At 34.0% G+C, this 256,391-nt stretch overlaps 11 protein-coding genes, 2 long non-coding RNA genes and 1 pseudogene across 23 annotated transcripts; 6 read left to right on the top strand and 8 right to left on the bottom strand.

Moving 5' to 3' along the window:
- Positions 1–2,598: 2,598 nt before the first annotated feature.
- On the top strand, positions 2,599–4,182 carry LOC134272416 (uncharacterized). Its single transcript, XR_009993189.1, has 3 exons — positions 2,599–2,716; positions 3,056–3,122; positions 3,705–4,182. It is a non-coding gene; the product is annotated as an uncharacterized LOC134272416 (long non-coding RNA).
- A 4,690-nt stretch (positions 4,183–8,872) lies between these two features.
- Positions 8,873–10,588, top strand: LOC134272415 (uncharacterized). The gene is made up of 3 exons (XR_009993188.1): positions 8,873–8,990; positions 9,330–9,396; positions 9,979–10,588. It is a non-coding gene; the product is annotated as an uncharacterized LOC134272415 (long non-coding RNA).
- A 7,336-nt stretch (positions 10,589–17,924) lies between these two features.
- On the top strand, positions 17,925–41,096 carry LOC134272428 (alpha-L-fucosidase-like). 2 transcript variants are annotated; one of them, XM_062754667.1, is made up of 8 exons: positions 17,925–18,345; positions 33,517–33,623; positions 33,797–33,924; positions 34,779–34,912; positions 35,988–36,085; positions 36,200–36,332; positions 38,724–38,894; positions 39,037–41,096. In XM_062754667.1, the coding sequence occupies exons 1-8, from the start codon at positions 17,999–18,001 to the stop codon at positions 39,278–39,280; spliced, it is 1,362 nt and encodes a 453-aa protein (XP_062610651.1). In that variant the 5' UTR covers positions 17,925–17,998; the 3' UTR covers positions 39,281–41,096. The 2 variants fall into 2 exon arrangements, with proteins under 2 accessions (XP_062610651.1, XP_062610650.1); XM_062754666.1 differs by lacking the exon at positions 17,925–18,345 and adding an exon at positions 32,224–32,645.
- A 9,067-nt stretch (positions 41,097–50,163) lies between these two features.
- On the bottom strand, positions 50,164–57,712 carry LOC134272427 (alpha-L-fucosidase-like; annotated as a pseudogene).
- Positions 57,713–58,236: 524 nt separating this feature from the next.
- LOC134272422 (rho guanine nucleotide exchange factor 3-like) lies at positions 58,237–79,849 on the top strand. Of its 4 annotated transcripts, none has more exons than XM_062754659.1 (15): positions 58,237–58,314; positions 61,083–61,158; positions 61,338–61,409; positions 63,391–63,480; positions 63,670–63,849; positions 66,385–66,447; positions 67,436–67,532; positions 67,687–67,763; positions 69,847–70,003; positions 73,373–73,431; positions 74,245–74,286; positions 75,860–75,961; positions 76,688–76,756; positions 77,742–77,925; positions 78,101–79,849. In XM_062754659.1, exons 1-15 carry the CDS (start codon positions 58,283–58,285, stop codon positions 78,661–78,663), a joined length of 1,863 nt encoding a protein of 620 aa, XP_062610643.1. In that variant the 5' UTR covers positions 58,237–58,282; the 3' UTR covers positions 78,664–79,849. The 4 variants fall into 4 exon arrangements, with proteins under 4 accessions (XP_062610643.1, XP_062610642.1, XP_062610645.1 ...); XM_062754658.1 differs by having other exon boundaries at positions 63,388–63,480; XM_062754661.1 differs by lacking the exons at positions 58,237–58,314; positions 61,083–61,158; positions 61,338–61,409 and adding an exon at positions 62,214–62,441.
- Positions 79,850–80,411: 562 nt separating this feature from the next.
- Positions 80,412–90,756, bottom strand: LOC134272419 (ATP-binding cassette sub-family D member 1-like). Of its 4 annotated transcripts, none has more exons than XM_062754653.1 (11): positions 89,744–90,756; positions 88,496–88,682; positions 88,255–88,379; positions 86,795–86,948; positions 86,179–86,273; positions 85,179–85,324; positions 83,905–84,013; positions 83,726–83,762; positions 82,185–82,269; positions 81,963–82,088; positions 80,412–81,448 (listed from the first exon to the last, which is right to left on the bottom strand). In XM_062754653.1, exons 1-11 carry the CDS (start codon positions 90,668–90,670, stop codon positions 81,205–81,207), a joined length of 2,235 nt encoding a protein of 744 aa, XP_062610637.1. In that variant the 5' UTR covers positions 90,671–90,756; the 3' UTR covers positions 80,412–81,204. The 4 variants fall into 4 exon arrangements, with proteins under 4 accessions (XP_062610637.1, XP_062610638.1, XP_062610636.1 ...); XM_062754654.1 differs by lacking the exon at positions 83,726–83,762 and adding an exon at positions 83,153–83,189; XM_062754652.1 differs by lacking the exon at positions 83,726–83,762 and adding an exon at positions 83,082–83,118.
- Positions 90,757–90,806: 50 nt separating this feature from the next.
- LOC134272418 (uncharacterized) lies at positions 90,807–120,032 on the top strand. 2 transcript variants are annotated; one of them, XM_062754649.1, is made up of 9 exons: positions 90,807–90,899; positions 105,132–105,276; positions 106,068–106,212; positions 109,383–109,449; positions 110,501–111,597; positions 111,819–111,879; positions 113,634–113,717; positions 114,864–114,938; positions 119,235–120,031. In XM_062754649.1, the coding sequence occupies exons 1-9, from the start codon at positions 90,837–90,839 to the stop codon at positions 119,952–119,954; spliced, it is 2,457 nt and encodes an 818-aa protein (XP_062610633.1). In that variant the 5' UTR covers positions 90,807–90,836; the 3' UTR covers positions 119,955–120,031. The 2 variants fall into 2 exon arrangements, with proteins under 2 accessions (XP_062610633.1, XP_062610634.1); XM_062754650.1 differs by lacking the exon at positions 114,864–114,938 and having other exon boundaries at positions 119,235–120,032.
- Positions 120,033–120,339: 307 nt separating this feature from the next.
- Positions 120,340–134,046, bottom strand: LOC134272423 (proton myo-inositol cotransporter-like). Its single transcript, XM_062754662.1, has 9 exons — positions 133,408–134,046; positions 124,326–124,488; positions 123,343–123,545; positions 123,108–123,219; positions 122,516–122,679; positions 122,181–122,295; positions 121,408–121,649; positions 121,031–121,183; positions 120,340–120,695 (listed from the first exon to the last, which is right to left on the bottom strand). Exons 1-9 carry the CDS (start codon positions 133,841–133,843, stop codon positions 120,469–120,471), a joined length of 1,815 nt encoding a protein of 604 aa, XP_062610646.1. The 5' UTR covers positions 133,844–134,046; the 3' UTR covers positions 120,340–120,468.
- A 12,665-nt stretch (positions 134,047–146,711) lies between these two features.
- Positions 146,712–166,284, bottom strand: LOC134272414 (neuronal acetylcholine receptor subunit alpha-3-like). Its single transcript, XM_062754646.1, has 11 exons — positions 166,263–166,284; positions 164,756–164,800; positions 164,396–164,514; positions 163,307–163,842; positions 161,297–161,581; positions 155,298–155,308; positions 151,395–151,408; positions 149,619–149,760; positions 148,139–148,263; positions 147,446–147,981; positions 146,712–147,329 (listed from the first exon to the last, which is right to left on the bottom strand). The coding sequence occupies exons 2-11, from the start codon at positions 164,756–164,758 to the stop codon at positions 146,923–146,925; spliced, it is 2,178 nt and encodes a 725-aa protein (XP_062610630.1). The 5' UTR covers positions 164,759–164,800; positions 166,263–166,284; the 3' UTR covers positions 146,712–146,922.
- Positions 166,285–171,716: 5,432 nt separating this feature from the next.
- Positions 171,717–182,999, bottom strand: LOC134272425 (uncharacterized). 2 transcript variants are annotated; one of them, XM_062754664.1, is made up of 15 exons: positions 182,796–182,996; positions 181,828–182,010; positions 181,509–181,595; positions 181,155–181,178; positions 180,936–180,995; positions 180,613–180,636; positions 180,431–180,454; positions 180,252–180,323; positions 180,051–180,149; positions 177,553–177,576; positions 177,089–177,148; positions 176,892–176,915; positions 176,762–176,797; positions 172,917–172,956; positions 171,717–172,727 (listed from the first exon to the last, which is right to left on the bottom strand). In XM_062754664.1, exons 1-15 carry the CDS (start codon positions 182,851–182,853, stop codon positions 172,694–172,696), a joined length of 849 nt encoding a protein of 282 aa, XP_062610648.1. In that variant the 5' UTR covers positions 182,854–182,996; the 3' UTR covers positions 171,717–172,693. The 2 variants fall into 2 exon arrangements, with proteins under 2 accessions (XP_062610648.1, XP_062610649.1); XM_062754665.1 differs by lacking the exon at positions 177,553–177,576 and having other exon boundaries at positions 177,089–177,168; positions 180,047–180,149; positions 182,796–182,999.
- Positions 181,017–197,394, top strand: LOC134272417 (centrosomal protein of 95 kDa-like). 2 transcript variants are annotated; one of them, XM_062754648.1, is made up of 22 exons: positions 181,017–181,038; positions 185,623–185,662; positions 186,014–186,142; positions 186,520–186,738; positions 186,893–187,115; positions 187,303–187,406; positions 187,722–187,813; positions 190,187–190,271; positions 190,513–190,693; positions 191,379–191,478; positions 191,757–191,851; positions 192,094–192,264; positions 192,910–193,096; positions 193,326–193,418; positions 193,778–193,841; positions 193,941–194,036; positions 194,362–194,534; positions 194,803–194,877; positions 195,181–195,333; positions 195,418–195,551; positions 195,994–196,078; positions 196,867–197,394. In XM_062754648.1, the coding sequence occupies exons 2-22, from the start codon at positions 185,626–185,628 to the stop codon at positions 197,029–197,031; spliced, it is 2,661 nt and encodes an 886-aa protein (XP_062610632.1). In that variant the 5' UTR covers positions 181,017–181,038; positions 185,623–185,625; the 3' UTR covers positions 197,032–197,394. The 2 variants fall into 2 exon arrangements, with proteins under 2 accessions (XP_062610632.1, XP_062610631.1); XM_062754647.1 differs by lacking the exon at positions 181,017–181,038 and adding an exon at positions 184,505–184,602.
- Positions 197,395–204,710: 7,316 nt separating this feature from the next.
- LOC134272424 (interleukin-17 receptor D-like) lies at positions 204,711–227,592 on the bottom strand. The gene is made up of 6 exons (XM_062754663.1): positions 227,529–227,592; positions 221,199–221,270; positions 211,621–211,686; positions 211,130–211,288; positions 209,603–209,641; positions 204,711–207,767 (listed from the first exon to the last, which is right to left on the bottom strand). The coding sequence occupies exons 2-6, from the start codon at positions 221,209–221,211 to the stop codon at positions 206,410–206,412; spliced, it is 1,635 nt and encodes a 544-aa protein (XP_062610647.1). The 5' UTR covers positions 221,212–221,270; positions 227,529–227,592; the 3' UTR covers positions 204,711–206,409.
- A 2,863-nt stretch (positions 227,593–230,455) lies between these two features.
- On the bottom strand, positions 230,456–245,479 carry LOC134272421 (inhibitor of nuclear factor kappa-B kinase subunit epsilon-like). Its single transcript, XM_062754655.1, has 18 exons — positions 245,307–245,479; positions 244,519–244,647; positions 244,053–244,182; positions 243,687–243,777; positions 238,789–238,879; positions 238,506–238,663; positions 238,273–238,383; positions 237,970–238,149; positions 237,483–237,709; positions 237,089–237,245; positions 236,504–236,669; positions 236,017–236,126; positions 235,732–235,848; positions 235,497–235,595; positions 234,912–235,005; positions 234,723–234,805; positions 232,721–232,792; positions 230,456–231,431 (listed from the first exon to the last, which is right to left on the bottom strand). The coding sequence occupies exons 1-18, from the start codon at positions 245,400–245,402 to the stop codon at positions 231,380–231,382; spliced, it is 2,163 nt and encodes a 720-aa protein (XP_062610639.1). The 5' UTR covers positions 245,403–245,479; the 3' UTR covers positions 230,456–231,379.
- LOC134272413 (uncharacterized) lies at positions 239,063–243,220 on the bottom strand. The gene is made up of 5 exons (XM_062754644.1): positions 242,151–243,220; positions 241,881–242,033; positions 241,417–241,585; positions 240,856–241,158; positions 239,063–240,016 (listed from the first exon to the last, which is right to left on the bottom strand). Exons 1-5 carry the CDS (start codon positions 242,881–242,883, stop codon positions 239,725–239,727), a joined length of 1,650 nt encoding a protein of 549 aa, XP_062610628.1. The 5' UTR covers positions 242,884–243,220; the 3' UTR covers positions 239,063–239,724.
- Positions 245,480–256,391: the final 10,912 nt, after the last annotated feature.

Genomic DNA, 256,391 nt, shown 5'->3' with positions numbered 1-256,391 from the left:
TTTAAAGAAACAGACTTGATGGAACTCTTTTAATCCACATTTTCTTAAATATTTGTTCTTCCTTGATAGGAATCAAAATTAACTATCAGTAATTGTGTCCAAAGACTTTTCGACAAACTTACGTATTGATGATTTTTCATCAACCGACAAGTGTTGGTATGCGCAAAACATCCAGGCGAAAAGAAGGCTTGTCTTTGACTGATATGTGATTTTTTTTTCACTTGTTTATCTTGATAAGAATTTAACTTAACTTTTAAATTTAACTTTAGAATTAAAGTCCAATTCAATTAAAATATGATTGAAAAAAAATCAACATTTTTTAATTTCTTGATCTGAAAAAAATCTCTTTTACTAAAAAAGACTGGACAGGGATTTCTTTTTGATTCACAATTCTTAACTTTATGTTTTCTTTAATCTAAATCAAAATTGACAATCAAAAATTATATCGAAGGACTTTTCGGTAAAGTTATGTATTTCTATTTTTTTCATCGAACAACTAGTTTGGGGATGCGAAAACCTCCAGAAGAAATGAAGTCGGTCAAATGACTAGTTTAGGTATTAAGATTGAATTCTCTTGTTTGACTGATGAGTAGAAATTTTGAGAGTGGTGTAGATATGCACCCGGTAGGATAAAAAAATTTAATCTGATAACAGTACTCAAAGCTGAGTTATCATCAACACAATAGTTACATTTGTTGATTTTTTAATATCGAAAAGTTATTGGGTATATGTGATCGATTCGCAAGCTAATTCAATCTGCTTTTAAATAAAAATATAGCTGCACTGCATTGCATTGTACTGCTTGACCTTCTGTCAACTACTGTCAATTCAAAACATACTTGGTCAATATTAGTTTGAGTATGATTTAATGAAGAATAAGTTGAAAATACTTTAAAATAAAGTCGTATTTTGTTGCTGTGATAGACAAAACGGTGGGGAGAAAACCCAATTAACTGTCTTGTTGGAGTAATGAATGAAGATTTTGAGACTCAGTCAAGCAAAGCGCCGATTTCCAATGCAGAACAATCAAACATGCTTTTGTGTACTGCTTCCAATGTAGCAGTGCTTGTTTGGTGAGATAAACTCACACTAAAACCAAACTCTGCAAGTGACATTGCCGTTAGTCACTATGGCTTTAACACTTGATCACGATGGAAATGACTCTCTGAAGTCTTATATAGTTTACAAACTTGCCGCCCGTTAGCATTGACTGAACATTTGCATAATATAAAGCAGAGAGCAAAGATCATTTTATCAACGTTGTTCAAAGGGCCATAATTTGAGTTATCGAACTTTGTCACAGACTTACATTATGCAAATTTTACTACTTATAATCAGTCGCAAGGGAAAAATGTATATATAGGCTGTCTTTGGAGGGTGGATGGTGGGGGAATATTCCCAACAAGTAAACTAATTGTACTTGTTTAAATAATAGTATCATTGAGCGATACTGCACTCTGCATGCTCTGCTGCATTACAATGTAACACATTGTAAGGCCTTGCAAATTGACCAATCAAAATAAACTTAGTCAATTTGTTTCGTCATTGAATTCCAAATATGATTGGAAATCCACACTATTTCCATATATTTCGTCCTTAGGAAAGAGCTTTTAAAGAAACAGACTTGATGGAACTCTTTTAATCCACATTTTCTTAAATATTTGTTCTTCTTGATAGGAATCAAAATTAACTATCAGTAATTGTGTCCAAAGACTTTTCGACAAACTTACGTATTGATGATTTTTCATCAACCGACAAGTGTTGGAATGCGCAAAACATCCAGACGAAAAGAAGGCTTGTCTTTGACTGATATCCCAGATAGCAAGCTGACGTTTGGCCGATGTTGGCATATGGTTGGTAGATCGGCTACATATCGCGGTTGGCAGAACGATATTGGGCCAACATCGGTCCGACATTGTCATTACAACAGTCGGTGTATTGACATTGTTCCAACATCGGTCCGACATTGTAATTACAACAGTTGGTGCATTGACATTGTACCAACATCAGTCCAACATTGTAATTACAACAGTTGGTGCACTGACATTGTTCCAACGTCGGGCCAACATCAGGCACGTAGCATCATTCTCAAAAGGGGGGGGGGGGGGGGCCATAGAATTTTTTTTACTTACCTGAAAAAGTTGACAAGCAAAAGGATGGGGGTGGTGGTGGCCAACTTTTTTCAAGGCCAACTTCCTTTCACTTCCAATTTTTTTGCTATTTTTCCTTGATTTCACTATAGGCCCAGCCCCCCCCCCCCCCCCCCTGTTGCTACGTGCCTGAACATTGTTATTTTTAATGTTGAAGTATGGACATCTTTGTAATGTTGGCCCGACATTGTTGAACCAATGTTGCTATGTAAACTTATGTTGAAGCGTTTAAAAAAATATTTATTTATTTTATTTTTCATTTCTTTGTTTATTTATTCATTTTTAATTATTTAACCCTTACGTAGATTTTCAAAACTATGGAATATAACTTAGATTTTTCTCTAAAACTGTCGACTAATAGTACAATTACGTCGGGATCGAAGTCGGGCTCGATAAGCAATTAATTTAAACAACACATCGCGCCAAAATTTAAATTTTGTGTCATGTTGATGTTGTACAGAAGGAAAGTTCGAAAGAGAGTGTCGCGAAAAGGAGAATCATGACTAGCTTTGGATGGAATTTCTGTTTTGACAGAAGATGAAGACATTTTACGACCCGGTACTGCGGTAGGTACAATTTACAAAATATTTTAACATTTGTCCTTGAATGAATAATTGCTTCTGCTACTGTTCCTTAGTCAGGACACTACACATAAAATGCCTGGCAGTGAAATCGTTTGAGCAAGGCTAAGCGCTATTTCAATTTTGTTATAATAATTTAACACTTCTAAACATCTCTCATAAAGATGGATTTCAACCCGTATTTCCTCGTTTGGGATCGATTCAGGAATTTTAGTGTTCCTCTCTTCAACATTTACAGAGTATGTTGTACAATGTAATAATATATATTTATTTTTAAATGCATGTTCAAGATCATTTTCAGCACTTATTTTGATTATTTAATAGTTGCATTCAGTGGACTGTGCCCGAGACGATTCCCACAGCGCCGGCGAATAATCAGCTTGTAAAAATGGTGAGAACCAGCTCAATTTTTTTTTATTTATGTAACACAAATAACCTAACATTGTTTTTATTAACTTGTATCTTTTAGCATAAAACTATAAAAAATATTGCATCTTCTAAAGTAAACAAGAGGTTTATATTCTTAATTTCCTTATACTAAAAATACATAACAATGGATTCTGACAGGTAATCTAAACAGTGGCGGATTTAAGGGAGGCGCAGTTGCACCCGGCGCCCCCCCTAAAATTGTCAAAGTTAGCGTAAATCACAGTTTCGTCTAGAAAATTTAAATATGTCTAATTGGTAGACCTCATTTTTACCCTACAAAATCTCTAGAACCCAGGAGCTTCCGGGGGCTTCGCCCCCTGGGCCCCACTAGGCGGCCCCCAGACCCCTTTTCTAATTTTGCCTAAATAAAAACACTGCAAGATAGTGAATTTCTATTGTACACTATACTGAACTGTCAGGTTGAAATAATCAATTGTCTTTACAGTCTTGTAGAGCCTTACTTTATTATTTGTCATATATTTTTGTTTATATATGCGATAGATATTGATTTATAATACATCCTAATGGTCATCTTTTCTGTCAGAAATTGTGCCAGCAAAGTTTGAAGTGTCTATGGAAATGATCAACATTGAACTTTCTGAACCTTCCTACTTAAAGTGAATCCGTTCGTGACATGATCATTTATTTGGCTACCCTCTAACATAACGCCATCTTTTATTTATTTATTATTGTGAATTTCATGGGATATCAGTGAGGAAGTGATTCAAGCAGACACTTGAGAAATTTCGGATCTAGCTAATTAGGATCTTTGGCATATTCGGTGAAAATAGCATGTGTTGATTTTATGGGATCTTTTTTATTAATATAGTTGTGTAGTGGATATTTTGTACTTAATACATGTGTTTGTCACTCTAGTCTTTTCATTAACTTTGTACGGTAAATGTACATGGGCAACTGGAAGTTCATTGTAACTGCAATGACCTCTCCCAATGTCATTAACTCAAATGCCATATTTTAAAAAAAGAAATAGTTTGTTTTATTACAAAGAAATGTCGATCAATGAGAATACTTTGAAAAAAGGTGCTTACATTGTACATCTATATAAGTGTATATGTAATATTTGTCTCAAAACACATTGTAAAAGAAACAATTTTTTAATTTTGAAATATAGATTTGATCTATGATAAATTGTGATGTTATCATTATTTCAGTTTTCATTGTATATTCCTGGGATTTCTTATATTTCCATGGAATTCCATAGATTTCTAAATATCCTTGTGCACAAAAATGTTGGGACAACATTGGGCCAACATAAGAATTATCATTGTTTGACATTGGGCCAACATAAGAATTATCATTGTTTGACATTGGGCCATTGTAACGCCTACATGTAGGTGCACAAATACGTTGGGCCTACATTGGGCCAACATCAGAATTGTAAATTTTGTATGACATTGGGCCAACGTAGCGCCAACATGTCGGTGCAACGTTGCACTGATGAGCAAAATTACATTGGCCCAATATAATTTTTCCGACATTGGGCCAACATAAGTGACAACAGTGGCCCAACGTTGGACCAACGTCAGAATTATCGTTCTCTGACATTGGGCCAACGCTGCGCCAACATGTCGGCGCAACGTTGCGCCGATGAGCAAAATTACATTGGCCCAACATCATTTTCCGACATTGGACCAACGTAACTTACAACGGTGGCCCAACATTGGACCAACGTAAGCTTGCTATCTGGGATGTGATTTTTTTTTTCACTTGTTTATCTTGATAAGAATTTAACTTAACTTTTAAATTTAACTTTAGAATTAAAGTCCAATTCAATTAAAATATGATTGAAAAAAATCAACATTTTTTAATTTCTTGATCTGAAAAAAAAATCTCTTTTACTAAAAAAGACTGGACAGGGATTTCTTTTTGATTCACAATTCTTAACTTTATGTTTTCTTTAATCTAAATCAAAATTGACAATCAAAAATTATATCGAAGGACTTTTCGGTAAAGTTCTGTATTTCTATTTTTTTTCATCGAACAACTAGTTTGGGGATGCGAAAACCTCAAGAAGAAATGAAGTCGGTCAAATGACTAGTTTAGGTATTAAGATTGAATTCTCTTGTTTGACTGATGAGTAGAAATTTTGAGAGTGGTGTAGATATGCACCCGGTAGGATAAAAGAATTTAATCTGATAACAGTACTCAAAGCTGAGTTATCATCAACACAATAGTTACATTTGTTGATTTTTTAATATCGAAAAGTTATTGGGTATATGTGATCGATTCGCAAGCTAATTCAATCTGCTTTTAAATAAAAATATAGCTGCACTGCATTGCATTGTACTGCTTGACCTTCTGTCAACTACTGTCAATTCAAAACATATTAGTTTGAGTATGATTTAATGAAGAATAAGTTGAAAATACTTTAAAATAAAGTCGTATTTTGTTGCTGTGATAGACAAAACGGTGAGAAAAAAACCCCCAATAAACTGTCTTGTTGGAGTAATGAATGAAGATTTTGAGACTCAGTCAAGCAAAGCGCCGATTTCCAATGCAGAACAATCAAACGTGCTTTTGTGTACTGCTTTCAATGTAGCAGTGCTTGTTTGGTGAGATAAACTCACACTAAAACCAAACTCTGCAAGTGACATTGCCGTTAGTCACTATGGCTTTAACACTTGATCACGATTGAAATGACTCTCTGAAGTCTTATATAGTTTACAAACTTGCCGCCCGTTAGCATTGACTGAACATTTGCATAATATAAAGCAGAGAGCAAAGATCATTTTATCAACGTTGTTCAAAGGACCATAATTTGAGTTATCGAACTTTGTCACAGACTTACATTATGCAAATTTTACTACTTATAATCAGTCGCAAGGGAAAAATGTATATATAGGCTGTCTTTGGAGGGTGGATGGTGGGGGAATATTCCCAACAAGTAAACTAATTGTACTTGTTTAAATAATAGTATCATTGAAGGATACTGCACTCTGCATGCTCTGGTGCAATACAATGTAACACATTGTAAGGCCTTGCAAATTGACCAATCAAAATAAACTTAGTCAATTTGTTTCGTCATTGAATTCCAAATATGATTGGAAATCCACACTATTTCCATATATTTCGTCCTTAGGAAAGAGCTTTTAAAGAAACAGACTTGATGGAACTCTTTTAATCCACATTTTCTTAAATATTTGTTCTTCTTGATAGGAATCAAAATTAACTATCAGTAATTGTGTCCAAAGACTTTTCGACAAACTTACGTATTGATGATTTTTCATCAACCGACAAGTGTTGGTATGCACAAAACATCCAGACGAAAAGAAGGCTTGTCTTTGACTGATATGTGATTTTTTTTTTCACTTGTTTATCTTGATAAGAATTTAACTTAACTTTTGAATTTAACTTTAGAATTAAAGTCCAATTCAATTAAAATATGATTGAAAAAAATCAACATTTTTAAATTTCCTGATATGAAAAAAAAGAACTCCTTTACTAAAAAGAACTGGACAGGGATTTCTTTTTGATTCACAATTCTTAACTTTATGTTTTCTTTAATCTAAATCAAAATTGACAATCAAAAATTATATCGAAGGACTTTTCGGTAAAGTTATGTATTTCTATTTTTTTCATGGAACAACTAGTTTGGGGATGCGAAAACCTCCAGAAGAAATGAAGTCGGTCAAATGACTAGTTTAGGTATTAAGATTGAATTCTCTTGTTTGACTGGTGAGTAGAAATTTTGAGAGTGGTGTAGATATGCACCCGGTAGGATAAAAGAATTTAATCTGATAACAGTACTCAAAGCTGAGTTATCATCAACACAATAGTTACATTTGTTGATTTTTTAATATCGAAAACTTATTGGGTATATGCGATCAATTCGCAAGCTAATTCAATCTGCTTTTAAATAAAAATATAGCTGCACTGCATTGCATTGTACTGCTTGACCTTCTGTCAACTACTGTCTTCAAAACATACTTGGTCAATATTAGTTTGAGTATGATTTAATGAAGAATAAGTTGAAAATACTTTAAAATAAAGTCGTATTTTGTTGCTGTGATAGACAAAACGGTGGGAAAAAAACCCCCAGTAAACTGTCTTGTTGGAGTAATGAATGAAGATTTTGAGACTCAGTCAAGCAAAGCGCCGATTTCCAATGCAGAACAATCAAACATGCTTTTGTGTACTGCTTCCAATGTAGCAGTGCTTGTTTGGTGAGATAAACTCACACTAAAACCAAACTCTGCAAGTGACATTGCCGTTAGTCACTATGGCTTTAACACTTGATCACGATGGAAATGACTCTCTGAAGTCTTATATAGTTTACAAACTTGCCGCCCGTTAGCATTGACTGAACATTTGCATAATATAAAGCAGAGAGCAAAGATCATTTTATCAACGTTGTTCAAAGGGCCATAATTTGAGTTATCGAACTTTGTCACAGACTTACATTATGCAAATTTTACTACTTATAATCAGTCGCAAGGGAAAAATGTATATATAGGCTGTCTTTGGAGGGTGGATGGTGGGGGAATATTCCCAACAAGTAAACTAATTGTACTTGTTTAAATAATAGTATCATTGAAGGATACTGCACTCTGCATGCTCTGGTGCAATACAATGTAACACATTGTAAGGCCTTGCAAATTGACCAATCAAAATAAACTTAGTCAATTTGTTTCGTCATTGAATTCCAAATATGATTGGAAATCCACACTATTTCCATATATTTCGTCCTTAGGAAAGAGCTTTTAAAGAAACAGACTTGATGGAACTCTTTTAATCCACATTTTCTTAAATATTTGTTCTTCTTGATAGGAATCAAAATTAACTATCAGTAATTGTGTCCAAAGACTTTTCGACAAACTTACGTATTGATGATTTTTCATCAACCGACAAGTGTTGGAATGCGCAAAACATCCAGACGAAAAGAAGGCTTGTCTTTGACTGATATCCCAGATAGCAAGCTGACGTTTGGCCGATGTTGGCATATGGTTGGTAGATCGGCTACATATCGCGGTTGGCAGAACGATATTGGGCCAACATCGGTCCGACATTGTCATTACAACAGTCGGTGTATTGACATTGTTCCAACATCGGTCCGACATTGTAATTACAACAGTTGGTGCATTGACATTGTACCAACATCAGTCCAACATTGTAATTACAACAGTTGGTGCACTGACATTGTTCCAACGTCGGGCCAACATCAGGCACGTAGCATCGTTCTCAAAAGCGGGGGGGGGGGGGGGAACCATAGAATTTTTTTTACTTACCTGAAAAAGTTGACAAGCAAAAGGATGGGGGTGGTGGTGGCCAACTTTTTTCAAGGCCAACTTCCTTTCACTTCCAATTTTTTTGCTATTTTTCCTTGATTTCACTATAGGCCCAGCCCCCCCCCCACCCCCCCCTGTTGCTACGTGCCTGAACATTGTTATTTTTAATGTTGAAGTATGGACATCTTTTTAATGTTGGCCCGACATTGTTGAACCAATGTTGCTATGTAAACTTATGTTGAAGCGTTTAAAAAAATATTTATTTATTTTATTTTTCATTTCTTTGTTTATTTATTCATTTTTAATTATTTAACCCTTACGTAGATTTTCAAAACTATGGAATATAACTTAGATTTTTCTCTAAAACTGTCGACTAATAGTACAATTACGTCGGGATCGAAGTCGGGCTCGATAAGCAATTAATTTAAACAACACATCGCGCCAAAATTTAAATTTTTGTCATGTTGATGTTGTACAGAAGGAAAGTTCGAAAGAGAGTGTCGCGAAAAGGAGAATCATGACTAGCTTTGGATGGAATTTCTGTTTTGACAGAAGATGAAGACATTTTACGACCCGGTACTGCGGTAGGTACAATTTACAAAATATTTTAACATTTGTCCTTGAATGAATAATTGCTTCTGCTACTGTTCCTTAGTCAGGACACTACACATAAAATGCCTGGCAGTGAAATCGTTTGAGCAAGGCTAAGCGCTATTTCAATTTTGTTATAATAATTTAACACTTCTAAACATCTCTCATAAAGATGGATTTCAACCCGTATTTCCTCGTTTGGGATCGATTCAGGAATTTTAGTGTTCCTCTCTTCAACATTTACAGAGTATGTTGTACAATGTAATAATATATATTTATTTTTAAATGCATGTTCAAGATCATTTTCAGCACTTATTTTGATTATTTAATAGTTGCATTCAGTGGACTGTGCCCGAGACGATTCCCACAGCGCCGGCGAATAATCAGCTTGTAAAAATGGTGAGAACCAGCTCAATTTTTTTTTATTTATGTAACACAAATAACCTAACATTGTTTTTATTAACTTGTATCTTTTAGCATAAAACTATAAAAAATATTGCATCTTCTAAAGTAAACAAGAGGTTTATATTCTTAATTTCCTTATACTAAAAATACATAACAATGGATTCTGACAGGTAATCTAAACAGTGGCGGATTTAAGGGAGGCGCAGTTGCACCCGGCGCCCCCCCTAAAATTGTCAAAGTTAGCGTAAATCACAGTTTCGTCTAGAAAATTTAAATATGTCTAATTGGTAGACCTCATTTTTACCCTACAAAATCTCTAGAACCCAGGAGCTTCCGGGGGCTTCGCCCCCTGGGCCCCACTAGGCGGCCCCCAGACCCCTTTTCTAATTTTGCCTAAATAAAAACACTGCAAGATAGTGAATTTCTATTGTACACTATACTGAACTGTCAGGTTGAAATAATCAATTGTCTTTACAGTCTTGTAGAGCCTTACTTTATTATTTGTCATATATTTTTGTTTATATATGCGATAGATATTGATTTATAATACATCCTAATGGTCATCTTTTCTGTCAGAAATTGTGCCAGCAAAGTTTGAAGTGTCTATGGAAATGATCAACATTGAACTTTCTGAACCTTCCTACTTAAAGTGAATCCGTTCGTGACATGATCATTTATTTGGCAACCCTCTAACATAACGCCATCTTTTATTTATTTATTATTGTGAATTTCATGGGATATCAGTGAGGAAGTGATTCAAGCAGACACTTGAGAAATTTCGGATCTAACTTGATTAGGATCTTTGGCATATTCGGGGAAAATAGCATGTGTTGATTTTATGGGATCTTTTTTATTAATATAGTTGTGTAGTGGATATTTTGTACTTAATACATGTGTTTGTCACTCTAGTCTTTTCATTAACTTTGTACGGTAAATGTACATGGGCAACTGGAAGTTCATTGTAACTGCAATGACCTCTCCCAATGTCATTAACTCAAATGCCATATTTTAAAAAAAGAAATAGTTTGTTTTATTACAAAGAAATGTCAATCAGTGAGAATACTTTGAAAAAAATTGCTTACATTGTACATCTATAAGTGTATATGTAATATTTGTTTCAAAACACATTGTAAAAGAAACGATTTTTTAATTTTGAAATATAGATTTGATCTATGATAAATTGTGATGTTATCATTATTTCAGTTTTCATTGTATATTCCTGGGATTTCTTATATTTCCATGGAATTCCATAGATTTCTAAATATCCTTGTGCACAAAAATGTTGGGACAACATTGGGCCAACATAAGAATTATCATTGTTTGACATTGGGCCAACATAAGAATTATCATTGTTTGACATTGGGCCATTGTAACGCCTACATGTAGGTGCACAAATACGTTGGGCCTACATTAGGCCAACATCAGAATTGTAAATTTTGTATGACATTGGGCCAACGTAGCGCCAACATGTCGGTGCAACGTTGCACTGATGAGCAAAATTACATTGGCCCAATATAATTTTTCCGACATTGGGCCAACATAAGTGACAACAGTGGCCCAACGTTGGACCAACGTCAGAATTATCGTTCTCTGACATTGGGCCAACGCTGCGCCAACATGTCGGCGCAACGTTGCGCCGATGAGCAAAATTACATTGGCCCAACATCATTTTCCGACATTGGACCAACGTAACTTACAACGGTGGCCCAACATTGGACCAACGTAAGCTTGCTATCTGGGATGTGATTTTTTTTTTCACTTGTTTATCTTGATAAGAATTTAACTTAACTTTTAAATTTAACTTTAGAATTAAAGTCCAATTCAATTAAAATATGATTGAAAAAAATCAACATTTTTTAATTTCTTGATCTGAAAAAAAAAATCTCTTTTACTAAAAATGACTGGACAGGGATTTCTTTTTGATTCACAATTCTTAACTTTATGTTTTCTTTAATCTAAATCAAAATTGACAATCAAAAATTATATCGAAGGACTTTTCGGTAAAGTTATGTATTTCTATTTTTTTCATCGAACAACTAGTTTGGGGATGCGAAAACCTCCAGAAGAAATGAAGTCGGTCAAATGACTAGTTTAGGTATTAAGATTGAATTCTCTTGTTTGACTGATGAGTAGAAATTTTGAGAGTGGTGTAGATATGCACCCGGTAGGATAAAAGAATTTAATCTGATAACAGTACTCAAAGCTGAGTTATCATCAACACAATAGTTACATTTGTTGATTTTTTAATATCGAAAAGTTATTGGGTATATGTGATCGATTCGCAAGCTAATTCAATCTGCTTTTAAATAAAAATATAGCTGCACTGCATTGCATTGTACTGCTTGACCTTCTGTCAACTACTGTCAATTCAAAACATATTAGTTTGAGTATGATTTAATGAAGAATAAGTTGAAAATACTTTAAAATAAAGTCGTATTTTGTTGCTGTGATAGACAAAACGGTGGGGAAAAAAACCCAATAAACTGTCTTGTTGGAGTAATGAATGAAGATTTTGAGACTCAGTCAAGCAAAGCGCCGATTTCCAATGCAGAACAATCAAACGTGCTTTTGTGTACTGCTTTCAATGTAGCAGTGCTTGTTTGGTGAGATAAACTCACACTAAAACCAAACTCTGCAAGTGACATTGCCGTTAGTCACTATGGCTTTAACACTTGATCACGATGGAAATGACTCTCTGAAGTCTTATATAGTTTACAAACTTGCCGCCCGTTAGCATTGACTGAACATTTGCATAATATAAAGCAGAGAGCAAAGATCATTTTATCAACGTTGTACAAAGGACCATAATTTGAGTTATCGAACTTTGTCACAGACTTACATTATGCCTTGAAATTTTACTACTTATAATCAGTCGCAAGGGAAAAATATATATATAGGCTGTCTTTGGAAGTTTGATGGTGGGGGAATATTCCTCAACAAGTAAACTAATTGTACTTGTTTAAATAATAGTATCATTGAAGGATACTGCACTCTGCATGCTCTGCTGCAATACAATGTAACACATTGTAAGGCCTTGCAAATTGACCAATCAAAATAAACTTAGTCAATTTGTTTCAGTCATTGAATTCCAAATATGATTGGAAATCCACACTATTTCCATATATTTCGTCCTTAGGAAAGAGCTTTTAAAGAAACAGACTTGATGGAACTTAACTTTTAATCCACATTTTCTTAAATATTTAATTGTTCTTCTTGATAGGAATCAAAATTAACTATCAGTAATTGTGTCCAAAGACTTTTCGACAAACTTACGTATTGATGATTTTTCATCAACCGACAAGTGTTGGTATGCACAAAACATCCAGACGAAAAGAAGGCTTGTCTTTGACTGATATGTGATTTTTTTTTTCACTTGTTTATCTTGATAAGAATTTAACTTAACTTTTGAATTTAACTTTAGAATTAAAGTCCAATTCAATTGAAATATGATTGAAAAAAATCAACATTTTTTAATTTCCTGATATGAAAAAAAAAAACTCCTTTACTAAAAAGAACTGGACAGGGATTTCTTTTTGATTCACAATTCTTAACTTTATGTTTTCTTTAATCTAAATCAAAATTGACAATCAAAAATTATATCGAAGGACTTTTCGGTAAAGTTATGTATTTCTATTTTTTTCATCGAACAACTAGTTTGGGGATGCGAAAACCTCCAGAAGAAATGAAGTCGGTCAAATGACTAGTTTAGGTATTAAGATTGAATTCTCTTGTTTGACTGATGAGTAGAAATTTTGAGAGTGGTGTAGATATGCACCCGGTAGGATAAAAGAATTTAATCTGATAACAGTACTCAAAGCTGAGTTATCATCAACACAATAGTTACATTTGTTGATTTTTTAATATCGAAAACTTATTGGGTATATGCGATCAATTCGCAAGCTAATTCAATCTGCTTTTAAATAAAAATATAGCTGCACTGCATTGCATTGTACTGCTTGACCTTCTGTCAACTACTGTCTTCAAAACATACTTGGTCAATATTAGTTTGAGTATGATTTAATGAAGAATAAGTTGAAAATACTTTAAAATAAAGTCGTATTTTGTTGCTGTGATAGACAAAACGGTGGGGAAAAAAAACCCAATAAACTGTCTTGTTGGAGTAATGAATGAAGATTTTGAGACTCAGTCAAGCAAAGCGCCGATTTCCAATGCAGAACAATCAAACGTGCTTTTGTGTACTGCTTTCAATGTAGCAGTGCTTGTTTGGTGAGATAAACTCACACTAAAACCAAACTCTGCAAGTGACATTGCCGTTAGTCACTATGGCTTTAACACTTGATCACGATGGAAATGACTCTCTGAAGTCTTATATAGTTTACAAACTTGCCGCCCGTTAGCATTGACTGAACATTTGCATAATATAAAGCAGAGAGCAAAGATCATTTTATCAACGTTGTTCAAAGGACCATAATTTGAGTTATCGAACTTTGTCACAGACTTACATTATGCAAATTTTACTACTTATAATCAGTCGCAAGGGAAAAATGTATATATAGGCTGTCTTTGGAGGGTGGATGGTGGGGGAATATTCCCAACAAGTAAACTAATTGTACTTGTTTAAATAATAGTATCATTGAAGGATACTGCACTCTGCATGCTCTGCTGCAATACAATGTAACACATTGTAAGGCCTTGCAAATTGACCAATCAAAATAAACTTAGTCAATTTGTTTCGTCATTGAATTCCAAATATGATTGGAAATCCACACTATTTCCATATATTTCGTCCTTAGGAAAGAGCTTTTAAAGAAACAGACTTGATGGAACTGTTTTAATCCACATTTTCTTAAATATTTAATTGTTCTTCTTGATAGGAATCAAAATTAACTATCAGTAATTGTGTCCAAAGACTTTTCGACAAACTTACGTATTGATGATTTTTCATCAACCGACAAGTGTTGGTATGCACAAAACATCCAGAAGAAAAGAAGGCTTGTCTTTGACTGATATGTGATTTTTTTTTTTCACTTGTTTATCTTGATAAGAATTTAACTTAACTTTTAAATTTAACTTTAGAATTAAAGTCCAATTCAATTAAAATATGATTGAAAAAAATCAACATTTTTTAATTTCCTGATATGAAAAAAAAAACTCCTTTACTAAAAAGAACTGGACAGGGATTTCTTTTTGATTCACAATTCTTAACTTTATGTTTTCTTTAATCTAAATCAAAATTGACAATCAAAAATTATATCGAAGGACTTTTCGGTAAAGTTATGTATTTCTATTTTTTTCATCGAACAACTAGTTTGGGGATGCGAAAACCTCCAGAAGAAATGAAGTCGGTCAAATGACTAGTTTAGGTATTAAGATTGAATTCTCTTGTTTGACTGATGAGTAGAAATTTTGAGAGTGGTGTAGATATGCACCCGGAAGGATAAAAGAATTTAATCTGATAACAGTACTCAAAGCTGAGTTATCATCAACACAATAGTTACATTTGTTGATTTTTTAATATCGAAAACTTATTGGGTATATGCGATCAATTCGCAAGCTAATTCAATCTGCTTTTAAATAAAAATATAGCTGCACTGCATTGCATTGTACTGCTTGACCTTCTGTCAACTGCTGTCAATTCAAAACATACTTGGTCAATATTAGTTTGAGTATGATTTAATGAAGAATAAGTTGAAAATACTTTAAAATAAAGTCGTATTTTGTTGCTGTGATAGACAAAACGGTGGGGAAAACCCCAATAAACTGTCTTGTTGGAGTAATGAATGAAGATTTTGAGACTCAGTCAAGCAAAGCGCCGATTTCCAATGCAGAACAATCAAACGTGCTTTTGTGTACTGCTTTCAATGTAGCAGTGCTTGTTTGGTGAGATAAACTCACACTAAAACCAAACTCTGCAAGTGACATTGCCGTTAGTCACTATGGCTTTAACACTTGATCACGATGGAAATGACTCTCTGAAGTCTTATATAGTTTACAAACTTGCCGCCCGTTAGCATTGACTGAACATTTGCATAATATAAAGCAGAGAGCAAAGATCATTTTATCAACGTTGTTCAAAGGGCCATAATTTGAGTTATCGAACTTTGTCACAGACTTACATTATGCAAATTTTACTACTTATAATCAGTTGCAAGGGAAAAATGTATATATAGGCTGTCTTTGGAGGGTGGATGGTGGGGGAATATTCCCAACAAGTAAACTAATTGTACTTGTTTAAATAATAGTATCATTGAAGGATATTGCACTCTGCATGCTCTGCTGCAATACAATGTAACACATTGTAAGGCCTTGCAAATTGACCAATCAAAATAAACTTAGTCAATTTGTTTCGTCATTGAATTCCAAATATGATTGGAAATCCACACTATTTCCATATATTTCGTCCTTAGGAAAGAGCTTTTAAAGAAACAGACTTGATGGAACTGTTTTAATCCACATTTTCTTAAATATTTGTTCTTCTTGATAGGAATCAAAATTAACTATCAGTAATTGTGTCCAAAGACTTTTCGACAAACTTACGTATTGATGATTTTTCATCAACCGACAAGTGTTGGTATGCGCAAAACATCCAGACGAAAAGAAGGCTTGTCTTTGACTGATATGTGATTTTTTTTTCACTTGTTTATCTTGATAAGAATTTAACTTAACTTTTAAATTTAACTTTAGAATTAAAGTCCAATTCAATTAAAATATGATTGAAAAAAATCAACATTTTTTAATTTCCTGATCTGAAAAAAAAATCCTTTACTTAAATGAACTGGACAGGGATTTCTTTTTGATTCACAATTCTTAACTTTATGTTTTCTTTAATCTAAATCAAAATTGACAATCAAAAATTATATCGAAGGACTTTTCGGTAAAGTTATGTATTTCTATTTTTTTCATCGAACAACTAGTTTGGGGATGCGAAAACCTCCAGAAGAAATGAAGTCGGTCAAATGACTAGTTTAGGTATTAAGATTGAATTCTCTTGTTTGACTGATGAGTAGAAATTTTGAGAGTGGTGTAGATATGCACCCGGTAGGATAAAAGAATTTAATCTGATAACAGTACTCAAAGCTGAGTTATCATCAACACAATATATAGTTACATTTGTTGATTTTTTAATATCGAAAACTTATTGGGTAATTGGGTATATGCAAAGTGTTCTTCCTAGGTTAATATATAATAATTCCTAGATTTATTTATAATTCTTAGATACATTTTAATATAGGGAAATCAGGGGAAAATTAAAGTTTAATTGACTTTACATTTGTTTCTCCTAATAAAAACAGCTGTTATTTTTTGTCATTACTTAAAGTTGTTAGAAATAAATATATTGATGTACTGTTTGATACAAAGACAGTGTTATTATTCATTTTTTATTATATAACCTAAGAATTGGTAGGAAATATGAAATGTTACTGAATTTTAAATACCTGTATCTTTTATTGTACGTTGACCAATCTGAATAATTTTTGCACCATTGAAATACTAGTATTACTAGTAAATCGACCTTTCTTTTGAATGATTGACTGTATTTTGTTTAACGCCGAGTCGCCAATTTTTCAGCCATGTTTTGGCGCAAATCCTTTCTTTTGATGTAAAACAATGGCTTCAAAATTATTTTAAAAATTGCCTGTTTAATCTTCAGTCAAATCGTTACTGACATCCTTGAAAACAAAATATATGACATACAAAAAATAACATTCAGATGCGATGTAACACGCATTTCTAACTGAGACGGATTTATTTCTTCAAGAACCACCAAGTAATTACCAGTTTACAGAGCATTTCATGTAATAAACAATCAAAAGTCCATTGTATGTCAAGAATTATATAACATAACATTGTGTTTACCTCACAGGCACCTGACGTTACTTATTTTTCTTTTAATTAAAAAAATATACCCATACCTTATAATAATTAATATATTTTTTTTTCCCATACCTGATTAAGGTCAAGATCTAGTAAATGGAGGGTGCCTACAGATTTATGAAATTCAAGAAATGAATTCCTTTAATGATGCTTTATAACTTTAGCGTGGTCAAAAAAGGTGTTTCGGGGCATAATTTGTAGGGTAAAAACCATATTTTAAACTTTTTCAATATTAGTCATGAATATGGGAGTTTTTTCCATATCACACAAACAAAATGTATCCAGATTGCCTACAGTCTTTCAGAAAACGGTAATTTGTATGTCCTTGGTCTCTTCTTTTAAATAATGTCAAATCTAATATAGGTATCCAGACTACTTTTCAGGTGATTTCAAATTGAATTCCATGAAAATACTTTATTTTCTACATAATTCTACTAGAGCCGTAAAGTACGGGAAAAAGAAAGTTGAAAGTGATTATGACGTCATAATGATCTAACCAAAATGTTAGTCACACTTATTTAAAAAAAAAAGAAAAACTTATAAAACTGACCTCTGATACTGATATTAAGTATAAATCAAAAGCTTCATTTTTTCACATTTTGTTAAAATGCAAAGATTATTTTTTGTTTGTTTAATAGTCAATATTGGTTCGTATGACGATTTAAAAAATAAAAATCGATTTTAATAAAAATCGGGTTCGAAGTTCTAACAGTCATATGACAGCTGATGTTATTGTTTTTAGTTGAACTTAACTTGAACAATGTATTTCCATGCTGTCCTATTGTGTATCTTAAATCTCTCTTTAATGTGTATTTGTGTAAAGTATGAGCCTAACTGGGACTCTATCGACTCGCGTCCCTTACCAGCCTGGTATGATGATGCCAAAGTGGGCATGTTTATTAACTGGGGGGTGTACTCCGTTCCTAGTTTTCACGACGAATGGTTCTGGTACTGGTGGAAGGGACCCAAACCTAGCCCGGACGTTGTCAACTTAATGGAAAGATTCTATCCACCATCTTTCACATATGCAGACTTTGCAGCTGAGTTTAAAGCAGAATTTTACGATCCCTTAAAATGGACTAGCATCATTGAGAATTCTGGGGTTAAGTAAGTTAATTAGCACCAAATATTGTCAATAATTCTCATAACTTTGTGTAATTAAATGATTGTACATGTATGCCTATTTATTACTATTACTACAATATTGAATTCTTGAATGGCTAACAAAGAAAAAAATTAGACATGCATTTTGTAAATTCAGTCACTGTGGACTTTGATAAAAGTGTTAGAATATGTAACATAAAAATTAATTGTAAACATTTGTGTAATGGTGTTCAATGGGCCATTGCTAATTATTGTAATTGTGTTTGTGTTAAAAAATATTTGTATATAATTTAATTTTAGTTGCAACGTCTTTTAATTGGCTAGAAGATTTAATCCCTTTTGAATAACACAACTTGCCTACGTCACAGCTAGTGATTTATGTCAAAACGTATAGTTCCGCTGATGTTACTTTTAAAATATACTTAATTTGAAGCCTTTTTCTGGAGGAAAAATTGTCTTATTGTCTACACTGAAATTTACTCTTTTTTATAAACCACTTTGTGGTTTATAAAGGGTAAAGTGTCCCAAGTAATGTTATATCGTATAACATATAAGTAATTGAAATAAGCTTCATTCTTTAATTATTACAATCAGCATGATCAGGGACAGGGAGCTATTTAATTTCTATTATTTATTTCCCCGTTATGTATATATATGCATCTGTTAGCATTAACATGATCAATAAGTGAATGTATCTGTTGCTGTGATCACAGATTGTATCATCTTTATCTTATATTATAGGTATGTTGTGCTGAGTACAAAACACCACGAGGGGTTCACCATGTATCCTTCTAAATACTCCTTCAACTGGAACTCTGTAGATGTAGGGCCTAACAAAGACCTCATTAGTATGTTTTGTTATTATATCACATATTTACATTCATCATGCTCATAGCTTGATCAAAAGATATCTATATATGAAATTAATTAATTTCAGCCTTAAAAGCTGAAATGTAAAATGCTTCTCACCTTATCAGTACCAAGCAAAATAACAACAACTTTAAATATATTTCTAAATTCCAGTATTCATTTTGGCTTTTTTATGTTTTACACATATCAAAACAATTTTTTAAAACCAATTTTTTTTTAATTAGATTTCAAAATTAATAGTTCTGTAATAAATGTAAATGTATCTTCATACCTAATCTTTTCAGAATACATATTTGCATATCTAGCTGGTAGTGATGTTCATTTTGGAATTTATCATTCATTGTTCGAGTGGTTTAACCCTCTGTATCTTCAAGATAAGGCCAACAACTACACAACACAGAAGTTTGTCAGGGTAAGACATAACTACAACACAAAAGTTTGTCAATGTAAGGCACAACTACAACACAGAAGTTTGTCAGGGTAAGACATAACTACAACACAGAAGTTTGTCACTGTAAGGCATAACTAAAACACAGAAGTTTTTTAAAGTAAGATATAACTACAACACAAATAAAGTTTGTCATTGTAAAGCATAACCACAACACAACACAGAAGTTTGTCAAGGTAAGGCATAACTACAACACAGAAGTTTGTTAAAGTAAGACATAACTACACAACTACAACACAGAAGTTTGCCAGTACATGTATAAGGCATAACTACAACACAGAAGTTTGTCAAGGTAAGACATAACAACAACACAGAAGTTTGTCAAAGTAAGGCATAACTACAACACAGAAGTTTGTCAAGGTAAGACATAACTACAACACAGACGTTTGTCAAGGAAAGACATAACAACAACACAGAAGTTTGTCAAGGTAAGGCATAACCACAACACAGAAGTTTGTCAAAGTAAGGCACAACCACAACACAGAAGTTTGTCAGGGTAAGACTTAACTACAACACAGACGATTGTCAAGGTAAGACATAACCACAACACAGAAGTTTGTCAGGGTAAGACTTAACCACAACACAGAAGTTTGTCAAGGTAAGGCACAACTACAACACAGAAGTTTGTCAAGGTAAGACATAACAACAACACAGAAGTTTGTCAAGGTAAGACATAACAACAACACAGAAGTTTGTCAAGGTAAGGCATAACTACAACACAGAAGTTTGTCAAGGTAAGACATAACCACAACACAGAAGTGTGTCAGGGTAAGACTTAACCACAACACAGAAGTTTGTCAAGGTAAGGCACAACTACAACACAGAAGTTTGTCAAGGTAAGACATAACAACAACACAGAAGTTTGTCAAGGTAAGACATAACAACAACACAGAAGTTTGTCAAGGTAAGGCATAACTACAACACAGAAGTTTGTCAAGGTAAGACATAACAACAACACAGAAGTTTGTCAATGTAAGACATGACTACAAAACAGAAGTTTGTCAATGTAAGGCATAACTACAAAACAGAAGTTTGTCAATGTAAGGTTCCATAGACTAAAGGCAAACAAAGATATATGCATTATACCGTAAATTTCAAAATCTGTGAGTGTCCAGTACATTTACATGTGATACTAGTATTGTAAGCTGTCAGTCTTAGATACTGGGTAGCAAAACTTTTTCACAGATTTAACTGCAAATATCTTTACAAGGAACTGTGGATAAAACTGCATCATAGTGAGAGATTTTATTGTTTACAGGAAAAAGGGATGGCAGAATTGTATGAAATTGTTGAGATGTATCGTCCTGATGTCGTGTGGTCTGATGGGGACTGGGAAGCCACAAGTACCTACTGGAATGCCACTCATTTCTTGGCATGGCTGTACAATGAAAGGTTTTATACAAAATTACATTTCAGTAAAATTCGCCTTGATAATTGACATTATCTTAAATAAATAACTGTTATACAAAGATTTGGTAATAAGTGGGCTCTTCTGATTATTTTGCAGCCCTGTTAAGGACACGGTGGTGGTAAATGACAGATGGGGCCACGACTCTACCTGTAAACATGGCGGCTTCCTCACCTGTGAAGACAGGTTCAGACCAGGTTAATTCTGATACATCGGTTTTGTATAATGCTTTTCCTTTGGCTAATGCACTGATGTTTGAGGCAGTTAAAGTAGCACATGTATGAATGAGAGTGAAAGCTTTTGGTTATGATGTCATAATGGAACCAGAAAAAAAACCCAAGTTGAACACAATTGTTTTACAAGATTTGCATATGCTTTACCAGCAAATCTCAGTTTGTGAACATCAAATTGATTAAGGATCACAAGTAATAATTGAGGAGACAGTTTCTCTTTAAATTATAGCTTATATTTTAGTGGATTTAAATAGTATACACCCCGGTACATGTAAGACCCCCAGTCAACAGAGAGAGAGAGAGAGAGAGTGTGTGTGTGTGTGTGTGTCAAGAACATGAGCAACATACTGAATTTTTAAAAAAATGACACATTAAACTAAATTAACTTGATTTGTCAATGTTTTGTAGTGCCAAGTAAGTTTCAATAAATGTTGATAAAAAAAATAATTATCTTTTGTAGGGAAATTACAGAAAAGGAAGTGGGAAAATGCAATGACCCTGGACCGCATCTCCTGGGGATTCAGAGCAACATACTGAATTTTTAAAAAAATGACTTTACATTAAACTGAAATTAACTTGATTTGTCAATGTTTTGTAGTGCCAAAATCTTCTTCTCTGCTCCTGGGTATCAAATAAACTAACTAAGCACATAGTTTCAATAAATGTTGATAAAAAAAATAATTATCTTTTGTAGGGAAATTACAGAAAAGGAAGTGGGAAAATGCAATGACCCTGGACCGCATCTCCTGGGGATTCAGACGTAACGCAGATCTTGCAGATTTTCTTTCTGGAGGAGTTACCCCAGGGTCAGGTTTTTTGGTGTTAGGGCGGGAATTACTGATCAGCAAATAGTTATGATGAGCAAGAGTGCCTCTTCAAGATTTGTGAATTTTATGGCCACAGGGTCAGGTTATTTGGAGCACAATAAGGTACATATATTAATGTATATTACTGTTTTTAATTAGTAACACAGGTTATCTCACATAATCATATTTACCTATGTAAACATTGGAAGCAGTTCTTGATCTTGATTCTTCATGTGCTATAATTGTAATTTGCAGTAAGAAAAGCTTTTTATACCTAGCTTGTTCTCCTTTTAGCTATGGAGGAAATATTTTAATCAATGTTGGACCAACTCCATATGGCACATTTTCACCCATTTATGAGGAGCGATTCAGCCAGCTAGGGTCATGGTTGAAGGTTAATGGCGAGGGTATCTACTCAACTCAACCGTGGATTCACCAGAATGACACTGTTACCCCTAAAGTCTGGTATGTATGGCTTTTCATTTATTTGTGTTTGGTTGAAGGTTTATAGGTCAAATATATCACTGTTATCATTTCACTATCTATAAACAATTATTTTAAAGATACATAAATCATAAAAGAACCATAGCGATTTTATTTTTTGTGTTTTTGGAATGAAAGATAAGGTAGAAATTTTTCTTCTTATGTATGACTAAATGATCAGAAAAAAAAAGGTAGAAGAAAGAAACTCTTTATTTGGAGCAAAATCATTCAAGGAGGTTACTTCTTTTGCTCAAGTGAATTACTCTCATATCTCATTTAAACCTTTATTACAGGTACACTGCACCAAAAGCAGACAAGAAGGCAGCTTATGGGTTTTTCCTGGATTGGCCAGTAGATGATGAGCTTGTTCTTGGCTCAGTTAGTGGGGCTACTCTCTCTAATGTAGCCTTGGTTGGAAGTAAGAAGACTTTGACATGGGAAAACAGTGGTAGTGGGATCAAAGTAATGATTCCTCCACACAACATCAGAGAAATGCCCTGCCTGTGGGCCTGGGCCCTGAAGTTCACATTCCATTAACTCATGTGATACAGTATGTTTTAGTTTGCATGGAGAGTTGATTTGGGCAGCGGCAGATAGAAACTGTACTACTAAGAAATCCATTTAAAGTATGATGTCATTTCTGGCATGGTTTTTAATTAGATTATAAAAATCATTTAAATCATGAAGGGAATTGCTTCATTCAAAGGTTTGTTTTCAATGAATTTTGTGAGCAAATGTCATAGTTTCTTCTTCCATGGTACATGGGAGAGAAGTATCTAAGTTTTTGGAACTTGTGCCCAATCCATTTGACATGTTGTCAATAAAGTATGCTCAAAACAAACAAACAAAACATTTTACAAGCATTATGTACATGTACCATGCTTGTTTTGATTTGACATGTAATTGCTAAATTCTAAAGCTATATAATCATGTATTTCATGCTTGAAACACTCTCCATTTTAACTTCATAAATTTCTTTTGGTTAAAACCCATGTGTAAATTTTGCAAACTGTGAAAAAGATAACTCAATTCTGTATAAAGAAGAATTCATACCATTGTTTCATTCTTTAGTCTGGTGCTATAATACAAGAAATATTCACCATTTAAACAAATTTGATAAAAAAGGGACTTTTAGCTGTGTTTTTTGATTCACTGTCATGAATGTCTGCAGTCTTCAGTGTGTAATGTGATATGACTTTCATTTTATTGTGGTCAGCAAGTTAAATTATTACATTCTGGTCACTGGGTCATATAATGACATGTTGTGGTGATGTGATCATTTGGTTTAATTGTGACATGGGGTGTGGTCATTGTGTTATGTAATGACATGTGGTCATTGAGTTATACTGTGACATGTGGTGGTCATGGTGTTATACATGTATCATGACATGTGATCATTGGGTCATATATTGACATGCTGTGGTCATTGGGTTATTTTATGGCATGTTGTGGTCATTTGGTTACAACCAATTTCATATATCATGACTTTTGACAATTGTTTAAAGGTCATGACTTTTGATATTGTATGATCTACAAGTCATTTGATGACTTTTTAAGGTGCGCCATGTTATATTCATTTCTTTAATACTTATAATTAATCCATGGATACTGTGATAAGAGAGTAATTTTTCTACGAATAATTATATCCAGTACTGTACAGTGTAATTATAGCTTATAGTTATACATGTAATTTACTATTTTTTTATTTTGAACATTATTACCTTGTAATATCTGTATCAAGTAATGTTTTATACTCAGCTTTGTATACCTGTATTTGCATTAACTTGACATGTATGTATTATCTCTTTGTTTATTGTAACATTAATTGATGCTTTATGAAATCCTTAATGTATTTCCTGGTTATATTGATTTTATTAGTCCCCTACCGATGAAACCCGAGGGGACTATAGGTTTCCTGTGAGTCTCTCAGTCTGTCTGTCTGTCCATCTGTCTAGCTGTCTGTCAGTCTGTCCGCTTGGTTTTCCGCACTTTTTTTGAAACGCTTGCAGATATTGAGCTGATTTTTGGTATGCGAGTGTATCTTGATGGGTTACAGATCAAGATAGAATTTCATTCCGCTTCATTGGTTTTTGACAGAATTATGGCATTTTTAATTTTTCATAATTGGGATTACGATCAAGTTTGTTATGCACTAAATTAAAGTTCCGAATGAGCTTGTATCATAATTAGAAAAGGGGAACCTGGTAGGGGCCATGTATTGCTTATGCAATACTCTCAGAATTCTTGTTTGAATTATTTATCAAAACTTACATTTGCAGTACATTGTATAATCAAGAAGTATTAGTCAATAGTAAATGAAACATTAGCACTGGATTGCTCATTTTATGATAAATTTGGGTAACTTGACATCAAGGTGACAATATTGCTACTGTTTTCCATCAAGTGTGTGTTGAAATGAAGCAATTTCAACTTATCTAAGTTTGAGAATTCTGTGTATATTGCTGATTTTGTAGTCCAAACCTTCTGGGACTTGAGGAATGGGGCCAGCACTATGAAAATAAATGCAATATTGGAAAAAAAAATCATTAATTCCAGCAAGCAAAGTCTTACATAATTATTAATTACAATACTAACCCTGTACCAAGATTGTAAAATTCATGAACCCCTGGTTCCAAAGTATAGGCTCAAGGGTGAAGCTATGTTTGTCTTAAATTAAAAATTCAGTATAACATTGACAATCTTCTTTACACCAGGATACCTAGCCCGAAAACTATATAATAATACTATTCATGACCTAAATTAGCCATGGCCTTGCCAAGATTATGAAATTTATATCCCCAAGATCCAGGGTTCAGGTCTCAGGATGCATGGGGTGGGGCATTAAAATTGAAATCTTTACTTAAGGACATCTAGGGAACAAACTGTTTGCACAATTACAATGAACAGCTAGGCCAAGCCCTCAATAAAAATATATTAAGTCCTGTTTCTTGGTACCAAAATGCATTCCCACGTCTGGGTAAAGTTTTCAATTTTTTGTATTTCGGACTCAAGCTTCCTAAATATAGCTGGTGCGACTGAGTTGAGCATGCCTGAGAAACTCGTGATACTCAGGTGACTCATGAAGCCTCTTAACAAGTTTACAATTTTATTTAACAATTATGTATTTGCTCTTGTTATTTTAAATCTAGTTAGGTACACGCTTGTATTTTTTTTCTTGTTTATAAGTATAGTATTATTTAATAAATTAAGCATGCAAAGTGTTTGTATCCTTTTTTATTCCAAATTAAATTATGTATGGTTTGGGTCGTTGATGTCAGCCTGGATAGCTCAGTCGATAGAGCAACTGACTGGTGATTCAGTGGTTCCTGGGATTGATTCCCGGTCCAGCCATACATTTTCTCCTTTCTTAATTACAATTGTATATTATGTAGGCTGTATAGTTGTAAATGGTGTTGGCATGCAACAGTGACATATTCATAAGTTGTGTCTGATAATAAATTTATAATACTTAATAAATAAACATGAGGCCCATGGGCCACATTGCTTACCTGAGTAACTTTGGCAATGCTGTTCTTTACCAGATCCCCCTCCCCTTGTAATACCTATTGTGACCCCACAATACCACCAGGGGTCATGATTTGAACAATTTAGAATCTACTCTACCCAAGGATGCTTTCACATAGGTTTCAGCTTTTCTGGCCCAGTGGTTCTTGAGAAGAAGATTTTTAAAGATTTTTCCTATATATTTCTATGTAAAACTTGGATTCCCTATTGTTGCCTCGCTCCCCCCCTCCCCCATGCACCCTGGGGGGGGGGGTGTCATGATTTTAAAAAAAATTGATATCTACACTATCCCTGGATGCTTCCACATAAATCTCAGCTTTTCTGGCCCAGTAGTTCTTGAGAAGATGATTTTTAAAGATTTTTCCTATACGTTTCAATGTAAAACTTGGATTCTATATTAAGGCTTTGCTCTATCCCTGGGGATCATGATTTGAACAATTTAGAATCTGTACTACCCCAGGATGCTTCCACATAAGTTTCAGCTTTTCTGGTCCAGTGGTTCTTGAGAAGAAGATTTTTTAATGACCCCATTCTGTCTTTGTCTTTTCTTGATTATCTCCCCATGAAAGGGAACTTGGCCCTTCCTTTAAACAATTTAAACTCCCCTTCACCCAATAATGTTTTGAACCAAGGTTGGTTAAAATTGGCCCAGTTGCTCTAAAGAAGAAGTTGAAAATGTGAACAGTTTACAGACGGATGGACGGACAACAGGTGAACAGAAAAGCTCTCTGGAGCTTTCAGCTCAGGTGAGCTAAAAAGCATATAAATATTTGTTGATTTATAAAATTCTTTCATTAAGTTTTTAGATGACTTGCTCTACATTTTGTGTAATATGTTCCGTCTTGCATTAGGACAATTCTCAGGTAATCTTGGACTTTCAGTGAGGCGTGACATTATGCTACATAATTAGCATCTGAAATTTACACAGCTTTCATTCACTGTTGAAATAAACATAAAATAGAAATTCAGGCAAATGCCAATTAGTGTATCGAATAACCAATGAAATTGTCTTGTCTGTCAAAGAGGTGGAGCGTCATTCGTCGTTGTCAATGTTGTCAACAAAAATTTAAAGTTCCTGATGTCAATAATTTCTTAACCAATGAGAATCTATTCGCCATTTCACAGTCGATAAACTAGGTTTATCGGTTGGAAACTATAGTTTACGGACTGTAAACAATAGTTAACAACGTTAATCTATGTTTTACATCCGTAAACCATAGTTAACGCGATAATCTATGTTTCACAACCGTAAACTATACTTAACACTGAAAACAATCATTTGCGATTGCAAAACATAGATTATCTGATGAATACAGTTTCACGATTTGTAAACTATAGTTTACAAACCGTTAACTATAGTTAACGATCTGATAAATATAGTTTCACGATTTGTGAAACTATGATTAACAACTCTTAATTATAGTTTACGATTGTAAACTATAGTTTACAAACGTGAATCTATGTTTATCAACAAAATCTATTGTTAACGCTTATTACAGACAGATAAACTTAGATTATCATTCGTAAACTATAGTTAACAACCGTTAAATATAGTTTAAATATAGTTTTACAGATGAAAACTATACTTAACGAATCGTTAACTATAGTTTACGGTTTGTAAACTATAGTTTACAGTCGATAAACCTAGTTTATCAAATATGAAACTAGGTTTATCTCATTTTTGTGAATTTGGCGTGCCATACACGTAGCATCGATTTTGAAAGTGGGGGCCAGCCACAGAAATTTTTTTTTCCTTACCTGAAAAAGTTGACAAGCAAAAAAAAAAAAAAAAAAGGAAAATTGCCCAAAGTCGAAAATCCTATTTCGTGGGAGGGGGGGAGGGGGGGGGGGGGGTAGAGGCAAAATTATTTCACTACCAATTCCTTTCAATATCCAGTTTTTAAACTTACAATACTATATTTCCTTCATAATACTTTACTTTAGTATAAAGTAGGGGGGGGGGAACCAGCCTTTCAATGAACATTTTCAATAGTAAAAGTATTGTTGGCAAAAAAAGTGGGGGGGGGGCAGCCCCCCCCCCCCCTGGCCCCCCTGTTGCTACGTCCCTGATAGGTGAAGGCTCCGTTATTTTACAGTTTCAAAGGAGTAGGAATATGGTGTATATATATATGTATATATACCCTAAGCCTCCTATCAGAATTATGCCGGAAGGTTCAGGGATTGGACTAACCTTTAAAGATCTTTTTTTCTAATTAATTGAACTCCAGCAGACAAGCTACTGTGGAATCGATCATCATTGTGTGCGGGGGGGGGGGGGGGGGGCAATGTTTGTGGATTTCGTGGGTCACCTTTACTTACGAATTTACATGCCCACAAACGTTTTTTTTCTATAAACATATTCATGAATCTACCGTGTTAACGAAAAACCCAAGAGATTACATCCCCATGAACAAGAAATATATGTTGCTTGTCCACGAACATGTATAACTCCCACGAATCAGATGATTCCATACACACGGAAGTACATACAATATTTATCAGTTACAAATCTCTCCAATACGGAAGCGTATTAGTGCCACGCAATATTTTTTTTAAAGTTGGAAATTCCAACTTTAATCTTGGCTTTTCCAACTTTAAAGTTGGTAATTCCAACTTTAAAGTTGGAAATTCCAACTTTAATCTTGGCTTTTCCAACTTTAAAGTTGGAAATTCCAACTTTAATCTTGGCTTTTCCAACTTTAAAGTTGGTAATTCCAACTTTAATCTTGGCTTTTCCAACTTTAAAGTTGGTAATTCCAACTTTAAAGTTGGAAATTCCAACTTTAATCTTGGCTTTTCCAACTTTAAAGTTGGTAATTCCAACTTTAAAGTTGGAAATTCCAACTTTAATCTTGGCTTTTCCAACTTTAAAGTTGGTAATTCCAACTTTAATTTTGGCTTTTCCAACTTAAAAGTTGGTAATTCCAACTTTAAAGTTGGAAAATCCAACTTTAATCTTGGCTTTTCCAACTTTAATCTTGGCTTTTCCAACTTTAAAGTTGGTAATTCCAACTTTAATCTTGGCTTTTCCAAACTTTTATTCGAGCTCTTCTACCCGCTTTTCTTAGTTGTTAATTAAACTTAATTAAAGTGAAAATAACACACTGAAATAGATTTGTTAGCAATTTATCATTGCAATCTAGGGGTAGGGGTCGAAATAGAAAGGGGGGTTAGAATAGCGGACGGGATTATGGGGTGTTATAATATGGTACTTTTATAATATAAAATAAATACTAGCATATTAAAATGAAATGTTGACTTCTTTTTATCTGTGTTTGTTTTATTTTTTTTATCTTGTCCTTGCTTATGACCTTACATACAACTTCAAACTTTTACTTAGAAATCCTTATATTCCTTTAAGCTTCTTGTGTAATTCTATTGAGAATAGCTTCATATAAATTATGTACACAGTATTCCGTACATGACAGGATTTCAACTTAACCAATTACAGATATAAGCCATTTATTATGTATGAAAAAATGAGACAGCAATTAAATACTCAATGTAATCAAATTTTATTTAATCAAATGAAACATTTCTGGTAAATATACAACATAACTAAATGTATCAATTCCGTACTGGCGCGGATCCATGATTTTTTTTTTTTTTTTTTTTTTTTTTTTTTTGTTGACAAACAAAATTGATAAGTAAATAAATAATAAAATCCTTTCTTAAACGTTAAAAGTCAAAGTTGGAAAAGCCAAGATTAAAGTTGGAATTACCAACTTTAAAGTTGGAAAAGCCAACTTTAAAGTTGGAATTTCCAACTTTAAAGTTGGAAAAGCCAAGATTAAAGTTGGAATTACCAACTTTAAAGTTGGAAAAGCCAAGATTAAAGTTAGAATTACCAACTTTAAAGTTAGAATTATCAACTTTAAAGTTGGAATTATCAACTTTAAAGTTGGAATTACCAACTTTAAAGTTGGAATTACCAACTTTAAAGTTGGAAAAGCCAAGATTAAAGTTGGAATTACCAACTTTAAAGTTGGAAAAGCCAAGATTAAAGTTGGAATTACCAACTTTAAAGTTGGAAAAGCCAAGATTAAAGTTGGAATTTCCAACTTTAAAGTTGGAATTACCAACTTTAAAGTTGGAATTACCAACTTTAAAGTTGGAAAAGCCAAGATTAAAGTTGGAATTTCCAACTTTAAAGTTGGAATTACCAACTTTAAAGTTGGAAAAGCCAAGATTAAAGTTGGAATTTCCAACTTTAAAAAAAATATTGCGTGGCACTAATACGCTTCCGTACTCCAAAGTAAACTCTTCAAAAAAAAAAAAAAGAAACGCATAGTAGGACCAATGCCCCGAAAAATATGACAGTTTTGCCATATCTTTTATTTTTAGATGGACATGATGTATGCGAGTGAAATGCGTGATTTGTTTTGCAAAATTTCCCCCAAAGTTGTTGAATTCTGATGCAATTCCTTCAGGTACAAAGGGGCTATCAAAAGCGGGGGTTCTCGATATTTTGAATCTGGTTATATCTGAAAATTGACGCTGTCTGAAAATGCTGCAAGAGGTTTTAATATTTCGCACAGCACCATATCTATTAAACCTAAAAACGCAAGCCATTAACATCGAACACCCAATGTTCGCAAAAATACGGTAGACTACGCACAGCATCACTTCAGAGGATTACGTAAATTGCATGAATGTAACGCAATGACGTCATCTAAAGCATTAGCCATCCCCGAACTGCACAGATTTTCTAACAAGACCGTTTTCAGTTGACTACGAATTATTGCAAGAGGATTATCCATGCCCTTGTACCGACCCCACAACACCCCAAATAGCGACTTCAAAGATCTCAGATCAATAGAGTATGACCACAGCATCACCACTGAACATTTTGGTTTAGCTATTAGTCCAGAATGTTTATCTGAAGCCTCTTATAAGTTTAAGAGTGCTAATGCTTTGTGATGAATGTTAGACAGATAACTGCCTCCAGGACGTTAAAGAAGTTGGTGGGTGGTAGTGTAATGATATGGAAATGGGTATTATAAAGTAAGATTGATTTGGCTCGAATTCAATAGACTTTGTTGGAAAAAGGTACTCTAACCATGTTCTACCTACACATGCCTATTCAATTTAGCAGTATCCTAGGGCCGTATTGCAATCTCACAATACACAACCACATACAGCTCGTTTGACACCCCCATTCTTACAAAGCAACAGCAACCTGTTTCTGCCACAGTCATCTAAATCGCTAAGATTTAAACCAATTAAATTAAGCAGCACTGGACAAAATGGATTGACATGATTTGCCAAAGGCAATCGCATCCCCAGGCTCTGCAACAGCTGACGAAAGCTCTACATTTGGAGTGGAGGAGTATTCCTTTTCAGTTTTTATTACACACATTTGCTTCCATTAGATGCTGTTTGTGGCTTTCATTTGTGTCTGCGGCCGGGGGGCATACCAGATTTTGATCTTTAATGACCTTAAACTGACTATGATTTTAAAATTCTTGAGTAATTATGACATTTAGATGGTATACCTGTTGCTTACCATATCTCTGTTTTATCAAAATGCATCATTTTACTAAATAATCTTTATGTTCAATGTGTCACGAAAATTCTACTATGCGTTTCATTTTTTGAAGAGTATAATTGAAATTTAAACTGAATACAATGAACAGGAATTATTTAACTTGTTGCAGAGAGTTTGTCTAGACATTTTAGGATACGAATGTATGCACAAAAAACTACTTAAAAATTTGTAAATGACTAACAAGTAAAACAAACTCTCTCTTTCTCTCTCTCTGCAAGTTTTTTCCTGAACAAATTAAAAAAACTTACAGTTATGTAAATTGGCTATTTCTACTAGTACGAGTCGTAATTAGAGTAAAAATAATGCCTAAAGAAAGCAAAGTCTCCGTAATATTATCAGCACAAGACTGTTGGTTAACATAGCTGAATGAGTTACAAAAGTCATTTGCAACCATTCATAAAAACTGGTCAAAGAATACCTATTTATGATCTGTTTTTTTTTCTTTATGTTTTGCCGTTTAAAGTTGCGTTTGTCCAAAACTCATTTGTAGAGTCAATATTAATCGTTTGGTGCATTTTTTTTTTTTACCAATGCTCGGAACGGAATATGACCTAATTAGATCGGGCTCGAAGATCAGAGGGTCATGTGAAAAACTACTGCCTATTTTCAGTTTTTGTGCAAAATTACAGACAATGCATTCCGTTGTATATATATTTTGTATTTTCGTTTTATCATTGTCTGTTTCATTTTGTATCAAATATGATCCTAACTGGGCCTCCATCGACTCGCGTCCCTTACCAGATTGGTATGATGATGCTAAAATAGGGATGTTTATTAACTGGGGGGTGTACTCTGTTCCTAGCTACAGGAATGAGTGGTTCTGGTACAACTGGAAGGGTCCCAAACCAGACCCTGATACTGTCAGCTTCATGGAGAAAAATTACCCACCAACCTTTACCTATGCTGATTTTGCAGAACAGTTTAAGGCTGAATTTTATGATCCTTTGAAATGGGTCAATATCATTGAAAATTCTGGAGTGAAGTAAGTTACATAATTATATGATATATTATTGATTAGAAGTATGTTCATGGTGCGACTGGTAGGGCGAGTGCAGATGCTTATATTGTTTTAATTTGATCATGTTCATCAAACTGTATGAGATATTTGGTGCGTCTAGACTCTAGCTTATGACATCATATGATGTTGTATATATAAGTTGCTAACCAAAAGGAAGCCTTAACAGTGCTGAAAGTAAATGAAGAACATTTTGTTTACTATTTATCTTCAACATATATCCATTAAATCAAGACAAGTTAACTTTTTGTTGAGTTTTTGCTGTTATTCACGTGAGGACGTAGCTTTAACAAGTGATGCATTGTGGGTCCAGAGGAACTGCGGAAAAAAAATTCTTTTGGATCAATGTGCAAAGTCCGAATTTTCTCTTTACCCAGGTGTTGCTTTAAGACTCGCAGTGACAAGGAGCACTTTTCGGCACTTGCTGCGCTTGCTAATATATAATGATTAGGAAATAATGTGTTTTAGTTTTAAAATTTTAACGTACTGTACATAACTTATTTTTCAACAATTTATTAAAAAATGCCTTATATTGTGTAAAAGGCCAATTCTTGTTACGTGTGTAATGGAAGAGGAGAAAAATGCAGCGGACCAGACTGGGATTTGAACCCTGGCCCCCTGAATCTCAGGTCAGGAGATCAACCAATTGCTATCTGGCCACTGGTGATCAAACCTAGCTTACCGTAAAAACTTGGAAGCTTTTATTTGATTCTGTAGATAATTTGCTGTATGCTTTTGCTGGGTTCTTCCGTCATGAATGACAATGTGGCTTTATTATCTAAGAATTTTTTTTTTGCCAATAGAGTAGGTTAGTTTTGAGTTTTATTTTTTAACCTAGGTATGTTGTACTGAGTACAAAACACCACGAGGGGTTCACCATGTATCCTTCTAAATACTCTTTCAACTGGAACTCTGTAGATGTAGGGCCTAACAAAGACCTCATCAGTATGTATATTCATAAATAAAATCTTTGAACTATACTTTAATCATTATACTAGCTATCATGTCTCTCAAACTGTATATTTTTCTTTATTTAAAAAGAGGTATATTGGGAGGAGATGGTGAAATGTAATGACTATGAAGTGCCATCTAACTGAACTTGATTTTCATTTTTTCAGAATACATATTTGCCTACCTAGCTGGCAGTGGTGTTCATTTTGGAATTTATCACTCATTGTTTGAGTGGTTTAACCCTCTGTATCTCCAGGATAAGGCCAACAACTACACAACACAGAAGTTTGTCAAGGTAAGGCATAACTACTACACAGAAGTTTGTCAAGGTAAGACATAACAACAACACAGAAGTTTGTCAGGGTAAGGCATAACAACAACACAGAAGTTTGTCAAGATAAGGCATAACTACAACACAGAAGTTTGTCAGTAACAACAACACAGAAGTTTGTCAGGGTAAGGCATAACTACAACACAGAAGTTTGTCAGTAACTACAACACAGAAGTTTGTCAAGGTAAGACATAACTACAACAAAGAAGTGTGTCAAGGTAAGACATAACAACAACACAGAAGTTTGTCAAGATAAGGCATAACTACAACACAGAAGTTTGTAAGGGTAAGACATAACTACAACAAAGGAGTGTGTCAAGGTAAGACATAACTACAACAAAGAAGTTTGTAAGGGTAAGACATAACAACAACAAAGGAGTTTGTCAAGGTAAGACATAACAATAACACAGAAGTTTGTCAAGATAAGGCATAACTACAACACAGAAGTTTGTCAGGGTAAGGCATAACTACAACACAGAAGTTTGTCAGGAAAAGGCATAACTACAACACAGAAGTTTGTAAGGGTAAGGCATAACTACAACAAAGGAGTGTGTCAAGGTAAGACATAACTACGACAAAGAAGTGTGTCAAGGTAAGACATAACTACAACACAGAAGTTTGTCAAGATAAGGCATAACTACAACACAGAAGTTTGTCATGGTAAGCCATCACATCAACAACACTGTGTAATGATTAATGAATGAATTTAATTTTAATATTCTTTGTTTAAAAGAGTGTACTAAACAAGAGATAACATTGTTGTGATCAAAATTTAGATAATTAACAAATAATAATGGCAATTTTCTTATCATATTCAGGAGAAAGGTATGGCTGAGTTGTACGAGATAGTAGAGATGTATCGCCCTGATGTTGTCTGGTCAGATGGAGACTGGGAGGCACTAAGCTCTTACTGGAATGCCACACAGTTTCTGGCCTGGCTGTACAATGAAAGGTAAACATATCCACACCATAGAATGCTACACAATTTCTGGCCTGGCTGTACAGTGAAAGGTAAAAATATCCACACCATAGAATGCCACACAGTTTCTGGCCTGGCTGTACAATGAAAGGTAAACACATCCACACCATAGAATGCCACACAGTTTCTGGCCTGGCTGTACAATGAAAGGTAAACATATCCACACCATAGAATGCTACACAATTTCTGGCCTGGCTGTACAGTGAAAGGTGAACATATCCACACCACAGAACGCCACACAGTTTCTGGCTGTACAGTGAAAGGTAAACATATCCACACCATAGAATGCCACACAGTTTCTGGCTGTACAATGAAAGGTAAACACATCCACACTATATAATGCTTCACAGTTTCTGGCTGTACAGTGTAAGGTAAACACATCCACACCATAGAATGCTTCACAGTTTCTGGCCTGGCTGTACAGTGTAAGGTAAACACATCCACACCATAGAATGCTCCACAGTTTCTGGCCTGGCTGTACAGTTTAAGGTAAACACATCAACACCATAGAATGCTTCCAGTTTCTGGCCTGGCTGTACAGTTTAAGGTAAACACATCCACACTGTAGAATGCTACACAGTTTCTGGCCTGGCTGTACAATGAAAGGTAAACACATCCACACTATAGAATGCTTCACAGTTTCTGGCTGTACAATGAAAGGTAAACACATCCACACCATAGAATGCTTCACAGTTTCTGGCCTGGCTGTAAGGTAAACACATCCACACTATAGAATGCTACACAGTTTCTGGCCTGGCTGTACAATGAAAGGTAAACACATCCACACCATAGAATGCTACACAGTTTCTGGCCTGGCTGTACAATGAGAGGTAAACACATCCACACCATAGAATGCTAAAGAGTGCCTGGCCTGGCCATGCAATGATAGCATATCCACACCTTACAAGGTTGTTTGGTACTCAGACCATCATTCAGGCCTTACCCTTGGTCCTCTTCTTTTTCTACTACGTTATATTTGAAACAGTTGATGATGCCTGATTTGACTAGCAGATTATAGAAATATTAAAGTGTAAAACTTTCTTTTCAGCCCTGTCAAGGATACAGTGGTTGTTAATGATCGCTGGGGCTCTGACTCCAGATGTAAACATGGAGGCTTTCTCTCCTGTGATGACCGCTTCAACCCAGGTAATTTAGCTGAAACTTGTGATTATTTTATTTAGTATTGTAATATTCTTATGTTAAAATTGTCAGTTAAAATTGTATTACCGTAGTATAATACAAGGGAAATAATTTATGTAGGAAAATTACAAAAAAGAAAATGGGAAAATTGCATGACCTTGGACCGTTACTCCTGGGGGTTCAGAAGAGACGCCAAATTAGCTGATTATCTCTCCATGGAGGAACTACTTGAACTTGTGCTTAATACCATTAGGTAAGAATATTTCAATATTAAACACTCAATATCAGAGGTAACAACAGAGCTATGTCACCCACAAAATATCATCAGAAAGGAAAAGTTATACATACTTAGTATATAATATTTTATTAACTTCCTTAAATATGTATAGAATATTCATTACTTTGAAAATAACCAAAGGGAAAATTTTGTATTGATTAAATGACAGTATTATTAGCTCACCTGAGCCGAAGTGAGCTTTTCTGATCAAAGAATGGGTGGACTTAACTGGTCAGAAAAAATGCTGTAAATTTAAGTTCCATAAAATGTTAATTTTTTTCCATCATATAAACCCCTGATATCATAACTGTGTATTTATGGTACGGATGTGAATTTAAAATGCTCTTTTCGAGGTAAACTAAATAAATATCGAAGGCATGGTACCTGAAGATTTCTTGAATATCAATAGATAATCAGGGTCACGCATTTTTCATCGTCTGAATACATAGTCAGTGCATGTTTATCGGCTGTTCTTACGAAAACTGTAGTTGTATATTGAGCAAAATAATGTCATATTAAAAGGAGAAGAGCCGACAAACGTGCGCTTACACTTAATTTAACAAAAAACATGTTCAAAACAAACTTCTCGCTTCCATTGTTAGGACTTCGATTGACCCGTTAAATATTACAATCCATCACGTGATGTCCACCTGCGAGTGTACTCGTGGAAACAGTTACATTGTATTCTTCAACCTGACCTCAATGTATCACTATGTTTGGTTGCCGTTTTCAGAATTAAGCACATTAAATGTTGTTTTAATTTTGTGTGTCCTCACATTTAAAAAAAAAATCATTATGACATAGCTGTAATATGCCAAACACGTATTCGAATTTCTAGAGAAATTGAAAGAGAGAAATGTCAACAATGACACCGATCGATAGCCCCGCCTCCTATTAATATTGATAGCGTGCCCTAAAAACCACTCCGGGTACACGTTTAATTCCGGAAGACAGCACTAATGTATCGTTGCTTCAATTTTGATTCATGGCAACAAGGCATTGCTTTTGTACACATGTTCTAGCTTAAATAATCATGTATACGTTGTTTTTTCTATTGCTTGTAATATATGTTGGATTCACTTTATTTTCACCTTGGTAGAGGAGTCGCAAAAAGATCCAAATTAGGGCGTTAAGTCCACCCATTCTTTGTCCGTTGTCTGTCATTGTTGTTGTCGTTATAAACTTTTCACATTTTCATCTTCTTCTTAAGAACCACTGAGCCAATTTCAACCAAGCTTGCCACAAAGTGTCCTTAGGTAAAGGGGATTCAAGTTTGTTCAATTGAAGGGCCACGCCCTCTTCCTAATGGTTATAATTATGAATAAGTGAAAAAAAATAAGTGAATAAGTGAATAAGTGAGAACCACTGGGACAGAAAAGATGAAACTCATGTGGAAGCATCCCCAGGTAGTGTAGGGTAGGGCTGGGTTAGAATAAACGATCAAAGTTTTTTTATAGGAATCTATAGGAAAAATCCTCTTCTATAGAATGGAAAGGCCTGAGTTTAGTTATATTGATATGGATGCATCATTAGGTGGTGTAGATTCACATTTGTTCAAATCATGATTCCAGGGGTAGGGAGGGGCCACAATGGAGATGAAATTTTTACAAAGGAATATATAGGAAAAAAATCTATTTAAGAACAGTAAAGCCATTGTTATTGATATGGAAATATTCTCAAATAGTTTAAAATTCAAGACCTACTTTTCAATACTTAACTGATTTGTGCCCTTTTCTAGCCAATATGCTCAGGTGAGCGATGTGGCCCATGGGCCTCTTGTTCACCCATACAATGACTTTTGCCTTACTGTTTAGCATTCCCTTATAAATATGCTTCCTTATATCTGTTCTTTCAAAAAGGAATGAAAGTCACTTTGCTCTACATGTAAATGTCAATTGTTCACTTAAACTAAAAGCATCTTTTACTGTATAGGGAAAATCTTCAGAATTTTCTTTTTCAAGAACTAATGTGACATGATTTTACATACTAGTATTTTATATGCAAGTATCTTGAAGTAGTGCAGACTTTCAGTTTGTTTAAATTATGGCTCAAGGAAGATGGGGCAGGGTCCTATTATGGAGTTAAAATTTTGATGAATTGGAGGGAAAATATCTTACATGAACAGCAGAAATTGAACCCAGTGGATCTCTCACTATGCTATTAATGTTTATGTTAACATCCCATAATAATATATGATCAGGAGAAACATCTTAAAAGGACAGACTTCATCTAGCCAAAAAAAACCTACCTGTACTTTATCATGTCATAATGTTTAAAAATATGACGTTTACTGATGATTGAAAAATACTGTCAATGGGAAAGGGTTATGTTTGCACATAGCTTAATAAGTGATTTATTTTGTTACAGCTATGGAGGAAATATTTTAATCAATGTTGGACCAACTCCATATGGCACATTTTCACCCATTTATGAGGAGCGATTCAGCCAGCTAGGGTCATGGTTGAAGGTTAATGGCGAGGGTATTTATGCTAGCCAGGCCTGGATACACCAGAATGACACCATTACCCCAAAAGTCTGGTAAAATACATGCTGCTTCTTGTTTTTCTTCTTCTTTACATTGACTATAATGAAAAATCAAACCAATTTGGTATTCAAGTCTAACATTACATCTTTTGCTCATGTGCATTACTCTCATTTCTCATTTAAACTTCTATTACAGGTACACTGCACCAAAAGCAGATAAGAAGGCAGCTTATGGTTTTTTCATGAATTGGCCAGTAGATAATGAGCTTATCCTAGGCTCAGTAAGTGGGGCTACTCTCTCCAATGTAGCTTTGGTTGGAAGTAACAAGACTTTGACTTGGGAAAACAGTGGCTCTGGTATCAAGATAACCATACCACCCCACAATGTTCTGGAAATGCCTTGTCTATGGGCCTGGTCTCTGAAGTTCTCATTTAAATAATTATTCATTATGTATAACTTCTTGATCACTACTACATTCCTGTATTTGTAATCAGTAATTTCATTAGGTGTCCATTTGCAACAGATTTCAACATTCAATTAAAATTTCGGGAAAGGTAATCACTGAAAGATCCAATAGGTTAAATTCGTCTTTAAAATATAAAATATAATTACAATCCATTGCCACTTATAAATACCTCTTTAAGGTAGGATTCTTCTCATATTTCTTGTATTTAAAAATTAATGAAATTTTCACAGAATCAAGAAGATAATATTACTAAGTGATGGTATCAGTGAAATTAATTTTGACCGTATCATATTAGAGACAAGGTCAGGTCAAGGTCAATAAACTTACATTTGAAAAGTTCTTCATGTCTTTGATTGGTAAAAATTATAACTAAATTTATTGTTCTATAACAAAAATTAAGATGCAGAAAAGAAGATATTTCCATACGCCACCATTTCGCCAAAAATATAGTCCCTGCTAGTTTTCAAACACGGTTTACCATTTCTATTCAAAGTTGTACAGTTGTGACGAGGAAAGAAAAATATGGTCTTTTAAATCTCTTGCACCTAAATCTATAAGACATATAAGCAAATGTACTTTGAATATTTCATCTATTCAGAAACCAGAGAAGAATCCTACTTATAAGCAGAATTTTTAGCGAGGATATAATTTTGGCATTATTAGAGAGGGTGCTGAGATTGCTAAAATTGCATATCCCTAAAAAATTAAATTAATTGCGATTTATTTGTAGTGTGTTCTTAAGGGAGCATTTTAGAATTGCTAAAAATACATCTCACTAAAAAATGAAATACCTGTTTTTTTTTTTAGGACAGATGCTTAATTTGCTTCTCTCTAAAATTTCCAATTATACGGTATATTGATATAGTACATGTATACTAGTATGTAAACACTGTAATCTTTTTTTGCCTGTTTTGTGACAAAAATCATGACAATACTGTACTTCTTATTAATCACAAAATCTGTGCCATAAATTGTAGTTTACCCTTCACAGAAACTGTACAAAATTCTGTACTACATGTACATGTATTTAGAAGAAAGGGTTCAACATGATACTCGTATACTTTAGCACATTAGTAGACATTGGATCCGTATTCTATTTATTGGTTTTGAATAAATTCAAGTCCAAGTGGTACTTTCCCCATGTTTCAAGTTCAAATCTGTGCAGGTTCATCACATCAGAGTCTTTTGATAATAATTCTTTATATTTGAACTTTTCTTATATTAATCTGAGAAAAAAACAACAACATTGAAATAATATCTAGAATGAATGAGTATTACCTTCCATAAATAAAAAATTTTCTTTACAACAGAATTCCGTTCAAACATGTTTTTGTGTAATGTTTTAAAAAAAATATAATAAGTGTGACAGAGAAGCTCTGAGAATCATGTCAGACTAGTGATAAAAATGTTTTGATGCTTGAGTCTTCATCCACTTTTTGGCTCATTTGAGACAAAGTTTAGATGAGTTTCCCTCATGATGCAACTGATACTCAATAATGATGCCCATTTTCACAATTGATATGTAGATTTTTCATAAAATTTGCTTTTCAGATCATCAAGTCTGTACTTAAAGAGGTTATTTGATGAATACATGACTTTGTATATTGTCTTTTTTCAAAAGAAATGTTTGATTGAAAATACTGTGATAAGTAATTTTTTTGTGTTATGTATATGTACATTGCTGTGTATTCCGTTTTTTATTTATTCTAAATAATGTTGTAACCTACATGTAAGATGCTATTTTTGAAGTTTCACAGATAATAATTAAAACACATATAGCAATGATTTATTGCACTATTCTTTGTCTTCATTCCTCTGTAAAAGTGGTACACTGTAATTGTAATTTAGGTGCAATAATGCTGTCAGTTTTGATTTAGACAGAAGCAATTAAAGTTCCCTTTGAACGATAAAAGGACCCATAAAGGCAATGATGATATTCTTGGATGTGCTCATTTACAAGACTGGCTTATTATACAGTGTGCCATCATTAAAATAGTCCCTCTCTCTTTTTAGGTCACCTGAGTAAACTCAGGTGACCTATTGCTATCTGTTTTCGTCCGTTGTCGTGCGGTGTGCGTCGTGCGTCGTCCGTTAACATTTGAACATTTTCAGCTTCTTCTCTGCAACCACTGAACCAATTTCAACCAAATTTGGCACAAAGCATCTATGGGTAAAGGGGAACAAAAGTTGTGAATTTCATGGTCCCTGCCCCCCTGGGGCCTGAGGGGTGGGGCAAAAACCACTAAAATTAATGCAATCTTTAAAAATCTTCTTCTTTACTCCTGGACATCAAGCAGTCAAACTGTTTGCATGATTGTAATCAGCATTGAGTCCTCTACCAAAATTGTGAAATTCATGGCCCTGGGGTCAGGGGTTCTAGTGCTAGGGCGGGGCTAAATAAGTATATAGTGAAAATGCATCATTTCTTTGAAAACCTTCTGCTCTGCTCCTGGGTATTAAATAAACTAACTAAGTGCATAGTTATGATGAGCAAGAGTGCCTCTACCAAAATTGTGAATTTTATGGCCCCAGGGTCAGGGGTTCTGGTGTTAGGGCAGGGCTCTATAGATTATATAGTGAACATTCATGAATTCTTTGAAAATCTTCTTCTCTGCTCCTGGGTATTAAATAAACTAAATAAGTGCATACTTATGATGAGCAAGAGTGCCTCTACCAAAATTGTGAATTTTATGGCCCCAGGGTCAGGGGTTCTGGTGTTAGTGCGGGGCTCTATAGATTATATAGTGAAAATTCATGAATTCTTTGAAAATCTTCTTCTCTGCTCCTGGATATCAAATAAACTAACTAAGTGTATAGTTATGATGAGCAAGAGTGCCTCTACCAAAATTTTGAATTTTATGGCCCTAGGGTCAGGGATTCTGGTGTAAGGGCGGGGCTCTATTGGTTATATAGTGAAAATACATGAATTTCATGAAAATCTTCTTCTCTGCTCCTGGGTATCAAATAAACTAACTAAGTGCATAGTTATGATGAGCAAAATAACCTCTACCAAAGTTGTGAATTGTATGGCCCCAGGGTCAGGGGTTCTGGTGTAAGGGCGGGGCTCTATAGATTATATAGTAAAATTACATGAATTCTTTGAAAATCTTCTTCTCTGCTCCTGGGTATTAAATAAACTTACTAAGTACATAGTTATGATGTGCAAGAGTGCCTCTACCAAAATTGTGAATTTTATGGCCCCAGGGTCAGGGTTCGGGTGTTAGGGCGGGGCTCTATTGATTATATAATGAAATTACATGAATTCTTTGAAAATCTTCTTCTCTGCTCCTAGGAATTAAATAAACTATAGTTATGATGAGCAAGATTACCTCTTCCAAAGTTTTGATTTTATGGCCCTAGGGTCAGGGGTTCTAGTGATTGGGTGGGGCTCTATTGATTATATAGTGAAAATACATTAAATCTTTGAAAAATTTCTTCTCTGCTCTTGGGTATTAAGCAGATGAACTACCTATGTAGTTATGATGAGCAAGGACCCTAATCTTCCAGAATTGTGAATTTCAAGGCCCCAGGGTCAGGGGTACCATAAGGGGAGGGTGGGGTTGTACTTATATACTGAAACTGGATGAATTGTTTAAGATCTGCTCCTTGGTATTAATCAAATATTTTTGAAAAGCAAGGGTGCCATTTCAAAAATTGTGCAATATGTGGATCTAGGCCTAAGGGTCAGGGGTTCATGTGTGATAGGGGCATTACTGATTATTGCTGAATATTACTGATTACTTGAAATGCATTTTTTGTTCCCCCACCCTTCCTATGGGTATTAAGTAAACAAACTAAGCAACTGCTAAGTGTATTGTTATGATGATCAATGGTGACTCTTTCAAAATTGTGAACACCATAGCATCTGGCTTAAAACATGAATCAAATTAAATCACTGGAAAGTTGTTGCATAATGCTCAGGTGACCTATAAGGCCCATGGGCCTCTTGTTTAGCTCACCTGAGCCGAAGGCTCAAGTGAGCTTTTCTGATCAAAATTTGTCTGTTGTCTGTCGTCGTTGTCGTAAACTTTTCACATTTTCATCTTCTTCTCAAGAACCACAGGGCCAATTTCAACCAAACTTGCTACAAAGTATCCTTTGGTGAAGGGGATTTAAGTTTGTTCAAATGAAGGGCCATGCCCTTTTCCAAGGGGAGATAATTATGAATTAATGAAAAATTAATGGCATTTTTAAAAAATCTTCTTCTCCAGAACCACTGGGCTAAGAAAAATGAAACTCATGTGGAATCATCCTCAGGTAGTGCAGATTCAAGTTTGTTCAAATCATGACCCCGGGGGAAGGGTGGGGCCAAAATGGCCGATTAAAGTTTTACATAGGAATATATAGGAAAAATCCTTAAAATTCTTCTTCTCCAGAACCACTGGGCCAGGAAAGATGAAACTCATGTGGAATCATCCCCAGGTAGTGTAGATTTAGGTTTGTTCAAATCATGACCCCTGGGGTAAGGTGGGGCCAAAATGGCTGATCAAAGTTTAACATAGGAGTATATAGGAAAAATCTTTAAAAATCTTCTTCTCCAGAACCACTGGGCTAGGAAAGATGAAACTCATGTGGAATCATCCTCAGGTAGTGTAGATACAAGTTTGTTCAAATCATGACCCCCAGGGGTAGGGTGGGGCCAAAATGGCCAATCAAAGTTTTACATAGGAATATACAGGAAAAAATCTTCAAAAATCTTCTTCTCAAGAACCACTGGGCCAGGAAAGATGAAACTCACGTGGAATCATCCTCAGGTAGTGTAGATTCAAATTTGTTCAAATCATGACCCCCCAGGCTAGGATGGGGTCAAAATGGCCGACCAAAGTTTTTCATAAGAATATATTGGGAAACCTTTTAAAATCTTCTTTTCAAGTACTTCAAAGCCATGATTAGTAATATTTATATGGAATCATCCTCAGGCAGTGTAGATTCAAGTTTGTTCAAATCATGATCCCCTGGAGGGTTAAAATTCAAGCCCCCCCCCCACGGAGTCCTATACCTAAATACCTATATACCCCCCCCCCCCACTTTTTAATTTGCTTTAGACACCAATGCTTCTTCAAAACAGTGACCACTTCCACCGAAATAGATGAATTATAGAAATTAAAATATCAAAAGCTGCATTTGTCATGGAACAAAAACGATATTGCCATGAATTGGCCCAACTGTTTTGGCTTTCCCAAACATAGCTTAGTCTACAAAATAAATTAAAATGTTTAACAAGAGGCCCATGGGCCTTATAGGTCACATGAGTATCATGCGACAACTTTCCAACAATTGAATTTGATTCAAGTTTTAAACTAGAGGCCCAAGAAATTCCCAATTTTGAAAGAGGCACCATTGCTGTTTTTATTACTTAATACCCAGATCAGAGTAACAAAGAGAAAATGCATTTCCACTTTTAGTGAATTTCAGGGCCCCTGGGTCAGGGCTTCTTGTGTTAGGGTGGGTCCACAGTTAAGCTCCCTATCCCACAGGAACCACTGACCCTGGGGCCACATCTTTCAAAATTTTGGAAATTTTTAAAAATGTTACTTCGATCATCATGCTGTTGATTAATATCAAAATGCAGATTTCAAAGCATTAAATTATTTCAGACTGTGTCCCCCCCCCCAAGTACCTCTGACCCAGGGGCCAGGAAATTAATCATTTTTGGAAGAAGCAGGTTTTTTGTCATAAATATATACTAAGATCATTGGCATTATACCCAACAAGAAAGGAAAAGATTTTCAAAGAATTATATCATGCATTTTCACTATATAAACATTAGAGCCCCGCCCTAACACAAGAAGCCCTAACCCAGGGACCCTGAAATTCAAAAATCTCAAAGAGGCATCCTTCCTCCTCATAACTATGTACATAGTTCATTGGTTAAATACTCAGGTGCAGAAAAGAAGAGTTTTAAAGAATTTATATATGCATTTTAAAATCATTATATAATCAATAAACCCCCGCCCTAACACCAGAACCCCCAACCCAGGGACCATTAAATTCACAATTTTGGAAGAGGTAGCCTTATTCAACATAACTATGTACTTGGTTAGTTTATTTAATACTCAGGAGCAAAGAAGATTTTCAAAGAAATAATTCATTTTTTACTATATAATCTATATAGCCCCGCCCTAGCACTAGAACCCCTGAGCCTGGGGCCATGAAATTCACAATTTTGAAAAAGGCGGTCATTTTCAACTTACCTATGCACTTGGTTAGTTTATTTAATGCCCAGAAGCAGAAAAGAAGAATTTCAAAGAAATACATGTAATGCATTTTCACTATATTAACCTGTTTAGCCCCGAACTAACACTAGAACCCCTGACCCTGGGGCCATGAATTTCACAATTTTGGTAGAAGACTCAATGCTGATTACAATCATACCAACAGTTTGACCGCTTGATGTCCCGGAGTAAAGAGGAAGATTTTTCAAGATTGCACTAATTTTAGTGGTTTTTGCCCCACCCCCCAGGCCCCAGGGGGGCAGGGACCATGAAATTCATAATTTTTGTTCCCCTTCATCCATAGATGCTATATGCCAAATTTGGTTGAAACTGGTTCAGTGGTTTCAGAGAAGATGCTCAAAATGTTCAAATGTTAACGCAAGAGACACGACGACGGATGAAAACAGAATGCAATAGGTCACCTGAGTTTACTCAGGTGACCTAAAAATACAATGGTTACCATAATTATATTTATCGCTAAGGCCTATCCATACATTATAATATTTTTATATGAATCTGAACCTTTGGAATTATTCACAGGTACTTGGGTCTAGGTTTATAAATAATTATGCACCTTACTGATATGTAAAAAGAGTTACATATCAATAAGGTACATACATATTTATAAACCAAGACCCAAGTACCTGTCGTGAGGAATTATTAAGTTTGCTCAATGTTTAATTAGTCATTTAATTTGTTGTGCATTTTAAATATCCGTCCATGTCTACAGCTGTATTGGAAGGAGTTGTCCTGACTTCTGCTTATCTTCCTTTAACTACAAAATGCAGGTCTTACTTCAATAAAATTGTAAGACTACAAATTTTAAAAGCCTTGAATTTCTATTGATGTTCAATAAAATGTATCCAATGGATGAGTGATTTTTGCACGATATCAGTGTTTTAAAGTTTACAGGGATAAAAAAATCTGGAGAGAAGAAGGTGAATGTTATGTTAAATGTCTAGTGCCTCCTTATGCTCTGTTGTGTACAGAACTGGTTTATAATAGGGAAAGCACTGTTCCATAATTGGAGTGTTGTTGCCATAGAACCCAACATGGAAAACTCAATGAAAACTACAAATTAAACTTCACTTCAAAGAGCACGTTCCATGCCTATGGCGTCACCTACACTTCATGTTTTTTTATTTCTCGGAATATTTCTAAATTAACATAAAAAGAAAAATAATTAAAATCAATTAATCTTATTTGTTGAGTTCATTGCTATACATAGCTGTCTGTTGTTATCAATAAAATCATTATTTTCTAATATTTTTTTTTGAAGTATATATGGATATAACACTTGATTTGGAGAAAAAAAACAGTCAAAAAAGACTTGTTTCAATGCCCTGTTCACATGAAGAGTTTAATTCGAATTAAAGTAAATTACTGTGACTTAAATTTGAATCGCGTTCACACAGAGAACTTTATGTGAATTATAGTTTAATTCCAATAAATTTACTGCACACTAATGCCCTGTTCACATGGAGAGTTTAATTCGAATTAAACGTAAGTTTACTGCGAATTAGCTTCACTTAACGTTCACACGGAGAATTTAATGCGAATTAGTTTAATTCGAATTAGTTTACTGCGCATTAAATTATTTCGCATTAGCTCCGTGTGAACGCTAAGCGAAGCTAATTCGAATTAAATTCTGACGCATGCGTAATGGCAAAATTTAGTCAAATGCCACTTGTCGGTGGTCAGCTATAGGTACTTGTGCTTTTTTGAGTGAAAAACTAATGAAAATTTTGTTAATCATCAAAATGTGCATACAGACACTTTGCCATTATGTCAAATGGATCTGCTTCTGCATAAGGTGACGTGATCTGCAAATGACGTCATAATAGCCGTGCTGACGCCAGGCTGCAGAAGTAAAATTTTAATTCGCATTAGTTTACTTCGAATTAGCTGTCGTGTGATCGCAATTTAATTCGCATTATTTTAATTCGCATTAGTTTACTTCGCATTAATTTTCTGCGAATTAAACTCTCCGTGTGAACAGGGCATAAATTACTTTGCATTACCTCCATGTGAATGCTTATTAAGTGAAGCTAATTCGAATTAAATTTTGATGCATGCGTAATGGCAAAATTAAGTGAAATGCCACATGACAGTGGTCAGCTATAGGTTAACCACTTATGCCATTTTTAAGTGAAAAATTAAGGAAAATTGTGTTTTATCATTACTAAAACTAAAATGTGTATGCAGACACTTTGACTCTATATCAAATGGATCTACTCTGCAAGAAGGTGACGTGAATTACAAATGATGTCGTAATAGCCTTACTGAATAGCATTATTGTAGCAATAAAATTTTAATTCACATTAATTTACTTTGCTTTAGCTCTTTACTCCACATTAATTTACTGCGAATTAAGCTCTCCATGTGAACAGGGTATTAAATTATATTTCCTAACATCATTTGTACCGACCATTTAGAGAATTTATGAAAAACTGGCTTTATATTTCATAAGCAAATGAGATTTTTTCTGATTGTAGAGATTTTCCATAGAGTATATTTTAATGTTTGGTGAAATATCAAAAAAATTTTGATATAAATATGAGATTTACATGTATTTGTTAACCTTCATGTTTGTCACACTATATGCTTTTCACTTGTCATGTTCACCCATCTTTGGGGGGGGGGGGGGGGGGGGGGGGGGGGGTTAGGTTTGTAAGCCTGACTATCAGTCAACTATATGGCCAGTCTAAATCAGTCAACCACTCTTACTATGTTAACATACCTATTTTGTCTCTTCAAAAGTCTTAAACTGTTTTTAGTGGGTTCGTAGTATAATGATATTGGACAGATCCTTTCTCGTTTTTGAGTGTGTTATTTTGTATAGAACAGGAACTTGAATATAGCTGCGTAACAAACTTATATAGTGCAGGAGAAATGCAATCAGAAGGGTCGAATATGCACTTCGATATCATAGAAAATTTACTAGCTTCTGGGGGCTTCATCCCCTGGGCCCCCACCTATGCCCTGGGGTCATTGCACTAAAGCAACCCCATACCCCCTGTTTACTCATATGTACATCAAGAAGTATCCTGGCTACGTCCCGATATCGAGGAGACATATTGATGGATATATCTTTTGTTCATTGTTTAGATGCCGTCAGTATATCTGAATGTCGATTTGAAGGCCAACCGCAGGATATTTTTCTTTTTCTCTTGGAGAATTCTTCTTTGCAGTACAAAAATATGTCAGTAAAAGAGCACAGTAAGTGCCCATTGGAACTCCAACAGTTTGTTGGAAGGCCTTGTCTTCAAAGACTGCAACAGTCGTGCTCTGATTAAAACACAGACAATTCAGAAGTCTACAAATGTATAGTCTACACATTTGTCCAATTTTGATAATAAGAAACTAAAGGTATGAAGAAATACCAGACCAACATTTTTTAAAACATGATTTTAATTTTTGTTTTAGTTTTTCCTAACTATACTGACATGCAAAAGAAACGCAACAAGCAGTAATCTACAAATGTTTGAATTTTTTATCTAATGATTTTCAAAAATGAATACAGTAAGGCTAAACTCACCTTTCAAAACATCAGAGATTCGATATAAAAGTTAAATGATTATCTTTTAACTTAAGAAAGTAACATATGATTGTTAAAACACCCCCTCCCAGTCATTCAATTAAAATGTGCAAGACTGCCCTACACAACAATTGCAGCTTAATTTCTACGATACAATAGGTTCATCAATATCGAGATCTGATTGATGGAATTATTCTTTGCCATTTTTAAATGCCTGTTTTTCAGATGATTAAGTCAAATTTTCTCTAAACTAGCGCAGTGTAGTAACCTTGGGCTTCCAGTCCAAGTACTGTCATTAATGCTCATGATATGTAAGAGCCTGTTGACGCGTAATGTAGTGAATTTTTGCATCAGTAACTCTCCATCACCTTTATTTTGATATTTTCCCACTACCGCAATGAAAATGTGTACTTAAATCATTTTCAGGAAGCCTTGGCATCTCTACGGGAAACAGAAGGAGAATTTATTTTTTGAAATATTGATGCATTACTTATGATGAACAGTTACCAACTCTTAAAACTCCATAATATTGCCAATTGTTTTGTTAAACATGCAATTTTTTATTTCTGTTAAGCAGACTCAAACTTGACTTCCGGTAATGGTATGAAAGTCGTTCAACCGTTAAATTACCGATATTTACAAAATTGAAGATATCCATAATTTTTAGATATGAAATTTTTTACTATATATAATTATTTCCCCCTAAAGTAGCGTGTTGAGTTTCTTTCGCGTGTCAGTATATATAAAGTCATTAAAAAAAATCTACACTCATTCAAATAGTTTTTTATGTTAAACTTTGGAAATTCAAAAAGATACATTCAAATTATCTGTCCCATTACCGATTTTAAGAATAGTAAATGCTGACTTCAAAATTTCAAAAAATCTTTTTGTTGTTATAATTATTTGTCATTGTTGTTAAATGTAACATTGTAACATAGCATAATAAGTAATCACTCAATCAGGGAGATAAAATACAAAAATGATAACCATACACACGCTCATTCTCTAACAATATATAGCATACAGCCATACAAAAGAACAAATGACAATCTTGACATTATGGTGAACCAAAGGGACTATATGTGAAGGGAAAACTCACATAAATCACATAAAAAATGAACAATTATAGGTATTAATCCAATCAAATAATGATAACAAAAACATAGATGTAAAGATGTCAGTTCTAAATGAGGGAAAAAGGAGGCTTCTTTGAAGCATAAAGTATTACAAATGGTCATTTACATGTACAGTGTACAATGAATTGAAAAAGTGCCAAGCAAGGTGCCTTTCACATAACATGCCCTGCTAAAGATTATAAATATGAAGTGTCTTTCTGACATCCATTATTCTTTCTTTGGATTCAGCAAATCTTTATCAAGCATCTTGAAACTTTAACAAATCTATCACCATTTTACTCGTATCAAGACAACATGTTTCAAACCAGATTTTTAAATTATTCTTCTTACGATAGAACAAGAAGTGTTTTTTTCATTATCAGCCATTCAAACTTAATTGTTTAAATATATAATCCTAAATGTCCACGCCCAGAGACAGGGCATTTGTGAGTATGGAATGTCTGGAATATGAAGCTGTATTCCACCATTAGGTCCAATCTTCCAGGGAATGTAGCCAGAATGACCCAGAAGGTTAACCACAGTTTTATTGGAAGGTTTTGGAGCTCCCAGTGTCACAATATTGTTTTCTGGCCATTCCAGTAGGAATGCATACACAAGTATGGAGGAAAATTTGGAAACGGTGTACCTGTAAATGTTTAAAAATTAAAAAAAAACATTTGTATTTAATCACAGACAACTTGAGAGAGAGAGCGAGAGAGAGAGAGAGAGAGAGGTATACCTACCAGACATGTGGATTTACAGTGTCATTTTGGTATACCCATGGTGTTGTCCTGTATATACCCTCGCCATTCACTCTTAGCCAGCTGCCCAGCTGTGAGAGTCTCTCTTCATAAATGGGTTGTATAGTCCCATAAGGTGTTGGTCCAACATCAATCAATGCGTTTCCACCACAGCTTTATTTGTGACATGTTAGAAAGTAATTATGAAAAAAATGAATCTTAAAATAAAAGATGCACTAGTAAGACGTGTTGCAAGTTTTTTTCCTGCTTTACTTGACTGACAAAATACAGTAACCTGACCTTTACCTTACAGTAGTAATGACACAGTACAGTAACCTGACCTTTACCTTACAGTAGTAATGACATTGTACAGTAACTCTTCCATCGTCATAAAGTCAGCTAGTACAGCCTTCTTTCTGAAGCCCCAGCTTGTCTTGTCAATAGTGAAGGCACTCTCCCATTTTCTGTGTTGTAGCTTTCCTAAAGAACACCAAAACACATTGTATCACTTTCAAATGATCATAGGTAGTATCTATCTCTATGAACATATATCATGTATGTTTAAAAGAACACATTTATAAAAGGATTGAGTTAAAGTTCAGCTAGGGTCACTTTAAAACTGGAATTAACTTTGAAAGGTCTACATTGAGAAAGGAAAACTTTTGTCTAAAATGTTGTTAGTATGACTAAGTTCTTATTTACAAATTAATTACAGTCTTTAATCTTTACCATAGTTCCTACCATCTAATAATATTAAGTTAATATTGAAAATTACTTCATCATCTAATTTATTCGTATTTCATTTGCAACATATGTACGTTATTTAAAAAGGTCTACATCTTTATCTTATTCACCTCTACCTCAGGAAGGCTTTATTGAACATTTTCTTCAAGCTGTGAGGAAGTTAAAATAAACACTGCTGCATTTACTAAATCAAAATTTGACTACATATATATAACCTGGATGATATCTGTCAGAACAAGTCAAAACGCCTCCATGTTTACAGGAAACGTCCATCCCCCATCTGTCATTGGTAACTACAGTGTATCTGACGGGGCTACAAAGCAAAAGGATAACCTGGTATTTAAACCCTTCAAATTATGATTAAGATTATTAAAATAGAACTAATAATATGATTTTAAGGACCTTTCATTGTAGAGCCAGGCTACGAACTCTGGTGCGTTCCAGTAGGAACTGTTTCCGCTGTCTGCTGGGGCTCCATCTGACCACACGTAATCTGGGTGATAAGTGTTCACCAACTCATACAGCTCCGGCATAGTCTTAGTCTGAAATGTCAAACACCTCCCCTTTGAACTAAATAATTAAAGTAAAGGAATAATATATACAAGGTATTATATTTTTTACATTTTGAATATTGTGTACATGTTTACACATATCAATTTTGGCACCTTCGACAGAAATTTTTGCGACAATAACAGACACTTTACTATGGCATCATTATAACGTCAATATAATACACATGGAATCTTTTCAACTGCTTTTTATAGGGATATTAACGAATGGTCACGTGATTTTATATATAAGAAAACTTCAAATGTAAATGTAAGAAATTTAAAACATGAAAAAATGTTATTTTATACAACCTTGGCAAAGTCTTTGGTGGTAAAGTTGTTGGCTTTATCTTTCATGTATAAAGGGTTAAACCATTCATACAACGAGTGATACAGGCCCAGCCTGAGTCCAGACTTCTTCTATGGCTGTTGAAAATTCACCTATTAAGCAAAGTAAATCTTTATACGAGAAACTGAAACTTAAAATGATGATTATGCCATGTTCTAAATTTTGAATTTACCAGTTGTGAATAAATGCAATGTCACTTTTTAAATTTTGTATTGTCAAGTAAATTCAAAATTTTAAATTTGGCAATTAACTCTTCCTTTTTGCTTATCCTCACTGATCAAAAAAAAAAGAGGAGAGAGAACAATCATTTCTCTTTAAATGCTCTCAAGTCTGATATGGTTTATGTCCAATTTTTAAAGTATTTGACTATGTTTGACTAGTAATTTTATATATTTTTCGTGCATGTCTGCAGACAGAAGCCACCTGAGGGGAAGAAGGATCTTTACCCACAAGGTCTCTTTTGGGACCCACACTCATGGAGTTCCAATTCCATGAATACTTGGATGGCCACAATGTGAAGCCCTCGTGGTGCTTGGACGTAAGAACAACATACCTAAAAAAAAAATAAACATCACCAGAAACATAAAGAACAACCTCTGTTTCTGGTTATTATTCAGTACAAAAGGATTTGACTTTAATTTATAGTGCTTTAGTGCTTTATAAGTATGTTTTTAGGCCAATTTCACATTTGTTTGCCTCTGACTAGATAATAGATTACTGGTATATAGATACACTTAATATTGTGTTCAACTTACACAAAAGAATAAACTAAGAAGATATTTTATGCAGTTTTGAAATTGTTTATTATAAAATTGATTTCAAAATATGTTTTATAATTGGACTCATTCTTACATCATGATAACAAGAGGCCAATGGGCCACATCGCTCACCTGAGTAACTTTGGCCATGCTATTCTTTACCAGATTCCCCTTTGTAATGATTTCTGTGACCCACCCTACCCCCTGAGGTCATAATTTGAAGAATGTAAAATCTACACTTCCCCAGAATGCTTTCACATCAGTTTCAGCTTTTCTGGCCCAGTGGTTCTTGAGAACAAGATTTTTCCTATATATTTCAATGTAAAACTTAGATTCCCTTTTGTTGCCCTGCCCTACCCCCGGGGGTCATGATTTTAAAAATTTAGATTCTACACTACCCCAGAATGCTTCCACATAAGTTTCAGCTTTTCTGGTCCATTGATTCTTAAGAAGAAGATTTTTTAATGACCCCACCATATTTTTGTCTTATCTTGATTATCTCCCCCTGTACGGGGACTAGGCCTTCAATTCAACAATTTAAACTGCCCTTCCCCCAAGGAAGCTTTGTACCAAATTTGGATAAAATTGGCCCAGTGGTTCTTGAGAAGAAGTTGAAAATGTGAAAAGTTTACAGAAGGAGGGACAAAGGGACGACAGACAACGGGTGATCAGAAAAGCTAACAAAAATGAGCTTTCAGCTGAGGTGAGCCAAAAAGGTATATGAAATTACACATTTATTCACAAAAGCAACACGTGATATGACAAAAAAATTGTGTTTATTTGACAAAGTTTTGCATTTTATCACGAAAGTTTTGTGTTGTAAAACAAAAGTTATGCTTTTTGTAACAACATTTGACAAAAGTTACGCATCATAAAATTCATAATCATGAAAGTTTCGCATTAAAACACAAAAAAATATTTCCTATGAAAATGAACTCAATGGGCTTTCGTAAATATCCATAAAATTCTTTCCATATGGCGATAGAGAAATCCCAATGTTTATCTTATTATAAAAATGTTTACATTATAATCGAAAGAAATTTTAAGGCAAAAATCAAAATAGATAGGGGTATGTCAAGTTTTGCTGATAATGTTTCAAATTGATTATTAAAGATTTTATGGCAGATGTGACACTATCTTCTGATACCCATGAGTGATCCTGTCTTTTACTCATCATCCGAAATAAGTAAAAGACAAGATCAACCATGGGTATCCAACGAAGATGTTACATTACTTTTCAGTTTTGGATCATAATCGTCTCTGATTATGTGTATTTAATGAGTTCTTAAGACTTTACGACATCTGTGTAATTTAAGTGGGGGTAAAAGTAGGAATCTCTGATTAACACTACACTGTGTGCAGTCAAGGTCTACCTGTACCATTTTACTTATTCTCTACTAAGAAGTTGATGGCTCCTTTTAAATTAATACCCTCCCCCCCCCTTATTCAGATGGAGCATTAAAAATTTTTACTGTGAAATGTTATTTATACAGAAGCCAGTTGGTACCAGGTACAAAAAATATTTTATCTGCCGTGGCCACCAAATATTTATCTGGCAGCCGCCACATAAATAACTGGCGGCCACCATATAATTTCTGGTGGCCACCAGTCAACCAGGCTGCCACATATAATTCTGGCAGCGGGTAGACTTTACTTTACTGGTCCCCAGATCCGCAAGATCCGCAAGATCCTCGCGCTCATTGGACTATGATGTAACATTTACGTCACTCAACTGATAAGGGTAAATAGTCTTGCACACTTTTCGACTGATTAGGTTTAGTCTTGCACCCACCTGAGAGATTAGGGTTACTCCTTGCACATGTACATGTACATGTATTCGACTGATCAGGGCTAGTCTCGCATCCATCCGAGAGATTAGGGTTAGTACTCGCACATTATTTGACTGATTAGGGTTATCATCTGATTAGCATGATAGCATCTTCCCGGGAGATTTTGTCTGAACGTCTTAGTCCTTTCATACCATCCAAGAGATTAGGCAGGGATTAATCTAGGTATTTAGGGAAGCTACCCTTTCTGGAGAAATTGGGAAAATCTGCCCGGGTCTGGGAACCACTTGAGCGAGTGCAGGGCAAGCCCTGCTTGGGGGCCAATTGAATTTCAGCATTTTTATGACCATTTACAGTGTAGCAAAGTAAAACCATATTTTTCATATACTGAAAAATTTTACTTTAAATTTTCAGTTTTTATGAAGGGAAAAAACATTTGAGGTTTTTATTATTGTAAGGGGAATATTTCACTCATCAAAAGGGGAAAATTAATTAGATCTTCAAGGGAAATTTTCTCTGAGGGAAAAACACTGAATATCAGTAGTAAAAAAGGCGTAGATTAATCCCTGTTAGGGTTAGTGACTCTTTCTTTTAGATACATTACGAAATTCAGTTGCTTCTGTAATTTTCTGTATTTTTTTCAAGATCATAATTCGATCATCAGCTTTAATGGCATTTACAAGGAAGAATAGCTATAAATCTGAAAGAAATGACACTAAGCATGTGCCACACGCGCTTCGTTGACAATTATTTTTTGTCGATTTTTTCAATTAATAAACAATATCCTTGCGTTACCGGTTTTCAATAGTGTAAAACTTGAGTCAAAAATTAATCTAGGCATCTGTGTTTTTCTCACCTCAATTATTTATTTATTACTTGTCAACAATACATAAATATATTCAGACATTTATTTGTTTTTGAAGTCAAGAATTTTAGTACTGTTCAACTTTCTTTGGATCTGCCATCATCCGAGTTGTTTTGAATGACGTCACCTATTTTCGATAGAAAGTATGACAAGTTTATCATCATCCGAGTTGTTTTGAATTTATTTTTCAAATAAAAAGTCATAGAAAGTATGTTTTTGTGCACAGTTTTTGTCATAAAAACATCAATTATGTTATTTTGTGTGGGTTTTTGTTTTCTGAAGATTTTGTGCATTTGTTTTTTTTTTGGTAAATCATAATCATAAAAACATCAAATTATGTTATTTTGTGTGGGTTTTTGTTTTCTTTTATTTGTTTTTTTTTTGGTCATTTTTTATGGTATTGGATTTTTTGTGTCCTGTTTTCAAATAAAATCTTAACAACAAATAAAATATAATATAATATAACATTAAAATTTTTATTTTTTGGTTGAAATTTTATAAAATTGAAATTTCAAGCTAGGAGCCATTGTCTGTGTGGAAAGCATTATCCACAGCCTTTGGCCTATAATAATTCTCGTAATTTCCCCTTTTTGATGGATAATAATTTTCAAAGAAACAACAATAAAGCAACAGAAACAAAACTTAAAACATTAAAAGATGTCAAAATTTGAAATAAAATACCCGTAACAGGCTTCCATACTTTATTTTTTTAAGCGGAAGTTTGTCCAAAGTGAGGCTTATCTATTTTTAAGCCACAACACAGAGCTTTTGAACAGACGATAACATTAAAACATCAAATGTTGTTTTCAGGCTTAAGAGATTAGGGTTTTAGAGTGAATATTTTTGGCATTATGAGAAAAGGGCGTTCACGATTTGAATATATAAATAGAAAAATAGAATCTTACCTCTCTAAATGGCAAAACTTTCGATCTTTTTAGCTTTATTACACTTTTTACATCTGATGATAATTTTGGGATAAGAGTTCCAAAAAATTACGAAAGGTTTTAAGATTTATTGTTAAAAACATTAGCCTATCGAAATTTAAGGATACTATCGAAAATAGGTAACGTCACAATATATATTTTTTTTCTCAAAGAACAAGTTTAAAAATTTTGTAAACTAAACTTTTAACCTTATAATTAATTTTGGGGGTCAAAAGGCCCCAACATGTCGTATTTTAATTTTTTTATCACTCACTTGATCATATATACTGAAGTCTCCTTTGGCTGCACTTCATTTTAGCGCGTTTTTCTGGGGACCAGTAAAGTCGTTCCCTGGCAGCCGCCAGTTAATTATGTGGCGGCTGCCAGATAACATATTTTTCTACTTGGCACCTACCGGCTTCCGTATATTTACATGAAGGTTTTCAAAATAGAATATACCTTGCACCTGAGTCTTTAAGAATTCTTGCCCATTGATCAGCATCAAAAAACTCTGCCCGGAAGTTTGGAGCGAAGTCTGCATATTGAAAATTGGGCGGGTAGTATTTCTTCATGAAGTTAACAAATTCGGGTTGTTTTTCTCGCTGCCAGTAATACCAAAACCACACCATGTTTCCAGGCACGCTGTACACGCCCCAGTGAAGAAATATCCCGATTTTGGCATCATCATACCATTCGGGATTTTTTCTCTTGTCAAGAGACTCCCAGTTTGGTTCGTAGCAGAAAACGTTCAAGAAGAGAAAACAAAATAAATACACATAAACAACAAGGAAACAGTTTTTCGCCATTACTGATTACACCCGACGGGTTAGGGTACTAGAGATGTCGGACTATAACAGAGTCGGACTATTACAAAGTCGGACTATTACGGACTCGGCCTATTGCAGACTCGGCCTATGCATTTATAACAGTAATTACTAATAACACTTTGCAAAGTAAATTAAAAGAATTATGTTCATTTTATCTTTCATGTATAAAGCGACGGGTTATCGTTCGCTAACTCGGTATGGAAACGTATTAGTGCCAGGTGAGACATTTTTTTAAGTAGCGGGCTAATTCTAACTTTAAAGTTAGTTTAGGAAAAAACACATTCAATAGTGACCGTTAATATTGTTTTAGCCATTGCTCTAAAAAATGAAAACATTTTTATTTATTTTTTTTTAATTTTGTTAGTTTCCGGAAATTAACCATACTTTGATTGACTATTACATCACAATGAACTTGAAAGCTCATATCTGATTGGTCAAGTATGTAAGTCAACTTAACGTTCATTAGTCCGAAAATCCCGTCTACATCGCCGCCATTTTCAAAACAAAGTTGAGTTACAGTATATTTTTATAATTTTATTCTAAAATTAAAGTTTGATTAAGTAGGTATGCCTTCAGCAGGAGACGAAAATGTATTCAGGTAGGTGTTACACAGAAAATGCGTTTTTTTCCGGGTTTCTGTAGTTCTAATTAAGGGATTGCCGCTTAAATTTATCATCAAATGATAAACATGATAAATACAAGCTCGGGTGCTAAAATGTAGTTGAAATTTAGTAACATTACTTAGGTTGGAGTTACAGAGGTCTGGTGCAATCACTAGATTTAGATACGTAGCTTGATTTACCTACTTAGCTTTATTTACCTACCTGAGGTAGCTTTATTTAGCTACCAAATCAATTAATTTCAATAAAAAATCATTTTTCTCAGGGTGTGCAGAAAATATCATTTTGATGCAGTGATCATTTTCAACTTTGAACTCATCTGAAAACAATTCATGAAAAAATCCCTCTTAAAGAAATGTCCTTTTCTGCGCAATTGCAATCAAAGTTCTGAAAGTTTTGGGGCTATGTATGACAGTAAGAACAGTTACTCCTTGAATGAAATGACAAAGAAGACCAGTTCCGGTTAACACAATAATAGGTTGGTAATTATTCAACACAATGTGAAGTAATCATACTCAGCCATGCCTCAGCACACGCATGAAAGAGGACAGTTAACCAAACAATGGAATTACATGTTTTGCTCCAAATTGTCCAAACACAGCAATGTAAAAACTATCTCTGCTTTGGATTTTTTTTTAAAACCTCCTTAGTATAAATATTAATAGTCATTAATTTTAATTGCGATTTTTTTTTGTCTCTTTTTAATAAAAAGAAAAATTTTGAAAAGTTACATTGAAATAGCTAAATAAAGCTACCTGAGGTAGGTAAATAAAGCTACGTAGCTAATTCTACCTACGTAGCTAAATCTAGTGATTGTACTGGACCTGTTACAGACATTGGCTTGCAGCAAAAAAAAAAAAAAAAAAAAATCATTGAAAATCTAAGAAATGTCTTTGAATTAGAAGAAGAAAATTCTGTATGAACCATGAACTAGCCAAGAAATCTATGGAGAGAACAATGTATTAAACAACAGCAGGGTTCTCCACCACAAGTTTTCTATAGCGGTCTACCATGGCATGTGTGACATGCTTACGCCATAGGCGCTTGGTGTCAGGATGGGGAATTTTGTGTATTACGTTTTTTCTCAGCTGTTTTTATGTTACTACACATTGGTGGGTAGTGTGAAGATCTATTTTCTGTTAAAAAATGATTGAACACCTTTCTCTTGTCACAGGGGCTGGTCACGCCTTATTTGTCTTCTTTAAATTTGACCACCCCTATATAGAAGAAGACAAAAAGTTATCACCAAACCCTATGATTTTTAAAAAAGAGTAACACTTAAAACGCATCACAAATTACAATGACCATGGCGCCCTGTTTTACAAAAAAACTTATGACTTACACCAAAGAAGATGGGGGAACAAGGCGGGCAGAATGCCTATAGCGTCCGATATTAAGAAATCATATTCAGTATGTGAATTGAGTATTTCAATTATTTTCTTATTATTGAAATTTTTGAAATTATGAGAAAAAAGCTTTTCTGAAAGAAAAAAATCACGTTAAAAAAAATTTCTTTCATAGAATTTATAGATGGTATTCGTGGGATTTGAATCCTAGCAATAAAAATCCAGTGTATCAATAGCATACTGCTTGGAGACTAATGCGTTAACCACTATGCTAGATCACTCATGGTGATTTGGGGCATTTAAATCATGTTTTTGATATGACCCGCGTTTTAATGGACTTGAAGTATTTCTCAGAAAGATGCGAATGTTGTGTCATAAAAGTGTACTTTTAAGGTTTAGTGTGTCTTCACTCTGTGTTTTTGTAAACCAAAAAATGTGTATTTTATTGCAAACTTTTAGGATCATTTTTCAAAAAAAATGGAGCGAAGACCCACTCCATATTGAAAATTTGTGTTATAATTAAAATTCCTAGATTTTACAATTGGAAAATTTTTTTTGGTTTTTATAGTTATATAGTCAATAGTTCTTTTGTAAAACTGGCCCATAGCCTTTGGGAAAAAGTTTCATGTAGCGGTAAGGGATAGTAATTTTTTTTTTTTTTTAATTAACTCTGTTTAGATAGAAAGGAATACTCTTTTTAATCTTTAAAAAGTAAACTAAATTGATATCTTAATGTGGAGAAAACTTCACACATTTACAACAAAAAATGCATACTGGGTATTTAAATTAATTTAAAAATTGGATTCCAACATAAAAATGCATTTCAAAGTAATGTAAAATTGGGTCATATTTGGTTTAAACTCCGGAAACTTGTGAATTTCTTCAAACTTGTGTTTTCTTCATACCACATCCATCACATGGTATAATTTATGTCAAACTCAAGGATTAGGTTATAGAAGTCTTGTTTAGGCAGCCATACTGGTTTTGAAATTTTCTGCAGTAAATTTAAAAATTCATTTTTCCTAATTTTTTTTTTTTTTTTTTTTTTTTTTTTTTTTACATTTAAACATGACTTGTCTGAATTACTCTTCTTACAATTTCAAAATTCTAGCTCAATAGCTTTCACAACTTATTCTAGGTACATGTACTTCATTCTGAGGTATACCTCATGAAAAAGAGTCTTGTCTTTTCAGAAAGCATAAAAACTTCAGACTGGCATCTACTTTGGTGCAATCTGATTAAATGTATGTTTTAATGATTGTTTGAGTTGGTACTTATTTTTTCCAGATTGAAAATGGTTGATATTAATCATGCTAATTTGGCATATAACTTTGTTGTTGATGAAATAATGTTATGTTTAATGTGAATTTAAATATTCTGAACCTTTGTTTTCTTTCTAGACTTCCAGAAGTTAAAGATGAGAAAAAATCAAGACGTCATTCAATCATAGGTTTAGGTTTTGACATTCCAAAACTGGTAAACTTTACATATACATGTGTTCATATTCACTGAGACTGAGTCTAGTTAGTTGTCTCAGTTATGAACTCGGTCTCAATTTGTCTCAGTTACTGGACTTTTGAGCTTGAATACTGATCTCCTCATATTTCATTATTTGTGTAACTTAATTGTGTCATTATTTATTTTATTGCTTGCAGGGAAAACGAAAAAGAAAACAAGCAGATGAAGACAGTATTAGCATTCAGAGTTATGACACAAGTAAAGCTAAGGTTGGTTCCAATCCTTAAGTTTAACGAAGCAGTTTTTGTCCCAGCTGTATGATCCTGCTAGGGTTTGCCCTACTCGCCTAGTCCCAGTGGCCATGATTAGTTGATTATTGAAAATACAACCTAGATTAAAATGCTAACAAGTATAAAAACTGCTGCACCAGTGCTTTTATGCTTTTGGTTGTTATTTTAATCTATCAACCTTCCAGTGATAGATTTTCAAATATTAGCATGATCAGCAGTTATCATTTTTTCACCAAAAAAAAAAAGTAACACTTCTTTTTTTCAAAACGTACATGTTAGAAAGAGGACAATTCTATGCACTAGGGGTATTATTATTATTGTTTTAAACACCCGCTGTCATTTTTATCAGGAGGCTAGTAGTATTGTAAATATGAAAATTAGGAAGCTTTTCTTAACATGCTTATTGTCTGATAAATTTTAACTGAAAATATTCAGTTGAAATTCTTATCTACCTGGAGTGGAACATTCACTTTTTACCTGGCCCTGTTTGTTTAAGGATTTTTCATTGATATCATGGGGGCCTTGGAGAGAACTGTTTATCAGTAAGAGGGACCCTTTCATCTTGGGACTGGTCTACACTGGGTGTTCAGACTTACCTGAGTCAGAAAAACCTGAACTAATCAGGAAATTTTATTTCCTATTTAACCTGGATATTTTTATGTGTTTTCCTTAAAAAAAAAGATAAAAAATTTGATAGATTGATGTTCAATACTTCATTCCTTCTTGTCAGACAGAAAATTGTATACTGAAATTAATTTAGAACTGAAAGTTTGGATTTAACTACAGTCAGCACTGAAATTCATTGTACACCAGTGTGAACACAGTTCAATGTTACAAAGTTTCTGTTCCAAGTATGTGAAAGGGATTTAAACATTGTGAGTCACAGAGCATTTACCAGAATAAACATGTAATGTGTTGGGTCAGATGGAGGTGTTGAACGAGGCGACATGTTCTTGTGTCATAGAACTAGAGACCTTGTTCATGCAGACCTTATACACACCACAACAGAAGGTAATGTCTGGCTTGTAGAAGTTCATTCCTACATCACAGGAAAAACCTCAATCCACACCTTTACTGATCTTGGTTGACACAGTGTGAATAATTAAACACGAAGTTTAGTCTGACTCTGGATACATTTCAGGAGGCCACATTAATAAGTAGTGTCCCAGGGTCTATTCGAATCAGTAAAGGCCTTCTCTGGGCTTCCTCGTGTTTTCCTCACAGTCCATTTCTAATTAATTATAAGTATTAGTTTGAACAAGTTTAGCCGAGGACAACCAAGCCTCAAATCTAATCTAAAGTCTAATAAACATTACACTCTGAAGTAATGTCAGGCCTTTCAAAATCTGCCTGTACCCAGTAGATCATCAAGTTATTTAGCATGCTGCTTGCAATTTTTAATTGGTTGGGAATTTATTGCAAAAAGTGAATGAAATATCCATTTGCAGCATACCACTAGCCTAACTCTGAAATAGATAAGGCCCAGGCATTAGGTGATCCTAATTGCACATACCCCTAACACTGTTAATGAACATGATGAATGAAAGTAGTCAAATTTTCATTCTTTGGAGAAGGAAGTCCTTTAATGTTATCATGCTGAATAACTGCAAACAATTGGGAAGGTCTGCTTGGATTAGAATTTGTCTCTATCATGTCCATCACCTGTAATTTACAGGTGTGATCAAACGTAGGAAGCTAAATAGTTTCCTCACTAGATCAGGTTGTAAAGTACCTGATAAAGATTTCTTGTTTCCATCTGTACAAATTTCTTACAAACAAGCACATATTAAGCTTGATAAAACTGGTATAATCATGGTATAGCGATGGAAGTTTCATTCTGAAGTTGAAGATTTAGGGTAATGATTGATTGTCATTACTGTCTATTTCATTTACCGTACATTAATAAAGAAATTTTGCGAATCATATTTTATGATATTTTTAAATGTTTTTTTTTTAGCAGAAAAAGAGCCGAAAATCAATGCTTAGAGTTTCCTCCATTGCCAATCTTCTGTCTCCTTCAAAGTCTATCAAGAGAGAAAATGAATTTCAAGTAAGCAACTAAGTTTTACATTCTGAGAAGATTTGAGTTCACCTGTCGGAATGTCAAGTGAACCTAAAAGTAATGCCTATCATAGCCCTCAATTATGATGGACTGTCTCTGTTCTGGTCAACATCAAAGATTGTGTTTTAGGGGTTAGACATAACATTGAATTTATAAATGTCTGTATCTATATTTCAGAGATCAATCAGCTTTAAAGTTCCCCCATCCCCTGTTACCAAACACAATGTGACCCCTTACAAGGCCCCCCAGCCTTCCCCCGCAAAGCGGCGACTCAGTCGCACATGGAGTGAGATGATGAGTACTACAGAGGGACATATCCCCTCACAGCTGTCACACAGAGACATCAAAAGACAAGAGGTACATGTGATTAAATGCTAAAAACAGATGTAAGAGTTGGTGAAGATACATGTTTCTGAATCAGTCTTAGTAGTAAAGGATGTTTACTTATTTAAATTACTTATTCTATCTGTATTGGGAGAACTTGTATTTAGGGTATGTTTATGAAAAATCATTTTTATGCCCCACCTTGTAAAAATGTGAGGAAATTAAAAAGAATATTTGAGAAAAACAATAGTAGATGACATGTATACAAGATACAAAGGTTGCTTGGGGCCATGTGGTGCTTAGTGTCTTTTTAGTCCTTTTCACAGAAAGATCCCTGAAATAATGGCCACTTGGTACTGGGGAGCCTCAGTATGTAATCTTAGTTTTGCCTTGCACAATAAAAAAAAAAATTTTTAAATCTTTTCAAGCCGCAACAAAGTTCATTTTTGTGTTATTCTTGACGACAATACTAGTTATATTGACTAGGGGTGAAACGCTACGCCTTCTTCACGGTTTGATACGTATCGTAAAATTTGGTATTGGTTTGGTTATTCTCGATACGATACATTTTGATAGAAGGAAACAAATTCAACTGTTGTTTTACATGTTTTATGCTTCCTTTTACTTAATCTAGTCAAATAATTTATGTGCAAAATGTATAGAAAAAATCATTGTAATTGATTTGACTGGTAAAAATTATTTTACAAACTGCAAGTCCACAAAAATTAACGTTTTTTAGCTCACCTGAGCTGAAGGCTCAAGTGAGCTTTTCTGATCACATTTTGTCCGGCGTCCGTCTGTCTGTAAACTTTTCACATTTTCGACTTCTTCTCAAGAACCGCTGGGCCAATTTCAACCAAACTTGCCACAAAGCATCCTTGGGTGAAGGGGATTCAAATTTGTTCAAATTCATTCAAGGGGAGATAATTGGGAATTAATGAAAATTTGGTGGTATACTTTAAAAATCTTCTTCTCAAGAACCACTGTGCCAGGAAAGATGAAACTTATTGGGAAACATCCTTACGTAGTGTAGATTCAAGTTTGTTCAAATCATGACCCCCGGGGGTAGGGCGGGGCCACAATGGCCTACCAAAATTTTGCATTGAAATATATAGGAAAATTCTTTAAAAATCTTCTTCTGAAGAATAACAAAGCCATTTTGATCATATTTATATGGAAGCATCCTCAGGTAGTGTAGATTTAAGTTTGTTCAAATCATGACCCCCCATAGGGTAGGGCAGGGCCACAATGGTCGACAAAAGTTGTACATAAAAATATATAGGAAAATTCTTTAAAAATCTTCTTCTGAAGAATGACAAAGCCATAATTGATCATATTTATATGGAAGCATCCTCAGGTAGTGTAGATTCAAGTTTGTTCAAATCATGACCCCCGAGGGTAGGGCGGGGCCACAATGGCCGACCAAAGTTTTGCATAGAAATATATAGGAAAATTCTTTAAAAATCTTCTTCTCAAGAATAGCAAAGCCATAATCATATTTTTATGGAAGCATCCTCAGGTAGTGTAGATTAAATTTTGTTCAAATCATGGCCCCCGGGGGTAGGGTGAGGCCAAAATGGCCAACCAAAGTTTTACAAAGAAATATATAGGAAAATTCTTTAAAAATCTTCTTCTCAAGAATGGCAAAGCTATAATTGATCATATTTATATGGAAGCATCCTCAGGTAGTGTAGATTTAAGTTTGTTCAAATCATGACCCCCGGGGGTAGGGCAGGGCCACAATGGCCGACCAAAGTTTTGCATAGAAATATGTAGGAAAATTCTTTAAAAATCTTCTTTTGAAGAATAACAAAGCCATAATTGATCATATTTATATGAAAGCATCCTCAGGTAGTGTAGATTCAAGTTTGTTCAAATCATGACTCCCCGGGGTATAGCGGGGCCACAATGGCTGACCAAAGTTTTACAAAGAAATATATAGGAAAATTCTTTAAAAATCTTCTTCTCAAGAAAAGCAAAGTTATAATTGATCATATTTATATGGAAGCATCCTCAGGAAGTGTAGATTTAAGTTTGTTCAAATCATGACCCCCGGGGGTAGGGCAGGGTCACAATGGCCGACCAAAGTTTTGCATAGAAATATAGAGGAAAATTCTTTAAAAATCTTCTTCTGAAGAATAGCAGAGCCATGATTAGTCTTGGGACTACTTTTGGATTAAACTTTTCAATAATAAACTAATTTCTACTTTTTCCTAGCCACAGTGCTCAGGTGAGCGGTGTGGCCCATGGGCCTCTTGTTTAACTAATTATACTGAGAAGCATGTTTATACCTTATCCCAAACCCGACTGAATGACGATCCCGACCCAATAACAAATCAAACCGAAAATAGAGATTTTTTACCGTGTATCGAACTGAGAAAAAATAACGAGGTGAAACCGTTTCACTCCTAATATTGACAACGTAAATTTCACAGACAGGAAAGAAGGGTTCATTGTCAATTTATTTATACAAGATATGAAGAAGAATTATGATCTACAAAAATGGGGATCTGGTTCTGTAGCCAAACTACTTTGTCATCTGAGTTCAGTGATTCCTTTGTGTTTCAGGCAATATATGAGCTGTATCAGGGTGAAAATGATCTGGTTGAAGACTTGACCATCGTAAAAAAGGTGAGGTGTTTCTTAATAGCTGAAATAAATCAACAGATACAGAATTGATTAACTCTCTTACTCCTTATTATCCCCCCCACTCTGAAGGAGAGGGGGGTATACTGTTTTACCCTTGTGTGTCTGTGTGTGTGTGTGTCTGTCCGTAACAAATTTTCAATCACAGTTTTCTAAGCAACTACTCATCGCAGATGCTTGAAATTTTAACACAATCTTTTCTAAGGCATTCCATATGTGGGATTCATTTTTGCTCAAATCTGATGTCAACTTCCTGTTGATCTGTGCGTCTGTTTGTTTTATACATAACAAATTTTGGTCACAGTTTTCTGAGCAACTACTTATCGCAGATGCTTGAAATTTTAACACAATCTTCTCTGAGGCATGCCATATGGTGGGATTCATTTTTGTTTAAATCTGACATCAATTTCCTGTTTATCCGTGCATCTGTCCGTTTCATACATAACAAATTTTGGTCACAGTTTTTTCAGCAACTACTTATCACAGATACTTGAAATTCTAGCGCATCCTTAGTTGAGGCATGCCATATGGTTAGATTAATTTTTATACGAATCTGATGTCAACTTCCTATTTATCTGTACATCTGCCCATAACCGAACTTGTGTATATTAACATGATAGTGTATATTCACATCAGAGCGGGGGTATTCCTAGTGAGCACTGGCTCACAGATTTCTTGTTTTAATTAATTTTTAAACAGATGCTATGAATTACATAAAAAATGTATGACTTGATAGTTATTTGAGTTCATAGTACATATAGTATGGATCATATTCTGTGATGCAAGTCTGGATCCTATATATAATGGAATTATATAAGTACTATAATGCTGCTTCACATGTACAGTGGAATACTACTGCAGATGTCCTTCAAATATTTAAAAAGAATGCCAGCAAGGGCTTGCAGGTCATAGCTACAAGTATTGATAGTATGACATGTATTTTGAAATATGGTAACAAATTTTTTTTTTATAGACATACCGGGATTCTATGGAGAAGTTACAACTAATGACAGCTTGGGAACTAAGCCAGATATTTGGTCCCATTGACATGCTTATTCCTATTCATGAAGGTAATAGACTGATTAAAAAAAAGTGATACCTTTCATTTTTACCCTAGGACTTAAGTTGTGCTGGTTACTACCGGTAAAAATTTTACTGACAAGAAGTTTATGTTGTTGGCCAGAAGTTGTTAAAGACAGATCTGTTGTTTTCTTTTGTCTTCAGAGCTTGCATGTGGTCTACAGAACCAGAGACTACCAGATGGGACGACCCGAGATGTGGGAGCTCTCTTGGTGGAGTGGGTAAGATCATTATCATGTGACTACTGTACCACAAAAAATATTGTAGTGTGTATTTAAACAAAAGATCCCTACAATAATCAATAGATGGAATTTTTAACCAATCAAAGAGAAACATTCTGTTTCTAAAAACAGAGGTAATCTTGCACAAAATTTGAAAAGCACAAGTCTATCAAGTATTCCATTCTTCCGTATTTACACTTTGTTAAATGTATTTTGATTTACTTTATTTCATGATTACAGTCAAAATTGTCATAGCGGTCACCTCTATCCAGCGGTCACTTGTCCTATGGCGTTATTTTATTTCCTCCCAATGAAATTTCCTATGTAAAGTAACTCTGTTAAGCGGTCACCTGCGTAACGCGGTCATCAGTCATCAATTTTCAAACAAAATCGCCACTTTTCCCTTCTTTAGTGGCCATTTGGTCCAATCACGTGACCTGATCTAGAGTCAGTTGACTCCCAAATTTTGTTACTAATGTATATAATTGGTCAAGCGTAGCGGGATAATGAACAAAAATTGATAAATGGATTTTATTTAATACCAATTATATTACTCGATAAGCATATGAATTACTTTACAAACTAACTGCTTCTATATTTTACAAAACTCGAACAACGATGCTGATGGCGAAAAAGTTTACAAGAAAAAAAGAATATCGATAACTGATTATGAGGGTCTTAACTTCTGGATTTTGAGTCAAGTTTAAAAAAAGAACAAAGTAACTATATTCATCTATTAATGGATATGATATTTTTGTTTACCATGCATTTACAGAGTATAAATTAGTTACGATATCGCATGCCCAACTCAGAGAGCTGTAACGTAATTTTTTTTATTATATACCCATCAATTTCCTTGTTTTTGTTACTGTTAATTTTACAGAGTTTGATCCGCTTTTCCGGATCACCACACTGTGGTTTTCTGAATCCATATCGCCACTCTCTGAAACTGATGACGTAGTACGCAAAAACATGACGTTATTTTTCTTGCGCGTTAAAAAGTCCCTTGTTATTATGCTTTGTTTTATGGATAAATGTTATACAATTGATCTCTAAAGTTTTATTCTGCTATATTTAGCTAGTTATAAGGGGGTATATAATAAATTTATCATTATAACAGTAACTTGATCCGAAGAGCCGTATCACGTCTCGTTGACAGGCGCGGATCATCAGATCAAACTCGACGCTTCACGTCCCGTTAGATCTGATGATCCGTGCCTGTCAACTCGACGTGATACGACCCTTTGGATCAAGTTACTGTTATAATAATATATATTTATACATGAAAGGCATTTTAATTATCACACCTAGGAAACTTGCATCGTTTGTAGAAGCCATAATTACGGTTTATATACACATTGTAGCTTGAGTATGTTGTGAATTTTACAAAGGAAAACGACAGTTAGGGATTAGTAATGCTTCATTGCTTAGGACACGTGTGCACCTCTTTGATCAACTGAGAGTACGTCTGACAGTGACTTGTCTGTTTAATATACAACAATTAATGTACATGTATTTAAAAAGATACATGAATAGAGGTTAATTTTTATGAATCAAGTTTAGATGAACATGATAAGTTTAGATAAAATATTCATTTCTTACACTAGAAAAAAAATCTGTGTTGTTTTGATGGGGGATTATGCAACACCCTGTATTTTTCAATATAGAGGTATTTTATTAATTTTCTTGAATTCATAAAATTTAGTTTGAATTCATTCAAAAAAAGTCATGCATCTGCGGAATAAAAAAAATAAGTGAGATCACTAAAGTCCAATACATAATTTTCTTGTGTATTTTGTAGTGAAATACATAATATAAACACAAAACTGACATATTTATATATAAATTCCTTTAAAAAAGACGAACCTCTATCCAAAGGTCACCTCTCTATAAAGGTCACTTTTGATGGATCCCATAGGTGACTGCTTAATACAGTTTGACTGTAATTTGTTTTTCTTAGACTTGTTATTTCTCTTGTGTTTAAAGAATCATGTAGAATTTTTTAAGTATAGGTAAAGATAAAAATTTGCTCAAAAGTGGAGGAGCAAACCTCTTTAAGTAGAACTTCTCTTTTTCTATACAGGTACAGAAACTAAAGGAGTATGTTCCATTCTGTGCCAATCAGGTGTTTGGAAAGGCTATGTTGGACGAGAAGAAGAACGATCCAGCGGTAGATGATTTCCTACAGAGGTGCCAGGATTCTCCTTTCAGTCGCAAACTTGACCTGTGGACTTTGTTAGGTAATATTTTATAAATGTTTCTGATCTGGATCCGAAAATAAAAAAAAAATGTTTCAAAAGTAGTTCACAGGAGCCAGAGTTTAGCTCTTCTCATTGAAGTTTATCTGTTGTCTTTTTATACGCCCGTCTTAAGACGGGACGTATTATGTTATAGGCTTCGTGTCTGTCCGTCCATCTGTCCGTCTGTTAGCTTTTCTCGTGTCCGACTCATAACTTTAATACTATAAGGCCTAGAGTTATCAAACTTTGTCAGCTGATGCATCTTGGGTAGAAGGTGTGTCGCACACAAAAAGTAGGTCACTCTGACCTATAATTAAAAAGTTATAGCCAAATATGGAAAAATCCTTTCCGGTCCATAACTAGAAAACTATTAGACTTAGAATCATCAAACTTGGCCAGTTTATGCATCTTAGTTAGAAGGTGTGTCACGACCTATTTCAAGGTCACTGTGACCTTTAATTTAAGTGAATTTCAGAGTTGTGGAAAACTTTTTCAGAAAGCCGGTCTTTTGGACCGGCAAGAAAACAAAATAAGCCGGTCCGAAGTGATTTTTGTCGGTCCGAAATAGTAAGTCGCAAAAGGAATTAGATTAACCTAGAAAATGTGTCTAAAAATTCTTTGCATCGATAATCTGATAATAAAGATATCAACACGATCGGTGAAAAAACGAAAACACTGGACAGTCGGAAGTACTAGATTTACTGCTTTTTCCACCTGTGCTTGAATTTTTTCTTTTGAAATTTTTCATATTTAGCTCATCTTTATCTCAAGTTTTTCTTGAATATGTTTTCTACCTAACTCTGCCCCAGTTGTAAATTTAATAGGTCACGAGAACCATGCTAGTTTCGCTTTCATTTACAGCCTCGATCTCGTTTAAAGAAAAGATATTACGCAATCGCATATAAGGTACGATAACTAAGATGGGAAATGCACAAAAACAAAAAAAAACTTTATCCAAAAAATGGGATCGGTCATTTGGACCGACATTGATAGCATTTTTACCGGTCATGCGAATTTTTTGTCGGTTTTGCCGGCATGACCGACAGTTTTCCACAACTCTGGAATTTTTTTTTAAATTTGTCTTTTTTTCTTTTCATTTACACACTCCAAAAAATGTAAGAGTATTGCACTATCCTTATTAAAAAAAAGGTTAAATCAAGAAAATACTTATTTTTTCAGCATATACTTGACAGCAATCTATAACAAATATAATGTATATTAGAGAAGTTTCACCACTCCCATGAGTGTAATTATCAAGCACTGGTCAAGAAGAATTTTGATAACAGAAAATTGCACGTCAAATTAGAGAGAGAAATTAATGAGTTTAGTGTGAGGAGTAGCTGGTAGAGCATTGGTGCTATCTATATCCCCTGGGAATTGGGCAAATGGGGTTAGCCTGTTGGATTAAAAATAGCTCTTGTTGGCTAGCCTACGTTTTAAAATGAATTTGATGAAAAGTAATTAAAACTAATTTGATATTGCATATTAACTATTTTGATATTACATAATATTATGAACTTAAAAACTAATTTTATGGGGGTGGGGGTGGAATCAGCATGTCCATATGAATTGCATATTAAAACCTGTCTGACATTAAATCTAAAAAAATCATTGATGTTTTATATGTTTTAAATATGTTTTATGGTAGATAGTGCAGATCCAATAATCTCTTGGGAGTAATGAGTAGACAAGCATCCAGTTAAAGATTAATTAATGTGTTCAATGTAGGAAGGCTAGCTGTCTCAATCATTTCTTCAGAGCATCAGTCGTATCTGTATCCTTTGGGAATTAGACAGAACTGTTGGTCAGTTTATATTTGATGGCCAGCCTTTTATTTTCAAAATTAATTAGGTATATAAGTTGTTAAGACTAATTTGATATTGTTTAATATGATGGGCATTTGGCAAGGTCTAACACAACCAGTATAGAAATCTATGAATGATGCAATATTTGTTATGATTAATGACTACACCACAGGAGATGGATAAAAAAATATTTTAAGGAGTGGAAAAATCATGGAAATCTTAAAATCAAGGTTGACATGATTTTTTTGCACTTTAAACTGTTTAAGATAATTGTAATTTTTTGACGGGCGTATCATGCTGTGGCGTGGCACTTTATTCATCATTGTTTCAGCAGTCTCCATAACCACTGAACCTATTTCAACCAAACTTGTCACAGAATGGGTGAAGGAGATCTAAGTTCCCGTAATTCTAATCAACATTTTATTTTTATAACAGTAACTTGATCCAAAGAGTCAGATCACATCGAGTTGACAAGTGAGAATCATCAGATCAAATGAGATGCGAAGCATTGAGATTAATCTCGTGATCTGTGACTTCTAAAGAGACGTAATGTGGGTTTTGAGATCAAATTACTCATATATATATTTATTTTATACCCTTTCAATTAGCAAAATATGATAAGGAGAAAAAAATTATATATTAATTATGTAACTTTATCCGTTAAAGAAGATATATTTATTTTATACCCCTTTCAATTGGCAAAATGTAATTAAAGGAAAAAAAAATTGATAATTATATAACTTTATCCATTAAAGAAAGTATTTTTTATGGAACTTTCTTATATGCAATAATGCAAGGAATGTTAAGTATGTTCAACATTGTCAGTTTTAGAGAGGGGAGATATGGCTTTAGAAAACCACAGTGGTGATCCAGAAAGATGAATCACACCATCAAAATCAACAATAAAATAGAGTGATTCACAGATCTTTGGGTATTAGTAAATTTATATTAAATATTATAACAGTAACTTGATTTAAACAGTCATATCACGTCAAGTTAACAGGCGCAGATCGCTGCTTGTTTGATCTGATTATCTATGCCTGTCAATGACGACAATGAGACATGATACAACTTTTCAGATCAAGTGATTGTTATAAAGATAAATTTATTATATACCCCTCTACAATTAGCAAATGAAATATTTGAAAATTTCTATGAGCAATTATACATGTATATCTTGAATCCATTAAACAAAGCATTTTTTCAAGGAACATTTTGCTACGCAAGAAAAAAAATGTCTCGTATACTTTTAAATACATCATCAGTTACAGAGAGTGGTGATATGCAGAAAACCACCGTGCCATGATCCAGAAAGTTGGATCACAATGTCACATGATTGTGTAATTCAACAGTAGAATTAAGTGATGCACAGTTAGGTATAGAATAAAAGGTCTCACAGTATTCCTTTCTTAGGGAAGATATGGTAAGGATAAAAAATAGAGTTGGCTCATTTAAAAAAATTTTGAAGAGGCAATGTGTCAGAAAATTTAAAATGAAACTTCTGTTAAAGCTCTCCTATCTTTATATGTTAACTTTTTGTACAGTACACTGCTTAACATTTCAGATGGTGCCAGAGGGAAGTTTATGAAATATCCTTTATTGCTGAAAGCCATTCACAAATATGTAAGTGTTTATATTTTAATATTTACATTCAGTGTAATTTTCCTTATGAAATCCATTAGAAATCCACGACATTCAAATCTCTATACACACGCGAAACCTTGTCACCGTGCGTTAGAATACACAGTAGGAACTAGATGCATTTTCAATACTCTGGGAACACAAAAATGTAAAATGTTTTATTTCAATTTAATGAAAAACTATAACCCTGAAAAATTAACGTAAAAATTAACGTAATGTGCGTTAAGAATTAATTTGTCAATTTTTTCCTCGCAATGTTTGTTTGCGTTATTTAACTTTGCAGCGTCATTTAACGTCATTTGACGTCACAAATGGCTCTTACATCTATTAACCACAGCAGTTTTGAAGGGTGCTAAATTCACATTTAGGATTAATGAAATAAGCAATTATGAAGAAGGAAAATTAGAGAATGTAAATATAAGCATTAAATTCATATTTTGGGATGTCTTCGGTGCTATAAAACACCTGGGCGTGCCGACAAATCATAATACCGCGCTAACGCGTGGTATTCAATTTGTCGGCACGGCCAGGTGTGTTATAGGACCGAATACATCCCAAAACATGAATTCAATGCTTAATTAATTCAGTAAAATCTTGAATATTAAACAAATGCTGCAGCAACTCATAGAGAACAGCAGAACCAAGATTGGTCATATTAATATATGGAAGCATCGTCATGGTAGTGTTGATTCAGATTTGTTCAAATCATCACTCCTGTATTGTAGATAATTTGTTCACTGAAAATATCCTCTGTATTAAATGATTAATGTCTTCATGTTTTAATCTAATTAACAGACATGTGACACAGATGAGGATAAAGAATATCTACAAGAATCGGTAAGATATAAAACTTCACAAAAAAAAATTACATTTAAGGACAGATTATACAAACAAAGGAATGGATGTCTGTATTGGTATATACTTTTATGCTTTGTAATCAAAGATTTGGGGGTACATATTTTTTGCTCTGTCTGTCTGCAAAAATTTTAACCTTGCCCAAAGCTTTTGAGTTGGTAGAGCTATGGCTTTCATATTTCACATGTATATTTCTTGTGACAAGACCTTTCTTTGGGTGCCACCAAATTTGACCTCTTGACCTTGGATTTTGACCCACTTTTACAAAAGATTACCCAACTTTAACCTTTGCCATAACCATTGAGTAGTTGGTGCTAGGGCTTTCATGCTTCATTTGTGTAATCATTGTGACAAGACCTTCAAATGATATACCCGGTGTAGCATAATATTTTGATACCGCGATATATTGAACCCGGGTTCAAAATATCGCATAATATTTTGAACCCGGGTTCACTTTTTCGCTGCGTTATATTGAACCCCCTTATAAAATATTGAACCCCTACATTTTTCATTTCAGAGATAGGGGGTTCGAAATATTATGGCCATAAAATATCGAGTCCCCCACCCTTTTAATTTATAAGGGAGGGGGGTTCAAAATATTATGGCCATAAAATATCGAGTCCCCCACCCTTTTAATTTATAAGGGAGGGGGTTCAAAATATTATGGCCATAAAATATTGAGTCCCCCTGCCCATTTAATTTTACAGGGAGGGGGGTTCAAAATATTATGGCCATAAAATATCGAGTCCCTCTGCCCATTTAATTTATAAGGGAGGGGGGTTCAAAATATTAGGGCCATAAAATATCGAGTCCCCCTGCCCATTTAATTTTACGGGGAGGGGGTTCAAAATATTTAATCGTCATTATTTTTTTAATTCACCCACATACAATAAATTGCTAAAATAAGATAATGAATATTTTATGGCCATAATATTTTGAACCCCCTACCTCTGAAATTAAAAGGACAGGGGGGGGTCAATATTTTATGGCCATCATATTTTGAACCCCGGGTTCAATATTTTATAGGGGGGTTCAATATTTCGCAGCGATATTTTGAACCCGGGTTCAAAATATCGCGGGGTTCAATATATTATATGACACCGGTAAATATTTTTAACCTTGACCTAAGAGTTAGACCCACTTTAAAAAAAACTTGGCTATAACTTTTGAATAGTTATTACTAGAGCTTTTATATTTCACAGGTTTATTTCTTATGACTAGACCTTCCTTTGGATACCAACGATATTGACCTTGACCTTGGAGTTTGACCCACTTTTACAAAGAATTACCACACCTTAACGTTGGTCATGATTAAGCCAAGACTTTCATACTTCTCAGGTGTTTTCGTTGTGACAAGACCTGCATTTGAGAAGCTTCAGCTTTTAGCCATAATCTGCAATATGGGGGCATCAGTGTTTCCAAACACATCTTGTTTCTCATCTTTTTTTCACTTGGCTTAATATTTGAATCTAAATATGTAAATGTGTTCATTCCATTTTCATATTAAATTTTTTTGAAAATTTAAATTTATGTCATGAATTATTGTCTTTTAAAGATAAAGATTTCAGAGAAAATAATATCTGATGCAGACCAGAAAACCGGAGAAGCCAAGTGTAGATATTATGCTGGCAGGGTCTCCTTCCTGTATGAGGAGGAGGTAGGTGTCTACAAAATAACACACAAGTGTAGATATTACGTGGGCAGGGTCTCCTTCCTGTATGAGGAGGAGGTAGGTGTCTACAAAATAACATACAAGTGTAGATATTACGTGGGCAGGGTCTCCTTCCTGTATGAGGAGGAGGTAGGTGTCTACAAAATAACACACAAGTGTAGATATTACGTGGGCAGGGTCTCCTTCCTGTATGAGGAGGAGGTAGGTGTCTACAAAATAACATACAAGTGTAGGTATTATGCTGGCAGGATCTCCTTCCTGTATGAGGAAGAGGTAGGTGTCTACAAAATAACATACAAGTGTAGGTATTATGCTGGCAGGATCTCCTTCCTGTATGAGGAGGAGGTAGGTGTCTACAAAATAACATACAAGTGTAGGTATTATGCTGGCAGGGTCTCCTTCCTGTATGAGGAGGAGGTAGGTGTCTACAAAATAACACACAAGTGTAGATATTACGTGGGCAGGGTCTCCTTCCTGTATGAGGAGGAGGTAGGTGTCTACAAAATAACATACAAGTGAAGCAGGATCTCCTTCCTGTATGAGGAGGAGGTAGGTGTCTACAAAATAACATGAAACTACAGACTCTACAAAGCTTTACTCATGGTGACTCAAGTTGTAAATCAAATTTTCTATAATGCATTTTGAATTAATAGTTCTTATTTTCTTTTGAAGTGTCTTCACTGCAATTATTTGTATACAAAAATGTTGTAGAAGTGTGAGGCCCTGGACAAATCCACCATGCTTATTTGTAATGGCAGTTTGAAGAACAACAAAGGCAGTGTGAGTTTATAACATTATCTAAACAATAAATCTCTGCAGCTGATCTTGTGGTTATAGTGTACAGTTATGGAATGGGTACGAGGGAAATAGCAAATTTAGCAAATTTATGGTTCCCCGAAGGAGGAAACTATTTCCCGAGACGGCAAAGCCGCTGAGGGAAATAGTTTCCTGCCAAGGGGAACCATAAATTTGCTATTTCCTGAGTTCCCATTCAAAAACTGTTTTTTTTTTTATACCAAAACATTTTCTTATATACTAGATGTTCTGACATTTTTTTTTTAAACACTATAGAGGCATAATTACAAATGCATGCGGTTTAAAAAATTGTATGATACTTTATGCATCGTGTCCAGGAACATTATAATTATTTTTAAAATGTATTTCACTGACATTTCCAAGAATTACCGTTGTTATTTTTTACTAGAATTTAATATGATGTTGACATCGCATGTCAAAAATGTTTTGACGTCATGCATATAGTTACATTGCTAATAACATTACATCACAGAATTGAGATCCATTGAACACTCTGCCCACTGAACACTTTGATTGGTTAAAATTACTAATAAATATTCATGAGGGAGTAGTCCAAGGGAGTATCTCTGATTTTTCAGGGATTAGTCCTCAGATGAGGGAAATAGTCTCTTCTCAAGGAAATAGACAGTTTTATGGTATTAATTTTATAAAGAGTTATAACAGTAGATGTATAATAAATTCAATTATTATACCTCTGTGAATCTTTTCTGCATGAAATTATGACAAATATACATGCTAATTTTTCTGCACCTTATATTTACTCTCTTGGGGGACGATAAACTTCCTATTGCCCGCAGGCTCATAGCCAGTAAATAGGTATTTTTAAATATTTAACCATCCATTTTTCAGATCAAGGGCATTGAAAAATTGAATATTTTCTACATGATAATTGCTGTATGTAATGTATCTTGATTGTCAAGGTGATGATTGGTTTCATGTTTTATTTCAGAAACTTCACATATTCTTGTTTAACCAAGTTCTTGTTGTAACCCGTTTGGTTACTACTAATGGTCACCAGGGATACCAGGTGTACAGGCAGCCTATTCCTGTAGAGGATTTAGTGTTAGAAGACCTTAAAGATGGAGAGGTTAAAGTGGGGTCATTTAGGAGTGCTTTCGGATCTGGACAAACAGGTAGATATCTTTTTATTTTTGAATTTTTAAAAAAAAATACTTTTCTTGAAAATAACCTATGAACTCTGATAGAAACTGAAATTTTACATATTTTAAAAATATTTACATATTAAATTTTGAATTTGAAAGGTCAAAAGTGCTATGATTAAACTCTCCTAAATTATCTTGATTGCAGTAAAGAATATCTTCCGAGTGGGTTTTGTGGATGGCAACAAAGGTCAGTCTCACACACTGATTGCTGCAGATGAACATGATAAAAGGCAGTGGCTACAGTGTCTGAACAGCATATTAAAAACTGTGAAGAACCCAGCCAAGGAGCTGGAGGAGTACCTAGGACAGCGTCCTGATCCGGTGGGCCAGTCCTCGGAGTCAGACGGACTGTCGGAGACAGAGTTACAGCCCTTCCCTGAGGCAGATCTTCACTCCTTGTCTGAGGAAGAGAGCGATGACCTCATTTCTGACGGGTCACCAGGAGAAACCTCCAGAAAAACCAAAAGAAAGTCCTCAGGGAAGGAGAATGTGAAGATGACCAAAAGGGATTCCTTGTCCTCTTTGTCAAGTATCGCTTCCTCTTTGAGAAGTTCTACCTCCTCCATGAGGAATTCCAGATCTTCCCTCAGAAGTTCATCTTCCTCACTGAAGAGTTCCACCTCCTCTTTGAAATCAAAAAAGAGTTCCTCATTAAGGAAAGCTTTCAGGAAATCTAAATCAGACTTGAAATCAGTGAATGAGAAATAATTTTTTTCTACTTTGGATTGCCATTCTGATATTCTCAGCAATTAGCAAACATTTCTTTCATTTTAAAAAAGAATCTTGTGCCATCTTGGAAGCATTAATGTTCTTGACTTAGATTCCATGAAGGAATAATGAAGAGAGTAAATATACAAGTATGATGTACAAAGTACAAATACTGAATCTAAAGGCAGCATCTTTATATGTACCACAAAGGGTTGTTTTAATCATGTTGAAAAAAATCTTACTCAGTGATAGATCATTGTGTTCTCATTGGAGTGATATCAACATCACATCTTACAAATGTGTAGTGCTATGGATAATTGTAGATTTGGTTATACATGTCCACAGTCTCGGTCTAATTTGTACTGATTTCTGTATATATTGATTGTATTATAGTAACAGTCAGATCTAAAAATGTAGTATGCAAATTGTTATAAGTATACATAAAATCAATGCACTCCATCTTACTTAAAATTCTTGCATAAAAATTGAGAATTTTGACATTTTGTTGCAAATAATTTTGAATTTGTCAGGTCATGTTTTGCCATCTCAGAACTGTTTTAATCCCAACATAAATTACATAATGTCCCAGTATGTAAAGGGAAGTTTTACATATTCTTATATTTTTATATGAGGCTGTATCTCTATCACATCCATATTTTAAGCAGACAAAACCATTTTATGGCAACATATCAAAATGTGATACCAGGTACTTAATAAATCCATTATTTCAGTGAATACTTACTAGATTCCCCTTGCTTTATCTAATTCTTTTTTAATTTCTTTATATATTGGACTTTTTATGCATGTGGTGTAAATATATGTTCATCATCAATGTAGATTTTCCTTTCACTTCTTTTTTTATAATTTCTATTTTTTACTTCATGGCTGAGGAGTACCCCCACCCCAACACCACACAAAATTGTGTGATTCAATGAAAGTGTCAGGTACATGTACACAGACAGTAAGTTATTATGCCTATTGCTTTTCCAGTCCACCTGTGCAAAGGTTATACATGTAACAGTGTTTTTGTTATGCACCTAAATACATTTTTACTATTTTGATTATTATTTAAAGAGAAATTATTCATAACATTATTTTTTTCAAAACAGTTTTTGTTAAAGTTCTCTAAAAGTTAATAAAACATTGTAATGTAATTTGAATTCCTATGCATCAAAAATAAATAATAAAAAAAATTCAAGGTGTTGTTTTTGGGCTTAAAATTGTAACAGGATAGGAGAAAATGTATGGCTGGACCAGGAATTGAATCCAGGACCCCTGCATCACTAGTCAGGTGCTCTACCAACTGAGCTATCCAGGCCGATATCCACAGCCCAAACCATTACAAAATGTATACTTTAACTAGGTACATGTATATGTATTTCCTCACTATATTTTTAGAAAATGAGAAAAAATATAACACTAAAAAACCTGCTTATAATGAAGTGCCAGGAACAGACCATTTGGGTTCGTGATAAATGTAATTTGTATTATCAGTTTTCAAATACTACATTGTATGAATGTACGATGTGGGAAAAGCTTACACACAATCACCACTTGACAGACATTAGGGATTCTGGGCTATTCAGTAATAACTTGAGTTTTTGCTCAGGTGAGCTAACAGGCTGATAATTCTCAACATTGAAAGCACAGATTTGTTTTTCAAACCTAAATTAAATGAAAACACTCCAAATTAAGCTACATACTTATGCTATCTATATGTTCCAGCATTAAGATTTTGAATTCGTGAATAGCATTGAACTTCTCTTTTATTTCATATCACAAAGTCTTCTTGTACATTCAAAGAAGTGTTACAAAACATGAGACAACTGTACCCCTAAGATAATAATTGTTCAATTTCAAATGATGGACAAAGTCTGATAGTAGCTGGCCATGTTTTATTATAAAGGTACTTTGTATCACAAAAAACAAATTAATACTTGTATAATGGTGTGGTCCATGGCTAAATTCTCTATTAAAACATTTTTATAAAAGATGAAATTTTAAAATTTGTTTAATCTTATTTATTTAGCATAAAAGAGTATATCACATAAGAAGTAAAAATCAGAATCTGGTAATTAACATCATTCACATGAAGTTAACTCAACTTAAAAAGCACTGTAAACAAATGAAAACTGGAATGCAATAGGGTTCTATATCTTCAGTTCTTTAAATGGCAAGGGAAACTTTATTTGCAGATAGTAAATTGTTTCATCCTAGTATGTTTCAGGTAACTAACTTTAATAACTTGGATGTAAGATATGCCAGTGCAAAATTTGTACTTTGTAGGCTTGTGATATGTCAATTATTGAATGAAATAGAAATTTACAGTAATTGTATACCATAGATAAATTGTTCAAGGAGTTTTCTGGATAAAGATAAAATCTTAAAAGGAAATAGTGAATAGTAAGTAACTAGCATTTTAAACAAGGGTAAGCAACAACATTGGAAAATTTTAGTTCCTAACTACCTGTAATACTACTGAGTGTGTGTGCAACCTTTTTGTTTGATTTCATAAGTTAAATAGACTATCATAAATTTTAATCAAGAGTCCTCATTCTCTGTAGTCTGGAAGTCTGCCACACTGTCTGTTTTAGAGAGCAGTACGGAGTCGTCCCCGAGGATAGAACACAGCTCCTTTAGTCGGTTCTTCATGGTGGGCATTCCTGCCAGCTGGGTCTCCAATCTCTGTTTCTCCTCGTTCAGAGACAGACGCGTGTTCGTGTCCAGGGCCTCCATTCTCCAGCCCCCCTCCCCATCAAACTGCAGCAAGTGGGTGTGAAACTTCCTACAGTTACAACACAAAAACAATTCACAATATTACAATTTTGCTATTTCTGTCAATGTGAGAATATCATTAAATACTGCAATCTCAAGACAATCAAGGGACGTCATCATCTCTGTAAAGCTTCCATACATGTATTTCATCAGGGCATACAAATTAGTAGAGACTGTATTGATTATTCAATAAGTAAGAAAGTTTTATCTAGTGTAGTTTTAATTAAAAGTTCACAGCATTTTGCAATATGAAATGTCACTGATGATGTGACAATGGATAGGAGAAAACTTAGATCGGAAAAATTCCAAATTTATGTGGTCTATATAGTAACATTACAAGTAAATGAGCATAATTTTTTTCAAATCTTGAAAATTAGCATCCTTTTGTTAACTGATGCATGCAGTACCCACAATCCAAATCTAATCTATCATTCTGGGCTAAAAAAAATTTTTATTTAATGTTTTTATTAATTTTACAACATAAAAGTTAAGTTTCCTCCCAAGTAAAAGGTTAGATTACTGACCACAGAGATGGACGATGTGTGATGGTCAAGAGACATATCCCATGATCCTTCACTGCCTGATAAATCTTGCTTTCAACATCAATTGACACAGCACTGGTGCACTCATCCAACAAGGCAAACTGGGGCCTGTCATATTTTATTAAAAAAAACAATTCAGATTTCAATGAGTTAAATAGAAATACAAAAATAGAGAACTGAAATGTAATATAGGCTAACACTTACTTGTGATAGAAAATGCGGGCCATCCCCATTCGTTGTTTCTCGCCCCCCGATAGGACATCCTTCCAGTCACTCTTGGAGTCCCAGCCTAAATAACATACAACAAAGTGTGAAATATGATTCAATGGCATAGTATATTCTTACCATGTCATCTTTAATTCTATGTGTTATATGTAATTGAATTTTACAACTGCATTTCACAACTGAATTTCAATCTGTATTAAAGCCTAAAATCATAACTAAAACATTTATTTAATCAATATTCAATAAAACAGTGAAAAAAGTATATAATTTGATTGCAATTTCACATTATCTCCTTCATAACTGAAGAGTTTGAATAATTGTTGGACTTGTGTCAGACTTCAATAATGATCAATCCCCCCTGTTAATAAGGTTTAATTAGTGACTGTTTATGGATATATTGGGATGACCAGTCTCAAGGACAGGTAGGCAAACAAACCTATCTATAGACATACACATGTACACTGTTATCAATAATTTCTAAAATCCAGATGGTAAGGAACCAACAATAACTGGAATACACATCAGAAAAATAAGATGTATTCTGTATACAGATAAAAATGAAAGATCATCCATGCATGAAAGTGTTAAGACTTCTTGGCTACTAACATAAAGCAATTCATATTATTCAAGTCTCTTTGGCAAATTCTATTTCTGTCAACATGACACTTATTAATAATTGTGATTTATATCATATCAAATTTTAATTCCAATCCGTTCATGATTTTTAGTCAAATGTTTATATCTACAAGACTAAAAAATATAAAACAGATCACCAACACTTCATGAGAATGCAGCAGTAAATTTGATTGATTGACCTGTTTCGACCAGAGACCAGTGACCACCTTAAGGATCTCTACTGTATTAATTTGACATTACCTCCTTCCCTCTCTACAATCTGCTGTAGGCTGACCACCTTAAGGATCTCTACTGTATTAATTTGACATTACCTCCTTCCCTCTCTACAATCTGCTGTAAGTTGACCACCTTAAGAATCTCTACTGTATTAATTTGACATTACCTCCTTCCCTCTCTACAATCTGCTGTAGGCTGACCACCTTAAGGATCTCTACTGTATTAATTTGACATTGCTTCCTTCCCTCTCTACAATCTGCTGTAAGTTGACCACCTTAAGAATCTCTATTGTATTAATTTGACATTGCCTCCTTCCCTCTCTACAATTTGCTGTAGGCTGACCACCTTAAGGATCTCTACTGTATTAATTTGACATTGCCTCCTTCCCTCTCTACAATCTGCTGTAAGTTGACCACCTTAAGAATCTCTATTGTATTAATTTGACATTGCCTCCTTCCCTCTCTACAATCTGCTGTAGGCTGACCACTTTAAGGATCTATATTGTATTAATTTGACATTACCTCCTTCCCTCTCTCTACAATCTGTTGTAGGTTGACCACCTTAAGGATCTCTACTGTATATTAATTTGTCTTTAACTCCTTCCCTCTCTACAATCTGCTGTAGGTTGACCACCTTAAGGATCTCTATTGGTATTAATTTGTCTTTACCTCCTTCCCTCTCTACAATCTGTTGTAGGTTGACCACCTTAAGGATCTCTACTGTATTAATTTGACATTACCTCCTTCCCTCTCTACAATCTGCTGTAGGCTGACCACCTTAAGGATCTCTACTGTATTAATTTGACATTACCTCCTTCCCTCTCTACAATCTGCTGTAGATTGACCACCTTAAGGATCTCCTCTAAGTCTCTGTCTGTGTAACCCTTCTCCCTCATATCCTCGTGTGTGTCAGGGTAGATAACCTGGTCTCGGAACGTTCCCAGCGACATGTATGGTCTGAAATATGACATACATGTTTAAGTGGTGGATGAAATCTAAACCAGTTTGCTCCTGGTGTATTTCATTTTCTCAATCTAAAAATGAACTTATCTAAACATTGTTAATTCTGAATTCATTAATTGTTTACAAAGATTTTATTTTTAATAGGTAAATATTCAACAGAAATTGGTTCTACAGGAAAATACCAAAAGAAAACCATTATAAAGGCCTGTGTAAAAGGAAAAATGTTGTTCAAGATATGGAATTATGTAAATATTACATGTACATGAATGCATCAAACTATGCTCTGAAGCATACAATAGTTATAATGTAATATGATTTCCCTGTGAAAATATCATATATAATTGTATTAGTTTACATGCATATTCTCAGTATTTACATACTGTTATGTAAACTTCATTACCTTAGCTAGAAGACTGCTGTGGAAGACCAATTCATGTATAAAGACATGACATTTACCTGAGTCAACTTGGACCTAAGATTCTTCCAATATATATAAAAAATCTAATTTTAATCACAGGAAAAATTCCTACTCCATCATGGCCCCACTCTAGCCATTACTTGAGGATGACTGCATTTTTACATTAAAAATCACTATACATGTGCTGCTGTTCTTCAGAGGAAGATTTTTAAACATTCATTCCCGTAAATCTCAGTCAAGTAAAAATTCAATCCCCAATTTTCTGCCAACTCAACCCTGTGGACTGACTGGAACAAACTTTGTCTGCATTGAGATGACCTACTTTATTTTTTATTTCTAATCATGGCCATCCTACTCTTATTAAAACTCTTTTCCCTTCTATTGCCTCACTTTACCCCATGGTCCCAAGGTATGATCAAAATTAAATCTTCACTATGTCATACACTTTATTTTTTATCTTTTCTGGGTCAGTGCCTTATTAGAATTTTTTTTAATTTCTTAAATATCTCCATAAAAAAGAATGTGTGGACCATCATTTGATCATAATTGAATCCCCTTTCCCAAAGGATGCTTTTTGGCAACTTGAAGTTTGGTAATCTGCCCTTGTAATTCTTGAAAAGAATTTGAAAACTAATTTAATAAAGAGTTTACAGACCCAGGGACAGACAAACACCAGAATACACTGGATCAGAAAAAGTGATCTTTTAGCTGAGGTGAGCTGATAAGTAACTAGAAGTTTACCTCTGAGGGATGTAGAACATTTTACTTGGGGGAGGTTTGTACAGCTTTCCCTTGTACGCTGGCCACAGTCCACTGAGAATCCGAAACAAAGAGGATTTTCCACAGCCATTGGGTCCCGTAATCAGCAAATGCATGCCTGGCTCAATCTGTTAAAATATTAAACCAAATATATTATCTATTATGTGTACTATGAAATGCATACATGACAACAAAATGAAATATAAATCTATTACAATTAAATTTCGATTGAAATGCTAAAACTCTTTAGCTAAGCTAGTGGGCCTCTCTAAGTCACATTTTCCAAGCTACTCTTTAAAAAAACATTTCCTTCCATTACTCCTATGAAAAATGGTGGCTCCATGCTTTGGCCCCACCTTAACCCAAAGGGGCCATGGCTTGGTTTGAAGAGCCATGAAAACACCCATAATATAGATGCTTCAATATCAACATAAAATTAATAAGATTGTTTTACTGTTTTTGTAAGGATCAAATAAAACATTCCCTATATACATCATATCAATCTTCACTTGCTGAAGATGATTGTTAAATAAATGTTAAAGTCTGATCAATCATATGCTGGTCTTGAGCTGAAAATATTTAAAGATTTTTGAATGCTAAAATTTGACTCCTACTGCGGCCCAACTCAGCCCTGGGAGTCATCATTTTATCTTTGAATCTACACTAAAAGCATTCATGCACTTTTTCTTTTCTGTGTCTAGTGGTTTCTTCCCCTTAAAAGGCAATGCTCTTCATTTGAACAACTTGAATTTCCTCATACAAGGATATGCTGTGTGGCAAGTTTGGTTGGAATTTAAAAGTATTCTAGGGGTAAAAAATGTGAAATGTTTACAGATGACAGAGGGATGCTGGACTCCCTTCAATAAGATGAGCTCACTTGAGCCTTTTGCTCAGTTTAGCTTATTAATGACAGTTTTAAGAGAAGGGTCTTGGAGAGAGTCAGCAAACACAATAGTTGTTCAGAGCCTTAGAGAATATGTACCTTTAGTGTTAGACTGGACACTATGACATCTCCATTGGGTGTGATTATGGGTAGATCCTCAATGTCTATTGTTGCATCAGTGTCCATTACATTTCCTGTACCAATAAAGAGCATGTTTATACAATACTGAAGCTGAGCATTGTGTTAATGATATGTTTGCCATTATGTATGTACTACACATGGTGGTAAGAATTTACCCAAAATAGTTAATGTATGAAAATTGAAATTTTTTTTATACAGTATAAACCTTAGTTTCATGGAATCTATTGCTATTATTATCATTATAGATCCCACATAGTTGATATGCAAATGAGTAAAATAATACAATTTCTCCATATTATGGTATGCTTAATTAAGATACTATGAAGTAAGAGTTTTACTATAAACCAGGAATGTTTTTATGTTTTATGTAGAACATTCCTTTGATAAAAAATAATAATTTTGACAATCAAACCCCAGCTGGAAATGGTTGACAAAATGGATGAAAATAACTTTTTATGTAATATTTTTTTGCCAGAGTTATTTCAATGAGCAGGCAGGAATTCCAAACAATCAATAATTTTAATTTTGCCAAACTTAAAGTCAACAGCTGACAATATATATATACATAACCTACCCATGATTTCCATCGGCCCTGTTATCTTTGCATGTTTTGCCTTTCCAGGAACTGCCTTAGTTACCATGCTTCTTTCATACTTTCCTTTGTTAACATCTTCAAACACCTCAAACATTTCTGTGACCCTGGCTGTGTAGCCTGCCAGCTCAGTGATCTATTCAGAAGTCAATAATAGAAAATCAGAGACAAAAAAACACCAAACATGAGTATTTCTTTTCTCCAGATTGACACCCCTCCCCATGTTATACATGTTAGAATCTATTTTGCAGTGATACATGTACTGTGGAGGGCCAGTATAATAAGGCCAAAAAAATTAATTAATAGTTTCTCAGGCCAAAATGCAACAGGCAGGTTCTTTTCTTTTTGAAGCAGGTGTTATATATGTACTTTTTTTTTCATGTCAGTCATTCTCAATCAATGCTGCATTTTTTAATCCTGATGAGGCAGTGCCTGAGAAACTATCTATTAATTTTTTTTTGGCCTAAAACGTTTAATAAGTAAATTTGTCAAAAAGAATACTTTAAAACTAGTCTTATGCAGTCCAGTCCAATACGAAAAATCGTAATGTTACTAAAAATTGTAATATTACCAGACATCGTAACATTACAGAATATCGTAATATAATTCTTATATTACTATTTTTCGTAATATAGTTAAATTACGAAAACTTGTAATATAGCATGTTGTGAGAGACTATATTACGAGTTTTCGTAATGTAAGACAAACTTCAGCATTGAAAGAAACTGAATAATGTTAAGGAAAGTATGACGTCAGAAATACATTATGCCCCAATGGTACTAGTATCACGTGGTCATTTTGGTCAGTGACGTCTATCGAAAAGTATGAAAATGCAAGAAGAAAGTAACAATAGTAATGGGTGAGTGAAAATTTTGTATTATTATTCTTATATAAGAATTCTCCCAGGGATGGGAACAATTTTCGATAAAACTTCAATGTATCCTCAAACTTGTCACAGTGTTCTATAATCCCCGAATTCCCTATATTTTTCCCGAAGTCTACCCTAAAAATCAGACCCTCATCTCCAACAACGAGATGTTACGGGATATAACTTGTACAACTTTCACCAGGCTCTGACTCTGCATGTACTTGGATCAAATGAATCAAAACAAAGAAAATGGATGCATATCCACGATGATTTGATGAAACAAGAGACATATAATCTCTGATGAAACATAACAAGGAGGTTGTATCAGAAAAAAGGGAAGTAACTCTTAGAAGAGTTAGAAATTGCTTATATTACTAATTGTAGTAATATTACGATTTTTCGTATTGGACTGGACTGTTATACAAGCACTATTACTTCAGTGTCCTCTGAGCAACTGGTTTATTATTTTTTTTACCAGTGAAGCTGTAAAGGGTTACTCTCTTTCACTTACTCCCATTTAAACTTGTTTGAAAATTTAAAGCCATGGTATATAATGTTGACATTACGAGCTTACTTCTTTGTAAGAAGACATCATTCTTTCTATGGCATCAGCTGAGTTAATCAGCAAGTTTCTGGCGGTGGTGAAGACCTTAGTTCTCTCACTCACTCCTCCGTCTGGGTCGTCATCCACAGAAGTTCCTATCATTGTTACAATAATGATTACATTTCACAAATAGTAATGTGTTATATATATATCAGTGCACATTAATCAGACATCAAGAAAACTTAAACTAAGTCTATTTTCATTCACCTACCATCAGCTCTGATCCCACCACCTCTAGCAGACATGATTGGGATAGCCACCATGATGAGACCACTAGCACTCCAGCCATACTTCATTAAAAACTGCTCTAACATGATGTACCATAGCCTCTTCATGTAAATCAAGTTTGTTTGCCTGGCAAGAGCTCTGTATGCTTTTTCCAGTAAGCTTTGTTCAACCTATTCAAAACAATGAAAAGGATACTTATACCTATATACTATTTTCAAGTAAGCTTTGTTCAATCTATTCAAAATACTGCAAAGGATATTTATACCTTAACTTTTACATTTGAAAATTGTAAGATTTTGAATGTCTCATAAAAAGATTAACTTCGATATAATTATAAACTTAGATAAACATGATAAATAAAGATTACAAGCTAGGTTCACCTAGTCAGTAAATGTTATCTATAAGATAAGTAGAGTCTCACATAAGTGAATATCTCCTTGATGCTCAGTCATGCAAGTTTAGTCTTAAATGGTAGGATTCATAGCTTCTTAGGAATAGACCTACTGAAAATTCTTGTTTTGATCACCTGGAATAGATCAGATCATCAAGGATGGATGGATGCTACATCCAAAGAACGGCTAGTAAATTTGCATCTCTGTCAGAGATGCATCATCAAAGAAAGTTTGGTCTAAGTATGTCTTATAGTTACTTTAGAATGGAACTGTTCCAAAAGTTTGATCATGTCACTTATCCTAAAATTTTAGGCAAAATCCAGCAAATGGAACTTGTCTGTTAATGCCTATTCTTAAAAACATCATCCATGCAAATATGGTCTCAATAGGTTTATAATTAACTTGAAAATGGACTTGCTTTAAAAACATTTACCAAGTACCTAGGGTAACTTATCCAGAAAATATAGGTCAGATCCAGCATCCAAAGCATCTTTGATACTTGGTAGCATCAATTAAGAGATGCAACACTTATTGGGCTTCTATACATTTACTAACTTAGGAATGACCCCGCCCACAACACTAACATCTAGCCACTCATCCAGAAAAAATTGGGTCAGATCCAGCATCTGAAGCAAGTCTGGTAGTGTGATTACCTAAATACTTCACATATGCAGTTTTTTTTAGGTATAGTATATAATTACTTCGGAATGGACTTGTAAACTTTAACCAGGACACCTGTGCATGTATAACATTGCCTATGTTGGGGGCACAGCATAGGCTGAGTAGCTCATCTCGACTTTGTTGGAGTGAGCTATTACGATTTACGGTGAAATAATTACCTTATGTCCTCCATAAAAAGCAATTTCTTCTGCATTTGCGATGATTCTTGAGTGTATATATCTCAAATATCCTTTCCTGTCTGCCTCCTCAGCTACAAGCTTTCCAAACTTTGGAGAGACAGCCTTCAAAATTTGTGCAGTGATAATTGTTACTACGGTGGCAATGATAGTGGGCCATTTTGAACTAGCACCTCTACTACTGGCAAAGGAATACAGCGTAAAAGATATCAAGGCTACATCCAGCATGGGTTTCGTTAGGTGTGAATACAGGTGGGCCAAAGACTGGGTAAACATACTGATATCATCTGTCAGGCACTGGTCAGCATTGGCTAATCTGCTGTCCAGATTGCTGACACGGTAGTAAGTCTGATTAGAGAAGTACTGCTTGTAGGCATGATTGACTAGACGAGTTCTCAGCATCAAACCAAGTTTGCTTTCAAGGAATCGGATAAGACTATTAATAAACGTGGCAGGTATGGCAATTAGGAGCCATTGTGTTAACCTCATAAGAAAACTTCGCAAATCCCGTTTTACGATTGTCTGTACTATACGACCATCCAGTGTTGCCACATATATTGATAAGAAAGTTCTGGCAAACAATGTTCCAGTGTGAAGCACTAAAATCCCGAATTCTCTCGACCATACTGATGGTATAATTATTTTCAGTAAATACCGTAGTTGCTGGTAAAATATGCGATCAACGTTGTGAGAGGCACCTGATTTCTTTTCTGTAGAAGCATTTTTCTCTAGGTTATTTAACACAGTCTCTAGCTTTCGTGTTTTTCTTTTCCTTAAAATCCTCCACAACTGGGGCCAAAGTTTCTTCACACCATATGCAAATACGACACATGCTGTCGCAGTGGTTGCTAACTGTTTACGCGTTGGTTTGGTGAAGGTCATTTTTGCCTCCATTTTAGACACTTTCATTCTATTTTGAGGATTATAAAGACATTTTTTCTCACGCTAAATCTCACATCATATTGATTTTCGTCTGTCCTGTCATAATAGTGTCACGTGAGACGTCACTAAAATGACCTTTGAAACTGAAGAGTTCTTTCCGCTGTCAACATCCGTCGTCTGCAACGAACCGAAAATGAATTGGATGGGAGGAGCTCGCAGCCGTATAAAGCAACAAAGAGACAAGAAAATTCAAAAGGTTATATAAATGATAAGGAATATTTGAGGCTTAATTCGACTTCCCTAAAATAATCGTTATTTCTTCAATATTCTAACATTTACAGCCTAATAGTACAGATGAGACAAGCATATCGTATTGGTGGTGGTGGTCCGGAGCTGTCCCATCCTTTTTGAAAACATATTTTTTTAACTCACCTGAGCCGAAGGCTGAAGTGAGCTTTTCTGTTCAAAATTTGTCCGTTGTCTGTCGTCGTAGTCGTCGTTGTTGTCATTGTAAACTTTTCACATTTCCATCTTCTTCTCAAGAACCACTGGGTCAATTTCAACCAAACTTGGCACAAAGTATCCTTGGGTGAAGGGGATTTAAGATTGGTCAAATCAAGGGCCACGCCCTTATTCAAGGGGAGATAAATTTAGAAATGGTGCAAATTTGGTGGTATGTCTTAAAAACCTTCTGGTAGCTCAGTCGGTAGAGCGCTCGCTCCATGATCGGGAGGTCGTGAGTTCGTATCTCGGCCGCGACTGACCTAGTCGTTAAAATGGGTAGCAACTGTTCCTTCGCCATGCGCTTGAAGAGAAAGTTGCGGGTCCTTCGGATGAGACCTTAAAAACCGAGGCCCCGTGTCAGCGGCAGGCGTTGGCACGATAAAGATCCCTCACTGCTCAATGGCCCTGAGTGCCGAGTAAAGGTCAAAATTTGAAGCCCTTCACCGGCATACGGTGACGTCTCCATATGAGTGAAAAATTCTCGAGAGGGACGTTAAACAATATACAATCAATCAATCTCAAGAACCACTGTGCCAGGAAAGTTGAAACTTATAGGGAAGCATCCTCAGGTAGTGTAAATTCAAGTTTTTTTCAAATCATGACCCCTGGGGTATTGACGAGGCCACAATGGCCGGTCAAAGTTTTACATTAATGTAGGGAAATTCTTTAAAAATCTTTTTCTCAAGAATAGCAAAGGCATGAATGATCATATTTATATGGATTCATCCTCAGGTAGTGGAGATTCAGATTTGTTCAAATCATGACCCCTGGGGGTAGGACGAGGCTTCAATGGTGGATCAAAGTTTTACATTAAGAAAAATGGATTAAACTAGATGTTTTTGTCGTTCAACAAAAACGGAGGGCTTTTCGAGCCCTTAAAAATCATGAGCTTAAAAAGTTATATTGATATAAAACTCATAAGGTTCAATTTCAAAAGGTTCTTTTTAGATCAATACTGAATTGGAAACAACGAGTATCTTTGTCCATTAGCGTCTACTCAAAGAGACATAACTCTTTCATGATTATTTAAAACATACGAAAAGTACAGTTTTTCAATCAACTAAAACTCCTTTACGCGGTCAAAAAGTGACCCCACGGCCCATAATTTTTACATTGTATCCTTTAAGCTGAACCCAAAACCGAAAACAATTAAAAAATTGGTTGAGAAATAAAAAAAGTTACAGGGAAAAGTATGCTTTCAGGTTTGGCCTCTTAAAATCCTTTAATTTCAAGAATTTTACCTTAAATACCTTATGAGTTTGAAACAAGGTCATAGTTATTCTATACCTCGAATTTCACAAGATTTTGTTACCTTTAGAGAAAAGGTGAAATGCGTGATTTTAAATTTAACATAGAAACTCCCATAGACAATTTTCAAACACTTACATAACCGGAAGTAATTACTCTGTGTGTTCCAGAATTGAAACCTTAAGAGTGCCTGTACATACCAACAGTCATGCAAAGGGAGATAACTTGTACTCAATGTACTTAATGTGTTTTTCAGCTAATTCAAATTTCATAATTTCAGTCCTCTGAAACTCCTATAAGGGGTCAAAAAGTGACCCCACGGCCCATAGTTTTTACATTGTACTCTTTAAGCTGAACCCAAAACCGAAAACAATTTAAAAATCGGTTGAGAAATAAAAAAGTTATAGGGAAAAGTATGTTTTCAGGTTTGGCCCCTTAAATTCCCTTAATTTCAAGAATTTTACTTTAGATACCTAATGAGGTCGAAAGAAGGTCACAGTCATTTTATACCTCGAATTTCACAAGAATATCTTGATTAATTTTAGAAAAAACATGAAATGCGTGATTTCAGATTTAACATAGAAAGTCCCATAGACATTTTCGAAGATTCATAAAACCGGAAGTACAGCTTTGATTAACATGAAACTTACAAAGTGACTTGTATTAATCATTCTTAAGAATATTCTATGATCATTTTGCCTTTCCGATCATTCTTACTCATTTTTGAATTTTCATCCCCCCTTTTTCAATGTTTGAAGTCTTATATCTCGAAAAGTATCAGTGGTCAAAAATCACCTACGCTCACTTTTTTATAGAACTATGTCTCTTGAATTTATATCTAGAATTTGGGAGTCTAGACTTTTGAAATAAAAGAGATTTAAGATTCTTTAGAAATTTCAGTTTTCCTTTCGTAGAAACCGGAAGTGACTTAACCCCAAGTTTCTTTTGTTTCATATGAGACACATTAACACAAGCTATTTACTGGTTATAAAATAAAATACCTATTCTTAACAGTTCTCCTTAAACGCTGAGCAAAAGAATTGCTAAGAATAATAATAATAACTAGACCTTATTTTTGTTGTTCAACAAAAACGGAGGGCTTTTCGACGCCTAAAAATCAAGAGCTTTAAAAACTTACATGATATAAAACTCATAAGGTTCAATTTCACAAAAGTTTCTTTTAAGTTCTTTTAAATACTGAACTGAAAACATAACGATTCTTTTTGTCCATCATTTTCTACTCAAAGAGAAATAACTCTTTCATCAATATTTAAAACATATGAAAATGTATTTTTTTTCAATCCACTAAAACTCATATAAGGGGTCAAAAAGTGACCCCACGGGTAATATTTTTTAAACTGCACTCTTTATGCTTAATGCAAAACCAAAATAAGTTTAAAGATTGCTTGAAAAATAAAAAAGATATGGAGAAGAGGCTGTTTTCTGAATTGAACCCTAAAGCCCCTTCTATTTAAAGGATTTTTCTTTCCCTGACATTACCAACTGGAGACAATGATTGAGTCATTATTCATGTTAAATATCACGAGAATCGCTTGCTTCCCTTTTGATATATGGGACATTCTATGATTTCATATTTAACATAGAAATCTCCATAGGCAATTTTAAGGGCCTCATAAAACCGGAAGTACTCTTTATATGCATATCAAAATTGAAACATAGAGAGCATATTAGACTGCAAACAGGTTGACAAAGGGAGATAACTCTTGCATCTTTATTTTTAAAATTACTTAAAAATACATAAATTCAGGTCTCTACAACACCCATAAGGGATCAAAAAATGACCCCACGGTTCATTATTTTTAAATTGCCCTTGTTACGCTTAACTCAAAACCGAAATCAGTTTGAAGATCTATGGACAAATAAAAAAGTAATTAACAAAAAACTATTTTCTGTACTGACCCCTAAAATTCCTTTTATTTTAAGAATTTTTATTTTCATGACCTCAAGACCAGAAGAGCTTATGCGAAGTAATGCGTCCGTCATCCGTGAAATGTCTGTCTGTCTGTCTGTCTGTAATGTCTGTCCGTTTCAAATTTCATGTAAACAATTTTTCAAAACGCTACTCCTCCTACAGTTTTGGTCTGATTTTAATATAACTTGGCACACAAGTAGACTACACAAAGATACATAAAATAGTGCATCGGATTTTTATTTCGATGACCGGTGTTGCCATGGTTACTAAAAATAGAATTATCTGCGAAATTCCTTTAAAATGCTACTCCTCCTACAGTTTTGATCTGATTTCAATATAACTTGGCACACAAGTAAACTACACAAAGATACATAAAACAGTGCACCGGTTTTTGATTTCGATGAATGGTGTTGCCATGGTTACTAAAAATAGAACTTTCTGTGAAATTCCTTTAAAACGCTACTCCTTCTACAATTTTGATCTGATTTCAATATAACTTGGCACACAAGTAGACTACACTAAGATACATAAAATAGTGCATCAGATTTTTATTTCGATGACCGGTGTTGCCATTGTTACTAAAAATAGAATTTTCTGTGAAATTCCTTTAAAATGCTACTCCTCCTACAGTTTTGATCTGATTTCAATATAACTTGGCACACAAGTAAACTACACAAAGATACATAAAATAGTGCATCGGTTTTTGATTTCGATGAATGGTGTTGCCATGGTTACTAAAAATAGAATTTTCTGTGAAATTCCTTTAAAACGCTACTCCTCCTACATTTGATCTGATTTCAATATAACTTGGCACACAAGTAGACTACACTAAGATACATAAAATAGTGCATCAGATTTTTATTTCGATGACCGGTGTTGCCATGGTTACTAAAAATAGAATTTTCTGTGAAATTCCTTTAAAATGCTACTCCTCCTACAGTTTTGATCTGATTTCAATATAACTTGGCACACAAGTAGACTACACAAAGATACATAAAATAGTGCATCGGTTTTTGATTTCTATGAATGATGTTGCCATGGTTACTAAAAATAGAATTTTCTGTGAAATTCCTTTAAAACGCCACTCCTCCTACAATTTTGATTTGATTTCAATATAACTTGGCACACAAGTAGACTACACTAAGATACATAAAATAGTGCATCGGTTTTTGATTTCGATGAACAGTGTTGCCATGGTTACTAAAAATAGAATTTCCTGTGAAATTCCTTTAAAATGCTACTCCTCCTACAGTTTTGATCTGATTTCGATATAACTTGGCACAAAAGTAGACTACACAAAGATACATAAAATAGTGCGTCGGATTTTGATTTCGATGAACGATGTTGTCATGGTTACTAAAAATAGAATTTTTTGTGAAATTCCTTTAAAACATTACTCCTCCTACAATTTTGATCTGATTTCAATATGACTTGGCACACAAGTAGACTACATAAAGATACATAAAATAGTGCATCCATTTTTGATTTCAATGAATGGTGTTGTCATGGTTAATAAAAATAGAATTTTCTGTGAAATTCCTTTAAAACTCTACTCCTCCTATAATTTTGATCTGATTTCAATATAACTTGGCACACAAGTAGTCTACACTATTATACATAGAATAGTGCATCAGATTTTGATTTCGATGAACGGTGTTGCCATGGTTACTAAAAAAAGAATTTACTGTGAAATTCCTTTAAAACGCTACTCCTCCTAGAGTTTTGGTCTGATTGCAATATAACTTGGCACACAAGTAGACTACTCTAAGATATATAGAGTAGTTCATCGGTTTTTGATTTTGATGAAAGTGTCGCCATTGTTACTAAAAATAGAAATGTGTGAAATTCCTTTAAAACGCTACTCCTTCTACAGTTTTGGTCTAATAGCAATGGCTTCTTTTCTCATCCTTTGTTATAAGCACAAACCAGTAGAGCTACAGTCTCAACAGAGACTTCTGGTTATTTTCATGACCTAAGCACCGAAAGACAATGCTAAAGTAGTTTCTCATGTGAAATATTATGAGACTTCCTTGCTTCCCTTTGAAAATAATGGACATCGTATGATTTCAAATTTAACATGGAAATCTCCATAGGCAATTTTAAGGTACTTATAAAACCGGAAGTACTCTACATATCCATACCAAAATTGAAACATAGAGAGCATATTAGTCTTCAAATAGATTGCCAAAGGGAGATAACTCTTGCACAATTATTTTTGAAAATACTTTAAAATACAAAATTTCAGGTCTCTAAAACTCCTTTAAGGGGTCAAAAAGTGACTCCACGGACCATATTTTTTAGACTGTCCTTTGTATGCTTAAGTCAAATCTGAAAACTATTTGAAAATTTATTGAAAAATAAAAAAGTTGCAGGCAAAGGTCTGTTTTCAAGGTTGGCCCCTAAAAATCCCCTATTTTCAAAAATTTCAATTTAATAATTTGATAAAGTCACCACAGTTTCAGAGTCATTCTGCATACAAAATACTACAAGAAAATGTTGAATACTTTAAGAGATAATGTTCCATGATTAATTTAGCGTGATTTCAAACTAAACATAGAAATCTCCATAGGCAAATTCAATGCACTCATAAAACCGGAAGTACTTTTCATATGCATACCAAAATTGAAACATAGACAGCATATAAGGTTCCAAACAGGTTGGCAAAGGGAGATAACTCTTCACAAATATTTTCTAAAAGACTTAAAAATGCAATTTTTCAGGTCTCTAAAACTCCTTTAAGGGGTCAAAAAATGACCCCACGGACCATATTTTTTAGTTTGTCCTTGGTATGCTTAAGTCAAATCTGAAAACCATTTGAAAATTCATTGAGAAATAAAAAAGTTATAGGCAAAGGTCTGTTTGCAATGTTGGCCCCTAAAAATCCCCTATTTTCAAACATTTCAATTTAATAATTTGATGATGTCACAACAGTATCAAAGTCATTCTGCATACAAAATATTTCAAGAAAATATTGAATACTTTAAGAGATAATGTTCCACGATTAATTTCAATTTAAAATAAAACTTTCAAGACCCATAAAACCGGAAGTTCTGTTCTGATTGATATGAAACTTACAATATATGTTCTACTAATGAGTTCTAACATATTTCTATGCTCAAAATAATTTTTGTAGCGTAATTGTGACTTTCAAAAATTTCATCCCCCCTTCTTCAATCTTTGAAGTCTTATATCTCGAAAAGTATTTGTTTTCAAAAATTACGTACGCGCACTTTTTTATTGGATTATGTCTCTAGAATTCATATCTCAAATTTGGGAGTCTAGACACTAAAATTAAAAATGTTTTCGGCTTCTAAAGAATTTTCAGTTTTCCTTTAGTAGAAACCGGAAGTGACTATTCCGGAAGTTGTTCTTGTTTCACGCACGAGAGATATCAATTTGCTATTTAGTGGTTACAAAATAATATACCTATTCTCAAAGGTACTCCCTAAATGCTGAACGATAGAAGTGTTCAGTATAATAATAATAACTAGACCTTATTTTTGTCGTTCAACAAAAACGGAGGGCTTTTCGACGCCTAAAAATCAAGAGCTTTAAAAACTTACATGATATAAAACTCATAAGGTTCAATTTCACAAAAGTTCTTTTAAGATAAATACTGAACTGAAAACATAACGATTCTTTTTGTCCATCATTTTCTACTCAAAGAGAAATAACTCTTTCATCAATATTTAAAACATATGAAAATGTATTTTTTTTCAATCCACTAAAACTCATGTAAGGGGTCAAAAAGTGACCCCACGGGTAATATTTTTTAAACTGTACTCTTTATGCTTAATGCAAAACCAAAATAAGTTTAAAGATTGCTTGAAAAATAAAAAAGATATGGAGAAGAGGCTGTTTTCTGAATTGAACCCTAAAGTCCCTTCTTTTTAAGGGATTTTTCTTACCATGACATTACCAACTGGAGACAATGATTGAGTCATTATTCATGTTAAATATCACGAGAATCGCTTGCTTCCCTTTTGATATATGGGACATTCTATGATTTCATATTTAACATAGAAATCTCCATAGAGAATTTTAAGGGCCTCATAGAACCTGAATCTTTATATGCATATCAAAATTGAAACACAGAGAGCATATTAGACTGCAAACAGGTTGACAAAGGGAGATAACTCTTGCATCTTCATTTTTAAAATTACTTAAAAATACATAAATTCAGGTCTCTAAAACACCCATAAGGGATCAAAAAATGACCCCACGGACCATTATTTTTAAATTGCCCTTGTTACGCTTAACTCAAAACCGAAATCAGTTTGAAGATCTATGGACAAATAAAAAAGTAATAAACAAAAAACTATTTTCTGTACTGACCCCTAAAATCCCTTTTATTTTAAGAAATTTTATTTTCATGACCTAAGCACCGAAAGACAATGCTAAAGTAGTTTTTCATGTGAAATATTATGAGACTTGCTTGCTTTCCTTTGAAAATAATGGACATCGTATGATTTCAAATTTAACATGGAAATCTCCATAGGCAATTTTAAGGTACTTATAAAACCGGAAGTACTCTACATATCCATACCAAAATTGAAACATAGAGAGCATATTAGTCTTCAAATAGATTGCCAAAGGGAGATAACTCTTGCACAATTATTTTTGAAAATACTTTAAAATACAAAATTTCAGGTCTCTAAAACTCCTTTAAGGGGTCAAAAAGTGACCCCACGGACCATAATTTTTGAATTGTCCTTTTTATGCTGAATTCAAAACTGAAATCTGTTTGAAAATTGATTGAGAAATAAAAAAGTTACAGGCAAAGGTCTGTTTTTAATGTTTGCCCCTTAAAATCCCTAATTTTCCTGATTTTCATTTTCCGAGTATTTTCAGGTAGGAACATTATCAAGGTCATTCTAAACTTAAAATTTCACAAGAAAATTATCATTACTTTAAGAGAAAAGATGTCATGCGTGATTTCAAATTAACATAGAACTCCCATAGACAATTTTCATAGACCTTAAAACCGGAAGTTCTGCTCTGATTGTTATGAAACTTACAGGATATGCTCTACTAAATAGTTCAAACATATTTCTATGCTAAGAATAATTTTTCTTACGTAATTGTGACTATAAAAAATTTCAACCCCCCTTTTTCAATGTTTGAAGTATTATATCTCAAAAATTATCTTTTGTATAAAGTTACGTACGCGCACTTATTTATTAGATAAGGTCCCTAGAATTTATATTTTAAATTTGGGAGTCTACACACTAAAATTAAAAATGTTTTTGGCTTCTTTAGTAATTTCAGTTTTTCTTCGGTAGAAACCGGAAGTGACGTATCCCGGAAATAAAAACATTACACGCAAGAAACATTTGCATGTTCTTAAAGATGGGCATAAAATAAATTGTATATCTTAAAAGGTTTTTCTTAAATCTTTGACAGAAAAGTGTTCAGAATAATAATAATAAAAAAGACGAAAACAATAGGTCTTTTCGACAAAAGTCGAAAAGCCCTAATAACTAGACCTTATTTTTGTCGTTCAACAAAAACGGAGGGCTTTTCGCCTAAAAATCACGAGCTTTAAAAACTTACATGATATAAAACTCATAAGGTTCAATTTCACAAAAGTTCTTTTAAGATAAATACTGAACTGAAAACATAACGATTCTTTTTGTCCATCATTTTCTACTCAAAGAGAAATAACTCTTTCATCAATATTTAAAACATATGAAAATGGATTTTTTTTTCAATCCACTAAAACTCATATAAGGGGTCAAAAAGTGACCCCACGGGTAATATTTTTTAAACTGCACTCTTTATGCTTAATACAAAACCAAAATAAGTTTAAAGATTGCTTGAAAAATAAAAAAAGATATGGAGAAGAGGCTGTTTTCTGAATTGAACCCTAAAGTCCCTTCTATTTAAGGGATTTTTCTTTCCATGACCTTACCAACTGGAGACAATGATTGAGTCATTATTCATGTTAAATATCACGAGAATCGCTTGCTTCCCTTTTGATATATGGGACATTCTATGATTTCATATTTAACATGGAAATCTCCATAGAGAATTTTAAGGGCCTCATAAAACCGGAAGTACTCTTTATATGCATATCAAAATTGAAACATAGAGAGCATATTAGACTGCAAACAGGTTGACAAAGGGAGATAACTCTTGCATCTTTATTTTTAAAATTACTTAAAAATACATAAATTCAGGTCTCTAAAACACCCATAAGGGATCAAAAAATGACCCCACGGACCATTATTTTTAAATTGCCCTTGTTACGCTTAACTCAAAACCGAAATCAGTTTGAAGATCTATGGACAAATAAAAAAGTAATAAACAAAAAACTATTTTCTGTACTGACCCCTAAAATCCCTTTTATTTTAAGAAATTTTATTTTCATGACCTAAGCACCGAAAGACAATGCTAAAGTAGTTTTTCATGTGAAATATTATGAGACTTCCTTGCTTCCCTTTGAAAATAATGGACATCGTATGATTTCAAATTTAACATGGAAATCTCCATAGGCAATTTTAAGGTACTTATAAAACCGGAAGTACTCTACATATCCATACCAAAATTGAAACATAGAGAGCATATTAGTCTTCAAATAGATTGCCAAAGGGAGATAACTCTTGCACAAATATTTTTGAAAATACTTTAAAATACAAAATTTCAGGTCTCAAAAACTCCTTTAAGGGGTCAAAAAGTGACCCACGGACCATATTTTTAGCTCTACTGGTCAGAGACCAGAAGAGCTTATGCGATAGTAATGCGTCCGGCGTCCGTCCGTCTGTCTGTCTGTCTGTCTGTCTGTCCGTCTGTGTGTCCGTCTGTCTGTAAACAATTTTTCAAAACGCTACTCCTCCTACAATTTTAGTCTGATTTCAATATTACTTGGCACACAAGTAGACTACATTAAGATACATAGAATAGTGCATCGGTTTTTGATTTTGATGAACGGTGTTGCCATGGTTACTAAAAATAGAATTTTTTGTGAAATTCTTTAAAAACGCTACTCCTTCTACAGTTTTGGTCTGATTTCAATATAACTTGGCACACAAGTAGACTACACTAAGAAACATAGAATAGTGCATCGGTTTTTGATTTCGATGAACGATGTTGCCATGGTTACTTAAAATAGAATTATCTGTGAAATTCCTTTAAAACGCTACTCCTTCTACAGTTTTGGTCTGATTTCAATATAACTTGGCACACAAGTAGACTACACTAAGATACATAGAATAGTGCATCGGTTTTTGATTTCGATGAACGGTGTTGCCATGGTTACTAAAAATAGAATTTTCTGTGAAATTCCTTTAAAACGCTACTCCTTCTACAGTTTTGGTCTGATTTCAATATAACTTGGCACACAAGTAGACTACACTAAGATACATAGAATAGTGCATCAGTTTTTGATTTCGATGAACGGTGTTGCCATGGTTACTATAAATAGAATTTTCTGTGAAATTCCTTAAAAACGCTACTCCTTCTACAGTTTTGGTCTAATTTTAATATAACTTGGCACACAAGTAGACTACACTAAGATACATAGAATAGTGCATCGGTTTTTGATTTCGATGAACGGTGTTGCCATGGTTACTAAAAATAGAATTTTCTGTGAAATTCTTTAAAAACGCTACTCCTTCTACAGTTTTGGTCTGATTTCAATATAACTTGGCACACAAGTAGACTACACTAAGATACATAGAATAGTGCATCGGTTTTTGATTTCGATAAACGGTGTTGCCATGGTTACTAAAAATAGAATTTTCTGTGAAATTCCTTTAAAACGCTACTCCTTCTACAGTTTTGGTCTGATTTCAATATAACTTGGCACACAAGTAGACTACACTAAGATACATAGAATAGTGCATCGTTTTTTGATTTCGATGAACAGTGTTGCCATGGTTACTAAAAATATAATTTTCTGTGAAATTCCTTAAAAACGCTACTCCTTCTACAGTTTTGGTCTGATTTCAATATAACTTGGCACACAAGTAGACTACACTAAGATACATAGAATAGTGCATCGGTTTCTGATTTCGATTAACGGTATTACCATGGTTACTAAAAATAGAATTTTCTGTGAAATTCCTTAAAAACGCTACTCCTTCTACAGTTCTAGTTTGATTTCAAAATAAGTTGGCACACAAGTAGACTACACAAAGATACATAAAAAAGTGCAATGGTTTTTGATAAGTACAAACCAGTAGAGCTACAGTCTCGACAGAGACTTCTGGTTTAGACTGTGCTTTGTATGCTTAAGTCAAATCTGAAAACTATTTGAAAATTTATTGAAAAATAAAAAAGTTGCAGGCAAAGGTCTGTTTTCAAGGTTGGCCCCTAAAAATCCCCTATTTTCAAAAATTTCAATTTAATAATTTGATGAAGTCACAACAGTTTTAGAGTCATTCTGCATACAAAATATTACAAGAAAATATTGAATACTTTTAAGAGATAATGTTCCATGATTAATTTAGCGTGATTTCAAACTAAACATAGAAATCTCCATAGGCAGATTTAAGGCACTCATAAAACCGGAAGTACTTTTCATATGCATACCAAAATTGAAACATAGACAGCATATAAGGTTCCAAACAGGTGGGCAAAGGGAGATAACTCTTCACAAAAATTTTCTTAAAGACTTAAAAATGCATTTTTTCAGATCTCTAAAACTCCTATAAGGGGTCAAAAAGTGACCCCACGGACCATATTTTTTAGACTGTCCTTTGTATGCTTAAGTCAAATCTGAAAACTATTTGAAAATTCATTGAGAAATAAAAAAGTTATAGGCAAAGGTCTGTTTCCAATGTTGGCCCCTAAAAATCCCCTATTTTCAAACATTTCAATTTAATAATTTGATGATGTCACAACAGTATCAAAGTCATTCTGCATACAAAATATTACAAGAAAATATTGAATACTTTAAGAGATAATGTTCCACGATTAATTTCAATTTAAAATAAAACTTTCAAGACCCATAAAACCGGAAGTTCTGTTCTGATTGATATGAAACTTACAATATATGTTCTACTAATGAGTTCTAACATATTTCTGTGCTCAAAATAATTTTTGTAGCGTAATTGTGACTTTCAAAAATTTCATCCCCCCTTCTTCAATCTTTGAAGTCTTATATCTCGAAAAGTATTTGTGTTCAAAAATTACGTACGCGCACTTTTTTATTGGATTATGTCTCTAAAATTCATATCTCAAATTTGGGAGTCTAGACTCTAAAATTAAAAATGTTTTCGGCTTCTTAAGAATTTTCAGTTTTCCTTTAGTAGAAACCGGAAGTGACTATTCCGGAAGTTGTTCTTGTTTCACGCACGAGAGATTTTAATTTGCTATTTAGTGGTTACACAATAATATACCTATTCTCAAAGGTACTCCCTAAATGCTGAACGATAGAAGTGTTCAGTATAATAATAATAATAATAATAATAAACAAGACGAAAACAATAGGTCTTTTCGACAAAAGTCGAAAAGCCCTAATTAGGTCAAACTTCAGGGTCAAGGTCCAGGATGAATTTGAAACCTAGTTCATTTTGAAAGGTCTTGTTACAGGTAATGCACATGTTTGTAAACTTCTCTCCTTCAAACATTAGCAGCAATGATATAATTTTTTTAAAAAATGAGGTCAGATCTGTTTAGGTCAAGGACATGGGGTCAAAAAAGCATTGCATGGCATGGAAATGTTCCTGTGAAATATGAAAGAACTATGTTTTCTCATTCAAAAACTATGACCCGAGTTAAAGAAACTTAAAGCTCAGATCACAACTCATAAATAGACAATGCCATATTAGATTTTCTTTCACCGATATCAGCACTGAGGTGTGCCCTTCTGACTTGTTAAACCTGACTCTGACTTGTTAAGGGTATGGGCATGGAATGGATGATACATGTTTCTGCTGGTTATCTTACATAACCATTGCTTTTATATTTTATTGCAGTTTCATGTATTTGTATATATATATATATATACTGCATTGATACGTCCATCTACACAGCAGGCAACTGATTATGCTGAACAGTGAAGAAATGAATGGTTTATATAGAGGTCTTCAGATATAATGCTGAATAAAAGAATATAGTGGACAAATTCCTTATATGAATCTTGTTTTATAGCTTTAATTTTTTTTTTGAAATTAAGTTAAACTTTAAGGTGTTATAAATTGTCACAGATCATATACCTGAACATGTATTATAAATGTACATGTGAAATATGGATTGATTGATTGTATATTGCTTACGTCACCATATGCCAGTGAAGGGCTTCAAATTTAGACCAATACTCGGCATTCAGGGCTGTTGAGCATTGAGGGTTCCCATTCTTTATCATGCCAATGCCTACCAGACACGGGATCACCTACATTTTTAAGGTCATATGCGAAAAACCCATGACTTCTAATGCCAAGCGCTTGATGAAGAAACAGTTGATACCTATGTTTATGTTTATGTCTTAGGTTTGATGCAGCGCTGTGAATGAGAATCAAACCTGGGGCTCCCGATCACGAAGTGAACGCTCTACCACTAGGCTACCGTGACCCGATGTGAAATTATGGAAGCTAGCCTTATTGTTTTTCATTGAAAAGTTGAAACCAAGATAATTTTTTTTTTGAGAGAATTTGCCGACTGTGAGATTTATTATGTTCGTCACTTATGCAAAGTGAATAATATCTACCGGTATATAATTATATGTAAATACTGCATGAGGAAACAATTTTTTTTTAAAAATCTGTTATTTTCATCAGAAAGGTTTTCTAACTGTATGTTAATCATTATGATAAAGCCTTATCTGCAGTTCAAATTTAAATAATTTTAAATACTTTTCAGCAATTTTTTGAGAGGAGAAGATTGATGAAAAGAAATGAAAATTTGAACCCAGGTTTTCAAACACCATTGGGAAGAAAAAGTGCCATAAGCCAAGACATAAAGGCTTTCTGTCTTCTAGAACAAATGCATTCAAAGGAAATGCAGTGTGAGTATATGCATAATTCAATAGAAAATTGAGTATTTTATACTAGCACGACTAATTTTATATTGAAATGTGAAGATATGTCAGAACAGACAGACTTATACACATCCTTATGTTTCGAGGGGAGGTTGTCTTTGAAGTGCCATAAGAATTTAAGCCTAACAGCTGTCTCATTATGCTTTAACAATTTATATAATCCTTTTTGGTATATTAAAGAAGCACAGATTCAGAATGATAAAGTAAATCATTCATAAAGTGGGAAATATGTCTGTGCAGTTGTTTAAAGTTAACAAAAGATATGAGATTAAGATTCAGTTCTTTTTTTTTTTTTTTTTTTTTGGCATGGTGATTTATGACTCATATATGATATGAAATATTAGGTATAAAAGTCTTGCAAAATAGATAAAAAGTATTGGTTATAAATTCAACAATTATGGACTGGGTTATATGTCTTTTACCTTTGTTTAATATATTAAGTATGTCTTACTTCTACATTTTATTCTGATGATAAAGTGATTTAATTACACTGTACATAAAATCTTCAGTGTTTTCTTTGATAAGGATCTGTAAGCATTAATTTTAATTTTTTCTGTATATATTATTCATTGCTCTCTTGTTATATATGTAATTGCAAAGAAAAAATGTAAATCTTTAAGTGCTCTTATTTTAATGCTCATAAGACGTATACACTTTTTAAGTTGATATTAACAAAATTGTTTCATTTTAGAATTCCACGAATCGAGAGTATGAATTGTAACTGTATTTTTTACCAAAAAAAATTATTATTATTTAAGCACCAGGAGAAAATTCACGTCCCATCAGAAAAATAGAAATGGACTTGCCCAAAAAATCTCGAATGATGCATCACTCCAGTCTAGGAACATCTTCTCCTTACAACACGCCATCAAAACTTCTGCTGATGGAACCAAAGCATCAAAGGTATTTCAAACAGCAGATGTTATATATATGTCATTACTAGCAAAAATGTATTTTACTAAATTAAATCCTTTGAACTGATTAAAAGTATTATTGTTAATTAAAGCCTAAATAACACTGCTGTTTTGTTGCATATTCAAGGTTTTTTTATGCCCCCTCCCCCAACCTTTCGAAGAAAGGAGGGCATATTGATTTGCTGCTGTTGGTCCACTTAGTTTCAGTTCATTTTCTTCACAACCATTGCACATACTGAAATGAAATTTGGTATACAGATTTATCAGATGTATATCTAGATCAGGTTTTGTTTTGGGTATGATCACACCATTTTTGACAGAGTTATGCCCCTTAGACTTAAGAAATTGCAATTATTTGCAGTTTCAATTCATTTTCTTTGCAGAGGTTGCACATACTGAAATGAAATTTAGTATTTGTATATAGATTTATAACATAAATATCTAGGTCAAGTTCTGTTTTGGATACAATCACCCCATTTTTGACAGATTTATGCCCCTTGGACTTGGAGAAATTCCAATTTGGGAGAGTTGGGCATAAGTGTTTTACAAACATCTCTTGTTTTTATCCGATTTATTTATGAGTTAAATTGTCAGATTTTCTTGAGTTAAGACGTGGAGGAAATCCCCTTTCTTTTAGCGCGTAAAACATACAGTGGACAACTTTATTTCTATACCATATGTAAATTACATTGATCTAAGGTAACATGGCCAATCAATTGTGAAAGGATCCATCTATTTTTATTAAATAGAATTCGAAAATAAGTGCCTTTTTCACTCATATGGAGACACCACCACTTGCCAGTGGAGAACTGCAAATTTTGACATATACTTGGCACACAGGGCTGTTGAACAGTTAAGGATCTTTTTCATGTTATTATCTACTGTGACGCCGTCACGCGGGACCTCAGTTAATACAGTCTCATCCTAAGGACCAGCTGCCACCTCCCACATTTGGATTCGAACCCTCAATGTAAGGATCAACTCCTTACTCTGCCACTCTAGAGCAGATGCTCTACCACTGTGCCTTATAAGGCGTCTTTTCCACTTTAAAGCAAATTTTAAAAGAAAACCAGGGCTATATTCTACTTTTTCACTCAAGTTGATATAAGTGATGAGTAATTTGGGTTACTTCAATGTACAATGTTTGTTGCATGTAAAAAACAAAAAAAACTTCTACATCTGGTTTCGAAAAGGGCATCTCATAATTTAAATGTTTAAAAAAATTGTTTCATTTTAAAAGTATATTTTTAGCCATTCATTTCACTTTCTAAATAATTTTACTTTTTAGCTCACCTGAGCCAAAGGCTCAAGTGAGCTTTTCTGATTAAGATTTGTCTGTTGTCTGTTGTTGTCGTTGTTGTCGTCGTCGTTGTTGTAAACTTTTCACATTTTCATCTTCTTCTCAAGAACCAGTGGGCCAATTTCAACCAAACTTGCTACAAAGTATCCTTGGGTAAAGGGGATTCAAGTTTGTTCAAATGAAGGGCCACGCCCTTTTCCAAGGGGAGATAATTATGAATTAGAGAAAAATTAATGGCGTTTTAAAAAATCTTCTTCTCAAGAACCACTGGGCTAGGAAAGATGAAACTCATGTGGAATCATCCTCAGGTTGTGTAGATTCAAGTTTATTCAAATTATGACCCCCGGGGGTAGGGTGGGGCCAAAATGGCCGATCAAAGTTTTACATAGGAATATATAGGAAAAATCTTTTAAAATCTTCTTCTCAAGAACCACTGGGCCAAAAAAGATGAAGTGTAGATTCAAGTGTGTTAAAATCATGACCCCCGGTGGGGCCAAAATGGCGGATCAAAGTTTTACAGAGAAATATATAGGAAAAATCTTTGAATATGTTCTTCTCAAGAACTACTGGGCCAAGAAAGATGAAACTCATGTGGAATCATCCTCAGGTTGTGTAGATTCAAGTTTATTCAAATTATGACCCCCGGGGGTAGGGTGGGGCCAAAATGGCCGATCAAAGTTTTACATAGGAATATATAGGAAAAATCTTTTAAAATCTTCTTCTCAAGAACCACTGGGCCAAAAAAGATGAAGTGTAGATTCAAGTGTGTTAAAATCATGACCCCCGGTGGGGCCAAAATGGCGGATCAAAGTTTTACAGAGAAATATATAGGAAAAATCTTTGAATATGTTCTTCTCAAGAACTACTGGGCCAAGAAAGATGAAACTCATGTGGAATCATCCTCAGGTTGTGTAGATTCAAGTTTATTCAAATTATGACCCCCGGGGGTAGGGTGGGGCCAAAATGGCCGATCAAAGTTTTACATAGGAATATATAGGAAAAATCTTTTAAAATCTTCTTCTCAAGAACCACTGGGCCAAAAAAGATGAAGTGTAGATTCAAGTGTGTTAAAATCATGACCCCCGGTGGGGCCAAAATGGCGGATCAAAGTTTTACAGAGGAATATATAGGAAAAATCTTTGAATATGTTCTTCTCAAGAACTACTTGGCCAAGAAAGATGAAACTCATGTGGAATCATCCTCAGGTAGTGTAGATTCAAGTTTGTTTAAATCATGACCCCCGGGGATAGGGTGGGGCCAAAATGGCTGATCAAAGTTTAACATAGGAATATATAGGAAAAAACTTCTTCTCAAGAACCATTGGGACAGGAAAGATGAAACTCCTGTGGAATCATCCCCGGGTAGTGTAGATTCAAGTTTGTTCAAATCATGACCCCCGGGGGTAGGGTGGGGCCAAATGGCTGATAGAAGTTTTACATTGGAATATATAGGGAAACCTTTTAAATTCTTCTTTTCAAGTTCTTCAAAGCCATGCTTAGTGATATTTATAGGGAATAATCATCAGGTAGTGTAGATTCTAGTTTGTTCAAATCATGACCCCCTGGGAGGTTAAAATTCAAGCCCCCCCCCAGTAAACTTTCAGTTCTGATCTGATATGTGCTTTTACCTAGCCAATTGCTCAGATGAGCGATGTGGCCCCTGGGCCTCTTGTTCTAATATAATGTGGATTCAAGTTTGTTACCAAATTTCCTGAGAGGGAGGGAGTATTTGTGATCACTTATATATCACTTCTATTTAATCTTTTCAATACAAAACCGATTTCTGCATACGAACTTTATATCACAGGGAAAAAAAGTACTTCTACAGTAAATAGATGCAAAATTTTGGTTGTTTTTCAGAGATATGAGCTGGAAAAGAATACCTGATAGGAGAGAAACAGCTAGCAAAGATCACATGTTAAACAAAGTATGGTACACAAAATTTACTAATATTTTCTGTATACCTGGTTCCTATAAATTGTTCCATTATTCACAATGAATATCATCTTTAGATCTAAACAAGTTAATGTTATTCAAAGTTGTTTCCAATGTCTGTAAGAATTCAAATAATTATCCAATATGTTTTAAATTTGCAATTGAACTTTTCACCCCTTTATTCAATTTTAAGAAACATGATTGTTCATTATTTCTATTCTTTTTTATGCTCCCGTTATTGAAGATATGGGTATAAAGTATGTGCCCTGTCAGTCTCTCTGTATGTCAACAAAAACTTTAACCTTGTCCATAACTTTTGAGTGGTGGGGGGTTTAGCTTTCATATTTTGGGAACCAGCAAACTTGACCTTGGAGTTTACCCAGTTTTGTAAAAAAAAAAAAAAAAAAATTAACAAACTTTTATTGGGCTGGCCATAACTTTTGAACAGTTGGTGCTAGGGTTTTTATACTTTACATGTTTATTTATTGTAACAAGACATTCCAGTAGGTATGAAAAGAAAGTTTGAGCTTTGAATCTTGATTTAACATTTGACCTACTTTTAAAAATATTTATTCTTGGCCATAACTTTTGAAAAATTAGTGCTAGAGCTATCATTTTTACACAGGTGTATTTTGTGTTACAAGACTTTCCTTTGGATACCAACAATTTTGACCTTGACCTTGGAGTTTGATCTACTTTTGACAAACTTTATCCTTGGCCTTAAATTTTGAACATTTTTTTGATAGGACTTTTGTATTTAGCTGGTATATTTCTTATAACAAGATCTTGTCCTAGGTACCATTATTTTTTTACCCTTTGACCTGACCTAGGAGATAACTTTGAAAGATTAGTACCTGGGCTTTCAAATTTTAAATATAATCATTGATGGAAGTCCTTTGTTTCGGTAAAAACATTTTTGGTCTCTTGACTGTGACCTTAGAGTTAGACTTGCTTTTGAGAAACTTATCCTTGCCATAAGCTGCCATACGGGGGCATCAGTGTTTCACAAACACTTCATGTTTATATTTTTTTTTTTCATCAAGGGAAACATTGATTTTGGAATCTGTTCCAAAATAAGGACAAGTGCAGCTGAAAAGTCTACCACTGAACAAAATAATCCATACATTCATGAGGATTTCCAACCAACACCAGTTGTTGGGTACCTAAAGGATGGACATGATAGGAAACATAACAAATCATCAGAAGTATTTCTTCCAACTTGGACTCCAGTTTCAGTAAAGCATGACACTTTTATGCCTAAAGGAGATGACTTATGCAGTAAAAAAGATTTCTATCATAAATTCTGTCAAAACCCTTTCTTTGAAACTCCAATTGAATGTAAAGAATCAAAACGGAGAAAACTAGAAGTGAATGCTCAACAAGAATCAAAGCGGGTATTATTTCAAGATTCCAACATTTTAAATAAATGTTTTCTGGAAGAAGAAAAAGAACAAATAAAAATTGATGGTTCTACCCCACTTCTTAAAAGAAGCAGTATTCTTGATATGCCAGGTTCTTGTTCTCTAGACTTAAGGTTTCATCAAACTGTTAGATCTAATGGTTTACAAACTTCAACTTCGGAAACGGTCTCATCTGTAGGAAAACGAGATACTCTTAAATTTAAAAATCCATTGGAGACATCATTAGGTAAAGAAACTAGACTTTACATTTCACCAACAAACTTGCAGAGAAAGCTGAACACACCCTACAATACAGACCAAATGAAGCAGCATTTGTTCACTGCTCATACTTCAGGACACCTGTTAACTTCCAATGAAAGAAGAACAGGTGCTAGGCATAGCAAATATACCAACAGACATGATATTGTTCAGAATAGCCAGAGTTTATATGAAAACTTTGATGACAACTTTGGAGTACACAAATCAAATATCAACTGCAGAGATGAACTGAGCCTGCTGATGACAAGTACTCCAGTGGACAGAACACGAAAACCCATGGAGATAGTGATATCTCCAATATCACACACAGCCAAAAAATCTCCTTCATTTCATGAAAAGGGTTTTCATTCCAACCAAGCCTCATCAGAGGCATCTGTCTCTAACAATAACAAACACATCTCTTGCCATACCTTGGTACCTTATCATACAGTTGACAAAGGTAGCTGTGACAAGAATCAGAGGTAATTTAACAATAGTTTGTAAAGGAGAGTAATCTTGGTTTAAATTTTAAAAAAACATGATTTCAAAAATTTAGTTTATAAGTGCATATTCCACTTTGCCTTTTAAGATGAAGTGATAAGGAAATGAATTTTTTGTCCACACTTGTTTAGTGAAATACTTATTAGTAAAAAGAAATTGCTTATAAATTTGATGCTTATTAATACCAATATCATTGTTTTAGTTTTATAGAAAAGTCAACTGATCATTTGGTTGAGGAAGATATTGCAGAAATTCTAGCAGAGGTAAGCTGATGTGTCACAAAATGTTTGAATACATGGTTAGGGCTGTCACAGGTAACTGAAATGACTTGGAAACGCGGAACAGTTAATTCGGGTCAAGTTCGGTTCTGTTTTTCTGGAATCTGGTTCAGTTCCGCTTTGTACAGTAGAGTATAAATATAGAGGGGGTAGAATTTATCAATATTTGGCTAATTTAGCGACTTATTGATAAAAATGCAGGTGCCTGTGATTAGAAATTACCATTATAATGCGATTTGAATCATTTGGTTCAATTATTTTTCCAGTCAGGAAACTACTTTAAACTAGTTATTATGTTGCTGTTTCTTAGATTTAAAAAAATTTTTTTGAATGTAATGCAAATCATGAGTTTTTATTCTATTGTATACCTGAACCGAAAAATCGAAACTAAGCTAAAATTTTTTAGAACCGACCCAACTTATGGAAAATTATGAAACCATGACAGCCCTATACACGGTGTATCATAAAGTTACTCAGTTACTGCACAAATATTTAATGACATTGGCTCCTGATATTTAAAGTCTTAAACTTTTTTGTCAAGTATATTTTTAGTTTCTACACACATGGCTTAAGGTTCATTGGTACTCTGATCAGAGAGATAACTCTTAATGACATAAATATCTATTATTTCTCTTTGAATTGTCTGCGAATTTTTCCTTTTGCCCCCAAAATGCTATGAAGCAAACGGTAGATGCTGAAAAGGGATGCTTTCTTCTCCATTCCACTTGATCCCACATCTGATGTTTTTAGAGATCATACTCTGCTCAAAATTTTTGTTGTTCCTATGGACTTTTGAGCATGACTAGTGTTCAATATCTTCACATTTCTCTTGAGTCACTTGAGTGGCTTTTCTTTTGCATAGCACTTGGCAATAGATTTTGAGAGTCCCTATGACTGGCACTGGCTTTCTGACAAGATAATAAAGTACATCTCTAAAACACGTTACTCCTGCTTAGAACTAGGTGATACTGTATAGCAGGAATTTAATTCACAGAGTTAAGGTAGTCAACTGGGGGTTTATTTTGTGAAGACTACAATAGAGAAACTCTATCATTTCATAAGATATGTAACTTACATTGACTTCAGTGTACATGCCAAGTTTAGAGAAAATCTACCAAAGGAGGTAATTAGTGACATTTGACCAGCCAACTGTGGATAATTTCATTATACCAAAATTTTGTTTGATATAAATGCAAAATTCAATCGGTTTAGTAATCTGGAAATAATTAAGTTTTTTTGCAAAGATGAAATGAGGGTTTTAAGAATATTGAAAATAAAAACAAAATTGTGTTAAATTAATATAAAGCATTTTTGATATTTCACATTTTACATGAAGTGACCCTAAATGTGAAAACAAAAAAGTGGAATTCCCGTGGGTACCAATTGTGCCTTGCACATCTTATTTTGTATTCATATATGAATCAGAATTTACTAGTTAACATTTTCAAAAAAAATTTTACATGAGAAGACTTGGCATATATAATATAGTATATGTGTTTGTGTATTTTTCCATTAACCTGATAATGACAAGGTGCACATTTTTGGTGTGTCTGGTCAATAGGGGATGCGAACTCCTCTGTGGCACCAGCTGATCCCACCTCTGATGTTGTTAGAGGTCAGTATTTGCACCGCTCCAGATTTGTGTTGTTGTGATGGACTTTTGTGCCTGATTAGTGTTTGTTATCTTCATTGCAGTTTTATGACATGTTGCTTTCATTTTCATTTTTTTTTTATTACAGATGGACCAATTAGAAGAGGATCAAGTGAAGGAGTGGGAGATGAGTGTTTATTACAGCCAGACACAAAGTGAAAAAGACAACGAGGTCTGATATCTGTTTTATTAATAACTAGGAATGTTGACAATGAAAAGTTCTAAAAGTACCAGTACAGTAAATCATTTTAATATTCTTTTTTATTACAGTTATTTTACGAATTTGTTCTAAAAAAGTATTCTTTGAGAACTACAAAAACATATTTCATAATAGAATATCAAAATACAAGAATTCCTCCTCCTCCCTCTTTAGCTCACCTGAGCCAAAGGATCATGTTAGCTTTTCTGATCCAAATTTGTCCATTGTCTGTAACGTTTTCAGAATGAACAATTTCATATTCTTCTCCAGTCAATAGTGATAGAGCTATAAAATTCACAACAACAGCTTATTGAATGGTTTAGAGCATTTACAAGGTATTTTCATAATTCTGTTCCTGAGCTCTCCTTCAAGTTTTTGAAAATTTATCACTGTGTTGAATTTAGTTTAATTATCATGATATTTTTTGCTAAGTGTTAAAAATTAAAGATTAGAAAAAAAAGTTCAAAAAAAAAAATCTTAGTTTTGACTAAATAAGCTATGATTTCTACAAAAAGTATTCAATTTACTGTACATCACAAAAATCTTGTGTGTGCTTTATGCAAACTCATGCAACAAGTTGTGTAAGGTATAATTTTTTTTACCTGTCCATCAGTCAATCATTCAGTTTTGTTTTTTGTCAGCACATCTCCTGTTAAACTGCTGCAAAGAATATGTAGTCTGCAGATATTTAGGATTCACAGTGTGCATATCACCAGGAAATTTGTAGATATTTCAGACGTAGTTTGTAGATTTTTAAAATATGAAGAAATTTGATTCCATTATTTATCTAGAAACTTTAGCCCACTTAAATTTGTAACAGACAAAAATTTGAATATCCTTGAATGCAAGAAGTTTTAATGTGATAATTTTTGCAAGTTATGCCCCCTTTTAAATAAAGAGCACTATGCCATTCATTGTGTTCCATTGTCAAGTTTTGGGGGAGCATGGGATATGTGAGCATGCTAACTTTTTCTTTCATTTATAGTATTAGTCTATTAGAATAAATTGTGGATATAAACTTCTTTAATAAACTAAGAAAAAGTTGTCAAACTCTTGGTTGTTATTTAATTTTTATGAAAAGGGCTACAGAATATGAAAACATTTGATTAATTATTACAGGAACGGTATAATGAGCTGAAAAAAATTAATAACATTAACGACAGCTTGGAGTCGTATGCTCAGGAAGATAAAAAGGTAATTCTAATTTGCGAAATATAAGGTTATGTCCCAGTTGCTTTCTAGTATCAGATCAAGTGTTCATTTCCTTGAAAATGCTTATAAAGAGCAACAAAACTAATAAGTAATTAGTTTTATTGAAGACTTTTAGTTTAATGTGTGTATAACTGTAACAGTGTGATTAAAATCAAGCCTTCACTAGTGTGTTAAAAGCTATTTGCTCACCTGAGCCAAAAGCTCAAGTGAGCTTTTTTGATCACATTTTGGGCGATGTTTACCTGTCTGTCTAGTGGTCCATCTGTAGACGTTACACATTATCAACTTCTTCTTAAGAACCAATGGGTTAATTTCAATCAAACTTGTGACAAAGTATTTAGAATAAAGGGTATTGAAGTATTGAAAAGCCACATTAATGATCAAAATTTGATATAGAAATTTGTCAATTCTTTTTTCAAGTACAGCTTTAAGCCATAATTAGAAATTTATATGGAAGCATCCACAGGTATTGTCTATTCAGGTTCAAATCATGCCGGGAGGGGCCGTGGTAGGTGATCAAAGTTTTACAAAGCGATAAGTAGGGAAAAAAAAACAGCAAAGCTATGATTATTCAATACATATAAATGCAGAGGCATCCTCAGGTGTAGATACAAGTTTGTTAAAAACCCTCCCCCTTTCTTAGCTCACCTGAGCCAAAGGCTCAAGTGAGCTTTTCTGATCAAAATTTGTCCGTTGTCTGTCATCGTAGCGGTTGGTGTTGTTGTAAATTAAACTATTCACATTTTCATCTTTTTCTCAAGAACTACTGGGTTGATTTCAACCAAACTTGGTTCAGAGTATCCTCGGGTGAAGGGGATTCATGTTTGTTCAAATGAAGGGCCTAGCCTTCTCCAAGGGAGATAATAAAGCATTAGTGAAAAAAACTCATGTGGAATCATCCGCAGGTACATGTAGTGTAGATTCAAGTTTGTTCAAATCATGAACCCGGGGGAAGGTTGCTGCCATTATATGGCCTATCAAAGTTTTACATAATATATGAATATATTAGAAAAATCATTAAAAATGACAAAAAAATATACATCAAATCAAGACACAATATTACATAAGAAATCCAGACTGTTGTATTTCAAATACATAAATTATACATATGGAGGTTTAAGAATTTTATTTGGCAATGGATGTGCATTAAGGTTTCCGATGCTGATTTATGGAAGATTGCTGTTAATCTGTATCAGTTTTAAGCTTTTGATGTATGTGTAATCTTTCCTTAGTCTAGATCTGTATTTGGAAGACTTGCATGTTTGATACCATGAGGGATGCATGATATCAATAATGATTGTAGATGATACTTGTAACAATTCAGGATAAAAATGAATGGAAGTGTTGAAGCAAAAATCTGATGCTGTAGCTAATGTTTGATGCTTTCTGGAGGAATTCAGTTGAACAGATATTTCATTTGTATTAAACAGATTTCAAGGAATGCAATTCAAAATACATGTACATGTTTCCGATGCTTTGTGTATAGTTGACTACTAAGTACCCATAATTAAAACAATATGTTTTCCACACATAAGTTTCTGACCAGACCGTTGTCTGAAAGAAAATTAATTCTTTTTTCCGGCTATAAGTCAAGTAGTAGAATCAAGTAAAAACAAGTTAATTCAGAGATTTTGTGTTCCCCACTAAAGGGAAAGAAAAAGAAGAGCATGCACAGATCCAAGGGGGGGGGGGGCAGACAGGGCCATAGGGAGTTATGTTCGTCCGAAAATGAAAGTTTCACACACATACAGAATGTTTGAATAAATTTACGATTTTTATCTTTCGACTTCTACGAGGGCTGTTCAATAAATATTGTCCTCGGAGCTCGGAAAGAAGCAATAGACGCTTTTCAATGATTTAGTCTTCATTATTTAACTTATTAATCTCTTTTAATTAAAACACATGTCCATAACATTTTTTATCCAATTTCTGATTGTTTTTAGAACTCATTTTTGGGTATGACCCTTAGTATACTGGAAAATGGCAGATCCAATGATTTCCTGGACTTGTTTCTTCCTTCTGAAATGTGTTTTTTCAAGTTTGGAAATAGAAACAAGTCAAAAGATCAAAGATCTGGCGAATATTGATAATGTGAAAAAACATTAACTTTCTGTTTATCCTGAAAAACCCTTTACTCTTCAGGGCGTGCGGGTTTGGACGCTGTCATGAAGAAATTTAATGTAGTTGATTCCTGATTCTGGGTCCTTTCTCTAATAAACCTTTCGATTTTTTTTGCAAAAAATTTGCTTTCTAGACTCCTCCAGAAATTAAACTGTCTCCCCGAAAACGAATTTGAACAACAATACCACTAATATTTAAGAAAATTGCATATAAATCTGTCTTTGTGCTCTTGCAATTCTTTGCTCTTGTCAGACCTTCGCTGTTTCTATCAAGTACATCTTATGGTAAACTTTATTTTGAGGGTTTTAAGCAATAGATTCAAGTGCCATTATCTGTCTGAATATCAAACAAACATAGATAACTACAATTACTGATATTTTAAAATAATTGTTAAACATTCGTACACGCTGTCGTTTTCACTCATTTTTCAAAATATAGGGTGACCTTTGAGTACTAAGCTTTTTTACCGTCTAACGTTTCTAAAAACAGCGTAAACTACTCCCGAAATGATGACTATCAAATTTGCTACGTGTCTTTTAAAAAGTCAATCATACATCATCAAATATTATTTGTTGAAATTTGGCAAACAGTACATAAGTTGTTAAAATTTTTTGTTGGCAAGGAAGGTACCCATTTTTGATGCCCATTATATATTTTTTTATCATTGAAATCTACCTGCTCATTTGTCTATAAAACAGCAGGCATTGGTTGCTGTAAATGTCACATATTTCAGTGAATATTTCTTTGGGATTTTTAACAAGTTTAACAGCAGCTTTAACGAAACTTTTATTTTCACTCTAGTTTACTGATTCTTTACCTTTCATTATTCATTTATAATGCAGTGTCTCGAATTGCCTTTGTTTTCCAGCTTCTCACAATGAAACTATGTGATGAAAAGTGGTCAAATAAACTGTTATAAATTCATTAAAGATTCAATAATGAGAGAAAGTCAAGCTTAATGTCATATGATATCTGTATTATATGTCATACAGTTCAGGACATTATTTATTGAACAGCCCTCGTAAATTGGTTTGGGAATATCACTGCAGAAGTTCAAAGGCTTCTCGAGATATCGGGTGGAAACGGAAGTGATAAAACAGAAATTATTACCTTGACTTTTGACCTTTTGACCTCAAAATCAATAGGGGCTTTCTTAGGCCAGTGGTAGTCGTTGTGTAAAATTTCATCGCAAAATCTTAAGTTATCGCTCGGAAACGAAAGTGTTACAGACAGACAGAAATACAGACAGCTAAGCAGACAGACAGACGGACAGACCGAATCAACATTCCCCACTTTCAGTGTGAAGCGGGGGACAATAAGGGCACTGCAAAGCGGAGATCCCTTAGCAATTAACGCATATCTGTAAATAAAGTATTTGATATTGATCCCCGACTCAAAAAGCGTCACTTCCGTTTCGCACAAGCACAGACTAACAGACACACACAAACACATACTGCCTTGCGAGGGAATAATTAGTTTTATTAGAAAAAACAGTTTTCTTGAATTAACTTTTTTACATTACCTATCAATTACAGGTATTATTTATATTAAACTGAATGTTTTGTACAAATTAGTTTCCATGATATAAATTTAATTTGAATGATGAATCATAGGCGTATGAAATCTGGCGCAGTCAACATCATTTAATGTAATACATGTATTATCCATAGTCAATCTTGACTGTTGCTTTATCATGTTGGAAAGAGTTGTTTTATTATTCAAAGGAATATGCTGTTAAACAAATGTTGTTGTTTTTTAACTAATTCAAATTAATATATAATAATTAAAATTAAATCACGGCAATAAATTCCAGTCAAAAGAAAGGTAAATAGAGGGTAAACATCATTGCTTTATTTATTCTTTAATGACAACTGAGTCAGTATAATAACAGCACATTTTTATGTTTTAAGTCCAGATTTATTTCTTTTTTATGATGTAATCATTTAAAATAAAGACTCGTCGCAGTAGGTTCTTGCGCGAAAAAGATCACTGCTCAATGACCCTGAGTGTCGAAGTTTGGTCTAAATTTGCAGTCCTCCACCAGAATTAGTGATGTCTCCATTTTTAAATGAAAAATTCTCGAGAGGGAACAAACACCTTTCGAAGACAAAGATCTATAGGATTTTTTATCTTATATCTTTGTATTATTTACTACAGATTGGTAAAATGGAGGACCTCACCGAGAAGAAGTATGATGCTTTGACAGTGCTGAAAGCAGCAGCAGCCAAGCTAGAAAAATATGTTGAACATTACAAAGTAACTGAATTTGGTGCAGACAGTCATAAAGAAAATGATTTATCAGTATGTATAAATCAAAATCAAACCCAGCATGCCGAAGACCAATTTTCTCTTCCCAAGCTTCAATCAAACAGCAAAGTACAGAACTCAATACAGCAGGCATCTGAAGATTTCGGTTCTTCAGTACAAGATGCCGCTGTTATCAAGGAAGAGACAGGTAATGCATACATTCACTGTAATAATGAAATCAAGAGAAATGCTAATCTATCTGACTCAGGGGAGAGTGATATAACCTTAGGAACAGCTTTACAAATCACGGACAATACTGAATCGTGCCATCAAATGTCATCCTCAACAAATGATAAGAAATGTAAATGTAGTGAATTATTTGTATTGCGATCTTCCAAAGAATGTCAGACTGAGATTTACGTCACCAGCACTGGAATGGAAACTGACGTGATTAATGGCGTGTCCGTGGGGATACAGTGTGAGCTGCTTCCTGACGGCTGTGATTGTAAATTAGAGGACCCAGAGAGCCAGGACAGCTTCCATAGCGTGGCGTCTGACCTTCATTTAGAAAACGCTGATCAAAATGATGTAAAACAAACTTATCATCTTCGATCCAGGAAAAAGTTTTAAATTTAATTCAGTTTGTTAAAAAATCAGTAAACGAGCTTAATATAACAATAAATTGTTTAATATAAAAACATTTGCATTGTACTTTTCAATCCTAGTGTCTTTAACTTATTTAATTTTCAATTTGATAATGACAACATGCCTTCTAATTAACAATTGTAAATTAGTTAAAGGCTCTAGTATTTTTATTACATGAAATTAATAGAAATAAAAATGCTGAATTTAGATTAAATAAATGCATTTCTTGTTTTTCAGGTGCACCAATTGAAAAGGGGTGGGAAATTGTTTAAACTTGTTCTGTTATTCCTGTATCATGTGATGTGTTTCAATTAATTTCTAGTTATGTCATTTACACTTGTCTCATAAATTCACAGTGATTATATTTCATCTACGATCGCAAAATCCAACGATTTTTTTTGATAGCGGTTTGTGATGCCTTTGGTCTTTCTCATCTCATCAATCAAGATATTGTACTTTCCATAACGGTTAATGCAGTAACAGAGCTGCTCAAACATTCTCAGTCTGGTGAATCAATTTCAGACTCCCTGCCGTCTCTATTTAGTCCACGTATGTGAACATACTGTATATTTTCCACATTATAGTCAACTTTGGGGCCTGTACCACACCAAGGTCTTGCAAACAAACCTTCCACTTCTTCAAGAGTTTTTCCTTTGGTTTCAGGTAGGAATAACACCAACACAATAAGGCCAATTAAAGCAAGTCCGCTATACAGCCAAAATGTGCCTTTCAAAAAAAGGTTTTAAATTGGTTAAAGGAGACATTTAAAAAAATTATCTGTCCTTGACCTAAATATAACATAAACCTTTTCATAGGCGTCGGAACTAACCCCCCCCCCCCCCCCCCACACACACACACTTTTTTTGCAAAAATTTATATTATTGGTACTGAAAATTAGGGTTTACCTTTTTTTGTTGGCTTAGCCCCTCCCCCCTTTCAATTTGCTTCCGACGCCTATGATTTTAATACTGCTTTTACATATGTAATAAAGTAATAGTCATGATATCTTCTATATCAAAATTCAAGTTACTTGGTAAAATTTAAAAAAAAAAGTTTCATACCAAACCGTGTGAGTGCTTGAGTTAAGCTTAAAAAAGACATAGACATGGCGAGGTTAACTGTCCAGTTTGTGAATGTGGACGCCGCATTGCCCGCGCTTCTAGCCCAGGAAGGGTAAATTTCTGAATTGATTGTCCAAGGCATTGGTCCCATACCTAAAATGTAATTTATTTTCTTCACAATTACCTGCTTTTAGATGAATTCATTCAAAACTGCAGTAAAAGACATAACTTAATGTTCATTGATACTCCGATAAGAGAGAGAAATAAGACAAATGTCCATTGAAATGTCTTCATTGTTCAATTTTGTCCCGCAATTTATGCTTTATTAAATAAAACGTCTTTTGAAAAAAAATAAATAAGAATTAAAGCATGATTACCTGGAGCAAAGAACATGAGGTAAGCAACCAGGCCTATCATTGGCATCCAGTAAAACTTTGTAGGACAGTAGTCATAAGCCCACGTAAGATCTCCTTCTAAATGAGTATCGTTACACCGACCAGTTACAGCCTTAAAAGGCTCATCATAGTTTGCTCTCAAGCACGTCCCATTTTCTGGTCCATTGTCAGAGTCAATGTAACAATAGCCACAGTTTAAGTCCCGCATACATGAATTACAGTCTCTGTAAAATATTAGAACCACACACTTGTAGGAAATGAATATTGTGAAGCGCCACAAGGAGAAGTAAAATGAAATTGATTCTTTAATTTTTTCTGAAGACAGTAGAACCCGTCTCAGAAAAATTATATATGATATTATACATATAATTAAAGCAATCTTAAGGACGGATGAAGCAAACCAAAATTAGATGCCTGGATTGGTATATATTTTTGGACGTATTTTGGATGTTAATGATGCAAATTAAAAAAAATCTAAAATATTAAGAAACTCCCATTTTTTAGAGACTTCAAATGAAATCAAAGTCTTAATTTACCATGGCAAGTAATATTCAAGATTTTTTTTTTAAGTTTGCTTCTTCTTTTTAAGATATAATCTTGGGCCCTGTTTTATTCAGCTAAACTATATACTATTTTAGTACATTCCTGTTAATCATTTCCCAAAGTGTCCTGACCAAGTCAGTTTACTCTTCCATATTTCGCCAACCAGTGGACCCTTAGTTTCAAAAAAGTTGGACATGTGGACCCTGACTTACAAATATGTTTGACATTTGGAAATCGTTGCAGTCTGTTCTCTTAGCGTAATAGGAGTCGTGTTCATTGCAGAGAGTTGAAACCCAATGGCTAACCAAGCTAGACTCACAATTGCCCCTAAAACAAAGTCAGTATGAATTAACTTTTGACAGCAATACTACTTTAACAAAATCACCTCAATGACACATTGAACATGTTTATGTTGAGTATTCATGAGATTAAGTAACATTTTGAATCGAAGAGTTTGTTTAGTCAAAAGTTCACTGAATTTATTGCTCTCAAACTGAAAGTCAAGACTCACTATGAAAAATTCAAATAATTTGCTTTTATGTTAAACCTATGAGACTGCCAAGTGTTAGCGCTCTTCTACCAATCCTTTCCACCAAGAATAGCCCCAAGACCGTAAAGACGAAATTAACTGCTGCCGTAAAGGCTGACAACCAAATGGTGGTCTCATCCCCCCGGACACCGGACATCCGTATTATTGTGGCACTGTAATACCTAATGGAGCAAAGATCGGTAATGTTATTCAAAGAAATGTAAATAATTTTACTTGAAAGCAGGTTGTTTTAAACAATATACTATGGTTTGATATTTTTTTTTTGTTAGAATAATCATTTCTGATGTTAATGTGGTTTAACAAGAGCTCATTATTAGGTTATCAATACACTACAAATTTTATGATGATTGATGAATAGAATGAGTTGACAGTTTTTAAACTTTTAATATAAAACATATTTAATGCCCCCGTAATAGAAGATTCGGGGACAACATAATAGTCCATCTGTCTGTTTGTCCCTCAAACTTTAACCTACCCGGCCATGACTTTAAGTTGGTAGTTTGAACAATGGATTTTATAATTAACGGGCATATACCTTTGGGGGAGGGGATTCTTAAATATTTAATCCATTTGTGCAAATCGCACTTACATAACACTATTTATTCCCGAAAGCTGCTGGAAGAGTTGAAGGCTACATCCAACAAACAGAGCTCGCCTCACCGCCGGGGTCCGGAGCATTTTTATCAACACAGGTGCCGTAGCTGATAAATTAAAATATATAGTCATGTGCTCATATTTAAAAAAAACAAAACAATTGTTTTGAACTCAGTGTTATTTGTATATTATATGAATGCAGCTCTAAAGCTAGTAATGACAATACTTACACTCCCCGTCTTGTGCTTCTAGATAGCTGTTTTTGATACTTTCGAATTCTTCGTCGATGTCAAAGTGACCCCTCATTGTCTGCAATACACGGCGTGCATATTCCTCTCTCTCATTTATAATAAGCCACCGGGGACTTTCCGGCATAAAAACAAATCCCAAGAACTGAACAAAGGATGGGATGCCTGCTAATCCAAGCATGTATCTGAAAAGTAAAGGTGTAGTTCGGCTAATGGTTATGTGGCATGTTTAAAGCTTAAACTCTAATTGTGTTAAGGACAGATGATACAATTTTTTTCTTTGGAGGAGTCTTAGTAGCACCTCATATGCTTAGAAAAGTGGATAGTTCTTTGAATTTTTTCTCCTTAGTCTTGGAAAATGAAATAGACTTTTTTTTGATATGTCTGTTTGTCTGTTCTTGTCCACAAAAACCTTTCTCCAAACTTTTGGATATTTGGTGCTAGTGCTCTCATATTTGGCCTTTTCTTTAATTATCAACTTATTTGTCCCTGTTCTTGGAGTTTATAGAACTTTGACCTTGGTCATAACTTTAAAAAAAAAAGTGAGAGCTTAGGACTTTATATGAAAAATGCGTATTTTATACGTTCAGTCTTATTTTGGGTACCTTGTGACAAGACCTTTCTTTGTAAATGATTAAATTATACCCCTGCTTTTTATGCAAATGAGACCAGAGTTTTATAAAGTTGGGCCTTTTAAAAGCGACCAGACCCTGAGAAACCCGTGTTACTCAAGTGATCCACGAGTCTCTTGTTTGAATTAGTGAATTCAGAATTACATTTAGTGTGCACCAAAATCTAGATATCCTGCACGGATCTTTCTCCTTAAGCACTAACGATATTGGCTTTGAATTGAAATTGATACCTTCTGATTATCTGCTTAAAAATTCAGATGAATTTGCAAATTCACATCAGTGCAAGTTTCCAAAATCTTGCACTGATTGTCTGAATGAGCAACAATATCATACCTCCATCCCACGTCATACTGACACCATCCAAAAATACCATCTACGACACTAGCAACGAACTGGCCGCACGCTACCATAGCGATGTTAGTGGAAACCAAACGACCACGTTCATTAGCGGGAGAACACTCAGCGAGGTACATAGGTATTGTGGTAGACGTCAAACCTAACAACAAAAAATGTTATCAGAGAAAACGGTATAATGCTTCATGAAACATTCCATTGTTTATCAGGTTTTACTTTTATTTGAAGTAAGATGTTTGTTTTAATATTTTCCACGTACATAAACTTTTTCTGACTCCCCTATAAAAATCTGATTTTTATAGTTTTTCCTTGTGGAATTTCAAGTTATACTTCTATCTTTAACAAAATTGCCCTTATCAAATTTAACGAGGTAGAGTGGCATTATTTATAGTAGTTTTTGTGTACAACACTTGAATGAAATGTTCACTTTTCCTATGCACCTGATCAAACCTTTTTTTTTTTTTTTTTTTACCTTTTCAGGACTTTTCTTTTTGTTACTAAGTTTATAAATTTGATCAATTTCTTCTACAGTTTACAAATACTAACACTTTACAATATATTCCAAGATATATTAGAAACCGATGTTGAAAACATCATTTTTATAGTGTTGATTATGTTCCCCAAACAAAGTTGGGGAACATATTGTTTTTACTCTGTTTCTTATTATTATTATTATTTTTTTTCTTCTTCTTCTTCTTCTTCTTCTTCCTGGAACTTTTTTGTCCGGGAATGATCTTGTAAACTGTTCGTCCGATGTAGGTAAAACCTTTTTAGGGTAAGTAGACATGTTATGTAGATTTGCGGAATCAAGGTCATTTTGCGCGCACGTGCTTGCAAGAGCGTGCACGTGCAACACGTGAAATGACCAATATAATAGATATAGCCGTAACTTTTCTTTTTTTAGATGAAATGCTTTGAAACTCATAATGTGAGGATATATTAGTAGTATAGACATGACGACATGGTGAAAATAGCAAGATCTCACGCGCATGCACGTGCACTTCGCTCTGATTGGCTGCAACTAAAGTCTCAATATCTTTCTTGTTTTTTGACGAAATCCTTTGAAATTTTGAACATAGCCATGCATTTTCCTACAACATGAAATAAAGCAATTATCATGAAAACACGTGCATGCACGTTTTTGATTGGCTGAAAGTTTAAACAGCTATAACTCCCTTGGTTTTCAACAAAACAGGATGGGATTTGGAATATAGACAGATATAATATACTTCTACAAGTAGGTATGGTCACCATGCACATGCATACACGTGCGTGTACATGTGCTGCAATCTGATTGGCTGAAACTTTAAACAGCTATAACTCCCTTACACCCAAACGGCGTGGAATTACATAGATGGATGTAATGGACTTCTACAAGAAGGTATGGTCACCATGCTCAGGTATGCACGTGCGTGCATAAATGATAAAATCAAACATACACTTGATAGCGTATTTTTTAAATAATTTTGGATTAAATACTTTAATATTCAGTGTATTAAAAATATAGATTGTGTAACAATGATATGGTCATGACGCAAATGCATTTTTACGCATGCAATGCTTAAGTTTAAATGATTTTTGTACACTTCTTTGTAAATGTTGTTACAGATGCATAGAGTTTGTCTTATTTAATGAAGCTTACAGGGAATATGACACCAAAAGGGAGTTGGGGAGCGTTTGGGGAACATCTGTAACGGTCCCCGTTACAATTAGCACTAGTTTTTGTTGGTACATCTTTAAAATGATAATCTCTTTATCAGTAAATTTGCATTTTGAAAAATGGATTTTGCATTGCATTTCAAAATAATTCAGAGCACTAAGTAATTTATTTCAACATTAGATAATGATTTTGTACACGAATTTGCCTCTACCTAATGGATCTTTCCTGCCATATTGTGACAGGAACAAATTTAACAATCGATTTTCTTTTTCGTTATTACAAAACATTTTAGTTACAGCTGCTTTTCCATCGAAATTTCTTTCATGTATCAGCCGAATTTACCTCAAAGACCAGGAGGCTTCATGTAAGCTATTGTTCCTCTCAAAACACTTTTCTTATTCACTTTGATAAATATGTTTGGGTAAAACTAAATTTGCGGTTTTGCAAATACTGGATAATTCTTTCACTTCGTGTACAAAATAAGAAGCTTATGCTTTTTTAACAAATTAAAAATTTACAACGCAAAAAGTTAAGAGTGAGTGATGCGAACATACTTCTTTAAAAAATGAAAGTTTTCATCCGAGAGATGTTGGATACAGCTCGTGATATAAACAAATGTCCAGTTATTTTTATGACGGTTATGGGGAATGTAATTTTTAGCTCACCTCAACGAAGTTGGACTTTATGTGATACAGTTGGTGTAGACGTCCAAGGTTAAGGTTTTTGGTGAAGTTTTCTTTTTAAATACTTCTATGCCCTACATTGATTAGATATGTATGAAAGATGCTTCTAATGTGTTTCATTGTTCCAGATGCCGCAATTTCAGCAAAAAAAAAATGACCAGGTTAATGTTTCTGGAGCAGGATAACAATCTTGGTGCAGTTTTTGGAGCAAGTCTTATTTCCAAGTAACTATAAGCGCTATGATGACCAAATTTGCATGGATGATACATCTAAGGATGCATAGTGACACAACCAGGCCTGGGGGCCATAAAAAGTTAGGCGAGCTCACTTTTGATCTCAGTCGCACTTTTCCACTATATATTCCTTTGGGAAAAGTGAGACTGAGATCAAAAGTAAGCTCGTCTAAGTTTTATGGCCCCCAGGCCAGGTTTGCTTGGGATTCTGAATCTGACCAATATTTTCCGGATGATTGAACAGGTTATTGCCTTTGGTACATGTCCTATTTCTAATTAACTATAAGCCCTATGTTGACCAAACTTGCATGGATGATACATCTAAGGATGCAGACTACCAGGCTTGCTTCAGATGCTGGATTTGACCTTTTTTCCAGATGAGTGAACAGGTAAAAGTTTTTGGTGTAAGTCTCATTTCTAAGTAACTGTGAGCCCTATGTTGAGCAAACTTGCATGAAAGACAGAAGTATATGCAAACTAATGGAATTACTTTGAATGATGAATCTGACCAACAATTTATGGATGTGTCCAGATTGAAGTTTTTGGAGCAGGTTCAGCTTAAATCAGGTATATTCCCTATGTTTGAGTAAACTTGCATCGATGATACATGTACATCTAAGGATGCACACTAATGGACTTGCTTTGGATGCCAGATAATGGATCAGGTAAAAGTTATGGGTTCAGGTCTATCACCAAGAAACTATAAGGCTTATATTAAATAAACTTGAATAGATGATGCACCAAGGGATGAACACTCTCAAACTTGCTTCAGGTGCTGGATTTGAATTAAATTTTCCTGATGGGCAACTAGTTTGAAGTTTTTGGATAGGTCTATTCCCAAGTAACAGCAAGCCCTAACAGATTATTTAAATTGCATACATTTTGCATTTTGGGATGTAGACTTCTAGAATGTTAGTTAATTGTGGGACTTGACCTTACTTAAAGACAACATTCGTTGAGGAGAGCTCTATAATCTCTGATTACCTATGTTTTGGAAGTATTATGAGATTATACCAGAAGAACAACAGTTAAAACACTACGCTAAAAATATGGAAATACAACTTTTTCAAAACCATGCGTTTTTTATGCACTATAACTGCAATTTTTTTTTAATGCAAGTAGTTGTCGCTTACTGATCGTTCATCTAATTTTATGTGTCGTAACTCTAAAAATCAACGAGTTACTTTTTGACATCCGATTACGTCCGTCGTTGTGCTTTTAAAAAAAAAATTCAACTTCTTTACAAGATCAAATGAACCTCTCAACAATATTTGGTATATTCATCTATGCACCAAGATATTTTAATCTGGGTCTTTCATTCTTGCATGGGGGCTTGGGTAAGGGGCCAAACAATCAAAATAAATGTTTCAAAATCTTACTACTTGACAAGCTGTCCACCGTTTAAATAATTATGAACCCACCACCTCTTACCACTGGGTCAGGAGTTCTGTTGTTAGAGGAAGACTCTTTGGATCATACAGTGAAATGCATTTCTTTTTTCTTTTTTTTTCAATTTCTCTTTTTTACAGTATATGAAGCAGACAAACTAAGTGTATGTTTATTCTAATGGCAGCTTCTTCAAAAATTGCAATATCTATGGCCCCTGGTTGAAAGTGTTGTTGTGCTGGGCAAGGCTTTATTGAACATATAGTGAATATGCCAAAAAAAATGCCTTAAAAACTTTCTCACTCACTGTTAAACTACAAAATTAGGATTATTATAGAAACCATGCTAAGGAAAGTTTTTCGCTTTCATAAATTTAGATATTTTAGATTCCTTTTTGACGAACAAAGTTAGTTACTAGTATACAGTCAATTCTATATTGTATTCCGCGTATTCGTTCAAACACCACATGTTTTTAAACTGTCTAGAATTGTAGCGTTACATATTGTCGACAATAGGTATCTAAATACCTTTATCCTCAGATTGGTTTATTTCACCATTCTAACTGAAACAAAAAAACAAAACAAAACAAAAACAAACAAAAATATAAAAAAAAAATCGCAACAGTTGAAACAAGGGCAATTTCAATGGAATTTTAAAAAGACCGTATATAAATAAAACCATATAATATTGTATTCTGGGCAATATTTATATTTTTAAAAAAAGTAACGTAATTAAGAAGCTAGCTTAATAGCAAGCAATTTTCAAAGGGAAATAAAATATAAACACATGAAAACACAATTGATTAGTAAGCAACAGTTTTTTCTTGCACCATTCCATTATTAACAGACATGTTTCTTGCTTTGAATAAATGAATTATATTGATTGCAACTCACTACTTTTGGTTCAAAGTGCTTTGATTAAATATTGACATGAAAGGATAACTTGTGATATTTCCTGAGTTCTGCGAATACAATGTCTCTTGGCAAACAGAAGCATATGCTCGTCTATGATGAAGTGCACTCGACTCTAGCAATTTCGATTGAAAAATGTGTCAGAATGAATTTTTTCCTAGGATGTTTTGTTTATCATATTTTATTTAGTGATTGTATTTACATTGTATTATAGTCTCTCTCTCCTCTCTCTCTCTCTCCCTCTCTCTCTCTCTCTCTCTGGATATACATCTTTTCAACGCGAACCTTTTTACACAGAGAAAGGTTTTTTACATTAATTCTTTAGGTGAAATTATTTGTCGTGTTATCAATCTGGTGGGAGAACTGTGTTTGTCAGCTTTTCCTTAATAGGGGAATAGTGCATGCTTATTTGTTTGATTTATATTCCCTCGAGAATTGTCATTTATATCACAAATTTCGGAGCAGTAAAGGGTCTTTGTCATATCAGAATCTACTTCGACACGGGACCAGTTTTTACAGTCTTATTTGAAGGACTGATGATAGATTACAGTTTCCAATTTCCATGCAAATTAAATCAATCAAGAAATAGATGTTAAGTACAATATAAAGTATCTCCTCTCTCGTTGGTATTTTCAATTTTTTTAAGAAGTAAGGTATCATTTAAAAACATCTATCGGGATATAAATACGGGTTGGTCATTAAGCCCGAAGCACTTTTATTGTTTTTAAGGGAAATGAAGAACTTAGTATGAAACTGTCAGTTGTAACAAATATTGTCAAGTTTGAATTTCAGCATGCAGTCAATTTATTGACAAAGTGTGAGATTCTCTATTAGAAACACAAAGGACATCATATTTCCCTTTAAATCAGAGGCGTCTAAATGATAACAGACAGACATGCTTAATGCTATGCGGTTTCTGGCATTAGATGTTTTGCTATTCATCGTTTTTTGCAGCACTTGCGTTACATCAGTGCATTAATTATTCATAACTCTTCACAACCCAACTGATGAACTTCTTTTAGAGAAGTAGATCTCCACAGAGATTGTTCCCAAGTGGATATAGGTTTCTCTATATAGAAACATAATGAGGAATAGTATTTAATGATGATATTTCCTATTCTTTGTCGATTCTTGACAGTCTGGGCTCTTTTATAATTAGATCATAGTCCTTCATTAGACTTTTTAAGTCCTTTCAGATTGCTTCTAGTAGCCAAACTCGGTGTTTCATTTTCCACATTTGCTTTCTGTTTGCTCTAATTTGAAGCAGACTTTTTCTCAATACATGATTTCTTTTCATTTTGGGGTATGCATATTTTATGTGGAGTCGGTGAACTTCCTTAAAAAGCATCATTAAATAGTGAAAGTCTCAATAAATTGACCTTTTACTCTCGCACGAACAGAAGTATCCTTGTACAAATACAATCAAAAATGTGCTTTTTCTGTATGTTATCTCATGTAGCATTAAACGTATCAAATGATTTTTGACTAAGAAAGCTTGTTTCAATATGCCTTGCGTGAAGAGCTAGGAGGGAAGGCTTTGATTAGAGTAATACTAAATGTGGAGTAGAAACTAAGTGGATTAATCTGTATACCAAATTTCATTTCTATATGTGCAACCTCTGCGAAGAAAATGAACGGAAACTGCAAATAATTGGAATTTTTCAAAGTTCAGAAGCATAACTCTGACAAAAAAGGCTTGATCCTACCCAAAACAGAACTTGACCTAGATATTGTAATAAATCTGTATACCAAATTTCATTTCAATATGCGCAACCTCTGCGAAGAAAATGAACGTAAACTGATGGTGGACCAACAATAGAAAACACAAGATGAGTGAGTGAGTGTTAAAATTGCTTCAGAGGAATGACATTTAAAATAGGAAAAAGAGAAATGTCCGTCAAACTGAGAGACCCCCCCCCAAAAAAAATGCAACAAGCAATGGTTAAGTAAAATATATAAAAATATCTTCAATAAAATAAAAACAGATTCATTTTTAACTGAAAAAAAAACAAGAATATGTACTCGTACATGTATTTGTTTTAATAATACACATAAGAACAAGAAGAAACATTTAAAAAAAAAAAACAAAAAAAAAAAACACATCCATACAATTCTTACAATAAAATAGATGAATAGAAGGTGAGGTGATACAACCCTGCTATGATATCCTCATCTACTTTTTTTTTTTTTTTAAAAAGCTTTCAGGAAACAGTCATAAATTGGTGAAAAAGTCATCTATGTTTACAATTTGTTATCCTATTCTAATTTAAATAGTTGTTTTACCCTAAATCTTGCTCAATTTTGTTAGCCCCTTTCCCCTAGGATAAAAATCAAACTACAACCAAATCGATTTGGAAGCCAGATTAATAAATTGGGTTTTGCTGACGAAAATGAAAAATGACAATAGAATGACGTAGTTGTGATCGAAAAAAGTCAAAAGATAACATAAATGAATTATAAATTGCGATAGACTCGCTACTATCATTTATAACAGGTGTTTGTTAATATTTTTTTAAACTCTCGGTCCATCAGCTTTTATAAACATAATGTAATATTTTTCACTGTAAGAACAAGCACTTGATGAATACATTTTATAAAAATACTTGGAAACGGTACTTATATTTTTACCGTGTAATGACAGACCTAAGGATAAATCCAATAGCGGAAATGATCAAAATTCTGCGAGCACTGCCGCTTAAACGTTGATTAGACAACGACAAACGATTACAGGGACAGAAAAACAAATAAATATGGTAATGTAGAGGACCTCGTCTCCATAGCTCCCAGCATTTGACAATTAATGAAGACGGGGCCCCCATCATGTCGCATTTGCTCCGTAGGCAAGTTAAAACACTTCAACTTAATTCTGATGGTAAAAAAAACTTCCTACATATCGATGGATTGATTTTATCCTTCAAGAGTCATTAGGGGGAAGCATCGATGTGCGCGGCATGGCGTGTAAAACTGCCCTGTCTTAGTACTGTAACCTTTCGTCCTAACTAATTGCTGGTCATTAAATGCCAGTTGTATCAGGGCTAGATCTTAACCCTAAGAACCGTTTCTTGCCTATCGACAATTTACAAGGATGTTTTTTTAGAAACGATGCTACATAGTGTAAGAAATTAAAACATAAAATTTTACATCTTTTCAGATGACATTTAACAACAGCAACAGAAAGATGCTGGAAGGTGAGTAAAATGAATTCGGAAGGGTTGTCTTGAACTGTAGAGAGGTTTTATAGCGATTCGGTAAGCTTTAGTGCCATTTTTATCCTCTTGATTGGCGGTTGAGCCGGGGGAACTCGGCGATCCTTTCTTGAGGTGTTGATTCTATTCCTGTAGGGACATCAGTACCGAAGTCAATCGATTAAACAACAAAACTCATCAAATTAGGTTAAACCCTAATCTTATCATTTAAGGACATCCAATGACATTATGACTTAACCACAGATGTAGAAATGATAATTTTCTTTGGTCCTGTCCCTATTTCATGCAGCATGATGAATCCTTTACAACTCTCTGAGGCATGTTGTAAATTTTAAAATACATTCTGTTTTATGAGCGCTTGAGATAGATCTTTGAAGAACAGATTCATAATTCATTTTTTAAAACCTTAATAACATTAGTCGGTATCTAAATACATTTATTTCTTAAATATTTATTCCTTTGCAGCACCATGTAAGCATCTATAGTCCGTATAGTGCTCAAATTTACAATTTCGATTTGAACATTTATGAGTTGGTCATCGTAAATCTCCATTAAGATTGCATATAAATCAAAAAGGAAATAATAAAGACAACAATGAAATAAACCTAAATCTAGAGTGTTAAGAGTAAGAGTAAGCTGTGTTACTTTATACTACTTGTTTTACATATAAACTCATGACGTAATTATGCGATGGAATAGAGAAAGAAATCTTGCTATTTTAGAGTTTTCATATACCAAGTAACCATGGAATCTGTGGATTGAATAAGTCTAATTCAGATTTTACAGACTATACATCTATGCTCTTGTCTTGTTCAATAATATACCTGAAGTTTTTTAAAAAAAACTCTCTCATACCTTAGGGGATCTTCAAGTGAAAACCAATTTTCACAGTCTCTTACTTCATTATTCGAAAAGAAACTTTTTATTCAATCTGTTTCTTACTATAAACTGTAAAAATCAATAAGTAAAAAATCATACAAACCTATTCCAGCACCGACAATTATCCGTCCCGCTAAAAGCAAGTATTTATCGCCTGCAATCCCCATACAGAGGGCGCCCACTGTAAAAACCACACTGGCCGCCATTATCACGGGTCTCCTACCCAGTCGGTCATTCAAAAATCCCCCAATAGGGGCAAAAAGGGCTGCAGCGGCCACAGTGACGCTGACAATATATTCCTGCCAAACGAGAGACAATTGAAACTCGTCACGGAGGACAATCATTGCACCAGAAATCACGCCAGTGTCATATCCGAACAAAAATCCTCCGAGAGCAGAGAAAAAAGTCAGAACATAAACAAATCCGGGTGTTCTCTGTTGTGACGAAAGACTATCAATTTTCAAACTTAGCTTTTCCTCTTCTGGGTCGCCATATAAACTTTGTGGTCTTCGCGCGCCGTTCGCTGTGGCACCATTCATTGTCCCCGACGTTTTCTCCCTGTTGTAATCACAGGGCAGCCTATTACTCCCCCCGCACGACCTCAGCCTTTGTTGGTGTCTTCATGCATCTGAAGACCATTCTCTGATGTCATCACACTGAAGCTGGCTTGATCAACTATTGGAAAACCGAAGCGCTTGGATAAGAGATTTTGTCATCGATCGGTCCGCTGTCAACTAAAATTGGCCTCTTTGGGCCATGGATGCTACCTGGAAAGCTAACAGGTGATATCATTTATTGACAGATTTCACCATGTCGCCCTTAATAACATTTAATAAAGCTTATCTGGAGAAGAATCAATTAATTTCTACGTAATTAATAAAACGTAACATCGAACTATTATTTCCGAGACTAAAGTACGTGAATCAATACGGTAAGCGTGATTTCGCTCAAATCATTAGTGATACAATAATAACATTCCACTCAATTTGAAAAAAAAATGCTTGTGCACGATTGGACAAAAGAATTAACAATGCCATTATTATCAATTATAAACCTGCACAAATACTTGATTGGTATAAATCGTTTAATCATACCAATGTTAAGTTCTCTTTCACATGAAAGAGATATTTTGAAATTGATTTTTGTTATTCGAAACCAAAGCAACTGCTTGAAGTATAAAAACACCGTGCGCCTCTATCAATTTATTTTTCCAGAAAATCAAAATGCCTATAACATTTATAGAAAAAAACTAATAAAAGGGGAAAAGCATCCCATTCAAATAGTTTAGTTTTGCTATACATGGAAACCTTTCATGCATACCGATGAGGTCTTGGCATAAACATGTCCAAATAGAGATGTTAGTGTGAGATAATGATGACAAAATACCAGTGGGAGTTAATTTGGAGTAAGTGCACTTATGGATTCAGTAAATATTCCAATGGCTGTGGTCATTCTCTTAAAAACCTATTAAACCATCAAGATTCCATTAATGTCAGTTTATATAAGTTTATCGCGATTTCTTCAATAATCAAAACACACGCCATCAGAGTACAAAGTCTAGTATAATATCACGAACATTATAGTCCTCAGCTTGTGTCCAATTTCTGTAGGAGAACAGAATTAAGTACCATTGTGGCTTTATCATGCCTCTAAGTTTAAAACTTCAATTAAAAAAAGGGTTTTAATATCAGTTAAATATATAAATATTACACATCATAAAAAAAATGTGGCATAAATTGAAAAGGGAGGTTTTCTGGAAATATGACGTCACTAATTCCTTGAATATCTAAGTTTTTAAGATATCCCTTTAATTTTTCAGAGAGAAGTTCAAAACGACTTTTCATACAATAAGTTTGATGGCTGATCCGTAGGTACTAGTAACGGTTTCTAAATCAGTAAAATGGGTGGAAGAAAATGTAACGCAGATAAATACTATTCTCAGTGATAACTATGACTTGCTCTCTAATTGTCTGATTCATTCGTTTGATAGCACAGAAGTAAAACAATATATTGAAAATTTTAGTAAAACTTTATGTGATTTGATTCTACTATACTGTAAAATTATACAGAGTAATGGCTCTATTCATATGAATATAGAGCACAACCTTTGATCCAAAATATGCAATTGCATAATGAATGATCTGTTTTTTTTTTTTAATATAATGAAAAACGTGTTTAAATTTTAGGATCGTGGGCTGTGCTCATATTTTAATTGCTAAATGTAGTTAAATACGCATGTTTCCTGCAAAATTAAAGAACATTCCACTTTCTCAAAGATTGTTTACCGATACCTTGATTCTCAAAAAGAAACTCTGTTATAGGAAATGAAAGCACTAAGTCTCTACTTTATTTTGATATATAAATGGGACAGAGGGTGATATTCAATTATTTTATATAAGAACAGTTACATCGTTCTTCTACATTTTCTAAATATTACTTGTACACAACATGGCTTTTCCCATTGCTATCATTGATGTTGTCGGTTGTTGAACATAACAAATACATGCATGTTTCATTCCTAATTGTTGCTTGTTACCAGTACTTTTGATTTTAAATGACTTTCATGTAACTTTTCATTTCTATTGTTAGTGAGACATTTACGCCTGTTCGGGTTGCCTGCGTGGCGCAGTGTTTAGAGCTGACTCGGATGAGACTATAAAGTTAACCGAGGTCCCGTATCGCCGTAGATTTTGGCACACCAAAAATCCGTCATTGCTCAATTACCTTAAGTGCCAAGTTTAGTTTTAAATTTGCAGCCCTCCACCGGCTAGTGATGTCTCCATATGAGTGAAAAATTTTCGAGAAGGGTGTTTAACAACAAACTATCTTCCATCCAGTAGAGCTACACTTAGTTTAATTTGGTTCTCATTAACTAATTGAACAGTTAAATACTAGTTAATAATTAACAACGTAATAAATCAATATGTGATTGTTAAATTTGCAAAGTAAGGCAAAGAGATACGCATTTTGTGTCTATTAAACTATAATTAATAAGTGTATTTTTTTTTTTTCAAGCGCTAACAAAATCCAAAAAATTCAATTTATTAAAACTGATGTCTATAAATCCTTGAAATTCATAACAGAAATACGAACAGAAATGTGAGCATGAGTCCAGGGACTCCAGTATTGACATACGTAACTTTGTCAAAAAGTCCTTCGATATAATTTTCAATTGTAATTCTATTTTATATTAAAGAAACAAAAATTCTAATTCAATGTAAAATTTTAAAAAAATCCGTCCAGGCTTGTTTTAAATTTTTTCTAGAACTCGAAATAAATATGCTATTGATTTTTCAATCATATTTTGATGCAATAAGACTTGAATTTATCTTAATTGACATTGCATTCTAGCCCAGCGCAATGAAATGTAATTCAATTCTTATCAAGATAAGCAAGATTAATTCCCTTGGAAGAAAAAAAAAATCACTCAACAGTCCAAAACAAGCCTTCTTTTCGTCTGGATGTTTTGTGCATACCAACACTTATCTGTTGATGAAAAAAATCATCAATACATAACTTTGTCGAAAAGTCTTTTGAACACATATTCAAAAATATGTGGATTAAAACAGTTCCATCAAGTCTGTTTCTTAAAAACTTTTTCCTGAGGACGAAATATATAGAAATAGTGTGGATTTCCAATCATTTTTGGAATTCAATGACGAAACAAATTGACTAAGTTTATTTTGATTGGTCAATTTGCAAGGCCTTACAATGGGTTACATTGTATTGCAGCAGAGCATGCAGAGTGCAGTATCGTTCAATGATACTATTATTTAAACAAGTACAATTAGTTTACTTGTTGGGAATATTCCCCCACCATCCACCCTCCAAAGACAGCCTATATATACATTTTTCCCTTGCGACTGATTATAAGTAGTAAAATTTGCATAATGTAAGTCTGTGACAAAGTTCGATAACTCAAATTATGGCCCTTTGAACAACGTTGATAAAATGATCTTTGCTCTCTGCTTTATATTATGCAAATGTTCAGTCAATGCTAAGGGGCGGCAAGTTTGTAAACTATATAAGACTTCAGAGAGTCATTTCCATCGTGATCAAGTGTTTAAGCCAGAGTGAGTAACGGCAATGTCGCTTACAAAGTTTGGTTTTAGTGTGAGTTTATCTCACCAAACAAGTACTGCTACATTGAAAGCAGTATACAAAAGCGCGTTTGATTGTTCTACATTGTAAATCGGCGCTTTGCTTGACTGAGTCTCAAAATCTTCATTCATTAGTCCAACAAGACAGTTTATTGGGTTTTTTTCCCACCGTTTTGTGTATTCCAACAAGTGCATCACAGCAACAAAACACGACTTTATTTTAAAGTAATTTGTCGATGTTATCGATTGCTAATTCAGACAGTAAGAGCGACACCCTATCAAAATGTATCCAAGAATTATAAATAAATCTAGGAATAATATTGTATATTAACCCAGGAAGAACACTTAATATGAAAATGAATACATTTTGAACTTATTCTTCATTAAATCATACTCAAACTAATATTGACCAAGTATGTTTTGAAGAGAGTAGTTGACAGAAGGTCAAGTAGTACAATGCAATGCAGTGCAGTTATATCTTTATTTAAAAGCAGATTAAATTAGCTTGCGAATTGAAAGAAATTCATTCAACACAAAGTTTCCTCTGGACCTTTCGCATATACCCAATAAGTTTTCGATATCAAAAAAATCAACATTGTGTTGATGATAACTCAGCTCTGAGTACTGTTATCAGATTAAATTCCTTTATCCTTTCTGGTACATATCTACACCATTCTCAAAATTTCTACTCATCAGTCAAACAAGAGAATTCAATCTTAATACCTAAACTAGTCATTTGACCGACTTCATTTCTTCTGGAGGTTTTCGCATCCCCAAACTAGTTGTTCGATGAAAAAATAGAAATACATAACGTTACCGAAAAGTCCTTCGATATAATTTTTGATGGTCAATTTTGATTTATATTAAAGAAAACATAAAGTTAAGAATTGTGAATCAAAAAGAAATCCCTGTCCAGTCTTTTTTAGTAAAAGAGTTTTTTTTCCTTTCAGATCAGGAAATTAAAATATGTTGATTTTTTCAATCATATTTTAATTAAATTGGACTTAATTTCTTTTGATTGACATTGCATTCTAGTCCAGTGCAATATAAGTGCAGTTAAATTCTTATCAAAATAAACAAGTAAAAAAAAAATCACATATCAGTCAAAGACAAGCCTTCTTTTCATCTGGATGTTTTGCGCATACCAACACTTGTCGGTTGATGAAAAATCATCAATACGTAAGTTTGTCGAAAAGTCTTTCGACACAATTACTGATAGTTAATTTTGATTCCTATCAAGGAGAACAAAAATTCAAGAAAATGTGGATTAAAACAGTTCCATCAAGTCTGTTTCTTTAAAAACTTTTTCCTGGGACGAAATATATAGAAATAGTGTGGATTTCCAATCATTTTTGGAATTCAATGACGAAACAAATTGACTAAGTTTATTTTGATTGGTCACTTTGCAAGGCCTTACAATGGGTTACATTGTATTGCTGCAGAGCATGCAGAGTGCAGTATCATTCAATGATACTATTATTTAATCAAGTACAAATAGTTTACTTGTTGGGAATATTCCCCCACCATCCACCCTCCAAAGACAGCCTATATATACATTTTTCCCTTGCGACTGATTATAAGTAGTAAAATTTGCATAATGTAAGTCTGTGACAAAGTTCGATAACTCAAATTATGGCCCTTTGAACAACGTTGATAAAATGATCTTTGCTCTCTGCTTTATTTTAATATGCAAATGTTCAGTCAATGCTAACGAGCGGCAAGTTTGTAAACTATATAAGACTTCAGAGAGTCATTTCCATCGTGATTAAGTGTTAAAGCCAGAGTGAGTAACGGCAATGTCGCTTGCAAAGTTTGGTTTTAGTGTGAGTTTATCTCACCAAACAAGTACTGCTACATTGAAAGCAGTATACAAAAGCGCGTTTGATTGTTCTACATTGTAAATCGGCGCTTTGCTTGACTGAGTCTCAAAATCTTCATTCATTAGTCCAACAAGACAGTTTATTGGGTTTTTTTCCCACCGTTTTGTCTATTCCAACAAGTGCATCACAGCAACAAAACACGACTTTATTTTAAAGTAATTTGTCGATGTTATCGATTGCTAATTCAGACAGTAAGAGCGACACCCTATCAAAATGTATCCAAGAATTATAAATAAATCTAGGAATAATATTGTATATTAACCCAGGAAGAACACTTAATATGAAAATGAATACATTTTGAACTTATTCTTCATTAAATCATACTCAAACTAATATTGACCAAGTATGTTTTGAAGAGAGTAGTTGACAGAAGGTCAAGTAGTACAATGCAATGCAGTGCAGTTATATCTTTATTTAAAAGCAGATTAAATTAGCTTGCGAATTGAAAGAAATTCATTCAACACAAAGTTTCCTCTGGACCTTTCGCATATACCCAATAAGTTTTCGATATCAAAAAAATCAACAAATGTAACTATTGTGTTGATGATAACTCAGCTCTGAGTACTGTTATCAGATTAAATTCCTTTATCCTTTCTGGTACATATCTACACCATTCTCAAAATTTCTACTCATCAGTCAAACAAGAGAATTCAATCTTAATACCTAAACTAGTCATTTGACCGACTTCATTTCTTCTGGAGGTTTTCGCATCCCCAAACTAGTTGTTCGATGAAAAAATAGAAATACATAACGTTACCGAAAAGTCCTTCGATATAATTTTTGATGGTCAATTTTGATTTATATTAAAGAAAACATAAAGTTAAGAATTGTGAATCAAAAAGAAATCCCTGTCCAGTCTTTTTTAGTAAAAGAGTTTTTTTCCTTTCAGATCAGGAAATTAAAATATGTTGATTTTTTCAATCATATTTTAATTAAATTGGACTTAATTTCTTTTGATTGACATTGCATTCTAGTCCAGTGCAATATAAGTGCAGTTAAATTCTTATCAAAATAAACAAGTAAAAAAAAAATCACATATCAGTCAAAGACAAGCCTTCTTTTCATCTGGATGTTTTGCGCATACCAACACTTGTCGGTTGATGAAAAATCATCAATACGTAAGTTTGTCGAAAAGTCTTTCGACACAATTACTGATAGTTAATTTTGATTCCTATCAAGGAGAACAAAAATTCAAGAAAATGTGGATTAAAACAGTTCCATCAAGTCTGTTTCTTTAAAAACTTTTTCCTGGGACGAAATATATAGAAATAGTGTGGATTTCCAATCATTTTTGGAATTCAATGACGAAACAAATTGACTAAGTTTATTTTGATTGGTCACTTTGCAAGGCCTTACAATGGGTTACATTGTATTGCTGCAGAGCATGCAGAGTGCAGTATCATTCAATGATACTATTATTTAATCAAGTACAAATAGTTTACTTGTTGGGAATATTCCCCCACCATCCACCCTCCAAAGACAGCCTATATATACATTTTTCCCTTGCGACTGATTATAAGTAGTAAAATTTGCATAATGTAAGTCTGTGACAAAGTTCGATAACTCAAATTATGGCCCTTTGAACAACGTTGATAAAATGATCTTTGCTCTCTGCTTTATATTAATATGCAAATGTTCAGTCAATGCTAACGGGCGGCAAGTTTGTAAACTATATAAGACTTCAGAGAGTCATTTCCATCGTGATTAAGTGTTAAAGCCAGAGTGAGTAACGGCAATGTCGCTTGCAAAGTTTGGTTTTAGTGTGAGTTTATCTCACCAAACAAGTACTGCTACATTGAAAGCAGTATACAAAAGCGCGTTTGATTGTTCTACATTGTAAATCGGCGCTTTGCTTGACTGAGTCTCAAAATCTTCATTCATTAGTCCAACAAGACAGTTTATTGGGTTTTTTTTCCCACCGTTTTGTCTATTCCAACAAGTGCATCACAGCAACAAAACACGACTTTATTTTAAAATAATTTGTCGATGTTATCGATTGCTAATTCAGACAGTAAGAGCGACACCCTATCAAAATGTATCCAAGAATTATAAATAAATCTAGGAATAATATTGTATATTAACCTAGGAAGAACACTTAATATGAAAATGAATACATTTTCAACTTATTCTTCATTAAATCATACTCAAACTAATATTGACCAAGTATGTTTTGAAGAGAGTAGTTGACAGAAGGTCAAGCAGTACAATGCAATGCAGTGCAGTTATATCTTTATTTAAAAGCAGATTAAATTAGCTTGCGAATTGAAAGAAATTCATTCAACACAAAATTTCCTCTGGACCTTTCGCATATACCCAATAAGTTTTCGATATCAAAAAAATCAACAAATGTAACTATTGTGTTGATGATAACTCAGCTCTGAGTACTGTTATCAGATTAAATTCCTTTATCCTTTCTGGTACATATCTACACCATTCTCAAAATTTCTACTCATCAGTCAAACAAGAGAATTCAATCTTAATACCTAAACTAGTCATTTGACCGACTTCATTTCTTCTGGAGGTTTTCGCATCCCCAAACTAGTTGTTCGATGAAAAAATAGAAATACATAACGTTACCGAAAAGTCCTTCGATATAATTTTTGATGGTCAATTTTGATTTATATTAAAGAAAACATAAAGTTAAGAATTGTGAATCAAAAAGAAATCCCTGTCCAGTCTTTTTTAGTAAAAGAGTTTTTTTCCTTTCAGATCAGGAAATTAAAATATGTTGATTTTTTCAATCATATTTTAATTGAATTGGACTTAATTTCTTTTGATTGACATTGCATTCTAGTCCAGTGCAATATAAGTGCAGTTAAATTCTTATCAAGATAAACAAGTAAAAAAAAAAATCACATATCAGTCAAAGACAAGCCTTCTTTTCATCTGGATGTTTTGCGCATACCAACACTTGTCGGTTGATGAAAAATCATCAATACGTAAGTTTGTCGAAAAGTCTTTTGACACAATTACTGATAGTTAATTTTGATTCCTATCAAGGAGAACAAAAATTTAAGAAAATGTGGATTAAAACAGTTCCATCAAGTCTGTTTCTTTAAAAACTTTTTCCTGGGGACGAAATATATAGAAATAGTGTGGATTTCCAATCATTTTTGGAATTCAATGACGAAACAAATTGACTAAGTTTATTTTGATTGGTCACTTTGCAAGGCCTTACAATGTATTACATTGTATTGCTGCAGAGCATGCAGAGTGCAGTATCATTCAATGATACTATTATTTAATCAAGTACAAATAGTTTACTTGTTGGGAATATTCCCCCACCATCCACCCTCCAAAGACAGCCTATATATACATTTTTCCCTTGCGACTGATTATAAGTAGTAAAATTTGCATAATGTAAGTCTGTGACAAAGTTCGATAACTCAAATTATGGCCCTTTGAACAACGTTGATAAAATGATCTTTGCTCTCTGCTTTATATTAATATGCAAATGTTCAGTCAATGCTAACGGGCGGCAAGTTTGTAAACTATATAAGACTTCAGAGAGTCATTTCCATCGTGATTAAGTGTTAAAGCCAGAGTGAGTAACGGCAATGTCGCTTGCAAAGTTTGAATTGAAAGAAATTCGCTTGTAACGGGAGAGGAGAAAATGCAGCGGACCAGACTGGGATTCGAACCCGGGCCCCCTGAAACTCCGGTCAGGTGCTCTACCAACTGAGCTATCTGACCACCGGCGATCGAACCCGGCTGACCGCCTCATTCCTTCCTCCTTAAAGGTCTTTGGCCCTCCAAAGACCCCAACCGAGGCTCATCCCTGGCAGGTCTTTCACCTGTCAATTCCAGGACATTGCACGGTACCAAATTTAACGGGAGAGGAGAAAATGCAGTGGGTCAGGTGCTCTACCAACTGAGCTATCTGGCCACCGGCGATCGAACCCGGCTGACCACCACATTCCTTCCTCCTTAAAGGTCGTTGGCCCTCTAAAGACCCCAACCCAGGCTCATCCCTGGCAGGTCTTTCACCTGTCAATTCCAGGGCATGGCACGGCACCAAATGTAACGGGAGAGGAGAAAATGCAGCGGACCAGACAGGGATTCGAACCCGGGCCCCCTGAAACTCCGGACAGGTGCTCTACCAACTGAGCTATCTGGCCACCGGCGATCGAACCCGGGTGACCGCCACACACTCAACACAAAATTTCCTCTGGACCTTTCGCATATACCCAATAAGGTTTTGAATTCGAAAACATCCATTACCACAAGGAAATAATACATGTTTCAGGATGACGATCCCTTCACTTCATGCCCCAAGAATGACCAATGCCTGGAAAGAAAATAACAACATTTCAACTCTACCATGGCATATACAATCTTCTGATATCAATATTATTGAAAATATTTGGCTTATCTTAAAAAACCAACTAAAAAGATACGATGAATATTGACACAGTTGATGATCTGAAAGCAGTAAGTATACTTCATCATGCCTGGCTTTCAATACCTTAAATGTACATACAGAACTTATATACACCAATTCCTCGTCAACTTCACTTGGGAACATTCATTTGGAGACGTCATGTTTGCCTGGAGAGCTGCAATTTTTGTCCCACACTTAGCACTCAGGGTCATTGAGCAGTGAGGGATCTTTATCGTGTCAGCAATACTGCGACACGGAACCTCGGTTTATACGGTCTCATCCGACCGGTCTCAGAGGCCCGCAGTGGGATTCGAACCCTCGAAGTAAGGATCAACTCAGTCTGTCTCTACCGCAATTGCCAGTCTACATCAAGAAAAGTAGGTCAACCATGGTGCTAAGCTATATATATATATATATATATATATATATATATATATATATATATATATATTCATATGTTCAAAATATCTAATCCTTATCTCCTACAGTTCTCGATAAAAGGTGTGACAGAAAACAGACGTCGGTAAAAGTGATCCCCTAGTGCCGATGTGGTGTGATAGAAGAAAGACGTTGGTAAAAGTGATCCCCTAGTGCCGATGTGGTGTGACAGAAGACAGACGTTGGTAAAAGTGACCCCCTAGTGCCGATGTGGTGTGACAGAACACAGACGTCGGTAAAAGTGATCCCCTAGTGCTGGTGTGGTGTGACAGAAGACAGACGTCGGTAAAAGTGATCCCCTAGTGCCGGTGTGGTGTGACAGAAGACAGACGTCGGTGAAAGTGATCCCCTAGTGCCGGTGTGGTGTGACAGAACACAGACGTTGGTAAAAGTGATCCCCTAGTGCCGGTGTGGTGTGACAGAAGGCAGACGTTGGTAAAAGTGGTCCCCTAGTGCCGATGATGTTTTACAGAAGGCAGACGTTGGTAAATGTGATCCCCTAGTGCCGATGTTGTTTGACAGAACACAGACGTTGGTAAAAGTGATCCCCTAGTGCCGATGTGGTGTGACAGAATACAGACGTTGGTAAATGTGATCCCCTAGTGCCGATGTGGTGTGACAGAACACAGACGTTGGTAAAAGTGATCCCCTAGTGCCGATGTTGTTTGACAGAAGGCAGACGTTGGTAAAAGTGATCCCCTAGTGCCAGTGTGGTGTGACAGAAGACAGACTTTGGTAAAAGTGATCCCCTAGTGCCGGTGTGGTGTGACAGAAGGCAGACGTTGGTAAAAGTGATCCCCTAGTGCCGATGTTGTTTGACAGAAGACAGACGTCGGTAAAAGTGATCCCCTAGTGCCGGTGTGGTGTGACAGAAGACAGACTTTGGTAAAAGTGATCCCCTAGTGCCGGTGTGGTGTGACAGAAGACAGACGTGGGTAAAAGTGATCCCCTAGTGCCAGTGTGGTGTGACAGAAGACAGACGTCGGTGAAAGTGATCCCCTAGTGCCGATGTGGTGTGACAGAACACAGACGTTGGTAAATGTGATCCCCTAGTGCCGATGTGGTGTGACAGAATACAGACGTTGGTAAATGTGATCCCCTAGTGCCGATGTGGTGTGACAGAAGACAGACGTGGGTAAAAGTGATCCCCTAGTGCCGATGTGGTGTGACAGAAGACAGACGTCGGTAAAAGTGATCCCCTAGTGCCGATGTGGTGTGACAGAAGACAGACGTCGGTAAAAGTGATCCCCTAGTGCCGATGTGGTGTGACAGAAGACAGACGTCGGTAAAAGTGATCCCCTAGTGCCGATGTGGTGTGACAGAAGACAGACGTTGGTAAAAGTGATCCCCTAGTGCCCATGTGGTGTGACAGAAGACAGACGTCGGTAAAAGTGATCCCCTAGTGCCGATGTGGTGTGATAGAATACAGACGTTGGTAAAAGTGATCCCCTAGTGCTGATATGGTGTGACAGAACACAGACGTTGGTAAATGTGATCCCCTAGTGCCGATGTGGTGTGACAGAAGACAGACTTTGGTAAAAGTGATCCCCTAGTGCCGATGTGGTGTGACAGAATACAGACGTTGGTAAAAGTGATCCCTAGTGCCGATGTGGTGTGACAGAACACAGACGTTGGTAAATGTGATCCCCTAGTGCCGATGTGGTGTGACAGAAGACAGACGTGGGTAAAAGTGATCCCCTAGTGCCGATGTGGTGTGACAGAACACAGACGTGGGTAAAAGTGATCCCTTAGTGCCGATGTGGTGTGACAGAACACAAGACGTTGGTAAATATGATTCCCTGGTGCCGATGTGGTGTGACAGAAGACAGACGTCTGTAAAAGTGATCCCCTACTGCCGCTGTGCTCTGCAGGCGACACAGTGATGTCCGTTCTGTTTCAGTGTGTGCCCAGTGAACGTAATTTGGGAAAGAGATATGTCTTAAGTTGTCTGTTAAGCAATCTGTTACGAACAACCGCAAAGTTACAGTTAAAAACAAAGCTGAATATCTTAATATCATAGCAATATGCACTCGCACGAAGAAAAAAATCCTCCGCTGGTCTAGTCTCTGTCACAGGTTTAAAAGCTGCCTTCCGGTAACGTCTTTCCGAGGGGTGATCAAAACATATAAGCTATAACTAACTGAATTACGTCAATGACAGACATAATATTGCAACACGGGACCTCGGTTAATTATTATGGTCTCATCCTTCCAAAAGACCGGTCTTCACGGCCCTTAGTGGGATTCGAAGCCGCGACATAAGGCTTATAACTCCTTCCTATGTGACTCCACAACAAACGTTATAACCGCTGCATCATGCCGTTGACATGAGTTCAGACGTAAGTCTTCAGTTCTACATGAACTGAGAGTCATTATAAGGAAAATTTCGCTTAGTCTTAAGAATTTTGAGAACTAATCATGATGAATACATGTATACCGGCGTGAAGCGTTGTAGTTCATGAAATTCATGAATTCTCAAAAATTAAAATCATATCACATACAGTATTTAAATTTTATTTCTGATGACTTGCCACGAATTTTTGTCATTCAACGATTATTTTTGAAAAAAGTTGAACTATGTTTTTTTTTACTTTAATCACATCACGATGAAATCATTCTTACTCATCCCATGGCAGTTCATGAGAACATGGACTTTCTCTAATTTGCAAGAAATCTTGAGGAAATATATTTGGAAATGTAAATATTTACAAATAAATGTTTAACAAGACATTGCCTAAAGTCTTTGAAGATAAGTACAGATACGTGTCAGTAATAAACTGTTTACGATTCACAAGTATTTGCACGATATTTTAAGATGTCTCAGTACGTTATGTACTTCATCACTATGACGGCTACAAAAGTAATTGTTGACACAAGAACGACAAGCATAAATACAATAAAAAAGAAATGATCCAGGACCTCGGAGACCATCTTCCATGTTAACTCAGTCTTCTCTTCTTCCTCCTCCTCTTCTATGACGTCATCATTAGAAATGACGGGCATCTTCACTAACTCCGTCACAGGAGTTTTTTCAACAGGTCTCGTTTTGTTTGATTTACAAGGACGGCAGGTAGGGTACATACAGAAGAGTTTCATGAGGAGAATGGTAAACCGTCTGGTCCAGGTAGGGACTGGTTTCGTGTCTGGGTTGTGGTAAACATTGATGACAATGATGACAAACAAGACGGCTATAGTCCCAGCTCCAAGAACCGCTGCCAAGTAAATCGCTGAAAGAGATGAGTATTGCGAAGATAACACACCTTTTCTGCATTGAATACTAGTATACATTTGCATTGATAAATAAAACATTCTTCAATATTTAACATTAAGTTTATATACTTACACATGTAACAAACAGACACGGAGGTGCTTGGAATGTTTTCTGATATAACAGACAGATAGACAGCGTAAGCTAGCAGGACTGTTAAAGAGTATCCAATTTTCTCTCCAGAATCTACGTGAAGTTTGAAAGTCAGCGGAATAAGGAATGCCATTAAGGCTACCGGAAACATTGTGTTCAACACGTGGAATAATGGCCTTCTGCGCATGCTTATTCTGTAGTTCAAACTGGAGAAAGATTGGCCTCCCCTGGTTTTGTCATTAGAAGCCATCCCCAGCGCTGAGAGTAGCTCCCATTCCCCATTCTCGGCGTAAAAATTCAGATTGACGGGTTCATCGGCCATACCGAGTCTGATTTCCCATAATGTGTAACTGGAGGTTGTTAATTTGATGTCACATGTTTGATAGTCTAATGGGTAGTAGGTTATGTCCGACTCGCAGTTCACCTTAAAGATACCTGAAGGACTCCATCTCACAAAACCAATGATGTTTAGACGCATCGGGGTGTTAGGGTCACTTATCACGGACAGATCGTCGATTCTGAAGAATTAACATATCAGTCAAAGAAGAGTTTATTAAAAATCTTATATAATAGAAAAATATATATATATCCAGGACTCTAAAGATGTTTTAATTCTAGTGCTTGTGCAGTGTTCTTGAAGTACGCGAAATTCTAAACTACATGTATATTACTTACGAATTTTCAATGAAGACGCACGGTTTCCAGACGTAGTTCTCATTGCTGAACATAAAGATGATATTGGTGTAGTCCTGTGAGAGATTCCGGCTGCTGACCCACGACAGTCGAGGATCATACCAGACCTAAAACAACAAGCAATTCAAAATGAACAGAGAAAACTGATTAAACTGATGTTTCTCGTACTGAAAAGGCACCTTAATGACTACTTAGTCAAACCTGATATCTTACCAGAGAGAATTGTCCGGATACTGACAGGGTCTGGTCCTTTATGTTCTGTAATAAAAAAAAAAACTTCTCATTACTATGATTTTAATTTGCATTTGCCTCCCCCTAGTATATTCAAAATTTACAACTTGATAGTGCTTTGCAGGCATACATGTAAGATGTACATGTAGACATTTTAAAAATTGTCTTTTTACTATTGTGATTCATTAATTCACATTAAATTTTAGAGGCAACTGTCCCCTCGATAAAATGCTCTGAATATGACCAAGGCATGTTATATCAATGATTTTTATACAAAATTGACTACGGGGTATCCCGTCTATCTGATTAATGCATAGGTTGAACAGTAGCTGCAGATCTGTAGCGTTATGGTTTTTTATAGTAGTCTGTTATGGTCAAGACTACTATATAAAACCATAACGCTACAGATCTGCAGCTAGTTGAACAGCAGTGTTACCGTTCAACAATCGATGGTTACTATTACTGGTCTGATAAACAGAATAATTAAGGCATGGATTGAATTTTTAGGACTGACTGAAACGGACTTTCATACATGAAATATTTTGGACAATCACATTGATATCCAAAGGTGTGAGTACTCAGTAACTTTCATTCAAGAGAGAAGGACATTTTATGTTGTGAAGTCATGAATGAGGATCGAATGTCAATGATAAGTACCGCTATCAGGTCTTTAGCAGAGAGGAGTTTGCATGATGCATACCAAGTAGTTGAAATGAATTATATGGACTCAAGAACAATATTCAAGCTCAAATGTCCATTAAACAATCCAAAATTGAGGCTAAGCAAACACGTACGGTCCTCCAAAACATCAGGGGTGAGATCAGGTGCCATGGAGGAGTGAGCATCTCCTGCCAGTGATTCCTTATATTTCCATTTCATTGTGAAATAAAATTGTTGTTTAATAGATTTAAATTACACGAGGATTTCCTTGTCAATTTCAATAGACACAAAGACAGCCGCGAGATCTACATGCATATTAAGTCTTGTTAGCTCTTGACCTTTCGCTTGACGAAATTAATATTTCGGTTGAATTATCAACAAATATATTTGCCTTACTTTCAAAGACATCACAGAGAAAACAAATAGAAATGGAAATATATGAAGTGTATAACTGAATTTTTACTGTGAGAAGCGCAAAAGGCTTATTGGCGCATACTAGAACTTTACTTTTGAGAAATGTGAGGGAAGCTTACTTGATGTTTACTTTAAGAATTGTGAATAAGCTACGTACCAGGTCATTTACTGTGAGTAGAGTGAGTTCTACTCTGACCAGTACTTGTTTGGTAGGTCTCTGCAGCACGGAGTAGCCGGTAAAAATCTCGGTCCTCAGCTGACTCTCCAGGGCCGGGGAGTACGAGGGAGGGGGAGGTTTACTCTTAGTCCTGGTTTTGGAACCAATCAGCGGTTGAACAAATAATAAAAATTCTGAAAACAAGATTTATGGAACGCCATTACTGCCTTATAGCATAAAACTATGCATTCATTATGTCAATCTATCATTACGTGATGTTAGCATATATTTACGTTATGTCAATTTTTTATGGGGTGTTGTAAAAATATCTTTACATCATGTCAATGCTGCATTACATGGAGTGAACGCATTCTTCCATTATGTCAGCACTTTATAACTTGAAGTCCAAAGTTCATTATGTGAAGTGAAAATATGTTTACATTGTGTTAATACTTTATTACGTGAAATGAATGTATCATTATATTATTTCATTTCTTTAATATGCGAGGTCAAAATTGCATTACGTCAAGTTAATTTCATTTTACTTGTGTTCTATGATTAAATTTATCATTACGTTAAGTCAAAGTTCATTCCCTTTTGTGGGTGTATATTTCTATAATAACAAAGCTACGGAAGCCCATTTAGGACCTATCAAAAAATATTTTTGAATTCGTTATAACGATTTTTTAGAATTCGTTATAACGAATTAAATTTGTTATAACAGATTTATTGAATTCGTTATAACGAATTTAATTTATTTTAACAGATTTATTAAATTAACGAATTAACGAATTAAATTTGTTATTACAGATTCATTGAATTCGTTATAACGAATTTAATTTGTTATTACAGATTTGTTGAATTCGTTATAACCAAATTCGTTGAATTAGTTATAACGAATTCAACAAATCTGTAATAACAGATTAAATTCGTTATAACGAATTCAATAAATCTGTAATAACAAATTAAATTCGTTATAACGAATTCAATGAATCTGTAATAACAAATTTAATTCGTTATAACGTATTTTAAAAGGCTGTAATAACAAATTAAATTCGTTATAACGAATTCTAAAAGGCTGTTAAAACAAATTAAATTCGTTATAACGAATTCTAAAAATTTGTTATAACAAATTAAATTCGTTATAACGAATTCTAAAAATCGTTATAACGAATTCAAAAATATTTTTGATAGGTCCTAAATGGGCTTCCGTACAAAGCATTATTACGTGATGTAAATGTATCTTTATTTTACGCCGAGGTCATCACAATGTTAGTTGAAAACATCTTACCTTTATGTCAGTGCTTTATTACGTGATGTAAAAAGGTTTATAACATAATGTGAACATATATTATGGAGACAGTCCCGGCGTCCCATATTATATCAACACTTTATTACATTATGTCAAAACTCCATTCCGTGATGTGGATATATAATTACGTTATGTCAAATCTTTCTTATATGATTTAAGAATATCTTTATATTGTGTTAACTCTTTATCATGTTGATTCAAATGTTCATTACGTGCTGTAAAATACATTTACATTATGTCAAAGTTGATAACCGTGTTTTCATGACGGGGAAGGGGGGGGGGGTTGTTCTGATTAATTAGGACGAATTAGAGACACATTATATAAGGGGGGTGGGTGGGTCTGGCTTCCTCTTTTTTTCCGACATAACTTTATCATAGAAAATGTTCATTGAAGCGGATTGAAATTCCGCCCCACTTTTTGCTGAAGTATAAGAGAATTTTTTTTAGGACTATCGAAGTTGGACCCCCCCCCCCCCCCCTTTCACCCAAATAGGATTTTTGAGTTTGGACGTTATTTTTTTCCTGGCTGACAAACCTCCCCCAACTTTCAAAAACGATGCAACGTCACTGGAACTAGTCATTTTTCAACCATTCCAGGTCCAGAATTCTGTTACAAAATTCTACCAGTCCCTCACTGGTTCTTGAAAAGAGTAGCTATAGAGGGACGGTATGGTGTCTAAGTTGGGGACCAGGGGGTGAAAGCCTGGAAGCTCTCAGGCTTTAGCGTTTTTTTTTTATATATATAAAACGTTTCAACTTGTTTCAGTTAAACTTTATGTAAAACTAATGCAATGTCCTACAAAGTAAAACCAGTTGATTAATTTCATGCATATTTTGGTCACTATAGATGAGAGGGAGGGATCCCCTCTCTCCCCACCCACACATCGGTGCACGTATGAAATGCGATGCGTTTACACTTTTTTTTTTTTAAAGGAGGGTTGAAGACTGATAAAAAGCTTAGGACAGTGTTTTGTAGTTAGATCAGAAGTTTCGGACTTTTCAAAATAAAATGAAAAAAATTGCTGCATTACACATACTATTTGATTTGCGATAATTATGAGATTAAACGGCCATTGAATTTCGACGTTAAAAAAAAAACAATCGTCAATAAAGATTCCACGGGAACATGATCCTATTTATAAATTTTAACCTGATATTTAATTAAGGAATTACTAAGTCTTGTGTATAATTTAATATTTGATATATTTAATTTAAATTATTTGCATGTTTAACATATTTGCATGTAATATTGAAAACACAAAACGAACTTTTAGGCATAACCTAAACCTTACGTCACACAATAAAGAGTTGAAATATTCTAAAATATACTGACAAGAGGCTAACCATTTTAGACACAATGTAAAGATACAATGGTATAACGTAATAATGATTTGTCAGAAAATTAGGGAAAATTGACATCATGTAATAGCTTCCCGTCGTCCTGTAGCATATTGATGACACAATGTAGTAAAGAATTGGCCACATGTGACAATTTGTTCAGATCATGTAATGAAATACTGACATCGTGTTATATCGACTTGATATTGAATTAAAGGAAAATTCACATCATGTAATGAACTACTTAGACCAAATAGTAGAGAGTGCACATAATGTAATAATGAGTTGAAATTATATACAAACATCTTTACACCACGTAAAATTGTTTTGACTTAATGTCATAAAGAGCTGATATAATGCAATGGAAGACTGGCGCAATGTAATTAAAGTGCGAATTAACGTCATAAAGACTAAACATAATGTAATGGAAAGTTGACATAACGCAATAGTAGTGTGTGTAAATGTCATAAAGAGTTGACATAATGTAATGAAAGATTGACACAATGCAATAGTAGTGTGGACTAATGTCATAAAGAGTCAAACATAATATAATGGAAGGTTGACACAATGCAATAGCAGTGTGAGTAAATGTCATAAAGTGGTGACATAATGTAATGGAATGATGACGCAATGCAATTGTTGTGTTCTGCTATAAGGCAGTGACGGCGTTCCATAAAGATTAGAAAAATGTTTTATATACTCCGTATTAGGTCATAAGGTAAACAATTTCCAACAAAAATGTACAGAAGTCAAACTTAGAAAAAGGATGTTGCCAGCAGTTTACACTTACTAGAGTAATTATATAAATATACAGCGGTTACAATTTAAAACAGATTTAAAAGCACGCTTGCTTTTATAAAATTATGGATAAATACAATGTAGACCAGTTGTAAAAGTATGTATCCACTGGATTGGAAGTAAGTTTTAATAATATTTCAAATAAGAGTACAAAGTTTTCAGAATTTTTTTTTTAAATCATCATTTTTTTTAAATGTTATTAAATTTCTAAACATTAACTGATTAAGCATATTTATTTTCTTCGTTTATCATAACTATGCTTTTTAATATTTACATGTACAGCGAAATTCACCGCCTACTTCGTTAAATATCATTTTTACATTATCTTATTTCGATTGGTTCATTTATCCAACATCTTCTTTCAATTGGTATATTATGATTAGATGAACAAAATTCTTGAAACTAATTGCAGCTCATGTGAGTAGAATTTCTAAAAAAAAAATCATCTCTCTAAAAAATCTAAGATTTAAATTCTTCGATAAATTTTGAACGTTTAATCTGATCAGGTATAATATTTTAATTTCGAATTAAATAGTTTAAACATAGTTTTCGACAATAATTATCTCTCTCTCTCTCTCTCTCTCTCTCTCTCTCTCTCTCTCTCTCTCTCTCTCTCTCACACACACACACACACACACACACACACACACACACACACACACACATTTCCCCTCTCTCCCCTTTCTCTCTCATCCCTTTATTCATTCTTTTTCACAAAATGAACACATCATTTTTTTTGCCATTTTCTTTTTCACTTAAAAATAGGAAATGCTGTGATTTTAATTATTTGCAATTTACAAAATTTATCTTAAACTTTCTACTTTTGTGATCTGTCTTTCCCTTTCAAAACATCCTCTTTTTGAAGAAAAATTATCAGTTTGTATCGATCTATATACTTATTGAAATTTTGTAACTTGATCTATATTTTGGAAGCTTTAAAGATGAATAGAATAAGAATTATAATATTTTAAATCTTTGACAAAAGTCTTTTGGAGGATTACAAAAAGATGGTAGGCATCAAAAGTTGAAAAGTAAATGTTGTTTTACAGAATGACAACTTGTATATCTAAATGATTAAATTCCTTTGTCACGTTTAATATAAATGTAAATCGCCCTGATCCCGATGATATGGATGGTCACTTCTTCGCTTGCCATTAGACAGTATGTGATCTACATACCAGTAACTTGGTTTGACGGCTTATTTATATATGAGCAGGGGGAATCTTTATTGCTCGCAAGTGCGTAGTTTTTACACAGAAACCCTAATATTGACAATATATCATGACTTCCGATTTCCATTTTCTTTTAACAATACATACAGCTTACGTTGAAACGAAACTTTAAACCTTAATACTTGCATCCAAAACAAGAATGTCTTGAAAACAATACTTCTTTACGCTTATTATATTTCATCAAACTCTTCAATTTCAGATTTTTTTATATTTTGGTTAAAAAAAAAAGGAAAAGAAACAAACATTAATTAATGACATACTCTAAACTTCGCTTAGTGCTTACTGTTTTTCCTTCAACAAAATTTTAATATGAATTGAAAAGTTTATAATTTTTCCTGATAAGGTATGGTAATGTAAGAGCATCTCAAACATTATCTTAGATTGTCTTTTACATCTAAATTCCACAAAATATTTATATTAATAAATCATCTCTACGAAATAAGTTGTCTGAAACAATTTCATTGAAAGAAAAATGCAGATAGTGCAACTGTTTTTATTACACTGTGTCAAGAGCGATGGCCGTAAACAGTTCATTTAGCGATATTTGCGAAACGGATTCATATTGAGTGCTATCACATTGTATTTTATAGCTAAAGATTCCCCTTGCCTATTACAGGAAAACTTTGGCGTTCATTTTCTTGAAACGTTTTAAAGAGATTCTATATTCCCAGTTGTAGAAAACATGATAGACTCATTTAATTGTCTTTGTGAAAAATTTAAGACGAAAGAAAAAAAATGCTGATTTGTAATAAATAAACTTACCGAGTAAAGAGAAAACCCATTCCATCCCTGAAAGTAAGTTCCAAGCAGTTCTTCGAAATGAACGTGGATAGATTTCAACACCTACTGCGAGTTCATTTAAAATCTTGAGTTAATTTTAAAAAACAAATCAACAGCTCAATATTATTTTTTGATCATGCTTTTGTGTCATATTCTCCACTCTGTTTATCTATCATTAATTTTTTAATTCAGATGTAGAGAGCACATAATAGAACACACAATTAATGTATTAAACTAAATTTATGAGGTCAACAGTTTAATTTTGTTCGATATTATACTTCTCTGATCCCCTGTGTTTACCCTTTATTAAATCAATTAACAACTTATATTGCTAAATACTGCATGTCCTTTAACATTGATTTTCATTATCGTATAAAGAAAATACAATTTTAATTATTTCTTTTCTTTTAATTAAAGTTGGTCAATACTATTTGACAAGAAAATGAATGATGTGGTAATTTTTACGAATACAACGGTAGGTAAAAAAATCAAAGTACATGCTTGTCATTATTAAAAAAGGGTTTTTTTTTCCTTAAAAGAATAAACATTTAATCATAAGTACAATAAGATATCTATGGAAGATTATTTTCCTTTTTTTAATGGAGCAACAGAATGTTTTTGAATTTTAAATAAAAGGCTGAAAAGTTGACCAAAATCTTTCAAGCTTATATACCCGTATTGAACACAGGGTTATTTTCGCCCCGCTTTATTATCGCCCTTTCATACTGGCTAACAATTTTGTCCCGTCTTAAATTCGCCCATTCACAGTTTTGTTTAAGAAATTATGTTGCACTCTTCCAACGTAGGGTAGGGCGAAAATAAAACGGAGCGAAGTTTTCCTTGTGTACAGTAGCTACACTGTAGGCTTTATTACTATGTACAGTACAGTATATACATTGAACTGTATCTATGCGTGGCGCATCATTTCGCCACATTTTATTTTTATTGCATTTTTAAGTAAAACCAAGCAAATCTCGTAGTTTGGCTATAAAGAATGGAAAAGTGAAAGAAGAAAGATTCAAGATTCAGCGAGTGGCAATACCAACAGTCTCAGAGAAGCCAGTAAAGTTTTTAGGGAAATTCTTCAGACAAAATGTAAAAAAAAAACATGCAGACAGTTGGATGAATAGATGGAAACTGTGGATAAAAGTGGACTTCCCGGTAAATATAAAGCATGGATTTACCAACATGGGATACTGCCTTGTTTGCTATGGCCGTATTGGTGTACGAGGTACCAATGAGCACACTAGAAGGGATGGAAACAACGCCAAGCAGATACCTGAAGAGATGGCTGGGGGTACCGCGAAGTTTCAGCAGCATTGGTTTATATAGCTCCGGGACTAAGCTACAGTTACCTCTAAAGTCAATTACTGGGGAATTCAAGGTGACAAAAGTGTGTCAACACTTAATGTTACAGAATAGCAAAAGTAGATATCAGGACGGGGGAACAGTGGTCAGTAAAGAAAATTATAGAAGAAGAATTCCGCTTGAGACACAGTGACATCGAGGGAAGACTGGCAAAAGGAAGGCAAGGGCTTGATGTCACACTAACAGCAAGACAACTTCAGCAGAAGAGAAGCGCAGTTTGGTACAGAGAAAAGTGCGTGCAATGGAGGATGATTCAAGAATGGTGAAAGCAGTCGGAATGAAGAAACATGGTAGCTGGGTGATCTGGAAAAACGCACGTCAGGTGCAGTTGGGATGGAATGATATTTGGAAGATGGAACCATTCACACTTCAGTTTAAGCTGAAATCAGTTTATGATGTTCTTCCAAGCCCAACTAATCTGGTAAAATGCATCTGGGGAGTGACAGATGATCCAAAGTGTGTCCTCTGTGGTAAACCAGCAAACTTGGAGCACATATTATCATAATGCTCAGAGGCATTGAAAGATGGAAGATACATTTGGAGAAATGATGCCAGTATAGCTGACACCTTGGAGAAAGGTATCAAAAAGTCAAAGAAGAACACATAGGGCCTGAGATTTGTCATCTTTGTAAAAGAAGGAGAAAACATTAAGTTAGTGTTACAGAATGTGCTGGGGACAGCAACAGATCGGCAGATGCGGACAGACCTAAAGGAAAGATTAGTGCATATATTTTCAACCGAAACAATAGCCACAAACAAGAGGCGGATGTAGTCCTTTGGTCAATGGCTACAAGACAGACAATTATTTTGGAATTAACAGTGCCATGGGAAGATAGGATGGAGGTACATACTATATAAAAAATCTTAAGTACCAAGACCTTCTAAAGAATTGTCAATGGAATGGATGGAGGGTCTGTTTTTTGCAGTGGAAATTGGTTGTAGAGGATTCGTGAGGCAGTCTATTTGGAGGACACTGAGATCTATTTGGAGCGGACTGAGAACTATTGGCATTACAGTAGCAGAGAGAAGGAGATTGAAAGGGAGAGTGCAGGGAGGCGGAATCAGCGTCCATATGCATGTGGTTTGGAGAAGAAGAGCAGAGGAGTGGAAAGACAATAAACAGTACTGAGACACCAGAACAGTAGTGAGATAGACAGTAAAATAGAACAGCAGTGATATAGAGCCAAGTGGTTCCAGGCTGGGACCTGATCACCCCAGTCGGCGCACCTCTGGAGGTGTAGCGGACAATGCCGAAACAGCCAATGAAGGAGGATTGTGGCAACGCACTTTGAAAAAATTACGCACTTTGAAAATTTTTTTCAAAGTGCGTTAAAATTGGGACAAAATCAACGCACTTTGAAAATTTTGTTCAAAGTGCGTTAAATTTGGGACATACTCAACGCACTTTGAAAAATTTATTTCAAAGTGCGTTAAGAGTGTACATAAGCGTTTTACCATGTGGAGATTTAACGCACTTTGAAAAAAAAATATGTATAAAACAAAAATTATTGACTTAGATTTTAGTATTGAGAGAATTAATTTGTAATAATTATATTTTTCGAAAAACGTTTTAATTTACATGTAGATTTACTTTCATTGAGAACAAGAAGATGAGTACTAGTATATAGAAGGTCTCTCATGAAGTCAAACTCTTTTTTCTTATACTTAGTACATAGCCGTCGGTAGCAAACTGAAAGTGTCCCCCCAAGGTAAGCCCCAATTTTTACTGTCATTATGTATATCTTTGCAAAATATTTGTGTGTAGACCCCCCATTGCTACCGATGCCTATGCTACACCCAGATAAATGTATTTGCATAAGTGGTATGACGCTGAAAACTTTCTATAAATTTTGGTTTACATTAAATGCATGCCATGCAAACTGGAAAAAAAAATAAAGTACAGTAACACATTTAAGAGAGAAAGAATTTTCAAAGTATGGAAAAATCAAAATCGCTCACTTTCACATCCGGAAGTGACCTTATTACCGAAAAGCTATCTAACAGGTTCAATCATTTATCACACCTAAGATTTTCAAGAATATTGACCAAGACATACACATTTTTTTTCAAAGTGCGTTAATATGGTCGAAATCAACGCACTTTGAAAAGAAATTTTATTTTTTCAAAGTGCGTTGATTTAGTTCCAAATTTAAAGCACTTTGAAAAATTTTTTCAAAGTGCGTAATTTTTTAAAGTGCGTTGAAACAGAGGATCCACCTGAGGATGGAACCACGCATCTTTCCATCAAAATGTATACAAGTAATTTTCCGCAGAGAAAAAAATCTATTATTTTTGTTGTTTGATAATAAAGTTTCTCTATCTAGCATTTCTAGCTGGTCGATTCTTTCTCTAAAAAGACGATTCCTCTTCTCATTCTATAGTGAAATTTGTTCATAATTCTCCTTGCCCACTCAGACAAAAGGGAGACTGTATACAGGCATTTCTGGTGAAACAGTCTCTGTCACCAATTTTTGCTATTGTTATAAAATACATGTAGAAACAAGGATTCAGATTTCTACCTATAAGATAAAATAACGCCAGTGGCAGGACATTGAGAGAGAGAGAGAGAGAAAGATTACGGAAAGCCATTGTTGAAAAGCAAAATAAAAAGGAGTGTTTTATTGTTTACAATAGTTAAATTAAAATAATAGCCAAAGCAATTTATATATGAAGTTTGATCCAGGGGAAGGGATATATAGAAAGATAAAATGAAAAAAGTCCCATCAAGTTTCTTTTCGTTTTGTTGTGTCTTGCATAAAAGTCATATTATACGCATAAAATGTATATTATTTAACTGTACATAAGAAATATTACAAGTAACATTTCTCCCACTTGCGAGGACTGTTCAATAAATGATGGTCGACCTCGTCTGCTCTAGAGTCACGAAGTAAGGAGTTGATCCTTACGTCCCGGGTTCGAATCCCACTGTGGGACGTGGAGACCGGTCCTTCGGATGAGACCGTATAAACCGAGGTCCCGTGTCGCAGTAGGTGCTGGCACGAAAAAGATCCCTCCCTGCTAAATGGTCCTGAGTGCCGAGTATGGGACAAAATTTGCAGCTCTCAACCGGCAAGTGGTGGCGTCTCCATATGAGTGAAAAATTCTCGGGAGGGACGTTAAACAATATACAATCAATCAATCAATAAATGATGTCATCGGTTCTCGAAAAGAAACAAAACCGCTTTTCAATGATTTAGTCTTAATGGTTTCACTTAAATATTCTCTTTTAATTAAAACACATGCCCGTAACATTTTTATCCAATTTCTGATTGTTTTCAGAACACATTTTTGAGTATGCGCCTTCGTATACTGGAATATGGCAGATCCTATGATTTTGTGGACTTTTTTCTTCTCTCTGAAAGGTGTTTTTTTTTCAAGTTTGAAAAAAATAAAACAAGTCAAAGGGTGAAAGATCTGGCGAATAATTTTGGTGTGACAAAACATTAACTACTGTGTCTGCTAACTAGTATCCTTAAAACTCCTTTACTCTTCATGACGCGTGGGTTTGGACGCTGTCATGAAGAAATTTAATGTAGTGGATTCCTGATTATGGTTCCTTCCTCTCATAAACCTTTCGATTTTTTGCAAAAAATTTTGTTTTCTAGACTCCTCCAGAAATCGAACTGCCTCCCTGAATAAGAATTGAAAAACAAGACCACTAATTTTTAAGAAAATGGCATATAAAACTCTTTGTGCTCTTGCTTTTCTCAGACCTTTGCTGTTTTTTGTCAAGTGCATCTTATTTTAAATTTGTTTTGAGGGTTTAAAGCAATGGATTCAAGTTACATTATGTGTTTGAATTTCAGACATACGTTGATAACTCAATTTCTGATTTTTTAAAATAAGTGTTAAGATATTCTTACACGCTGTCGTTTTCTCTCATTTTTAAAAACATAGGGTGACTAATGAGTACTTAGCTCTTTTTTACTGTCAAATGTTTCTTTTTAAAAAACAGTGTGAACTATACCCCAAAATGATGCCTATAAAATTTGTTATTTGTCTTAAAGTCAATGAACGCCATCATTGATAATTTGTTGAATTTTGGCATACAGTACATTGTTGTAAGTCCTTGTCGCCAAGGACGTTATCCATTTTTGATGCCCATTATATAATTTTGTTCCTTGAAATACACCTGCTCATGTGTCAATAAAACAGACAACGGTTGCTGTAAAGAAGAAGGTATGGTTTTAGCTTTATTGCGCCCTAAAATGTAATGACATCAAACAGTTTTGAAACTGGCTTAAATATTAGTTTAGTAAATGATTCTGATAAATCAGGAAAGAATATGGCATGAAGGTTTACTATTCTGCAATTATGACATCATTAATGTGAAGCATTTCTATATTTTCAACAGAAAAAGCCTCAAATACACCTCCTTTCCTTTAGAAACTGTGTCCACAGCCGTGTGTCAAAATAAAACAGACAACGGTTGCTGTAAATTTCTCATATTTCAGTGAATATTTCTTTGGGATTCTTAACAAGTTTTACAGTAGCTTTAGTGAAGCGATTTATTTCACTCTAGTTTACTGATTCTTTACCATTCATTTTTAATGCAGTGTATCGAATAGCTCTTTTTTTTAACAGCTTCTCACAATGAAACTATGTGAACTGTTATCAATTCATTAAAGATTCAATCATGAGAGAAAGTCCAGCTTAATGTCATATGATTTCAATGTTGTATTTCATAGAGCTCAGGACATTATTTATTGGACAGCCCTCGAGCTGTAGATATTCTACCATGAATTACTCTGATGTCTAATAGGTAATCATTTTCAATGAAATCAAAGCTGTAAACACTAATGTGGCTAGAGTTATTGCTATAAAGAATGCCATGAAAAAGAATCGATCTAAGAGCCGGGACAGTCTAACCCACGACATTTTTTCTTCGTCTTCTTCTCTATCATTCAAAATGGTGGGCTTGTCAATAGAATCATCCGGGGAAGGGGCCACTTTTATTATTTTGTTTGTAGATGTGTCCCTCCTTCCTCTACACAAACAACATTCCAGTTTATAAGCAATGTTTTGCACTCTGGGAGACATGGGTTCGTCCTCTGGTGTGTGATGAACGTTAATGACGATAATGACAAACAATACTGACATGGTGGATAGGACCAGTGTTGTGGCCAGGTATATAGCTAAAATAACAGAAAAATATTTATTATTTATTCACTTATGTACCAACAGATATGTATGGCACGCCAAATTCACAAAAATTAGCTAAACCTAGTTTACAATTGATAAACTAGACTTATCGACTGTAAACTATAGTTTACAAACCGTAAACTATAGTCAACGATTCGTTAAGTATAGTTTTCATCTGTAAAACTATATTTCACGGTTGTTAACTATAGTTTACGAATGCTAATATAAGTTTATCTGTCTGTAATAAACGTTAACAATAGATTTTGTTGATAAACATAGATTCACGTCTGTAAACTATAATTTACGATCGTTAACTATAGTTAAGAGTTGTAAACCATAGTTTACAATCTTGAAACTGTATTTATCAGATAATCTATGTTTTGCAATCGCAAATGATTGTTTTCAGAGTAACTGTTAAGTATAGTTTACGGTTCTGAAACATAGATTATCGCGTTAACTATGGTTTACAAATGTAAAATATAGATTAACATTGTTAACTATAGTTAACAGTCCGTAAACTATAGTTTACAACCGATAAACCTAGTTTATCGACTGTGAAACTATGATTAGCTCATTTTTTTGAATTTGGCGTGCTAAACATAGTTTCACAATCGATAAACTAGGTTTTTCGACTGTAAACTATAGTTTACAAACCGTGAACTATAGTTTTCAATTCGTTAAGTATAGTTTTCATCTGTAAAACTATATTTAATGGTTGTTAACTATAGTTTACGAATGCTAATCTAAGTTTATCTGTCTGTAATTAAACGTTAACGATAGATTTTGTTGATAAACATAGATTCACGTCTGTAAACTATAATTTACGATCGTTAACTATAGTTAAGAGTTGTAAAACATAGTTTACAATCTTGAAACTGTATTTATCAGATAATCTATGTTTTGCAATCGCAAATGATTGTTTTGGGTGTTAAGTATAGTTTACGGCTCTGAAACATAGATTATCGCGTTAACTATGGTTTACAAATGTAAAATATAGATTAACATTGTTAACTATAGTTAACAGTCCGTAAACTATAGTTTATAACCGATAAACCTAGTTTATCGACTGTGAAACTATGATTAGCTCATTTTTGTGAATTTGGCGTGCTAAACATAGTTTCACAATCGATAAACTAGGTTTTTCGACTGTAAACTATAGTTTACAAACCGTGAACTATAGTTTTCAATTCGTTAAGTATAGTTTTCATCTGTAAAACTATATTTAATGGTTGTTAACTATAGTTTACGAATGCTAATCTAAGTTTATCTGTCTGTAATAAAACGTTAACGATAGATTTTGTTGATAAACATAGATTCACGTCTGTAAACTATAATTTACGATCGTTAACTATAGTTAAGAGTTGTAAACCATAGTTTACAATCTTGAAACTGTATTTATCAGATAATCTATGTTTTGCAATCGCAAATGATTGTTTTCGGTGTTAAGTATAGTTTACGGTTGTAAAACATAGATTATCGTGTTAACTATAGTTTACAGATGTACAATATAGATTAACGTCGTTAACTATAGTTTACAGTCCGTAAACTATAGTTTACAACCGATATACCTAGTTTATCGACTGTGAAACTATGTTTTGCTCACTTTTGTGAATTTGGCGTGCCATAGATATGTTTGATTTCTCCAAAAGTAAGAAGAAAAAATACTTTAAATTTAATTCACATGCACTATTCAAAATTTTTTGTTTTCATTTACTTACATAGAAAACATATTGACACAGATGTGCTTGGTATGTTGTCGGATATCATGGAGAGATACACGGCGTAGGCGAGGAGAACTGTTAATGAATATCCCATTTTTTCACCGGAATCCACGTGAAGCTTAAACGCCATCGGGATCAGAAAAGCCATCAGGACGACGGGGAACATGGTATTTAGGATGTGAAACATGGGTCTTCTGCGCATGTGTATACTAAATATGACCTTAGAGTAAGGCTCCCCTCCCATGAAGTTATCAGCAGGTTTGGTATTTTCAACAGAGAGTAGTTCCCATTCCCCATTTTCGGTGTAATAATACAGAGAGACAGGGGCAATGTTGAACCTGAGTGCGATGTTCGCTGCGGTGTACCCTGCCGTGGCTAGTTTGATGGTACACGTCTGATGATCCAGTGGATAATACGTGATCTCGGATTCACAGCTAACGATGTAGATAGCAGAGGTACTCCATCTTATTCTGCCATTTTTGTCCACTCTCATGGGAGTGTTTGGGTCGCTTATCACAGAAAGATCCACAATTCTGGAAAATATCAATAATTACACTCTGTATTTACTAATCATTACCCTACTTTCTTAAATGCTAAATAGTATTTACAAAATTACTTGTTAATTTCAAGTCGTTATAACCTAAGGTGTTTCCACATTAAACACATCTCAACCAAAGGTAAGAACTGATTAAGATCGATTCGTTACAATTCTGATGTTTTTTCTTCGGATTTCTTTGGCATCATGGTATTTTAACTTCTTCATCAATTCATATTGTTTTAAACATATTAATTTTATTGACAACATGTCAAAGGGATTGGACACAAGTTCTAAAATCTCTCCCATATATAAAATATCAAAAGCCACACAATATTTACAAAGATTGACAATTTTACAATAATATACATGAACGTAGAAGAAAAAAAACAATAGCTATTAATGCCAAAAATATCAATTCTTAATAGTCAATGCTCGTATGCTGATTTTAATTTATTCGCATCTTTAAGGTCAAAACTGAATTCCATAGAAAATCTTTCTATTAAACTGTACAAGTGAATTTGCTATTTAATCGAGGACTTGCAACCTACGAGTTTTCCACGTAGATAGTCGGCGTCCAGACTTGTTTCTCGGTGGCGTACATGTAGTTAATATTACTGTAGTCCTGGGTTCTACCAGTCATCCAGCTCAAACGTGCATCCGTCCAAAGCTATTAAACACAGAAAGTTACTTAATTTACGATTTTATTGAAAACTTGCCACTTTATTACATGTTTGTCTAGATAACTTATATTTCATATAAAACTCAAATAAATAAATTAAGTGCAAGCAAATGTACAAAAGAAAAGACTACTAACTGTACCACTGTTTTATTGCGAACTATATTACTTTAAAGTCTATTTAGTCAATTTAGACAATTAACAATTAGAGTTATGATAACAAATATATTACCATAGTTAACAGCGCGGATACAGATAACGTTTGGTCTTTGATACTCTGCAAAAAATATAAATATTTATGTAATACAGACCCATAAAGCAACATCAGTCTGTGGGGCGGGTTAGAAATTGTGCCCAATCCCATTGTATATATATATTACAATAAAATATATTCAATTCAATTCAGAAATCAAACATATCTTACGCATGGGTGGGTACCAAGAAAAAAATCCTTAGTCGTAATCATTGAGGTGGGATATCTATAATGTACAGTTTAGTATTTTTGATATGATAAACTAATACCGGGTCAGTTTCGGAAATACATAAAAACATGTATATTTTATAAATTAATCGATTCCATATTTTAGTTTACTATTACCTTCCTTTTAGACATTCATTAATGGTAAAGCTAATATTGGTCTTTCAATGTTGAAACCATAGTTTAAAAGTGATGTCTTAAAAATTTTAGTGTGGCATTCTTTCTCTTTAATAACTTTTTCTTTCCTCCAGGTTTTCCAACAACAAACTATTGGAATTCCGATGGGTACCAATTGCGCCCCGTTATTAGCAGACCTACATGTATTTTTGTATTCATTTGAAGCAGACTTTGTCTAAAACCTTATTCATGAAAAAAAGAAAACACTCTTTGTGGCCTTCAACTCGACATTTAGATATATCGAAGACGGATTGTCAATCACAGTGGTTATTTCGATTCTTATGTCCATACGATTTATCCTGGTGAGCTTGCATTAAAAGATACCACAGAGTCTAACACATCTTTTTCACCATGTTCACATTTAGATACATGTATTTTACTTGAAAAAGACGTTAATGTTACTAGTATCTTACTACAGCTGTACGTAGCTTTATGATAAACGTGATGACTTTAAATTTTCAATCGTCAACTTTCCTTTTTTATGCAGCAATGTATCTTCATCACCTGCATAATCTCTCAGATATGCAAGAGCATGCTTTACGTATGAAATTTCTGAAAAAAGAATATTTGCAGTCTCGTTTAAAGTCATCATTTCGTAAGTTCTATATATACATGTGTAGTCGATGTAATGACCTTGTCAGCAAGTACAATATGTCATTAAGTCAAATGCTGACTGACAATTTTCATATTTATTGTTAGGCCATTATAAACACACTTAATTGTCGACGGATTTTTTCGGTATTTCCCGATCAAGACAAGTAGCACACGGCAGGTATGACCGGTCGGCAGGGGATGTTCACTCCTCTATTGCACCTGATCCACCTCTTAATTTTTGGAGGTCCGTGTTTGCTGCTCCAATTTTGTATTGTTAAATGGATTTTTTTTTGCTTAAATATTGTTCGTTATCTCCAAATATTTCATCTTTCTTTCTGTCTTGAATCTTACTCTTAGAACAGTTATTTATAGAACATGCAGCAACCTCACAATGTCAATGGTTTTAGTGACTTCCGAACTCCTAAATTCCGAAATCACGAAACGTTGTCAATGTGAGGATGGATCATGCAGCTACAACGTCACAACTTACGAGTTCGTTGACGGTGAGGAGCGTGAGGGCCACGTCTACGTTCACTTTCCGTGCGGGTCTCTGTAGGAGGGAGTAGTCGGAGAATAACTCGTCCCTCAGCTGGGTCTCCAGGGATATAGAATACAGCGGGGGGCCCTGCCCCACACCCAGAGTCACACAACATGCTATAAAAATAAAGAGATTTAGGAAATTATGACAGAATGACCTAATTAATACGATAAGTTAGATTTGAAATTCTATTTACAATTTAATTATTTAATCTTTCTGCATTTGTCAATGGCGAAAAATAAATCCAAATAAAATTCCTGACCTGTATTAAATTTATTGAATGCTCGTATTATTAAAACAATTGTGCAAGCCCATATTTTTACTTATGGTACGTCAACCTCTAATTCTATATTTTGAAATCGTCCTAGTTCGTGTGGTAAGTTAATCCGGAATGATCTGGCAATTTTTTTTTGATCTTTTTTACTTTTTACCCTCGTTTTCTAGAATCCTCCGATATTTCGATGTTTAGTCTTTGCGCCGACGAGATCGGGATAACAAAGTTAGAGGACTGAAGTTAATCAGAGGTCTCCTCTCTGCTCCAAATCCTAATAACAACTACCATGCTTATAAGAAGGTATACATAAGGGGAAACATGAAAATGACAGTGTGAAACCCGAGGGAAGCGAAAAGACGCGATGTACAGATAGAGAAGATAAGAACAAGTAAAACACACTACAAAACGAACATAAAAAATATACACAAAACAAATAATAAAAAATATAAATATAAAAAATTAAGAAAATATAAACCGAACAAATCATAAATAAGCAACAAAATAAGACCGAAAGGAACTTGCATCAAAATTTTCAAAACAAGGATAAAGGCAGTTATACAGTTACTGTATGGTATGATTACTGACGTTAGTTCCAGAGGAGAAAAAAACTCAATTTAAGGCGGCCGAGTATGGTTTTATTGTGTGAAAACTACAATAGCGAAACTCTTCATTTTTATACCATATATGACTTACATTAACTTTAGTGTACATGCAAAGTTTGGGGAAAATCTACCATCCAGGTATTTTTAGGACCCGTCTCAAAATACAGGTACATTTACCATAGGATTATATAGGAAAATGCCAATTTATAGCACTTTAAAGCAAATTATTCAAATACTATAATAGACTTTTTGTTCAAACTATAATATTTGATGAGTAATACTATATTAAAAAATATATGTAAGAAACACAAAATTCTACCTTCTTGTTACCAGAGGGGGCGTCTCAAAATGCCAAAAATTAACGAATTTTTCTGTTTTTATAGAGTACTACAAAATATGACGGGCACAAGGGATTCATATGAAAACATAATAAAAATAATGAAGATATTCTCAAATTTCAATATTTTAGATTTCATGAGTGTATGTTTATTACTTTTTCTTTAATAACATTTTTATTACCCCTTTCTTTAAGAGCTTCAGTAAATCATAGCGTCAAAAACACACTGTAACGACGTCAACCTACCTATGAATTGCAAAATCGGTTAAAAAATCACTTATATAAAATTGTAATTACAATTTCATATCTATAATTTCTAAATTTTGTTTAATATTGATAATTAGGCGAAAAAAGTTACTTTAAAACAGTAAATACGCTTCGTTTTACTATGATGCGCGAAATATTGCGCAATGGAAACTATAGTCGGCCCCCTTAAATAAAAAGAAGGATGAATCTAAAATTTACATTAACAAGAGATAATACCAAAAAAAGTTTAGAGCATAAGATTAAGAATTTCGATATCTATTCTAATTTGGAACTATGTTTAAATCTTTAAAAAATAACAGTAAAGAAAAGAATTGGTCTGTAATGATGCAGTATGCACTGGATGGATTCTTCGAAATTGTGCTGAACTCTCTCTCGATATCTCTCTCCCTCTCCGAAGAGAATAATCTATAAAAGTTCACTTTTTGTCTACACACTTACCGAATATAAAGTACAGAATTGCGCAGTATGGATACCCCCGTCCCATGTTTTGTCCTTTAACACCAGAAGCTGTTTCCTATTGGATATTTCTCACATGCTCTTGATTATCCTAAGAGGAATACGAGGGACTATCGCTGTCTAGCAAACTCAGCTCCAATGTAAATCTTTATTCAGAGTGTAAAGAGAACTAACTGATCATATTAAGGACTCTTTAAATTTAACTGAGGACAGAGATTTATAATATGATCCGATAGGATTAGCTTTGAGGTACTTGTTAAATTTTTGGACTACACACAAATTGAAATCTGTTTTGCGTCTGTTACCTAACTTAGGTCATTTAAACATAGGCGTCAGTCGCTTTTCTCCAGATATTTACAATTAAGACATGGGTTCAGTCCAAGTATCTATGTACCGCAATGTGTTCCTTGTCATGACCTAGCAGAAGCAAAATCATTTTCATGTGAAAATAATGGCCTAACAAATTGATGTGAAAACATCAATCAGCATTCTACTTAATGATACTTGTTTTGATTCGAGGAAATGCGGAAACATTGTAATGATACTTGATTTTAAAAGTTTCATATGTAAAGCGTATTTAAATGTAGATTTTTAGGCAATTTTTGAATACCCCTTTTCATAGACCATATTTCGAAACGTTTACAGTGCAAATATACTGGTATTTCCAAGAATCCCGGAGGTATGTATTTGCTGATAAGGTCATTGTATCGATATACATATATCGACGATGTATTATTTATGAACAGTAGTTACTTTAATTAAAGAAGAAAAACAATATTTATATCGTCACAAATTGTAATGAAGACCATTGAGAGTAAAATAAAATTTTCAGAATAAAAAAAAAATGCTGCGCTTTGATCAAAAATCAATTTATTGTATATGAAATGAAATGAAATAAACATTAAGAGATGGTATTAACTATTTTACGGAGTTTAATCGGGTTAATTAAAAAAAATACTTATTGATTGAGTATCGTACGCACAATCACAGCCAAGCCCCATATCCCAATTTTCTTTCATGATTGATATACATCGGGATAACGCTTTATTTTTGCATAACGTTTAATTGAAATCGCGAAGCCCGTTATGCTAAAATTATCCCATGTTTCCCACTATTGTTGATGTCCCTGGTACTCTCAAAACTAGGCAGTGATTCCTTATATTTTCATTTTTATTTGTTTTTGTAATCGTCCAATTTAGCAGATTGGAAATACACAAGACATTTCATGTTATTTTCCATTGGCCGACCTGTGACGTCAAATTTTACTATAAAAATAGCCCCATACAAACACGAAATAATCGTAATGATTATTAAATTATACTGCAGTCAAATAACAACATTTATAAAATAAACAAAAAAAAATTATATTACGATCAAAGCAATCTTGCTAACTTGAATTATATATCTAGATTTAGGTTGTCGGAGCAGGAACACCTGTATAGGCACCAGGTCACTTCTCCGCCGCCATATTGAATGCAATGTTGCAGTTGATGAAACAGGAGTTGGTCAGCATGGTCAGGAAACAGAATTGTGTGTGTTAAAATAACAGAGGACGTTGAATTGCGTAAGAAGTTGGATGGTAATGACTGAGGGACGATGTCTGTATCGGATGATCTATGTGGCAATGCTGATTTCTCCACGTGGTTCAGATTTACATGTTTACGGAAGTGAAGTTCTCGGTCTGGCGAGGCCTCGGTGATAATGGACAGCGTTGCACAAGTGACTTGCTTTTGATCCGAAGATAGTTCATTATTTATTTTGTTTGTAAAAAGATTTATCATATCAAATTACTTAGTAAACAATTAAACAAAACATCGTTTTTTCAATATATTTATACGCCAATCATATACATGCAAGTTTGACATTTGACCTTTCAGTAGTATTTCAATCTACAGAGAAATTTACATGCCACAGGAATCACAGAGAAATAAACAAGATTCACTTTTGTACTGTTTATCATAGGGAAAACAATTGGAAATGGAAATATTTTCATTTATATGTCGACACGATATATCCTAGTGAGCTTGAAATAAAAGGTTACAAATTCTGATACATTTTATTTTACTAGAAAAGGACGTTATGATATAATTGTACTGGTAACTTAACAACAAAGCTTTATGAATAATGCAAAAAGTTCAGTTGTCCAATCGTCAGCTTCTGTCACTTCTGTAACAATATATACCCATATCACCTGCGTTTGGTAAGGGGCATATCTCTCAGCCAATTCGACACGCAAGAGCATGCTCTTTACATGTATAATTTCTGAATCGAAGTAATTTATTGGCAAACAAGTTGATGAAACAAAAATATCAAGTCTCGGTTGACGTCTTCATTTAGCAAGTTCTATGGTCGATACAATGACCATGTTAGCTAATGCATTCTATCATGAAGGCGGTTGCTGATGAACGTTTTTATGTTAACTGCTAGGCCATTATTTACAAACTGAGATCTCCAAGTACCCCGTTATTTCCCGATCATGACAAGGAGCACAGGGCGGGTGTGACCGGTCGGCAGGGGATGCTCTCTCCTCCATGGCAACTGATCCAATATATGATGTTTTAGAGGTCCCAGTTTGATTTGCTCTCGATTTGAATTCTTTTAACTTTTTTTACCTTTATGCTCGAATTTTATTCGTTATCTCTATATAATATCGGCTATATAACTCGCAAAATGTGGACTTTAAATGAAATCGTTGAAATTCTTGTTTCATCTATTTTCAATAGCTTTCAATAGCTTGTGTTGCTTTTGTTCGAAATGTTCGTACGAAGAGCATGTTCCTACGTAGTCAATTAACAAAGAGAAATAAACCCCACATGTGTGTGGTAAATTTACATTTGCTACATATATAGATATGGGAAGCAGGCAGTAGAAAAATTGAAGCCATTGCATTTATTGTCAATTTTGTTGTTGTTGTAATGTTACCATTAATTAGCGTCTTTTTATGAGTAAACTATCCATATGAAATATGCAGAGTGTCAGTCCCTCTAGTATCTTCTAAGTTCTAAGTTCATTGGTATATATCGAGTCGACTTATACATGTACTTGAACTTTTGTTAATTGATAATTACGTCTTCACTCTATTTTAATTTCGAGTTGAACAGCAGATGATTCTTTCCATGCATATATTTTTTTGAAATTATATTCCGCTTCATATGAATACATAAATAGGTTTGCTAAAACGGAGAGCAATTGGTACCCATTGAATCTCGGACAAATTGTTGGATCAAGACGATCTTGAAAAACTACACAGATATTGTCAAATAGAAACTCAAACATTTATTTGATATAAAGACGTAGGAGTACGACCCGACCCAATATTTTTATTCTACATTGGGAGAGGACAAGCAAGTACTGTATATTTTTAAAGATGGCCGCGCGTTTTAATTAATACATAGCACAAAATAAAGATAAGTAGTCTTTTTAAATACAAACACAATGGATAAACCTGAAACAATCAACAAACAACATGGCCAAGCAGTCATAATTCTTTATTAATTTAAAAACTATATATATACATGTATAGCATATACAATGAAAGGCAATTATTTCAAAAAGCTTTAAAAATACAACCTCTTCAATACATTTTCTTGCAACCAAGATACTGCGATTTTTGAAGACGCAACCTTCAAACATAACACAAATGCCAACGATTATGGTCTTTTCAATACATATACATATATTCACATCAAAGTGCAGTTCCTCACTGCTAGACATACGCTGTGCAATGATAAATACATGTAGAAAAGCATAGTACGACATGTACATTGGATTATTTGCGAAAATTCAAAATGACACATATAACGTATAATCATGGAAACGCAAGAATATTATAAAAAGTTATTTTTATTTCACATCAAATAATGGCTAGGTTGTGTGTGTGTGTGTGTGTGTGTGAGGGTGTGTGTGTGTGTGTGTGTGTGTGTGTGTGTGTGTGTGTGTGTGTGTGAGGGTGTGTGTGTGTGTGTGAGGGTGTGTGTGTGTGTGTGTGTGTGTTTCATCTATTGTTCATCGATGTGTAACAAGACTAGCAATGCTTTTTTATCTTTAATTTCCCCTCAGCAAAGTCCTAATTAAATACATGTATTATTTTGATTTCTGATTAGTTTCGGGTTACATTTACTGAATACTTCAGTACTTTGAGAGTGGGGAGCCTACGTGAAAACGAGGCAAATAAAGCACACATGTATTTCAATCTTCCTGGAAAGATATTCCTACATTTTTCAAACATACTAGCACCTTGGTCTACTCAACTTTGTACTATTGAACTGTGAGATGGATCACATATTAATAAATAAACTATATAAATTAAGAGTAGAGCAAATATGTAGAGTTTTGAGCCGAAATCATTTACACTGTTGATTATGAATGGCTTGTTGATTCATTAAATGTCAGTAATAGCACGGAACACAATGGTCGAAGCTGGTTCAGAAACTAAGATCCATTTCAATCACTTTTTCTCCAGTAAAGGCTTCTTCTCTTCTCTGGAAAAGACCCCCAAATCAGTTACCAAGAACATACTCTTCTTCAGAAATACACACATGTATAGCAGTTACTTCTAAGACCGTTTTATATCATACTATATAGCAGTTACTTAGACCGTTTTATATCATACAGTTACTTAGACCGTTTTATATCATACAGTTACTTAGACCGTTTTATATCATACATACCCAGTTCCCAGTTTTCCGTGTTTCACGTCCTTCTTTTTATCTAAAAATCATAGATGAATAATAAACTTCAATTCATTTATCATTAGTTTTATTAATGTCTCTTTAAACAATATACATGTATTAATTTATTGTTGTGTACTAGTATGTTTTGGTTGCTATGTTGTATCGCGCCTCGTCCTGCGTTTTCTACTCTACTTGCTTGTTAGTTAAAATACAAGTCCTCGCCACAAAACGGGTCCATTCTATTTACTTGCTCGTATGCTAAATGTGTTCAGGAATGGTGCACGGGATATGAAGGTCTTTCATGTGTTTCATGCAATATACTAGCATAACTATCAATTATTAAACAAAGGGGAGGGGTTTGTATGTATTTCAACAGTAACCTGAACATATCAGATACCTAGTGTTATAGCATTGGATAATTAGAAGCGATGCTTAAATATTGCCCTTCACTGAATGATCATCTCCGCAAGCCAAGGTTTCTGATATACTACTCGATCTCCTCATTATCAGAGTAGCTTAGAAATCCTTGGCTTGTGAAGATGCTGAATGATATTCGATATGTTCTTTTAAAATGTTGCTTTTTTGTGCAGATGGATAGGAATTTTGTGTAAAACCCCAGTCACAGGGGGACTGCGTCCTCACTGCGATCACACAGCGTCCATAAAAAATGCAAAACGCCGGGGTGATCGCAGTAGAGTCTTCTACAGCGCCGTGACAACGCGGCGAGATCTCCACTGAACGCGGTCCTAGGCACCCCTACTAATGTGTTCGGAACCTTCTATTTTTCGGAGTTCTGCAAATTATAAAACCCGATGAGTTCAGAGTAGATCTGGCAGTGTCTCTGGCGAGAGTTAGCGAGACTTCAGCGAGATAGGGTAAATTATTCACGGAAATGTGGATAGGAAGTGACTAGCACGTGGAGGCATTGTAAACAGAAAAGTTATGGTGCGTTTCAATTTTCACCTCCCTAGAATAAGCTGATAATGTCTGTAGAAATGTACTTCAATCAATCGATCTCTTTTACATTCATTCAAACTTAAATAAGTATTCTCTATGGTACAATTTTCTGCTGTTATGAATTAAAATTTCTTTTTGGACAAATATTTTTGCATGGGAACCGGGACTATATTTTTTGGCGTCAGATTAGCAAATGAGGCACATGCATGATTTTAACTGACCAATCAGCTGAATGAGTATTGCATTATGGGTTACTACGAATACTACAGGAATTTTACGCTTGAAGAAAAGGAAAATCGTATGGTAAATGAAAAGCAATTTTTACAAATATTATTTTCATGCTCATAATGACAAACAATTCATTTATTAAATAAACGGGGGAAGTCAAGGTTTCTGAAAGTCATACTGCAAATAAAGTGATTTCGTCTGTATTAATATTCCTTTGTTGTACTATCGGTGAATACAATTGCCAGGTGAGTTCCCTAGCCGAACACGTGATCACGAACGTAAACAAAGTTTCGTCCATTTAAATGCATAAGAGATGCTGCTCGTTTTCCTCACAGAAACCAAACTCGCATGAATTTTTGACCCCCTAGTATATTATAAATATTAGGGGGTCAAATATTCAAGCGAGTTTGGTACCTGTGGTTTTCCTTACCCTTGAAGCGCTGGTGTTCTGAACTAGACACAAACTACACTTTATTAAACATTTTTCCATTTAACAACAAATTAAAAACACCCGTAACATCTTTTAAAGTTTCTTATCTTTGTATTTTTTTCGTAAGAACATTTCTTTTTTATTTTGCAGTCCATTAACATGATCGTAGATTAACCTGAACTACGCGTTCGAAGTAAAATGTAAACATGTATTTGGCGTAAACGTTGATATTCATTCAACGATTGGTCAGTTCTCGTGGTAAGATCCTCTGTGCGCATTTATAACAATAGCCATAAAAGGCAAACAAAGGTCTACACTCAGTGTAGATGATAATGCACATTTTTTACCAGCGAATCGGTCACTAGTGAGCTCTAATTTTCGCCGAAAAGTATAAGATATATTGTTATTTTAACACCCCCTCCTTTAGCCACCCTTTTTCTGTTGAAAATCATGAAAGTCTTTCAGAAAGGTCTGGAAACATTTATTACAGGACATGTTTTCAAAAGAAACAGGCTATAGCAATATCATGTTTACTGCCAATTTTATTTATAAAACCGGTTCTACCCTATAACCTTTAAATAGATCAAACTAAACCACGTGTCTTGAATTTAAATCACAATAACATTAGTAGGGGTGCTAGGGTCTCCTAGAACGCCAGGGGACCGCGATCACTTTGGGCATGCACTATTAATGTAAGCGCCGTGTGATATCGCGGTCTGAAAAGAACGCAATAGAAGCGTAATATGATCGCCGTAGCAGCGCGGTGAGATCTCCAGCAACGCAGTGGGAGCTCCGTATGAACGCCGTGAAGACGCACATGATCGCAGCATGAACGCATTGATAGTAGACTGCGCTTCCACGGAGACCTCACGGAGACGTCGTGGAGTCCACTGCGATTACACAACAACACGGAGATGTCACTGCGATCATTGCGCTCCCTTGGCGTTTCTACATGTACAGCGTCCGTTGGCGATCACATTTGCGCTTTCACGGCGTTGTCAGCCAGCTCACAAAACAAGAGCAATAGCCTTATATTTGATCAACTATAATTCTAACGTATTTGTTGCACTGGGAGCATTAAAATAAAATTGGGAAGAGATATTAATTACACCAGGACTTGTTCTGTTGTTTCAGTGGTGTTTCGGTGGAATAATTTAAAATTTGTAGCAACTTTTCAGTATGTTTATTTTTTTAACATTCATAATGAAATCAATGAAAATACAAATAAAACAACACATCTGAATCGATAAAATTGAAAAAAGGATTTTAATAAAAAAAAAACTATTAATAATTTAGTACTAAATTTTCAAATAGATCATTTTTAATTAAGAGTTATATTTCTTGTCATGAAAGTAGGTCTTTTCATTATGTAGCTTGAATCTTTAATTATGAATGTTTTACACTCCTGATGAATATATATATATCCATGGGTGAAGAACCCATTGTGAACGTATTTGTGAACGCAGCCACCGCAGTGAGAACGCCGTGAACACGAGATGCAAACTCCTAACACGTTGTGAAAACTCCGCGGAAGCGGAGTCAATCGCGAAGAGATCTCCGTGGGAACACAGTAGAACGCCGCGAGAACGCCGTAGAAACGCGTCAGTCGCCGTAGGGACGCCGTGACATCTTCACATTGTGAAAATTTTACAGAAATTTGTGCAATTTCCCTGTGATTCCACGGCGATTAAAAATTTTTACAATGACTCTGTGTGGACGCAGCTTGGTGTGACAGGGCCTGTGTCACGTTCAGTATATTTACCACCGAAATTTTCGCTGTGGATATCAAACGGTATTCGACGTTAGTAAACAATCATGAAAGCCAAGAATTTCTACAACTTCTCTTGAAACGTTTCATTAATTCCAAAATTTGTAACCAGCTGAGGTTCGAATCATGAAAATTGCTCAGTTGTACTGCATGTAGATTAAAAATTGATAAATAAATATCCTAAATCAACACAACATTAACATTGAAGCATTGAACAAAACAATAAAAAGATAACTATTTCATTTAAAAAAAATATTGTCATACAAGTTGTCATGTCATGTTGCATAAACTGCTGAATGATTTATTACTGAAGGTATTTGCAGATTTTGACCTTATATACGCGTTTATTTCCGTGTAAGACCGTAAAATATGGGGTAAAACAACAGAAGAAAGCTTAGATACAACGATTTCTTTCGGTTCAAAATATTGAGGTTACATTGAATCAGTAACAATTAATACCTGTGGACTTCCTCATGTCTCGAACACGGTCCTTCACTGAAACGGGAAATAAGACAAGTGTTAAACACATTCAGATTGTAATGCTCTTGTGATATTTATAATTTTTGGTTAAATATAATTTTCTACCAACCTTGGGTTAAAGCTTTCTTTGCATCTAAAAAAAATAACAGGAAATGTTCTCAGTTACAATTCATTCTATAAAATTAGTGTACAATTGATATTTTTAAACTGTGTTAAAAAAACAGAGATTCTTTGTACAATTTATTTGTTTTGCTTTTCTTAGTGAGGGACAATTTAAGAAGAACTAAACATACACCATGCAGTTACCTTTCGTGAAGTTTCTGATTTCTATGTCTTTCTGGTTTGCTTCCTTGATATATTTTTTGCCTAATTTTAAAAAAAGAGAACTTATGACACATGAATTGTCAGATCAACTAAGTTATCAGCAATAAACACAATATCTTCAAATCATTCAAAATAGAATAAGCATACTATTAATTTCATTAAATTTTCAGTTCTTAGAAACACCATTACGTAGGGTAAATATGAAAAAAAAATAGTTAAGTTAGTTCTTGAGATGTATACAACTTATATACATATGTATATAAAAAAGCATAAAAATGTCACTTTATTAAGCAATTTCTATTGAGAAGAGAGATTTTTGCCTATTTTTGTTCCATTTTACTGAAAATGCGTACTTAAATGTATTATACAATTATAGGCATTTTATATACAACATATAAATCATATGAATGATAAGATTTCTAGTAAATCTATAAACAGAAAATTACCTTCATTGAGAACTTTGTGCGTTTCTGCAAAAAAAATAAAATGAAATAAAATGTGACTATGCATTATGGTTGTTCAAAATGATACTGTATTACAATGTATTAACATGACCTTTTTCATACCTTACATCAAAATTAAACATGAAAGTATTATTAATTTGGAAAAAGTTCACTTCCTGTTATTTCGTAATATGCTCTTCTTTGTTGATTAGATTTATCAATGATAAAAAAAATGTTCATTAATTTCAAAAATTATTCTGCAGGGACAACAACACTCAATGTGCCTGTTCCATCTGTAAACTGTCAGCTCCATACTAATCAAGTACCTTGTAAACAGTCTCTTAATGAGCCATGGTTGTAAACAGTCTTACTGTCTGTCTAGTATAAGTACCAGTCAAGAACATGTAACCTGACTGTCCAGTAATAGTCAGGTATCTGTAAACTGTCCATCTAATAATAATCAGGTACCTGTAAACAGTCTGTCTAGTAAAAGTACCAGTCAAGAACATGCAACCTGACTGTCCAGTAATAGTCAGGTGTCTGTAAACAGTCTGTCCAGTAATAGCCATGTACTTGTATAATGTCTGTCCAGTGTTAGTCAAGTACCTGTAAACCTGTAAACAGTCTGTCTAGAATAAGTCATGGTTGTATACATGCTGTCCAGTAATTGTCATGTTCCTGAAAAAACTCTGTTGAGTACTAGTCAAGTATTTCTAAATAGGCTTTCAAGTGCCTATAGCATTTGTAAAGAACCTGTAAACAGTCTGTCCAATAAAAGTCAGGTATCTGTAAACTGTGTGTCCAATAATAGTCAGGTACCTGTAAACTGTCTGTCCAATAATAGTCAGGTATCTGTAAACTGTCTGTCCAATAATAGGTATCTGTAAACTGTCTGTCCAATAATAGTCAGGTACCTGTAAACAGTCTGTCCAGTAATAGTCAGGTACCTGTAAACTGTATGTCCAATAAAAGTCAGGTATCTGTAAACTGTCTGTCTAATAATAGTCAGGTATCTGTAAACTGTCTGTCCAGTAATAATCAGGTACCTGTAAACTGTCTGTTCAATAAAAGTCAGGTATCTGTAAACTGTCTATCTAATAATAGTCAGGTACATGTAAACTGTCTGTCCAATAATAGTCAGGTATCTGTAAACTGTCTGTCCAATAATAGTCAGGTACCTGTAAACTGTCTGTCCGGTAATAATCAGGTACCTGATAACTGTCTGTCCAATAATAGTCAGGTACCTGTAAACTGTTTGTCTAATAATAGTCAGGTACCTGTATGTCTGTCCAATAATAGCCAGGTACCAGTAAATTGTCTGTCCGGTAATGATCAGGTACCTGTAATCTGTCTGTCCAATTATAGTCAGGTACCTGTAAACTGTCTGTCCAATAATAGTCAGGTATCTGTAAACTGTCTGTCCAATAATAGTCAGGTATCTGTAAACTGTCTGTCCAATAATAGTCAGGTATCTGTAAACTGTCTGTCCAATAATAGTCAGGTACCTGTAAACTGTCTGTCCAGTAATAGTCAGGTACCTGATAACTGTCTGTCCAATAATAGTCAGGTACCTGTAAACTGTTTGTCTAATAATAGTCAGGTACCTGTATGTCTGTCCAATAATAGCCAGGTACCTGTAAACTGTCTGTCCGGTAATGATCAGGTACCTGTAATTTGTCTGTCCAATTATAGTCAGGTACCTGTAAACTGTCTGTCCAATAATAGTCAGGTATCTGTAAACTGTCTGTCCAATAATAGTCAGGTATCTGTAAACTGTCTGTCCAATAATAGTCAGGTACCTGTAAACTGTCTGTCCAATAATAGTCAGGTATCTGTAAACTGTCTTTCCAGTAATAGTCAGGTACCTGTAAACTGTCTGTCCAATAATAGTCAGGTATCTGTAAACTGTCTATCTAATAATAGTCAGGTACCTGTAAACTGTCTGTCCAATAATAGTCAGGTACCTGTAAACTGTCTGTCCAGTAATAGTCAGGTACCTGTAAACTGTATGTCCAGTAATAGTCAGGTACCTGTAAACTGTCTGTCCAATAATAGTCAGGTATCTGTAAACTGTCTGTCCAGTAATAGTCAGGTACCTGTAAACTGTCTGTCCAATAATAGTCAGGTATCTGTAAACTGTCTGTCCAATAATAGTCAGGTACCTGTAAACCGTCTGTCCAATAATAGTCAGGTACCTGTAAACTCTCTGTCCGGTAATAATCAGGTACCTGTAAACAGTCTGTCCAGTAATAGTCAGGTACCTGTAAACTGTCTGTCCAGTAATTGTTAGGTACCTATAAACAGTCAGTGTCTATTGATAGCCACATACCTATACAGTCTGTCTGTTGTTAGTCATTTACCTTTAAACTGGCTGTCCAATACTAGTCATGAATCTGTAAACAGTCTGTCCAGTGTTTGTCAGGTACTTAATTATTAATAGTTTGGCCAGTACTGGTCAAGTACCTGCAATATAGCTTGACTGTCCCCTACTTGTAACATACCTGTAAACAGTCTGTTTTGTTTTTCTCTGACACTTTCAATCCTCCTTTTCTTTGACTCCTCTTCTTCTTCGTCTGGTTTATCATTGGGATCTTTAGCCACTGTATATAACAAGATTATAAATGTAAAGAGATATAACATTGTTAGGTCTCTTGTTATAATCAGTGTATAAATATAACTGTACAATCAATGATTGATCTCACCTCTCTTGTTCACTTCTTCAAACAGTTCATCTTTCAGGGTTTTAGGTTCACTCTCTTCATCAATTCCCTCATCTGTGTGCAATTAGTAAAATTACAATTAGAAAAAAAAAGTTTTTTCAAAAACCCCAAAACAAACAATTATAAAAATGCATTTATACTGAAACTTTAAATAGGCTTACCTATTAGCTTCAAAACTGAGTTGGCTAGAAAACAAAAACCAAAAAGTATCTGTGAATATCAAATTAGACACGTGGACATGTTGCTTTTTTTTATTTATTATGTAGCAATAAAATACTTATGTACATTGTATACATGTATAAGTATGCTGTTGTACTAATATAAAATTGGTTACATATCTTACCATGCCACATCAGACTCTTGAATTCTAAATGAGAAAAAAAACAATTAAAAGAGAGTAATTGAAACATTTTTGTAATGAAATTGAATAATTTACATATAATATCTTTAAAAAATTGGTTTTATTAAAAAAGAGAGATTTTTTGTAATGACATGTGTTTCTATGTATAAATTACGTATGAACTTTATATTGTCACAAATAATGCACAATTGTGTGGTTTTATTCTAATGCTGCATTAGCTAGCTACTTGTCATTCTTTTGTAAGTGGAGGAAAAATAGAATGAAGAATTCAGAGTTTGTGTCAGATCCATACACATGTTGCATACCTTTTACAGAAAGGGCCAGGTTTTTCTCAAGACTTTTAATCTCTCTCAGTTGTTCTTTTGCTAATAAAGGAAAATTCATTCACATAACTTCCACTTTACACAGGTGAGTTGTATGTATACTAGTATTGAGAATAGAAATCAATCATCACGGTATTCATAGAAAGAAAGAATAGTGTGTGTTTATGATAGATACTAGTAATATTAAACGGTTTTAATTACCTCCATTCAGGACAGACTCTGCTTCTGTAAATTTAAAAATAGTTATTAAAAGCTGTTTATATTAACATAACATAGGATGCGTTCGGGGAATATTACTGACAATATCATTATACATGTACGCGATGCACTGATTTATAGAATACAATATGAAGGTAACCCCCCCCCCCCAACCAAGACATTAGACATAATAAATACAATGACAAAGGTCATGATAAAATCAAGAAAATACATTAAATTTTCCATTATCTTGTTACATTAGGTTGTGATGTTTTATGTGTTGTTTACGAGTTATTGGGTAGGTCGGTCTATCTGACAGATCATCCCTGAGGACCAGCGTGTATTACTGTACTCTACCTCGATCTGTGGAAGCCGTGCTCAGGAGTCCCATCTCAAAACGGCTGGGTTTGTCTGTCTTTTTGTCCGTCTTTTTGCCTGTCTCCGCTAAAAATACAATTTAATTTTACTTATTATGTGTATAATACAATCTCTCTTTCAGAGAGAGAGAGAGAGAGAGAGAGAGAGAGAGTGAGTGGGAGAGAGAGAGAGATTTAAATAAAATCTTCAAGAATTAAAACCATGACATTATCAGTTTATTTTTCCTGATGAACTGTGTATTTTTCAAAATAAACAATCTGGAACATTGAAGATCTGTTTTATGACGTAGCGCTCTTACCATCAGAGACTCTGTCTCCCCCTGTATGATGACATTTACGGAGGTAGATGATGATGACGACAATAATGATGACTGTACACAGCACTGTCACCGCCACAGGGACGACGATGGGCAGCAGGAGGTCGGGAGGGGACATTTCTGGGGTGGGGGCAGTTTCAGTCGTCGAGGCAGTATCTTGACCCGCTATATTAAAATGCGCTTCATTAATAATGTAGAATAACCTTGCAATAATTACAGTGATTTTATTCTTAATTTCATAACATGCACGTATGATTCGGGGGGAGGCTGCCGTCCTCCCCCAACTTTTGTTATAGCATAGTCAAATTAATCAAAGGATAATGTAGTAATACATGAAGAAAATTTGGTTATAAAAGAAGTCGAATTAACCCCCCCCCCCCCCCACAACACCACCACTATCACCATAACCACACACAAGAAAATGGGATATTTTCAAGTTTGGATAACTTTCTTTTTTTCTGTTTATCAAAGTTTTTTCTTTCAAAAATAATACTTCGTGCTTGCATATATAAGCATTTTCTTTCTATTTTTGAAGTATAACTTTCATGCGTTCTCATACTAGACATAGTAACTTTGGGGTAACACATAAATTATTTGATAGCTAAATAACAACTCCACTTAAGCAACTTTTTTTTTAAGGTTGTCTGTGGCGGAAAAAAATCCTTATCACCACATCGATCTCTCTAAGTAAATGTTTGCATGATGAAAAGCTAAATTCTTTCTTAAATTTATTTAATTGCACGTATGAATTATTTTAAAAGATTTGTTTCCTCTACGTAGTTCAAAGCGAAACTACTTTTATTAAATTTTATGTTAATGTTTAACCATTTGTTCAACTGAATTGAAGCGAAACTACATTGTATACATACATATACGTACATGTATATATGTATGACAGCTCAGTATGATGTATACAAACTGCAAATATGGAACTAGTAAATTATACTTACCACAAAATGCCAGACATAACCAAAGAATCAACAAATAGCATTCCGTGGTTGATGCCATGTTGGACGTCTTCACTTTCTTTGTACAGATCTACCTGTTCACTTGTACAACCGAAACTGTCGTGAAATCCCGTCTTACCTTTCAGTATTGTAATAATGCTATTAATAGAATCTGGAACATACCTTTGATACGGGCTTTTAATAGATCGCTGGTATTTCCCTGTGTAGGTAATAGAAAATTAATGTAATAAAAGTAAAAATTCAAATGAAGGTCCTTCATATAATAAACACACATGTATAGTACCCAGAATAAACTACTAATCAATTTCAATTACAAGAATAAAAATACCATTAATAAAAAGTGAAAACAACCGGCTGTGATTCGAATGTCACAGGGTTCACGAAAGATCAATAAAATCTTATCTAAAAAAAAAAAAATTATCCGAAATATTTCTATTATAAGAATTACATATATAGTGCTCTTCAGATAGATGCATAATGGAAGAATCGGTGAGAATAAAAATTTTAATCGAGGAAAAATATTGCTAAAATTGTTAAATTCTTTTAATTCTTTGGCTCACTCTCTTCATTGTTTTAATTGATACTTGAATATACATGAACGTGTACTTCTAAATTAAGAACAGCACTTGGTGTATCCCACCAAATGGGCATGCTGGAGTGGAGTTAAGTTTCTGCATGTCCACAGTTAAGCATTTCCCGAGCTTCTTTCAATACCATTTTTTAAAACGCCAACACCATTACCTTTTGACCTGTTGAAGGGGGGGGGGGGGGCTAAACCTACGCCTCAATACGTCTATCTTTACAAAAAAAGTAGGAGGGGGCTTAGCCCCGGTTCGCTTTTGTAAAATATTTTGGACCTTTGCTATCTGTAATTTAGGAATTCCTTCGGAATACTATAAATTCTATAAAGACAATTTTGAAAGTAGCTAATCTCAGTCAGCTCTTATATCTCTGAATAGAAAAAAGGGGGTAGTAAGTCTACTCCTAGTAAGTCTTTTCTCGTGACGCCCCAAGTATGTACCAATTAAGGCATTATGAGTTTTGTAATTTCCTTTTCAACAAATTAATTACAGGCGTGGATCTAGAATCTAGAAAGGGGGTACTGAAGAGGGAGGGCCCTGGTGAGGAGAAAAAGTGTTTGAAATATAACATACGTTTACATAATTTATTGTAAACAACTTAATGGGATGTGATTCCGTTTTTTAAAGTTGGGGCCTGGGAAAAAATATGGATTAATACCTGAAAGTTTTTCTCAAAGAAAGGAAATAAATCTTTTTACCCGAAAATCCTACTTTGTAAAAATGAGGGGGAGGTCAAGTTCTATTATGTTTTCACAACCAACTTTCTTCATATATTACTACATTAGCCTTTCTCTGAACATTTTCTATAGTTAATAAACACAACAAAAAGGGGACTCTCTTCTTTCTCTCTTTTTAGCAAAGCCAACGGGGGGTTGCTTGCCCCAAAACCCCTCCCTTAATGAGTTAAATTTTTGAGACAATATCTCTCTCAACGACAAAACAAAAGAAAACCATTAAAGAAAATTCCAGACCAAAAAATCAAAAGAAACATGCAAAAACAAAATAAAAAATAATAATTTAAAATAAATGAATAAATAAAGAAAGAAAGAAATGCGGATATAAATTGTTCACTGTGATGGTTTTAAACTTATTGTTTGTTGTAGCTGCCGCTAGAGGTCGCTGTGTCAGTGTTTACAATATTTGGAACATGTTTCAACTTATTTTTGATTTACTAGTGCAATGAAGTATTAGATCTGCATTTTGTAAAGGTTTGCATTTTATAACTCCTTCCTTTTAAATAAGATATACCGTAAAAGTACTTATATTAGATGGATTTAGTAAATTTTTAATGCACTGCCGCTTCCCTGAAACAAGTGGGGACGAGTTCGCATTGACACGACCACGATAGCCTAAGTACTGGTGTACCATTCTATCTAGGCTTAGAAATTCTAAATTTTGTGCTTTATTGATTGTTTAATCGAATATTTTAAGGTACCAATTCTGCAAAATACCACTACCAGGACTGGCACAATCTTCATTCATCATTGATTAACTTTAAAGAAGCAATATTGTCAAAAATTTGATTAAGCTATTTGGAGGGGGGGGGGGGGGGCATTTCCATACAACCCCTTAAATCTGCGTGCTCATTGCACTTTGATGTAAAATTAACATCATTCCACTGTGCAGCTGTTTGAGGAAGTTTCGAACATGTCGAACAATACTTTTCTGATAAGAGTTACATGTAGGGTTAGTAGGGATGTGCGATTTTATCGGTATACCGGTATATCGTATACGTATCGGGTAAATACCGGTCTTTACACCTTTCACAAAGTATAAAAAATGTTGTAAATTTACTTAATTTTATATACATAAAATTTCAAGAAAGTAAAAGTTTTGTTTTTTCTAGCGTATTTTATAGAAAAATAATGACTTTTCATGTAAAAGCATTGTAAAAACTGCTTTTAAAAATATCATGATATTATCGTGATATTGTGGGAAAAAATCGTGATATATCGCGATACGAAATTTGTGGCGATACCCATCCCTAAGGGTTAGTCTTACACCCACAAAGTGGAAATTTACTTAATTTAGGAAGTCCTCCCATACCACTTAAGAGATTCCGCTTTGCAATTATAAAGCGTAAACTGCCCCAACCCAGTTTATACCATATATAATGGGTAGCTATTAAATTCATTCCTTAATTAATCATTGCAAGAGCATGGTGTTGTTTACTTTAAATTAAAATAAGTTTAAAAACGTAAGGTAGTTAGTTAATTTTTTTCTTCCAGAAAATGGGACCAAAAGAAAGACTTAGCCAAGAGGACATAAGTAAGCAAACCTCTGAATTTAGGTTTTGACCTATGGCATATCAAATTAAATGTGGAAGAAATGTAGTTTTTGAATTATTATAACTTTGAACTTGAATTCAGAGATTGATAAATTTAAAGTATAAACTACAGTGTATTTCATAAATAAGTTCATAATGCATGTAATTGGTGCTAATTATTAAAAACAGTTAATTTTCAGTAAACTATAGTTTACAGTTGTTACAATAACCTAGTTCATGAAATTAAAAAAAAAGTTTTTGTTCATTTTTTTGAATTTTGTATAAGTTACTTTTGAGTTCTACTGATGCGGAACACAGTTAATGTTTATGTGTATAAAACTTTATTGTAACAGAAATTGTGCGTCAGGCGAATCTCCTCCTGGAACAGCTGAATGCGGGCAGCAGTCTGAGTTGTGTGGAGGACATTAACGCCGCTGTGTATGTCACGTTGTTTGAAGGTCTCTGTGGGGAGAAGTTACAGGGTGAGTGAAACAGAAACCAGGAACTGACACCCAGAACTTGTCTGTCTGAATTATGGCTCTTTGTATGCTTAATTTATAGTGAAAATTTCACAGCTCTATTTTCTATGGTAAAATGTATATTATCCCGGTTTTCTTTAGAACATTACTACAGAAGGGAGAAATATAGTTGAAAGGAAATCAAAATTAGTAAAATAAACTCTAATTAAAAAGTTATGGTCCTGTTTGAATATATAAGTTCAATGTCCAAATAGTAATTGGTCTCAGTTTGTATACATAAAATAGCATGTACATAGGTTGAATGAGGGTTATTTTTTGTTAAAATACATATTTAGTATTTACTTCACAGACATTGTTTTTACTTATATCTGTTGTTTTAGGTGTCATACAGAAGCCAGTCAGTAGGGAAGATGAGATACAAAATGTACAGTTAGTAATAGATATCTTATCTCGAGATATTCTTCACACATCACTCGCTCACATCACAGGACGAGACACTATTGATGGAAATCGCGAGTCCATCCTTAACTTGCTAGAGATATTTGGAGGACTTCTAGAGTATATTTTGAACAAAATAGAAAGTGATGTTTCAACAGATGGTAAGTTCATCAATGTCAGAGAAAATTACTTCAGTAACTACAAGTTTTTTTACACTGAAGTTAAATATTTGTAAGATGGGGCATAAAAGGCTACAAACTGCTTCTAATACATCTATCTGATAAAGAGTTTGAACTTTTTTATATTTTTTTTCAGGGGAAGGTGATCCAGATGAACTGGATGAAGATCCGGATGCTGTACATCCGGAAGTGATTGACAAAATCTTAGAACGGGAGCTCCAGCAGAACTACAGTCTGGAGGGGAGTCCAGAACGAATCACCCCCAAAGGTAGTCCTGTCAGGAGGTCTCCCCTCAAATCCCCAAAGTCTCAGCTCAGGAGGAAAACACTGTTAAGTCCCTCCAAAGCTTCTAAAATCAGGTATGTATGAAAAAAATTAAATGCCTATACTGTATAAATATTTTATTCTATAATTTGAATTGTCAATTGTTAAAGCAGTTATTGAATTATAATAAGATCAAGAATGGAAGAAAAGGCCAATGTCAAGTAGAGAATTGTTGGAAGTTAAAGCTGTAGAATGTAAAATTTTAATTTTTTAATGTAATAGTAGTCCTTCTCCAAAGAAAACTTTGAGTGAAACTGAAGACCTGATTGCTGCAGTAAATGACACTTCAACTGGATGTAAAGAACCCACAGTCAGCACAGACCAAAGTAAGAACAAGTTACAAAACAGAATGATAGATTAGATAGAATATAAACCTAACGTCAGCTTAATACATGTGTATGTGCTACTTCACAGTCTTCATAAAAGTTAAAGGTGTACCTACAAGCTTCCAAAAACACAGAAACCTTTACAGAGAGATGTTTTAAAAAACAAAATGATAAAGTTTCTGTTTATCTGAAATATTCATGGTATTTTTTTTCAAATCTTTGTTTTTTAATATTTATATCTGCTCTTTATTCAGTGTTGGTAAGTATGAGTTTTGTTTGATACAATGGTTATTTTTGAAATGCCCTGTTTTATAGATTCTACCAATGAACTTATCAAAGAGGGAGAGAATCTAGAAAAAGATTTGCTGTCAGATAGATACAGACCAGGCAAAACATCAGCACAGATAGTAAGTCAAATCAGCAGCACAGATAGTAAATCAAAACATCAGCACAGATAGTAAGTCAAAACATCAGCACAGATAGTAAGTCAAAACAACAGCACAGATAGTAAGTCAAAACAACAGCACAGATAGTAAGTCAAAACAACAGCACAGATAGTAAGTCAAAACATCAGCACAGATAGTAAGTCAAAACATCAGCACAGATAGTAAGTCAAAACATCAGCACAGTAAGTAAGTCAAAACATCAGCACAGATAGTAAGTCAAAACATCAGCACAGATAGTAAGTCAAATCAGCAGCACAGATAGTAAGTCAAAACATCAGCACAGTAAGTAAGTCAAAACATCAGCACAGATAGTAAGTAAAATCAGCAGCACAGATAGTAAGTCAAAACATCAGCACAGATAGTAAGTCAAAACATAAGCACATAGAAAGTAAGTCAAAACATCAGCACAGATAGTAAGTCAAATCAGCAGCACAGATAGTAAGTCAAAACATCAGCACAGATAGTAAGTCAAAACATCAGCACAGATAGTAAGTCAAAACATCAGCACAGATAGTAAGTCAAAACATCAGCACAGATAGTAAGTCAAAACATCAGCACAGATAGTAAGTCAAAACATCAGCACAGTAAGTAAGTCAAAACATCAGCACAGATAGTAAGTCAAAACATCAGCACAGATAGTAAGTCAAAACATCAGCACAGATAGTAAGTCAAAACATCAGCACAGATAGTAAGTCAAAACATCAGCACAGATAGTAAGTCAAATCAGCAGCACAGATAGTAAGTCAAATCAGCAGCACAGATAGTAAGTCAAATCAGCAGCACAGCAAGTAAAAACAACAGCAAAGATAGTAAGTCAAAACAACAGCACATCACAGATAGTAAGTCAAATCAGCAGCACAAATAGTAAGTCAAAGCATCAGCACAGATAGTAAGTCAAAGCATCAGCACAAATAGTTATTCAAAATACAGCACAGAGAAAACAAGGGCAAAAACAGCACAGAGGGTAAGTTTCCACTAGGGATGTCAACGAATAGTCGACTATTCGACTATCAGTCGAATGGACCGACGATCGAATAATGAAATGACATTCGAATATCTAATAAATGCAAAAAAGGGGGTGTTAAAGAATTCTCACTCAAAATTGTAAAGCGTCATTTCTCAAACCATTGTAGTATCCGTCCTCAGATGAATAAGAGCAGTCACAGTATTTAGATAAGTTTCCACATTGTTTACACGGAAAGAACAGTAATTACATACCGCGATAATTATTTTGTAATTACTGACCTTTCTGTTTTTGTAGTCAATTATGCAGCACTTTACTGGATTTTGAAAATTTTTAATTGGACTTGTATCAATTATAAATTTATTTATTACCTCTAAGAATGTTTATATTATGCAATAGGAACACGGCATAGCTGCGAAGTTTTGAAACTTCGATAATTATTAAAGCAATAAGCTCCTCCCCTTTTCCAGTTTATTTTAAATAAGCTTTAAAAACATTGCTGACAATTCTCTAAGCATACTAGAACGAAAGAATGAACAGATAAAAAAAAACAACAAAGATAGTAGGTCTTCTCAGGGCAAAAAACAGCAAAAAATAGGTCTTCTTAGGACAGAAAATCCCCCACAGATATTAAGTTTTCTCAGGGCAAAAATAACAGCACAGATAGTAAGTCACATAATATAATATCAGACCAATTTTTTAATGTGATTTTACGAAAATTCATACATTTTGGAGAATCAATTGCTGGTGAAATTCAATTTCATTTCTACATCTTATCCCAACGTAAGGCTCATCTAAATATCGTGTGTAGCACACAGTAATGTTACTTTTTACATAAATTTACGAAAATGGTTTTTGATTTATAAATCTGCTATCGATGAGATTTTTTTTTCTTCAAAAATTGCTCCGAATAGTCGACTATTGTTCGAATAATGCAGACGAATGTTTGACTAAGGAAAATAAATATTTTGACATCCCTAGTTTCCACAGAGCAAAAAACAACAAAGATTGTAGGTCTTCTCGGAGCAAAAAAACAGCAAAAAATAGGTTTTCTTAGGACAGAAAACCCCCCACAGATATTAAGTTTTCTCAGGGCAAAAATAACGGCACAGCTAGTAAGTCTTCTTAAGACAAAAACAGCAGAGACAGTAAGTCTTCACAGGCTGAAAAACAGCAGAGTTAGTTAGTCTTTACAGGGAAAAAACAGCACATAATATAAATCTTTGCAGGGCAAAAAACTGTAGACTATAAGTCATTATAAGTCAAAATCGACAGAATTCATAGAACATTGGTCTATGGTCTTCATTGGCCTAGATGTGAAGTGCTGGTACTTGTATACAGTGTTTACAGTGTTTACACATCATTTTCAGAGAGAAGACCTAGCCAGACATAGAAGAGATCTTGGTCTTCCTAAAGATCCCTTTTCAGACCTAGTTCCAGTGACTGAAACAGATGGTATAGTACAGCAAATATCTATCTACAATAAAGTTTTTATTATTTAGTAGAAAAACAATTGATATGTGCAATGGTAATAACATCTGATAAACAATAGTAGTAAATGTAGGAAATTAATTCCTATTTCTTTTTTCACATCTTTGCCTCAAGTACTGTAGTGAATAAAGCCAATAAAGTAATAAAATGTTGTTTCTACTTTTTTTTTGAATCCTTAGATTTATTATTTTATTGTTATTTATAGACAAAAAGCAGAGTAACCTGAAGATGGCCAGCAGTAGAGGTACAGAGTCGTACGAGAACTTACGTAACCTGGTAGAGGAGACAGCTGCCATGGCGGAGGAGGCCCTGTACTGTAGTCCTAACCAGGCCAGGACCATCCTCAGAAGTATGGAGAATGATTATAACACGGGGAAGTTCACCAGGTAATTATAGGCTCTGTACTGTAGTCCTAACCAGGTAATTATAGGCCCTGTACTGTAGTCCTAACCAGGTAATTATAGGCCCTGTACTGTAGTCCTAACCAGGTAATTATAGGCCCTGTACTGTAGTCCTAACCAGGTAATTATAGGCCCTGTACTGTAGTCCTAACCAGGACCATCCTCAGAAGTATGGAGATATAAAATACTTGGCTGCTGTCTAGAAATATAAGTAAGTTTTGGGCGAGGGTAAGAAAACGTGATAGAGGGCGAGGCTTTCCGAACCCTCCATCATGTTTTCTTACCCTCGCCCAAATGTCACATATTTCTAAAAAGTGACCATGTATTTTGTTTATGTTGCAAAATATATTTACATCTGACCTCTAAAATGAACTATTTTCAACATGATTTAGACACATCTCTGCATTGCGTACTGCATTATCTTACATTCAGAGATAAATATTCATTTCTGTACTGAGTGACAAAAATATTTTCCTGACAAAATTAGGTGTCAGAACAAGTTACATAAAGAGTTGAAATCTGGAGATTCAAAATTTACATACCATTAAGGGATGCACATCACCAGAACATGTGCATGGTGTGAAAGTTTGCCTTACTTAAAGATAGTATTAATCAAGGATAGTTCCATAATTTTTAATAACCTATGTTTAATTTATTATTGGTTTGACAGAACACACCCCAGTCCAAAGAAAGACCTATTTGGAAGTCCAACCAGAAAAACAAAGAGTCCAACTCGTGTCTCAGAGGATGAATTCTTCTCGGATTCAGAGGTATTGATTGAAAAACAAGTTTGTTTCATCAAGTTTCATAGCCAATTTAAAGACTTTTTATGCAAACATTGAGTGATAACTGATAAGTGTACAATGTGAAAGTATTAAATGGTTGTAGTTTTAAGTTTCATATTCATGTACACTGTATGTATATGTATTCAGTGCAATTAAGTGTTTTTATAAGGTAAAAATACAAAAGATAATATTTCATTAAAATTACTGCTTATTTGGAGTATGAATATTACATCAAGTTGTCATCATTTTGATCCATTTTACAGCTGACACCAAGCCGTGCCAAGAGGAAGGTGTCCTTTATGGTAGAGCGGTCTACAACCTCAGACTCCAGCCCCAGCTTCTTAAGGACTGCCCCCAGGTACTCACTGTAAACGAAAATATCAAACAGTGTGCTTGTTCTCATATGTTAAAGGTCAAAATATGCTTCATGCAAATATTTAGTTAGTTTAGCTGACATTCAGCAAAAATTATTTTTAAAGTAGAACAGCAAAAATTTGTTTGAAGAAAATCAGTGCAAATTGATATGTTGTGAAAGAGTAAAAGAAAAAATTGATTTATAAAAAGATACTTCACAAGTAACATGAATCTCCCATCATTTAGATATAAACCTAAAACTAAGACAGCCTGGACTGAGAAGAAGGAGGGATCAAAGAAAGCCAGTCGTCCTCGTCAGGACAATACACAAAGGAGGGGCACCTCGGGGGACAGCAGTCTCTTTGACTTCGAGAAAAACCCCGCCAACTTTTCCTACGATGATTACTTAAAGAAACAGTACATAAACTTTGAGATGTTTTGCCTAAATTTCATGTTCTTTGAAAGAGATTGAAATACTGTGGATCAATTTGATACTGTTTATGTATATGTACTGTAAAAGTTTTACACTGGAGCGGCTTTGGCAAGGACAACAATGTTCTAATTCATAAATACGTTTGATAATAAATGCAGTAAATAGCATGGATGTGTGTAGCACTATTTCAGGATTACACAAATCACTCAATACCCAGTGATTGCACTGAATTTTGAATATATTAGTCTGTGTACACGTACAGTATGTCAAAGTTCATGGGCAACCAAACTTTCACTCAATGACATTCATTTAAAGATTACTTTTATAATACTTATATACAGAACATTCTGTGAACTTATAAAATTGACAAAGTTACCCTTTTAATATTTGGGTAGTAAATTCATTGGTTAGAGTGACCCACAAAATCTATGAATATTGGTCCCCACAAAAAATGATTCACGTGAAGGCTACAGTTTGGAACAGTGTCTTTATTCTCAACTTCTTTGCAACTAATTGTTCAAGTGTTGTCCATTGTATTTAATCTTTTCCTGGAAAATGCATTGTTTCATAAATACAAATGTAAAGTTGAATTAAAGTGCCCAAATATGAATTGCTGGTGACTTTTTCAGGTTCCATGAAATCATTGATGATGTTCTGAGTGAGGACGAGGCCATGCCGGCCAGATTTAGGTCACGGAACGATCAGCAAAAAATTCACTCAAGTCGATTAGGCAGTAAATCAAAGGGAAATTACTCCATCTCTGATACACAGCGACTGTTGAATAATGAAAAAGGTGTCAACAAACGAAAAGTCGATGTGAGTGTTAATCCATATTGATTATATTATAACTAGGTTGATGTTATTGATATATTATAAATAAATTAATGTAAGTTTATTTGTATTTGTTTCCTTTAAAAGTGTTCCTGGTACAATGTACATGTATGTTATTAAAGTAAATATATTCATGTATGTTATTTATCTGGATCTAATGATTAGCAGTATTGGTAAATTACCAAAGTATATTACAATTTTTTGTGTATTACAGTTTCTACAAAGAATATACAGAGAAGATTTAGATGAACTTCAGAATGAAGCAGAGTATGGATTAAGTCAAGATAGGAAGGGTGCTAAACAGGTGGTGAGTGAGTTTTAGTCAATAGTGAATACTTTTTAGTTGGTATTCATGTGGTACATGTAGGTGATTTATGTTGACTGCTAAATCAGGAATTGTGGTTAGCATGAACAATTTTAACTCTGACAGTAAAATGTGTACTTATTTTTGAATGAGTCATATGTTGGGTCCTTTGACTTCATCTTTTAGACATAAATTCTCTATATGTACTTCCAAAATATTTTATAGACACACATATGTAATGCACAAAAATATTGTAAGTGAATTTAATTCATGATCTGTAATGCTCCAGTCATTGTATTTTAAGAACATCATGTCAAATAAGATTGTATTGTTTAGATCCTATATCATGTTGTGAATTACAGGAAGATGTATACAAGAAGAAAGTGTTGACAGGTCCCAAGGCCAGTGTTAAACCAAAGGAACCAGGTAAAGAAATCTGTACAGGGATGGAAACCTTTCTCTTTTGAAATCAATCACTTGAATTCATTTAATGATTGGTTTCCCTAACACTTATTTTTCGTATAGGAATGAAGAAGAAAATGCCAGTTCACAAGCCCAGTGTGTGTAGTAAAGCTAAACGAAAATCTCCTAGTGGTGCAACAGCTATACCCAAACAGAAAAGTGAGTGTTGACAGTGGAAAGACACATAATGCAATTAACAATCACACATATAAGTTATAAACTATTATGGAAAACTGCTAAACCTTGTTCATGTTGGTATCTCAAAATTTGTCGTATTTACAGCAACAACAACAAAATTAAAATTATCTAGTATGATATGCTCTGTATTGTTCCCTCTGAAATATCCCTGTCATTCCTCATAGAAGTAATGAAGTTCAATTGTGAATCAGGGCTAAATTGTGAACCACAACTATTTTCAAGCCCCACTCTTTTGCAAGGAAATTAAGCAAGATTCATTGTTCATGATTATATTAATCCTTTTCAGTGACGATTAAGGATGATGAGGACATATTACCCCTGCTGCTGAAGGAGTTCCCTCACCTCCACCTGTCCCTCCACACCTGGCACGAACTATGGAGGAAGGGCATCCACCAGATAGAGCAGGTCACACGGGCCAACCAGGAAGTCCGACGCAAAAAGAGTAAAGCCAAGGCTGAGGTCAGTAATCAACCAGTTGTGAGATTACAAAAAAACCATTTATTTCATACAGAATAAGTATATAAAAGTACTGAAGATATCTTGAGGAATAACTGTATTTAAATTTTTTTTATCTACATGTATGTAAATGTGTACTTTTGTCTATAAATATATTTAATTGTAATAAATTAGTAATAGTAATAGTAATATGAAATAGTTGGTAATTATTTTTAATATAAAAGTGCACTCCTACTTTTCTGCATTAGCTTTAACTTATATATTATTCAAGCTGGAAGAGGCAGAAAAACGACATGAAATCATGGTCAATATAATGAAGAAAGAATTGGAGCATGGTCAGCGTATGGTAAGTAATATATTTATTATGCAGTGTAGTAATTAATTATTTACGATAGATATTTATGGTTTGAGTTAGAAAATGTGTGTATCCCAGTATCCTGTGAAACTTAACTCTATCTTAAGAAGGATGACCATACTCATGCCAGACTTAATACATGTATCTTAATCTTGCTATAAATTATAAAAAAAATCTTTTAAATGGACAATGCCTGCCAATTTGAACTTTTCTTTGGAAGTCCACACTATGTTGTCTTTTGAAAATGAGGTATAACTTACGGTGGATGATTGGGAAATTTTAATCTTTTTACAGAAAGAAATTAAAGAAAGACAAAAGCAGACAGTGGCTGCCAAGAATCTGATCCAAGAGAAGCGAGCTCAGTCAGCTCGATCTCGTAAATATTACGACGATTACCAGGTCAGGATGAGATCCAAGATGCTCAAGAGGCGCACTCGAGAAGAAATGGTAAGATGGAGTATTGAAATTTTCATTAAATGCTTAATTTTATTGAAAGATACCATAAACTTATCGATATAATGTGTTTTGCAGATATTCCGCAAACTTTTTAAAGATGGATTGGATATCCAAAAGGACCGTGTGCGAGAGTTGAAGAAATATGCCCAGGAACAGCGGGATTCTCAGGCCAGTGCTCAAAGGAACGAGATTGAGTCCATGGAGAACTAGTATCCTTGTTAATTTAGTTAACTGTATACACTGTGTCTAGAAATAGAATCGAAGGTGATAGTCCATTAAGATAGAGGATGATAAATCACATTACATATATTTGCACACCATAATCACATTAAATGTTTACATTATACATTAAAACATTAAAATCACATGTCTTATTAAATTGACAAGAATCTTTTAGAATTTTGACAAATTTTCTTATTGCTATCATATAGTTTTTGTGACTGATGATAGGTAGTAATTCATTATTTATCTTATGGGTACATGACTACATGTAATATGCAATATTAGTTATACATGTACTGTACCTTACAATAAGTGCAGTATTGGTATTTGGAAATGTTGTGTTGTAGTGTTGTACATGTAGTATTCATTTATACAGGATTATCTTATAAGATGGAATTTGTAAGTTTATCTTGCCTTGACCCAAACAAGTTACCGTGATCAATTTGAAATGCTGGCAGAATCCATAAGTAAGGAAAGAAAAGAAATTTTAATCAGAGAAAAGGCCCAACAGAAGGTTTGTACTGAGTAAAACATTCAAGATTAGGTTACTGAAGTTTACTAAATCATTAAGTATAGATAAACTATTAGCTGAAATCAGTTTTCAGTTCTTCTGGTCAAAATTCCTCGGGCACCCATTCTTTTAGAAATGCTGACAGAATCTCTATACACTAAACAGATCTTGTTAAAAAAAACATGAAAATATTGGATAGTATATAGTTTTTATGCCTGACTGGGGCATATAATGTGTATCATATCAGTTTTCTATCCTTTCATGTGTTTTTCCATTACACTTTATGATTATCTTAGTGTAAGAGAGACTATTCAAGATATTTTATCGATGAGCTTTTTTTAAAAAAAAAGTTCAACTTTTTTACCTTGAACTTTTCTATTTCCTTGACCTTAGTTTTTAAAAATTTATATTTAGCTCGGTTGAAAAGTAACTTTTCAACACATTTTTATTGGACATTGTATGCTGATACATATTGAAAAGAGAAATTCAAATTTATCAATTTTTTTTTACCTTAACCTTTCATTCCTTTAACGTGGTCCTTCTTCAGTTTCAAAAAAAAAAACTTTTCAAGATTTCTTTTTCAAACTTCATATACTGAATATTTTGATGAGGGCTATTATATCAGTATGTCTGACTTTGACCTAAACTTCACAGACCTTAACTTCACAATTAAAGTTTTTGAAGCAGTTTTTTCCCGCTATTTGTACATTTATTTCTATGCCCTACGTCAATTGAAGATGTAAGGCTGATCCATCTAGTATGTTTTATTACACACCATTGCTCATTTTCAGGTACTAGAACAGATGAAGAAAGAGTTGCGTAAGAAGATGGAGTCAGAGATCCACTTGTTACAGGATCAGCTGGTAAGGGACGATGACGACGCGTACTTCCGACAACTCGACGCAGATCGCGTCATTCACAACTTACAGCTGGCCAAATATCACGTCAACGTATAGTGTATGGACATAACATTAAACACTAACTGTGATATATTCCTGGGATCTTTATCCAGTGGTAAAGAAAACCAGGGTCTAATTTATTTTTTTCAAATAGAAAATGAACTGTGCATGAGAAAAAAATGACTATAATGATTTTTTTCATTAAAAAAAAAACACTAAAGTAATATTAGTCCTTATACAGAAATCTGCTTCAGAATCTGTTTTAAAACCACAACAGAAATACTGAGTATTTCTGATCTGATATACAGGTACAATCATGTACAATGTACGTACACAATCATGTACAATATCATTCACTTGTCTATCATGATTATGACAAAGTATTTTTAGACTTTATGTGTAAGTACTTGCAATAGTCTAGCTAGTCATTCTACTGAAAAATGAGAACTAATTGCAACAGTATATATTTTAATGCAGATTTGTAGATAAACTATTAGTAACTCACATATAAAAAGTTTAGAAAAATTCACTCAGGGGAAAGTTGGGAAATCGAAAGATTAAAATTAGGGATCAATATGAATTTAGAATTATCCATTTGCACACCGTACTTTTTCTATATGAGCTTTCTATGTCAGACAGGCTGTAAACAATAGCCAATTAGCATTAAAAGTTGTTTTTTTTTAACCTGTAGTTTGTTATGCAATCAAAACTAAATCAAATATATTTTGATTTTCAAAGAAGTGAAGTTTTGACTTCCACACCGGCCAAATATCATCTATATGTTTGCAATTACCATTCATGTAAACAAAAAAGTATGGAACGCTGTTTGTATTTACAATATACATGTATGTGAAATTCCTAAATGTGTTTACTTTCATTTTATTTGTAAACACCTGATGGACATTTTGGGAATTTATACACAAGAAACAAAAAATGTATGGAACACAGTTTGTATACAAAATAAGTCAAAACAGCCTTTTCTAAAGAATTCTACAAGGAAGCTTATCAGACAAGTACATGTATGATTTATATCAGAGTTGTTACAATTGCATCATTACAGAATACATTTTGATTAAATATCTAGAAAATTTATAGAAATGTATCATTTTGAAATAAAGAGTACAGAATTTATGGAACCACATGAATAGGATTTGATTTTGAAGGTCTCTAAGTTAAAAAAATCAAATATTTAATTCCATTCAGGCATCTCCGGAACTTAAATTTGAACTGTGTGATTCAAACATTTTTTTGCTCTCCAGATATACTGCTTATTGCTTTTGTAAAGAGTAGCGAACCTTATATAAAAAAAGCCAATTGATATTGACCTTTTTTAGCTCACCTGAGCCGAAGGCTCAAGTGAGCTTTTCTGATCACATTTTGTCCATCGTCTGCCGTCTGTCTGTCAATCTGTAAACTTTTCACATTTTCGACTTCTTCTCGAGAACCACTGGGCCAATTTTGACAAAACTTGGTACAAAGCATTCTTGGGTGAAGGGGAATTTAAATTGTTAAAATGAAGGGACATATCCCCTCGCAAGGGGAGATAATCAAGAAAAGAGAAAAATAGGGTTGGGTCATTAAAAAATCTTCTTCTCAAGAACCACTGGGCCAGATAAGCTGAAACTTATGTGGAAGCATGCCTGGGGTAGTGTAGATTCTAAATTGTTCAAATCATGACCCCCGGGGGAAGGGCGGGGCCACAATGGGGAATCAAAGTTTTATATAGAAATATATAGGAAAAATCTTTGAAAATCTTCTTCTCAAGAACCACTGGGCCAGAAAAGCTAAATCTTATGTGGAAGCATCCTGGTATAGTGTAGATTCTAAATTGTTCACATCATGACCCCCGGGAGAAGGGCGGGGCCGCAATGGGGAATCCAAGTTTTACATAGAAATATATAGGAAAATCTTTGAAAATCTTCTTCTCAAGAACCATTGGGCCAGAAAAGCTGAAACTTATGTGGAAGCATCCTGGTATAATGTAAATTCTAAATTATTCAAATAATGACCCCCAGGGGATAGGGCCCGGGACACAATGGGGAATCAAAGTTTTATATAGAAATATATAGGAAAAATCTTTGAAAATCTTCTTCTCAAGAACCACTGGGCCAGAAAAGCTGAAACTTATGTGGAAGCATCCTGGTATAATGTAGATTCTAAATTGTTCAAATAATGACCCCCAGGGGAAAATATCACAATGGGGAATCAAAGTTTTATATAGAAATATATAGGAAAAATCTTTGAAAATCTTCTTCTCAAGAACCACTGGGCCAGAAAAAGTGAAGCTTATGTGGAAACATTCTGGGGTAGTGTAAATTCTAAATTGTAGGACTCATGACCCCCGGGGGAAGGGCGGAGCCATTATAGGGGAATCAAAGTTTTACATAGAAATATATAGGAAAAATCTTTGAAAATCTTCTTCTCAGGAACACACTGGGCCAAAAAAGCTGAAACATATGTGCCCATGGAAGGATCATGGGGTAGTGTAGATTTCAAAATGTCTAAATTATGATCAGTGGGGTAGGGTGGGGATGCATTATGTATAACAAGGGGGAAATCTGGTAAAGAACAGAATGGTCAAAGCTTCTCAGGTGAGCGATGTGGCCCATGGGCCTCTTGTCTCTATATGGACTGCACCATGTATCTATACATGTACAAAAGCTGCATTATGTTTATAGTTAATGGAAATAATTCAAATGGAATCATTTAGACAGAATTAAATGCTTAAATGCTCTTTTTTAAAATTCTTAATGTAACTTTTTAACAAAATATTTCAAACCCATTTTTAAAAACTTAACTTCTCCTTGTAGATCATATGGTCATTTTTGCAACAGTAAAATGCCAGATGCGGCAATTATTGAAGCTCCATTTTATGGGGACTGGTGATAACGGAGTTTCCATGAGCATGCTTTAGAATGTGAACAATCTGGAACACTTGCAAAGTCACCTCTTAATAAGAGCAACATTGAAAAAAAAGAAAAGTAGATGGACATGAATCTTTCTAGTTTCTACTATAATTGTATATTGTTTAACGTCCCTCTCGAGAATTTTTCATGCATATGGAGACGCCACCACTTGCCGGTGGAGAGCTGCACATTTTGTTCTATACTCAGCACTTAGGGCCATTAATTAAGCAGCGAGGAATCTTTTTCGCGCCAGTGCCTACTGCGACACGGGACCTTGGTTTATACGGTCTTATTCGACCGGTCTCCACATCCCACAGTGGGATTCGAACCCGTGACATAAGGATCGACTCCTTACTTCGCAACTCTAGAACAGATGCTCTAAACACTGCACCATGCGGGTGAATTCCTAGATTAAAGCCAAAGTCTTATAATTTCTATTACTGTTAGGATAAAAATATTTGGGGAAAATATAACAAACATTAATAATACCTTTACATATGAATTTGAACAAGTAAAAATTGACTACCAGTAGCTACCAAGAGTTTAACATTTAATTCTTCCTTGAAACAAATACTTGGCTTGCTCTCTTTTACTTCATTCCATTTATGTAAGTGCTTTAATTTGACCTTAGATTTTTTTTTATCAGTAAGAATAAAATAATCTACTGTGTGCTTTCAATTGCCCCCACCCTCTTCAAGTAACATTACATAGCAACGGTTTGAAATACATTAAGATTTAAGAAGGGTAACAATATGATAATTATTAACTGCGCAGGACCTTTGTGCGCACATTTCACGATATTTTGTACTCAATGCAATTTAATTACTGTTGATTCGGCTACATCTTGGTGAACAATGATAATTTTCAAGGGATAACAATTTCAGATTTTATCCTAAAATGTGTATTATCTTCATATTATTGAATGTAGTTGAGGGTTACACTGAAAAAAATCTTGAAATATTTTTTGGAATATCACCATCCATGAAGCAACATTAAATGTTGCTATGTTCTTATCACACCGGAGGGCGTGGTTTCATTTTATGGAGGGTAAAAAAATACATTGATCCGCTTGATATGAGTAAGATAGCATTTTTATTAAACTCATGACAAGAAATACCCTGTAGGGTACCCGGGTGTGGGGTGGGTTCAAGTTCTGATCAAGCAAGAACCAACATACTCATTATAGTGTACAAGCATTTTATGATACTGATGCAAACAGAGTATTTTTTTTATTTCTGAGCATTTTATACAAGTTACCAACCAATCATATTGCAGGGACTCAAAACTGCATGGTGTCACATGTTGAAAGAAAATTTTTTGAAGGGTGGACAACACAACTACAATATAATCTATGGGGAACAGCTTTGCTGTGCGTAAAAAATTCAGATTTCAGAATATTTTTTGACAAAAAAAAATAACAACCTACCTAATCCAGAATAAAAACATATAAATCTATTTCGGGGAGGAATGGGGTTCTATGAGATTTTCCAACAATTTTCTTCATATACGGGGAAAACCTTTCAGTTACAGGAGAGATTCAGGTTTTTTTTTTTTTTTTGGGGGGGGGGGGGGCATTTTCTGCTACTTTTTCATAAAAAAATTCTTATTGGGGGATGTCCCCTGACCCCTCTAAATCTGCTCCTAATTATTTTCGGATATTACCTTTCATATGAATTAAAACATTTTTATTGTTTCTTAACTTTTGGTGATTGTGTATATTTGTGCTATACTTAGTATTGCTGAATACCGAAATTTTTCATGTAAAATTCATTTATAATGTATCCATGGTTACCACCTATTTACATAAATCTTCTAAATAATTTCTTGTGAAGCATTTATGGCAAAAGAATGCATTTTGAGTATGTGTGTAAACTCACGTAATGACTATATTTGTGTTTGTTAAGGTTCATTGTTCAAAAGTAGGTGAAATTCTCAATTTATACTGTTTCCATGGCAACCAACACATATAGTAACCAAAATTTAATATTTTTCCAATTCAGTTTATTCAGTTAAGTTTATTTCCCTGCTTAATACATGTTTTTTTTAAAACCAGTATAGAAGTTTCTGCTTTACATTGTTCGTTTAACACTTAATCAGAGTGAACACAATACGTCCTAATGATGACCTCAATTTTTCAATTTTCCCATGTATAAATGTTTCTAAACTTTTTGTTATATATTCAGATCATATCATAGATTGATTATAACTAAGTTTTGAAACTGTTGCAATTAGTTCACATATTGATGGAAAATTAGATAATTTGACTGCAGACTACAAGTTAAATTAGTTCCAAGCAGAGTATGTTGAGTTCTGAATTAATTTTGTGTATTTCATTTTTTACCATTGAAATGCATTTCCAAATGCTTGTACCATGTAGAAATGTTTTATTAAATAATGAACAAACAATAAGTAATCTTTTATTATCTGAAAGATTTCAAATTATAAGAAAAGCATAGGAAAACCTTATTTATTGCTTATTCATGATAAATGTGGCATCAAGTGTCCTAGAATGAATCTTGTAAGCCCAATCATATTTGAACGATTCAGTTGTCACAAATTTCAATATCAAATCTCTAACTGGCCCTCAAGACAATCCTGAAAAAAATGTTTTTAGACATTGAGAAAATTTTATCCTACATCCTCTTGATGACCAGAGATTTTTAAGAAAGTTCATCCGAAGGGTATATGTTTGGAAAATTTCTTTTGAAAAAAAAACGTTATATATGTGGCCATTGAGTAAATTTATTCTTTGGCTTTTGAAAGGAATAAATGTGTAAGTTTATAAATTTTATTTGCAATGTGCAGTACAAACATGAGAACAAGTACAACTAAAAAATAAGCACTGAAAAGATATTCAATTTTGCGAACTTAATGCATCCAAATACAGTGTCAATTGATTTATTTTGGTCTTAGACTTAAACAATATTTAGAATGCTTGAATCATTTACATATTGGGTAATATTCGGTAGATTTCAATTATGTTGACTTTAGATCTTAAATCTTTAGATTTATAGCCTTAGGTTATAGATAACGAGAATTGCATTCAAAACAACAGATTTGCAGTGTAAATAGGGTCCTTAACTGCAAATTTTCATCTTCTGAAGAAACAATGAATCAATTTATAACAAACTTCTCACAAAATTTCATCGTATAAAGGGATATTGAAGCAAAAGTTCAATGCAGAAAGATGACGAAAATTGTATAGACAAGAAAGGGTTATTACTTTGTTGGAATGGTGCCAGAAAAATCAATAATTTATTTATGTTGAAAAGTCGTCTTATATATTGTGCATTCATAATGTTCAGGATAATATGCTTGTCATGGTCAGGACCAGGGACAAAGCATTTACCATAGTAAATTTTTTTTCATACAGTACAAGGTGATGACTGGTCATCGAAATACATGTGCTGTCAAATCTCATTATCTCAAAATATATAAAAATCCAAATTTTGAGGGTTCAAGATAATTTTATAATGAGGCGGGAAACCATAAAAAATGGGTTGGTGTGTCAAATCATTTTGAACTTGTCACTATGGCATGCCAAATTCACAAAAATGAGATAATCATAGTTTCACAATTGATAAACTAGGCTTATCGGCTGTAAACTATAGTTTACAAACCGTAAACTATAGTTAACGATTCGTTAAGTATAGTTTTCATCTGTAAAACTATATTTAACGGTTGTTAACTATAGTTTACGAATGTTAATTTAAGTTTATCTGTTTGTAATAAAGCGTTAACAATAGATTTTGTTGATAAACATAGATTCACGTTTGTAAACTATAGTTTACAATTGTAAACTATAGTTAAGAGTTGTTAATCATAGTTTCACAAATTGTGAAACTATATTTATCAGATCGTTAACTATAGTTAACGGTTTGTAAACTATAGTTTACAAATCGTGAAACTGTATTTATCAGATAATCTATACTTCGCAAATGATTGTTTTCGGTGTTAAGTATAGTTTACGGTTTTGAAACATAGATTATCGCGTTAACTATGGTTTACAGATGTGAAATATAGATTAATGTTGTTAACTATAGTTTACGGTTTGTAAACTATAGTTTACAACCGATAAACCTAGTTTATCGATTGTGAAACTATGATTATCTGATTTTTGTGAATTTGGCGTGCCATATGTCACATATTCAAATGCATTAACGGTATTATTTATTCTATCATAATTAGCAGAATATATTCAAAACCTTATGCAGGATAAGAATTAAAATTTGCTGTGGCCTTCAACTCAAGATTTAGATATATCAACAATGTAATCTCAGTTAATTATAGTTTTAAATGTTGACTTAATATATGCCACTTATAGCTTGAAATAAAAGATAATCTAGTGTACACATCTGTTTCATACTTATATTATTACTAGAAAAAGACATTAATGGTAACCTAACAAAACAAATTTAAACTAAAGTTGATGATACACATGATGACTTAATTTTATTCCATCGTCAGCTTCCCTTACTCATGCAGCAATATCATGACCCTGTCACCTGTATAGGAGGTTTTTGTCTCCCAGTTGATTAAAGCATGCTGCCACTATACAGATTTTAAGATGATTCAAGCCATTGACAAACAAGTTGTTGAAATGATTATAAAGTCTTGTTTAAAATTGTAATTTGCAAGTTCTATGGATGATACAATGAACCTGTCAATAAGTCGAATGCTGACTAAATTTTTCCTACTTATTGATAGCCAATGACTTACACACAAACTGAATTGTCTGTGAATTTTTTCTGTTTTTTCCCTATAATGACAAAGTCACACAACATTTGGTGCATAAAAACACAAGTATATTGAAGAATACAACTAAAAACATTCCTCATTTTTGTCATTTATTAAATACTTATTTGTTTGCATTGTACATGACGAAGATCAATAATTTCCACACTGAATCAAACACACACTCATAATTAATACAATAATATCATTAACCTAATGTATATAGAGAGGAAACAACTGTTGATGTAATGCAATAAATAAATGACAAATAAGGAAAGTGCAATGAGTAAGAGATTTATGATATGTTGACACTGATTGCATTCTTATCAAGTAGCATTTAGTTAACTATCTAAACACACATCTGTAATACATGTACATCTGATAGGGTATTTCATTCACTACAAATCTGATTCTTGGATTTACAGAGGACATACATCACACACTTGATCAAGTTTGATTTTCTCATTTTTTTTTTCTTTGGATATAATATTTTAGATTTCCTCAATTTATTTGAAAATACACAATGCATGTTAAATTTCTAAATTTTGTATTAAATTAGGTAAGTCCTAGTACCTGAAATACAGACGAATATACAGACACAGAATCAGGACTTGAGTGCTATCTGCCTATCTGACTAGCACAGGGGAACACCCCCCTCCAGCCTATCCGAGATCAATACAGGAAGTAGGCATTAGGTTAGCACCTTACATATGGGAACATATCTATAGGTTAATCACATGAGACATTCATTAAGATAAATTAAGTTTTTCAAAGGGGATAAAATAGACCACATGATGATTTTATGACAATCGAGAGCTATGAACAGATTTTATGACAGTCATTATTTGACAAGCACCTTCAAAAAGCTTTATTAATAGACAGAATACCATTTCCTTTACTCTAAATGGTAAATTTAATACCAAAGCAAAAAATGAAGTGTCAAGGAATGAACAACCAATGGAAAAGAACATCAAGATCATAACTGAAGAGGATCAACTCTTGTTCACAGCCTTTTTAAAAATAATCATACAAAAATGTATATGAACACAAATACATTGTACATGTACCAATAGAGAAAACAGTATATTGCACAAGCTTCCATTTATAGTCTTCAAAAGCAAATTATCTAAATCTTACACATTCAGAATTCCTTTATTTTTATATAAAAAAAGCTTACTGTTAAAAAAAAACCCAACACATACAAGCACTGTTTCTTTGATAAATTTGCTTCTTAACTCATAAATAATAACTTATTGCATGATGTACACTGCAGACATATCAGCCACTCTAACAAATGTCTTTCCTGCTTGCAAATTTGGAGTATTATTTGATATAAATTTCAAACCACTCTACTCCATTGCCAAAGACTGGCTCTACATGTACAACTTAACTTAAACAAGCAATGAACTTGTGCAATGTTCATTAAGTAGTAATTATGTATGCAATTGAAATATTAGAAAATTACATAGTTATAAATTAGAATAAAATATGTGCATCATATTTTAGGCAAATAATTGAATAATGGGATAATCAGTAGACGGGAAGGGGGGCAAATTAATGGATGAGGGCAAATCTGAAGAGAGTGTGAGGTCATACAACAATTCTACAGTGTACATCAAAAATGTCTCTCATCATTATATCTTAAGTAACATAAATAGAATCATCCTTATCATGAAAAATATAGCACTATGCATGCCATATTCTTTATATGGTGCAATAGCCCTTGATGTTGAATCAGACGTCATAACTATTCTAAGGCTTTAATTGGTTCCTGCCAGAATATCTTCCTGTTGGCTCATAAACACAGCTCCTGGAGAGACCCCATGCTTGAAGAGGAACTGCTTTGCTGAGTGACTGGAAATTTGGACACTTCAGGAAGCACTTGCATTTGTTGTCCATACATTCCATTAATTGGCAAGGACATGGTCTTAGCTTGTGTTGACATAGGTGAAATAATGGACTGAAGGTCGCGCTCAAGGTCATCAAGGTCACGACTGGACTCATATTCCTGAGATTCGCCTTCATCTGACATCTGACCCTCATTCATTGTCCATTCCTTGTGGACATCCACCTGAAATACTGTTTGGGAGCTATGAAGACTTGTACTACACATTGTGGGCATTGATCGACTCTTGACTCGAGCAGAAAAAAATTCACCGTCCTCCTCGTCATTTAAGTTATCATGTGCATTTTTTCTCTGTTCCCTCCCTTTACAGGTGCAGTTATCACTGTAATGGCCCACCTGCCCACATAAGATACAGGGAATTGTCTCAATGTCTGCAGAATAGCGATTCTTCATTTTGAATGAATCTGATTGCCTGGACAATGTTTTAGGTGAAGAGAAAATTTGATCTTGTTCACTCGGCTGAGGGGAGGAGAAGTTTTGTCTGTGAACGTCGACTTTAGTATCCACCACTCGGGGGTCAGCTGGAGGCTCCCCCAATAAGGGCTCCAGGGACCTCTTCCTCACCGGACGCGATTTTGACTTGGTACTGGGTGGAGGTAGAACTTCCATACTGTCCTCCACCCAATTAGGATTGCACTTAAAGAACTCTTTGGCAGATTCAATAGCAACCTGAAGCTCAAGCCCATTTTCTGAGCTTTCATAATACTCATCAATCATGGATGGGTGCAAGGTTCCAAACTTGCTATTGTCTGTGCTATTCATACCATGAACATGACAGAAAAGTTTGGTGATATCATTCATCAAGTGAAACTTTGTCCCCATTTCAATCTGATGGGGTATGTCACTACTGTAAGAATAATCCATGTAGGCTACAATGAAGCGGGACATGGGCAGACCTTTCATTCTCTCCACTCTCATTTTCTCTGCCACATAGTCAACAGCCACTGCAAAATAATCGGGTATGGTGCGGTACGGATCACACTTAAACCGGACACGTTTCTTTGTGCACCTCAGTCTAGCTCCCACAGAACATAACACTATGATGAAATCGGCTTCCTGGAGCCTATCTACCAGCCAATCATCTAGTCCCCGCTCGTGGATAATCTGGTCCTCGAATATGTCCAGGTGTACGTTACAATTACAGGTGTCAATGAGGAAGCCTGCCAGGGCCGACACAACCTTCTCGTGGGCCACACAGTCATAGGCATACAGCAGCAGTATCGTGGGAATCTGCTTCTGGTCCAGGTCTGTAAATATAACATCAGCATGAAATATGTAGAGATAATGAACAGTATTCAAGCTAAAAAGTAAAAAGATATAAATTGAAAGGTAGAAGTTTTTCAAGAACTCTTAGATCTACAAGTTTAAGGACAATCTCTACATACAACCATTTATTGTCCCTCCAGTGTTTTCCAATAACCATCTAACTGTTATACAAATAACTGCTCCAAAAAATATTTTTTATTTTTACTGACAGAGATTAATTCTTGTCACAAATTCACTCCCTATATTGTTAATATAGAACTGTCACAAGTCCTTCTCAGTAGAATAAAACAGGTGAATTCTGTAGTACCAGATTTCTACAACCCGGTCTTTCCAACGTAAAATTTTACATTCTGTTTTCACAGTTTCGTATTCTTTTTAATTATAATCTTGACAAAAAATTTGGACAACTGCTGAAATTAACAAGTATGTAAATGTTATGTAGAGCATTACTAATGTTAGCTTGGACCTTTCATGTTTTGCATAAAGCTAAACATTTTGATCATCAGAACAATATTTTACTAAATGTAGTAAAATTTCTGAAATTTACTCAATTTTGCTAAAACTTGTATTCTTGCAAGAAAGGTAAATTCTGAGACACTGTTAAAATGTTCTGTGTGTGACGTAAATGTAAGACGCACATTGTCACCTTTTAAAAGTCTGTATTAAACATAGAACAGTATTCCTTATGATTTCACAGCAGACTTCCCAATCAATACGCAGTTCAGTGACAGTACATTGCTGTCTTTGGACTCTCCCCTGCAGAGTCATCCTAGGCTAATTAAAACACAGTTCAATGTCATTCCTAAGAAGTTTTCTGAGTACCATATGAACCTCTACCATTATTTGCATCACAGCATTTCAAGGAGAAAGGAAAACCTCTATTAGCTAATTGACAGAGAGCTGAGGACTTGATGGAACAAATCACAGAAGGGACTGCTTATGTAAGATCTGAGAAGTCAATGTCCAAGTGTCAGTGTCTTAGAAAATTTATATACTTTTTATGAAGACACAAAATGAGGCCCATGGGCCACAATACTCACCTTAGTTAAAATGGCCCTGCTGTTCTTCATCAGCAGATTTTCTTCTATATACTTTGATTTCAATATCGATGAGACTAAAGATAGCTTTATTGTTCTTACATAAAAATATATGAAAAAGATTTACTTTTGTCCCAATAAATCCATATATTTAATTCTGATAGTGCATTGTGGCCCATCCTACCCCAGGGGGTCATGATTTGACCAAATTTAAAATTACAGTAAGTGAGAATATTTTATTTTCAATAAGACTTAACATGGCTTTTTTCTGTTCTAGTGAGAGGATTCTTGTAGATTTTCTCCCATATATTCCTATGTAAAAACTTTTATCCCCCATTGTGGCCCATTGTGGTCCTCTTGAGAGGAATATTTTTAAAAAATTTTTTTTGCTCATGAAATGAACAACTTGAATCTACACTATGTAAATAAAGTTTCATATAAGTTTCAACTTTCTTGGCCCAGTTGTTATTTAGATTTTTGTTTTAAAGACACAACCAAATTTTCACTAATTCTTAATTATCTTCCTTTGAAAAAGGGTCAGGTCCCTCATTTGAACAAACTTGAATCCTCTTTAACAAGGATGCTTTATGGCAAGTTTGTTTGAAATTGGCCCAGCAATTCTGGAGAAGAAAATGAAAATGTGAATATACAGACAAAGGACAGATGGACAAAGGACATCAGAAAAGCTCACTTGAGCTTTCAGCTCAGGTGAGCCAAAATTAATCAATATCTCTCTTGTTTCTTGACCTAAAGAAATAGAGCTACTTAATAATACTGACCTATAGAAATAGAGCTACTCAATTCCTCTTCAGGGTGATCTACAAAATAGTATAGTACAGTGAATATAAGTGGAATAATTTACAAAATATAAAAACAATTTTGACAAAAGCTTTTCACTGATGTATGAAGTTAGTGTTCCAATTTGTGCAAGAGGGAGATGGTATATTTACCTGGTGAGCGCCATGGCGAGTTGTGGGATTTATACAGTTTGTACAGTAAGGAGATGATGATGTATTACCTGGTGAGCGTGGTGGAGAGTTGCGGCGTTTATACAGTTTGTACAGTAGGGAGATGATGATGTATTTACCTGGTGAGCGTGGTGGAGAGTTGCGGCGTTTATACAGTTTGTACAGTAGGGAGATGATGATGTATTTACCTGGTGAGCGTCGTGGTGAGTTGCGGCGTTTATACAGTTTGTACAGTAGGGAGATGATGTATTTACCTGGTGACTGCCGTAGTGAGTTGCGGCGTTTATACAGTTTGTACAGTAAGGAGATGATGTATTTACCTGGTGTGTGCTGTGGTGAGCTGCAGCATTTATACAGTTTGTACAGTAGGGAGATGATGATGTATTACCTGGTGAGCGTGGTGGAGAGTTGCGGCGTTTATACAGTTTGTACAGTAGGGAGATGATGATGTATTACCTGGTGAGCGTGGTGGAGAGTTGCGGCGTTTATACAGTTTGTACAGTAAGGAGATGATGTTGTATTTATCTGGAGAGCGTGGTGGAGAGTTGTGGTGTTTATACAGTTTGTACAGTAGGGAGATGATGATGTATTTACCTGGTGAGTGCTGTGGTGAGCTGCGGCGTTTATATAGTTTGTACAGTAGAGAGATGATGATGTATTTACCTGGTGAGCGCCGCGGTGAGTTGCGGCATTTATACGGTTTGTACAGTAGAGAGATGATGATGTATTTACCTGGTGAGCGCCGCGGTGAGTTGCGGCTTTTATACGGTTTATACAGTAGGGAGATGATGTATTTACCTGGTGAGCGTCGTGGTGAGTTGCAGCGTTTATACAGTTTGTACAGTAGGGAGATGATGATGTATTTACCTGGTGAGCGTGGTGGAGAGTTGCGGCGTTTATACAGTTTGTACAGTAGGGAGATGATGATGTATTTACCTGGTGAGCATCATGGAGAGTTGCGGCGTTTATACAGTTTGTACAGGAGAGAGATGATGATGTATTTACCTGGTGAGCATCATGGTGAGTTGTGGCGTTTATACAGTTTGTACAGAAGGGAGATGATGTATTTACCTGGTGAGCGTCGTGGTGAGTTGCTGCGTTTATATAGTTTGTACAGTAGGGAGATGATGATGTATTTACCTGGTGAGCGCCGTGGTGAGTTGCGGCGTTTATACAGTTTGTACAGAAGGGAGATGATGTATTTACCTGGTGAGCACCGTGGTGAGTTGTGGCGTTTATACAGTTTGTACAGAAGTGAGATGATGTATTTACCTGGTGAGCGCCGTGGTGAGTTGTGGCGTTTATACAGTTTGTACAGAAGGGAGATGATGTATTTACCTGGTGAGCGCCGTGGTGAGTTGCGGCGTTTATACAGTTTGTACAATAGAGAGATGATGATGATTAGTCCTAGAAGTCCCACCACCCCACACACTGTCCCCAGGACAATCTGGAGGGACTGTTCATACTCAATATTGTCAGGCTGGTCCACAATCACACCTACAATAGAAACTTTATTTTAGCAACCCTTTACAGATTCAGCATGTTTTATCATGGCTCTTTATACATGTACTACAGGGTGAGGTAACTGGGCAAAGCCTTCGACTTGACTGGAATATTATCTTGTCTCCTAAACTTTCCTAAACTACTGATTGATTAAAACATCACATGCCAATATTATTACATCAGATCTATTTTTATCTGTATTTGATAGGTGCATGATTGAAATGATTTAAGTTAGAAGAAGAGAATATCCACACCAAACTGTGATGACCAGTCTGCTTAGAACTAGGAAGAGACCAAAACTTTCAGTGCCTTTATGTATATCTTACCTGAGCCTGGATTGGGTTTCACCTCATCAGGGCCATTTCCTACAGAGGGGGTGGACATTGTGGCTCCTGGAATGAGAAGGGCATAATTAACATAAATTTATATCCTACAAAGATTAGTTAACGGTTTATAATGATTTAATAATGGTTTAAGGATGGTTGTCACTTAGCATGACCTCTATAGGTAATATAACCATGATCTGAGCATACAATTTTGATGGGGACAGACTAATGTATTTCTAGTTGGACTGACAATGTTTGTGAAATCATTGGTTACTTTAAACCTCATATATGAAAAATGTTCTTTAAGGTTTAAAGCAAGCTGATACATGAACACTCTAAAGTCAATTTTATTCCAAGTTTACACTTCTTAACATTGCACAATTTATCAGACTTTTTTGGCTATAATTCTTTTGCTATGCACATTTATTTGTCTAAGTACAATTTTATAGCCTCTTGTTACTCAGGTCTGACTATAATTTGTTGATAACCTAATATGTCAGTTTTATAGTTCCCTCTCCTGACTTTATAATTCATATCCATGTCATAAAATCTACCCACGTCAGCTACATGGGATAACCCTCTACCTAACAGACTGACTAGAACAAACCAATATGATTTAATGTCCAGCAATTAAACATAATCTAATGGGATTTCATGAAGGTAAACGGTTATCTTAATTGTAATTGAAGCCTTTGCATTCTACATAAATTGCCTTATAATGCCCTGAAACCAAAGACTTGCTCTAAGTATTTCGAAAAATCATAATTTACATTGGATCAAATATTGGCTAAAACTAAGTATATCTATATAAACATGAGAAGCAAAAGATTTTGTGACCAGTTTATAACCCCCATAGTTTTCTAATGCCTTTTACCCATAAATTGTTTAATAAAATGAATGCTTTGGATTGACAGGCATCTATATTTTTTGTATTAACATTTTATTTAAAACCATATATAGATCCAGTCAAGATTGAGAATTAATTTATACAAGAAAATCTAGCCATACTGCCAAGTACAATTGATGTAAATTCTATGATACGCCTGAGATTGGTAAATTTCAATCCCCAGACAATTTCTCTGTAGAATTACGCACATTTTTTTGTGTATTAAAACTTGGCGTAAATCAACCAAAGGCCTATTCTTAGTATCTAAGACAATTACTTAACAGATTTATGGTGCTTCAGATCAAGACATATCTAGTGTCAATTTCACACCTATTGATTTTTACATCCTCTATACTCCAGCAAAGGTTGGAGAAGGAATTTCAAAATCCACTCCAAGAACAAAATCAATTCAACAGAAGGCACAACTAAAGTGAACAAATTAAGCTCCTTTCTTAGAAGTACATATAGATCATATATCACATATCTACGAAAGGGCAAGTGGATTCTATTACAAATTGGATTTTTTTGTAAAATGTTACTAAGTAAGATGCTAAAGAGAACCCAGCTAGGTTGAAAGTTAGAAGCCCTCATTCAACACATTAAATGGAAATATTTCCATTTCTTATTTTTGTCTCTGTGATAACTCTTTGAAACTTAGCGGAGTTAATTTCTTGATAAACCTGCCGGAATGTAAATTAGGCAAGTCGAAAGGTCAGGAGCGAGGGAGGCCTAACATGCATGCAAATCTCGTGCGCATCTGTCTCTGTGTCTGACGCTAAGGATGCCAAATATGCATCAAAATCTCGTGCGGCTGCTTTTGTGTTTTGGCATCAGTGGAAGAGGGCTATGGAAATTGGCAAGGGAGTCTTCATGTGATTTAAATCTATGTCTACATTTTTAGAATATAAATCTACAATTTTATTTCACAGTGAAACGGAAATATAAGGAATCACTGTCTAGTTTGTATAGTATGCCAGGGACATCAACAATAGTGGGAAACATGGGATAATTTATGCACAATTGGCTTTGCCCATTATGCAAATTATCCCATGGGATAATTTATGCATAATGGGCTTTGCCCATTATGCAAATTATCCCATGTTTCCCACTATCGTTGATGCCCTGGCATACTATAAGAACTAGACAGTGATTCCTTAATTAACTGCCCTTGCCTCTATAAGCCTCCCCCAAGTCATTTTCAAATGTTCAGAAATAAGGGCCCCCTGTTCAGTTAACAGTCATCTATTCTAGAATCATATTGGTAGTCCACAATAATTTGAATAAAGTGTAAATGAAACATCAGTAACTTGTACATTCCAGAAAATTTAAGATTTTTTGAATGACCTTCTGAGAGGGAATGTTACCTACAAAATTTGTTCTTGTATATTCTCTAATTTCTTGGTGGAAAAATGAATCATATATAGCATAATTTCGATGGATTATCTAAACTTGAAAGTTAGACAATCTTTTAGTGGTTCTCTGAATTAATTTTTTTTTCATAAGATATTTTGAAGTTAAAATATGACATAAAAAAAAATATTTTAAACTAGAAATATGTCCATAGGACATGAATGCCCCGCCAAGGATATATTAGTAAAACAACATGAAAATTGTATAAAATTTGATCAGTTTGGTTCAGGTAGGGCTTATAGTTACTAGGGAATAAACATAGGTAATCAGAGATTACAGAGCTCACCTCAACGAATGTTGTCTTTAAGTAAGGCAAAGTCACACAATCCCTGAAACCAAAACCCAACAAAAAGTGTACATTCAAAATTTATGCAATTTTGATCTGATACTTTGGAATAGACCTATATAAAAACTTCAAACTAGTTCTTTGTCACAAAAATGTTATTAAAATCCAGCATCTGTAGCAAGTTTGAGAGTTATCATCCCTTGATGCATCATTTGGGCAAGTTTGGTTTATATAAGCCTTATAGTTTCTTGGTAATAGAACTGCACCCACAACTTTTACCTGGTACATTATCTGAAAGATGTATGTTGAATTCAGCATCTAGAGCAAATCCATTAGTGTGCATCCTAAGATGTATCATCCATGCAAGTTTGAACAACATAGGGCTAATAGTTACTAAGAAATGAAACTTGCATAAAAATTTAACCTCTTATCACTCATCCAAAAAAATGTAAGTCAGATTCAGCATCCGAAGCAAGCCTGGTAGAATGCAACCTTAGATGTATCGTCCATGCAAGTTTGGTCATTATAGGGCTCATAGTATCTCTGGATAATGAAACCTGCACCAAAAACTTTAACCTAATCACTCAACTGGAAAATGTAGGTCACATTCAGCATCCAAAGCAGGCCTGGTAATACGCATCCTTAGATGTATCATCCATGCAAGTTTGGTCAACATAGGGCTTATAGTTACTTGGAGATGAAACCTGCACCAAAAACACTGACTTGTTCACTCAACCGGAAAATGTAAGTCTCATTCAGCATCCGAAGCACATCTAGTAGTATGCATCCTAAGATGTACCATCCATGCAAGTTTGGTCATTATAGGGCTCATAGTATCTTGGAAATGAAACCTGCACCAAAAACATTAACCTGTTCACTCAACCGGAAAATGTAGGTCAGATTCAGCATCCGAAGCAATAAACATAGGTAATCAGAGATTACAGAGCTCACCTCAACGAATGTTGTCTTTAAGTAAGGCAAAGTCACACAATAACCCAACAAAAAGTGTACATTCAAAATTAATGCAATTTTGATCTGATACTTTGGAATAGACCTATATAAAAACTTCAAACTAGTTCTTTGTCACAAAAATGTTATTAAAATCCAGCATCTGTAGCAAGTTTGAGAGTTATCATCCCTTGATGCATCATTTGGGCAAGTTTGGTTTATATAAGCCTTATAGTTTCTTGGTAATAGAACTGCACCCACAACTTTTACCTGGTACATTATCTGGGAAGATGTATGTTGAATTCAGCATCTAGAGCAAATCCATTAGTGTGCATCCTAAGATGTCTCATCCATGCAAGTTTGAACAACATAGGGCTAATAGTTACTAAGAAATGAAACTTGCATGAAAATTTAACCTCTTCACTCATCCAAAAAAATGTAAGTCAGATTCAGCATCCGAAGCAAGCCTGGTAGAATGCAACCTTGGTAGTGTATATCCTTAGATGTATCATCTGTGCAAGTTTGGTCAACATAGGGCTTATAGTTACTCAAAAATGAGACCTACACCCAAAACTGCACCAAAAATGTTAACCTGCTCCATAAACATTAACCTGGTCATTCCTTTGCTGAAATTGCAGCTTCTGAAACTTTGACTGGTACAATGAAACACATTAGAAACATCTTCCATGCATGTCTATTCAATATAGGACACAGAAGTACTTAAAAAGAAAACTGCTCCAAAAAACTTAACCTTAACCCTGGACGCCGACGCCGACACCGACGCCGAGGGTATTACATAAGCTCCCCCAGCTTCGTTGAGGTGAGCTAAAAATGTAGGTCAGATCCAGCAACCCAAGCAATTAAAGTCTGGTAGTGTCCATCCCTAGCTGCATCATCCATGAAAGTTTGGTTCAGGTAGGGCTTATAGTTACTTGGGAATGAAAATATAGGTCAGATCCAGCATCCGAAGCAAGTCTGGTAGTGTGCATCCCTAGATGCATCATCCATGAAAGTTTGGTTCAGGCAGGGCTTATAGTTACTTGGGAATGAAAAATATAGGTCAGATCCAGCATCCGATGCAAGTCTGGTAGTGTCCATCCCAAGATGCATCATCCATACAAGATTGGTTCAGGTAGGGCTTATAGTTACTTGGGAATGAAAATATAGGTCAGATCCAGCATCCGAAGCAAGTCTGGTAGTGTCCATCCCTAGATGCATCATCCATGCAAGTTTGGTTCAGGTAGGACTTATAGTTACTTGGGAATGAAAATATAGGTCAGATCCAGCATCCGATGCAAGTCTGGTAGTGTCCATCCCTAGATGCATCATCCATGAAAGTTTGGTTCAGGAAGGGCTTATAGTTACTTGGGAATGAAAATATAGGTCAGATCCAGCATCCGAAGCAAGTCTGGTAGTGTTCATCCCTAGCTACATCATCCATGCAAGTTTGGTTCAGGTAGGGCTTATAGTTACTTGGGAATGAAAATATAGGTCAGATCCAGCATCCGAAGCAAGTCTGGTAGTGTCCATCCCAAGATGCATCATCCATGCAAGTTTGGTTCAGGTAGGCCTAATAGTTACTTGGGAATGAAAATATAGGTCAGATCCAGCATCCGAAGCAAGTCTGGTAGTGTCCATCCCTAGATGCATCATCCATGCAATTTTGGTTCAGGTAGGGCTTATAGTTACTTGGGAATGAAAATGTAGGTCAGATCCAGCATCCGAAGCAAGTCTGGTAGTGTCCATCCTTAGATGCATCATCCATGCACGTTTGGTCCAAGTTGGGCTTATAGTTCCTTAGGAATGGACCTGCTCCAAAAACTTTAACCTGGTCACTCATCTGGAAAATGTAGGTCAGATCCAGCATCCGAAGCAAGTCTGGTAGTGTCCATCCTTAGATGCATCATCCATGCACGTTTGGTCCAAGTTGGGCTTATAAACATCCTTAGGAATGGACCTGCTCCAAAAACTTTAACCTGGTCACTCATCTGGAAAATGTAGGTCAGATCCAGCATCCGAAGCCAGTCTGGTAGTGTTCATCCTTAGATGCATCATCCGTGCAAGTTTGTATCCACATGTGAAGTTTGATAACACCATCTTGAATGGTATGTTTAAAACTGAGCTAAACACTAATTTAAGAAAAGTGAGGTCAAGGTCAAAGGAAAGGTCAAGGTAAAAAAATGTTGATGCAGTTGCATAGCTCTCATCAGTATCTATCAGTATATGACGTTTGATGAAAATATCTTGGATAGTTTCTTTGAAACTTAGCTTTGAACAGAGCTAAACGCAAATCAATCCACTAAAATTAATTTTCACAATAGAAGAAACATTTTCTACTTATATAAAGCAAAATAAATGATTCATAGTGATGAATATTTACAAATTAAAGTATGTCACAAAACTTGCGGATATATTTCTCGCATGCAAAAAAAAGCTGGTTTACTTAATACAGTATAATTTGTTCAAGTGTTGCATATCTAAATTAGTCAAAGATTTATTTTAGCTTATCAAATACTTCATGTGTACTTAATTCTTATATTAGCAACTTTCACTAGGAAAAGATGCGCTTATTTAAGAATACTGCTGAGAAATTATTTAAAAATACAATATAAGCATTGTTGCTGTGTTAGTAGCGCAATTTAATGAATACGCCAGAAACTCCCAACCCCCCTGATTGCGCTAGATTTTTAATATGCCAATTAATGTAAACATACAAAAAGTATGTTTAATTTCAAAGCAAAGAATTTAGAGTAAAACAGACTGTTTAAAAAACATGTATTTTAGAATACAATATCTTTAAAGGTACTTGGACACAGATTTGAAGTTATTATTTTCTCTATAATATTACGACTTATATATTTTAATAGCATTTCACACAAAAATTAATTAAAAATCTTATTTCATTAAAAAGATATTGAAATTTTAAATTTTCCGGCGTGTTTGATTGACATATCCTTGCACTCTCACAAATTTAATTTTATTCTTAATCCTTAGGACAAGTGGCAATCTCATTTTGTATAAATGAAAAATATTAATACTATAATCCAGAAAATTCAGACTAGACACGTTCGAAAGCAAAACAAACACACAATATATTGTCAGTCCGTGCAGTTGTGGTAAGCAGACTGTGACGATTGAACGCACCCGGTGAATTAATAACAGAACTCGAGCCCTGTTTACAAAAACTGTGTACATAACACGAGTGTGCTCGATTTGCTAAACTCTGTACGCATCTCTTAGTTCAGAATGACGATACTTCTGAAGGTGTTTTGCTTTCTAACATTTCTACTCTGAATAAAATTATTTTTCTTGATAAAAGTTTTAATATTTCTCATTAAAACACATCAAAATTGCCACTTTTCCTAATGATTAAGAATAAAATTAAAATATGTGAAAGTGCAAGGATGTGTCAATCAAACCCGCCAAAAAATTTAAAATTTTGATAACTTTTAAATAAAATAAGATTTTTAATTAATTTTTGTGTGAAATGCTTTTAAAATATATAATTCGTGATATTATACAGAAAAAATGAGAAAATATTAACTTCAAATCTGTGTCCAAGTACCTTTAAAACTCTCTAAAATTTAAAACTACTGTAAAGTCATGTGGATTTTACAATAACGAATACAAATTCCGCATACAGTTTAGCCACCACTAATGATAAAACTCTGCTTAGTAACAGAAATATCATTTAGCATTGCAATGCAACACTTATACGAGGGTTGATCCAAAAGTAATGTCATAACTTCTCTAAATTTGCTACTTGTCGACATAAATCAACGAAATTATACAGGATAAAAGCAATATTTATTACAAACTAGTCCTGAAAAATTCAAACTAAAATGATTTATACTTTTCAAAATATCGAATTATACACAAAGTGCAATTATGGTAGTCGCCGCACCTAAATAACGTCATATGACTGATATTAGCCGTCATACACTTGAATGCTTCGTTTCATTAAATATATTTGAGATTCACAAACACATACATTTCTCTTTCTGAAAGAATTATTGGCACCCATTGTACACTCACTCTATATACATAATTTAGTCCACTGTCAAAATTCGTTGATTTGAACAGTACCATAAGACAAACTTAAAGTTTCTCATATCGCTCTGTCTAATCGTCTCTCTTTTTGGATAACGTCAGACACATTGAACGTTTCCACCCGATCTCCCTTTTTCGGTGTTTCTGCATGTCCTCTGCTGATCATTCAGTGATCCATGACCCGCTAAAAATCACTGAATTCATCTATAAACAAATCTTTTATTTACATTCTCTCCTCTGTGTGTCTGATTAATCATCGTAACTGTTTCTACAAGTGATTTCCCTATTTTGAAGCAAAAACGCATTACCGCTCGTTCCAGCAGTTTTTCTCCATTTCGACATTTCCTTTATGTTCAATATAGCTGATTTAACAATGTTTATGATCAAAAAGCAATGACGCCATTTTATTTTCAACTTGAGACTAGAAAATGTAGTAGAATTTTGCATTTTAAATTATTGGGCGATTAGATGCTTTTTTAGATGCTTTTTAATGTTTGTCTTTTTTTTCATTCCAACAATTTACACTTTGAAACGTGATGTTTAGTTGTGACACAGCGACACCCCTGATGTTTAATGTTTTAAACGTCTATAAAATGGATTCTATGAATTCAAACATTATTGAATGAAATTTTCAATTTTGATTAGATTTATTTTAATGAATCTTTTGGTATATCATATTTGATAATATGACGCCAAATATTAAAGATATTGACACAGTGACATTACTTTTGGATCAACCCTCATATCATAAATTATTGCATTATTAGTTGACATTCTCAACCCCTTAATGATATAATTGTTTCATTAGGCATTAGCAGTTGAGAATGTCAACTATTAATGCAATAATTTATACTTGCATTATAAGCATTGCAATTGCAATGCTTCATGATATTTCAGTATTAGTACAGCAGTGTTTTATCATTATCGGGTGCTACAATGTAGTTTAAAATAATATAAAAATGTAAACTTAATGACACTTTCCCCAAGATGAGAACTCATTAGTTTGATATGATGTTGTATCTTTGTAGTTCAGAGTGGTAAAAACTGAGGGTGCTGGTGATATTTTTCAGGTAACCATTACCTAGGCATTATAGAGTACTCTATAAAACAGAAACCATCAGGACCCTGTGAACATACTTCCAGAGATCATTTGACCTGTATAGAAATCTACCTCTGTTAAGCTTAAGAATAGCTCTTCAATTCAAAAAAGTCTCCCACTAACTCAATGTAGGCAAAACCATGCCAATTCAATGTGTGCTTTTTTTTTTTTTTTTTTTTTTACATCGTTATACTGAGAAGTTATACTTAGAACTATGAATTAATTTCTATTACACCAATAGAAAACTGTTGTATTAAATATTTGCAAGGGCTTGCATGGTGACTCACTCCAAACTGTCCTAAGACTACATTGTTTAAACATGATTTTCACTGGTATACTTTAGAAGAACATGCAATCGAACTTGCATCTTGGGACTTCTTTTTTGTGCAAATTATGTATTTAGATTCTTTTTTCTTTGGATATTTGTCACAGTCAGTTATTCAATACTTAGCTGCTAGACCCTCCATTATAACAATCATGTGTTATATTAGCACTGTATATAAGTTTTCTATTCATGTCTATTAATTTGTTACTTCTTGGCTGTTATGACTTCCTTTTTATGAACATAGCAAGCTTTGATATGACTTCAGACTAATAAAGCAACAATTCTATTACTTTTCTTACATAAAACGAACAGTCAGCATACAAGAAGATCAGTCACCTCCTAGCTGTCATAAACAAGAATATCATCTCTAAACAATATCTCAAGGAAATTGTACAATATGATTAACTCACTTTCTTTGCTCATTTAGCAACCTTTAAGAGTCTACCTTATTATAGATAAACGTAAATGTATAGGTACATACAAGCAGGGATCAGTGTTTTTAGACGATTTAGATACTCCATAACTAATTATAAATGTTACATTATTAAGAAGTGGTCCACTAGAAGCGACTTACCTGAGTCTGCCATGACGGTCTACTGACTCGATGTTATCTGCATCTCTGTCTCAGAGGAAGGCCACCTAACACCTATAATGGAATCAATGATTGCTGGTCAACAGTGTATTAGTCTGCCTCCCTGACATATATTGATATATCAATGTACTGCAGACACCAACAGGCATAAGATGGACATTTTTGTTAAAATAAAAAAAAATAATTTGTAACAGAAATGGAATACAAAATAGTTTTTTCTCTTTCCCTATACTTAATAAGGCCATTTTTTTGTTTGCCAGTGCCTTACTGGTGGGTAAAATATGACCCCACTTAGATCCTCGGAGACAATTACTGGTACTTCTTTTTTAATTTTCTAACTGGAATTACTCATCCCATCAGCAAATATTTCTGACTTTTGCCAATTTTAATTTTGAAAACCCATTTTAAATGGTGAAATTTATTTTCCAACCTACCTACCATCTCAATTTTTCTGAATCTGGGAGGGCATTCAAACAAAAATTAAAGATGACCTAATCTTATATAAAACAAGGTTCATCTTCATTTCTGAAATCATCTCATACCAGCCTTCAGTTTCCACAATGCTTTTAGCATTTGTCTATACTTAGCAATATATCCCAGTATTGTATTTATTTATGTGATACTTTAATAGCTAACATCACTACATACTCCTTGGGGGATCTACTAGTGTCAGAAACACAAACACTCTGAAAAACTGTCAGTCAGTCTAGCTGTCAAGTTTCTAACCATCACAAACACTTTCAGAGTGTTCAAAGAGCAACCCATGATTTACACCACAAAGGATAATGCTCTATCGATTTCAGTTTGCCAAGACACTTTTTAAATGCAAGTCAACTATAAATCCACAATATTCAGTGCCCAGATAGTCAGATCCAGAGAGATTTAGACAGTTTGGGGGAGGGGTTTTAAAATACATTGTAGCAATAAATACACAGGGACAGATCCAGGATTTCTTAAAAGGGGAGTAGAACAGGAAGTAATAGTCCAAGACAAAGTCCCTAGGGGTCCTAGTGGGCAAGGCCTCTAGAGGCTCTCAGGTTTCAGGTTCTTTTTAGATCATTTTGTGAGTTAATTTCAGTGTACATTGTATTCGTTGTATAATAAAAAGCTGAGTAAATGACCAAAACATTTTACAAATGATTTATTGAGAGCTGCAAGCTTCAACTCACTTTCTTTTCATTTTCAAAGTTCCTAAGAATTGTTAAAAAATTTCATTTGGAGTTTTATAAATCTAGATAAGAGTTTATCACAATCTGAATACATTATTTATGACCCATGTGTCCCTTGTGAAGGCTTGCCTGGATTTGTTTCCATCACCGGAATTAGATTGTATATCATATGTTTACATAGAATTTTAAGAAGAAAATCAATATATTCTCCATAATATATAGTCTTAATTTTATGTTAAGGCTCCAAAACTGGTCAGGAGGACTCTCACTTTTCTGGTGATAGGCAGTCAGCTACAAATTCGACTATCCACTCCCTATTCCGCATAGGAATTAATATGGGAATAAGATGTATGTGAAACTAATAGGGCTGGGTATTGATCCAAGATTTCATTGCTTATATTGCAATGTTTAAATGAAATGTCTTTTTTTAAAACCAAAATGACGTTTTTTGTCGAAACTGCATGACAATATACTCTGCACTCATAGTTAGTATACATTTTTGTAAAAACAATGTAATTTAAATACATTTGGCGCGAACTAATAAAACAGAAGTACAGTTTCACTTTCATTTGCAAGTGTGTTTTGTTTGGGGTTTTTTTCCGATTAAGTTTCATGGACTTTTATTCTTTAATTAATATTTTGCTATGGAAATTGGGAAATTTACACCTTTCTTTTGGGAAAAAAGGAAAAATTACCTTTTTTGCATTAAAAATATTTCAACCAATTAAAAATGTGTTTTTTGCCAAAATGAGATTTAGAGAATCGATAGCCCTGGATCATTTTGTGAGTTAATTTCAGACGAGTGTACATTGTATTTGTTGTATAATAAAAAGCTGAGTAAATGACCAAAAACATTTTACAAAGGATTTATTAAGAGCTGCAAGCTTCAACTCACTTTCTTTTCATTTTCAAAGTTCCAAAGAATTGTTAAAAAAATTTCATTTGGAGTTTTATAAATCTAGATAAGAGTTTTCACAATATGAATACATTATTTATGACAAAATGTGTCCCTTGTGAAGGCTTAGCCTATTTGTTTCCATCACCGGAATTATATATCATATGTTTACATAGAATTTTAAGAAGAAAATCAATATATTCTCCATAATATATAGTCTTAATTTTATGTTAAGGCTCTAAAACTGGTCAGGAAGACTCTCACTTTTCTGGTGATAGGCAGTCAGCTACATTAATCCTATATCCTTGTAATTAGAACTGTATTCTAGAACAAATTCGACTATCCACTCCCTATTCCCCATAGGAATTAATATGGGAATAAGATGTATGTGAAACTAATTACCGGTATTGTACATATATTACAAATGTAATTATAAATCTCAAGATAATTTCTTAATAATTAAAATGAACAATTTCTTACAATATCATTTACATACTAAATTCAGAAATGTTGTTAAAAATTAAATAATGAAATATATAAGAATATAAAAATATTTCAACCAATTAAAAATGTGTTTTTTGACCAAAATGAAATATTCATTCTTAGACAATGAAATGTTACTTCACTGAATTAACAGTTATTAAAACAGCATTGCTTCAGTGATCTTAACTTCAAACAAACACAACTGAGGACAGAAGTGTTTTAATTACCATGCAAATTATGAAAATTGTTGTCCCAAACTTTTAACATTTTAGGGTCTTATTGGTTATTAATAAGGTGAAATATCAGATCTATGTATATATAATCATGATAATTGTTAACATCTTGTTAATCTGTCAAACTAGAAAAACAAGCATTCTAAGAGTACTGCATAAGCAATACATGTCCCCTACCAAGATCCCCTTTTCTCTGTAGTAGACAAGCTCGTTTGGAGCATTAATTTATTGCATCATGAATATGATTATAATCTGTAGCCCTTTTCACAAAAAATCTTAAGTTTTTGCCTAAGATTTTAACTTACGAATCTCTTACGACAAATCTTAAGTGCTTTTCACGAACTCATTCGTAGCAGACTGAACATAAGACTTTACTTACGATAAACTTAAGTCCTTAGCAACAATCTGAATATGCTTTATAATCCTTAGATTATTAGATGAAAATGCAAATTTAGCTCGGTTTTCATCATTTATCAGCAAAACAAACGTTATTGACAACAAATTACTATAGTGCAATCGATTATTTAGCAAGAAGTTTGAAATTTGATGTCACAATCACAAGTATGACGTAAAAGTAGGTCTTACAAAAATCTTAAGTGAAACTTATATCGTAAATTTTTTGTAGTGCAAAATGAGTGTGAAAAAAATAAAAATATTATTGGAAGTTTCTTTTAAAACATCTATTTATCGTGTAATTTGATTTTTGTGGTTATATTTTAACATTAAAATCGGTTTGAAAATACTTAAGAGAGGGTAAACATTACGTATTTTGCACTTAGGACTTTTTAAAGAATTTTTGTGAAAACGACATTTATCGTTTAGTTTTCACTTAAGATAAAAATATGTTGTAAGATTTTTTGTGGAAATGGCTACTGAATTATAAAAAAAATTTAAAATGCATTTTTTCTGTCAAAATCAATGACAGGAACCTTAAATGCAATCTTGATCTGTAATTCATCAAGATACAATCACATACCAAATATCAGCTCAATACTTGCAAGTGTTTCAAAAAAAAAAGGTGGAAGCCCAAGTGGGACAGACTGACAGATAAGGGTGAAACAATTACACGTGTAAACAGCGACGTTTCGATTAAATGCTCTAAACGTTTACAAATTGAGTAAATGTTTACACGAAGGTTAATATCAATGTCTATCAGGAAAAAAAACTTTCATCCAAACAAGTTGTTTTATTTCATATTTACATATTTACTAAAGAAAACACATCTGTGTCTGTTACAAACATTTTTTTTCTGTTATAATCGATACCCGAAAAGTAATATTAAACAAAACTATCTAGAAACCAATATGGTCTAGCATATTTAATTCCGATTTCCAAGTAGTGAAAACAAGCGATGTATTATTTTATTTTTCTAAGTATATGTTCTAAAATAAGTACGCTTTGTTGTTGCTTTTTATTGATAAGAAAATAAAAAGTTTCATTCTTATAATGGTATAATGTTGAATAAAGAGCTTTGAAAAATTGAATGTAAACCGAAACCCTCAATGTTATCGTATTATATTTTTATATATTATTTTATATATTTCAGTCTTTGACACTTCCTACTCTCTCATCATAAAAACCAACAAATAAACAGTAATGACAACTCATACTTACATTATAGTGAAAGAATGGTTTATTAAATTAGTGTTTCATGAGTAAGTAGCCAAAAAAATTCAACACATAAAAATCTCCCGTTTAAACGGTACCGTTTCGTTTACTGCTGCTCGATTAAACGTTTACAAAATTCAGTAAACGTTTCACCCTTACTGACAGACAGCTAGACAGACAGACGGACTCAGAGAAAACCTATAGTCCAATCTGGTTTCACGGATAGGAGATTAATAATTTGTTTTACATAGGTTCTGAAGAAAAAATTGAATTGTTTATTGAATTTTTTCGTCAAGGAAATATCATATCGTGCATTAAAAAAGATCACAAGTAATAGCACTGCACATGAAAAAATAAGAAAGTGTTGTCTCTTTTGATGCAAACTTAAAAAGACATTTGAAACTTTACGGTCAAAGTGTCAAAAATCATAGTACATTTGGATGGTCTTGTTACTAATATTGCAAATGAAAAATATAAAAGTATCATCTTCTCAGGTGCATGCAATGCCCTGCCTATGGCAAAAGTGAAAAATTTTGGTAAGAATACCGGTATGTCATATACTCCTTGAGGTGGAAAAGTCGATTTCAACCTGAAATGTATGTGCTAATCCCACATAGAGATTCTGGTTGGCTAAAAAGCTGTTTCTAAAATTACATTGGATAAACATAGTATTGTTTTCAGGGAAAATCTGACATAAACAAGTTCTATTTACACACTACAATATTTAAACATTTGAACTGAATTGTTAAACCCACTCATGCATTTCTTCATTTTGTTCTCTGTGCGGGATAAGCACATACCACTTCATGGTTGAAATAAACTTGACTAGGCCTACTTGACGAGTGGAATTTGACGATGCATGCTTATGGAGACTAAAGCATGTCATATATGGTTGTGTAGATAAATTATCATAGAAGACATAGGTATAAAAAGTTTGTCAGTGTATTTCCTTTTAAAGTGTAAATGAGTGCAATATACTTGGGGAGAGGGGTACTCCTGATGATGTAACTCAAAGTTAGATACATGTACCTTGTGTTAATTATAGTGAGCGCAGTGAAGCAATGCTCGCAAAGTGAGCTCAATAGACTAACGTGTAAGAACAGAGGAAATTTGGAATGAAATCTGTACATACGTCAGGCAAATTTCTCCGTGAAACATTCCCAGAATTCCTTTACTACCCAATGTCCTTTGCGCGAATAAATAAATAAATAATAACGTAAAGCATAAAAGGCTTTCATTTTGTAGAAATCTTTCAAAGAAACAAAAAATAACTCTGCAATGTTTTTTGACCAAAATTGTAATAAATCTATAGTTTCAACCAGACGCTCGGCTGTCTCCGTAACCTCTGACAAGCTCCGTCACAGCTAGTCGAGATGTCTTGTGTGGCTTGATGTTTGAAGTGGCTGATCAATTTTTCAAGTGTTTTTTATGGTACAACTGCGCTCGCCCTGATGGTCACGCCGTAAAACATATTACTATAAGTTAAAAATTTATTTCCAAAACAAGTGCCTGTGTACAATACTTATGCTATATAAATCATTAGATCACTAATCTATGCAAACATAGATGGGTATTATGTATTGAGACAAACTAAACAGTAAGCTCCTCACCTGGACTCTCAGAATCAGGAAATGGAAGCATTACTTTATAGTGATCACTGTGATGTCACTTTGAAATGAGATATTAGTTAATTGGTATATGTACAGGGCCATTTTATGAATAAAGAGAACCTAATTAACTAAAATATTAATAATAAGGGCACCATAATATATTTTACGTGTAACCATACAACTTTCGGAACATTTAACGTAATTAATCAAATTCTCTATATTTTCTGTGTATGTTCAATGTAGCTATGGTAGAGCCTAGTTTCAGAATATCATTTAAACTAAGGAATTTGATCAAATACAGTCAATATACATACCTGTCCTGCAATAAATACTTTGTGTTTACAACCTCTATAACAGGATGTCAAAACGAGGCAGAACGGAAATAGCTAAAAATAGGAGTTGAAGCTTGATCCCGACCATGTCGACAAAATTCTGAGTCATGGGGGGGTGTTAATTACAACCAATATAGGGTCGAAAGGGGGAGATATCATTATGGGGGTTCTTACCCCCAAGAATTTTTTCTTAATATGGCTCTAAATGGTTTATTTTCCAGCATTTTCCAAATGGCCACGAAGACTGAAAAAATATAGTACTTAACTATATTTCATTGAAAACAACATTTTGTAAAATCACTGGCAAATGATTAAATTTTGTCCATGGCAGTAGCGTATTCTACTTAGAGAAGTGGACAAGCTTTTGTCCGTGGATAGAGAATAGGCAGCAAGGTGCTGGAAGCCTGCAAAATGCAAAGTCACGTTGCAGAAAGACTAAATATGTTTCCCAAAGCGTAATTTGCCGCATTTGGAATTAGGGATGGTACGATACAACTTTTTCTATATCGATATGTTTCACGATGTTTGAGCCACGATACGATATCGTGTATCACGATATGTTTAATTGGTTATAATTTTTTTTTTTTTTTTGCATTGAAATAAACAAAATATTTCTTTGCAAATAAGAATAATTTATTCAATATAGTTATTTATATGTTGTAAAACGATTATATTTTACTCAAGTGGTGTTAATTATTATTTATTTCATATCTATATTTATATGTAGCTAGGTTATTAATTTTATATGTTGAATAAACAAAGGAAAACAGAAGTCAAGAATTTTTTGGCGATATTTCGATATTTCTTCATATGTATCGATATGCGTATCGTCATCACACAGAATCGATATTATCGATATCTCGATATATCGTCCCAGCCCTATCTGGAACCGATAATTAAAGACAGGAAATTGTCAGAGACGGCCACAATCGGGAGGTCCGAGGTGTACGACATTCAATGCGAATCGTAACTTGTATTTGTACTAATTTTGTAACAATGAAAAACGCTTCCTAAGTGCTGTCAAGCTTAGTAATGAGATTCAAAGAGCAATGGGTAGACAGATTTCTACCCAGACAGTTAGAAACAAACTTCATCAGTGAAGCAAATCTCAATGCATGCATCGCAGCAATCGACTACAGTGCATGGGCAAAAGAACACAGAAATTGGCAATATTCAGCGTCATTGGTGGTCAATGTTCTATTCCCAGAATAGTCTGAAATATCTGACGTTTTCCAGGGTTTTTACGATTTTGATATTTTACCGTACGGTAAAATAGCAAAATCGTAAAAAAAAAACTGGAAAATGTCAGATATTTTAGACTATTCGCAGACGAGTCGTGATTTTGTTTACTTCCATGATAACGGAAGACTTGTTTGGAGAGCAAAGGGGGGAAGATGTGCCGATTGTTGTATTACTGTGCATTACCGATTTGTTGGAGGTTCGGTGATGATTTGGACAGGCATTAAATGTTATATCAAAACTGATCTGCACCCTGGCAGCTTTAAAATACCGGTTTGATATTCTTCATCCTTTTGTTAGATTAATTGGTACTGTCGGGGAGTGTCCTTTCTGACATAATTTATTTTATCAAATAAACTACTCATATTGCAGAGTTTATTTGATAAAATAAATTATGTCAGAAAGGACAGGAGGATTGGATCTTTATAAACTCATAGAGCCCGAATCGAAATGAGGACCTGAAAAGTGAAAATCAGTGCATGGACTTGCAAAGTCGTTCTCCAGATCTGAACCCAATTAACCATGCATGAGAGATTCTTCAGCAACGCATTTCAGCTTGTCCAAGTGAACACGTGCACTTCCGGAAAATCGACAAAATTAAATACTAGTATGTTTAATTTGATAATCCTTAACTTTTTTGTATACACTAGTCTACAATGTATATTTTATAAGACAGTATTCCCTTCTTTTTGTGCTCACAATAAGCAATATGAACGACTTTAGTTAAATTTTTATCTTCTATACAATCAGTCAGGCAAAAGGAAATTAACTTTTAGTTGCATCAAACAATCCTACGGACCCACTTCCATTAATTCATAAAAAAATCTAATATATTCTGTTATAAGAAATAGGATTAATTTTATTTTTTATTTTGAAAAAAAAATAGATTGCATCGAACTGTCCTCTTCTGAAGAACATTCACTACACAAAATAAATGTTTCAGAAACATATTTTTTTTTTTATAGAGGAAGAACTTTATTTTCCCTTTTGAGATTTAGATGTCATTTCGGTTATAACGAAGTCACTGGGACCTATGAAATTACTTCGCTATATCCATAATTCGTTTTATCCGTATAAGGTACTCATTAAATTTGTATCTATAGCTGGGGATCCAAGATAACTTCACTATATCCATGAATTCGCAATATCCGTGTTCGTACTAAACAAGTTTTACTATATAATAGCATTGTCTCTTTTACTAATACGTAAGTAGCACAAGTGCTTACATCTTTTAAGGTTGCATGGCCGTAGGAACCTGTGGTGGGGGGAGCCAATAATTTTGACGATGTATAGAGTACTATAGAAAACACATTTAATGTGTGCTTGTGTCCCCTCAATAAAATGTTTGATGACTTTTTTGTTGTTGCTTGTTGAGCAATTTTTGGTACTTGAAAACTGAAAATGTTTGGCTGTGCCCCTCCCCCCAAACTGAAATCAACCACACTTATCTATTAATAGTAATTTACATTAGTGCTAGATTATTATATTCAATGTTATATGCCAAAAAAAGGTCCTAAAATTACAAATCATTCACAAGAACAAGAACCTGACTGGTAAGATAGATGTGGATCATAGGTTAAAATGTTGAGTTTTATAAAAATATAGACTGAGAACTTGACCTGAAAGGCCAGGCAAGTAACCATGCAGTTACTAAAAATTGACAACCCTACTATGGAATGTCACATTGTCTGATTTTATTTTAATATATACATAACAAACTTTACTTGTAAAACAAAGTCCACAGTGGTAGTCATTAGGATTACATTTTATCATTCATAAAGTTTTATGCAAGCCGCACTTGTAAAACAGAGTTCCATCACATCATTTAGACCCACTATAAAAATATTAAAAAGAAAATCGGATTTTTTCCACATTATGTTAATTTTTTGGGGGTTTAATATTTTCATCTGGGAATTAAATAATGATATAAATGTACAAAAGCTACAGAACAGTAAATGTACTCTGGGCCAATGCTCAGTAATAAAACCTACACTCTGATGTGTATACACTAGTACAGTTACAGAAAGACACATATGGAGGGATAAACAGGAAGTTGACATCAAAGTTGTACAAAAATGAATCCCATCATATGGCATGCCTAAATAAAGACTGTGCTAAAACTTGAATTTGCAGTTAGTAATTGCTGAGAAAAATGCAACAAAGATTTGTTATTTGGACAGACAGACAAAAACACAAGTGTAAAACAGTATCCCCCCTCCTTTGTGGAGTGGGTATAAAAATTGCTGATCAGTTTATCATGGTTCTGCACTTCTGTTATGTCATCCCTAAAGATTTCCCTCCTGTCCACACAACAACAGTCAGACAGGGGGAGCATGGAATAAAAATTGTAAAAATTGATTCCACATACATGTGTACATATATGTAATATACTGATTAAATCATAAAAATAATTGAAACAAAATGTAAATATATTGGTCCCTCAATGTGTATAAAATATAATTCTGCACAGATTGAAAAAAAAAATCATCATTCATTCTATTAAAACATTGTATCACAGATTGTAAGGAAAGGTCTGAAAACTCAGCCTATTATAGGCCTAAGTCAAATAAAATGGCTGGTTCAACAGATCGTGTTCAGCTAGACAGGTCAAATTCTCCATCAAATTCTTCCATCAAAGACTTTAAACTGTAAATAAATAAATTGAAAAAAATACTCCAGCTGAAATTTTCATTCAATAAAAAATCACAAAACAATAACAAATTTTTGTGTTGATATTTTTTTCTAAAAGATTAACCTAAATTTGGAGAAAATTATATTTCCAATGTATATTTACTGGGTTGAAAAGGCTTTGTGTACTTTTAGAAGGGTATAATTTATATGTTTTCACATGAATAAATTATTGTTTCAAGATTTCTCATTACAAAAAGGTGTTTATATAATAAAGCAATATGAGCTGCAACTTGGACGTCAAAATTTTCTGTTGTGAAATTGTCATTAACTATTTCAAGGACAGAGAAAAAGAACATTTATAAACTTCTATTGTTCATATTTGTAAAAGTATTTACTGTAACAAGCTTTTAATGATGCAAAATTACATTGATAAAAGTTCAGTGATGCTAAGTATAGAATTGATGCACTACCTGAAGGTAGTTTCAGAAACTTTCAAAAACCTACTTCTACTAGTATAGTACCAACATCATCACTTTCCTTTTGCATGGTATCTCAAAATATATAAATACTCCCTGCTTTCTTATATCAAATATGTAAACTCTACACATTGCAATTAGCCATAATCCATTGGACTGAATGAGGCCCAACAATATTGAAAAAATACCGATTGATGCAAATAGTTTTGGAAAAGCTATTTCACTTGTTTTTCCCAAGAAAATGCACCTTTAACTCCCACCCCAACCCTCAAAACAAAATTTGATGTGAAGAAAATTTTCTCTTCCTGGGTGCCACTCAAAATTTTTTTCAGCCATCATTTTCCCCCCAGAAAATGCCAACCTCCCTCACCTTTCCAAATCATTCCTATAAAAAAGCTCAACATCATTCCTCTTTTTTTTCATAGGAACTAAAGTACAAGTAAATTTAAAAATTTAAATGACTATAACTGGACATTTTCATTTAACCTTGCTTTTCTCATTGTATTTGGCTAGGACTTCAGCAAATGTAAAGAAGTAAGATGGCATGAGCTTGTTTCATTTAATCATTGAATCATATACATGTAAAACAATTATTGCTGTATTTTCAGTAAATACGATGATTTACTAGTAGCTATTTTAGAAGTAAGTTATACGAAAATTGTACTCTTCAGGTGGCTAAATCCTAGTATGGACCTCAAAACAACAATAATGATATAATATTAATTCCAACCTTCTAATCATAGAAATATAGGTGGTATTTATATATCACACTAAAACAATGAAAGTGTGACATGCAGTTCTAGAGATATTACCGGTAAAGTTAATTACCTGTCCATGTGGCCCCTGGATTCCTGGGCTATCTGCTTTGTCTCATTCATGTCCTTACTAATGTCTGACACACTGGAAGTCAAATATAGAAGTTTCAATTCAAACATAATCCTGTCAATACAACAGAAGACCTCCAACTGTTTGTTTAAGGTTTATGCTCCTTTATTTTCTTTATTCTTATTACATACAAAATATTTCTAAAATGGGCCAAGCTACTGATAAACAAGTTGATGATAGATGGATGTCAAAATCCCTTTTGAAGTCAACATTTAAAAGTTGCAAAATCTAAGGTGGATTCAATGACTTTGTTTGCCAAAAAAACCTTCAATGACCTTAAAAAAACTATCAAAATCTATCATAAGGTCAAATGTTGACTGACACCTTTCAAACAAATTGTTGCACCATTAATTTCCATTTATTGTCTATTTTTCCATTCATCACATCATATCAAAGGACAACTTTGAATGTGTGACAGATAAACAAGGGATGCTCATTCCTCCCTGCAGGGCTTTCAAAAAGATTTGAACCAGGTGGTACTTTATCAAAAATAGGAGGTACCACTTGGCGAATGCCAAAGGCGTGAGCCTGCTAGGGGGGTTCGGGGGCATGCCCCCCTGGAAAAATTTTGAAATTTAGAAGCCACCAGACAGCATTTTCTGGTTTCTAGACACATAGAAGTATGCTGCTATCAGTGTTATTTTTATGCCATTTTTCAAAGTTTGTTTTTGGTCAGTACACATTACATGTGAAGTTTAGGACTGGATGGGTGGAATTACATAGAAAAATTAGTTATTTGAGCAGAGTAACAATAAGATTTAGATAAAACTTCTAAGTTCTATGCTATATTTGTTTATATAAATTTGTTCAAAAATATTTTGCAAGGTTTGAGTTGTAAGTGTTGTTTTAAATATAAAAAAAATTATTGAGTCACGAAAGGAAATGAAAATTCAAAATTTAATTTTAATAAAAGAGAAATGAAATTGTATTTGCATTAAATTAAATTCATTTCTGTTCTACAGTAAAGATCAGATTTTAAAAAAAAAATTAGAAGAAGCACTACATGATGCATAGCATGAACCAATAAATTCAGCATATTTTTCATGCACTGGTACATGTACATATAAAATAATATAAATGTGTAAATTAGACAAAGATGACATCAAGACTGGAGACAAAAATTTTTTTAGATATGACTCCCTCACTTTACTGGATATGGTTACAATATTGGGAAGAAAGTAAATGTCCGCAAGGTAATTCTCTTGACCACTAGAAAACTGCTGAATCAAAGGATTAAATGTGTGGCAAAAGAAATAGTTTCTGTTTTATGTCCTTTTGTTTCATCATAAATTTGCAGATATTTAAGACTGTAAGTAATTTATATCGTCAGCTGCGGATTTTGACACTTAAATTTGAAGAGTTGAGGCTATTAAAATGTACAGAGGTGGTCAAAGAACTGTCTATATCTGTCGGGCAGTTGTGTTGAAGACTTTCCGCGGTCTAGTTCCTTGTGTCTTAAAATCTTTTGTGAAACTCATTACCGTTGCTTTAAATTGACACTTTCATTTCTGATACCTGGATTCCTATTTTTTATTTTTTTTGGGCCGTATTTATTTAAAATATATTCATAGTCATTTTGTCAAAATCAGTGACGATGGAATTTGATATCGAAATCTACTTTCGTTTTCGAAAAGATCTATAAGACGCGTTGCGCAATCTCTTTTGTTTCATTTATTCAAACGCTTTAATGATCTTCTTGACTAACCAATCAAAAAGTTATTAGATACCATTACGGACTAAGAATAATACAAAGCTACGTAACCACAACTTTTGTAAAACATGGTAGGGCCTATCGTATTTTCACGCGATATTTTTTCTCCACTGAATATTCTGGCCAGTACCGTGAATGAATCCAACCGGGTAAAAGTACCGGGTACCGGCAGATTTTGAAAGGCCTGTCCTAGGCAGCAGATCCCATGTTCAATAATAATACATGTATAATTACCCTTTCTTCACTTGCTGTGCTAGATGTCTCTGTTTCATGGATGGCTTATATATGGAAGGCAGAGGTGGAGATTCCTTCAGTCCCTAGACAAAACAGATTAAACTTGATAATGAACTAAATAGATCAGAGTTAGAGAGATGTATATGCTGTTTTACTTTATGACACTAATCTCTTCAGAGTGAGACTGACCTTGACCTCACTAACCACTTCCTGTAGTTGTCTGGTAATGTCTGCCATAGCAGCGTCCACTTCTTCATGTTCCTCCAAAACTTTTATATAGGCACTGTCAAAATGTATAGATATGTCACAAGGAATGTGGAGTGGGCACATAATCTAGTGCACATTTTGAATAGTGATCATCTTAAAACTATCAACTAGAACATCATAATAGCTGGGTTTTTATATCAGATTAAATTTGGCATTTCACTTGCTCGAAGGTACATGTATGTGTTAAATGTGAAGAAGGACTAAAAAGTAATAATATATACATTGAAAAAGCTCAAATCATGAAAGACTTGTAATAAGTTATATTAATTGACTCACAAAGAGGAATTAAGTAAACTGATGAAAGTTATCTTTCCTGCACTTATATTAGCATAAAGAATGTTGCACTTTTGTAGACTACTTTGAAACTGCTACAAAAATGTAAATTTATCCAAAATTAGCACCCTGCTAAAAAAATTCCACCATACAATATTTTGCAAGTTCCATACTTGATGCACATATACATATATAGTTGTATACTAATTTACTCAAAAGAGATATGATATAAACCTGTGCCATCTTCTAAATGTTGTAAATGTGGCAGCCATGGAATGCTGAACTTTCTTTAAGTAAGACACAGCTCGCTGGTAATGAAAGGATATTGATGTCCTGTCCAAAAAAATTGTTTATAGATATTTTATAGGATGTGATATACATAACCTAGTAAAATGAATATCAAAATAATGTTCCAAAAACTTTTTATTTCTTTTCAAAATTAAATGATATTAATAATGATGACCCTCACTTGTCAAATGTGTAGAGTTTCTTGTCGTGGTAATTTAGTCGCGGTAATTTACGGTAGTCTGAGAACTTCTGCAATATCTCCATCATCTGTTTGAATGTTCTCTCAACCATTGCCTTTCTGAACACAGAAGAAAAGTTTCTCTCAGTCTCAAATACAATAACATATAAATATATATAGTGTGCAATTGCAAGGAATTTGTTTAAGCTTTAACAATTTCAAAAGCAACTTCTGAGAAATATATCCACTTAAAAATTACTTTGATTCAAGTAAAGAAATCATGCTCACATATTTTCCTGAGTAATGGAATTCATGATTTTGGTCAACTCATCCAGTTTCTTGTGTTTTTCTTTACAAACTTCCAGCAAAGATGTACAGGAATCTAGCTTATTGCTGATCTGAAAGACACAATGAACTTTTAACTTATTCTATGGAATATGTCAAAATTGATAAAAAATTGAATCAAAATAATTGCACATTTTGTCCTTTTCACTAAAAATTACAGGAAATCCAAATAGTTCATGATGGATATCTCATAGCTGAAAAATGTATTTTCTTTGCTTCCAACCTGTATTTCATTAATTCAGATAATTCAATTTATACAGTTGGCTCATTTCAATTGACTATTGTGGGCATATAAAGGGAGAAGTCTTTATCATTAATTTTACATTCATCAATGTTTGAAATGTTTGAATTTCAATTTTCAGTTTAAAAAAGTTGCTACATGCACTCGTACCATTTTATGCATGAAGGTGTAAAACCATGAAAAACAAACCTGTTCAAAGTTGTCGTCAGCGATATCTCCGTCCTCTGTAATGGTAGTAAATAACGCTGTCGATTTCTTGTGATCCGTGTCTACGATTTGTTTGATGTCTGTGTATCGGTCCTCTAAGGTCCTCACACTGCTCCTCAGGGATTTATACTTCTGTCGTACTTCATATCTACAAAAAAAAGATACTTTTAAATCTATCATCAAAAGATATGTTTTCTTTGCTTAAAAACATCAACATTTCAAATATATGCAAAGCTTTGAAAGCAGTACTTAAATTTTTCAAAACAAATATTGTATACTGTATACATATACATGTACAATTTTTGTTGTTTTTTCAAATTGTGAATCACCTTAGATTTGTCTTATTACAAAAATTAAGGGAATTATTTTTTTGGTATTACTTTCATTAAAAACTTCTCTCACTATCGCCACAACCAAATATTCCATTCACTATCCCATATCAAATTTCCCGATTCACTTCTCTGGAAAAATGTTGATCAAATCTTCGCATAAGTTTTTCAAAAACCAAAGCTCACAGACATACATGCAGATTTAGTTACAATGATATAAGGAGTCCCCCTCCAATACCTGCAGTCCCTTGACGTACTACTCAGCAGCTGAAGAGCAGACGCGGCCTGGGTAACAGCTTTATATATCATGGCCGTGGTGACACACATAGAGCGAGCTGTACGGTAATCATCATCTCGAGTCGACACGTCATCACTCGCGAACTCCACAGTCAGTTCTGTAATAAATGTAAAACTTTAATATTCTAGGTCTGAGAGACAAAAGTTTGTGTTATATACATGTATGTTTCTATGGATATGTCTAAGGAACACAAGACTTATGCTTCTTAAATGTAAGAAATTAATGTATTTCTCTGCATATACGGTACTCACTAAAACAATCCTCTGAAATAAGTTGTAAATAAAAATGAAGTATAAGCTTTATTTGGCCCATACAAGATTTTTACATTAATAACCTTCAACAAGAGACACAATGAAGTCGGTGGATGTTTTTGTGGTGAGGGATGTCCCCTCCTGTAGGGGTAGGGCTATTATTGGTTCGTCAGCTGATGTCATGGGATAGGACTCCACAGAGTCATCTAAGGAGATGGATTCTCCCAGATCATGGTTGTGAAGAAGAAAATAGGGTGATTTGATTTGTGTAAACGTCTGCTCCTGGCAACATTTCTGTAAGTCATCAAATCTGCAATAATTCAGGAAAAGTATTTGAATCAATAAATTTGAGTGTAAGTAAACTACAGTCAAACCTGGCTCTCTCATACTAGATGGGATTAAGAAATTTGTTTTTCGATAGACAATAAATTTGAGATATTGAGAGTAAAACAATTTAAAGAAAACATGCTTGGGACTTCCGAATCACTTCAAGATATGTATTGTATTGACGATGTTTAAACTGTATATACAGTACATGTGTAATGTTAAAATCCCACAAGAACTCTTTACTTGCTATCTGGGTTCATGTAGATATGATAAAGCTGTGAGTCCACCACAGAGAACAAATGTAGCTTATGTTTCTGGAGGAGATCATCTGCAGCAACAAAAAATCCATCAAACGTCCACATCCTGTGTGTCTGGCACTCCAGAAGTTTTACTAGATACTCTGTCAATGTGTCCTTGAGGTATCTGTAAAAAAGTACGGCAGCACTCATGCAATGGGCTAAGAAAAGTTTCAACTTATAAATACTGCTACTCAAAAATATTTTTTGGCAGATGGAGTCAAAGTGACCTTTAATATAATAAACTCACTTTGAAAACATGCAGGTTTTGGGCAGTTCTTTGAACCAGATAATGGACCCAGTTGCTGAAATCTGCTCTCCAGCAATAACACCCGGGTCCTTCTTTGAGATCATCTGAAACCTAAAAGCACAATAATGCTAATCAGTCTCAAAATTTATTTTTTCTTACTTTGTTAAAAATTAGTGAAATATGCAAGAATTAAGACAAAAATTTCTTTTAGAAGGAAATGTTGGTAAGCTTACATGGTATATTTGTCCCCGCGCCCATGATAGGGTTGGAAGGGGACCTTCCCAGTGGCGGCATGATACAGGGTGGCCCCCAGACTCCACAAATCAACAGAGATATCAAACTCTCGTGGACGATAGCGATCAATGAAGGCAGCTTTAAAAATGTCAGGATGCTGAAAAGTTGATCAAAACTGTCAATTTAAGTTTCATTAAACTGAACTTTGCAAAAATAATTCAAAGTTCTCATCTAGTAAATCAATACATAAATACAACAGGATTAATTCTTGATTATCCATACCAGATACTCCTCCGTTCCTACGAGAGACTGGAAGAAATCTCCATCCTTCAGAGGTTTAGCAGTCCCAAAGTCTGATAGCTTGTAGACATGACTACAACAGGAAATGAATGAGCATAGAAGAATGTTAGCAGTCATACGTTTATCAAATATTAAGGTTTATAATATGTGACAAGCCATGAGAATTTTGGCCCAAATGAGGTACCTGAGAGAAAATGAGATTTTTATACTATCTAGTAGAGATGACCCCCAGTAATAACTATCTGTTGTTTTTTCTTTGATATCCCTATTCATTGTCAAGAAAATTGGACTTTACTAATTGGTTGTTATGCGCCCGGATCGGTAAATCAGGGGCGCATACTGATTTTGTCCTGTCTATCTTTAAATATTAACCTTTGCCATAACTTTTGAACCATGAGAGATAGAAACCTCATATTTGGTATGCATATTCCAGTAGCCAAGCTCTTTCAAATGACACCAAGGTCAATGACCTTGTGACCTTGACTGTGACCTACTTGTATTTGCTAAAAATAGTCTTTTTGAACCTTTGCAATACATCTTTAACAATACGAGATAGAAACTTCATACTTTCTATGCGTACTCCACTAAATTAAGTTTTTTCAAATGACACCAAGGTTAATGACCTTGTGACCTTGACTGTGACCTATATACTAAAAATAGTTTTTTCAAAATTAGGGACCACTGGGTACATAGTGTTTCATGAACACATCTTGCTTTATCTGATATTGGTGATTTCTGCGACATTAAAGTTACATTAAAGCAATGAAGTAACACAATTTGAAATAGATGTCATTTCATTCTGAAACACATATTGTTTGATCAAATTAATACAACAGAATATAACAGTTTTAAGAACTAGATAAAATCAAACTCTTGACATCCATGACAGCATGTAAATTACATTGATTTGTTACAATGTTAATTTGCACATTTTCTCTTTCCTAATTTCACTTTCTGTTCAACTTTTATGGCTGATGGTTTTGGTACACTTGGGCGGGGACATGCCTCATGACTGGCACAGTATGGGGCCACCTCGTCGTATAAATACCACTGTCGCTGTGCGGCAAGGCCACATACTTTAATAACAGTTGGAAGAGAGGCATCCATGTTTGGAAACCTGAAATCTTTGTGTTTCAGGATGTTGACAGTAATTTCTTCATCTCCAGCATACTTTCGTAGATGGACTACTCCAGGATGTTCATGTGTCATGCTGCAAAAGTCAAAGATGTTAGATCTTCCAACATATATTGTTTTTTAAATATATTTATCTACACCTTAATGCAAAAGATATTGAAGGAGCACAGTCATGGCAGTTAGAATTAGTTAAGAATTTCTTTTCAGTTCTGTTTTTAGCAGCATACATGTATACAAAAATTTTCAAAATTCAATGCTAACAGAATTCTTCATAACCTTATACTTAAAATTTGCATTTGTCAACATGGGCTTAAATCTGATGTATTTGGTGTTTGCTTTTGGGGATTTTTTTTTTTTGTATACATGTTCATGTATTTTCTTTAATTTGACAACATAAAGATTTTTAATTGAGGGATAAATTATACAAGCATAAGAAAATAAAAGAATATATGACAAACAAACACCAAATATATATATTTAATAAGATAATCATGTATAAAGAAAAATACTAAATTAATTTTGATGTTTTGGTCTGAAAATCGCTGGTTTTACTAAAGTCATGAAATTCAGACCAAATTAAATAAAATGAAAAAAAATATAATACCATAGAAGTACTTTTTTCGTATGGTATTAATTTACGGTATGTACCCGGTCACAAATTTTTCACGGAAATTTGTCAAAGCATACTTAATAAACATGTAAGGTATATATAGGGACAGTTAAGAAATCCACATGATTTTCTACCTGCAGATTAAACAAAAATCAAGATTCCGCAGAATTATGACAGCGTGGAAAAAAGTATGTCTACAGTATACTTGAAGATCTTATCTATGCCTCTCTGTGCATTTGTTGTTCTGTGATAACTCAACCTCCAATAAATTAATTGCTAAAAAACACAGGCAATATAATGCATACCGAAAATGATGATACTGCTTGAGTTGAGGTATTGGCTTGAAGTACTGCTTGAGAAACGTGCTCCAGTCATAGAAAATGACTGGATACTGGGGATCCTCTACAAGCTGGGGAATATTATGGTTATTCCTAGATGAATGAGCAACAGATTTGGCCACTTCCTCTAGATTCTCTGCAGTTGTTCCTCGCCATTTCACCTTCCAGAGCCCAAAATGCCAGTCGGGATGAAACTTTGTATGGCCTGCCTCCATCAGAGAAAACTCAATGGTCATATGTCTGCCGGTCATAACTCGCCACATCCCATATCTACAAGACATTCTTTTAAAATAAAATTCAAAAGAGACAAGATCTCTAAATGCACTTCTAAAAGAACTTCATTATGAAACTAAACTAATCAAAGAGAGCAAATGAATTGAAAATAATTTTGCCAGTGTATTTCATTACATGTACCACATGTAAACATGGATGTATTTGACATGAAGACACCTATTGTATTAATTTTACAAAAATACCACCCACACAAATGGTAGTTAAAATATAGACAGTTGGATTGGAAATACATACCCAATAACAGTGTTGTTTTTATTTTGACCAGTGCAGTTGTCCATATGGAGTTGTAAATTCATTTCTCCATAACCTTTATGTTGAAAATGGTGGTGAATCATACTGGCAACAGAGTTTGCCCCCTTTCCAGAATGCTGAGACTCATCAATCAAGTAAAATATCTGTGATCCTGGATAAAAGTTCACAAAAAAATGTTTGCACTGAAAAAGTTAATTATTCTTTTACTTCAATTTTTTTTTATGAAAAGGTGCATTTCTAAAAATGTAATTCTAAATTTACAGGTTGCATGTATTAGCCAATTAAATGCACTGCCTAGTCTGTTTTATAAATTAAATTTGTTAGACTAGTAGTAGTAAACTTGTACATGAATCTATGAATTTTAGTTTCTATCATTGAACTAAAAGAGTAACGCTAAAAAATCAATTAGACTATTGTAGTCTTGTGTTTGACGTTCTAAAAATTACCTGAACCCTCTGAACAGATTCCAAAACACTGGCATTTCTGTGGGGTTTTGAAGAACAAAGGACCAACCTGTTGCGCATAATGTGGATAATGTATTTGCTGGGCATAATCAAAACTGTAATGTTGAGTTCCCTCCAAAGAACAGATGGGCTGACCTGGGGAAAATATCAATAGCCAATTGATTAAGAAAAATCACTAATTTAACAGAACTAATGCATAAATGATTAACTAATTTCAAACAATATTACTTGAATCATATAATAAATTGTTACCTCTGGTTTTTCTCTCATTTGGAAGAGCAGAAAAGCTAGTTTTAGAAACTTCACATTGCCTTCTGTAATAATCCCTCTGCATCTTTGATTTTTTAACATGAGCTGTGTATTTCTCAAGATGTTGCTCCTTTTCCTCTTCTGTCATATTGCCACCATGAATCAGGATATTCACATAGGATTGGCATTTATAACATAGGTCTGTTGAAGGCTTGCTAATTAGAACATGTGGACATGTATTCAGCCAAACTCTTTTAAATTCTGACAAACATATCTTTCTCAAATGTAGACTCTCTGCAGCTAACAAATAGTCCTGATGTATATCAGCCTTGGTCTTATCAGAGGGCAACACTATAGCTCTACAATCTCTGTAGTTTGGCAGTCTTCCTGGTAATGGTAAACCAAACTTGTTTCCATAAGATGTTAGAAAATCTTTTACAGATTGAACATCATTTACAGTGAGGGCATGCTTTGGATGTTTACCAATGTTTCCATGAATTCTAGGAGCGAGTCCATCCTTATCAAGGGAACGAGCAAGCGCGTCCACCGTCTTCCTATAAACTCCATGGCAAAACGCAAATGTTTCTCTACACACTTGATGTCCATTAAAAAAATATTCTTGTCTAATTCTCTCCCTTTCTTTTGATCTATGTTTCTTTGCACTAGTAACTTTGTCATTTCGCCGATGGTGAAATAATTGCACTTTGATCATCATATCTAGTTCCTCCTTGTTCATTTCCAGGCACGTGTTTCTGTATTCAAGCAAAGATTCTAAATCGACGACCTCACTACATGGTTTTCCGTAGAGTCGAGAACAACCGCATGTTTTAGAATTAAACTTTTGAAATTGGTCAATTTCATTCTTATCTACCTCACTCTGCTCTATTGGTACTAAATTTTCTCGATCTTCTATTTCTCCATCGCTTTCATTTTCGTCAGAGCTCTCTGCGTTATCAGAGTGATATTCTGGGTCGACATCCGATGTGTTTGACAAGTTTCCAAAATATAGGTCATTCACTCGATTTATTTCGTTTACAAATTCTTCATCTTCGTTTTCTACTATTTCCGGGGGGATTGTACTTGCATTAGAAACTGCACTTGTTGGCTGCAGCTTTCCATTCCGGCGATTCTATTCAGTTTAAATCTCCCTCATTTCTCGAGACGCCATGATTGTTTACACCAACAACTCGGAAACTAAAGAAGAGTTAGTCTTACGGGGAATAACTCTAAATAATCTCGATTTTTTCCCTCGAAAACTTTCAATAATATTTTAAATCAAAATAAGATCGATTTTCTTATTATTTTTGTTTATATAAAAAGTCTTTAAACATTACACAATTTAAATTCATCCTGCAATTATTTTAACAAGTGCGCGAAATTCACGCTTTTTTGTAAACGTTGATTGTGACGTTTTTTTCATTATTACGTTTTGCCGCATTTGGGCCAAAAATCTCATGGCGAGTCACATATAATGATTTTAGACTAAATGCCTGAAGAATCTGTTAACCTTGATTAAATTTCATATTCATATACCATTACCTGCCATCGTCTGCAACATACACCAGAATGTTGCCTGGTTTTATGTCTCGGTGGGAAAATCCATTTTGGCGAAGATGTTTCATTCCGGACACTGAAATTTATTTTACAGGTTTATTGACAGATTGTGACTGAGAATATTTTATTAACCTCCTCTTTTGAATCAATATGAGAGAACTTTGTTTGACTTCCTCAGCTTTTTCTTTTATATCCTGGCTCAAAAGTTAAAATTTTATTACACATGACACTTTTATTTGATTTTAACTTATTAGCTTCCTATGACAGAACAAAGAATAAAATGAAAATATATAACACAAATTAATGTTGAAATTCTGCAACATTATTTAGAATTAACTGAATAAAACAAACCCAGATGACGAAAAAATCGTAGGAATTCGTCCTCCTCCAGACCGTAGGAGTTAGCGGGGTCTCGCAGCAGCTCCAGGAGGTTCCCCTTCTCACAGAGCTCCATAACAAGGATAGGTTTAGATGTCTCCTTCTGTTGGAAAAAGTCATTAACCAACTCTTATAATTATACAATGTAGCTTTACAAAATTAGCATTTCATTGACTTCATTAAATAATGGGTGTGACCAGCAAAACTCAGTAAAATTTGTTTTTCTTAATATTTAGATTTTGTTTTATTCTAAAATTGGTTAAACCATTTTAGAAAGAAGGCAAAAATGTACAAAAGTTTACCAACAACGCATAATGAATTATTTAGTACAGATAGCAAATGTCATCTAAAGGAGTCAGGTGTCCTAATCATTGTGTTAATGCTTTCTAAGGGGGTGGGGTGTTCTAACATTCAGTGTCTTTAGTTTGTTTGTCCTTACGTCGTGCTCCAGCTGATGGAACTTTGTGATGTTGGGATGCTGTAGCTGTCTCATGGCCTCTACCTCTCTCTGTAGTTGCTGGGTATAGCGTGGATCACATAGTTTTAACGCGCATTGTTCTCCTGTAACCTGTCAACATAAAAACATGAACATTACAAAAATCAGAAAAATTTAATATATTGTTGTACACTGTATCAAGCCGGGGTCCTGACTCCTGAGTCATGTATAGTGACATCTTTTGGAAAAATTACAAATCTTGATTGTTTTTCTCATCTCTCAACCAATCAATTCAATCCATTTTATAATAAACAATTTGTAACATGTGCATTTAAGGTGTCAACTGAATCCTTATTTAATTATTTTTGAAAGCTTTAATTTGATTGGTGCTTCTCAATGAGAGAAGTAAGAGCATAATTATTTTATGATATAAGCCAGGGGACCTCTGGCATTGCAAGGATGGGGTGTCCTATATTGTGGAGAGGAGTGCTTGTGAATATCCATTCAAACCTGACTATGTTTCACAAGAAAAATGTCAGGTTTAACTGGTCCATTTGGTTTAGGATTTTAAGTATCCCTCCTTTCATCGCCAAATTTTAAATATTTGCCTTATTGGCTTATATATAGCCATAAATGGAGAATAAAATTCTCGAAAATTGAAGTAAATGTCCTTATTTTATAGTCTCCTATCTACATTGTCAAAGTATTTTATTATACCACAGTTCAGATTTCACATAAATGAAAATGAAAGTAGAATCAGAGAATCATCTGACTGAATGTTCAGTCCCTACCTTATGGACGCCCCTGTACACATCCCCTGTGGCACCCCGTCCAAGACATTCATCTGTTTTATATACATAATTCTCAGTAGCACGATACACATTCATTTTATCATAATTTAAAGGTATAATTTAGTCTTAAATTGTCTGTCCTCCATCTTTCAATAAAGGGAAATTACTTCTACCGATAATGTCTTAAAATAGAAAGTGGGGATTTCCCAAAATTGCGATGAGATTTATAGTACTAAATTTTAAAACGATTTCTGCGAATAAATTCAAGGCTGAGGTTAATTTACACCCTCCACGACATACGTAAAACTGTAAATTCTTCTTCGATTGTTTTCAAGTCTTTATTTTTTGGAATAAAAATTAATTTAATGTCTCATTTTAAACATGTTAAATGATATCATGAAGAGAATGGTGGAGAAGACAAAGTTTTGTTGACGCTTTCTTCCAAATTTCCTTTACATCTCAGTTGACATTAACTCGGGGATGGGTGATGTATGTAGAAGAATATTTTCCCAAATACCCCCCCCCCCTCCGAATCTCTAAGTCTCTTTAAATATTTTGAATTGAATCGAATTAAAAGTAGAACCCCCCCAATAGGGAAAATATCACTATAAAGTCATTTTCCCCTTTCTTGCTTGTGTAGCATTTCCCTTTTTTATGAATGCTAAAATCATATAATTAAAAGACAATATTTTGGCTGAAAGTTGTTCCTTTGTAATTTGAAAAGTTTGAAAAGATGCTCATAATTTTTTCATTGCTTGTCCGAAATATACTTCTCTAATTAATGTACTTTTCCAAACAATACAAAATATTATTGATTGTGATCAGATTGATGAACTTGATTTATTTTTGTATGGTAGTCCTAATCATGGACTAAGTATGAATATTCAAATATTTGATGCAGTACAGGCATGATGCGCCGTTTTGGTACTAGTTTTACTGGAAAAATGTGATATCACCTATTCGAATTGTTGATATCCCCATTTCATTTCCAGATTTTTATCAGAATTTTACCAGAACTAATTGTAGGTTTGAAAATATTTGAAGTCTTTAACAGAATAAATATGTGCACAAGATATGGTACATGCAAAAAGGAACTGAAGACGATTTCAATATTTGGTGTCTGCACTATCACTGATAAAAGCAAAAAAACTTTACAGTCCATGATTTTATAAAGAAAAGTGTTTTTTCGAGATACCATATCTCCATTGAGCATATTCTCTTTCAAAGTTTGAGTAGCCTTTGTTTGAGTGGCCATTTTAAAAAGGTATCGTTGGACTGTGTATCACTCTGATTAGTGAATGGAATTCAGTATCACAAAGTAATTGATGACTAGCTCTCAAGGCTTTTTGATTTACAATCAATTGCATGAAGACTTATATAGTATAAAGCCTGTACCTAATTGACGTTTACTGAGAATTTGCATAAAATCATTGAGTAGAAGGTTAGGGAGAGATAACTTGAACATCTATTATAGTAAGGATATGAAAATCTTGAGAGTATTGTATCATTTATCTCAAGTAAGCTGCACATAATCATTTGTAAAAGAATTTTACCAGAGAACTAATTGTAGGTTTGTACATATTAGAAGAGTTAACAGATTAAATATGTGCACAAGATATGGTATATGCAAAAGGGAACTGAAGACGATTTCAATATTTCAAACTAGTCATTCGATAATAAAATTATCAATGCGTAACTTTGTCGAAAGAGTCCTTCGACATAATTCCTTGATTTGCATGAAAGAGAAATAGTCATTATATATATTAGTTAAATTTGAATGAAATATTTCATTCAATCTGTTCTTAATTTCCTTTCAATACACTAAATAAAAGAAGGTTTATAATCATATTTTCAATTCATTCTATTGCAACAAATTGACTACCCTTACCACAGTAAAATTATTGCAGCAATATTACTGCTATATTGCGGCAACATTGCAGCAACACATTTTTGTCACCAGAAACAATTAAGCTTTTTGGGTTAGTGAAATATCACCGCTAGCTGCAACAACTTCTGGTGACATTCTGGGAATACTGCCAGAAGAAAACTTTCTGGCAGTATTGCCAGAATGTCACCAGAAGATCTAGGATTATCCATTGGGCATTTGTGAGCATGCTCAGTCATTTACATCCTCTTTTTAAATAAAATGGAGGGAATTCAAAGGCAGGCATGTTTTGCTTCATTATTGAATGGTATCAAGTTAATTGGAGTTGTTAATTGTGTACAATAGGATTAGATGGTGACTAGTAAGACTGAATAATGTGGAATAGCCAGAAAAAAAAAATTTCAGCAGTTTCCATGGCATGACCTTTTGAAAGAATTTTAGGAATGTCTAACTCTGTTTTCATGGTATACACTTAACAAAACTTCTAAGTGTTCACTTTAATAAATGTATTTATTTAAAAAATACTTTACAAAATGGTATGATATTTTCAAATTATTACAACAAATGAATCTTCTCAACAATTGTAGAAAGAAAATAAAAGATCACCTATGAAAACCAATGTTCCGTGACGAAGCTTAAAAACAATAAATCTGTACTTTGTGGTACGTGTTTCGTGTAATTAGCATCTTTTTGTGATCATTATCAAATTTTGAAAACTGGTTTCACTAAAAAACACAAAACATTGGCAAAATGACCACTGATAATGAAGGGAGAGCCGCTGGAGTGTTGATATCTGGACCATCCTTGCACCACGTTTTACTCATTTTTATTTTAGCGTTTAATTGTCTTTGATATTACTTTTAAAAATTAACAACCAGTATCAAAACCATTCAAACACATTTTTCTATAGGATGTGCATATTTTTTCATCGCCAATTTATCACAATTTGAAAGTTTTGGACAAAATTTAAGCAAACCGGAAGTGACCTTGATCTTCATCTGAGGCCAAATATTCGCGTCACACCAGGTTCAAAATGTGTTAAATTGTCCTGAAATAATCTTAGAAACATCAAAACAAACAATTTCAATCGTATGAAAATGATAAGAAATTGGTGCTTGTGACAGTCTAATACCAGCTCAAGCAGTCTGAATCATCCTTAAAGCGGTGCACTTACGTGCTAAACACCCTAGGATATTGACCAAAAGGCATCTGTGTGATGATACACTGTCAAATTCCCGGATCTGAATCTCATTGAACACATTTGGGATTTTTATCAGGAATGCCCCTCCCCCCTGCCACACAATTTCAACGGTTTGGCAAGATCTATGCAGTAGTTGTGGCAGTAGATGGGTCAATCTCCTATTCAGGGGTACATGGTATCCAACAGTAAAGATTGTCTTGTAGTAATTAGAGCGAGTGAAGTCTTACTCCATAGAGATTTTTTGTGTGAATTTTCATTTTGAGGGTACATCATTTCCTTGACACTTTGCTTAAAATTCTGACGAGATACTTACATGAAATTTACGCAACATCGAACTTAAATATGCATCATTAACCATGAATTAAAGAAATTATTTATTGTATGCATTTGTTCTTTAAAACTTAAAAAATGTTAGGTGAACACTTAGAAGTTTGGTTCAGTGTATATATCAGACTTGGTGAGTCAAAACCATATTCTTTTTTAGGTGAATGATTCTGTGGAGATAAAATAGGAAACATTATATATTTATTTCAACTAGTGCTTGTGATGCATGTATACTATACTTGTATGTCTATATATATATATATATATATATATATATATATATATATATATATATATATATATATATATATATATATATATATATATATATATATATATATATATATATATATATATATATATCCATGATTGTTGCAGGAAAAGATGAATGCATGTTATCAATTAAATGCATGAACAAATATAATTAATTTATTGCATAAATTTGAATACCAGCAAGACAATAATGATTCTATATATTTGTTGGAATTTACAAACAAGCTATATATATTATACATTATACTGATTGGCATTGGGGAATATGTGATGGGCAGCTAATTATGGTTATTTGAAAAATAATGCAGTGTTGCTGGACATTTTCACAGTGGCATATTACTATTTTTATATACACATTTTTTATGTGCCCGGATTGATAGATTGGGGACGCATATTGTTTTTGTCCTCTCTGTTTGTAAACTTTAACCTTCGCCATAAGTGATAACTTTTGAACCAATGAGAGGTAGAGAGTTCATATTTGGTATGCATACTCCACTTATTAAGTCCTTTTCAAATGACACCAAGGTCAATGACCTTGTGAACTTGACTGTGACCTATATGCTAAAAATAGCTTTTTATTGAATATTCACAATAATTTAAGAACCATGAGAAATAGAGACTATATATTTAGTATGCATACTCAACTAATTTAGGTCTTTAAAATTACACCAAGGTCTTTGACCTTGTTCCCTTGGCTATGACCCATAACTTATGGGTCATAATGACCTTGTGACTTTGACTGTGACTTGTATGCTAAAAAATGGTTTTTCGAACTTTGTTTCCGCTGGGGGCAGAGTGTTTCAAAAACACATCTTTTTTCAACAATTTTTTTCTTATCTTTCCAAAGAATAGCATAAGCTTAAGAAGCTAATTCTTACTGACTCTGTAGCTTATTATGCTATTGATTTTTATGTTCCTCAGCACAGTTTGTTAATTGTTAGATTGATAGATCATTATTTCTATTAAATACCAATTTATATAGGTAGTACTGCAGTGTTGCCCCAATATTGCTGCAGCAAAACCTGAAATAATACATGTACTGCAATTGCTATGCAGCAACATTGCCGCAACACCTTTCTGGCAATATTGCCGCAAATCTAATTTACATACGAAAAACGATATTGCCGCAATATTGCTGCAATATACTGCCAGAATGTTGCTACAATACATACAATTGCAACACTTTTCTGGCAATATTGCTGCAAATCTAATTTACATACGAAAAACGATATTACCGCAATATTGCTGCAATGTATTGCCAGAATGTTGCTGCAGTATTGCAGCAATAATGCCAGAAGATGATGCCAGAAGGTGAGTATTTTGGTAAGGGTAAGCTTATTTTGGTTGGATAACTTACTAGGCATCACAATGTGTTGCAATGATAGGAACCACAATATGTTGAACTGCATTGCAGCAGAGTGCATTATGGTGCAGTTATACTTGTATTTCAACAAGCACAAATATTTTACTACTCAATGCTTTATAAACATTCTCCACCATCCACCCTCCAAAGTTACCCTTTATATACAATTTTCTCATGCGGCTGATTCTAAGTGGCAAAAATTTATTACAAAGTTCGATAATCAAATTATGCCCCTTTGAACAGCGTAGACAAAACGATTATGCAAATGTTCAGGCAAAATTAACGAATAACAGGCTTGTATACTATATAAGACTAGAGAGTCACTCACTCATTAGCAATGTCGCATGTTACGTTTGGTCTTACAATGTTTTAGTGATTTTACCTCACTAAATAAGTACTGCTAACTGGCTAAGCAGCACAGAACAGCACCTTGGATTGCTCTACGGGGTATTTATTGAGCGCTTTGTTTGACTGAGTTTCAGACTGTTCACTCATCTGGCAAACAGGAAAACTCGTTTTTTTTTCTTAAAGTTGAATTTAATAAAAATGGACCATGTATGTTTAATGGAGACAATACGTTAAGCAATCACAATGAGATGCATTGCAGTGTAATATTTTTATGTTAGAGCATTTTTTTTTCAACCTTATCTGTAATTCAAAAAAAAAGTAAAACAAAATTGCACTTATTAATCTTTGATTGACATTACATTGTGGTGCAATATAAGTGTAGGTAAATTCTTAATATTGAGATAAGAAGCATTAATATGCATGCAAATAAAAATCAAATGACTCAACAGTCACATAGGAGTTCATTTCTTCCAAATATTTTTCGCTTACCCAAACTAGTCGCTCGATAAAAAAATATCAATACGTAGCTTTATCGAAAGAGTCCTCCCACATACACGTAGCTGCTGAAGTGTTAATTGAGATTTGTATGAAAGAGAACAGTCACATATAAATTAAACGTAAATAAAATATTTCATCCCCTTTGTTTTTTTTTGTTGTTTTTTTAAAGATATTCAAGGTACTAATTGAAATGAAATTTGAGGAATTTTTTTTGCGCATACCCAAACTAGTCATTCGATAATAAAATTATCAATGCCTTACTTTGTCGAAAGAGTCCTTCGACATACACGTAAGTGCTGGAGTGTTTATTGAGATTTGTATGAAAGATAACAGTCACATATCAATTAAATGTTAATAAACTATTTCAGCCAGTTTGTTTTGTTTTCTAAAAAAAAGATATATTCAAGGCACTAATTGAAAAGAAAATTTAAGGATTTTTTTTGTGCATACCCAAACTAGTCATTCGATAATAAAATTATCAATGCGTAACTTTGTCAAAACAGTCCTTCGACATAATTCCTTGATTTGCATGAAAGAGAAATAGTCATTATATTAGTTAAATTTGAATAAAATATTTCATTCAGTCTGTTCTTAATTTCCTTTCAATACACCAAATAAAAGAAGGTTTATAATCATATTAATTCATTCTATTGCAACAAATTGACTAAGTTTATTTTGGTTGGATAACTTGCTAGGCACCACAATGTGTTGCACTGCATTGCAGCAGAGTGCATTATGGTGCAGTTATACTTGTATTTCAACAAGCACAAATATTTTACTACTCAATGCTTTAGAAACATTCCCCACCATCCACCCTCCAAAGTTACCCTTTATATACAATTTTCTCTTGCGGCTGATTCTAAGTGGCAAAATTTGCATAATGTAAGTTTATTACAAAGTTCGATAATCAAATTATGCCCCTTTGAACAACGTAGACAAAACGATTATGCAAATGTTCAGGCAAAATTAACGAATAACAGGCTTGTATACTATATAAGACTAGAGAGTCACTCACTCATTAGCAATGTCGCATGTTACGTTTGGTCTTACAATGTTTTAGTGAGTTTATCTCACTAAATAAGTACTGCTAACTGGCTAAGCAGCACAGAACAGCACCTTGGATTGCTCTACGGGGTATTTATTGAGCGCTTTGTTTGACTGAGTTTCAGACTGTTCACTCATCTGTCAAACAGGAAAAGTCGTTTTTTCTTTCTTAAAGTTGAATTTAATAAAAATGGACCATGTATGTTTAATGGAGACAGTAAGTTAAGCAATCACAATGAGATGCATTGCAGTGTAATATTTTTATGTTAGAGCATTCAGTTTCTTTTCATAGATTTAAAAAAATAATTCTAAAAGGTTTTTCTTTTCAACCTTATCTGTAATTCAAAAAAGAAGTAAAACAAAATTGCACTTATTAATCTTTGATTGACATTACATTGTGGTGCAATATAAGTGTAGGTAAATTCTTAATATTGAGATAAGAAGCATTAATATGCGTGCAAATAAAAATCAAATAACTCAACAGTCACATAGGAGTTCATTTCTTCCAAATATTTTTCGCTTACCAAAACTAGTTGCTCGATGAAAAAATATCAATACGTAGCTTTATCGAAAGAGTCCTCCCACATACACGTAGCTGCTGAAGTGTTAATTGAGATTTGTATGAAAGAGAACAGTCACATATAAATTAAACGTAAATAAAATATTTCATCTCTTTTGTTTTTTTTTTTTGGTTTTTTTTAAGATATTCAAGGTACTAATTGAAATGAAATTTGAGGAATTTTTTTTTGCACATACCCAAACTAGTCATTCGATAATAAAATTATCAATGCCTTACTTTGTCGAAAGAGTCCTTCGACATACACGTAAATGCTGGAGTGTTTATTGAGATTTGTATGAAAGATAACAGTCACATATCAATTAAATGTTAATAAACTATTTCAGCCAGTTTGTTTTGTTTTCTAAAAAAAAGATATATTCAAGGCACTAATTGAAAAGAAAATTTAAGGATTTTTTTTGTGCATACCCAAACTAGTCATTCGATAATAAAATTATCAATGCGTAACTTTGTCAAAAGAGTCCTTCGACATAATTCCTTGATTTGCATGAAAGAGAAATAGTCATTATATTAGTTAAATTTGAATGAAATATTTCATTCAGTCTGTTCTTAATTTCCTTTCAATACACCAAATAAAAGAAGGTTTATAATCATATTAATTCATTCTATTGCAACAAATTGACTAAGCTTATTTTGGTTGGATAACTTGCTAGGCACCACAATGTGTTGCACTGCATTGCAGCAGAGTGCATTATGGTGCAGTTATACTTGTATTTCAACAAGCACAAATATTTTACTACTCAATGCTTTAGAAACATTCCCCACCATCCACCCTCCAAAGTTACCCTTTATATACAATTTTCTCTTGCGGCTGATTCTAAGTGGCAAAATTTGAATACTGTAAGTTTATTACAAAGTTCGATAATCAAATTATGCCCCTTTGAACAACGTAGACAATACGATTATGCAAATGTTCAGGCAAAATTAACGAATAACAGGCTTGTATACTATATAAGACTAGAGAGTCACTCACTCATTAGCAATGTCGCATGTTACGTTTGGTCTTACAATGTTTTAGTGAGTTTATCTCACTAAATAAGTACTGCTAACTGGCTAAGCAGTACAGAACAGCACCTTGGATTGCTCTACGGGGTATTTATTGAGCGCTTTGTTTGACTGAGTTTCAGACTGTTCACTCATCTGTCAAACAGGAAAAGTCGTTTTTTATTTCTTAAAGTTGAATTTAATAAAAATGGACCATGTATGTTTAATGGAGACAGTAAGTTAAGCAATCACAATGAGATGCATTGCAGTGTAATATTTTTATGTTAGAGCATTCAGTTTCTTTTCATAAATTTAAAAATAGATTTTAATTTTTTTTTTTCAACCTTATCTGTAATTTAAAAAAAAGTAAAACAAACTTGCACTTATTAATCTTTGATTGACATTACATTGTGGTGCAATATAAGTGTAGGTAAATTCTTAATATTGAGATAAGAAGCATTAATATGCGTGCAAATAAAAATCAAATGACTCAACAGTCACATAGGAGTTCATTTCTTCCAAATATTTTTCGCGTACCAAAACTAGTCGCTCGATAATAAATTATCAGTACGTAGCTTTATCGAAAGAGTCCTCCCACATACACGTAGCTGCTGCAGTGTTAATTGAGATTTGTATGAAAGAGAACAGTCACATATAAGTTAAATGTAAATAAAATATTTCATCCCCTTTGTTTTGTTTTTTTAAAAAAAAGATATTCAAGATACTAATTGAAATGAAAATTTGAGGAATTTTTTTTGCGCATACCCAAACTAGTCATTCGATAATAAAATTATCAATGCATAACTTTGTCGAAAGAGTCTTTCGACATAATTCCTTGATTTGCATGAAAGAGAAATAGTCATTATATTAGTTAAATTTGAATGAAATATTTCATTCAATCTGTTCTGAATTTCCTCTCAATACACTAAATAAGAGAAGGTTTATAATCATATTTTCCATTCATTCTATTGCAACAAATTGACTAAGCTTATTTTGGTTGGATAACTTGCTGGGCACCACAATGTGTTGTACTGCTAAGCACCACAATGTGTTGCACTGCATTGCAGCAGAGTGCATTATGGTGCAGTTATACTTGTATTTCAACAAGCACAAATATTTTACTAGTCAATGCTTTAGAAACATTCCCCACCATCCACCCTCCAAAGTTACCCTTTATATACAATTTTCTCTTGCGGCTGATTCTAAGTGGCAAAATTTGCATAATGTAAGTTTATTACAAAGTTCGATAATCAAATTATGCCCCTTTGAACAACGTAGACAAAACTATTATGCAAATGTTCAGGCAAAATTAACGAATAACAGGCTTGTACACTATATAAGACTAGAGAGTCACTCACTCATTAGCAATGTCGCATGTTAAGTTAGGTCTTGCAATATTTTAGTGAGTTTATCTCACTAAACAAGTACTGCTAACTGGCTAAGCAGCACAGAACAGCACCTTGGATTGTTCTACGGGGTATTTATTGGGCGCTTTGTTTGACTGAGTTTCAGACTGTTCACTCATCTGTCAAACAGGAAAAGTCGTTTATTTTCTGAAAGTTGAATTTAATAAAAATAGACCATGTATGTTTTATGGAGACAGTACGTTAAGCAATCACAATGAGATGCATTGCAGTGTAATATTTTTATGTTAGAGCATTCAGTTTCTTTTCATAGATTAAAAAAAAAATTCTGAAAGGTTTTTCTTTTCAACCTTATCTGTAATTAAAAAAAAAAGTAAAACAAAATTGCACTTATTAATCTTTGATTGACATTACATTGTAGTGCAATATAAGTGTAGGTTAATTCTTAATATTGAGATAAGAAGCATTAATATGCGTGCAAATAAAAATCAAATGACTCAACAGTCACATAGGAGTTCATTTCTTCCAAATATTTTTCGGTTACACAAACAAGTCGCTCGATGAAAAATTATCAATACGTAGCTTTTTCGAAAGAGTCCTCCCACATACACGTAGCTGCTGAAGTGTTAATTGAGATTTCTATAAAAGAGAACAGTCACATATAAATTAAATTAAAACTACAATTAGTTCTCTGGTAAAAATCTTTTACAAGTGATCATTAGAATTCATTCGCAATGCATCAATACAATTTTTTGATATGATATATTTAGACACCTAATTTCCATGCAGAAGCAAAATGCATGAAACCTGCAGAATATCACAAAAAATAGATCAAAATAACACTCTTTGAAATGAATTATGAACAAACAGTTTTAAACTTGCAAATATATTTTATGCATGATCATTTGTAAAAGAATTTTACCAGAGAACTAATTGTAGGTTTGAAAATATTAGAAGTTTTAACAGATTAAATATGTGCACAAGATATGGTACATGCAAAAGGGAACTGAAGACAATTTCAATATTTGGTGTCTGCACTATCATTGATAAAAGCAAAAAAAAAAAAAAACAAAAAACTTAACAGTCCATGATTATATCAACTGTGATACTACAGATATAGGTATATGTATGTTGACCTGTAATTGAAAAAAGAATCTCCCTCACACTTTCTTTTGTTTGGTTGAATCTCATTAGCAATGCATCAATAAAATTCTATATTTAGAC

Source organism: Saccostrea cucullata, unplaced genomic scaffold, assembly GCF_032062105.1.
Source record: "Saccostrea cucullata isolate Sc308-1 unplaced genomic scaffold, CSIRO_AGI_Scuc_v1 ctg415, whole genome shotgun sequence".
Taxonomy (NCBI): domain Eukaryota; kingdom Metazoa; phylum Mollusca; class Bivalvia; order Ostreida; family Ostreidae; genus Saccostrea; species Saccostrea cuccullata.
Note: the sequence above shows the minus strand (reverse complement) of the source record. Positions and strands in the feature narration are given on the sequence as shown.

What these genes read in the sequence shown, in the direction of transcription:
- LOC134272428 (XM_062754666.1), top strand. Translation starts at nt 32,296, where the DNA reads ATGCATTCCGTTGTATATATATTTTGTATTTTCGTTTTATCATTGTCT. An exon ending in CAACACAGAAGTTTGTCAAG is followed by an intron (nt 33,925 to 34,778) that starts GTAAGGCATAAC and finishes TATCATATTCAG; the next exon opens with GAGAAAGGTATGGCTGAGTT. An exon ending in CTTGTGCTTAATACCATTAG is followed by an intron (nt 36,333 to 38,723) that starts GTAAGAATATTT and finishes ATTTTGTTACAG; the next exon opens with CTATGGAGGAAATATTTTAA.
- LOC134272422 (XM_062754658.1), top strand. Translation starts at nt 58,283, where the DNA reads ATGCCTTCAGCAGGAGACGAAAATGTATTCAG. An exon ending in GTTTTGACATTCCAAAACTG is followed by an intron (nt 61,159 to 61,337) that starts GTAAACTTTACA and finishes TATTGCTTGCAG; the next exon opens with GGAAAACGAAAAAGAAAACA. An exon ending in TGACCTGTGGACTTTGTTAG is followed by an intron (nt 70,004 to 73,372) that starts GTAATATTTTAT and finishes TTAACATTTCAG; the next exon opens with ATGGTGCCAGAGGGAAGTTT.
- LOC134272419 (XM_062754651.1), bottom strand. Translation starts at nt 90,670, where the DNA reads ATGAAAGTGTCTAAAATGGAGGCAAAAATGACCTTCACCAAACCAACG. An exon ending in AGGGCCGATGGAAATCATGG is followed by an intron (nt 86,274 to 86,794) that starts GTAGGTTATGTA and finishes TTATTGGTACAG; the next exon opens with GAAATGTAATGGACACTGAT. An exon ending in GATTGTAGAGAGGGAAGGAG is followed by an intron (nt 82,270 to 83,867) that starts GTAATGTCAAAT and finishes TATGTTATTTAG; the next exon opens with GCTGGGACTCCAAGAGTGAC.
- LOC134272418 (XM_062754649.1), top strand. Translation starts at nt 90,837, where the DNA reads ATGAATTGGATGGGAGGAGCTCGCAGCCGTATAAAGCAACAAAGAGAC. An exon ending in GAGACAAGAAAATTCAAAAG is followed by an intron (nt 90,900 to 105,131) that starts GTTATATAAATG and finishes AATACTTTTCAG; the next exon opens with CAATTTTTTGAGAGGAGAAG. An exon ending in TTGCAGAAATTCTAGCAGAG is followed by an intron (nt 111,880 to 113,633) that starts GTAAGCTGATGT and finishes TTTTTATTACAG; the next exon opens with ATGGACCAATTAGAAGAGGA.
- LOC134272423 (XM_062754662.1), bottom strand. Translation starts at nt 133,843, where the DNA reads ATGAATGGTGCCACAGCGAACGGCGCGCGAAGACCACAAAGTTTATAT. An exon ending in AACACTTGGCAGTCTCATAG is followed by an intron (nt 122,296 to 122,515) that starts GTTTAACATAAA and finishes ACTTTGTTTTAG; the next exon opens with GGGCAATTGTGAGTCTAGCT. An exon ending in CCTCATGTTCTTTGCTCCAG is followed by an intron (nt 121,184 to 121,407) that starts GTAATCATGCTT and finishes ATTACATTTTAG; the next exon opens with GTATGGGACCAATGCCTTGG.
- LOC134272414 (XM_062754646.1), bottom strand. An exon ending in TGTGTCAATATGTTTTCTAT is followed by an intron (nt 161,582 to 163,306) that starts GTAAGTAAATGA and finishes CTGTTATTTTAG; the next exon opens with CTATATACCTGGCCACAACA. An exon ending in TGCGTCTTCATTGAAAATTC is followed by an intron (nt 147,982 to 148,138) that starts GTAAGTAATATA and finishes TTAATTCTTCAG; the next exon opens with AATCGACGATCTGTCCGTGA.
- LOC134272425 (XM_062754665.1), bottom strand. Translation starts at nt 182,853, where the DNA reads ATGGCATCAACCACGGAATGCTATTTGTTGATTCTTTGGTTATGTCTG. An exon ending in GGGAGACAGAGTCTCTGATG is followed by an intron (nt 181,596 to 181,827) that starts GTAAGAGCGCTA and finishes TTGTATTTTTAG; the next exon opens with CGGAGACAGGCAAAAAGACG. An exon ending in CTCAGTTTTGAAGCTAATAG is followed by an intron (nt 180,324 to 180,430) that starts GTAAGCCTATTT and finishes AATTGCACACAG; the next exon opens with ATGAGGGAATTGATGAAGAG.
- LOC134272417 (XM_062754648.1), top strand. Translation starts at nt 185,626, where the DNA reads ATGGGACCAAAAGAAAGACTTAGCCAAGAGGACATAA. An exon ending in TCCAAAGCTTCTAAAATCAG is followed by an intron (nt 187,116 to 187,302) that starts GTATGTATGAAA and finishes TTAATGTAATAG; the next exon opens with TAGTCCTTCTCCAAAGAAAA. An exon ending in CACAGTCAGCACAGACCAAA is followed by an intron (nt 187,407 to 187,721) that starts GTAAGAACAAGT and finishes CCTGTTTTATAG; the next exon opens with ATTCTACCAATGAACTTATC.
- LOC134272424 (XM_062754663.1), bottom strand. An exon ending in CTCACCACGGCGCTCACCAG is followed by an intron (nt 209,642 to 211,129) that starts GTAAATACATCA and finishes ACTATTTTGTAG; the next exon opens with ATCACCCTGAAGAGGAATTG. An exon ending in GAGTAGCTCTATTTCTATAG is followed by an intron (nt 207,768 to 209,602) that starts GTCAGTATTATT and finishes TTATATTTACAG; the next exon opens with ACCTGGACCAGAAGCAGATT.
- LOC134272413 (XM_062754644.1), bottom strand. Translation starts at nt 242,883, where the DNA reads ATGAACAAGGAGGAACTAGATATGATGATCAAAGTGCAATTATTTCAC. An exon ending in AAATGAGAGAAAAACCAGAG is followed by an intron (nt 242,034 to 242,150) that starts GTAACAATTTAT and finishes TATTTTCCCCAG; the next exon opens with GTCAGCCCATCTGTTCTTTG. An exon ending in AAGCAGTATCATCATTTTCG is followed by an intron (nt 240,017 to 240,855) that starts GTATGCATTATA and finishes TGACTTTTGCAG; the next exon opens with CATGACACATGAACATCCTG.
- LOC134272421 (XM_062754655.1), bottom strand. Translation starts at nt 245,402, where the DNA reads ATGAATGTGTATCGTGCTACTGAGAATTATGTATATAAAACAGATGAA. An exon ending in AAGTGGTTAGTGAGGTCAAG is followed by an intron (nt 234,806 to 234,911) that starts GTCAGTCTCACT and finishes TGTTTTGTCTAG; the next exon opens with GGACTGAAGGAATCTCCACC. An exon ending in TCCAGGGGCCACATGGACAG is followed by an intron (nt 231,432 to 232,720) that starts GTAATTAACTTT and finishes ATTTATTTACAG; the next exon opens with TTTAAAGTCTTTGATGGAAG.